Raw genomic sequence first — 283,935 nt, 5'->3', positions numbered from 1 at the left:
CAGGTATGTCTTCAGGCTCTTCTTCCTCCTCCCTGCCTGTAGCAATGAGATGAGGGCATATCCTGGGTGTTGAACGTCCTTAATGATGGATGCTGCCTTTCTGAGGCATTGCCTCTTGAAGACGTACTTGATGCTGGGAGGCTTGTGCCACGATTGAGATCACTGAGTCTACAAGCCTCTGCGGCCTCTTCCCAGCCTACGCGTTGGAGCCTCCGCATCAGACAGTGATGCTACCAGTCTGAATACTCTTCATATGTATAATTTTTCTCGAGTCTTTGGTGACATACCAACTCTTATCAAACTCCTAATGAAATACAGCTGCCGGAGTACCTTCATCGTAATTACTTTGATACGTTTGGCCCAGGATAGATCTTCAGGGGTTTTGACACAGGAGCTTGAAGCTTTTCACCCATTCCACTGCAGACCCCTTGATCAAGGCTGGTGTGTGGTTGCAATGTGCTTAGCAATGGCTGGGAACTGATCGTTTGTGTACCTTACATCCAGCCTGAACAGTTGAAATGAAAATAAGATTAATTTAGCTCTCGCTGACATGGATCAGTTGAGCATTGAGAAATACAGGAAAGCTGAAGAGCAGCAAAACCTGAAATCATAAAGTTTAAGTTTAATTATTATTCAACTATGCATGAATACCCATGAATATTGCCAAATGGAACAGTGTTACTCCGGGGCCAAGGTACAACAGAGCTTATCAACAATCACACACAGCACAAGGCACATATAAGATATCAGTAAAATACAGTCACACACAGAAAAGGTATAGTCCGTCCCTGGGTCCATGAATGTTGCAGCATTCTGTAGTCAAACACAATCTGGCATGTCTTCTGCTCAGTGAACACAAGGGGGCAGCAACAACCCCAGCTCGACACTGAGTCACAATGTCCCTGGTAGACCACACTGACTCCTACACCTCTCTCCTGGGTGGTGGTAAACAGGTAACACTGCAGCTGGACACTGAGTCACAATGTCCCTGGTAGACCACACTGACTCCTACACCTCTCTCCTGGGAGGCAGTAAACAGGTAACACTGCAGCTGGACACTGAGTCACAATGTCCCTGGTAGACCACACTGACTCCTACACCTCTCTCCTGGGAGGCAGTAAACAGGTAACACTGCAGCTGGACACTGAGTCACAATGTCCCTGGTAGACCATACTGACTCCTACACCTCTCTCCTGGGTGGCAGTAAACAGGTAAAACTGCAGCTCGACACTGAGTCACAATGTCTCTGGTAGACCACACTGACTCCTACACCTCTCTCCTGGGTGGTGGTAAACAGGTAACACTGCAGCTGGACACTGAGTCACAATGTCCCTGGTAGACCACACTGACTCCTACACCTCTCTCCTGGGTGGTGGTAAACAGGTAACACTGCAGCTGGACACTGAGTCACAATGTCCCTGGTAGACCACACTGACTCCTACACCTCTCTCCTGGGAGGCAGTAAACAGTTAACACTGCAGCTGGACACTGAGTCACAATGTCCCTGGTAGACCACACTGACTCCTACACCTCTCTCCTGGGTGGTGGTAAACAGGTAACACTGCAGCTGGACACTGAGTCACAATGTCCCTGGTAGACCACACTGACTCCTACACCTCTCTCCTGGGTGGTGGTAAACAGGTAACACTGCAGCTGGACACTGAGTCACAATGTCCCTGGTAGACCACACTGACTCCTACACCTCTCTCCTGGGAGGCAGTAAACAGTTAACACTGCAGCTGGACACTGAGTCACAATGTCCCTGGTAGACCACACTGACTCCTACACCTCTCTCCTGGGTGGTGGTAAACAGGTAACGCTAGAATTGAGGCCAAGCAGTTCCCCCAACCCCCTGCTGTCTGCCTCTGCTGTTCGTCAATAAATTCCCGCCATAAGGAGTTTGTACTGTGAGTTTGTGACTGTGTGAGTTTCCTCTGGGTGCTCTGGTTTTCTCATACGGTCCAAAGACATACTGGTTGGTAGGTGAATTGGTCATTGTAAGTCGTCCGTGATTAGGCTAGGTTTAAATCAAGGGCTGCTGGGCAGCATGGCTTGGTGAAGGAAGTGCCTATTCCGCACTGTATCTCTTTAAAATAAATCAACATTCCACATTAACAATGTCACACGAAAAGCAACTAAGGCTATCATGGACTGTCAGACTGCACCAACTCTTCTGAAGCCTCTCTGATGCAGACTGCAGTACAATCCACACCTGGTCCAGCTCCTTCAATTTCTTCTGCAATGTGCAACTCGCTGATGGGGTAGACCTGCAGTACTTCAAGTTCTTAATGACCAGCAGTGTCTGTGATCAAAAAATATACATTAAAAAAAAGACAATAACAGCTTTGAAGCTGCTGCGATCACAAGTGCTGCCATCATAAGGTACTAGGGCAGAATTAGGCCCTTGGGCCCATCGGGTCTGCTCCACCATTCAATCATATCTGATTCTTCTTTCCCCTCTTCAGCCCCACTCTCCATAACCTTAGATCCTGCGTCAAATCACAAACCTATCAATCTCTGCTTTAAATACGGTACACCCAACAACCTGGCCTCCACAGCTGCCTGTGGTAACAAATTCCACAAATTCACCACCCGCCGGCTGAAGAAATTTCTTTGCACATCTGTCTTAAATGGAAGTCCTGCTATCCTGAGGTTGTGCCTTCTTGTTCTAGACTCCCCCACCATGAGAGACATTCTTTCTAAATCTACCCTTTCAGTGTCCAAAAGGTTTCAATGAGATCCCCCCTCATCCTTCTAAATTCCAGTGAGTACAGAACCAGAACTATCAAACATTCCTTGTATGATAACCCTTTCATTCCTGGAATCATCTTGTGAACCTCCGCTGGACTCTCTTCAATGCCAACATATCTTTTCTTAGATGAGGAGCCCAAAACTGTTGACAATACTCAAGGTGAGGCCTCACCAGTGCCTTATAAACCCTCAGCATCACATCCCTACTTTTGTATTCAAGACCTCTTGAAATGAGTGCTAACATTACATTTGCCTTCCTCAACACTGACTCAAACTGCAGGGTAACTTTTAGGATGTTCTGCACAAGGACTCCCAAGTCCCTTTGCATCTCAGATTTTTGGATTTTCTCCCTGTTTAGAAAATAGTCTGCACATTTATTTCAACTACTGAAGTGCATGGCCAGGCATTTTCCAAAATTATATTTCATTTCCCACTGTCTTGCCTATTCTCCTAATCTGTCTAAGTCCTTCTGCATCCTACCTGTTTCCTGAACACTACCTGTCCCTCGACCAACCTTCATATCAACTGCAAACTTGGTAACAAAGCCATCTATTCCGTCATCTAAATCATTGATATACCGATATACAGCATAAAAAGAAGCGGTCCCAACACTGACCCCTGTGGAACATTACTAGTCACTGGCAGCCAAACAGAAAAGGATCTTTTTATTCCCACTCACTCCCACTCACCCTACCAATCAGCCAATGCTCTAACCATGTCAGTAACCTAACTTGGTAAGAAGCCTCATGTGTGGCATCTTGTCAAAGGCCTTCTGAAAGTCCCAATGTACAACACCCACTGCATCCTCTTCATCTACCCTAATTATAATCTCCTCAAAGAATTCCAATAGGTTCATCAGGCAGAATTTTCCCTGAAGGAAACCATGCTGACTTTGTCCTATCTTGTCCTGTGTCACCAAGTACTCCATAACCTCATCCTTAACAATTGACTCCAACATTTTTGCAACCATTGAGGTCAGGCTAACTGGTCTATAATTTCCTTTCTGCTGCCTTCCTCCTTTCTTAAAGAGTGGAGTGACATTAGCAATTTTTCAGTCCTCTGGCACCATGCCTGCTACATTGTGCAGTTCATCTGGTCTGAGTGACATATCTACCCTTAGGTCTCTCAGCTTTTTGAGCACCTTCTCTCTTGTAATAGTAACTGTACTCGCTTCTCTTCCCACACACCCTTCAACATCTGGCGCACTGCTGTCTTCCACAGTGAAGACTGATGCAAAATATTAATTTAATTCATATGCCATCTCCTCTCACCCCATCATTATTATTTCCCTGACCTCATTTCCTAGCAGTCCTATATCCACTTTCATTTCTCTTTTTTTTACATAATTGAAAAAAAACATTTGCTATCCACTTTGATATTATTTGTTAGCTTGCTTTCATACTTCATGTTCTCCCTCCTCATGATTAACATCGGATTTTGTGAATAAAACATGGGAGAGTTGTGTTTGTGTTTAACAAAAGCCATAACCCTTTGCTTCTATTACCAACAAACAAAAGGAGTAGCCTTACATTTACCAGAGGAGAATGCCAACTCACTGAAAGACCACCACTCAGCCCTACATCAAGAAAGGTGAGAGGGATAGCCTTGGGAATTTAGACCAGTGATTCTTATGTTGGTGCTGGACAAAGTAATGTTGAGGATTCTTAGGGATGGGATTTGGAGAAGCAGTCTGATTAGCAATATTCCACATGGTTTTGTGAAGGGGAGGTCATGCTCACGAGACTGGCTGAGTTTTCTGAGGAGGTGACAAGTCAAATTGAAGGTGAAATGGCTGATGTGGTAAGATGGTTGATAGCTTTTCCCATGGTAAAGCCATTCAGAAAACCATGAGCCACAGGAACTAGTGAAATTTGGCAGCATAGATTCAGAACAGGTTTGCCCATAGAAGGAAGAGGTTATTGAGGACATTTTGCCTGGAGGTTGGTGACCAGTGGTGTTCAGCAAGGATTTGTCCTAATAGTCTACTCTTTGTAGTTTTTATAACTGACTTGGATGAAGAATAGAATGGGAAGGGTTAGTTAGTAAGTTTACACATGAGATGAAGGTTGTGGATCAATTAGAATGTGATCATAGGATGCAGACAGAATGCAGAGCTGGGCTGAGAATTGCCAAATGGAGCTCAATCAGAAACATGTGAAGTAAAACAGTTTGGAAGGTCAACTTGAAGCCAGAGTACAAGGTAAATGGCAGAATAGTTAGTAGGGTGTAGGAACAGAGGGATTTTGGGGTCCAAGTCCATAGACATCTCAAAGTTTCCATGCATTGGGGTTCAAGAAGGCGTATGGTGTGTTGGCTTTCGTTAGTCAGAGGATGGAGTTTGACAGTCACGAGGTAGTACTGTATTTCCAGAAAACCCCTGGTTAGATCACACTTGGAATATTGTGTTCAGTTCTGGTTGCCTCAATATAGGAAGGATGTGGATGCTTTAGAGACGGTGCAGAGGAGATTTACCAAGACGCTGCCTGGATTAGAGAGCATTTCCTATGTGGAACGGTAAGATGACCAAGGCCTATTCTGTTTGGAATGAAGAAGGATGAAAGGTCACTTGACTGAGGTGTAAAAGATGATCAGAGGCATAGATTGAGTCGAAAGCCATTGCCTTTTTCCCAGGTCGGAAATGGCTGATATGAGAGGGCAACATTTCTCACTTGGAGCATTGTGCTCAGTTTCCTCTTCTGCTCTCCCATCTCCCATTGGGCAGAAGTTACAAAAGCCTGAAGGGATGTACAACTAGGATCAAGGACAGCTTCTATCCCTCTATTATTATCCCACAGAAGTTACAATAGCCAGTGACTAGTGGTGTTCTGCAGGGGTCGGTGTTGGAACTGCTTCTTTTTATGCTGTATATAAATAATTTAGATGATGGAATAGATGGTTTTGTTGCCAGTTTGCAGATGATATGAAGATTGGCAGAGGGGCAGGTAGTGTTCAGGATACAGGTAGGATCCAGAAGGACTTAGACAGATTAGGAGAATGGGCAAGATAGTGGGAAATGAAATACAATTTTGCAAAATGCATGGCCATGCACTTTGGTAGTAGAAATAAATGTGCAGACTACTTTTTAAACAGGGAGAGAATCCAAAAATCTGAGATGCAAAGAGACTTGGGAGTCCTTGTGCAGAACATCCTAAAATTTAACTTGCAGTTTGTGTCAGTGTTGAGGGAGGCAAATGTAATGTAGCATTCATTTCAAGAGATCCAGAATACAAGAACAGGAATGTGATGCTGAGGCTTTATAAGGCACTGGTGAGGCCTCACCTTGAGGATTGTGAACGGTTTTGGGCCCCTCATCTTAGAAAAGATGTGCTGGCATTGGAGGAGGTTCACAAGGGTGATTCCAGGGTTATCATACAAGGAATCTTTGATGGCTCTGGGTCGGTACTCACCGGAATTCAGAAGGATGAGGGGGAATCTCATTGTTGAAAGGCCTAGAATGAGTAAATGTGGGAAGGACGTTTCCCATGGTGGGAGAGTCTACGACAAGAGGGCACAGCCTCAAGATAGCGGGGCTCTCTTTCAAAACAGAGATGTGGAGAAAATTCTTCAGCCAAAGGGTGGTGAATTACCCCTGACATCTCCTCTGTGCCTACAAACGTACTTACAAGCACCTTAAAACTGTGCCCTCTTATTCTAGCAATTTCAGCCCCAGGAAAAAGCCTCTGACTATCCACACAATCAATGCCTCTCCTTATCTTGTACACCTCTATCAGGTTACCTCTCATCTTCCGTCACTCCAAGGAGGAAAGGCCGAGTTCATTGAACCTTTCCTCATAAGACATGCTCCCCAATCCAGGCAACATCCTTGTAAATCTCCTCTGCACCCTTTCTATGGTTTCCACATCCTTCCTATAGTGAGGCGACCAGAACTGAGCACAGTACTCCAAGTGGGATCTGACCAGGGTCCTATGTAGCTGCATCATCTCTCGGCTCTTAAACTCAATCCCACGATTGATGAAGGCCAATGCACTATATGCCTTCTTAACTACAGAGTCAACCTGCATAGCAGCTTTGAGTGTCCTATGGACTCAGACCCCAAGATCCCTCTGATCCTCCACACTGCCAAGAGTCTTGCCATTAATGCTATATCCTGCCATCATATTTGACCTACCAAAATGAACCACCTCACACTTATCTGGGTTGAACTCCATCTGCCACTTCTCAGCCCAGTTTTGCATCCTATCAATGTCCCACTGTAACCCCTGACAGCCCTCCACACTATCCACAACACCTCCAACCTTTGTGTCATCTGAAAATTTACTAACTGATCCCTCCACTTCCTCATCCAGGTCATTTATAAAAATCATGAAGAATAGAAGTCCCAGAACAGATCCCTGAGGCACACCACTGGTCATCGACCTCCATGCAGAATATGACCCGTCTACAACCGCTCTTTGCCTTCTGTGGGCAAGCCAGTTCTGGATCCTCAAAGCAATGTCCCCTTGGATCCCATACCTCCTTACTTTCTCAATCAGCCTTGCAACGAGTTCCTTATCAAATGCCTTGCTGAAATCCATATACCCTACATCTACGGATCTACCTTCATTAATGTGTTTAGTCACGTCCTCAAAAAATTCTATCAGGTTCATAAGGCACAACCTGCCTTTGACAGAGCCATGCTGACTATTCCTAATCATACTATGCCTCTCCAAATGTTCATAAATCCTGCCTCTCAGGATCTTCTCCATCAAGTTGCCAACCACTGAAGTAAGACTCACTGGTCTATAATTTCCTGGGTTATCAGTACTCCCTTTCTTGAATAATATAACAACATCTGCAACCCTTCAATCCTCCAGAACCTCTCCCATCCTCATTGATGATGCAAAGATCATCACCAGAGGCTCAGCAATCTCCTCCCTCGCCTCCCCCAGTAGCCTAGGGTACGTCCTGTCCGGTCCCGGAGAATTATCCAACTTGATGCTTTCCAAAAGCTTCAGCACATCCTCTTCCTTAATATCTACATGTTCAAGCTTTTCAGTCTGCTGCAAGTCATCCCTACAATCGCCAAGATCCTTTTCCGTAGTGAATACTGAAGCAAAGTATTCATTAAGTACCTCTGCAATCTCCTTCGGCTCCATACACATTTTTCCACTGTCACATTTGTTTGATCCTATTCTGTCACGTCTTATCCTCTTGCTCTTCACATACTTGGAGAATGCCTTGGGGTTTTCCTTAATCTTGTCCACTGAGGCCTTCTCAAGATCACTTCTGGCTCTCCTAATTTCATTCTTAAACTCCTTCCTGCTAGCCTTATAATCTTCTAGATCCCTATCATTGCCTAGTTTTTTGGACCTTTCGTAAGCTCTTCATTTCTTCTTGACTAGATTTACAACATCCTTTGTACAGCACTGTTCCTGTACCCTACCATCCTTTCCTTGTGTCATTAGAATGTACCTACTCAGAACCCCACGCAAATATCCTCTGAACATTTGCCACATTTCTTCTGCACGTTTCCCTGAGAACATCTGTTTCCAAGTTTCTGCTTGATAGCCTCATATTTCCCCTTACTCCAATTAAACGTTTTCCTAACTTGTCTATTCCTATCCCTCTCCAATACTATGATAAAGGAGATAGAATTGTGATCATTATTTCCAAAATGCTCTCCCACTGAGAGATCTGACACCTGACCAGGTTCATTTCCCAATACCAGATCAAGTACAGTCTCTTCTCTTGCAGTCTTATCTACACATTGTGTCAAGAAACCTTCCTGAACACACGTAACAAACTCCACCCCATCTAAACCCCTCACTCTAGGGAGATGCCAATCAATATTTAGGAAATTAAAATCTCCCACCACAACAATCCTGTTATTATTACTCCTTTGCAGAATCTGTCTCCCTACCTGCTTCTTGATGTCCCTGTTACTACTGGGTGGTCTATATAAAAAAAAAACAGGTAGGGTTATTGACCCCTTCCTGTTCCTAACCTCCACCCACAGAAACTCCGCAGATATCCCCTCCATGACGTCCTCCTCTTCTGCAGCCGTGACACTATCTCTGATCAACAGTGCCACGCCCCCAGCTCTTTTGCCTCCCTCCCTGTTCTTTCTGAAACATCTAAAGCCTGGCACTTGTAGTTACCATTCCTGCCCCTGAGCCATCCAAGTCTCCGTAATGGCTGCAACGTCATAGCTCCAAATATTGATCCATGCTCTAAGCTCATCCGCTTTGTTCATACTACTCCTTGCATTAAAATGGACACATCTCAAACCATTGGGCTGAGCGCATACCTTCTCTATCACCTGCCTATCTTCCCTTTTGCACTTTCCCCAAGCTTTCTCTATTTGTGAGCCAACCACCTCTTCCTCCGTTTCTTCAGTTTGGTTCCCAACCCCAGCAATTCTAGTTTATACCCTCCCCAAAAGCCTTAGCAAACCTCCCCGGCCGGATATTGGTCCCCCTGGGATTCAAGTGCAACCTGTCCTTTTTGTACAGGTCGCATCTGCCACAGAAGAGGTCCCAATGATAGAGACATCTGAATCCCTGCCCCCTGCTCCAATCCCTCAGCCATCTGTTTATCCTTCATCTCATTCTATTCCTATACTCACTGTCATGTGGCACAGGCAGTAATCCCGAGATTACTACCTTTGAGATCCTGCTTCTCAACTTTCTTCCTAACTCCCTGTAGTCTGTTTTCAGGACCTCTTCCCTTTTCCTACCTATGTCGTTGGTACCAATATGTACCATGACCTCTGACTGTTTTCCTTCCCACTTCAAGGTATTGTGGACGCGATCAGAAACGTCCCAGACCCTGGCACCTGGGAGGCCAACTACTATCCGAGTTTCTTTCCTGCATCCACAGAACTGCCTGTCTGACCCCCTGAATATAGAGTCTCCTATCACTACTGCCTTCCTCTTCCTTTCCCTACCCTTCTGAGCCACAGGGCCAGACTCTGTACTGTTATTTCCCCCAGGTAGGCCATCTCCCCCAATAGTGCTCAAGCAGGAGTACTTATTGTTCAGGGGGAGAGCCACAGGGGTACTCTTTAGCATCTGCTTCTTGCCCTTCCCTCTCCTGACTGTTACCCACTTGTCTGTCTCCCCAGGCCCCAGAGTGACTACTTGCCTTTAGCTCCTCTCTATGTAATAATAATTAACCAATACCAAAGTACCAATGTAAGTTATACATAAATTATACAAGACGGTGCAGAAAAAGATAGACACTTGTTGCAAAACGTAATTAAAAACAAGAGGTTGGATGTGCATGAAATGTTCGGCTGTGTTTCACTGTTCAGGTTGTGCCAGATGAAGAAGCTGTTGATTGTAGGGAAGTATCTATTGCTGACCTGTTGGTGTGGCGTGGGACTTCTATACCTTCCGGCTGATGATAGCAGTGAGAAGATGGCATTTCCAGAACCGTGGGGATCCTCGTTGACCGATGCCTTCAACCATTCCTCAGTGCAGTACTGTCTTTTGCGAAGGGAATAGTAATGCCATTGGCCTCTGCATTTATTTAAGTCAATTTAAGTCAAGTCAAGTCAAGTCCAGTCAACTTTTATTGTCATTTTGACCATAACTGCTGGTACAGTGCATAGTAAAAATAAGACAACGTTTTTTCAGGACCATGGTTTACATGACACAGTACAAAAACTAGACTGAACTACGTAATAAAAAAAAACACAGAGAAAGCTATACTGGACTACAGACCTACACTGGACTGCATAAAGTGCACCAAAACAGTGCAGATATTACAATAAATAATAAACAGGACAGTAGGGCAAAGTGTCAGTCCAGGCTTCGGGTATTGAGGAGTCTGATAGCTTGGGGGAAGAAACTGTTACATAGTCTGGTCGTGAGAGCCCGAGTGCTTCGGAGCCTTTTCCCAGATGGCAGAAGGGAGAAGAGATAGGGGGAAGAGAGGGAGGGAGAAGAGATTTAGTCAGAGATACAGGGCCTTTTGGTCCACCAAGCCTGTATTGCTCAACTATGCCATGTGACCAATTAACCTGCAGTTAGAACAGTTTCTGTCCAGTTAGTAGAGGACTCTGCTGCTAGGGTTTATTTTTGGGAGGTCTTCATTGCACCATGAATAGTAGGGCCTTAAGAAGTACGGAGGAAGAGAGGGTCCTGGGTGTACAAGTGCACAGACTCCTAAAGGCGGTAGCTGAGGTTGGAGCATGAAAATTAACTGAAGTGGAGAACGTAAAATCGTAGATTTCATGGTACCACTTTGTAACTTCATTAGAACATAGAGTTCACAGTACTACTTTATAACATATTGGTTATATCAATGGACTACTGTGTACACATCCTCTCTTCTTGTTAATACCAAGAGGAGGTACAGGAGCCTGAAGAGCCACCCTCAACAGTTTCTTTCCCTCTGCCATCAGATTTCTAACCACTCCAGGAACACTACCTCATTTTTTTCTCTATATACTTATTTTATAATTTATAGTGATTTTATGTAATGCTGCCTCAAAACCACCAATTTCACATCACACGACTGCCAAGAAGCGCGGCCTTTTTTAATCTTCAATCGCAGACCTTTGGGAAGTCGCTACTCATGTTTCTGTTCACTATTTGGGTGCAATCCGAACTCCTGAGTGAAGTCAGGATGATTACAGTTAATGGGATGAGTTGCAATGTAAAAGTGGGACAAAACTGAAAAGGGTGTGTTATGAATGTACCCCAGCTCTGAGGGGCCGAAGGGTGTGGGGGAGCCCCCTCCTTTGTGAGAATCGCAAGAGCATTATTGGGTTGGGTCAGAGGACCCAGGAAATGAGAGAGAGAGACATGGCCATTGTCTCCTGGAGACAACGTTTGTGGATTGGGGACTATGCTACGTGCAAGCCCTCGGGCAAAGTGGGCTGGTTGAGAGAGAGATTGCATCATCCCAACCTGATTGACATCTGAGACCCGTGAGGAAGTATAAAAGAGGGTCTGGGTGAACAACCCCTTCAGACACACCAGAAGAAACGCTAGCAATTCCATAATAGCGGGAAGCCATTTGAAGGAAGCCACGTGCGTTTGGTTCCCTTGCCTGGAAGCTGGTGGCTGGTACCACAGAAAACGACGTTGAACTAACAACGGGGAACCAACTCCCCCCGACTCAATGGATTGGCCTCATAAAGACCCGGGCAAGTTTCAAACCATCTCTCTCTTAAACCCAAAGAGCTGCAGCTTGAAAGGACAGTGACTTTTATCTTTCCATCAGATAATACAATATCCCCTAGACAAACGATAGAGCTATTGCTTAATTGATTATTATTATACCCGCGTTTTTAGATTGAGTATTGATGACGTATTTTAGCTGAATGTCTGTATTAATCTTATTTTTGTGACCCTTTATAAATAAAGACTTCTAAAAATAGTACCATCAGACTTCAACGGGCCTCTCTATCTTTGCTGGTAAGTGACCCAGTTACAGGGTTCGTAACAGGTGATAATAGAGGACTGAACATGTTGTATTTGAATGCATGCAGTATATGGAATAAGGTAGATGAGCTTATAGCATAGTAACAGATTGGCATAGTTGACGTTGTGGGCTCAATGAACTGTGGCTGAAAGAAGATTATAGCTGGGAACTTAACATCCAAGGATACATATTGTATTGAAAGGACAGGTAGGTAGACAAAGTGAGTGGTAAAACTTGAAATTAAATCATTAGAAAGAGGTGACATAGATCGGAAGGTGCTGAATCATTGTGGGTAGAGCTAAGAAACATCAAGGATAAAAAGACCCTGATGGGAGTTATATACAGACCTCCCTCCAAAGAGTAGGAAAGATGTGGGCTGCAAGTTACAACAGAAGATTGAAAATGCGTGCCAAAAGAGCAATGTTAGGATAGTCATGGAGGATTTCAATATGCGTGTAGATTGGGAAAATCAGGTTGGCGTTCCATATCAAGAGGAGGAATTTGCAGAATGCCTACAAGATGGCTTTTTGAAGCAGTTCATGGTTGAACCCACTAGGGGATCAGCTGGATTGGGTGCTGTAGAAAGAACTGGAATTGATTAGAGAGCTTAAGGTAAAGGAGTCCTTAGGAGACAGTGATCATAATATGATAGAATTCATCCTGAAGTTTGAGAAGGAGAAGCTAAAGTCAGATGTAGGTCAGGTGGAATAAAGGGAGTTACAGAGACATGAGAGAGGAGCTGGCCAAAATTTATTGGAAAAGGATACTGGCAGGAATGATGGCAGAATAGCAATGGCTGGAGATTCTGGAAGCAATTGGAAGGCACATGATGGATACATTCAAAAGAAGAAGTATTCTCGAGGCAGGATAATGCAAACATGGCTGACGGGGAAGTAAAAAACTAACATAAAACCTAAAGGGAGGGCATATAATTGAACAAAAATTAGTGGAAAGTTAGAGGATTGTGAAGCCTTTAAAAACCAACAGAAGGCAAATAAAAAGTCACAAAGAAGGAAAAATGGAATATGAAAGTAAGCTAGCCAATAATATGGAAAAGGATACCAAAAGTTTCTTCAGATATATAAAGCGTAAAAGAGAGGTGAGTGTAACTATCAGACCACTGGAAAATGATGTTGGAGAGGTAGTAATAGGGAACAAGGAAATGGCGGATGAACTGAACAAATTTTTTGCACCAGTCTTCACTGTGGAAGATACTAGCAGTTTGCCACAAGCCTAAGAGTGTCAGGGGGGAGAAATGAGTGAAGTTACCATTGCCTGGAAGAAGTGGCTTGGGAAATTGAAAGATCTGAAGATAGATAAAGCATATGGACAATCGTCTACAACGAGGTGCCTGAAGATATTGTGGAGGCATTAGCAATGATCTCTCAAGAATCAGAAGACACTGGCATGGTTCTGGAGGAATGGAAAATTGCAAATGTCACTCCACTCTTCAAGAAGGGAGAGAGGCAAAAGAAAGGAAACTCTAGGCCAGTTAGTCGGACTTCAGTGGTTGGGAAGATGTTGGAGTTGATTGTTAAAGATATGGCTTTGGGGTACTTGGAGCACACAACAAAATAGGCCAAAGTCAGCATGGTTTCTTCAAGGGAAAATCTTGCCTGACAAGTCTGTTGGAATTCTTTGAAGAAGAGACAAAGGAGGTTTGGTGGATGTTATATACTTGGATTTTCAGAAGGCTTTTGACAATGTGCTGCACATGAGGTTGCTTAGCAAGTTAAGAGCCCAGGAAAGACACTAGCATGGATAGTGTATTGGCTGATTGGCAAGAGTTGGGAATAAATGGAGGCATTTGTAGTTAGCTGTTGGGAGTTCCACAGGGGTCTGTGTTAGGTCTACGTCAACAATTTGGATGACAGAATTGATTTAATTTGTGGGCAAGATTGCACGTGATATGAAGAAAGGTGGAGGGGCAGGTAGTGTTGAAGAAGCAGAGATGCCACAGAAGGATTTAGATAGATTAGGAGAATAGGCAAAGAAGTGGCAGATGAATACTGTGTTGGGAAATGTATGGTCATTCACTTTGATAGAAGAACTAAAAGTGTGGACTATTTTCTAAATGGAGAAGGAATTAAAAATTCTGAGATGCAAAGGGATTTGGGAGTCCTTGTGCAGGATTCTGTAAATAGTAATCTGCAGGTGGTGAGGAAGGCAAATGCAATGTTAGTATTCATTTCAAGAGGACTAGAATATAAAAACAAGGATGTAATGTTGAAGCTTTATAAGGCATAAGTGAGGCCTAACTTGGAGTATCGAGAGCAGGTTTGGCCCCATTATCTAAGAAAGGTTGTGCTGATATTGGAGAGTGTTCAAAGGACATTCAGGACTATCGTTCTGAGATTGAAAGGCTTATCAAATGAGGAGCTTTAGATGTTTCTGGGCCTTTACTTACTGGAATTCAGAAGAAGTGTGGGGGGGGGGGGTGTTCTCATTGAAACCTATCGAATGTTAAAAAGACTTGACAGAGTGGATCTGGAGAAGCTGTTTCCTATGGTGGGAGTGTCTAAGACCAGAGAAACCAGTCTCCGAATGTCTATTTAGAACAGAGATGAGGAGGAATTTCCTTAGCTGTAGAGTGGTGTATCCGTGGAATTCATTGCCACAGGCAGGAGTGGAGGCCAAGTCTTTAGGTATATTTAAGGCAGAGTGTGATAAATTCTTGATTAGTCAAGAAATAAAGCGTTACAGTGTAGGTTCTCACAAATATAAAAAGGCGTCTTACGTTTAAGAAAACTGCAACAACTCAATTATTGTACTCCAAACACTGAACACAAAACGCAGTAGAAACCTTATGTATTAACATCATCACATCAGACCAGTCCCTTAAAGTGAAACCTCAACTCAATGTCAGTGGTTGTGAATTATGTACATTTTCACCAATTTTGTTATCCTACACAGGCCACCCCCCCCCCCCCCCCCAGAATTCAGTAAGGCTGACACTGTGAGCCTGTCTGGAGCTTGGAGGAGCAGTGCTCATTGGCGTGGAGGAACAGCAGGTGCCTCTGGCTTGTCAGAGAAGTAGTGACGTACTCATGGTCCTGTGTGTTGCCAGGGGCATGGTAGTAGAAACCTCTAAATCTTGGTGAGCTGGTTTAAGGGAAATACATTCAGGTTTACCCCTCTGGTCTATGATAAAAGTCTTTTTTCTCCGTTCGGAAATGCAGAACAGGCCTTCATAAGGGGGCCTAAGTGGAAGTTGGACGAAAACAAATGAGGCGGGTTGTAGGAACCCAAGAGTGCTATACATCATGATGGGAGGTAGGAATAGGTGGAAAGGAATTGAATTTACTGAGGAGGATGGAATGCTGTTGAGAGGCCAACTAGGTGGTTGTGATATCAGAAATTAAATCACTGATCATTATAGGACCAGGTAACGATCGGGGGTGGTGGCCTCATTAACTGTCAATAATCACCACATGGGCGGCAACTGAGGGACCATATGGAGGGGCAAAGCCCAGGGCCTATTTGTTTGGCATGCAATGCCAAGTCTTTCTGTGTTGGCAAACTCAGCCTTCGTGGTTGCCATCTTTTCTGGGTCCAGTCTATGCGCACGGACGTGGACAGGTGTGCCATTTGTGGGAATGTGGTGCTCAACCCCAAGTTTTATGACAGTCATGGAGAATGTGGGCTTGGTGAGGTCTGGGAATTTGCCCAGCAGTCAAGTAAATTCACATATGGTGGTGCATGCACTTGACAGAGTTGTGGGGAAACCTCAGGGAGAGCAGGGTACCAACCCAAAGCCTTGACATCCACAAACCTGCAGTTTGTAAGGTCGACTAACAGTACACAGGAAACCTGCACCGAGCAGAGGTCTGGCAACTTTAGCAAGGACCAAGCCCCATGTGTAACATCGCCTGCTGAAGCAGAGCATCATCCATCAGGTCCTGTAAGTCTGGATTCTGTCGCAGTGAGGCGGCCTCCAGTGAGGTTTGCATTCTCATCAATGGGCAGCACACTCACTTGAGCACCTGAGTCACACAGGAAGCGTCACCCTGAAAGGGTATCCGTAATGAACAGTAGACAACCCTGGCGGCTGGAACCACAATGTTCACTGACCTCTGATGTCCCAGTCTGTTGGCACTGTTGAAGCTGCAAGGTGGTCGGAACCTCCCAGCGTTCGTACCAAAGTTAGCCGTGGTGAAAACACAGCGCCAGTGTTGTCTGTTTAGAGGCCTTGCTGACCAGGCTTATTGAGGCAAGGAAAGGAGGAGGAATTATGTACCTCTGCCTGGCTGAGTGTCGACTATCGGCCGTTTTAGAAAGCTTCCTCTGCTCCATCGTAGGTGCATTAGCAAGGGCTCTACAAACTTGATCAGGCATTTGCTGCATGAAGAGTTCCTTGGAAATAAAGCAAGGATGGTGATTTCCCAGGAGAGACAGCGTGTGGTCCAATCGCTCTGAAGGCCTAGTGTTGCTGAGGCCAGGCAAGGATGTTCATCTGTTTGGCGCTCTCAGAGTTCGATAGTCCAAAAGTTTGTAAAAGGTAAGTTTTCAGCGATCAGTGTTCATTGTGTTCAGATGAGTGTTGTAGTATACTCACCACTCTCACAGCTGTGGAATTGCTGAGCGACACTACCACATAGAAATAATTGGTGTTGTCGGTGGTGATTTCTCACAGCCTGAACTGGGCCTCAGCTTCTACAAAGCAAGCTCATTTTTGCTCCCAAACCTCTGGCAGTTTCAAAGTGACTGCATTGGCTGACATGCTCAATAACTCTGGAATTGTCCTGGAACATCGGGGTCACCAATGTAGGTTTTCACAACTCATTTATTGAACTCCAAATACTGAACACAAAGTGTGGTAAAAGCTGTACATAAATTACGTCATCATGTCAGACCAACCTCTGAGAGTGAACCTCAACTCAATGTCAGCGTCTGAGAATTATGTACATTTCTCCCAATTACGTTACCCTACAACAGGGTGAAAGTAGGAGACTGAGGACTAAAAGGGACATGGATCAGTCGTGGTGAAATGCTGGAGCAGACTTGATGGGCCAAATGGCCTAATTATGCTCCTATAGCTTATGGTCTTTTATAAGATTGTGATAATAATTATCTTGATTCTGATGCAGCTATGGTCACCTGACTGTGAGAGAGGGTGCAGTTCACCAAGATGGAACCTTTCTTTTGGAGGTTAGGCTTGTTTTCCCTCAGAGCACATCAAACTGAGGGTGTGAAGGAGATGTACAGTTATAAGGGTGATGGATAGTTTGGATATTGAAAAACCTTAGCCCATAGAGAAGCCATCTGAAACCTGAGGGCATCAATTTAAAGTAACAAATACAAGTTTCAGTGGGATTTGAGGAAAAACATTCTTCTTTAGCCATTATACTGTGAAGGGTGACTCACTGTATACACAAACAACTTCAGCGTTGATTAACAGAAAAGAAGGTAGCTGTCACTGTGCTCAATGGCAAAATAGTTCGCCTGGACCCTCTCTTAATCGTGTTCCAAGGTTCAATACACAGAGCCAGCCTTATTTGTGTGAGAATCTCAGCATATCAAAATGCCCCGACTGTTTGTAAAACATCATGTGTGGTCACAGTACCCAAGAAGGGCCAACCAAAAGTCTTGAATGGCTACTGTCCAGTGGCCCTGTCCTCACACCATGAAGACCCTGGAAGGGTTGGTCCTGGCTCACCTCTGACCCCTGGTCAGATCAGCCCTCGATCCCCTGCAGTTTGCCTACGAGGAGTACATTGGAGTTGATGATGCTGTCGTCTGCCTGCTGAACAGAGCCTACTTCCATTTGGATAAGCAGGGCAGCACTGAGGGTCATGTTTCTTTATTTCTCAAGTGCCTTCAATACCATACAACCCTCATTGCTGGGGGTAAAGCTCCATTCAGTGCAGGTTGGCACTTCTATTGTATGCTGGATAATGGACTACCTGACTGGCAGACCAGAGTTTGTGTTGCTTCAGAGCTGTGTGTCAGACATGGTTATGAGCAGTACTGGGGCCTCACAGGGGTCTGTATTGGCTCCTTTCCTGTTTACCCTGTATACCTCAGACAATACAACACAACACTGAGTTATATTATTTATACAGCAGGGGCGTGTCCAGACAGGCACATGTAGTTCACCACAATAATGGACTACCTGACTGACAGACCAGTTTGTGTTGCTTCAGAGCTGTGTGTCAGACATGGATATGAGCAGTACTGGGGCCTCACAGGGGGCTGCACTGGCTCCTTTCCTGTTTACCCTGTATACCTCAGACTTCGATCACTGAATGATCTCATCTGTGGAAAGTCTCTGATGACTCAGCAACAGTTGGGTGTATAAAGGGAGGATGGGAGGATGAATACAGGGTCCTGGTGGATGACTTTGTCAAATGGTGCAAGCTGAATCATCTGCAGCTCAACATCAGTAAGACAAAGGAGGTGGTGATGGACTTTAGGAAGACTAAGCCTGCACTGCTCCCTGTTACTATTGATGGTGTGGACGTGGATGTGGTGATGACTAAAAGTACTTGGGGGTGCACCTGGCTAACAGATTTGAGTGGAGCATCAACACACAGAAGCCGTGTACAAGATGGGCCAGAGTCACCTCTACTTCCCGAGGAGACTGAGGTCCTTTGGGGTACACAGGCCACTGCTTCACATGTTCTACCGGTCTGTTGTCACAGACAATCTTCTATGCGGTGGTGTGCTGGGGCAATGGCATGAACAACAGGCTCAATAAACTGATTAGAAAGGCTGGCTCTGTTATGGGAGTCAAACTGGACACACTGGAGGCTGTGGCGGAACAAAGAACCCTACGGAAAATCCTGACAATTCTAGATAATGTTTCTCACTCTCTGCATGCCACCTTGGCTGAACAGAGGAGCACTTTTAGTAATTGACTAAGACAACTGCGCTGCTGCAAAGAGCATGATATGAGGTCATTCTTACCCTCGGCCATTAGGCTCTATAATGAGTCAACCTATAGCCGGGGAAGTGACGACCCCTCCTGTTAGACTGTTTGAGGTAACTTACTTTTTATTCTTTCTTACTCCTAATATTTATATATCTGTGCACTTATGATGCTCCTGTGGCATTCTAATTTCCTTTGGGATCAATAAAGTAGCTATCTATCTATTTACCTTCCAATGCAAGCTCCTTAGTATTGATGGATACCACTCTTGCCGCTCAGTGTAGTCAAGATGAGAGTTTTAAATTAGTCCAATCAACATTGCCCTGTCATCTGTGTGTGCTTGACGCCAGGAATGAAAGGATGAATGTGTGACCTGATGAGTTCTTCCAGCATTTTGTATGTGTTGTCAAGAAATGCTGTGTTTAGGGCTAATGTACGGTATGAGGCGTGTTTGATGGCTCTGGGCCTATACTTGCTGGAGATGAAAAGAATTGGGGGGGGGTGTCTCAATGAAAGTGGATGTGGAGAGGATGTTTTCTGTAGTGGGAGAAGCTAGGACCAGAGGACACGGCCTCAGAATAGAGGGACATCCCTTTAGAACAGAGATGAAGTAGTAAACCTGTGGAATTCATTGCAACAGATGGTTATTGAGGACAAGTCATTGTGTACATTTAAAACAGAGGTTGACTGGCTCTTGTGACAAAGGTTTTGAGGAGAAGGAAGGACAATGAAGTTGAGGGGTAATGAATAAACACTATTATGTCGGTGACCTGGGTTCAATTCTCACCGCTGCCCGTAAGGAGCTTGTATATTCTCTCCATGAACCGGTGCCCTGGCTTCCACCCACCTTCCAAAGACATTCAGGTTGTGAGGTTCATGGATCACATGGGGAAAGCTGTGCTGCTTGTAAGCTACATTCAGAAGCAGCTTGAAGGCTGCTGGGTATTACTGGAGTCAATAGTTACTATACCACACCCACTTTATTAGTTACACTAGTACACCAGCTTGTTAATGCAAATAACTAATCAGCCAATCATGTGACAGCAACTCAATGCATAAAGGCATGCAGACATGATCAAGAGGTTCAGACCAAACATCATAATGGGGAAGTGATGCACCATCAATAACTCTTGGAGACGTGAGGCGAGATATAGGCTTTTATTGACTGGAAGAAAGAACAAGCAGCAATTGACCATCACACTGCATCCTGGAGACCGAGGCCGGGGCGGTGTCTCCAATCGCCTTTATACCGGGGTCCGTGGGAGGAGCCATGGTCAGTGGGAGGAGCCACAGGAGCAGTCAGCGGGGGAGGGGGGCGTGTCCAGACAGGTATATGTAGTACGTATGTCATATATGTATATGACAGGAAGAAATGTGATCTAAGTGACTCTGACCATGGAATGATGGTTGGTGCTAGACGGGGTGGTTTGAAAATCTAAGTAACTGTTGATCTCCTGTGATGTTCACACACAACAGTCTCTAGAGTTTACAGAGAATGGTGCGAAAAACAAAAAACGTCCAGAGAGCGACAGATCTGTGGGCAAAAATGCCCTGTTAATGAGAGAGGTCAGAGGAGAATGGCCAGACTGGCTCAAGCTAACAGGAAGGCATCAGTAACTCATAAAAACCATCTCTGTATGGATGGGCTACAGCAGCTGAAGTACCAGTGAGGGGTATTTAATAAAATGGACATTGAGTATTCTGCCACACCACTGGTACTTTTGAGTAACAACGACCGTAGCAACTGTTGGGAACTGCAACACATCTTCGTGTGTGGGAGATTTTTCCTGGCTGCCTTTCATGTGAGGAATACACTGCCTGTGTATAAAGTGCAATGTTCCTGACTCATCCTGAGGCTTTCACACATTAGTGAACATAATTATTGCCAATTCATAGAGGCAGAAAGAGATGACTGAATCACACTCAAGCAAGTGTCAGACTGAAGTATTGAGGCTTAATCTGCTTCAGCACTTGAGCTGGGCAAAGACTGGGCAGAACTTGCCTCCAGTCTTAAAGCTCTTGTTAAAAGCTCACACAAGCAGCAGCGGTCTTTTACAGTAATCTCTTGATTCGACTCACCCAGGATGGAAATAGAAGGGATTTTCTTCCTTTGGGGTGCCGGATGTACTGTAACAAAGGTGTTCACAATACAGCGCGATGCATTTGCAAGGCCTACAGAGGACTTCTGTCTGGTCAGTTCTTCATAGTCAGCTGAGACATTTGAAAGGAGATTTGGATTTACCTATCTTCTATCCCTTAATAGCTTCCTTCTTCTTCGTCCCTTCCGCATCACCTATCCTCTGCCAGCTTGCACCCTTTCCTCTCAACCCCCCCACCCTCTTCTTCTGGATCTGCCCCCTTCCTTTCCAGTCCTGATCAAGGGTCTTGGCCCAACCTGCGCAGCACTTTGTGTGTGGTCTTCTTCAACAACTCTTTCCGATTTGTAACCCATTAATGAATTTTGTGTAGCAGTAATTGCTACTTTTCCACAGAATCTGGCAACGGCACAGAAGGAAGGTAATTGGCCCATCATGTCTGTGCCAGCCCATTCAAGAGTTTAACTTAGGTTCTTGGCATTTCTCCACAAGAATGCAACTAATTCTTTTTGTACAGCACAATTGAATGTGTTTGCGTGGAAACAATCTGCGGGTCGAGGAACATCCACGGGGAGAAGGGCTGAAATCCTGATGCAGATTGTCTGTTACAAAGACGGGGGTGATGATTAAATAATCTTTTCCCAGATACATATATTATACATTCTAAAGCATGAAGAGATTGTATTTCTGTGGTGTCACAGGTAGACAGGAATAAGAAAGGGAGTTCCAGGCAGATTAATATTCATAAATCAAAATATTTAGTGCAGGGGCTGGGATGTTATGTTGAAGTTACTGAGGCCAAATTTGGAATATCATGTGCAGTTCTGGTTACCTATGCACAGGAAAGGTATCAACAAGGTCAAAAGAGTGCAGAGAAAATTTACAAAGATGCTGCCGAGACCGGAGGACCTGAATTATAGGGAAAGACTGAACAGGTTAGTACTATATTCCTTGGAGCGTAGGAGAACGAGGGGAGATTTGATAGATGTAGAAATAAAATTATGAGTGGGATCGATAGGATAAGAGTCAGCAGGATTTTTCCCACTAAAGTTGGGTGAGTTTACAGCTAGAGGTCATGGGTTAAGGGTGAAAGGTGGAAGTTTAAGGGGAACATGAGGGAGAACTTCTTCATTCAGAGTGTGTGAGAGTGTGGAACGAGCTACCAGAGGAAAGGGTGGATGTGGGTTCAGTTGAAAATATTTCAAAGAAGTTTGCACAGGTATATGGATGGGAGGGGTATGGAGGGCTATGGTTCAGGTGTCGGTCCATGGGACCAGGCATAATAATAGATTCTTTAAACTTACTCACTGTTACCATTGTTGCAAATCTTTTGCCACCCACTTGAAATCTCTATCCTTTTATATAATATCAGATAAAGAAACAAAAATCTATTTACTTACTCCATTTACCTCTTATTGTCAATACTTCTCTCAACATTTACTTGACCACTTATTTCAAAAAAGAATCCGAGCATGTCTATGAGGAAAAAGGCTGAGCCAGTTCAAGAGTTTCTCTTTGGAGTGAAAGAGGGTGAGAATTGGACTTGATTGAGGTGTACAAGATAATAAGAAGGAGAGATAGCTTGGACAGCCCAAGCCCTTTCCCCCGATTAGATATGGTTAGTACCAGAGGGCATCCTCTTAAAGTGAATGGAGGAAGCTTTGGGTTGATGTTTCGGGTAGGATTTTTACACAGAGACATGCTGCACAGGACTGAAGTAATAAAGGCATCTCGAGGCTGCTCTGCTGTTCAATAAGATCATGGCTGATCCTTTATGTTGGATTTAGTTGTGGAATTGTTGTTGAACTTTCTTTTGCTTGCTTCTATTTTTTATATAATTACCTATTTATTGTAAATTGTTCAGTGAGTTTCCAGTGGCTACAGTTGCCTCTGTATTTTTCTGGAAATGTCTTGGTTTCAATAGCAAATGTCACATTACTTGACTCTGGCTATTGGATTGTTTAACTATTATTTATTGGAATTTCAATGGAATTTACGGGTTCTGTAGTCTAGTATAAGAAGTCTAACCAGCTTAGTCTTTCTCCTTTACCCTAGGCTCTCTTCCCCATTGTTCTCTCTTCGTTCTCTCTCCTCTTGCTCCTTCTCCCTTTGTCTTCTTTGTTCTTGTAACATTCAATAGTGGCATCCGTTAGTCTTGCGAGATCATGGATCTGCATCTGGAAAGACCACTGGAGTGTCCTCTCCAGGGCGCAGGCCTGGGCAAGGTTGTTTGGAAGACCAGCAGTTGCCCAAGCAGCAAGTCTCCCCTCTCCATGACACCGATGTTGTCCAAGGGAAGGGCAAGTGCCGGTACAGCTTGGCACCAGTGTTGTCGCAGGAGTTGCCAGAACGAGGTTGAAGACAACGTCAGACTGCCTTAGGGACTCCAGCTCTGGATTTGTCCTCAGGGTTTACTCCTGAAGCCTTTCCCATGAGTGGGTATGGCTGCAAGGCAGCAGAGGTTTGAAATCAGAGTTTTCCCTCTCTTAGATGGACTGCCTTCTTTGGCTGACGAGCTCCATCTACCATTCAATAAAAGGATCATAAGCAGCGAATTTTATGCCTCATTCTTGACTTCTGAAGAGCTTTCAGTTTGTAGAAGCATCAAGATCTGTTATTTTCCTCAGCATGTTTTCAAATTCAACTTTAATCGTCATTAAACCACACACATACACAGCTAAATGAAGCGGGGTTCCAAGGTGGCAATCACAGTGCATAAAGTCACACACAGCACATGTAGTTACTATAGAACATACAGTCACCTGAGTGGCATACCCTGAATACTGAGGGCATAGGATTTTGCCCTGGAGCCATGTTTCTGCAAGAACAAGTACACAGTAGTTCCTCATCAAGCTCTGGTTCAACAGATGAAGGTAAATCAGCCTGTCTTGGGCTGGGTCAGTCTCAGTCTGTTACAAGACGCTCCCAACTGTGCCAGATTCTGGGGTTTAGACCCTCTAACTCCCTGGAGTACAGATACCTGGCATTGGCCCTTTAAGGGTTCAGGACCATCCTGCTAATTGGTGATCATGTTTTGGACGCTAAGAATTGAGTATTTAAAGGAACACCTGAACTAAGATTTGGTGCTCGATTGTAAGTCCTACTAGTGCAATAGCCTAGCATTTGTTTTGTGCTCAGTTCGTGATCCAGTTAGATACTGTGTCTCGATCTTTGCTTCAGATACCCCAGCATCTGGGTCAAAACTATTATCAGGACTCTCATCACAGTACAATTGAGCCAGTATGAACCTGTAGGGAATCAGAGCTGTGGCCAGCCACAGCAGGAAAATTTCAGAGCCTGTAGATACACTAACTCCAGGTCGCTGTGTGTCACCAAAGTCGCTTGGGTGAGACTGTTGGTTGCTCTCTGGAGCCAGTACATCTTCCAACCCCGGAGAGATTCAACTGTGACCCAGGTTCTTGTGGTGACTTCCTCACTCAATGCTCATCAATATTTGAGCTCCATCTGTCCCAGTTCCCTTCAGAGCATAGAAAGGTGGCCTTCATTATCTCTCTTCTGACTGGAAGAGCCTTGGCCTGGGCCACCGTGCATTGGGGACACAGGTCAGAGATCTGTATGGATTTGGAACAATTCATGGTCACCATGCACTAAATGAGTATTGTGTGTCAGTCTTCACTGTGGAGGACTCTAGCAGTATGCCTGATGTTGTAGTGTGGGACAGAAGAGAAGTGGGTGCAATTCTTTGAAGAGATTACAAGTAGGATAGATAAAGGGGATGTTGTATATTTGGACTTTCAGAAGGCCTTTGACAAGGTGCCACACATGAGGCTGCTTACCAAGTTAAGAGCTCATGGCATTACAGGAAAGTCACTAAGATGGTTAGAGTAAAAACACAAAATGCTGGCAGAACTCAGCAGGCCGGACAGCATCTATGGGAGGAGGTAATGACAACATTTCAGGCCGAAACCCTTTATCAGGAGCAAGATGGTTAGAGCATTGGCTGGTAGGTAGGAGGCAGCAAGTAGGAATAAAAGGTTGCTTTTCTTGGTTGACTGCCAGTGACTAGTGGTGTTCCGCAGGTGTCTGTGTTGCAACCATTTCTTTTTGTGCTGTATAGAAATGATTTAGATGACAGAATAGATGGCTTTGTTGCCAAGTTTGCAGATGATATGATGATTGGTGGAGTAGCAGATAATGTTGAGGAAACAGGTCAGATGCAGAAGGATTTAGACAGATTAGGAGATTGCACAAAAAAAGTGGGAAGTGAAATACAATGTTGGAAAATTCATTGTCATGTACTTTGATAGTAGAAATAAATCTGCAGACTATTTTCTACATGGGGAGAAAATCCAAAAATCTGAGATGCAGAGGGACTTGGGAGTCCTTGTGCAGAACACCATGAAGGTTAACTTCCAGGCTGAGTCGGTGGTGAGGAAGGCAAATGGCATGTTAGTATTCATTTCAAGAGGTCTAGACTATAAGAGCAAGGATGTGATGCTGAGGCTTTATAAGGCACTGGTGAGGCCTCACCTTGAGTATTGTGGACAGTTTTGGGTCCCTCATCTTAGAAAAGATGTGCTGGCATTGGAGAGGGTCCAGAAGAGGTTCACAAGAATGATTACAGGAATGAAAGGTTTATCAGATGAGGAATGTTTGATGGCTCTGGGCCTGTACTCACTAGAATTCAGAAGGATGAGGGGGGATCTTATTAAACCTTTCGAATGTTGAAAGGCCTAGACAGAGTAGATGTGGAAAAGATGTTTCCCATGGTGGGGGAGTCTAGGACAAGAGGGCACAGCCTCAGGTTAGAGGAGCACCCTTTCAAAACAGAGGTGCAAAGAAATTTCTTTAGCCATAGGGTGGTGAATTTGTGGAATTTTTTGCCACATGCAGCTGTGGAGGCCAGGTTGCTGGGTGTATTAAGTCAGAGATTGATAGGTTCCTGATTGGACATGGCATCAAAGATTACGGGGAGAAGCCGGGAACTGAGGTTGAGGAGGAGTAAAAAAAAGAATCAGTCCTGATTGAATGGTGGAGCAGATTCGGTGGGCCAGAGGGCCTAATTCTGCTCCTGTGTCTTATGGTCTAATGATGGAGGTGTTTCAGCACCCTGCTGGAGCCAGTCGAACCTCAGACCACCTGATGACAATTCATCGGGGATGGTCAGTGGCTGACTACGTAATTGAATTTTGGACCTTGGCCCAGGCCACGCTATATCACCATGGACTCTGAGATGAACTGTCTTGGGAGTTCCTTGTCTTGTTCCAACTCCCTTGTCTTGGGAGAGCCAGCAGAGGACTTATAGGCTCCGATTAATCAGTCCATCTGTCTCAATAAAGAGTGAAAGTGGGACCACTTCAGGAGGTTGATGAGGGCTGGTCCAAGCCTGGTTCCTGTGCATTGCCGTTCCACTCCTCAACCTCAGACCATGACCAGCCCATTGCCTGCTCAAGATCCAGTGAACCCATGCAGGTCGTTTGCACTAGACTCTCCACCAATGAGAGTCAAGGTTGATGATTTAGGTCACCTGTGGGCCAAATGTCTGAAGCTGCAGCACCTGGGGAACTGCTAAGACCATCCAATATCGGGAGAACTGTGACAGTAGGAGCTACTACTCCCAATCCCATAGATTCTGGTTCCATGCTGAAAGTGGAGTTTACCTGGGGTTAGAACCTGAGGCAGGTGAAGGCTTGTGTGGACTTCTGAGGGAGCGGGTAATTTTCCGGTATTAGGAACCACCTCTTGGTTCGACATACTGCTGTGAGAGTTAAGCCAGTCCTTGCCCGCATCGGTCCTGGATGGCTGCCTGCTAGGTTCCGGGCAGATCCAGAATCAGAATCAGGTATATTATCACCAGCATGTGATGTGAAATTTGTTAACTTAGCAGCAGCAGTTCAATGCAATACATAATCTAGCAGAGAAAAAAGTAATAATAAACAAACAGGTAAATCAATTACATATGTTGAATACATATAAAAATGTGCAAAAACAGAAATACTGTATATTAAAAAATAAGTGAGGTAGTGTCCAAAGATTCAACGTCCATTTAGGAATTGAATGGCAGAGGGGAAGAAGCTGTTCCTGGTTTGCCTTCAGGCTTCTGTACCTCCTGCCTGATGGTAACAGTGAGAAAAGGACATGCCCTGGGTGCTGGAGGACTTTAATAATGGACGCTGCCTTTCTGAGACACCACTCCTGAAAGATGTTCTGGGTACTTTGCAAGCTAGTACCTAAGATGGAGCTGACTAGATTTACAACCTCCTGCAGCTTCTGCAGCAACAGATATTGGAATTGCAGATGAAGATAGGGGATCATGTGGAAGACATTAGTTTCTACATTGACTCTCCACTCATACCCCTGATCCTCAGGTAGGCTTGGCTGTCCCAGCATAACCATCCATGAATTGGAGGGAGGGGAAAATCATTGTTTAATCTAGTCATTGTAAGAGGGTTTGTTGGCAACATGGCGTTCCAGCACCCAGACTCTCCTGTGACTAATGACCAAAAAAGGGGACAGCTGTCAGTGTGAGGGAACCTAGGACCTTTTGGAGACCTAGTCCTGTCCTCTAGAGTGGACAAGCTGGTTCTGGCCATTGGGACTGTGCGAGTCCCAACCCAGTTTAGTTGGGATCCCACAGGAACTAGAGAGAGGGAAGCTATAGCTCAGGAGAAGTCCAAGGAGATGCCTGAGCAGTCTGGGAAACTTGCCTCTAAGCTGAAGACTTGCAGCCACCACGTCTTAAAGAAGGGGGAAACTCCTGTAGGCCAGCCAATCCTTGAAGCCTTTTCCTGTGGGGAGGTAAAAAACCCTCAGTGATGCCTCACTATCTTTGCCCAGGATACAGACAGGGATAACCTTTGACGTCTTCTCTAATCAAGAACCTAACAACCTCTGCTTCTAACATACCCCATGACTTGTCCTCCACTGCCATTCGTGGCAATGAATTTCAGAGATTCACCACCCTTTGACCAAATAAATTACTACTCATCTCTATTCTAAAAGGATGTCCCTCTATTCGAAGGCTGTGCCCTCTGGTCCTAGACTCCCCCACTATTGGAAGCATCATCTCCACATCGACTCTATCTGGTCCCTTCAATATTCAATAGGTTTCAATAAGATTCTCCACCTCCATTCTTCTAAACTTCAGTGAGTACAGGTCCAGAGCCATCAAATACTCCTTGTACATTACCCTTTTAATTCCTGAGATCATTCTCCTCCGGACCATATACAGATGTTTATATTATTTCCCAGTCCAGGAACATTGTGTCATCCAATCCCTCTGAATTTGTGCAATGAGATCTTCAGGGATCTCTACCCTCATCCACTTCTGTCCCCGTACCCTGACTTTAAACTTGTCCCCAATGTTGTCCTGTTTCCAACCTCAGGCTTATTACCACTGACATATGTGTGAAATAGTTTGTTCCTTGGCTGAGGTAAAGTACAAGACAAAAAATACTGTCACTTTCAAAAATAAGCTCCAGCTGTAGATTTCTCTCCACTAACCTCCTTATTTCTCTACTCCTCTTTGAATCAATGATTAATGCTTGTCTCTTAAGTTTTCCCTAACACCTCCTGGTATGGGACAGGCATCTTCTCCTCTGCCAATGTTTTTAACATGCCTGCCGTTGAATTGTGCACAATTTAGTAAATGACCAAAGGGCAGAGTTTCCTATTTGTGGTGAAATTCAGGCTGAGAGATTACAGTGACCTTGGCATGACAGATGGCAGACACAAGGATCCCTGTTGTTATATAATCCTCCTACAAACTGAATCCTGTCAAAACTATCACTGTCATGGGATCATAGAACACTGCAACCAAAATAGGCCCTTCAGCCCATCTGTAAATGCCGAAGTATTATTCTGCCTCTTCTCATTGACCTGTACCATAGACCTCCATACCCTTCCCATCCATGTATCTCTCCAAATTGTTAAAACTGAACCCACATCCACCACTTCCACTGTCAGCTCGTTCCACACTTTGAGTGACAAAGTCCCCCTCATGTTCCCTTTAAACATTTAACCTTTCACCCTTAACCCATGATCTCACCCAGCCTCAGTGGAAAAAGCCTGCTTGCATGTACCTGATCTCTACCTCTCAAAATTCTGTATACCTCATCTCCCATGCTTCAGGGAATAAAGTCGTAAACTATTCAACAGCGCCTCAAATTAGGCCTCACCAATGTTTATACAAATTCAACATAACATCCCATCCCCCTAATTAAATTCTGATTTACGATATAAGTGCTGTCGTTAACCTCTTAACGTAGAACATGGGACAGGAAGCAAAGAGGAAACACTGTCGTGTGGTGGTTAGGGTAACATCATTCCTATACAGCAGCCCTGGTTCGATTCTGCTGCTCTCTATAAGGAGCTTGTAGTGCTTCCCATGAGCGTGTGGGTTTCCTCTGGGTGATCTGGTTTCCTCCCACATTCCACAGGCTTATGGGGTAGTAGATGAACTGGTCACATGGGTGTAATTGGGCAGGGCGGGCTCTTTGAGCCGGAAGGGCCTGTTATTGTGATGTATCTCTGAACAGAACGCAGAACATCAAACAGTACAGCATAGGAAACCAGGATGTCTGCACAGACCAGGATGCCAGTCTAGAGAAATGCCACCTGCTTGCACAAAACCTTATACCTGCATTCCCTGTCTGTTCCTGTGCCTGTCTAAATGTTTCTTATACGTCGTTATTCTATCTGCTTCTGTCACCTCCAATCAAAGTGCATTCCAGGCAGCTGCTGCTTCCTGTATAAAAACAACTTGTCTGGTAAAGCTCCATTAAGCATTTGTTTACCTGTCTTAAACCTGCGTCCTCTGCTATTTGACATTTTTAACCTGGGAAAAAGACTTTGACCATCTATCCAAACCTAGTTTTATTTCATGTACTTCTGATGCACCATCAATAACTCACACTGAGACGTAGGCGAGATATCGGCTTTTATTGACTGGAAGAAGGAACCAGGAGTGAGTGTCTATCATACAAGGTCTTGGAGACTGAGGCCGAGCGTCAGGCCGCAGGTCTCCTTTATACAGGGGCCTGTGGGAGGAGCCACAGGAGCAGTCAGCAGGGGTGTGTCCCGACAGGCACATAGTTCACCACAACTTCCATCAGGTGTTCTGTCAGCCCCTGGTGATCCCGAGGAAACGATCCAATTTTATCCAATGCAGTCAGCATCCTGGTTAAACCTCTTCTGCACCATTGCCAAAGGCTCCACATCCTTTCTGTAATGCAGTGACCAGAAATAGGCACGATTATGATTATGTGGCCAAAACAAAGTTTTATGCAGCTGTATAAAACAGCACTTGGTCAGACCACATGTGGAGTATTGTGAGTAGTTTTAGGCCCCTTATCTAAGGAAGGATGTGCTGACATTGGAGATGATTCAGAGGAGATTGGTCCTGGGAATGAAAGGCTTTATGTATGGTAGTAACGAGCAGAGAGCAGTTCTTTGTCATGGATTCAGTCTTCTTGAGACACTGTCTCTTGAAGTTGTCCTCAGTGGCAGGGACAGTATTGCCACTGATGGAACTGTCTGCGTCTACAAGCCTCTGCAATTTCTTGCAATCCCATTCATCTGAGGCTCCACACCAGGCATTGGTACAGTGTAACCTGTCAGAATACTCTCCTCACCAGTAGCTCGTCCTAGTCCAACCCATGTAGCCTGCTAAGGCTAAGAAAGCACACCAGTGCTCCTTCTTTCTCAGAAGGTGAAGAAAATATGGCATGTTAACATTGACCCTCACCAATTTTTATAGAAACATCACAAAGCACCCTGTCCAGACTCATCACAGCTTGGTGCGGCAACTACTCTGCTCAAAACTGCAAGGGTTGTGGGCACCACTCAGTCCTTCACAAAAACCAACCTTCTCTCCATGGGCTCTGTCTACACTTCTTGCTTCCTCAGTGAAGCAGCCGGTATAGTTAATGACCCCTCCCGCTCTGCACATTGGCTCTCCACCCACTTCTATTGGGAAGAAGATAGAGAAGTCTGAAATTACATGCCGCCAATGTCAAGAAGCAGCTTCTATAAGACTATAGAACCACGCAATGGATTCTTGATCCACTATCTTTTCACAGATCTTGCACCTTATTTGTCTACCTGAACTGCACCTTCTCTGTTCCTGTAATGGTAAAACTCTACCCTGTTGTTTCTTTCTCCCCCGTACAGGTTTTGAAATGATTTAGAAATTAGAACACTACAGCACAGTAGGACCATTCAACCCACAATGGCTCACTGATCCTCTTATCCACCTAACCCTTCTCTTCCACACAGCCCTCCACTTTTCTATCGTTTATGTGCCTCTAATGTCCCTAATACCACCATCCCTGGAGTGGCATTTTGTGTAATAAAACCTACCTTTGACATTCCCCTATACTTTCCTCCAATCAAAATCAACTTAAGATTATGCCCCCCCCAACCCCATTAGCCATTTCTGTCCTGGGAAAAGGTCTCTGGCTGTGCACTCTACCTATGCCTCTTACTATCTTGTACACCTCTATCAAGTTACCTCTCATCCCTCGTTGCTTCAAAGAAGAAAGCCCCAGCTTGCTCAACCTATTGTCATCTGTGCAAATAGTTTTTCATTGTATCTTGGTACATGTGATGATAATAAAGCAATTACCAGTTCACTGGGAGGAGGTAAGAGAATTGGTCCGTGTTTTCCATGTCTTCTCTGTGAACCTTCCTTGTTGAAGTTCAGTGTTGTACAGTGGGCTAATTGCTAGACGAATTGAACTTGTAGTTGAGGCCTATCTTCTAATATTCTTCAGCAAACAAGTGGCTGAAGTCTTGGAGTCGTCAAGCCTACACATGCACAAGCATCATCTGTATATTATAGCTGTACACTGAGGTTGAGATGACCTTTTCTCTCATGTGTATTAAACGTAAGTTGAAGTTTTCCCAAATGGTTCTAAAGATTAGCTCCAGCATGCAGGAATTTAATTGGAGTTGAGATACAACAAGATAGGAGCAATAACAAACAACATCTGACTCCGGGCCATAGAAGAAGATATTTGAGTGGATGAGTAAAGTTTGGTTGAAGAGGTAAACTAAAGGTGATCTTAAATAAATCAGGATGTGGAGGGTTACAGAGGTTTATAGAAGTGATTCTTGAGTGTAAAACCTTGATAAATAGGAAAATATGAACTCCTAATTAAATTTAGAAATGATCAACTGGCTGAAATAGGAAGAACATAGGCGTATCTAGCTTCATATTTACAGAAAGATGCCGCAAAATGGCTAGAGATATCTTGAAGGATCCTACCCACACTGCTCATGGACTGTTTGTCCAACTCCTGTCGGGAAGGAGGCTGCAAAGCTTCCACACCAAGACCACCAGACTCAGAAACAACTTACCTTCCCCAAGCAGTAAAGCTGATCAACACGTCCACTCACTAACCCACCCCTCCACACCCCAACCACCACAACAAACATGTCACCTAGTGTCATTTGTGCACTGACATTCAGTTTATGCAAATAACAGCTTTACTTTGTGTTCTATAGGATTGTTTTTACATTTACAGTTATGGTGCATTCTTATTGTGCTCCTTATGCTGATTGTGTTTTTATTGATGCTGTATCAGATCCAGAGAAATCATTCTGTTCTCCTTTACACTTGTGTACTGATGAATAACAATAAGCAATGTTGAATCTTGATATTATTGGAGTATAAAAGTTGCATTGTTTGCTGTGTAACCAAAACTATGTAGTCAGCTTTGAGTTTGCTATTTGCTATGCATGTATCTAATTTAGTAGGAGAATGAAATCTTAAGAATGTAGATAATGGGGTGTTAATGAGAGGTAGCTAAGAGATGTAGATTAGAACATGATTAAGTCAATGGGTAGAAACAATAGTGGCGGATGTACTTGCAACTGTATGCAACTGTAGACCTATTGGATATGCTAATGCAACTAAACCAGGAGATTGCTATAAAAAATGCTATGTACAAGGATCGGTGGGCAATCAGCGACTAGCTCAATGACTGTCTCAGCTTTGATTTGCAAATTAAAGTTTAATACTTTTTGAAGAATCTTCTGCGTCTCCTGGTCATTTGTGGGGCACGAGAAACCACGACAAAATAAGGAACCATAAACTTAAAGTATACAGCATATTTATAAGAAAGAATACAATTAGAACAAATAAGTCCATTTTAGTGCAAAGTCATCCAAGTAGCTGAGTCTAAAACCCTCTGTAGCCTCTTACGTACCAGGCTTTGTTGTAACCAGTTAGTCTGTGCATCTGTGGAGGAGAATAGACAGTCAATATTCCAGGCCGAGACCCTTCAACAGGACTTGGCCTGACTTGTGGAGTTCCTCCAGCAATTTGCTCAAGGTTTTTAGTATTTGCAGAATCTCTTGTGTTTCTCCATGTCTGTATAAGTTTGTCAGAGTTTTTGATGACATCCAAATCTCATTAAACTTCAAAGAAATAGAGATGTTGGCATGCTTTCTTCATGGTTGTATCCATGTTCTGATCTGAGGCTAGAATAATTCATCTAAAATATTGGCATCCAGGGACTTCAGCCTGTTTGTCCTGTCCACTCCTGACCAGTGTCTACTTGCCTGACTTACTCTTCTTCAAGTCCACAATCAATTCCTTGGTTTTGCTGAGGTTCTTCTGCTCAAGGCTGTTGTTATGATACAACTCAACCCACTAACCTATCTCATTCCTGCCTGTTCCTTCATCACGAAAAAGAAATGGAATATTGGCCTTTTTTTTTGCATAGATTTGGAACAAAAGACCCAAAATCTCAACCATTTATTCTTCTGTATATGCTGCCTGTCTTTCAGGATGTTTCCCGAATTTTCAGACTTTGTTTCCATCCAAAAGGTCAGTGTGGACATGATGGAGGATTACAAACACCTGGGGATATGAATTGACAATAAACTGGACTGGTCAAAGAACACTGAGGCTGTCTACAAGAAGGGTCAGAGCCTCTCTATTTCCTAAGGAGACTGAGGTCCTTTAACATCTGCCGGATGATGCTGAGAATGTTCTACGAGGCTGTGGTGGCCAGTGCTATCATGTTTGCTGTTGTTGCTGGGGCAGCAGGCTGAGGGTAACAGACACCACCAGAATCAACAAATTTATTTGTAAGGCCAGTGATGTTGTGGGGGTGGAACTGGACTCTCTGATGGTGGTGTCTGAAAAGAGGATGCTGTCCAAGTTGCATGCCATCTTGGACAATGACTCCCATCCACTCCATAGTGTACTGGTTAGGCACAGGAGTACATTCAGCCAGAGACTCAGTCCACCGAGATGCAACACTGAGCATCATAGGAAGTCATTCCTACTTGAGGCCATCAAACTTTATAACTCCTTCCTCGGAGTGTCAGACACCCTGTGCCAATAGGCTGGTCCTGGACTTAATTCCACTTGGCATGATTAACTTATTATTTAATTATTTATGGTTTTATATTGCTATATTTCTTCACTATTCTTGGTTGGTGTGGCTGTAATGAAACCCAGTTTCCCTCGGGATCAATAAAGTATGTCTGTCTGTCTGTTCCAGATGTGTAGCATCTGAAGTTTTGCTTTGATTTTCAGAAGTGAAGTTGTTCATTAATAATTGCAAAAGGTTCATTTCCGTTCACAAATTGCAGAACCATTGAAATAGTTACATTCAGCAGCAAGACCTGGACCAGGGGTTCCCAACCATTATATGCCATATACCAATACTATTGTAACTCTTGGTTTGGCTAGTGGCTTAATCTAGGGGATGATAGCTCCCACCCCCAGCCTGGCCAAATTTAAGAAATCTCGTTTGGGTGGATGCTATGCAATGTGTCTCCTGTTACAAATCAGTACCATGAAATATCAAACAGTACGCAATATGAGATTAAATGATTGAGCTTTATAATTCTTAATTTGACTATATGGTTAGTAAAGAAACAAAAAAAGGGGGCTATTCTCATGAAACAGTCTAACGTGCAAACTTTGGAGCTCACTGATAGGGCTGTCTGTCCACCATCGACCTCCTCCGATCGTTACTGACGAGTTCATCCCAGCAAGAAATCCCGACTCCCCCTCGAGGTCTTCCGGAGCATCCACTAAGAGAGCCTCGCCCTCAGGCACTCCAGCAAATTTGAGTGTCCCCATCACTCTCGCTACTTCCCCAGGCTAAAACACCACCGGATTTGATTGGGTGAACAATACAGTCCCTCATCTAAATTCATTATCCAGCCCAATGCAACCATGCACTTCCTCAAAAGCAGCTCAAAACCCCGGGTGCATGGACAATGTTCCCAGAAATCTCTCGCCAACCTTCTCCTTGCAGGCCCCCACGAGCCTCTCCACAAGAGGGGTGTTGGTCCCCACCAGAATCGAAACGCCGCCCTTCTCAACAGGGTCCGGACAAACCAGCATCAATGTATGAAGGACCTCAGACACTCCCGCATCGGCCTCTGAGAGCTTCAACATCACTGACAAATAACCATCGTGTGGGTAATTACCGGCAATGAGACCCCAGATCTCCAGGGCCCTGAATGGTGTCAATGGTAAAGGCTTCAGATACCAGTTCAACAAACGGTACAACGTGACCTGCGACCCGGTGTCGAGTATGGCTTTAGCATAAGTACCCTCCATCCATAGTGACACTCTGGAGCATGGACCTACTAAGCTTTCAGGAATTGGGCCTTTCACTTTTGGGGTTCCTTGGTACATTGCTGGGAATGCGTTCCCCAGAGACACCAGGCCGTTCCCTCACTGGGTCTCCTCTAAGTTTTCCCACCGACTCTCTCTGCTGAGGTACCCGGGGGCTCACTCTCCTTCTGGTGTGACACCTGCTGCCAGCAGCCCTCTGCATTGTCTGTCCCCTTGGGGAATCCACCCCCATCAGCTCCATCACTTCGGTCGTGGGGGGTGGTCACACATGTTGATAACAACTGAGGAACCTCCGTTCTCAACTCAGCCACAGTCTCCTCTACCGCTCCCCAGGGTAGGCTATCTGTGGTCACTTCACCATAGGGTACCACTACCGAGGGCTGTACCCTGCTGATGGAGTCCTCCCACACCTCCGCCACATTCTCCTCTTCCCATACCTCTCTGATCAGCTCAACAAAAGATGGAGGGGGTGTCTCTTACGAGACTGTCGGAGACCCCAAGCAATCAGGTCCTGGGACTGGGCGCCCCTGGCTATCTGGTCCATTCTTAACTGACCCACCTCAGCTGCCGGAATGACCCCTCTGCGCCGCAAGCAATTTAGCTGCCTCTCTAGCCGAAAAATAAAAGCAGAAAGCTTCTCCCCCTTCTCCTGCGCATGTTCTGAAACCCCATCATGAGCTCCATTGGGCTCCCTGTTGGGCCAGAAGTATTGTCCAGTGCTTGCAGATTAATTGATGACTGTCGCTACGGGATACTTTAACCTGACGGCTCTCACAATGTCAGTGGCCTGCCCATTCAAACTTTCAACCAATCCTGTCGCTTTTCATCATCAGCACACCATAACTCATCTAAGAGGTCCGCACCTCCCCGTCTCATACTCCTGTTCCCCTTTAGGGGTGGGCGTTATTCCAGAGAATAGGCGGAGACTGCCATAGCTGGGACTTTGAATCTGATTTTTCCAAAAATTTGCCAGAGAGGTAAGGGCAGATACTACCTGAGAATTCTCACTCTTCACTGGGGGACGTGGACTAATTAGACATTCCAAATCCCACCACTCCTTCGACACACACCTCAGAAACGAGTGAACCCTGTCTTTGAAATCTCCGCCCCCAGCTACCACCACGTCAGCGCTGGTCTGCATTAAAACGAGAGCTGCACCCATCATTTTATCAAATCTCTGTCCCACAATTGCAACTTTAACAATACTTAACAGGCGAATTAGCAATTCATCCGGAGTATGAATATCTACCTCACTAGTTCAATGCTCAGGGTTATTACACAGCATCCAACAAAATCAATCCCCAATGATACCCACACAACTGTAACTGTTGGTTCAGCTAGCAGCTTAATCTAGGGGATGATAGCAGCCCCCCCCCCCCACCCTGGCCAGGCCAAACTTAAGAAATCTTATTTGGGTAGATGCTGTGTGATGTGTCCCCGTTACAAATCAGTACCATGAAACAACAAACAGGACACAATATGCAATTAAACAAATAAGCTTTGTAGTTCTTAATTTGACTATAGTAAAGAAACAAATAAAAGGTCTGATTCTCAAGAAACAGTCCATCGCACAAACGGAGCTCACTGATAAGGCTGTTCGTCCACCATTGACCTCCTCTGATCGTCACTGACCTTCAGACCCTCACTCCAAGTCCACTCCATCCAAGGTCTACCAACTCCCTCCATTCGCGTCTTCTCTCCTCATCCCCCCCCCCCGGCAAAAGACTGTGAAATCGCTGCTCCCAGACACCCAAGAAAGAACAACGTCCCGCTCATTGGCTAACATGCCCCGTTATCTTTAGTCATAACCCCAAACATTGCTGCTACAGAGAAACCATTACCTCAGCAGGGAAACATTACAGAGAGGCCATTACATTAGCAGTGAAACCTTACAGCGTGTTACACTATTAAGCAAGGATCCGTGAAACCTTGATCTTAGACAATATCTTGGCAAGGGTTGCTAAGTGTCAAATAACGGTGCCAGAACAGTTTTTGGAAAAGAGCACTGCCAACATATGTAACTTTCTTTAGAGTGACATTCCCATCGATGAATCATACTTCATCGAAGTCACCAGTGAATATAAACTTCATCCAACCAATCACAGAAATATTGTAGCTGCAAGTGCATATAAGAGGCCTGGGGTTTCCTGCAGCGAGTGACTCATCTCCTGCACTCCAAAGTCTTCCACAGTGACCAGACATAAGTCAGGTGAGTGAGTGAGCAACTCTCTACTTACTTTAATGATTGTTAGTGCAACTCCCGACATGTCTCGATGAGTGATAGAGCAACTCTGCTTACCTCAATAAGTGAAAGAGCCACTCCCTACTTGCCTTGATGACAGGTTGAGCAGTCTCTGCTTGCCCTAATGAGTGATAATGTAACTCTCTGCTTGCCTTGATGAAAGCTTGAGCAACTGTCTATTTGCCTCAATGAGTTATCGATCAACTCTCTACATGCCTAGATGAGTAATAGACCAACTGTCCACATGCCTCGATCAGTGATTGAGCCAAACTCTACCTGCTTCAATGAGTGTTTGAGCAACTTTCTACTGGCCTTGATGAGTTTAAAAGTTACTCTCTACTAGCCTTGATGACTGGGTGATCACTCCCTATTTGCCTCGATAATGACAGAGCAACTCTCTGCATGCCTCCATGATTGAAAGAGCAACCCCCTACAGGTCTTGATGAGTGATAGAGCAACTCCTTGCTTGCCCCATGACTAGTTAAGTACTCTGTAGTTGCCGCAATAGTGAAAAAACAACTCTCAATTTGCCTCGATGAGTGATTGTGGAACTCACTACTTGCCCCAATGAGTGATTATAGAACTCATTATAGTGATTATAGAACTCATTACTTGCCCTGATGAGTGATAGATCAACTCACTATTTGCCTCAATGAGCGATAGATCAGCTCTCTACTTGCCTCGATGATTGATAGACCAACTCATTACTTGCCTCAATGAGCGATAGATCAACTCACTACTTACCTAGATGAGTGATAGATCAGCTCTCTACTTGCCTCGATGAGTGATAGATCAACTCTCTACTTGCCTCGATGAGTGATAGATCAACTCACTACTTACCCCGATGAGTGATAGATCAACTCTCTACTTGCCTCGATGAGTGATAGATCAACTCTCTACTTGCCTCGATGAGTGATAGATCAGCTCTCTACTTGCCTTGGTGACTGGTTGAGCACTCTCTATTTGCTTGATAGTGACAGAGCAACTTTCTGCTTGCCTCCATGATTGAAAGAGCAACCTTCTACTTGCCTCGATGAATGATTGAGCAACCGTCTACATGCCTTGATGAGTGTTGGAGCAAATCTCTACTTATCTCCATGAGTGATTGAGCAACTGTCCATTTGCCTTGATGAGTGATCAATCAACTCTCTACATGCCTAGATGAGTAATAGACCAACTGTCCACATGCCTCGATCATGCCAAATTCTACTTGTCCTGAGGAGTGATAGAGCAACTCTCTACTTGTGTCGATGAGGGAAAGAGGAACTCTCTGCTTGCCTTGAGGAGTGATTGAGCAACCGTCTACATGCCTCGATGTGTGTTGGAGCAAATCTCTACTTGACTCGATGAGTGATAGAGCAGCTCTCTGCTTGCCTTTGTGCCTAGTTAAGTACCCTTTAGTTGACTTGATAGTGAAAGAGCAACTCTCAACTTGCTTCGATGAGTGATTGTGGAACTCACTCCTTGCCTCGATGAGTGATTGGGCAACTCTGTAATAGCCTCTGTGACTGGTTAAGCACTCTCTATTTGCCTTGATAGTGAAAGAGCAACTCTCTGCTTCCCTCAATGACTGAAAGAGCTACTTCCCACTTGTCTTGATGACTGGTTGAGCAGTCTCTTCTTGTTTCAATGAGTAACTGAGCAGCTTTCTGCTTGCCTCGATGAGTGACTGTGCAACTCAATACCTTACCTTAAGGAGTGATTGTTCAACTGTCTACATACCTCGATGAGTCTTGGAGCAAATCTCTACTTGACCCGATGAGTGAAAGAGCAACTCCTTGCTTGCCTCAATGAGTGATAGACCAAATCTCTACGCGCCTCTATGACTGGTTGAGAAACTCTCTACTTGCCTCAATGAGGAAAAGAGGAACTCTCTACTTGCCTCATTGAGTGCTGTTCCAACAATTCATAAAGAAATTTGACCCAATCCACCATCCGTATATTCACTTCCTCCATCACTGGAGCACAGTGTCAGCGATGTGCACCATCTTGAAAGAGTACAGGGAAAGTGTGTAATAATGTTGCTGGGTCTTGAGCACCTGAGCTATATGTTGGGACTGCATTCCTTGGATCACATGGGAATGAGTGGTGATCTTATAGAAGTATTTAAAATGATGAAATGTATAGATGGGTATAATGCATTGAGGCTTTACCTTGGCTGAGATGAGAACTAGAGGTCAATGGTTTTGTGTTTAAGGGGAACGTGAGGGTGAACATCTTCACTCACAGGGTGGCGTGAGTGTGACATGAGCTATCAATGGATGTGGTTTCAATTGTAACATGTAAGAGGGGTCTGGATAGATACTTGGATGAGAGGGGTATACAGGTAGATGGAGGTAGGCAGAAAATCAAGCTAGCATGGACTAGATGGGATGAAGGGCCTGTTTCTGTGTCGTATTGCTCTGTAACACTTTGGAAAAGTCCATGGACAGGAAGGGAATGGAGGGCTATCATCTTGGAGGGACTAGATGGGCCAAAGCACCTGTTTTTGTGCTGTAACCCTATTTACAAAATGTACAGCCGTTACTCCCCCAGGCTACTCTGAAACCATACCCCAAACAGACGTGCAATTTCACCAAGAGGTGTGGCTGCGGGGCAACAACAAGTGGCAGACCGCCTCAACTCGTTCATCAGCATCGCCATCATTGCTGGGTCCCAATCCTCACCTCCCCACCTCCCTGCACCCCAGGAGGTCTTTTATGCCACTTTTTCAATCACTGTTAGGGACGGGTAATAAACACTGGCATTGCCAGTAATACCCAGATCCCAAAAAATTAATGAATTAGTAAAAAATAAACATGGAGTTTAAAAGAATTACTCACGAGGAATAATTGTTTGAAGTCACCAATCTTTGGCTAGCATGCTGTGGAGTGATTGATTAAAACACCACTGAATGTCTCCATAATCTCGATCTCTACTCTTGGAAATACCTCATCCCTCTAAGTGATGCCTCTTAATTCTATGAATCTGCTGAATCCTCCACTATTGAGTGACATTGTTGAGTATTCCATTAAGTTTCCACAGCCTCACAATCTCTGTCCCACTTAGATGTCACTGGTTGTTTTAAACATAGATTCATTGAGCACCACAGCCTTGAAAAAGGCAATTCAGCCTATCTACCTGACTCTTCCCCAGGGTTTGACCTTTTAAGTGGTTTTCAAGTTGTTTTACCCTGCTCTTTATGTACTGACCACTTAAAGGATGATGCTGTGTTTTATTTTACCTCAACTCATGTGCACTGTTTTCATTTTAAGCCAGGTCCATTTATTTTGCACACACCCCTTGTGCTCTATCCTTTAAAATGTAGACACGATTCTTTTGCTTTGCTCGTGCACTGCTCCCTTTAAGAAATGGTCCAGTTTTTTTTAAAGGGATTCTCCATGTTTTAATTTTGCCCTACCTGGTGCAAATGAACTCTTTAGGGGTTTTGTAGGTATAACTGCCGGAGGAACTTGGGGTGGGGGGGAGGTAGTCAGCACTTCTGGAGGGAAATGGGTTTGGTCCAGATGAAGGTTTTAACCTGAGATGTCAACTATTCCCCACTCCCCCATATAAATGCTGCCTGGACTGCTGTGTCCCTGAGAATCTTATTTCTTGCGACTCCTTTAAGACCTGCTCCAGCTGTTAATGTGCCTCATCCTGTGCACATCATCCCTTTAATGGCTGCTCCAGATTTTATTTTACCTTGCCTCGCATGCGCCATCCATTTAAAGGCTGAGTTGGGTTCCCCTGGAAATCTTGTGCAACAGCCACCAAATTCAGAGGGAATTCAGCATCCATGGAGGGCAGGGACAGTCAGGACTTATCAGGCTATGATGAAGCGTCTTCGTCCAAGACACCAACTCTTTTGCTCCCCTTTATAGATGCTGCCTGACTTGCAGAGTTCTTTCAGGTTTTATTTTGCCCAAGTATTTTTTTTATATCCAGTTCAATCCAGGTAAGTGTGAGATGATACATTTTGGAAGGACAAACCAGAAGGCTGAGTACAGGGTTAATGGTCGGTTACTTAAGTGTGTGGATGAACAGAGGGACCTTGGAGTTCAAATCCTTTCATCCCTTAAGGTCGCTGCACAGGTTGATAGGATAGTTAAGAAGACCTATGGGTTGTTCGGCTTCATTAATAGAGAGATTGAGTTCAAGAGTAGAGCGGTCATGTTGTAAATCTACAAATCTCTGGTGAGACCACACTTAAGAGTATTGTGTTCAGTTCTGGTCACCTCATTATAGGAAGGATGTGGAAGCTATGGAGAGGGTGCAGAGGAAATTTACCAGGATATTGCCTGGATTGGAAAACAAGTCTTATGGGGCAAGGTTAGCAGAGTTTAAAGACTTCTCTCTTTGGAGCGTAGAAGGATGAGAGGGGAATTGATAAAGGTCTACAAGATTATGAGAGGCATCGATAGCGTGGATAGCCAGTACCTGTTTCCCAGGGTACGAATAGCAAACACCAGAGGGCATATGCGGGAAGTTAGGGGAGGGAAGTTTAGGGGAGACATCAGGGGAAAGTTTTTTTACACAGAGGGTTGTGGGTGCCTAGAATGACTTGCCAGGGATGGTGGTGGAGGCTAAAACATTAGGGGTATTTAAGAGCCTCTTGGACATTCATATAGATGAAAGAAAAATAGAGGGTTACGGAGTAGTGTGGGTTTGGTACTTTTTTATGGAATATATGGGTCGGCACAACATTGAGGGCCGAAGAACCTGTACTGTGCTGTAGTATTCTAGTGTCTAGCCCCCTTTAAGAGCTGCTCCAAGTTTGATTTTGTACAAGATCACTTTAATGATTGCTCCAGGTTTTAGTTCACCCGGCCTTGGGTTCATGAAAGTTCAACCCTTTACGAGTTGCTCCAACTGTCCCTCCAGACTAGCCGGCTCGTCCCCGTGTGCGACCCCGCCCCCTCTCCACAGTCCCTTTAACTGCGCGCGCGCCCGCTTCCGACGTCCCATTGAGTCCCGCCCCCTCGCCGCAGTCGCTGTAAACGCGCGCGCGCCCGCTTCCGACGTCCCATTGAGTCCCGCCCCCTCGCCGCAGTCGCTGTAAACGCGCGCGCGCCCGCTTCCGACGTCCCATTGAGTCCCGCCCCCTCGCCGCAGTCGCTGTAAACGCGCGCGCGCCCGCTTCCGACGTCCCATTGAGTCCCGCCCCCTCGCCGCAGTCGCTGTAAACGCGCGCGCGCCCGCTTCCGACGTCCCATTGAGTCCCGCCCCTCGCCGCAGTCGCTGTAAACGCGCGCGCGCCCGCTTCCGACGTCCCATTGAGTCCCGCCCCCTCGCCGCAGTCGCTGTAAACGCGCGCGCGCCCGCTTCCGACGTCCCATTGAGTCCCGCCCCCTCGCCGCAGTCGCTGTAAAGGCGCGCGCCCGCTTCCGACGTCCCATTGAGTCCCGCCCCCTCGCCGCAGTCGCTGTAAACGCGCGCGCGCCCGCTTCCGACGTCCCATTGAGTCCCGCCCCCTCGCCGCAGTCGCTGTAAACGCGCGCGCGCCCGCTTCCGACGTCCCATTGAGTCCCGCCCCTCGCCGCAGTCGCTGTAAACGCGCGCGCGCCCGCTTCCGACGTCCCATTGTCCCGCCCCCTCGCCGCAGTCGCTGTAAAGGCGCGCGCGCACGCTTCCGACGTCCCATTGAGTCCCGCCCCCTCGCCGCAGTCGCTGTAAACGCGCGCGCGCCCGCTTCCGACGTCCCATTGAGTCCCGCCCCCTCGCCGCAGTCGCTGTAAACGCGCGCGCGCCCGCTTCCGACGTCCCATTGAGTCCCGCCCCCTCGCCGCAGTCGCTGTAAAGGCGCGCGCCCGCACCCCGCCCCCCGCCCCCTCCCGGTGAACGCTCCGCAGCAACATGGCCGATTCCGCCAAGGGAGTGAGCGCCGGCTTCATCGCAAAGAACGTCCAGAAGAAGATCAACCGGGCGCAGGAGAAGGTGCGGCTCTTGGAGCTTTTGTGGCAGCGGGTGGTGGGCGGGATGCTCCGGGAGCCGGGACTCCGTGAGGCGGGGAGGGGGACTTGGAGCCGGGGGTGAGGGGGTGGGGTAGGTCTTGGAGTCCGCCGGGGAGGGGCGGAACCTTTATCCCGGAGCCGGCGTTTAAGGGTCCAGAGCTTTCAGGCGCCATAGAGGGGCATCCCGGGGGACCCAGGTGAGCTGTGAATTAGTGGCTTCGTCCGTCGGGTGTAATGGGTTCAGGAGCCAGCGAGCCGGGGACCTGGAGGAGTGCTCTGGTCGCAGAGCTATCAGCCTGCGGATCTGGCGCTCGGGACGATCCCGGACTGACACTTGGAACGATTCCAGCCTGGACTCCCGTTGACTTTCGCAGGGCCATGGTCAGAGCGGGAGATGTAGCCGGCTGTGTACTAATCGGGAAATGGGTCAGCCCCTAGGAGACTCTTCGACCCACCAATGTCTGTGCTGGTCATTATATCTCAACACATTTAATCTACGTTAGAGCAGAGACCAGTGCAGCACGGCAGCGAGTTCTATGACCTGGATCTCTCCGTCTCCACTTAATCCGTAACCCTTCATTCCCTGGCGCGTTCATGTCTGTCTGAATTCCCTTTTTGTACATGTCCACTGCTGGTAAGTGTGTTCTGGTCACCTACCATTCACTTTGCTCGTCTCCTTTAACTTTTTCTCTCCCCGCCCTTGCTTTGAACTTGTGTCCTTGAGAGTTTTACCCTGGGAGAAAAGCATCAATACTTTTCATAATTTTATTAGTCTCTTTTAAGACTTCTCTACCTCTGGTGCGCAGAGACAATTGAAGTTAACTTCTAAAGCTCATGCTTGCTAGTCCTTGTACTGGTAGGATGTGGGGCCTTGAGAGGTTGCCGAAGAGACCATAAGACATTGGATCAAAACATTTGGCCACACACACAAAATGCTGGAGGAACAGCAGGCAGCATCTATGGAAAAGAGTACATTTGCCGTTTTGGATGCTTCAGCAGGATGCTGCCTGGCCTGTTCTGCCATTTGATCATGGCTGATTAATCCCTCATTCAAAGGGCAGCTGTAGTCCATTGCCTTTTGCGCGTTAGTGTTTCCAGAACTTCTGTAGATGCTTCTTAACTCTTGTCAGTGCTGTCTCCGTCACCTCAGTGTTCTGAGTTCTAATTAAATCTGTCTTGGGGAGCAGAGTGTTATTTTAATACCTGTCCCTTGCTTAAATCTGACCTCTTCTGCATGCTCACCTGAGGAAAAATTCAGTCTGCGCCCCTCATAATTTTGTCAGCCTTGGCTGGCCTCTTTCACTCAGTTAATGCAAGATAGTCTCTTGCTATAACTGTAATACTCCAATCCCAGTGAATCTACTCCACTGTAACCACACCCTTCCTACAGGCACTTCTGTAGCATGACCCTCATCGGGATTACAAACCAGTTATGTGGCCTTTTGCTGTGTGATGTAACTCCGGGCACATTGTGTGAAACTTTCACCCACTTCTGTTCATCCTCACTGTGCAGTGTACTGCACGAGTAATCCAGTGACGAGAAGGCACAAAAACATTCAGTAGGTTGGGCAGCATCTGTATGATCAGTGAGAATGTTTCAAATTGTGTTTGTGGAGAGAAATTTCTGAAAAGTGCAGCGTTAGTGTAATGTTAATACAGTGACTGGGGTTCAGTTTCACTTCTGTCTGTAAGGAATTTGTATGTTCTGCCTGTAACTGCATGGGTTTCCTCCAGATGCTCCAGGTTCCAAAGATGTACATGTTGGTATGTGAATTGGTTACATGGGTATGATTGGTGGTGTAGCCTTATTGGGCGAGAATGCCTGGTACCATGCTGTGTATCAAATAAAAATGAAATGTATGCATTGCAGTTGGTATGCACTGCACCCAGGCCACTGTTCCCCTCTGGCAGTAGGACAGGACAAAGCACAATTATTGTGTTGCAGCAGTTCATGGCCCATTCAGAAATCTGGCAGAGAGGACAAATCTAGTCCCAGAACAATGTGCAGTGCTCTTTAGGTTTCTGTTCCACCACCCTGTCAGATGTATTGTTTCATTTTTACTTGATGGTACAGCACAGAGTAGACCTAGCACTCCTTCATTAACCCTTGCCTGCTCAAAGGACAATTGGTAACGATCAATGCCCTTGCCCTTTTTTGGACTGGGAGGAAATAAGCCCCCGGGGAAAACCCACACTCTCTATGGGAAAGACATGCAGACCTTGCCAGAATTGACTCTGGAATGCCCTGAGCTGTAATAGCGTTGCACAAAGTGCGACACTATCGTGTCAACCAGCTTAATGACAAAGGAGGTTTGAGGAACCTCAGTTTAAACTGTGCACGTGCTGTGTTGATTTTGAGAAATTTTTAGTTTTGTTTTGATTCATCTTGTGTAGTTTTTTTTCTGTTAGATGTTGACTGTCTTTTAGAACAGCAGTGTGCCAAACATAAATTGATGTATCATAAGTGGATTAAGGTCATGCTGGAATATCTGTCTGCTGCAGATTGCATTGAAAATTAGTGTGATTAGTTCCAATTAAACATTTGCAATCTGTGTCTCCATTAAAACTCACTTAACATTAAAGTTCTGAATTCTTTATTCCTGAAGAATTATATAGGTGGTATTCTGTATTTACTAAATATTGAGATCTTTTGAGGTGCTGAACTTAGTGACAGTATGTCTCCAGTATGGAAGTTTGCTACTCTCTAAAGGAAGTAAGCAGTTGACTTTGTGCCTGAATACTTATTTTAGTGTCTTGGTTGAGCTGAGATAACTGCTTATTTAGATAATTTTAGATCATTAAGATAATTTCAAATCCAAAGCCTTTTTATCTCTGAATTACAGCTATTAAATTTAGATTGAACAAGTACTGCTGCAGAGAACACCAAATCTACTTTAAATTTTATTCTGTTTGGGTACACTGGCTTGGGTTTAAGATTGTGGAAGTGAATCATGTGCTGTTGTGTCATTGTTAATCTGGCTTTGGCACATTCAGGGATGCCTTTGCCTTCTGTCAGTTTGGACAGTACTGTGCAAAAGTCTTGGACAGATATATCTCGGGTGTCTGCACAGTACTGTAGTAATTGTGTATTGCACTGTACTGCTGAAAAAAAGCGCTCCGTGACATGAGTGATGAACCTTGTTCTGATCTAGGTCTGTATTGTGGAATGAGAGTGGGAATAAGGCAGGAAGGGGGAGGGGGAATCATGGCTGGGAAAAGGGGGAGGGAGGAGTGGGAAGTGCCAGAGAGACAATCTGTGATGATCAATAAACTGGTTGTTTGGAAACAAATGAGCTTGCCTGATGTGTCAGGGCTGGGTGTGTCTCCACCCACCCCAGCACCTCTCCATCACCCCTCCCATGGCACTCCGCCCTTGCCATTAGAATCGAGAGCATAGGTCAAAAGGTTTGAGTGAATAATCTGCAGGCATGGAGGGATATGAGACTTGGGAGTCTGCAAGCATCAGAAGGGTGAAGTTCTTCTCTGTGTTAGAGAATAGTAGTAATATCTTTCAGTTGGTATGTCCCCATTTGATACTGGTTAGTGGGAGCTAGGGTGGTGGTGGGGGTTTGTTTGTTGAAGATATTCTATTTGAATTGGAGTGTTGGATCAGTTGCAAGTCTTCATAAACTTGGGAGTGTTGACACCTCCTTATAGGCATACAGGCATAAGTGCAAAGATTAGAGCGGTGGCCTAAGCACTCACTATGGTGCACCTGTGATTGTCAGGGTTGTTACTGGTCTCCTGACGAAAAGGTGGAGGATCTGGTTGCAGAGAGGTACAAGAAGCCTCTATTAATAGACTAAATATATTGAGATGACGATGTGTGATCCTGTGGCTTCCGTGAATGGTGGTACAGGCTGGCAAGTCTATGTATGAATAGTTTCTGATGTTGTACTTGTGGAGAAATGGAAAACAGTCAGGGTGGGGACCGGAGGGCAATGTGAGATCAGTGATTTGACCAATGTGTTGCAGTTGGATGGTCTATTTTAATTAACCTTCTGAATCTTACAAAATAAAGAGAAGTTGTGATTTTTGAGTCTACTCGGTAATCTAATTTGATTGCACCCAGTTCTGTCATCTTCTGATTCCTCAACATCGGTGAGTGTATACCTAGTGACATCATGTCTACAGCCTGATTGTTCTGAGAATGTCCTTGGGTGAAGAAGAATTTCCTCGTCTTGAGCTCATCCCCTAGACCAGGGAGAAATACTTCAGCAGCTATCCTGTCGTGCTTTCATTGTAATTCTTCATGCTTTCACTTTTTGCCCTTCTAAACATGGGAAAAAAATCCTTCCCTTTGTAATAGTGAGATTTTTTCACCAATTTTGTAGGCAATGAATTGTGGGGTGTCTATTTCTCCAAGTTGCTTCTAATCCTTTTACTTTCTTTCCATGGCTCTGCAGTAATTTTTTTAGCCTAGTCCCTCACTTCTGCACACACAGATTAAATCTTCCTCCAGTTCATTTTCCAAGGAAAATAACCGCAACCTACCCCACCCTAGGAACCATTTCCATATAATTAACACTTAGTTGTCTGACCAAAGTATTGCAATTATAACATGGGAGGAAGCAATTCAACCCATCAGACACATACCATGCAAATCCTACAGCCATTTTGCCTTACCCTTTCTCCAGAGCTTTGTAAATTCTTGATTATTTATCTAGCTCCCTTTGGTCTCTATGGTTGAATGTGCTTCCACTTTGGTATTTGATTTGTGATGTCAACCACCTTGTGGATGTCTCTCAAATTAAAACATGTGAGCAGATTTTCTGGTCAATAATCAATGTTTCCATCCTCCAAAAAAGTGTGAAGTTTCGCCTTCTGTTTATACCAATGATTTTCTGATTATTTTGACTAATGGCAATTCACATACCTTCTGTGGCACCTCCATTGCCTTTGTAAAATGTGATAGTTCACTTATGATAGTTCGTTTGCACTCTTTATATGTTCCTTCCTCACAAGCCTATGCCCTAACAAATCGCTGCATTTTGTACATTTGGGATAAATCTCACTTGCTCATTCTGCCGTGTTGAAGTATACTGCTATGCTTGTAGTTTGCCAGTTCTAAATTGGTGATCAGCATGTTTTGAAATTACCTTCTGTACTAAGGTCGTGTAACAGAAGCAATCGTTCTACTGACCTTGGGAGGAGGGACATGAACATCTTCCTCTTGTTAAATAAAAGCAACTTTCTCTTGGCTATTTTACTTTTACCCTTGCAGTTCTGGTCTCTTTTGTAGCATCTCATTTTCAAGCCGGTTATGTTATACTTTCAGTAGATTCCTGTAATGTTTTTGTAAAGAATGTATTCTGCTTCTGTGCATTTTCCAAAATGTCCCGAATTGTAACTGTTCATAGTAAATTTATTAGCAAAGTATATTACTATATACTACCTTGAGATTTTTTGCAGGCATTTACAGGAAAAGAAATAATTATGAAAACTACAGTACAATAAAATTTTGTAAAGTGAAGATGCTCTCAAAAATTATGAAATGAAGTATTGAAATCAAATATTATTATAAAAGCAGTAAACATTTTTAAAAAGAACTAAATCAAATCAATATTTGGTGTTACCAGCCTTTGCTTTTAAAGGTGCATCAAATCTCTTGTGTACACTGTCGTGCAGTTTTATAAGAAAATCTGCTGGTAGGTTGTTCCAAGCATATTGAAGAACTTGCCACAGTTCTGCTGCAGACTGTGGCTGTCTCACTTGCTTCTGTCTCTCCAGGTAATCCCAGACAGCATTGATGATGTTGAGATTAGGGCTCTGTGGAGGCCACACCATCTGTTACAGAATTCCGGCTTCTTTTTGCTGAGGGTAGTTGTTTATGACCTTTGCTGTGTGTTTGGGATCATTGTCGTGCTGCAGAATGAAGTTGGGATCGATCAAGCCCCTCCCTGATGGTATTGTGTGATGGATGAGAATCTGCTTGTTCTTAAGCATTGAGGATTCCATTAATTCTGACCAGATCACCAACTCCATTTGCTAAATGCAGTCCCAAACCTGCAAGGAATGCTTCAATGTCATGTGCAGAAAACTTGTCAGTGTAGCACTGTTCGGCTCTTCTGTGGACAAACTGCTTCATGGTGGAGCTAGAAATTGTGAATTTTGACTCGTTGGTCACTGCTATTGCTCAACACTCTGGTCTTTCTGTTTTTGTATGTAGGTGAAAATCTTGGCTTTGATCCCACTTTGGAGGAATAGCTTTTTGGTATCAAATCTTCTGTGAAGTAAGCTTCTGTCAAGACTTCTGGACTGTAAAGGGGTTGTACTTGGGTTCCAGTGATTTGAGTTCAGAGCTGACATCAGCACTGGACTAATGATGACCTCTTGTTTGCTGCACTCAGCCTCTGTGACTGACCATTCATTTCTGATCCCTGACCTTGTCCATTTCTTTGTGTTTCTTCAGAAGAGTTTGGACAGCACATTTTATAACTTCCGTCTGCTGCAAAACTTCTGCTTGGGAGAGACCTTGCTGATGCAGGCTGCCCATGTTGTTTCTTGTTGCTTTGCTCACTTTTGCCATGTTGTAAGTAATTGATATGAAGGTTAAACTGTCACAGCCTCACCTTTTAGTTTGATTGTGCTTCGCGCAGTTTGATTCCTTCTAAACCTGTTTCTGCTTCAGTTAATCAGCTGAGTTTATTCATTTCATTGATCATTAGCATCCTGTTTGTTAATTTTGTTTAATCATGCTCTGGACTATACACTTACAAAGTAATCAAGTTTTTATTGAAAAGTGATGTTACTTTAATGAAATAACATTTCTCTAACAATTAATTTTTTGGAAAATGAATTTGAAATCTAGTATTTGCTCTTCTTTACTCACTAATGCAGAAGACAAAATAAACGTGTCAAACAAAATTTGTGTAAAAGACCCAAAGGGCTTAAGACTTTTGCATAGTACTGTACATTATGACTGACAGACAAACCAATGTGCAGGAGAGGGCAAATTGTGCAAATAAACAATAAATAATACCGAGAGTATAAGTTGTAGAGCAGGGGTGGGCAAACTTTTTGACTTGAGGGCCACAAAGGGTTCTAAGATTTGACAGGGGGGCCGGACCAGGAGCAGATGGACGGAGTGTTTTAGTAATACACCTCATAAGAGAAAATAAAATATCATGGGATATGTAGAAAACATGTGCTTTAATTTCAATTGAAAATGAACACATGCATTACAACAAAATATCTGTCTTTGAAGTCCCATGGTATTTAGCTATTTATTGAAATGACTTTTAAAACACTGAAAATTAAATGAATAAAATACAGCTTTTTTAAATAGTAACAGTTATTATTTTAAAGCACTGAAAATTCTGTTATCCTTCAAGATATTATCATCATCACTCTCCTCCTGACTGTCTTTATTTCAAAAACGGTAGGAGATGCAGGTCTACTTGTCCTGCTCCTTCTTATTCAATTGTCCCCTGTGCCAAAACTCAACAACGACCCGCACAATGACAGAACAGTATGCGGAGCGCGTTATTTGATCTGGAGCGCATTTTTTATTTTGAGAACGTACGTGCACCTGCGCACTACTCATGTCCATCACTTAACAGAAATGGCATGTAACATGCAAGGCTTATTGAAAAAAATATTTTAAAATGCATTTTTTACATAACACAACGAAGAAACTTATATTTAATTTCAGTGGGAACAGTGTTGTTGGTCTCCCTTTTTAGCCAGCGCATTAAAGTCTGGATTTAGTTCTGTTGTGGCGATTCTCAGGATGGATCTGAGGTGTTGGTCAGTTAACTTGGATCTGTGGCTGGCTTTGTTGATGTTCATGACGCTGAACGCCTGTTCACACAAATAGGTCGAGCCGAACAAAGAGTAAAGCGCAAATGTGGAGTAATACGCTGCACCTCAACAAAGGTCAATGTGTAGCGGTGTGCTACATGCAGCGCTAAAATTACGACACGGAGTCGGTAACTGCAGTCGAAGAAAAAAACTTTATTCGAAATCCCCAGCCTCACTTTAAGCCTCCCTCAACCTGCCCCCCTGCGCAGAGGCTCCAAAGCTCTGTGCTCGCAAATCCCAGCAGGCTACCTCCTTTAGCCGGAACGCTGGCTAATTGTGAGCCGGTTCGGATGTGCCAGGAAATGGGTCGCCGCAAATGTATATAGAGTGCGTCATCTGTTGGGAAAACGCCAGAATTGCGGGGAAAAAACGTTAACAAGGTTTATTAATATAATTTCATCAAGTTCTGCGGGCCAGATTAAAAAGCTTAACGGGCCGCATATGGCCGTAGTTTGCCCATGCCTGTTGTAGAGTCTTTGAAAGTGAGTGATATCATCCATGCTGGTTCAGATGTCTGGTTGCAGAGTTATGACTGTACCTGAATCTGGTGGTTTGAGTCCTGAGGGTCCTGTGCCTCTTGCCTGATGGTAGCAGTGAAAAGAAAACATGGCCTGAATGGATAGCGGGAGGTCTTTGAGGATGCAAGTTTCTTTCTTGTGGGAGTGCTCCTTATAGATGTGCGCAGTGGTGGGGAGGGCTTTACTCATGGATGGACTGGGCTGTATCCACTAGGTTTTTGGAGGATTTTCTGTTCAAGGGCATTGATGCTTCTGTACCAGTTGGATACACTTCACTGTGCATTGAGGCATCTTAAATGTACTACGCAGCAAATGAAATATGATCACTGCTGTCAAGATGCTTTTTAACAATCCTACTGTTGATTGTGGTAACACAAGAACTCCAGAGGAAATGTATTTGAGGGAACTTTCAATTGAATCTGATCTTTGGTGGTGGGGCGGTGTCGTTTCTGACTTTTGTTCAGGTGTTTAGCAGATATAAAATGTTTTGCTAGTTGTATCTTACCAGAGGGTCATGAACTAAGACACTGTAGATGTAATACATTAAAAGTGAGCTGGGGAAATGACCTTCTGTTGATTGTAGTAGGGTCTGGCATTTGCTGCTTGTTAGAGTAGAGGTCAAATCATTTATCAAATTTGGCAACTGAAAATTTTATACCAACATCTACAGGGCTGTTGACTAGTACCAGGAAGTAAAATTAGAATTAACTAGATCTTGCCCTTATTTTAATGGATAAATAGCCCCACTGACTTGTGGGCAGTCTTGTGAGAGATGAAGGCTGTGGGAGAAAACCTGGACAGCAAATCCGGAGTGGAACCTCTGAGGCGGCTGGACATCATTGAACATCCTTCTGGCAGCTCCTTCAGCCAAGCTGGTGCCAAATGTTTTGCTTTACAACCTTTCCTTTGACTACACTGGTGAGGCCAAGAGGGGGATCTTGACAACTGGGCATCTCAGGATCTCCATACCTTCTGCCCAGGCTTGTGATGATAATCACCCTTTGGTCTTTGAGACAGACTGATGCTAACCAACCATTTTAATGCAGGGAAATCTAGCAGCCAGATTTTAGTTAGGGTAAATAGCATTGAGAAGCATGGCCTAACCATAAAGTTGCACCATAATTTTACTGCCTTCATTCTATGATCTGCCTATTGGGTGCAAACATCCCATTTGTAGTTTTCAACCATTTACAGCTATCTTTAAACTTGTACACGAGCATCCTTTTACTCGGGCTCTACCATATTTCATACTGATCAGAAATAAATATCATTGCTGTTGCCATGAAAAAACTTCAGCTGTTAATTCTCAGGAAAAGATTCCACACATTTCAGAGGCTCAGTGTAATGCTTGTGTATTCCTGAGGGAGCACTAACTCATTATAAACTCAGCTGTGATTTTAAAAGGGCGTTTGTTTTAATGGATGCACATCAACTATTTGATTTGGAAGTAGCAGAGGTTCACTGTTCTGGTTTGCCTTGACTGATGATCAAAAAGATTGGCATCTTTAAAATTTGCATGCAATTTATTTAGCTCAATGCCCAACTCCAAAATCTACTTGAGCTGGCCTAACTTGTGCACCCCATGATATGCTCAATTTCCACATTTTGGAAGATTTTTTCCAAACATTGCTTTGAACTTCTCTGCTACATCTAAAGACCTCTGTGATGTAATCTCATATTTTCATAAACTGCCTTAACTTTCACCTGTGGGAAAAAATACTCAAAGCCAGCTACATTATTGGTGTCTGCTATGATTTTGAGCTCAACAGAAGCCAGAGCTGTAGGTGTACTGTGGTACATCTGTACTTCGTTAATACAAATATCTGATAATATGGAAGCAGTTCAATACACAAAAGCTTGTAGAGATAGTCAGGAGGTACAGTTGTTCAGACCAAACATCAGAATTGGGAAGAAGTGTGGTCTAAGTGACTTTCACCATGGAATATTTGGTGCCAGACGGGGTGCTTTGAGTATCTCAAGCTACTGATCTCCTGGGATTTTTACGCACAACAGTCTAGAGCATACATGTCAAACTCAAGGCCCACGGGCCAAATCCGGTCCGTGGTGGAATTATCTTTGGCCCGCGAGATAATATCTTAATTACTATTAAACTGGCCCCAGTAATCGAAGCGCCTATGGCGTATGATATGGCTAATGCTGAGTTTATTCAGGTACCAGGTTTTCAGGGTTTTTAGTGTTTATTCGGTTTCCCTGGTTTATTTCCTGAATATCATTAATGAAGAAATTTTTTTTCTATTAGAGCTGGCCCGCCGGTATATTGCACGCACCACTAATACTACAAATCCCACAATGCACTGCCAGTGCATTGCTCGCGCTTGCCTTACTCTCTCATCAGCATCCTTATGGCGCTAGCCACGTGGTCAACTTTCAGCTATCCCTCACCCCAAAAATGGCTGAACGAAAGGTGGATTTTGAAAACCGGGGTTTTCAAGGCAGGTGGGAGGCAGAGTATTTGTTCACAGATATAAAGGGCAAACCTGTTTGTCTTGTGTGCGGAGACGGTGTGGCTGTAATTAAAGAATATAACGTAAGACGACACTATGAAACGAAACACCACGACAAATACAAGCATCTGGACAAGAAACAGAAGCCCGCGATGTGCGGTCAAAAGAGTGGATTGGTGGGCAGGATCCGGGAGAAGATGCGGGAGGAAAACGGCGCAGGTGAGCTGACAGCTTATCACTGCATCATACACCAGGAATCGTTGTGTGGCAAAGCCTTGAAAATGGAACATATAATGAGCACCAGAACACGAGCAGTTAACTTCATAAGAGCCAAAGGTTTAAATCACCGTGAGTTCAAGTCGTTTCTGGAGGAGTTGGGTTCAGAATATAATGATTTGCCCTATCACACAGAGGTGCGATGGTTAAGCCAAGGAAAAGTGCTGAAAAGATGTTTCGGGTTGCGTGAGGAGATCTGTCAGTTCATGGAAAGCAAAGGGAAAGACACAACAGAGCTCTGGGATAAAAAGTTGCTTTGTGAAATGGCATTTCTGTGTGACATCACGAGCCATCTCAATGCGCTCAACCTGCAGCTTCAGGGGCGGGGTCGTGTGATCACAGACATGTACGCTGCAGTGAGGGCTTTTAAAACCAAGCTGCGCCTGTAGGAGATGCAGATGCAACATTTTCCGTGTTGCCAAACTATGAAAGAGCAGGTTTCTACCGCAGTGTTCCCACGTGCAAAGTTTGCTGAAAAACTCAGCATACTTGGTGCCGACTTCACACGGCGATCTGCCGACTTTGAAGCCCAAAAAGGCAGGTTTGAACTGCTCAGTAATCCATTTGCAGCTGATGTGGAAAGCGCACCAACCAACATACAAATGGAGCTGATTGAACTCCAATGTAGTGACACACTCAAGGCAAAGTATGACTCGGTGGGCGCTGCACAGTTTCTACGTTTCATTTCCGACATAATGCCCCAGCTGCGTACCCAAGCTGCTCAAATGCTTTCTATGTTTGGCAGCACATATCTGTGTGAACAACTGTTCTCTTTGATGAAGATAAACAAAACATCACACAGGAGTCGTCTTTCTGATGAACACCTTCACTCAATTCTGAGGATTTCCTCAGCTCAGAGCCTGACTCCAAACATTGATGAACTTGCATCCAAGATGAGATGCCAAGTATCTGGCTTAGACTAGTGTGAATCACAGAGTGTTGGCCTGTGGAAAAATGTTTTCATTAGAAATTACTCCGGAAAAGCTGCAGATAAAGCCATAAGAAATAAATGCAACTGATTTTTTATTTATTTAATGTTCAATGTTGTTTTTGTAGGCAATAACCTAAGCTTTGTTAGTTCCAGGTTAATATGTGTAATAAATTCATTTCAATAAGTTTTGTAATAAACGCTGAACCAGTCGGCCCTCGACTTGTACCGATTTTTAAATTTTGGCCCACTGTGTATTTGAGTTTGACACCCCTGCGTTAGGTCTACATTTGTGTTTGCTAATGCTTGATTTCAAACAGTTTATTAATGGAAAAGGTATGGCTCCCAAAACAATCTTAGCCGAAATAGCATCGTTTCTTTCTCGTTGCCTACTTTCTTGTAATCCATGTCTAAGTTAATACCAATCATAAAAAGAATTCTTGCTAGGCAATCTGCTTCATAAAAAACAAAATTCGTAAAGTGAAACAATTTTAGATATAGCAGAGACTGAGACACATGAGAGCAGGTTGAAAAAATGAAGGCAACGAAAGCTGTGGGAGCACACACGCGTGCACAACTGATCCGGCCCACATGAAGTCGCATTTTTCTCAATCCGACCCGTGGCCTAAAATGAGTTTGACACCCCTGGTCTAGAGATTTCAGTGAATGGTGCGATATATAAAATGCATCCTGAGTGGCAGTTCTGAGTGAAAATGCCTTGTTAAGAGGTCAGAAGAGATTGGTCAGACTATTTCAAGCTGACAAGAAAGTGACAGTATTTTGGAGAACCTCAAATAATGACAGTGATATGCAAGAAGTGTATCTCTGAACTTACAATGTATCGAACCTTGGATGGTCCACAGCATCAGAACACCAAAAACATACAGTGGCTACTTTATTAGATACTGTACATCATAATAAATTGGCCACTGGAGTTTTAATAAGATAAAAATGAATTCGCTGTTGAATACAAAAAGATGGATTGTTTCAATATTTTGAGTAGATATTAGTTCTGTCAGTGACTTTCAGTGGGAGCACATCTCAGTTGGATCACTCGTGATCACAGCAGGATCATTTGAATGCTGACTATTCAAGGACCTTTGGGCAAGGAAGAATCTCAGTTATTCAGAATTAGTATTGAGGGCTGACTTTGTCCACAAAAATTATTGTTTCAACACATATGTTTCACCATGTGTTTTAATATGAAGTAATTGCTTTGGAACTTGATAAGTTACAATAGTGTAAAATAACTTGGCTAAAGATATGATACATAGCTTGATATGCCAATTAACATCCTGTCTTAGGCCACTGCAGACATGCTATATTGGCACCAGAATGTGTGGTGACACCTGTAGGCTGTCCCAGCACATCCTTGAGTTGTGTTGGATCTGAATGCAAATGATGCATTTCGCTGTATGCTTTCAACTCGTGATTGATAAAATGAATCTGAGTGGTACAAGCTTATGAGCTCTCAAATTCCTCATTCGTAATCAGATGCGGGGAGTGAACCTGACTACAGATGTACTTACGGAAATGATATAGTGGTGGTTGAGTGTGTGGAGATGTGGTTTAGTTGGTGGTCGTGTATAGCCTTGCTGTTTGAGTCTGGTGGTCCTGGTGGCACAGTGAAGCAGCACATTGGGATACTTTCTTCTGTGCTTCTGCAGAATGACATGAGTATTGATGTGCATAGTCAAGCTCTCTTCAGTCTCAAAATAGAGGTGTTGATACTAGGCTTGCTAGAAGAGCAATTTGTAGGCTAGATATTCTTAACCTTGAGTTGCAGTCTTTTTTACACCTACAAGACAATGGAATGCTTTCTTATTGCCTGTGTTTTCAATTTCGCCCATTAAATTGGACATTACCCAGTCTATGACATGTTGTTCTGTGTGTTAATTTCCTCAATAGTGCTGTGTTCTTTTGTAAAATATTCTAATTATTTGCCAGGTCACATCAAATCTGCCATCCGGGAAAACAGTAGTAAGTAGATGAAAGTATCCTGGTTCTTTTTTCAAAGTCTCATACCTTCAAGAATTAAAAATAAAAATTGCAGGTATTGAAAATCAAACATGAGTATTGCTGGCAACTCACCAGGTCAGGCAAGATGTGTGGGAAGAGAAGCTTGATATTTCAGGTCCATAAGCCTTCATCATGTTTTTATTTAAGACTTGTAAATTCAAAGAGGTGCTTCGCCAGCACTTGTATGTCTTAAAGGTCCTATCACTGGTAGATCTTTATTACAGGTCCTATGTGTTCAGCCCAAGACAAATTGATTTAGATCATAAGACATGTGGACCGCCATTAGGCCTATCAAGTGCTACACCCTTCTGTCATGGCTACTTTGTTATACCTTTCAGTTCCACTGTCCACAAACCTGTGATGTCTTGAATAATCAAACTTGTCAACCTCCACTTTAAATATACCCAATGTCTTGGTCTCAGATGTGTGGTAATGAATTCCACAGATTCACCACACTTTAGCTATAGACAATGGATTATTTAGACCAAATAGAGTTAGTGGTGCAGATAATGATCTGATGTCTTAGTTCCAACTACTCATTGAAAATTCTAAATAGAATTGTAATCTGTTCCATGTGCTTGTGGACCCTTTTCCAGATTAGTTCATCTGTGATAAGATACTAAATGTTAATCATGCTTCATCTTTAAAGGAGTATTTTTTTTCCACTGGGAGCATGAGATGCCTCAATTTATCTATCATCTATCTGGTTTACTTCAAGGATTTCTCAGCTGCTTATACTATAAAATTAGTCTGTAGTCACACAAAAATTGGAGATGTTGATGGTTATTGCTTTTTGAGGATTATTTGTTCTGAGGCATTCCAATCTTCTTGTATTGAAGCTGCATCACAGCCATTGAACAAGTGTCTTGTCTCATGGCATGTAATTTAATCCACAATGGCTATCGCGACTGAGGAAAGGAATTGAATGAATGTCAGGAACAGGACAGCTTGCGGCTCTATGGAATTTGAAATTCCAGATTGACATGAGCAAATGGTGGGTGCGCTTTCTATATTTGACATCTATTTGAGGGATAAGGTGGATGCTCAAAATTCTAGTGGGAATATAGGATAAACATCACAAGAAATAAGTCTGATTTTAATCTTTTATTCTACTTTATTTAGAATGCCTCGTTTGGTTTTTGAAGAGCAGTTCTAAATTGAGATAAGATTTGAGGTTGTATGCAGCTGTCCTACACTGCATCTGTTGTTGGGCTGTGCCCATAATCCTCTGAGATCATGTTGTCATTTTCAGTGATGCTTGTAGTGAGTGCTATTTTGACCAAGCATGCTATGGTTGTTTCTTGGTCATTGTCTAAAAGAGGCAATCCTAAATTGGTTCCTACTCAGCATGGGTTCAAGTCAATATACTTGTCCATAGGTTTCCCTGTTCTATTTAGGGAAAATGGTGTCTTGCTTTCTTAAAGTAAGGTACCAACTTTGTCAGCTATTATTATACCTTGGCATGTTGGATATGGGGATCCAATACAGATGTCCCCCACTTCACGAATGTTCACTTTACACTTTGCTTTTACAAAAGACCTACATTAGTAACCTGTTTTCGCATTACAAAGAGGATTTTCGCTTTTACAAGGCAAACACGAGAAAATCTGCAGATGCTGGAAATTCAAGCAACATGCACAAAATGCTGGTGGAACGCTGCGGGTCAGGCAGCATCTATAGGGATAAGCGCTATTGAATTTTCAGGCCAAGACCCTTCGTCAGGACTAACTGAAAGGATAGTAAGAGTAAGAGATAGTAAGAGAAACTTTACAACTCCTCCCTCGGAATGTCAGACACCCTGAGCCAATAGGCTGGTCCTGGACTTATTTCCACTTGGAATAATTTACTTATTATTATTTATGGTTTTATTTTGCTGTATTTCTACTTTATTCTTGGTTGGTGCGACTGTAACGAAACCCAATTTCCCTCGGAATCAATAAGATGTCTGAGATTTGTAAGTAGGAGGGGGAGGGGAAAATGCAGAATGATAGGAGAAGACCGGAGGGGATGGGGTGAAGCTGAGAGCCAGAAAGGTGATTGGCAAAAAGAATACAGCTAGCGAAGGGAAAGGATCATGGGACAGGAGGCCTAGGGACAAAGAAAGGGGAGGGGAGCCCTAGGCCTCCTGTCCCATGATCCTTTCCCTTCTCTAGCTCTGTATCTGTTTTTCCAATCACTTTTCCGGCTCTCAGCTTACCCCCCTGGTCTTCTATCATTTCGCATTTTTCCCTCCCCCTCCTACTCCAAGTCTCTTAGTATCTTTCCTTTCAGTTAGTCCTGACAAGAGGTCTCGGCCCGAAACATCGACAGCGCTTATCCCTATAGATGCTGCCTGGCCTGCTGCATTCCACCAGCATTTTGTGTGTGTTGCTTTCGTTTTTACAAACATTTTTCCCATATAAATTAATGGTTCTTTGTTTCACGCCATTTTGACTTAAGAAAGGTTTCATAAGAATGCTCTACCTTTGTAAAGGGGGGGGGGGGCACCTGTAATTTAAAAACAAAAAATAATCCAGTTTGTGGCAGTTCATGGGGTGAAAATGCCTTCTTGATAAGAAAGGCCAGAGGAAAATGGCTAATCTGTTTCAAGCTGACAGGAACAGGCCCTTCAGCCCACAATGTTCTGCTTTTCGACCATGTAACCTACTCTAGAAACTGCCTAGAATTTCCCTAGCACATAGCCCTCTATTTTACTAAGCATGTACCTGTTTATAAGTGGCTCTTGAAAGACCCTATTTAATGTGCTTCTACAGCCACTGGCAGTGCATTCCTCACACCCACCACTCTGTGTGGGGGAAAATCTTGCCCCTGATATCCCCTTGGTACCTATTTTCAAGCACCTAACACTAAGTCCTCTTATGTTGGCCATTCCATCCCTGGGAAGAAGCCTCTGGCTATCTACACGATCAGTGCTCCTCATCTTGTACACCTCTATCAGGATCTCGATGTGTTACAACAGTGGTGTGCAGAAGGCATCGCAAGTTGAACATTGAAGTGGATATGCTTCAGCAATGGAAGACTACGAGCATACTCAGTGGCCACTTTATTAGGTACAGGAGGTATCTAATAATGTGGTCACTGAGTGTAATTGCATAAAGGTAGTAAAAAAAATACCAGATTTAAGAGTGCAGGTAGTCTGAAATACAAGGGTTACAGTGAGGTAGGTTGAGTGATCCCATTAATCCTGTTTGGAGGTTTACTGGAACAGAACTTCAGCAAATTTAATTCTAGTAGGAAGTCTGGTGCACAACCGTATGACAGGATTGGTGGGTGATAATGGTGGAGTGAAAGTTTTTTAACAACTGAAAGAAGGATGTGGTAGCAAGGACACACTGAAAATCATTAGGTGCATTTTGAGCTTAATGGAGAAGTATCTGGTAAAGTAGAAATGGGAAACCAGTTTATTTGCCACTTTATTTTGGCTTCTGCTCTCATCATTTCCAGTTCTGATGAAGGGTCTCAACTCAACATTGACTTCTTATCCTTACATGACCTGCTCAGTTCCTCCAGCATTGTGCTGCTCTCTCTGGATTTCCAGTACCTGCAGAGACTTTTTTCTTGTGTTTATAACCAGTTTACTCAAATATTTTGAGCTTATTACCCAAGAATATTCTTTGGATTAGCATGAAACGATGGAAAATGTACCGGACCAGTTTTTAGATTGAGGCTTTGAACTAATGGATTTGTGCTGACTCCTTGTCTAATTCTTGACTAATATAGAATAGTTTGATTGTTGCTGAGAAAGGAAAGTGAGTTGTAAGTATGAATGGGTTTGAGCAGGCAAGAACATGGAAGAAAAGTCAGTTTATCCCTTTTTGCTAGGAAAATGGAAAAGCAGAGTAATGTTGGTCTTAAGAATTTAAGCCACTTTGTATTTGGTCATGTATTCAAAAGATCAAGTGTGAAGTGCAGTGAAGGAACACTGGGCTAATTCCTGAACTCTAGTAGTGTCCAACAAAAGCCTGCTTCAAATTAAGAATCAAAGTCTAATCCTCATTGAGGTTTCTCTGAAATACAATATTACAAAGTAACACCCAGTGCTGGAGGAACTTGGCAGTCAGTTAGCATCTGTGGAGGGAGATACAGTTTAGGAGTGGATGCTTGGCTGTTCAGCTGGGGAGTCTTGAACCTGGGATCTTGGGTAAGCAGCTGCTGTTTACTGACCTGTGAGAAAATGTCAGGGTAAGGTTGATAAAATTGTTGTTCCATGAACCAAATAGGCTTTTGTAAAGTTTTATCATATGGAGAGCTGCAATACAAAACTAATAGCAGTGGCAACATCACAGACACAAGTTCATGAGCATACGGTAAATATACAAGAAAATTGTTGGAGCAGTACCCCATTGGTGTTTAAAGGTTTGTTATACTGAGGTTGTGATTAAGGTTCTTCAAGAACCAGATACCTGAAGGGAAGTAACTGTCCTTGAGCCTGGTGATGTGGACAGGGCGTGCCCTCCTGCCTGATTGCAGATTGTTGGGATCTTTGATAAATGTTGCCCTGTGTCAATGATGCTGATGGTGGGGAGGGATGGGCCAAGTTCACCATTCTGCAACTTCTGTTTCTATGCATTTGAATTGTAGTACATGATCACGATGTAACCAGATATCTTCATGTATCTTCTGATATGCTGAACCTCCTTGACATTCAAAGAAATTAAATGTGCTACTGTGGCTTCCCTTTCATTGTCTTTACCGATTCTATGAAAGCCCTTGGAGCCCAAGTCTTTGTTGCACTAAGGGTTGTCTGTTTTTTTCCCTACCTTAAACATGAGAGCTGGATATAGCCATCACCTTGTGTAAATGCTGAATGTACTTAATATTTTCCAAACTGTTTGGTACAGATATCCTCTGGGACCTGCAGCCTAAATATTCTGCTGGACATTGTTCTGCCCACTCGATGTACTGCAAGCTTTAGCTTTTTTAAATGTGGAGATGTAGCGGTGTGCTACACGCAGCGCTAAAATAACGACACGGAGTCGGTAAACTGCAGTTGAAGAAAGATTTTATTCGAACTTCACCTTCCCTGGGCGCAGATGCTGTAGGGGCACGTACTCACAAACCCCCGCAGGCTTTTCCCTTTGTTGGTGAAGCAGACCTGGCGCCCTTTTGGGACTGGCCTTTGTGCCGGTGCGCTGGCTATTTGCGAGCCGGTTCGAGTGCGCTAGGAAGTGGGTCGCCACTGACATGAATAGGGATTTTGCTGACAGGGCCACTTGTATTTATCAGCTTTGTAGTGCGATGGGATGCCTTGATTCTTCTAAAGAAGAAATGCATAGCCAGGGAAAGTACCAAAAATTGAAAATGATGCTGGGAAACTACTTGATGTGTTGAACAGTGTAAGTTTAACTGTGTTCAGGGAGTTGAACTTTCATTACATATGATAAATAATAAGATTATTATCCAAATAATCCATTGGTTTGGGTAAATGTACAGTGTGGGTTGGGATGGTTATAGACTGAAACATCAAGCAGAGGTAAACATAATATGTTGAATGTATGGGAAGAGAACTCTTTTGCACCATTTCTATTTGTTGTAATTTATACTGATATGCAGAAGTGGCTGCTGCCAAAGATCAACAAATTTCAAACATGTCAATGACAGTAAACCTGGTTTTGATTATTGAACTATGGAGAGAGGAAGGAGAGAATACTAGGGGACAGTTTAGTCCAGGGGTGGGCAAACTTTTTGACTTGTGGGCCACAAAGGGTTCTAAAATTTGACAGGGGGGACCGGACCAAGAGCAGATGGACGGAGTGTTTTGGTAATACACCTCATAAGAGAAAATAAAATATCATGGGATATGTAGAAGACATGTGCTTTAATTTCAATTGAAAATGAACAAATGCATTACAACAAAATATCTGTCTTTGAAGTCCCATAGTATTTAGCTATTTATTGAAATGACTTTTAAAACACTGAAAATTAAATGAAAAAAATACAACTTTTTTTAATAGTAACAGTTATTATTTTAAAGCACTGAAAATTCTGTTATCCTTCAAGATATTATCATCATCACTCTCCTCCTGCCTGTCTTTATTTCAAAAACGGTAGGAGATGCAGGTCTACTTGTCCTGCTCCTTCTTATTCAATTGTCCCCTGTGCCAAAACTCAACAACGACCAGCACAAGGACAGAACAGTGACAGCACACCAGTATGTGGAGCGCGTTATTTGATCTGGAGCACATTTTTTATTTTGAGAACGTACGTGCACCTGCGCACTACTCATGTCCATCACTTAACAGAAATGACATGTAACATGTAAGGCTTATTGAAAAAAATATTTTCAAATGCATTTTTTACATAACACAACGAAGAAACTTATTTTTAATTTCAGTGGGAACAGTGTTGTTGGTCTCCCTTTTTAGCCAGCGCATCAAAGTCTGGGTTTAGTTTTGATGTGGCGATTCTCAGGATGGATCTGAGGTGTTGGTCAGTTAACTTGGATCTGTGGCTGGCTTTGTTGATGTTCATGACGCTGAACGCCTGTTCACACAAATAGGTCGAGCCGAACAAAGAGTAAAGCGCAAATGTGGAATAATACGCTGCACCTCAACAAAGGTCAATGTGTAGCGGTGTGCTACATGCAGCGCTAAAATTATGACACAGAGTCGGTAACTGCAGTCGAAGAAAAAAACTTTATTCGAAATCCCCAGCCTCACTTTTAAGCCTCCCTCAACCTGCCCCCCGTGGCGCAGAGGCTCCAAAGCTCTGTGCTCGCAAATCCCCGCAGGCTATCTCCCTTAGCCGGAATGCTGGCTAATTGTGAGCTGGTTCGGATGTGCCAGGAAATGGGTCACCACAAATGTATATAGAGTGCGTCATCTATTGGGAAAACGCCAGAATAGCGGGGAAAAAACGTTAACAAGGTTTATTAATATAATTTCATCAAGTTCTGCGGGCCGGATTAAAAAGCTTAACGGGCCGCATATGGCCCGCGGGCCGTAGTTTGCCCATGCCTGTTTTAGTCAGTTTTCCCAATGTTTACTGCTGTGGATTAAATTGGGCATTGAGCATTAATGATGGCTGTTACATTGTGCACGAACACGTTAGCATTTTGCCTTTGTTAAAGTTGCCATTGCTTGAAGTTAATCCATTTCAGAGGTTGTACCATGAATGTGAGCCAGTAAAATTTGAGTTTAATTTAGTCATGAGTGCCAGTTCACAAATCAACATTTGAACAGTCTGTTCTGCATCTGAAATCAGAGTGTTTGCTTTTGTTCTATAAAACAATACCGGAGTTCTTCCCTGAAGTTTACCTCATTAGTATCAATTTATTGTAGAAATGTGCAATGTGTAAGTTGACCGTCAGGTTTTTAACATTACAGTACAATTGCTTCAGAAACCACTCATTATAAAACACTTTGTGCCAAGTGTTTCCATCTGTGTGTGGAGGCGATCTGTAGAGTTATTAATTAAATGGTCTGACTGATCTTGTAGAGACCGATCTCTACCCCAGGACAGATCTTTGAAGGATTAATTTACAAAACATTGCTATCAAACTTCTAATTAATATTTCTAGAATACTTCTTTGAGTGGGAAGTGTGGTGCTGCAGCTGTTGGAGAGGGATTGAGAACTAATCAGAAGTTTATCGGATATGTAATTTCAGGAGCATCCTTTGTTAAACTTGTTAAAATTGAGAATTTAGCATGAGCTTTTTTATATAGAGGACAATTGCCATTTTCAACTGTGCTTAACCACTTAAACCCACTGGCTTTACCAGCCACGGACAGTTTATAGCCTTTAGGGTTTTGTGCTTCTCACTGTGGCTTTGTCATGGTCAAAATACAGAAATAGACTTTTACACCATCTTGTCGTGCTAAACAAGTATCGCTACGGATTCTGTTGCCACCTCTTGGTTCATGGCCTTGTATGCCTTGATTCAAATTATCATCCAGTACTGGATTCTGTTTAGTCCTTATGCTTACAGGAGTGCTTTAACCTGTAACTCTCCTGTTCTGTTAGTATTTACATTGCTTAATGAACTGCTTTGATCAATAAACCAATGACAATAAACTTGGCCACTTGTTCCAGAATCTTTCATGAGTCTTAATTTTTTTTCTTCTGGTACGTTGCCTAATTTGATTATGAGGGGTGCAAGTTGCTATGGTACCTGTGGTGTGTAGTAAATGTAGTTCTCATGATCAAACAGCCAGTGTAGTTGTGAACAGGAAGGAGCAGAAGTTGGACTGCCAATGAAGCCCTTTGGCTTTCTTTGAGGTGGTTTCATGGTGTGATAGTCTCAGCCTGTGACGACAAAGATTGTGCTTAAATACTTTTGGTTTAGGAGTTGAAGCTTAAGAAGTTTAGGCTGCTGTTGTTGAAAATCCCATGAAATTTCCCTATCCTGCACCACTTTTTGAAATTGCCTATGTGTTATTTCAATTGCTAATTTAAGCCACTTATGTTGCCCACAATATAAGCTGGGTCTGCTTGGGCAGGGCAGATGCTGCATGGCAGGACAGATTTTAGAAAGACTATAAAAGCATCACACACCATTCTATGCACTACTTACATGTTAGTGGTTTGAGATCACAATGCACATGCTCTATGTGCATAACATTGTGTACTCATTATAATAAAGTAGTCACCTTTGTGATAGCAAAATGTCTTGCTAATTTTGCAACAGCCATGATACTATCTGATATACTTATGGCAATTATACACTTAAATCTCAAAGACAAGAGCATGATTTTTATTAAGAAAGCCTAATAGCTCTACTTTGGCTGTAAAATTGATGACCAAGACAAAGCCTGGGCTGCTCCTATTTGTTGTGTAACATGGGCTGTCGATTTGGAGCTTGGCTCAGAGGTACTCTGAAGTCAATGCCATTCGCTGTTCCAATGATATGGTGAGAGCAGAAGGATCACGTGACAGACTGCTACTTCTGTCTGACCAGCGTGTCTGGTTTCTCTGCTAAATCCAAGAAATCCAATTAATACCCCAACCTGCCTCTGGCCATGAGACCTGTGCCACATGATGATAATCTTCCAGTACCAAAGCCACCAGAGACATGGAGTCTAGAGGAGGCAGAAGAAGATGCCATGATGCATGAGCCAGGAATGGAAAATGATACTGATACAGATTTTGAACCCTTTGAGGGTCATCTGATAAGTCAATCTGAGTTAAATGACCTATTCAGAGACTTGGGTTTGTCAAAGACAAAAGCAGAATTACTGGGCTCAAGACTGCTAGGATGGAATCTGCTGTCACCAGTTTCAAAAAGTTCTGCAAAGGATTTCGATATTTGAGACGTATGTTTTCCAGAATAACTGATGCCAAGGTTAAGGAGGGCATTTTCGTTGGTTTATGAATCAAACAGGTCATCAAAGAACTTCTAGTGGGACTGGAGAAAATTGCATAGAAGGCATTCAAGGATGTTGATTTGGCAACTACAGGGCACCATACTACATGCAGCTTGTAGACAGTCTTCAAGATTACAGAGCCATGAGGTGCAATGGTTCACTAATATTCATTAAGACTTCTTCCTTGCCAGTGATGAGCATGGTGAGAGGTTTCACAAGGACATTGTGGTCATGGAGGAATGGAATTAGAGCAATTGGAATCCATCAGTGCTGCCTGATTATTGTTGGACACTTAAGTGGGAAGTGTCACATCGTTGTGCAATCAAATACACTATATTCACAAGTTAATTTTTCTCAATTCCTGTGACACAAGTAGTCTGAAATTGTATTTGTTCAGCTAAGAGCAGTGTATCGTAATAAAAAAATTCTGAGGAAGTAAAAAAAATTTGCTGTCCAGTACATTTCAGCAAGAAACTACTTTGAATGAATAACTACTTTGGTTCTGTCTTCACTGAGGAGGACATAAATAATCTTCCGGAAATAGTAAGGGACCGAGTGTCTAGTGAGATGGAGGAACTGAGGGAAATGCATGTTAGTAGGGAAGTGGTGTTGGGTAAATTGAAGGGATTAAAGGCAGATAAATCTTCAGGGCCAGATGGTCTGCGTCCCAGGGTGCTTAAGGAAGTAGCCCACGAAATAGTGGATGCATTAGTGATAATTTTTCAAAACTCCTTAGATTCTAGATTAGTTCCTGAGGATTGGAGGGTGGCTAATGTAACCCCACTTTTTAAAAAAGGAGGGAGAGAGAAACCGGGGAATTATAGACCGGTTAATCTGACATCGGTGGTGGGGAAAATGCTAGAGTCGGTTATCAAAGATGTGATAACAGCACATTTGGAAAGAGGTGAAATCATCGGACAAAGTCAGCATGGATTTGTGAAAGGAAAATCATGTCTGACGAATCTTACAGAACTTTTTGAAGAAGTAACTAGTAGAGTGGATAGGAGCGAGCCAGTGAATGTGGTATATTTAGAATTTCAAAAGGCTTTTGACAAGGTCCCACACAGGAGATTAGTGTGCAAACTTAAAGCACACGGTATTGGGGGTATGGTATTGATGCAGATAGAGAATTGGCAGACAGGAAGCAGAGTGGGAGTAAACGGGACCTTTTCAGAATGGCAGGCAGTGACTAGTGGGGTACCGCAAGGCTCAGTGCTGGGACCCCAGTTGTTTGCAATATATATTAATGATTTAGACGAGGGAATTAAATGCAGCATCTCCAAGTTTGTGGATGACACGAAGCTGGGCGGCAGTGTTAGTTGTGAGGAGGATGCTAATAGGATGCAGAGTGACTTGGATAGGTTAGGTGAGTGGGCAAATTCATGGCAGATGCAATTTAATGTGGATAAATATGAGGTTATCCACTTTGGTTGCAAGAACAGGGAAACAGATTATTATCTGAACGGTGGCCGATTAGGAAAAGGGGAGATGCAACGAGACCTGGGTGTCATTGTACACCAGTCATTGAAGGTGGGCATGCAGGTACAGCAGGAGGTGAAAAAGGCAAATGGTATGCTGGCATTCATAGCAAAAGGATTTGAGTACAGGAGCAGGGAGGTTCTACTGCAGTTGTACAAGGCCTTGGTGAGACTGTACCTAGAATATTGTGTGCAGTTTTTGGTTTCCTAATCTGAGGAAAGCCATTCTTGCCATAGAGGGAGTACAAAGAAGGTTCACCAGATTGATTCCTGGGATGGCAGGACTTTCATATGAAGAAAGACTGGCTCGACTAGGCTTATACTGACTGGAATTTAGAAGATTGAGGGGGGATCTTATTGAAACGTATACAATTCTAAAGGGATTGGACAGGCTAGATGCAGGAAGATTGTTTCTGATGTTGGGGAAGTCCAGAACGAGGGGTCACAGTTTAAAGATAAAGGGGAAGCCTCTTAGGACCGAGATGAGGAAAAACTTCTTCACACAGAGTGGTGAATCTGTGGAATTCTCTGCCACAGGAAACAGTTGAGGCCAGTTCGTTGGCTATATTTAAGAGGAAGTTAAATATGGCACTTGTGGCTAAAGGGATCGGGGGTATGGAGAGAAAGTAGGTACAGGGTTCTGAGTTGGATGATCAGCCATGATCATACTGAATGGTGGTGCAGGCTCGAAGGGCCGAATGGCCTACTCCTGCACCTATCTTCTATGTTTCTATGAACTCTAGCTCTAATCACAAACAATAGAAAATCTGCAGATGCTGGAGGAACCCAGCTGGCCAGGTAGCATCAATGGGGGAAAAAAAGTGCAGTTGACATTTCAGGCTGAGACCCTTCAGCAGGACTGGAGTTTATTTGAGTAAAGATGAGTAGATTTAAAAGCTAGGGGAGGAGAGACAACTACAATGTGGTAGGTGTAACTGGGAGGGGAAGGGATGAAGTAAAGAGCTGGGAAGTTGATTGGTGAAAGATACAGGGCTGACTGATTTATTATCCCACTCAACCCCATTCTTTTGCCTTCTATAATCTTTTGAATCAAAAGCCTATCAACCTCAGCTTTAAATATACCCAGTGTCTTGCCCTCTACAGCCTTCTATGTAGTTCCACAGATTCAACACCCTCTGGCTAAATAAATTCTACCTCTTGGGTGTCTTTTAAAACTAGGTCATAAACTGCACATCTATTGAAGGGAATTGACATGATTGGAGCAGAGTTCAATTAGTCGAGCTAATCAGTAAGGGATAACATTGCTGACAGAACTGAAGTTTAATGGATATAAAACTTGTTGCATTCCACAAAACAAATTTTTGATGTGCTAAGGAAAACAATTGTTGCAGTGGTCCCTTAGTCCAACTCATCATGTAAGGGTATCAGTAATGTTTGCTTCACTAAACTTTTCCATCTTGTTTGCTCCTTCAAGCCTTTTAAAATTAAAGATATTTAATGCATTCATGGTACCATTTGTTTTAGTTGCTCCTTCAATCTTGGGCATATGTTTGTTTAACTGTGCTACTTCTCAGGCTGTAATCTGCCCATGTCTGGTGATGAATCATAGTGCTGCCAATAGCAGCTGGTACGTGGGCAGTAATGAAGCAGATATTATAGTCAAGATTTGTCAGCAACCAGTCTAGACACATTTCAGTTGGCTGGATGTTAATTATTTTCCCATGTGGGTCTTGATGAAGGGAGCAGTTTTGTGAATTCTATTTCCAGAGATTACTAATCCATGGGGAAAACAAAAGTCATGCCTTTGTGGTTAAGGGTGAAAGGTGAAATATTTAAGTACATGGGTGTGAGTTTGGAATGAGTTGTATTTGGAAATGGAGGCTGAGGGTTTGAATGCAACATTTAAGAGAAGTTTGGGTAAATGCATGGATGGGAGGGATATGGAGGTTACGTTCCATGTGAAGATGGATGGGACTAGGCAGAATAACAGTTCAGCATAGATTGGATGGGCTGAAAGGCCTAGTTCTGTGCTCTATTAAAAGAGAGAAAAGCTTTAGAAGGCAAAGCACAGGATGAGGAAACCAAGGTGATAACCATGTAGTGTAGTAGGGGAGGATGTGGGTGTGAACTTTCTATTTGTGCCACTGTTTCAAGCAAAGTTGTGCTGGTTAATGAATAAAATTTGGTAGATAAGAATGGGAAATGGGATGTTGCTTTAAAAGTAAGCCTGTTGTGAAGGGAGTGCTTTGACAGCTTGAATCAGTGTGCTCCAGATCAGTGCTTGCAGTTAGTGCCATTTAGACAAGAATTAATCCAAGGTTGGGGAAGATTGGATTGGTTATTTAAAAAAAATAATTTGGAAGAATAGACATTGAAGTGTTTTGAGATGGTACCAATGAACGTATTCTTCCAGTTGGTGGTATAGGACAAGATGTGGTCTCTGGAAACTAGGCATTTGGAAATAAGATGGAGCTGTTTCTTTACACAGTAAATTAACTGCTTGCCATTCTAAATGGGTGTAGATGTCCAGTCACTGAGTATATTCAAGGTTGCAAAGTGATACCGAGGCAATTTGTCATGAATTTAGTGACGGATTTACAAAGCATTGTAGCCTGCTCACTAATGTTTGTCATAATTCATTTTCGGGAAGAACGTTTTACCTGGTTTAACTCCAGTCCCACACGAACATGCTAGCTTGCCTTATCAGGTAGATGTGTTAAGTAACTGGTGATTTACCATTGTGATGGATTAAAGAATTTCATGGTGATGACATTCAAAGCCAAGGATAAGAATTGCTGCCAAAGTTAGCATTTTGAACAACGTTATGTGTGATTACTGGGCTGAGGCCTGATCTGGAGCTATGACTTCAAATTTCAAATATTTAATAAATAGGAATTTGAAGTGGAAATGAAATGTTGATTGTAAAAAAAACTAATTTTATTCCTATCCTCAAAAGATTAATGTGTCAAGAATGGACGACAAGCCTGTTCAGCTCACTTTTCGGTGTCTGTCAAGATCCCCCACCTGGTCCTGTCCTGTCTGCCCAGTTTGACCTATCTACCCTTCTTGCTGCTACCATTGGGCTGGTGATGCAGGAGTCTTGGGTCCATGTTGCCAGGTTTGGGAACAGTTGCTGCCCTGCAGCCATCGGGCGCCTGCACTGGTTTCATTCCCCTCAGCACTGAACTGGCTCCGTGACTGATTCACTTTCGCGGACTCTGCGGTTCATGTTCTGTTATTAGTTTACTTTTACTGTTTGCAAAACAGTTGGTTCACATAGTGGATGTTTGTCAGTCTGTCGTTTTTTGTGAATTCTGTTGTTTGTTTCGTGGCTGCCAGCAAGAAGAATCTCGGAATTGTTTAGCATGCATTTATTTATAGAGATACAGTGTGGAACAGATCCTAGTCTAATCATGGAATAATTTACAATGGTCCATTGTGAATTTGCCATTGTGAAGTTTGTCAAAGTTTTAGATGACATGTTGAACCTGTGCAAACTTCTAAGAGTGGAGGTGCTGCCTTGCGACCTTGAGAAATGGCACTTGTGATCTGGAAATGATAATGACAAGGAATTTAAAGTCACTGACCCTCCACCTCCGATTCCCTCGTGAGAGCTTACTCTTGGAGTTCTGGGTTCCTCCTCCTGTATTCAATGATCATTGCTTTATGTTTTGCTGGTGTGTGAAAGGTTGTTGTGCTGGCATTATTCGACCAGATTTTTAATCCCCATCGTACGTGCTGATTCATCACCAGCTTTGATTTGACCAACAGTGATGTCATCAGGAAACAAGTATAACTGTAGCCAGTTATGTATAAAGTGAATAGGCCAGGAGGCTATGCCCACGGCCTTGTGTAGTTGTGTCACAACAACAATCTTGATGAGATCATAACTCTCTTAAAATGAGAGTATAATCTTCCTCCAACATTAGAGCTAATGCATTTTAGGTAACTGATTAATCATTGCATTTTGTTCGTACTTATCGAAGTGTCTGCATAACGTAGATGGAACTTTGCTTTTAATTGGCATGAGTCCAGGTTGAAGTGAGCTTGGACGCAGTTGTCTCCATCTAATCAAACCTGTGCACAAGTGGGTTACTTCATGGTATGTTCTAGTTTTGTATCTGATTTGAAGTTGTCATTGGGGTGTTAGTTTTGGTACATTTGGTGTAATGTGTGCCATTTTCATAAAACTGGAGCAGAGTGGGAAGGCCTTGGCACAGCAGGGCTTCAAGAACAGACAAAGTATGTTAATTCCTCATTTCTTAACCAACTCCAAAGAGAATAGAGGGGTATATCTACAGAGCCAGTGTTTTGCTCTGGGTGTCAGATGTGGCCACATCTACACCAGGTACACCGAGATGCAGCTCCTTAAAGACCATGTTAGGGAGCTAAAGCTGCAGCTCGATGTCCTTCAGCTTGTTAGGGAAAGTGAAGCAGTGATAGGAGCTACAGGGAGGTAGTGACCTCAAGGCTACACGAGACAGATATTTGAGTGTTAAGAGAGGGAGGGGAGAATGTCAGATAGTGTCAGCCACCCTGTGGCTGTTCCCCTCAACAATGAGTACTGTTGGGGGTTAGGCACCTACCTGGGGGAAGCAGCAGTGGCCATGCCTCTGGCACTGGGTCTGTCCCTGTGGTTCAGAAGGGCAAAGAAATGAAGAGGGTGGCAACAGTAGTCGTAGACACTACAGTCAGGGGAACAGACAGGTTATTCTGTGGACGCGAAAAGGAAACATGGACGGTAGTTTGCCTCCCAGGTGCCAGGGTCTGAAGTTTCTGAATGCATCCACAATATCCTGAGAAGGGAGTGTGAGCAGCCAGAAGTCGTGGTACATATTGGTACCAATGACATGGGTAGAAAAAGGGAGGAGGTACTGGAAACAGACTATATGGAGTTAGGATAGAAGCTGACAAGCAGAACCTCAGGGTAGTAATCTTGGGATTGCTGCCTGTGACACGCGACAGTGAGGATAAGACTAGAAATCAGGTAAACGTGTGGATAGAGAATTGGAGCGGGGGCAGGGATTCAGTTTTCTTGATAATTGGGAGCTCTTCTGGGGCAGGTGGGACCTGTACGAAAGGGATGGGTTACACTTGAATCCGAGGGGGACCAATATTCTTGCAGGCAGGTTTACTGAAGCTGTCGGGATTGGTTTAAACGAATACGGCAGGGAGATGGGAACCAGTTTGATAGAGCTGAGGATGAGCCAGCAGGTTTACAAGTAGATGATGGATGTAATATGAATGTAAGGAAGGACAAGCTAATGATATGGTACAAATACAGACAGAACAGGGATATATTGTACCACAGATGCATAATTCAAAATGCTGAAGAATACAAGACTGAAGGCGCTGTATTTAAATGCATGTAGCGATCGGACTAAGGTGGATGAACTTGAGCATTTAGAGATTGGTCGATAAGACATTATGGGCATCATTGAGTTGTGTCTGAAGGAAGGCCATAGTTGGGAGCTTACACTTTGTATCGAAAGGACATGCAGGAAGGCATAGGGACAGGTGTGGCTGTGTTGGTAAGAGATGAAATCACATCTTTAGAAAGAGGTGACATAGGGTCAGAGAATATTGAATCTTTGTGGATGGAGTTAAGAAATTGCAAGGGTAAAGAAACCATTGTGGGAATCGTATATAGGCCTCCAGAGTAGACAAGATGTGGGGTTAAGGTTGCAAAGGGAGCTGGTAAAGGCTTCTAATAAAGGTAATGACACAATGGTAATGGGGAACTTCAATATGCAAGGGGTTTGGGAAAATCAGATTGTTGGATTGCAAGAGGGTATTTGTTCAATGCCTACGAGGTGGCTTTTTAGAACAACTTGTGCTTGAGCCTTCTTGGGGAATGGCTATTAGATTGGGTGTTGTGTAGTAACCCGGATCTTATTGGGGAGCTTAGTGCAAAGGAACATTTGGGAGGCAGTTATCATATGATTGAATTGATGCTGCAATTTGAGAGGGATAGCACAACTCACATTTATCCATATCACAATTGAAGAAGGGGAATTACAGAGGCATGAGAGGGGAGCTTGCCCTGGTGGATTGGAGGAGAATACTGGAAATATTGACGGCGAAGCAGAGTTGGCTGAAGCTTCTGGGAATAGTTCAGAAGGCGCAGGATAGATGTATCCCAGTGAGGATGAATTTCTCAAATGCAAGGGTAGGCAACCGTAGCTGACGAGGACTGCATAAAAGCCAAGGAAAGGGCATATAAGGTAGCTAAAGTGAGTGGGAAGTTGGATGAATGAGAAACTTGTACAATCCAATAAAAGGCAACTTAAAAAGCTATAAGAAGGGCAAAGATGAAATGAGGGCAGACTAGCCAATAATATAAAGCAGTTACGTAAAGAGTAAAAGAGAGTGAGAGTTGATATTAAACCACTGGAAAATGATGCTGGTGAGGTACTAATGGGGGACAAATAAATGTCAGATGAACTTAATGGGTACTTTGCATTTGTCTTCTCTGTGGAAGACACCAGCAGTATACCAGAGGTCTGGGAGTGTCAGGGAAGTAGGAGTGAGTGTAACAATTTTAATAATTGACCAGCACTTTCCCAACCACTGAGGTAAGGCTAACTGGTCTGTAATTTCCTTTCTTTTACCTTTTTCCCCCCTTGGAGTGACATGACATTTACAATCTTCCAGTCCTCTGTGACCATGGCAGAATCAAGTGATTCTTGAAAGGTCATGACCAATTCATCTGCTTTCTTCAGGAACCTCTTTCAGAACTCTGGGATGTCGTCCATCTGGTCCAGGTGACTTATCCAGTTTAAGACCCAGTAGTTGCCCAGCAGTTTTTCCTTTGTAATAGCAATGACACTCATTCCTCTCCCTGATACTCACAGACCTCTGGCACACTGCTGATGTCTTCCACAGTGAAGACAGATGCATAGTACTCATTAAGTTAATTTTCCATTTCTTTGTCCCCCATTATTACCTCACCAGCAGCATTTTCTAGCGGTTCAATATCAACTTTCACATCTCTTTTACTCTTTTTATGTAACCTGGAGAAAAATTTTTGGTATCCTGCTTTATATTATTGGCTAGCTTGTCCTTGTATTTAATCTTTCCCCTCAAAGCTTTCTTAGTTGCCCTTTGGATTTTAAAGCTGCTCAATCATTCAACTTCCCACTGACATTTTGTTGCTTATATGCCCTTTCCTTGGCTTTTATGCAGTCCTTAACTTGTCAGCTATGGTTACCTACCCCGCTATTTGAGAACTACTTCTGCTCTGGGATATTCTGTCCTGCACCCTGTGAACTATTCCCAGAAATTTCAGTCTCCTCTGTTTTGCCGTCATTTTTACTAGTATCCGTCTCCAGTCCACCTGGGTGAGCTCTTTTCTTATGCCTCTGTAATTCTCCTTATTCAATTGTGATATGGAGGCACGTGATTTGTGTCTCTCCCTCTCCAATTACAGTATGAATTCAATATATTATGATCAAGGCTTCCTAAGGGTTTCTTTACATTAAGCTCCCTCATAAGATCTGTTATTGTACAACACACACTCTAATAGGAGACCCCGAGTAGGGTCAGGCACAAGCTGCTCTTAAAAAGCCATCTCGTAGACATTGAACAAATTCCCTCTTGCGATCCAACACCAACCAGATTTTCCCAATCCCCTTGCATATTTAAGTCCTTCATTAAAATTGTTACACTACACTTATTACATGCCTTTTCTAGCTCCCTTTGCAATCTGAACCCTAGATCTTGGCTAACAATTTGGAGGCCCATACTGGATTCCCATGATGGTTTCTTTACCGTTGCAATTTCTTAACTCCACTCACAAAGATTCAATATTCCCTGATACTATGTCACCTGCTTCTAAAGATTTGATTCCATCTTCTACCAACAGAGCCACACCACCGCCTATGCCTTCCTGAGTGTCCTTTCGAAACAAAGTATATCCTTTGTTAAGCTCCCCACTATGGCTGCCTTTCAGCCACGACTCAGTGATGCTCACAATGTTATACTGACCAATCTCCATTTGTGCTCCAAGTTCATCCACCTTATTATGAATGCTAAGCACATTTAAACATAGCACCTTTGGTCCTATGTTCTTCGCCTCTGGTACAATTTAACTGCTTGCTCTGTCTGCAGTTGTACCCAGTCGTTGGCTTGTCCATCCTTGCATTCATGTTACATCCATATTCTACTTATGAACATTTTGGCTTGTCCTCAGCTCTGTCATACTGGTTCCCATCCCCTGCCATATTAGTTTAGCCACTCTCTACAACTCTAGTAAACCTGCCCATGAGAATATTGGTCCCCCTCAGATCCAAGTGCAGCATCCTTTTTGTACAGGTCACACCTGCTCCAGAAGAGGTCCCAATTATCCAGAAATTGAATCCCTGGCCCCTGCTCCAATTCTTTAGCCACACACCTCTTTCAATTCCTATCCTCACTGTTGAGTGGCACAGGCAGCAATCCCGAAATTGCTACCTTTTTTGAGGTCCTGCTCCTCAGCTTCCTTCCAAACTCTCTATACTTTTCCCTTTTTCTTTCTATGTTGTTTGTACCAATATGTACCATGACTTCTGGCTGATCAGGGTGTTGTGGATACATCCAGAAACATCTCACACCCTGGCACCTGGGAGGCAAACTACCATCGTGTTGCCTTTTCCTGTCCACAGAATGACCTGTCTGTCCCCCTGACTGCTCTGCTGATGACCACCCTGCTGTCCCGTCAGGTATCTTCAACTTTGCAATACTTCTGTGGAAAGTCACAATTTGAATTGCATTCCAGCTGGTAGAACAATGTGAAAACTTGGTAGTGGTACAGACAGGAAGGGAAGAATTCTGAACATTATTTTGTTTGTGATGGTTTCACTCAATCCTGCCATTGCAATACATTAATTTGAGACCTTGTAGGATTATTTGTGAAGCAACTGTTTCAAGATGCACAATGCCGGCAGAACTGAGCAGGTCAGGCAGCATCTATGGAAGGGAATGAATTGATGTTTTGGGCTGAGACACTTCATCAGGGCACAAGTTTTTTTTTAAAAAAGGAAGCCACAAATGGGCTTTGGTTGTAGTTTTTTACAAATTGAAGTGCCTGTTCAAATGCTTTGATAGCATAACCATTCTTCAATATATTTTAGTGGCACTGTGGTGCCACGTTCATTTTCTTGTATATTTCATAGGCTTATTGGGTAACAGAAACACGATCAGAAGGGACAGTAACCTTGACTGGAAAACCCGTTCACAGCAGCTTGTGCTTTGAGCTTCAGAGTTTCATGTGACATATTTTCTTCAACTTGTGGGTATATGGGCCACAAGCTGCATTTCCTCTAAGCTGCTGACCTGTCATGTAGCAGCAGTTCACAGCATAACACCACAGTGACAACCTAGAACAAATATTCACAGAACAGAATCAAAATAAAAAGAACAATATGTGTAGTTTTGCAATAATTCTATTTCTGCTCTACTGTGAATGCCTGCAAGAAAATGAATCCTGAGGTAGTGACTCTTTGTCCTTTTGATAAATTTGAGGACAATGTTGTTGCACCAGTATGAAGAGGCTAGACTGATGAACCCCAGGTAGGAGTTTGAATGCTTGGTCAGCTGAGTAATTTAAGTCAAGTAAAACTTGTTGCTTTAAAAGGGAATGATTAGTCATGTTCATGAAAGGAAATGCTTCCCCTTTGCCTAGCTGATCTCTTGTGCGTATTCATGACTCCAGATTTACAATTTTATAAACAGTTAACTGCCCTCAAATGGTAAACATTTTGGACAACTGACTAATATTTCCAGTATCTTTTCAAACAAACTTTTTGAAAAGGAAAACAATTGTTGAGCCTAAATTGACTCCATGAAATGGAATAAAAATTTTTCTTCAATTTGTGGGTGTATGGCCTTACAGGGAAGATGTGGGAATGTTTCCCTGGCTGGAGTGTCAACCAGGACCCTTGGAGTGTCTCAAGGGTATATAAGCCATTCTGGTTAGTAATTATTTCGCCAAAAGAATGATGGAATGCTGTGACAGCTCATTACCAATATATTTAAATTAGAATCCAGAAAAATGGTAGAGTAGGCACAAAGAGCTGAATAACCATAACTTTATCAAATCAGCCCCCTTTTAATTATGAAAGCCTAATCTGCGGTTACTTGCAAAATATGTTCTCATAACTTGTGTGTAAATCCCCTTATCTGTTTGCAAAAGTGTGCATGGTTAATGTGGTCACTATTTCCATTTTTAAATGACCCATTGACCTGCTTATTTAGAGCTTTTAAACAGCTCCTGTTCACCCTGCTGCTCTCTTCTGCCTGCTCATGACTTAAAAGTTTGCTTGCATCTGTCCTGTGATTAAAATAGTTTTTGTCTGTCATTCAGGTTCCTCTTTTGGTCCAATGCAACTGCCAGAAGGAGATTTAAGGAAGCAACCTTCTTGGGAAGTGTGATCTTGGGATTGCTGGCAGGGGCAGCAATTATTGCCCTAGCAGGTTGTGTTAGCCAGTTCATCAATTTTTCTCATTATTTCTCTTGTGAAGGTTCTCCCACAGTGTTTTAAGGTTCTATGATTTAACCTAGCAATTAAGCAAACAATATATTCAAGTTGGGTGGTGGACTACTTGGAAGGGAACGTTCAAATGAAGCCCCTGAACCTAAAGTCATTTTGATCTTTGGAGGTGTATAGGGACTCCTTAATTTCATTAGGTAAAATTGGCCCAGTCTGCTAAAGGTTCAGTTTGCTGTGTATGTTACGTGTTATGTTATACGTTATTACTTTTTGGAGGCAGTTTTTTTCCTGATATATATGATGTCGCCATTTGGGAGGCAAAAAATGGTGTACCTCAGAAGTAATTAAGGTCTGATACTGCTGGGGAAAAATAAGATGTTTTGGCATCTAAATATTACAGCTCTGCGTACTTCAGGAGGAGGAAACTATAGGTCCATGAGCCAGTCCTGATCTGGGAAAGGGTCAGCAACTTAAGTTCCTCCGTGTTATTGTCGTGGTTTCTCGTGCCCCACAAACGACCAGGAGACGCAGAAGATTCTTCAAGAAGTATTAAACTTTAATTTGCAAATCAAAGCTGAGACAGTCATTGAGCTAGTTGCTGATTGCCCACTGATCCTTGGACATAGCATTTTTTATAGCAATCTCCTGGTTTAGTTGCATTAGCATATCCAATCCGTCTATAGTTGCGTATCACAAGTACATCTGCCACTATTGTTTCTACCCATTGACTTAATCATGTTCTAATCTACATCTCTTAGCTACCTCTCATTAACACACCATTGTCTTCTACATTCTTAAGATTTCATTCTCTAGCAAATAGCAAGTTCAAAGCTGACTACATAGTTTTGGTTACACAGCAAACAATTTCAACTTTCATACTTGTCAGAAACACACTGAGTCTCAGCAATTTGCAGAACGGTAAACTTTATTTTTCGAGTCTGCAGAGTCGGACCCAACCAGCTCCTGCTAGATTGAGTGCCGAATTACACTTTGCACAGTTTTTTTATACCCTAGTTGTTTACGACTTTGTGAGTTGCACCCATGTGAGGTGCAGACATTCTTCCTTAATCTCATTACAAAATTACAAATGTGACTACCCTTTGGCCCACTTATCAGCCTCAGCGCATTAACACCGTTATTGTTCAACCGTTAAGCATGTCTTCCCGTTACCTGTATCGCTTCTTTAATCAGCAAGCTATTGTTTCATCCTGATTTTGCAAATTGGTTTATACGTTGCCCTGCAAGTTGCTTTGCACGTTCTTTCTGTGTCAGCACATTCTAAATGGACTCCTTAAGAATCATTTCTCTCAATCCACCCTTTTTCTTTTTAGAATGTGCTATCAGTTGGGCTTTTGCCACGGGTTTACATAGGCTTCTTCCTCTAGCTCTATTTCCCTTTGTAGGAGTACCTGAACAGGATCAGCTGGGGCCCCTGGTTGCATGACTTGTCTTGCCACCCGAGCTACTAGCTCCCGCAAGCAGGGGATCAGACATGGTAGCAGAAGGAGGACCATCAATCCCCCTCCTATAACCCCTAAAGCGGTTCGCCACCAGCCTCCTTTCAACCATCCGTCCAGCCAGTCCCAATACCCCAGCGGCTTCCAGGTCTGTACCGGCACGTGGGCCAGTTTCCTTATTTTATCTGATATTTTTTTTTGAACCACCTTTCCGTTGTCATCTATCTTTAAGCAGCAGTTGGTTAGATTAAACTTTCCACATACTCCTCCTTTTTGTTGTAGTCATAACATTTCTCGTTTACATGCGAGTGTGATACAAAGGATCCTGGAAAAACCGTCATGCCCACCCTTACCGTCGTCCTGCACTTATCACATCCCCCTTCAGCGCTTCTCAACAATAGCAGTATATACATTACAGTCCCAAAGTTCATTCTGTCCGTCTTTTGAGCTTTAGCACCATCGGGTCTTCTCCCTGGACGCAAGTCCATTCTGCACCTTCTTCGGGCTTTACGGGTCCCTTGATTCTCGCGGCGTGGGTCCACCCTTTTTCTTTTGTCCTTACTGCGGCTTCGGTGGTCAGTAGCACCTGGAATGGGCCTTCCCACTGCGGCTGTAACTTCTCTGGCTTCCAAGTCTTAATCAGGACCCAGTCACCGGGCTGAGTTCGGTGGAGTGCGAAGTCCAGAGGTGGGGTTTGTGCGAGTAACCCCTTCCTGCGCAATTCTGCAAAAGAACGAGATAGTGCCTGTAAATAGTCCCTTACAAAGACATCTCCCCCTTGCAGGGAAGGATAGCCCTCCACCTTGTTCCAATATGGAAGGCCAAACAACATTTCATAAGGGGATACTCCTGTATCTTTTCGAGGAGCCGTGCGGATTCTTAGTAGGGCCAGGGGTAGACACTTGGTCCAGGGTAGCTTGGTTTCCATCATTAGTTTTGTCAATTGCGTCTTCAAAGTACTGTTCATCCTCTCAACTCTTCCTGAGCTCTGAGGGTGCCAGGGGGTGTGCAGCTTCCACTGGATTCCTAAGGCGTCACAGATTAGCTGGTGTGTTTTTGAGGCAAAGTGTGTTCTCCTATCTGAATCAATAGACCCCATTATTCCATATCTCGGGACTATATTTTCTAATAGGATCCGTGCCACTGCAGGGGCGTCCGCTTTAGTGGTTGGGAATGCTTCCACCCACCTAGTGAAGTGATCCACAATTACTAACAGGTACTTCCATCTCTGAACTTGTGGTAGTTCCGTAAAGTCTATTTGGATCCGATGGAACGGTCGGACGGCTAGTGTTTGTCCCCCCTTATGGGTGGCACGCATCATTTTCTTGTTTACCTTTTGGCAGGTGTAACAGCCCCACACCTCCTGTTGAGCTAGTGTGAATATCCCTTTACAAACATAGTCCCTTAGGATAGTGTCGCACATAGCTTGCACTTCCCAATGGCTTTGTTGGTGTAGTTGTTGCAGTATATGACGAGTTACTTCCTTATTCAGTACTTGTCGTCCGTCGGGGGTCTTCCACTCGCCTTCTGATGTTTGTCGGGCTCCCCTGTTGATTCCCCGTATAAGAACTGTGCCGGGTTACAACTATTGTTCCTTTCAAAGCTTACATCATCCCCGACCATCAGAATGGTTTCGTATTTCAGTATGCGAGAGTCCGTCAACCACCGCTGAGCTTTTTGGGCTAAGAGGGTGCTAACGGAGTGCTGGGTATACACCGTCATTCTTCCCTCAAAGGTTAATTTCCGTGCTTCTTCTACTAGTACGGCTGCTGCCGCTACGGCTTGTATGCACGTCGGCCATCCCCGGGATACCGGGTCTAACATTTTTGATAAAAAGGCCACAGGTTGCCGCTTTCCTCCTTTTTCTTGGGTTAGTACTCCTAACGCAGTTCCTTCATTGTTTGTTGCATACAGCTGAAAGGGCTTTTCCAGTGCTGGCAGTGTTAATACCGGGGCCCGAATTAGTTGCCCTTTTATTTTCCTGAACTTCTGTTCTTCTTCTTCGGTCCAGCTGATTATTCCCCGGTCTTCCTTTGCCAATTTGTCGTACATAAACTTCACCAGGGGGGTATAATTCTCTATCCAAATCCGGCAATAGCCCACTAAGCCCAGAAATTGTCTTATTTCCTTCTTTGTCCTGGGAAGCGGTATTTTTAGTTATTCCTGCTATTCTTTCTGGGGTTATTTGGCGGTGCCCTTTACTGACTCTGTGTCCGAGATATGTTATTTCCTTCTCGACAAATTGCAGTTTCTTCTTGGACACCCGCAATCCTTTTTCTCCTAGGTAATTCAGGAGTCTTATAGTATCGTCTCGCACTACCTCCTCTGCTGGTCCCGATAGTAGTAGGTCATCGACATACTGTAATAGTTGGTTCTTTTCGGTACAATGGAATCCAGCCAATACTTGCTCCAGTACCTGTTCGAATAGGTTTGGGGACTCCGTGAACCCTTGGGGCAAGACGGTCCACCGGAGTTGCTTCTTCCGCCCAGTGAAGGGATTTTCCCATTCAAATGCGAACATATCTCGGCTACCTTCCTCCAACGGGCAACTCCAAAAGGCATCTTTTAGATCTATCACACTGAACCATTCATGTTCAGGAGGTATTTTGCTCATTAATGTATAGGGGTTAGGCACTACCGGGTATCGTGTTTGGACTACCGCATTTAAGCCTCTCAGATCTTGAACCATTCGATACGTGCCGTCGGGCTTTCGGACCGGTAGGATGGGGGTATTAAAGGGTGACATACATTCTTCCAGGAGTCCATCTGATACTAATGTCTCAATTACAGGTTGTAATCCCCTCCTCCCTTCCATGGCAATGGGATATTGCCGTCTTCTCTCTTCTGCTTGTTTGTCCCACTGTGGGTCGTTTACTGGAAATTTCCGGTCCCCCGGTAACTCATTCGGCTGTTCCCTTCCCCAAATTGATATTGCAGCTTGTCGTAACATTTGCCTCTCTTGTGCAGAAAATAGCGTTCCCATAATCGCATGCATTTCTTCCCAAGTGTAAACATTAGGTCCTAAGAATTGATCCAACTGTTCTGCCAGTCCCATTGGATCTTCTAATAAAGTTTTCATATCTTTCTTAAATCCTCGTACTTCGGTACTTGTCAGAGGGACGTTTACAAATCCTGTTCCTCCCCGTTCTCCTCCCATTGGAACCTCTCGAAGGGGACACAGCTGTACCTCTTCCTTTTTTAATTCGTCTTTCTTTTTCTTATCTGCTCCTGTCACACTCCTTGTTTCGATCCTTGCTTTTGCTTTTTCCCTAACATCCCTCTCTTCCCTCTCCGGGTCTATTTCTTCTGTTTTTTCACTTTCTTCACGTCCTCCCTCTGCTCCCGCAAGGGGCGCAGAAGGCTGGACATAGGGAGGGGGTAAATGATCGAGTGGGTCCCACTTCCGCTCCCCTTTAATGCCCAATTTAAAACTCTTTGTTGTTACTCCTGGCCAGGGAGCCCAACAAAAAGCATAAGCAATTTCTTCCGGTTTTACACTTGGTTTTGAATTAACGTAAATGTTTAAGGCTTGTCGTACCCAATCCTCCTCAGACCCAAGCCGCGGCCACCAGACCGCAGGTTTTTCTATCGGCTGTTTCGACCAAATTAAACAGTACTGTATCATTTTTTTCTTTTGTTTCCCTTTTAGTCTTCCACATCCCCAATTCTCAAACATTCTACCGAGGGGGCTATCAGGAGGAACCCCCGGGTATGGTCCCGGTCTCTCCGTTTCCTCTTTCTTTTTAGAGCCACCCCCTCCCATCTTATTCCGCTCTTACTTAATCAGGAGGACCCCCGGGTAGCGATCCCGGTCTTCTCCGTCCTTACTTATTCCCGCACCTTTCTACTATAATAGTAGGCACTTACCCGGTGCGTCCTGGGGACTTCCAGTACCAGGTACTGTCCCCTTCTCCCCGTTTACCGCTCTGCGCTGTCCGGATATCACTCGCTCAAGCCGCGCTGGAGCGACGAGCAAGGAGTCAGGGACCGCCAAACTCGGCGGGGTGCACCGTCTCCAATGTCCTTCCTCGTGTCCACCGCGGCCGGAGTGTGGATCCCGGACGAGCCCCCACGTTGTCAGAAACACACTGAGTCTCAGCAATTTGCAGAACGGTAAACTTTATTTTTCGAGTCTGCAGAGTCGGACCCAACCAGCTCCTGCTAGGTTGAGTGCCGAATTACACTTTGCACAGTTTTTTTATACCCTAGTTGTTTACGACTTTGTGAGTTGCACCCATGTGAGGTGCAGACATTCTTCCTTAATCTCATTACAAAATTACAAATGTGACTACCCTTTGGCCCACTTATCAGCCTCAGCGCATTAACACCGTTATTGTTCAACCGTTAAGCATGTCTTCCCGTTACCTGTATCGCTTCTTTAATCAGCAAGCTATTGTTTCATCCTGATTTTGCAAATTGGTTTATACGTTGCCCTGCAAGTTGCTTTGCACGTTCTTTCTGTGTCAGCACATTCTAAATGGACTCCTTAAGAATCATTTCTCTCAATACTCCAATATTATTTCAGAGGATCTGTCTTGGGCCCAACACACAAGTTCCATTGTGAAGAAATCACAGCACCTCTACTTCCTGGGAAGCTTGTGAAGATTTGGCATGACACATCTAAAAATGTGACAAACTTTTATGGATGTCTGGTGAAGAGTGTATTGACTCTTTGAATCACAGCCTGGTATAGAAAAACATGAATGCTCTTGTACGGAAAATCCCACAAAAACAGTGGATGTACAACAGTCCATCGCGGGTAAAGTTCTCTCTGTTGCATCCATCCAAGCCATACTCTCTCCTTGCTGCTGCCATTAGAAAGGTACAGGAGCCTCATGTGGGTCATGTTAACCCCTCAATCATCGGGTGGATACAGGCAGTCCCCGGGTTACGTACGAGTTCCATTCCTGAGTCCATATTTAAGTTGGATTTGTACCTACGTCGGAACAAGTATATCTGGTATTATTTAGCGTCAGTCAAACTTTTTCTTAGTATATATTTAACCTTTCTATGCATATAAAACACTTAAGAAACGTATGTATTCCAATAATTAAACCACTGCGTTGCTTAGTAATAATTGTAGCTTTCATCAGAGCTTTCAAATGCTCCATTATTTTCACTTTATCTGTTATCCTTTAAAATTGTTCTGATCGTTGACCAACTGTAGCCTAATGCTTTTCTAATGACCGATGGCATTTCACCTCTTTCCAAATGCTTTATTATTTCCACTTTATTTTCAATTGCGATCGCTTCCTGTCAATGGAACAGAAACACTGTGGGTGCTGGCTCCCAAGGTCCGCTAGGTCTTAAGGACCACCGCACACCATCAACGGAACGGAAATGCTGCGGGTAGCGTGTCCCAAGCTCCACTGGGTCCTAACGACCACTGCACTGAGACAGGCTTAATGGGACAACTGGGGGCTGTGCTGGGTTTGCATATTTGATCATCCACAGTATTCCACGTGGGAACTTAAACTGGAGGTGGCAGTGTTTTTTTTTCACAAGGTCGAGTTGCCAGCTCGATATCAACCCAGCACGGATGGTGCGGGAGTCACTGGATCGACATCAACCTGGCATAGAAACCTCTGTTCTCCAGCCTGGGTCTGATCTCACTGCACCACCAGCCGACCACAACGGTGGAGGGTGGGGAGCGCGGGGTCAGGGTGAATCTTACTAAGAAAATTTTAAGCCAAATACAAAGTTAAACACTCAACACAGTGTCAACGGCAACGACCTAAAATGGCAGACCAGCGTCGGGATCCAACTTAAAATTTATTTGCAGTTTGTCTTTGCACTTCGGCTGTTTGTGAGTCTACATATTCTAGCATGTACATACTTCGATAAATTTTATTTGGTACCTTTTGGACAATGTCCTACAAAGACTCAATTACACTTTAAAAATAAAAACCAGTGAATATTTCTGAAGGTCATCCAGTGTCAAGTCAAGTCACTTTTCTTGTCATTTTGACCATAACTGCTGGTAAAGTACATAGTAAAAATGAGACAATGTTTTTTCAGGACCATGGTGTTACATGACACAGTACAAAAACTAGACTGAACTACGTTTAAAAAAACCCCCACAGAAAAAAAATATATTATCTCATTCCCTCCATATATGTTGCTTGACCTGCTGAATACTAACAGCAGTTGTTTGTACTTCTGAGAGCCTTAAGATGGGCTTCAAGTTCTTTGCCTCAGGTGTTGCTATAACTCTTTTGCCTTATCTGGAGCTGTTCTGTAAGATGAGCCCATCACCTCAGAATGTCTTAGCATCCACTTACTCTCTGCTTTAACACTTGCAGGTCCTTCAGAAGCTGGGCAAGGCTGATGAGACAAAAGATGAGCAGTTTGAGCAATGTGTGCAAAACTTCAACAGACAACTGGTAAGAGATACTGAATCTAACTTGCTTTCACGTATTGGATGCCCTATGATACCAGTGTTCTTTGGGAATGTAGCAGTCATTGCCCTTTGCAGCAAATCAATTCAAACATTCAGTGCTTTCTATTGCACTGTTATGAGGATACTGTGTGTATCCTGGATCTTGGTTCAAAGTGAGGCCTTCCATTGGTCAGGGTTGACTCTGGAAGTTGGGTTCTAGCTATATGCAACCCAGGGCAGTACAATATGGAGAGCGAGCCTATGCAGCAGGCTCCGCCTCTTAATCCAAAGGGATGGCAGAGATCAATACAGTTTGGCACCAGCAATGTCACAGGAGTTGCCAATCAGCATTGAACTCAATGTAGGACTGTCTTATCGACTCTAGCTCTTCTTCAGGGTTTACTTCTGAAGCCTTCCCCCATGAATGGGTATAGCCACAAGGCAGTGGAGGTTGAGTTTCCCTTCTGCTAGCCACCGCTCTCAAGCCACATATACCTGAAGCGACTAGTTTTTAAGGCACTGTACCCCACCTTTACCCTCTTTCGGTAGAAACATTTCTGCTAGGCTTAATGGCTAAGCTGCATGTGAAGGCCAGGAGCTACACTTGGTTATCAGAGGCTACTTGAGACACATACCAATGGGAACATTTAGTAGGTAGTGGGAGCATGTTCCCATTATGCCCCCACCCCCACTATGAAAGCTTAAGGAAGCAGGTTCAAAGTTAAGACCAAGAATGGCCATACTTAAATTGCTGTATTCCTTCGTTATTGGTGTCAGACCCTTCCATTTCGCAGGAGGAGGAATTTGTCGTCTTGCTACTGAACTTGTGGCTGTTGGTCAAAAGGAAGGAGGTAACTATTTTGATTTGAAGTTTAAAGTTGGCCAAGGATGTACCTGTACTACTTCCACTGCTCCATTTTGTACTTCATTACTGTTGCTGCCTGTTGCAACAGGGCTTCAGTAGCCCAGAAGCTCGTCTGGCTAACGAGGCTACTGATGGCATTTGAAGTGAAGGTCATTCTTTGTGGTTGATTTAGGGAGTTGGTGGCAAGTAGTATACTGTATACTGTATAAGTAGTATACAGTATACCTAATCGTATACTGGCTCATCTTGCTTACTAGTATTATGTGAGACCAGAGGAAGTTGTTCATGTGTTTCATCTCAGTCAGGTGTCTATAAATCGCAGGGTATTTGGATAACACTGAGTAATTGTCTTCAGCTGAGTCTAAAACACTACCTCATTACTTGGAAAGTAAAGAAGCCTTTTTCCTATATGTAGTCAGGTAACTTATTAGCTCCACTTACCTGCTTTTAATTCTACATTGATCAAACGTTATAGGAATAGGTGGTCATGGAGTACAGACCTGAAGTATTTTGTTTGGCCCATCTAGTCTGTATTGAACTAGTCCTATTGCCCTCCCATGTACTTATCCATATTTTTCTTAAACGTTGCAAATGAACCTGGATCCACTACTACTGCTCGCAGCTTGTTCCACACTCTCTTTTCTTTTTAAATCTTTTTTATTAATTTTTAAACAAACATAAATGAAACATGAATACGAAGTGTTGGAGAGTACATAATTGATATTTTAAGTAGACATTCAAATATATAATTATCAATATATGTAGCCTCCCAAACTCATAGTATTTATGAACAAAAGAAACAAAAAGAGAAAAAAAACCAAAAAAGAGAAAAAAAAACTAACCAACATATGCCGTTGCATAATGTTAAATACATACAGTAGTGCCAATAACTCCGAACCTCCATCCAAATAATTAAGGATAATAAAAGTAAGGTTTAGGAAAAGACAATTTAACTCGTATGAAAATGTTGAATAAATGGTCTCCAAGTTTCTTCAAATTTAACTGAAGGATCAAAACCGAAGCTTCTAATTTTTTCTAAGCTCAAACAAGAGATAGTTTGAGAAAACCACTGAAATATAGTTGGAGGATTAATTTCTTTCCAATTCAATAAAATAGATCTTCTAGCCATTAATGTAACAAATGCAATCATTCGTCGAGATGAATAGGATAAACGACTATTATCCACCATTGGTAAACCAAAAATTGCAGTAAAAGGATGCGGTTGGAAATTGATATTCAGAACTCTTGAAATAATACTGAAAATATCTTTCCAGTAATTTTGTAAACAAGGGCAAGACCAAAACACATGGGTCAATGAGGCAACATCAGAATGACATCTGTCACAGGTTGGATTAACATGAGAATAAAATCGAGCAAGTTTATCCTTAGACATATAAGCTCTATGTACAACCTTAAATTGTATTAGGGCATGTTTAGCACAAATAGAGGACGAATTGACTAATAGTAAAATTTTCTCCCACTGTTCAGTGGATATAAGACAATGAAGTTCTTCTTCCCATTCCTTCTTAATTTTTTCTGATACAGCTGGCTGTATTTTCATGATCATATTATAAATGACAGCTACTAAACCCTTTTGACAAGGATTCAGAGCTAAAATTCTTTCCGCAATGTCCAATGGGCATAGTTTCGGAAAAGACTGTAACTCATTATAGAAAAAATTTCTAACTTGCATTAGATAGCTGTTCAAAGGACATAACACTATCATCCAAAAATAAATCACGAAAACATGTTATACCTTTTGTTTTCCATAAAAGAAAAGCTTGATCCATAAAAGAGGGCCGAAAGAAATAGTTAGATACTATAGGGCATGATAAAATAAACTTATTCAAACCAAAAAATTTACGAAATTGAAACCAAATTCGCAATGTGTATTTGACTGTAGGATTAGTTATTTGTTTATTCAATTTAGATAGAGAAAAAGGAAATGAAAATCCTAAGATTGAAAACAATGAAAAGTCTTGTACAGATTTACATTCCAAATTTACCCATTGTGGGCAAGCAGCTGTAGTCAATTCTTGTGACCAAAATATTAAATATCATATATTAACTGCCCAATAGTAAAATCTCAAGTTTGGCAAGGCCAAACCGCCCTCCTTCTTAGGCTTCGCTAAATATTTTTTACCTAGTCTAGGATTTTTATTCTGCCACAGATAAGAAGATATTTTGGAGTCAATAATATCAAAAAAGATTTAGGAATTAAAATTGGTAATGCTTGAAATAAATATAAGAATTTGGGTAATACCATCATCTTAATAGCATTAATTCTACCAACCAATGACAAAGATAGTGGAGACCACCTGATAGCAAGTTGCTTAATTTGGTCAATTAAGTAAATTTGGTAAAAAGTTAGCTTTAAATAAATCTTTGTTGTTTTAGTAATTTTAATACCTAAATAAGTAAAATAATCTGTAACAACTTTAAATGGTAAATGTTTATAAATTGGAACTTGCATATTTAATAGAAATAATTTGCTCTTATTAAAATTCAATTTATAACCAGAAAAGTTACTAAACTGAGCAAGCAAGGACGAAATAGCAGGAATAGATCTTTCAGGGTCAGATATGTATAGTAACAAATCATCAGCATATATTGATAACTTATACATCCCCTCCCCAGGAGTAATACCCAAAATATTAGGTGATTCACGAATGGCTATAGCCAAAGGTTCGAAAGCGATGTCAAATAGTAAAGGACTTAAAGGACAACCTTGCCTTGTACCACGGAATAACTGAAAAAAAGATCTTTGATTATTGGTAAAAACTGAAGCCAAGGGTTTATTAATTTAATCCATGATATAAATTTTGAACTAAAATTAAAATGCTGCATCGTATTAAATAAATATGGCCATTCAACTCTATCAAATGCTTTTTCAGCATCTAAAGAAATGACACATTCTGGTATTTTGGGTGAAGGAGTATAAATGATATTAATTAATTTTCTAATGTTAAAAGATGAATAGCGATTTTTAATAAATCCAGTCTGATCTTCAGAAATGATTCGAGGTAATATATTTTCTAATCTAGTAGCCAAAAGTTTACTAAAAATCTTAAAATCTGTATTCAGCAATGATATAGGCCGATAGGATGCACATTCAATAGGGTCTTTATCTTTTTTAAGAATTGAAGAGATAGAAGCTCCATAAAAAGATTGTGGCAATTTACCTATAATTAATGCATCTTTAAAAATTGTACAAAGCCAAGGAGAAAGTATAGAGGAAAAAGATTTTAAAAAATTCTGCAGAATAACCATCTGGACCAGAAGCTTTACCGGAATTCATTGAAAAAATAGCCTTTTTTATTTCAGTTTCTGTGATAGGTGTATCTAAGAATGCACTACAATATCCTCTACTGTTAATTTTGGAATATTCAATTTCTTTAAAAATTCATTTATTATAGAAGAATCTTCAGCAAATTCTGATTGATAAAAGGAATTATAAAAATCTTGGAAGGCTTTATTTATCTCTTTATGGTCGATCGTCAGAGTACCATCTTGTTTTCGAATCTTAGTAATCTGTCGACTGAAGCAGTTTTCAATTGATTAGCCAATAATTTACCATACTTATCTCCATATACATAAAACTGGGTTCTAGATTTAATTAACTGATTTTCAATCGAAGAGGATAATAACAAACTATGCTCCGTTTGAAGTTCCACTCTTTCTTTATAAAGTTCTTTGCTGGGGGTCACTGAATAAATCCTATCCTTTGATTTTATCAACCAATGTTAATATTTTAGAATTAGTTCGTTTCCTAACTCCAGCAGAGTATGAAATAATCTGTCCACGAATAAATGCTTTAAAAGTGTCCCATAAAATTCCACTAGAGATCTCTGCTGTAGAATTTGTTGAGAAAAACAAATCAATTTGTTGTTTGATAAAATTGACGAAGTCTAAGTCCTGCAATAAAATAGAGTTGAACCTCCAAGATTTAGCATTAATAGATGAATCCATTATCTTAATAGATAACTTCAAAGGTGCATGATCAGAGATGGTAATAGAGTCATATTTACAATCGATAACATCTGTAAGTAAATGGTGATCAATGAAAAAGTTATCAATTCTTGAATAATGATAAACATGAGAAAAGTATGAAAACTCTTTGTCATTGGTGTGTAAAAAAACGCCAAATTTTGAAAATTGCTGAATCAGTCATAAAGGAGTTGAAAAGAGAGGCCGATTTATTCGGAAGAACTTGGGTGGGCTTGGATCTATCCATCGAAGGGTTTAAACAACAGTTAAAATCCCCACCCATTATCAGTCTGTACTGATTCAAATTGGGAAAGGATGTAAATAGACACTTAAAAAATTCAGGACAATCAGTGTTTGGAGCATAAACATTAACTAAAACAACTTTTTGATTAAAAAGTAGACCAGTAATAAGCAAAAATCTACCTTGTGGGTCTGAAATTGTTTCATGATGTATAAAGGAGGTTGAAGAATCTATACAAATGGAAACGCCTCTTACTTTGGCTTGAGAATTCGAGTGATATTGTTGGCCTTTCCAAAACCTAAAAAAGCGTTGACTATCCACCTTCCTTACATGAGTCTCTTGTACAAAGATAACATTAGCATTCATTCTATGGAATACTTTGAATATTTTTTTCCGTTTGATCGGATGATTTAAACCATTAGTATTCCAAGAAACAAAATTAATAACTCTATCCATATTGACAATATTTATTACAATTAACACATAAGGTTAAAAAAAAGATGAACTCATGAATCCGGAAGAGGGAAGTAAGTTCAAGGAGAAACCGGAAGTCACGGCACTGCATCCATTTTTGTAGTTTCTTATGAGCCCATGAAGTAAGACTAAGCATAAAGCAAGCAAAAAGAAAAGAAAAAAGAAAAATCCCCCTCCCTCCACCCTCAAAACCCCAGGAAAAAAGCCAGAAAGAGGCAAGCAAGCAATCTAACACTAAAATTACCCCCATGTCTCAAGACGGCAACTGAAACCAAAAAAAAGTTGAATAAAAGATACAAACCGGACTTCTGGTAAGATGGTGATTGTTTAGCTGCTCCGAACTTTTGCTCCGTCATTCTCCCTATCTTTGCACTATATGTCTCCATTCTTAAACCTTAGTTAGGTAGTTTATTAGGTCTCTTTTGCTTGCCTGCGAACCGTCTATCTTGTAATGTCTACCAAAAGTACTAAAACCGGGAAAAAGGAAACTTCTACGGCTTTGTCGGCTGACATTCTTGCTGCTTTGGAACAACATCGACAAGATATTTTAAAGGAATTTAGAACTTCTTTCAACCAGCTGGATGTCAAATTAGATCGGATCAACGCTTGAGTGGACGAACATGCTGAACATTTATCTCGCATTGACTCAACTTCTGAAGATTTAAAACGCTGTGTTCAATATCTTGAAACTCTCTGCTCCAGCCTAGAGGAGAAGAACTGTAAACTTTTTTCCAAAATGGTGGATCTTGAAGACCGGAGCAGACGTTGCAACCTACGAATTCTTGGTCTGCCAAAGACCACCGAACAGGGCTCTCCCGTAAAATTTTTTTCTGATTTTCTCTGTGAGATTTTTGGGAAAGAATTTCTTCCAACTCCACCTGAGTTTGAAAGGGCTCACAGGATCTACGTTCCCCTTGCAACTCTGGGTTCCCGCCCACGGCCGGTAATTTTGTGCTTTCATCAATACCAGGTGAAAAACCGTTTGATTATGGAGGCACGCTGCAGAGGTACTTTTGCTTTTCAAAATACGGTCATTCGTTTTGTGGAGGATTTTGCCCCCCAGGGTTTGAAGATGCGTGCTGAGTTTAAAGGTGTAATGAAAGTGCTTTTTGATTGCGGATTCATACCCTCCCTTCGAAACCCAGCCAATCTTCGAATTGTGCTTACTACTGGAAATTATAAGTGGTTTAAATCAGTGAAGGAGGTTGAGGCATTTATTGGAAGTCTTCCGGCCATCCCGTCTCCTTCGGAACCGGTCTGACCTTCTAAAATGGTGGATAAGTACCTCTCGAAGTAAAACTATTTTTTCTGGACTCAGACTTTACTTGAATAATTCAGACATTATCTGTTGAAACTCTAAGGGCTGCAGACAATCTCTCCCTGGACTTAGTGCGTTTTTTCTAAATAGATAATCTGAGTTTAATGTTTCCCTGCGGACATTTAGATTGTACTTGTGTAATCTATTTTATTCTTGTATAACTTTATCTATAGAGATCTACAATTGACTCTAACTTGTTTGGAGTTTTTATTGAAGGCCTCCCTGTTGGTTGATCTATAGTTTAAGTTTTGCTTTTTTTTCTGTAAATGGTTGATAAGTACTCTCTTCGAATCTATAATTTCCCCCTTTTCTCCCTCCTTTTTTTTTCTTTTAATCTTCTATAATTTTTGGCGGGTAGGTTAGTTTTGGTTTTCTTCTGATTTTCTTTGTATTAAGTTTTATACTTCTGTTGAAGTTGTTCCTATTTGTAATTATGTTTTCTAGTGCATAAACTAGTTACCATTTGCTATAGTATTTATACGGAACTGTTGTTAACGACACAGAACTGGAACTCATACTTGGGTTAATTTTTTTGGTAGAGCTAGCTGCTTTTTTAGGTAGCTGTCTAGTTTTGGGTTGTGAGGGTGGGGTGGATTCTCCTGTTCCAACACTACTCACTGTTTCTTTTGCTTTCCTTTGTTACTCAGGACATGTTTTTGTTTTGATTCTACGAATCTATGTTTACATTTTTGCTCCCAGACTGTTATTGTACTGCTTGATTTTTTTATATGCCTGCTGCCTTCTATGCACTAACAATTGATAATGGTTAATACACTTAAATTTGTGAGCTGGAATGTAAAGGGATTGAATCACCCTGTTAAAAGAAGGAAGGTCTTCTCCCATATTAAACAACTCAAAGCTGACATTGCTTTCCTTCAAGAAACTCATATTCGTTGTTTTGATAACTCCCGGCTTTTGTCTAAGTGGGCGGGTCAGCATTTTCATTCATCCTTTGCCGCCAAAGCTGGGGGGGGGGGGGTCTCCATCCTTATTAACCCAAATATTCCTTTTGAACTCCATAATAAGATATCTGATACAAATGGCCGTTTTATTATTGTTTCTAGTAAATTATATAATACTAAAGTTGTACTAGCAAACCTGTATGCCCCCGATTTTGATGATGTTAATTTTTTTGAACGTTTTTTCTCCTCACTACCAGACTTAAACTCATACTCTCTTATACTGGGTGGCGATTTCAATTGTTGGTTAGATCCTAATTTGGATCGATCTTCCTCTGTTATTAGACTACCTACTAAATCTGCCTTAGCTATTCAGTTGTTTCTCTGTAATTATGGTATCTCTGATATATGGCGTTTCCTTCATCCTACTGAGAGAGATTATATTTTTTTCACATGTTCACCATACCTTTACTAGAATTGACTACTTCTTACTTGATAATCAACTCATTCCATTTGTCTATTCTTGTGATTATCAGAGTATACTGATTTCTGACCATGCCCCAATTACTCTGTCTTTAAATTTTCCTGGTCTCCCTCAGAGGAATAAACACTGGTAGTTTGATTCGACTTTATTATCGGATGATGATTTTCTAAAATTTATTAAGGATCAGGTAACCTTTTATTTTAACACCAATACCTCACCTGAAGTGTCATCCCAGATTGTCTGGGATGCCATTAAAGCATATTTGAGGGGTCAAATAATCTCCTATACAGCAAATCTTAATAGAAAGTCCTGTGCAGATCGATTAGACCTCATTAATCAGATTAAAGAATTGGATCAACTGTATGCTCAAACTAAGAATCCTGAACTATACAAGAACCCTGTAGAACTTCAAACTAAATTTAATCTTTTGTCTACTCAACCTGTCGAACGCCAACTTCTTGAAGGTAAGAGTTGCTTTTATTTTCATGGTGACAAATCTGGTAAATTTCTAGCCAATCAGCTGAGGCGTTCCAAAGCCAAACAACATATTACAAAGATCTGGAAGGAGAATGGAGACTTTACATCGGATCACTTAGAAATCAATGACACATTTAAAAATTTTTATTCTCGACTTTATTCCTCTGAATCTCTGAATGAGAATATCTCTGTTGATCACTTTTTAAATAATCTGAATATTCCTTTGCTTTCATCTGATTTTAAAGCTAAACTTAAATGCGCCTATATCATCAGAAGAATATCTTTTGCAATTTCTGCATTGTCTTCAGGGAAATCTCCTGGACCTGATGGGTTCCCCGTAGAATTCTATAAATCATTCTCTTCACTTCTTTCTCCTCAGTTATTCTCCATACTATCTGATTCGTTTAATTACGGTAAACTGCCACCCTCTTTTAATGAGGCATCTATTATTCTTTTATTAAAAAAGGGTAAAGACCCAACAGAGTGTTCCTTGTATAGGCAGATTTCTTTGCTTAATGTTGATGTTAAAATCTTGGCCAAAGTTTTGGCTTGTAGATTAGAAACTGCTATTGCCTCGATTATTTCTGAGGATCAAACTGGTTTTATTAAAAACCGTCTTCCTTTTTTTAACATTCGGCGTTTATTTAACATTTTATATTCACCTCCAACTGGGATTCCTGAATGTGTTATTTCCCTAGATGCGGAGAAAGCATTCGATCGTATAGAGTGGAACTACCTTTTTGCAGTTTTAGAAAAATTTGACCTCGGTCAAAGTTTTATCTCTTGGATCTGTAACTGTGTCCCACTGCCTCTGTTTTGACTAATTTTCAGAAATCCCAGTTATTTAACCTCAAACGTGGCACCTGTCAGGGATGCCCTTTAAGTCCCTTTCTCTTTGATTTGGCTATAGAACCTTTGGCAATAGCATTTCGAAATTGTCCTGAATTGACCGGGATTTGGAGAGGGGGTGTTGAGCATAAAGTTTCTCTTTATGCTGATGACTTATTACTTTTCCTTTCAAATCCGTCTACATCCTTACCTCCAATGTTTTCACTTCTTGATCAGTTTAGCCAGATCTCTGGCTATAAACTTAATTTACGTAAGAGTGAACTTTTCCCAATTAATAAAGAAGCACAAGAATTAACATTCCGTGATCTCCCTTTTAAAGTAGTTCATAATCAATTTACTTATCTTGGGATTACAGTCACAAGGAAGTTTAAAGATCTTTTTCGTGAAAACTTTGCCAATTTTTCATATACTATAAAACAGAGTCTGTTACAATGGTCACCTCTATCTATGTCTTTGGTAGGTCGTATTAATGTTGTTAAAATGTTTGTTCTCCCTAAACTTTTATATATATTTCAATCAATCCTAATTTTTATTCCTAAATCTTTTTTTGATTCCTTAGACTCTATTATTTTGTCATATCGGTGGAAGAATAAACACACTAGAATTAATAAAGTTTATCTCCAAAAATCTGAAAAAAAAGGGTGGCATGGCTTTTCCTAACTTTCGTTTATATTATTGGGCAGCTAATATACGTTGTGCTACCTTTTGGTCTTTTTTCCATGGCCAACCCGAGTGCCCTAATTGGGTGGCAATGGAGTTGAGCTCCACTAAAGAATTATCTATCTCTGCACTTCTTGGCTCTGTACTCCCTAGTAGTTTGGCCAGATTAATAGTTAATCCTCTTGTTAGACACACTTTGCATATATAGGCTCAGTTTAGGAAATTTTATGGTTTCCATGGTTTTTCCTTTTCTAGCCCTATCTTACATAATCACCTTTTTTTACCTACTACGTATGATTCAACATTCCATGATTGGTATAGGAAGGGCATTATACATTTTGAAGATCTTTTTATTGATAATCGCTTCGCTTCTTTTCAACAGCTCTCTGCTAAGTTCAATCTGCCCAGTGCTCATTTTTTTAGATATCTCCAAATTAGACACTTTATTAATCCTTTAATTCCTAACTTCACTGAAATGCCTGAGAAAAATGTTATGGACCTATTTCTTTCTATTAATCCACTAGGGAAAGGTTTAATATCATTTATTCGTGTTAAATTAGCAGCCTTACGATGTGCCCCTGTGGATAAAATTAAAATGGCATGGGAGCATGATTTAAATGCCTCCTTATCTGATGAGACTTGGGACTCGATTCTCAAATCGGTTAATTCAACCTCTCTTTGTGCTCGCCATTGCCTTTTACAGTTTAAGATTGTTCATAGAGCCCATATGTCTAAATCTAAATGATCTCGATTTTACCCTAACATTAGTCCGCTTTGTGATAAATGCAAAAGGGGTGAGGCCTCTCTCATTCATATGTACTGGTTTTGTCCTAGCTTGGAGAAATTTTGGAAAGATGTCTTCATAACATTATCGTATATTCTGAATCACCACCTAGAACCTAACCCTTTAGTTGCTTTGTTCGGTTTCTGGGGTGAGACAGATTTACGTCTGAGTTTGACTAAGTGTCGAATATTATCTTTTGCCTCTCCTGGCTAGATGTTTAATCTTCCTTAGATGGAGAGATGTTGCCCCGCCCACGCATGCTCAATGGCTTAATGATATTATGGCCTGCTTAGACCTTGAAAAAATTCATTATTCAGTTCTTAATTCAGATTTAAAGTTCCATAAGGTCTGGGGACCTTTTATTGAGTACTTTCATAAACTTCCTCTTAACTAAGGTTTTTTTCGGTCCCTTGCTTTCAGCTTTTTTTTTGGTAGTAGGCATTAATATCTTCTGTTGCTAAGTGTATTTACAGTTTTGGGGGTTTGATTGTCCTGATTTATATTCTCTATATTGTGTTGTGGTTGGTCTGGAGTTTTTTTTGTTGCGGGGCTTGGGGAGGATACTAACCTTACATGACTTCAATTTGGGTGCTTATGTGGCGACCCATTTCCTGGCACATCCGAACCGGCTCACAATTAGATAGCCTACGGGGGTTTGCGAGCACAGAGCTTTGGAGCCTCTGCGCCACGGGGGGCAGGTTGAGGGAGGCTTAAAAGTGAGGCTGAAGATTTCGAATAAAGTTTTTCCTTCGACTGCAGTTACCAACTCCGTGTCGTAATTTTAGCGCTGCATGTAGCACACCGCTACACTTACTCAATTACCTTTTTTTTGTATCATATTATTGTATGTTTATTTTTGCACTTGTATCAATGTTCTTCATTTCGATCTGGGGTTTTTTTTTATCTGTAGCAATGTAGAAAATGTATAAAAAAACTAATAAAAAAAAGATACCAACCACCCATATTATAAGAAAGGGTTAGTATAACAAAAATTAAAATATAAAATTAGTGTGTGTGTATATATGTATATATATATATATATATATATATAGGGATTTAAAAAAAATTAAAATGATAAAGCCTATAAATGAATAATACTGAACTAGTGTTTTAAAAGAGAGTTTAAAACTTATTCAAACACATCAAAACGGATCTGACGTTCCAAGCACTAAAGCCTTTCGGGAAGAAGAAACGACATTTTATTTATAAAAAAATCTTAATATTTAAACGTTAAAAATATAAAAAAAGTGCATACAAACTTAAAAGAAAACCCTAATAAATTATTTTCATAACTAACAGATTAATAATATGAAAAAATGACAAACTCAGAATAAACCAAAACCGAACTTTTACCATGTATAGAAAATACATGTAAGCCATACATTAAAAAAAATCGTTTTATAAAAGATCCAAATCTTAGTCAACCCGATAAAATGTTATTCTTCCAGAAAACTTTGAGCATCCGCTGGAGATTTAAACAGCCGATAAGTTCCGTCTTCGAGAGAAACTCTCAAATGTGCTGGAAATAACAGCGCTTGCTTGTAGCCTTTCTGATGAATTTCCGACGTAACCGATTTAAAAGCCATTCTTGCCCTTAAAACTTCAGGACTGTAGTCTTCCAGAATACGGAATTTAAAATCTTGAAAGCTGATCATACCCTTTTTCCGTGCAGCCCGAATCAAACGCTCTTTGGTCTGAGGATAATGGATCCGGAGAATTACTTGTCGTGGTTTCAAACTTGAATCTGAATGAAAACGAGAAATGCGATGTGCATGGTCGATTATTAGAGGGGAATCCAGTACTTCTGAGCCAAGGGCATCCATTAAAAATTTGGAGAAAAAAACAGTGAGATCACCATTCTCAAATTTTTCCGGAATCCCAATTAACCGAAGATTTTGTCTTCGAGAGAGGTTTTCAAGATCAGTAATTTTCGATTTATAATGATCCATCTGTTGAGAAATCGAAGTTTGCTGTTGTTGCAAAGTTTCAATTATACGATCTCTCTTGCGAGTGGCTTGTTCAAGAACTAAAATACTTGCTTGTTGTTTTTGTGACTCCAGTGTAAGTGCTTGAAGTTTTGCGTCAAATGTCTTTAAAATTTCATTGAACGTAGAAAGCTTTGTGGTTAATTTACTCTACAGTTTTCCAAGTCTGTCGTCCCTAAGTTTCGCAATTGCTTCTAAAGTTACCGGTTCTTTCGTCTGTTTCGATTCCGTTGCTTTAGACATTTCAACGAGTTGAAAATGATTCAAACAGTTGAAAAAAATTTCATATGTTTAAACCCCTTTAGAATAGGTAAAAAAAGATAAATTGGGGGGTGTTTGTAGGTTTAAAAAAAAGTAAAAGGTTTGGAGCAAAGCTTCACTCCATAAGCGCCATCTTGAGACCTCTGCTCCACACTCTCAGCACCATCTGAGTGAAGAATTCATCCCTCAGGCTACCCTTAAATATTTGCCTTTCACCCTTAACCTTTGACCTCTATTTGTAGTCTCCCCTACCCGCTGTGGAAAAAGTCTGCTTGCATTTACCCTACCTGAAGCGCTTAACGTCACTGTCTACCTGTGATACCACTTGCAAGGAGTTGGGGATCTATATTCCCAGATTCCCCTTTTTTACCGCACTCCCCAGTGCCATGCTGTTCACTGAGTTCTACCCTGGTTTGTCCTCCTGAAGTGCTACATCTCGCACTTGTCTGCATTAAATTTCATCTGATATTTTCAGTCCATTTTTTCCAGATGATCCAGATCAGGCTGCAAATTTTGATGGCCCCCTTTGTTGTCCACTACAGCTCCAGTCTTCGTGTCATCAGCAAACTTGCTGATCCAGTTAACGTCATCACCTGTTAACATAGACAACAAGCAACAATGGATGACAAGAACAATAATCATCCAGCCTCTGGAGAGAATTCCAGAGTTTGTGGCCTTGACATCATATCTGGAATGATAAGCCAGAATTGCAGTGTTCATAAGTTTCAGATGGGAGTATAAATGTATCACTAGGGTGAGACAGGAGCATGGATTGGAAAGCTAATTAAAATGGTAACGTTGGTCAGTTGTGCAACAGTGTGTGTCCTGGTATAGTTTTGTATGACCTTCCATCTGGATGATAAACTAAAGCTGGCCAAGAGACAAATGTAAAGCAAGAAGGTTTGGAATCAAGGGTTGAAAACAGTCTGCAGGTTGGTGTCTGTGGAATGCAGTTTGATGCTGGAAGTCCAGAGTCACCCATACAAACTGTTGGAGGTGCTCGGCAGGTCAGGCAGCATCTGTGGAAAGGAATAAACTGTTCATGTTTCAGTCCAGGTGAAGTCTCAGCTCGAAGTGTCAACTGTTTAATCCTTTTCATAAATGCTGCCAGACTTGCTGAGTTTCTACAGCATTGTGTAGGTCTGTAGAAAAATGGTTAACACATCAGAGACACTTTATAATGCATTGATTTATGAAAACCATTGAATATTGACTATGGCCTTTGTGCAGATTCTTGTATTTAATGAATCATATATCTGAATGAAAACATCTGCACTCAAAAGAGTAGAATCCTGGCATTTCCTGTGTTAACCCGTTTTAATTAGCAAGAATGAAATTCCTGAGTTCCTCATTTTGAAAAGTTTGAATAGTATTTGCAGCACCCGTTGGTTCTCTAAAAAACCATTGGATAGAGTTACTGAGCAATGTGAGATCAGGGTAATTTAAGTTTTATAAATGGGCTGAGGCTTATCTAAAGTTTTCAATGGGAAGTCCAGGTTTTGGTGATTAACATTCCAAATGAGGCCAGAAGTGGAGGAATGCACTGATGTTATTGCCTAGTTTATCTTGTTTAACAATTGTTACTGTACGTGATGAGCTTATGTAGTTTAAGTTCATGTCCTTCTGCCTTTCTAAGTTGTGTAGAACCACTTGAGTGTTTTTTTGAATGAAAGTTGAGGGAGGTGAGAATCTAAAATCCTGTGAACTGAAGTTTGGCCAACTGTTTGCTGATATTTTTTTACACTAAAAATACTATTACACCTTTGGAAAACATTTTAATTATATTAAATTATTTTCCTTTAGACCGAAGGAACAAAACTGCAGAAGGATCTGCGAGCATACCTGACTGCTGTAAAAGGTTAGTGGGCTTGCACTTTGCATCCTTAGTGTTATTTGCACACTTCTCAATGAGGGAAAGATGTGCAGGTCAAATTGTTGGGAGATACGGGTCAAAGGCAGACATTGAATGGTATCAAACGTTATGGTCTCGAGTGGGGAAGTGTCTTTGAGTCAGGATGCCATTCTCCTGTTTGCAACTGGAGCATCCTAATGTAGCTGTTTAGTCACATTACCAAGTTATGACCTGAATGTTGACATTGCCTATAGGCTTTAATTAGGTGTCAGGTAGATTTTCCTGTACAGATGGACATCTCAACCTTCACGAACTTGCTATCATAATATACTCATTTACTTGGGTTGTACCCTTAAGGTATGATCTTAAAGCCAAGTTCAGTTTGACTGGGAAAAGTTATGGCATTTTCTTTACAGAACTACATACAACATCTGATGAGGTTGTTTAGGGTATTTTTCATGTCATGTATTTTGATCTATCCCTTCATATTAAGAGCAGAAATATAGCTAAATTAATATCAGTTAACTTGTCTTTTTAAGCTATGCATGAAGCCACCAAGAAGTTGTCCGAATTGCTGGAGGAAATTTACGAGCCGGACTGGGTTGGCAGAGAAGTTGTTCATTCTATTTCAGAGGTTAGTCTTTATACTTTAGAGTGTTGCTGGGATTTTTTCAGACCTGTTCAGCCCACCAAAATGCAGACTTAAACCTTACCATGATTAACTTGCCTTTTATATTGTAAGCCCTGCATTCCTGAAACAATACATCAGAACTTGACAAGCCAGTCTGGTTATCTTCCAGTAATGGTCTACATTCTCTTTTAAATCTATACCTCATTTTGAAAGTGTCCAAGCCTTTTAAACTAGAGTTGACAATTCTGGGCTTCTCTGGGCAGCTACACTGCTTCCTACACAAGTTTTAGGGTGTTTCCCCATATTTGTCATAGCATCTTGGATTTTATTTTGAGTTGATTGCCACTTTTGTGGATGTGGAATAGGAGGAACAAACCCTTTGTAATTTAAATTGGTCTATTATTATCACATAACTGAGATAATGGAAACAATTCTTGCATATTGTTCATACAGATTGATTGAATTTGGGTAGTGCAACAGATAAATACAGACTGCATTATAGTGTTACAGAGAAAGTGCAGGTAGACATTTAGCTACAAGGTTGTATGGTAGACTGAGGTCAATACTTAATCATACTAGTGAACCATTCGATAGTCTAATAACAGCAAGGCAGAAGGTGACATTGAACCTCGTGGTATGCCCTTTCAGGCTTTGTATCTCTCCCCTCAAGGGAAAGGGAGAAGATGATGTTAAGTATGGGTGAGGTCTTTTATGTTGGCTGCTTTACCACAGCAGTGAAATGTAGACCGACCATGGAGGAGATGCTGGTTTCTGTGGTATGTTGAATTGCGTCCACAGCTCCGTATCTGCTTGCGATCATGGACAGCTGTTGCCATACCCAAGCCATGATGCAGCCAAATAGTGTTTCTGGTGTGTGGATAAAAATGGTGAGGGTCAGAGGGACTAAATGCTTTAGTCTCCTACCGGAGTAGGACTTTCTTGACTGATGCCTATGTTAGTATCAGGACAGGCGACTGGTAATCACGACAACGAACCCTTACAACCTCAGCACTGGTGTAAATGGGAACATGTGCCTCTGCTCCCTCCCAGAAGTCAATAACCAGCTTTTTGTTAAGAAGACAGCTCATTAAAATGAGCTGGGGCCTTCCATTGTTACTTCAGAATTTAGTGGTAAGAGCTTCCATGCTTCCTGTGGTTAGCCAGTTGGAATTTGGATAATGAGTTAAAATAACAGGCCATGAATCTGGAATCCACTGCACCAGGGATTATTCATTAAATATTTTGAAGACCGAAGCATAGATCAGCAGTTAGTAAATGGAGTGGAAAATGGTATTGTCATAGATAATTGGGCATTTAACAGCCCTTGTAGTTTATTCCTGATTTATATTGTAGTTTATTATCAGTTAAAATTTTGATCATTTGCTTCACCTGAAATAACATTGATTTTTCTCTTCCAGAGTGGCGACCTTCTCTGGACTGATTATCATCAAAAGCTGGTGGATCAAGCTCTTCTGACACTAGACACTTATCTAGGCCAGTTTCCAGATATAAAAGTATGAATTAATCCACCTTGGACTTGGAACTGTTAATTGTTTTGTCCTTTTAAAATGACTTGTATATCTTGCCTCAAGTTCTTGATGAATACATGGACATTTTTTTTCTGTGCCTTAAGTCTTTAGTATTGTTGTAAAGTAACTGATGCTACAAGGGAAGCTTTTGCTACCCAGATGCTATATTTGAGCCACTAGAGAAGATGGACTTGTTGGGAATAGGGTAGATTGGGGCATGAATGGCCAAGACTTAAAATGATTATGAAAGGTGAATGGCGGTTCCCTGGGATTTCAGACGAGGGTCAGAAATGCAGGCCCAGTGAAGGCGATTGTATGCTTTGAATGGTCAATACGGCATAAGGAGAGGCATTGGGTGGGGGAGGGGGGTCGCATTGACATGAGCCTTTTGGTAAAGAGGGTAGATTTTGTATTGCAAGTGATTGATCACAGGAGATGTGGCTTGAAATAGTTGAGAATAATATTCTTGGGGTGGTAAGATCCATAAACAGAAGAGATGGCAAGAGTTAGTGGAATGAGGATTAGTGATTACTAATTCTTCAACCTTGGAAAAAGGAGTAATTCTTAGTGCATTTTCTTTATTCTGTGAGAAACACTACTTTTGTTAATTAGTGAATATCAAATACATTTTTTTTTTGCACACCATGCCTCTTCTTTCAAAGTTTCCTTGTAGTTGTCTTTATTATATCTTGTCCATTTTGGCCCCTTTGACATGAAGCCATTTTGGTACCTGGCAGATAAACTTTGGTCTTCAGAGCAAGCTTGTAATCAATCCATAAACTGCTTGAGCATTCTTGGGTTGGAGTTTTCTATATAGCTCACCTCTGGCCCCCCCCCCCCCGGCTAGGTTTTTAATGTAATGATACAGAAATCAAGTGTATGAATTTACAGTACAGGTGGCCCCAGTTTTTTGAATGTTCACTTTACGACAGCTTGCTGTTACGAAAGACCTACATTAGTACCTGTTTTCGCTAACCAAAAAGGATTTTGGCTTTTACAAAAAAAAAGATGCTTGCTTTTTTACGTGTTACCCTGAGAAAGACTACAATGACCGTGAAGCCTTGTACGGGCAGTCGTGCGCGCATGTTTGTACGTGCCAATTTTTTTTCTCTCCGCGTCGATTTTGGCTCGCTGTTTTCCCGATTTTTGATAAGTGAAACTACACCGTACATTCAATATTTCTATTTTATATAGGCTCTATATTTATCATATCATTCCTGCTTTAACTGTATGTTGTGTTATTTTAGGTTTCATGTGTTATTTGGTTTGATTTGGTAGAATATTTTTTGGGTCTGGGAATGCTCAAAAATTTTTCCCACATAAATTGATGTTAATTGCTTCGTCGCTTTATGACATTTTGGCTTACAAGTGGTTTCATAGGAACGCTCTACCTTTGAATAGCGGGGGGAGCCTGTACCATGAAATAGTATTAAGCTTCCACAACTATTTTCACATTTTACTTTTGTATATTCCAAATTTTAAATATATTGAAGTAGGACTTTTTTTTTGTTAATCTACAAAACACTGTGCATCATGTCAAATCAAAAGAATTCTAAAACCTGTTAATAATTTACTAAAAAATTAAAAACTCAAATAGAAGCTGAAGTATTCATCCCCTTTTTGGTGATTTTTTTCCCTCTGATATACACTAACTTTCCTCTAGCAATATTACCAATTCAGCCAATTTGGATGTAGAAAATTGGAGGATGAATTGTTCTCAATGAATTCATAAGTATTCTGCAAATATCCCTTCTCTGTATGGTCCAATAGCATGGTAGATTTTCAACAGACCAAGCCAAATTAAAGACAAAAGAACATTTAAGATAAGTCAGGGAAATGACGACAAGTGCAAATCTGGTAAAGGGTATAAGACCATTACAAAGGCACTGTACATACATCAGAACTCAGTGCAGTCTACCGTGAAAAAGTGGATTAAAAGCATAAAACCAAGGACATACTACCTAGGTCAAGCTGCCTCTCTAAACTGAGTTGCCAGGGAAGAGTGGCACTTATTAGAGAGGCTACTGTGACGCCAATAATCACTCTGAGTGAACTGCTGAAGTCGGTGGCTGCAACTGGAGATGAAGTTCATGGCCCGATAATCTGTAAGGCCTTGGGAAGAAGCCCTAGTTTTTAAAAAAGCATACTTTGCCAATGAAGACTTTACAAAGTATCACTTAGAAGGTATTGTAAAGATGTGAAAAATGATCTTGTGGCATCAGACTAAAGTGGAACATTTTGGTCTCGAAACTAAGTGGTACATGTGGTGTAAATCTAATACTACACATCAGCCAGGTAACATCATCCCTACTGTAAATATGGTGGAGGTGCTTTTCAGCAGCAGTGAATGGAAATCTGGTCAGGATTGATGGGAAGCTGAATGCTGCTAAATACAGCGATCTTAGATAAAAATCTGCTATCCTCTACAAGAAAGCTTAAACTGAGGATGAAGTTTGTCTTTCAGCAGGACATTGACCCAAAGCACACTGCCAGAGCAATCATGGAGTGGCTTCAAATGAAGAAAATTGATATCCTTGAGTGGCCCAGTTTGAGTCCTGACCTTAAACTGATTGAACATCTCCTCTGTTAAGACCTCAAGATTGCTGTGCACTGCTACTTCCCATTTAACTGGTCACAGCTTGAGCAATTTTGCAAGGCTGAACGGGCAAATCTGGCTCCATCATGCAAGATGAGTGGAGACTTATCCAAAAAGACTACTGGCTGTAATAGCCACGAGAGGTGGTTCAACTGAGTACTGAGCAAAGGGGATAAATACTTTTGAACTGGTGACATTTATTTAGCTTTACAAATGTTCCTGTTCTTTGGGCTGTACTGTGAAAAAGGAGCATGTGATTCACCAATAGTCTTTATTCTTTCAGTTAAATTGATCAAAATCCCTGGATGTAATACTATTTATGTAAACAAAGGGGTGGAGGTTGAACACTTTACAAGGCCCTGCATTAATCACATTACTTAATTTGAATTGTATAGATTAATTCCCCATGGTTATTGTACTCTTATTTTCCACGTGTTGCTACCACTGTTGAGAGTAGATTGGGGTACAACACCAATTTTCTGTACTGATGGTTTTGCTCCTGTGACTCACTTTTAATATTGAAGCTCATGTGCTTTCCCATTCTTGTCAAATCAAAAGATCCTGGAACATTTCACTTCCCTATTACTGGTCAGTTTTTGCCACCCCTTCCATTCACCTTTTTGTTCTGGCCTTCTACCCTCTGTTTCTCACATGAAGGAACTTTGGACATCTGGCACTGAGAAAGCAATGTTGCCACACTGAGTGATTCTGCTGCTTGTGTCACTCTCAATGTCAATTATTCACTGGCATCTAACAATACTGAGTTCTTCAGGCATCCTGTTGATTTGAATCTGTGGCAAGTTTTTGTGGTTGATAATTGAATGGTCTGGTAGATGAGGTGTTAGAATCAAGTTGAGATTTGGATGCCTGAAAGAGAAGGTAGAAGGATGCAGACTCAATCTGGGCAAATGGGATTAGTGTAGATGAGTAACAAGGTTTGGTATGGATGGGTGGTGGTGGATGCTTCTCTGCTCTATGCCTTTGATGAGGATTAATTTAGAGGTTAGCTTGTGGTATTCCCTCAGGCTCCATTTTTCTCATCTCACTTGCACTGGACTTGGTAGTATGGTTCCACATCTCCCGTTTGCCATTGTCTAATAATTCCCTCTCCAGGCACTTGCCTGTAACCCTTTGGAACTTGGAATTGAATATGCTTTGGATGTACTCTTGAATAATGTGTTAAGCATCACATGTTTTTATTTTTAAAGCATTCTTAGAATGGGGTAAATTGTTATTCTGTCCCGTGGCTTTATCCAGTTATGAGTACAAAACAATTTTCTGGTGAAAGAAGTAAATGTGAAGCTTGGGAAGTTCCATCTGATTGTCCACTGTGATGGATCCATATGTCTTAAATTCAAGGGAGCCTGTAATAAGGAGCATTTGTGCAAGCCACTATTGCTGTTCAGGATTTTTTTGGGGGGGGAGTTAGTCTTGAGATGGGATTGAGATGACCCTGCATTGTCACCTTCCCAAGTAAAATATCTTCACTCTCTTGCAGACTCGTATAGCGAAACGTGGGAGGAAACTTGTTGATTATGATAGTGCAAGACATCATTATGAATCTCTCCAAGGTGCAAAGAAGAAAGACGATGGAAAAATAGCCAAGGTAATATAACTGTATATAAAACCAGACAGTACAAAAGATTAGCAAAAAATGTTTTTTGGCAGCTATTTTGTCAGCTCTCCAGTTTTCATCTTAGAGTAATTTAATTTTTAATTTGGAAAGGTAGTATTAAATCGATACTTGTTTTCTGTACCAAACTCTCGGACTTTGCCTCACTGTTATGTACTATTCTTCCCTCTTTGCCATTGTTTCCTGTTACCCTGGCAGAAGAGTTTATCACCATTTATTCATTTCAGTGATAGAAACTGGAGCATGATACTTGGCCAACTTCACAACACAGCAACTTAATTGCAAGTAGTGGTTAACAGTGTTTTGTGGGTGTGGAATTAGTTGCTGTATGTCAGTGTGGTTACTACTTTGCAGTTGACCAGCTTGGAGCTGATATTTTAAAAACAGTAATGTGTTGTTTGAAACATGGGGACAACCTCATAGAATTGCAATGATTTATTCTAGCTCAACTTTCCAAGATTCCTGGAAAAAGTCAAAAGTAACTGGGTGTTATTTTTTAGTTAAAAGTAAATTTTTTATTTTTACCTGTGGGGAGCAGAAGTTCCCATCAGCCAAGTTGCCTGAAAAAGGAAAAATACACTGGTGGCATTTGAGACCTTTATCAAGGAGTATAAAATTCCAGAGTTGTATCAATCTCTACTTCAGCTATACTCAATGACTTGGCTTCACTGCCATCTGTGGAAGTGACCCACAATTTCACCACCCTCTGGCTATTCTAAAAGGAGACCCTTGTATTCTGAGGCTGTGCCCTCAGGTCCTAGTCTCACTTTATTGGAGCCTGTCCTCACTCCTCCCAGCCATGTACTTTATCCAAACTTCTCAATTGGACCTACATCCTCCACTTTGGGGCCCAAAGCTGCTAACAATACTCCAATGTGGTCTGACCAATGCCTTATAAATGTCTCAGCATTACATCCTTTTATATTCTGGACATAACAAAATAAATGCTAGCATTGCATTGGGCTCTGTACTGCTGAATCTCCTCTGCATTTAATTTCTATTGCATCCTTCCTGTAATGCAGCAACCAGAACTATACACGATACTCTATGTATGGTCTGACCATTTTTGTACAGTTGTAATATTCCATTTTTGCACTTGAACGTCTCTGCCTATGAGGGAAAGCCTTCTGAATGACACCTTTGTTACCCGATCTATGTTATGTTGAGATTTTCAAAAGCTATGAATTGAGTTCTAATGCACCCTCTGTACATTAACACTTTACTATATTTCCTATTAGTATTTTACATCCAAAATGTATTGCACACATGACGTAAACCATTTTTTTTTTAAGTCTCTGCAAAATCTTTGCCAAAACTGATATAAACTAAGTTTTGAACTTTGATATATTTTAATGGTAGGGAACTTAATTGTATGATTTAAACAGGGTTGTTTAAAAACTATGTCGTCACCTCAGTTCATTGCTCCACGTTCGTTGACAGCATAACAAGCTTGAAACTTGGCAAACAATTAATTAAACTATATAAAATTGTCATGTGATCTTGTGGTCTTGCCTGTTTACTAATGAAGATCCTGTTTTTATTTCAACAACATTGCTTGACTTTTTCCACTGTTAAAATTCATGCAACTACTAGACACAAATTTGTAAAATCCAATCATGTCTTAGACCTATTTCCACAAACCATTAGTGAATTTGTTCATTAGATTTTAGTGGTCTTCTCTGAGGGTCATCACTGTGATGGTAGAGAGGCTTGTGAGATCCTGAGAGCAATGCTGTCTGGAATGTAGCTATCTGGTGCTTAGCTCATGGTAGGGTCACCCATGGTGGCAAGGTCAAGGAGGAGATCCCAGACAAAACCTCATTGCTGGAGCTGGTGGAAAATGACGACACGTCACAATGACAGGATGCGGAGGAAGGCTGAAGCATCAAAGTGTTCCAGATGTCTTGCATTCCATGATCTGTTCGAGAGATCAGCCTTCCCATGTTAAAATCATGCAAAGATGTTCCCCATAAAGGGAATCCATCCTAACATCCCAGTTATGCGGATGCTGGATCGGACTGAACAACCACCTGAGGTCCCACCAATGGACAACCCCTTCGGAAAACATCATACTTGATTGAAGTGATCGCATCGCTACTGCTACAACAATCAGTCGTGCATTGTTGACCATCTTTAGATTCTCAGTATGTCTTGTTTGGGTGCACTCATGCCATGTTTTTTATAATTGGTATCTTGCTCTAACTGCTTTTCTGCCTTTTTAGCTGTGCTGGTGACTAACAGATGTTCCATTTTGCTCCTGATCTCTAACCTGCCCTTCATCCCCAACTCACCAACCCTTGCTTTAATCTTTCTGTGTGCTTTTATTGTTCCCTCGTCCTAGCCTGTATCATTGCTCGAGAAAGCTGCGCCTCAGTGGTGTCAGGGAAAACTGGTGGCACATATCGTCGCCCAGTCAAATCTACTCCGAAACCAGGTGACCACACTTCCAACTGTGACGTACTTGATGTGAAATGTTTGTCTCTTGCTTAACTATTTGTGTACTTGTGATGTGCTTGAAGCTCAAATCTCTTGAACCAACTTGTGTTGGCAGAAGTATTTTGTCCTGTTGGTAGTCAGTGGTGGGATATTTTTAATTTCCTATACTTTTCTGTGGTACATGATTCATTGTTTAGAGGTGGCATAGGGTCATTGCCTTTGGTATGTTTTAAACGGTTGTGGTGGAAGAGTGCATCAGGAACGTATAAGAAACTCTTCAATAACCATGCGGGAGAAAGAAAAATGGAGGGTTATGTAGGAGGGAAGGGATAGATTAAAAGATCGGCACAGTTTTGTATGTCAAAGGGCCTGTTCTGTGTTGTGATGTTCTATTTTTCCCCAAGGTGAGTCTGGCACTTGGTGTATTGCTAGTAACTGGATCTTTCCCAATTGAGTTGATTAGGGATTGGGTGAGGGCAGCTCTCCCACAAACTGAGGCTCTGCATGAGGCATGGTGTGGTCCCAGTTCAAGGCAGCTCTCTCATAACCTTTGGCACTCTTTATGGGTGGATCCATGTTTGAGGTCAAGTTAGAGGCTGCAGTTTATTTTTCCACTAGGGTTGAGCAACCAATGGCAATATCCAGAGATGGTGAATCTGTGGACTTCATTGCCCTCAGGTGACTGTGGAGACTAAGTCATTGGCTGTGTTGAAAGTGGTGATAAGTTTTTTGATTGGTAATGGTGTCAAAGATTGTGGGGAGATGGCAGTGGGTTTGAAAAGGAAAATAGATAAGCACGGATAAAATGTTGGAACAGACATGGGCAGAATGGCCTAATTCTGCTCTTGTATTATTATTGGCTTAAGACCAATATGTAGCATCAGGCAGGAAAAATCCCCCGAGAGCCAACATTTCCAGGCTGTAGAGGGATGATCAGATTAATTGCTGATTTGTGGCTGTTTTCACGGAATTTTCTGTATGATGTATTGTTCTGGAAAATTTTGAAGGGAGAACTGTTGGGAGTAAATGCTAAGAAGCTTTGCAGTATTGATGTGCGAGACCTTGGGATGTATATCCATAACTCCCGTAAAGTGGTGACACGAGTGCATAGGGGAGTGAGAAGGAATTTGGTAATTCTTGTCTAAGGTTGAGGCATAAGTATAAAGGTTCTGAGTTGTGTTACAGCTGTACAAAACATTGGTTTGACGGTACTTGGATTATTGTACAATGTTCTGGTCACCACACTACCTGAAGGATGTAGGAAGAAAAGTATTTAAAAAAAAATTTCACTAGGATGTTGCTTGGAATGGAGTTACAGAGAATGAATAGGCTGGCTTTTTTCCCATTCTAGTATAGGAGTGATCTTGGAAGTTCAGAAGTTATGGTCAGAATCTTTATAACATTGGCAAAGGAGTCTAAAAGGAGTAAAATTTAATAGTGGATGGGTAAGCTTTTCTGCAGAGTTTGATAGTTCCCTGGAACCAGCTGTCGAATGTGGTAAGAGGCAGATGCATGTTCAATGCCTTTCTAAAGTTGAGAAAGTACTTGAATAGGGAAGGCATAGGATCAAGCCTAATGCAGGTAAATTAACTTGGGTAGATATGGCTGGCATGCAGAGTTGGGCTGAAAGACGCATATTTCTATGCAGCACGTTTCTGTAGTTGACATCACCTTCTGTACATTAATCTTGCAGTAGAATACAGCTATGTTAAATGACCCTGGGCTGGCATCAGGTTAGTCTTCTCCTCTTGTGGAAATAGCTATGCCAATAAGGAAGTGGTAATTATTGCACGCGCTCACCCCATTCATTCATAATTGATGATCGCAGTAAATGTGTATAGCAACCAAAATGATTTTCCAAATTTGGAATAAGAAAGTGGAATTAGCAATTTAAGAGTAATAGGCAATGCTTAGCATTAATCTATAGAATGAGAGGTTGTTGCTTGAAGTGTATTATAGAAATTTGGTGTTGGCTGTATAACCAGATCTATATTGTATTGTGAGGCGGTGAACTAGGCAGGTTTGCTCTGTAAACAAGGTTTGGGAAGTAGGAAGGGAAAATTAACCCTTGGTCAGTTTGAACTTTAGAGTTGTATGGCATTCTGTAAAAAAAAATGCTGAACAGATAATCTACTTGACATCAGTTAAGTCTGAAAGCAATTGTAAAATGTTGGTCCCCATCTTTATTCTATCAAGTAAGTGTAGCATTGCTGATATTATAGCACTTACGGTACTGGTTTGCAATCTTTGGTTATTTGCAGTAATTTGGTGCAATTAACTAAGTAGGCAACTGAAGAAGATAGTTAAATTGAGAGAGTGGCAACATGAAACCCAAGCTGTGCTGGAGGTGTTCGATGGGGTTTCTGAAGAAAACTGGAAGCTAGTATTTTGGATTATGAGCCTGAAATTTTCCCATCTCTGCTGAGTAATTCCATTGTCCATCTTGGCTCTGTAAAGTTGATCGTGTGTGGGGCAGAAATGTGCAACTGGCTTAGTGTTTTGACATTGCGCTGCACAAGTTAATTCTGCATCTTATGCATTTGGGTTTTGATCACTGTCTACCATTTGAAAAAGAATTAAGTGTGACTACCTGTAATGTTTTTAATTTGGTAACCAAAGCATGTAAATATAGCCAGCCTGAACTGTTAGATGGTCCCTTGGTTAGATTTGTTTTTTGTCCTGTGACCTAAATCTCAGTCATCAGGCTGCGAACCAGCCCGTATTGATAACTGCAATGGCCATGGAGTGCGAGACTAGTTTAATTGGTGCCGCCAGCCAGGATGTTGATTTTTGTGGGAAGGATGTGGAATGGGCAAGTGTTATTGTGGGCCACGTAAACTTGAGAGTTTTCCATTCAGTGTTGCTGGAAGTGAGCATTGGGTTTCCAAAAAAAAACAATTAGAAAACATAAGCAGATGGTTGGAGCTTTTAAATTTGTAACAAGCATTGTCACAAAGCAAGAAAAACTGGAAGAAGTGCTTGTCTGGTTAGAATGTGGCATTCATTATTAGAAGGTAATTGAGGTACTTGGTGCAGATCCAGATCTGGATGCCTAATAAGGATTCACTTGGTCAGTGGGTTGATGACTTGGGTTGATGAGTCTGTCTATACCAAGTCTGAGAGTAAGGACGGGGCTAGGAACTGACTCAATGAAAGTGGCATCACAGATTGTGGTGAAGGTGGCTTTTGGCATGCAGGCCAATCAAGCACTGAGTATTGACGTTGTAAAAGGTAGTGGCGAAGCTGTATTCGGAATATTAGTCACCCATTATTGGGAAGTGGCTATTTAAGCTAGAACAGGGTGTTGGGTCTTTAGCTGAGTTATGGAGGTGAAGCAGGTTGGACTTTATTCACTGGAACATCAGAAAATGAGGATGAGCTTATAGTTGTGTAAAGTTAAGGGTTTGGAGTAAATGCACACACATAGCCTTTCGAGTTCTGTTCTTCAAGACTAAGTTTGTCAGACAAAGATTAAATAGAGCTTGAGGAACAACTTCACAGTGTATGAACAGGTCTATCGGGGAAGTAGTTGAGGCAGGTATGTGGGTTGTAAAGGTTTTGAAGGATATGGGATAAACATGGTAAATGAGACCAGCTTAGGTGGACATCTTGGATGGCATGGATCAATTGGGTCTAAAGCTGTGCTTCCATGCAGTAAGACTCTACTAACAATGGTATATTCATAGCCCAGTGTGGGGCAAAACAACAGTTTAACTAAACATTTCCTTCTCTGCCCACATCAGTCATTTCTGTTATGGAGTTCAGCTTTTCTGCATTTAATTTGGTCTCATCCTTAAACCAAGTACTTAAGACCAGGCTTGTCCATAGCCTATTGCTGACTAAAGAGCCTGCATTTACAGACAGTTTGTGAATCCTCCATAGGTTCCCATGAGGATGCTGTAACAGTAGCAGGTTGTCTGTGTTGCTGATTGGCTACACTTGAGCCAGCATTTACCACCATTCTTCTCTGCCCTAACAGAACTGCCTAATCCGACTGCTCTCAGCTTCAAAGTGAGCTGTTCTGCACAGCAAGATCCCCAATCTAATGACATTCTATGGGATGTCTGCTCAGTTTTTCTGCCTATACTTTAACAAGTGACTTGGTCTCACATATTGGCTCCATGACTCTGCAGCAATCCTCCATCATTGTACTGCTGTACCTGCCCACAGCATTCCCCGCCATTACCTTATGAGGGTTGGGCAAGTGAAAGGATTCTGTTGGAGGAAGTGAACAAAGCATGCATCTGGTGCATAGATCTGTGGAGGTGGGATCATAAAATGGACCACTCAGCCTAAAGTTCATGGTCTTGCAATACCATCCTTCTCCCTTGTCTTTCTCCTGTGAGCTCATTAGCAGGATGGAGATTTGAATGATCGTATTTGGTTTATGAAAACTTGGAGGTATAAATCTCTCTTGATACAGAGCTTGATCAAACAATTGAACAAGTCTTCAATTAACCATGCTTTGACCTTTCAATACTTCAATTATTAATGCTAGCTATTCTTTTGTGTTAAAGGCAGAAGAAGAATTTTTAAAAGCCCAGAAAGTATTTGAGGAAATTAATATCGATTTGCAGGAAGAATTACCATCACTATGGAACAGGTGGGTGTTGAGACTATCAGTAAGTGGGCTTCATGTTGTATGGGAAGAAACTGGAAGATGGGACTAGAGGTACACTGCGGAAGTTATGGAAGAAAGATGCGAGCTAGACATTATACAATGTAGACTTGCTCTTTGTGCTGATGACATTGTCACTGGAAAGTCACTGAAGCTGGTGATATAGAAGTCTTTATTCACAGCTGTAAGCTTTCTCATGGGTACACTTAGAGGCTCACTAACCTGAAGTTGCATCTCATTTTTTATACCCTGAAGATGAGGGTTACAGTAGGTGATTCAATACAATTTGAATAATTACCATGACATTGTTTACTTCAATACTTTGACTAATGGTTCCTTTGAGATGCACACTGGATGCACATTGCAATTGATAAGACACCTCTGAAGGTCTAAATGCCTTTGGAAGAAACTAATTGACACAAGCATTCTAAAACCTTCTGATGACAGAGCCACACACTCAAAAAATTAATGTTGTCAGGGCTTTCTAAGTACACATACTATTGATTGCCCATACCTGTGACCATGTTTGACCTGCTAAATAACAGCATCCATTTGATCAGACAGCTTGCATTCAAGTTGCAATGGTGGAAATAACTGGGCACATTGCCTGGTTTGCTGCAAGCTAATTAACAGAAACCTATTGTTTTAACGTTTGGTTCTTGGTCTGTAGAGCAGCCTGTGCTTTTACTGCTTCATAGGATCCAAGTATATTTATTATCAATGTATGTATAAATAATACAACCTTGAGATTTGTGTGCTTACAGGCAGTCCCAAAGTAAGAAACCCAAAAGAATCCATTTTAAAAAAACACCTAATGCAGTAAGAAAGAGAAAAAACACAAATCATGCAAGCAATAAAAGCAAGCAACAGTATCCGATCCAAATTGAGTCCTTAGACCTGAAACCTGGAACAGCCGGAGTAAGTTCATTGCCTTGCTCTCAGTTTATTGTATAGCAATACAAATTGCCATGAAGTTCGCAGACACGAAGAGCATAGCAGCCAAAGCAGGCTCACAGCCTCAGCGCTGAGGAGAGTGTAGTGAAACGTTGCAGAGCAGAACCGGCTCAACCTTTACCTCTGGTCCTGACACCCTGCCTTTTCAGTCCAGTCCATTTGGCCTGGAATTTAAATCGTCCCAGCACTGGGACCCAGGCCCCACTGCAGCAATGCACGCTGGGTCGGTTCCGGCCTGTAATCACCTTCCCAAATTGGCATGACACTTGGATGGATCAAACCTCGCTCCCCATTTAGGTGCTTGAAATTTACACAAACTGAAAGCTAATTGCAAACACCTGGAACTTGTTTACGTTTAAAATAAGAACTGAAGCTTGGTTCTTATTTGAATTAATATCTGCTATATTCACATAACTCCCAAATGTTCCCTAACATACAGTACGTATTATGTTCCACGTTGCACCAATGAAAACGTGTTCAAGTTATTTCAATGCTTCAACGCTAGGTCATAGAACTTGAGTTGTCTTGCTGGGTGCCTGTATGTTTTCATGCATTCTGTTTATTCACACAGTAAATTACAGACCCAGGATTTGCCCCTCATCTGCTTTATTTTACCTTAATCAATTGACCTATCAGTATCTCCCTTCAGGAAAGCATTTTCTGAACCTCCTAATTTCATCCTCCAGAAGCTGTTAGTATTGATTATTCCAAATCCCTAATTGCTGTTCTCCAAATTAATTAGCTGGTTCTGGTAAAATCCCATTCATCTGGATGTATGGTGCTGGTGCAAACTGACAGTAAAGCATCTGATTTATGTTTAATTTGCATTTTTGTAAGACTTTCAGTAGAACTTGACACAACTTCAATCAACCAATTTGTGCCTAGCAGCTGGTATCTGTGCACATCACTTCTCTACCTTAATACTTTTCTCTTAAATGCATATCTGGAGACGTCTTCTGCCATTCAAAAACTTGAAGGTTTCTCAGTGGAGTTTCATAGTAAATTTTAGGTACTTTTGTCTTGATGGTGCACAGCATGATTTTTATTATGACAATTCTGTAAGGTGAATGTATTCTGGGCCTGTGCTCTGCGTAATCTTATTGCGGTGATAAAGTAGTGACTTTGCATTTGTATTGTTACAGTAAAATTCACTACCTTGTCAATAGTGTCCAGAACTCTTCTAGTCTCCAGGTCTTTTACTGCTTCGCCTGTCACTTCCTTTCCCTTTGACAGTTGGTTGCTTGATTTATCTCTAATCATAAATTTGTATTGGAAGAAATTTAAATATTTTGGTTTTTGTCTCGGTTACTTTTCCGAGATGCGTGAAGATTGCTTAATGATGGCTTGAACCCAAATCTTGGAATTTGCCACTGTTCATTTGTTTTCCTTTTTAAAGCTGGCCAGTCTGACATTTTGCATAATGAAGAGGAATTTTATTTTCAAGCAAGTATTCCAGAAGTAACAATATGCATAATGCCTCTCTGTGGAAGCTCACTGCTGCAGTGCTGTTCTCCTATCGTAATCTGGATTTGCTCAAGTAGTGAGCTATAGGCATTCTTCCCTTCCAATGATCTTTAAAGAACTTTCTCCTGCAAACTAAAAGTGGGGGGAGGCTGGTCTCTGTCCTCTCCAGCTGCAGTTAAACTGAGATATTTGCATGCTAAGTTCTGTCCCTGATTTCAGAGGTTGGTTGAACAGGACAGAGACAGTAATACAGAAATCAATTTAATTCTTACTGTACTGTACAACATTACTGTACTTGAAATGCATTGGGATCATTTAAGAGCTGTCCTTTGGACTATTTTCATAAATTATTTACTTTGTGGAATATTTATATTAGTCTTGAAGTCTCTGTACCTGTGAGAAATGTCACTCTGTCACTGTGAATGCTGACCTCAAAACTGTCCTGGAGAGCTGAGGAATGCCACCATAAGTTATTTCAAGATGTGGCAGATGTAATTTTTAAGCGAGCAAAAGATCTGTTAAACAAATTGGGCTTGATTATGTTACGTACCTGTGGGTATCTTGTACTTGTCACATGACAGTGGTGCTGAAGCTATACTGTACTTAAGGTAGTGGTCTTGTGATGGTGGAGTGACGTCATTTCCCCGCCAGTAGAGGTCATGTGACAGGTTTTTTTTAACAGGGTATAAAAGGAGGACCCCTCCCTGTGAGTAGGGGCAATTTGTGGTTTGATTTTCCATTTTGACTCCATGCCACTGCGTGTGCCAATATTATGACGCAGTTTGGTTGAAAGATGGCGTTTTATTTAATGCCTAAAGTTTAAAAGGTCATTGCCAGCAGTTTCTCTATAATACTGCCAGTTAAAAATCAGTGGAGAGTGAAGATCGGATTTCGGGAGCTAAAAGATCGAGGAAAGTCGATTTCGACGGTGAAACAGGTTCGACTTTGTTTGATCCTCATTCAAAAGGAGTAACCCCTGTGAATAATAGCAGAAAGGTTTGGGTTGGGTTGGGTACAGTTTTGTAAAGGAAAGGTCAGTGCCTTTAAGCCGTTTCATTTTCATCTTCGTAAATTCTCTGGGAAAAGTATAGTTCGACTGGGAACCGCAGCAACACGACGTGAAAGAGAATTTAAATTGTCTAAAAAGCCTCTCCTTTAATGGACTGTAAGCATTTTGAACTTTTGCAGTACCACTTTGAAGAACTGTTTTCCCTACATCGCTTTAAGAACTCTTTAAGCTGTTGCACAGCAGCTGATTTCCAGTTACGTTAGTGGTTTGTTTACTTTTGCGGGTTTGTTTTTCATTGTTTAATAAATGTTCTATTTGTTATTAAAAACAACACTTTTTTTATTAGTGTTAAAAGCTATTTTCAATTAATTTTAAATTAACTAATCAAATTATTAATTTAATTAAATTTATTAATTTAATAAATTAAATATTAAATTAATATTTTATTAATTTGAAATATTAAATTGCCTCACTTATATATTTATTGTTGCTGAATCAGTAACAAATAATAATTCCACAACGTAGTTCTACAAGACCTTATTTTCAGGCCATACTGTAGAAGTTATCTAGAAGGTGCTGACTGCTTTACTAGAAAAAGCTTTCATGCCTGTTTTTGGTTAACTTTGTAATTAATTTACACAGTTTAGGTCGTGGCTTGATATAACAATGTTGATGTGTTGACTTCAAATACTCAGTTTGCCTTTTTGATTAATAAAGTTTTGTTTTCTCTTGCAGTCGTGTTGGTTTTTATGTGAACACATTCCAAAGCATAGCTGGTCTGGAAGAGACATTTCATAAAGAAATGGGCAAGGTATGAGGTGATTATTTGGCTTGCTAAGCAAGGTATCCAAATTTCCTAATGAGAGTAAGGTGGTGAGCTTTGTAAACATCGTGGGTGAAAGCCTTATTACAAAAATAAGTGTGCAAAACTAGCATATGAATTTCAATCTCTGGCCATGCACTTGGTATCTACAGTTGACAGAAAGACTACTGTTTAAATTCTGAAAGGCTAAATGTCCACTTTAAGAAAATGACTCAATGATCCTTTCAAATCCTATATCAATGTGATTTTAAATTTTCAGTGGTTTAACCAGGCATAGCTTACAGAAGTTGATCAATCATTTCAGCAGGCAAAATTGGAAATCAAAAGAATTGGTTAAGTTTTCCACCTGATTGTTTTTAAATGTATTTACAAAGGAATATTTTGCAGTTGGTACAAATTATGATAATGAGCACATCAGATTGGGCCATCATTGAACTCATTTCATGTCAGATTTTAAAAACTTATTCTTAAAATTGCACTTTCGATGTGGATCCCTATTGTACAGAAAGTGAATGGTCAGCAAGTGATGTGATCAGTGTTCAAAAATTTTCACCACATCATCCTTTGACTGGGCTGTTCTGGTGCACATATCCCAGAGTAAATCTCATAATCCTGTTGTGTAATGGGTGCATACTGCTGTTTGATGTATTGCTCCATTATCTAATCCTGTAACTTTTGTATTCCTTTATTTGATTTTAAGTGCATTACATAGTGTTGCATCTGGCCAGGTTGCAGTGGTAGAATTGGTTCTAGTATTCTCAGATTCATTGATAACTATTAGATGTGTTAGAGACCTATCTAACTACATGCATCAGTTAAAAGATGTTCTCTCCTATTTATTCAGCTGATTGTTCCCTTTCTATTCCTTTGCAGCTAAACCAAAATTTCACCAACATCTTGAATCAGCTTGAGCAGCAACACGTAAATAAAGCTTTACCTGTCAAGGGTACACCCAGGTTGGTTTAATAAAAGTAAATGTGAACGTTTCTGGCTTTGTGGTGACCCTAAAAGGAGCTCACACAGTTATCAGTCAGGTTTAATATCAATGACACATTGTGAAGTTTGTTGTTTAGCAGCAGTACAGTACAACACAAAAATACTATATAATAAGATAGTAATTTAAAAAATTAACTAAAAAGAAAAAGAAGAAAAAAGTAATGAGGTAATGTTTCATGGGTTTGTTCATTGTTTCAAGAGTCACTTAACTTGGGTTGTAGTGTTCTTGCTCGGGTGTAACGGAACGCCGAACTAAACACCGAGGTAAACTGTAGTCAATGAAAACAAGGTCGCAGTAAGATTAACCATTTACTGTTCACTCTTCCACATTAATGTATGGTGAAAACTGTTGATAAAACAATACAAGATTTGTACAGCATTTGTTTCCTTCTTGATACTACATTTACATTGTAAATACTTGCAAGAGTAAAACTACAAGTACATTACATTAAAGTGCAGCATACAGTCAGAATCTACCTACGCCATTGACTGCTTTAAATACACTTCAACACAAACTATCCGCAACTCTTTAACTAACGAAAACATAAACCTTATCGACTGTCGTTACTTTTAACAGAATCGGCGTTAACATTTTAATTCAACATGTCGGTTATCTCATGAATTACGGCGTTGCTCTCACTATGTTTCTAGTGCGTAGAAAGACAAATTTTCTTGCGCTGGACTCGCACATGTCAGCCCCCACCTTCCCGTTTCTCCAACCGGTATTTTCCCACAGGATGCGGCGAAACCGGATGTGATGTCATCGCATGCCGCAATATATCACAGACAATGAATTTACTTTAAACAATCCTAACTTTAACTAGAATGCTAACAAATGACTTACTAAAGTGAAAATATTATAAACTAAATAACTGTCATAAAGGCAACACATGGGTAATTGGATTTCTTTCCCTGACAGGTATGGGGAATTAGATGGTCTTTGAGTGTCACAGTTACTACTTGACTAGTTCCAGGCTTGTGATAAAATTATATCATTGAGTGAGACTTCCGTTGTATAGGTAGTCTGAGTGTGCTCAGTGAAGAGCATCCTGATGTATGCATCTTTGCTGTCCAGGTGTACCAGGGTTGAGTGAAGAGCCAATGAGATGGCATCTGTTGTGGACCTTTTGTACTGCTAGGCAAATTGAACTGGATCCAAGTCACTTTTCCAACAGGGATTGATGTGTTTCATCACCAGCCTCTCAAAACACTTCATCACTGTGGATGAAAGTGCTACTGGACAATCTACAAACAAGCCAAAAGTAATGCGTGGCCTGTCTGCAGAGCTTTGCCTTTAGTTACCGTGGAGATTTATTTGTGTTAAAGAGGAAGCTACATAAACAACTGAAAGGAAATAGAGTGGACTGGCCTGGCTGTTGGCCATGTTGCCCTGTTTGTGGTTTCGTCAACATGGGAAGAAAAGGAAATGTTGAGAGAGCATTGTCTTTGAGCTCTGCCAGTTCAGATTGTGATGAGATTTGTGAACAGTCATGCTAAGGAAATGGTACTTCACTAAGGATGAATGTGCTCATTGTTCTTCATCCCTGCAGTAACTAATTGAAGTAACTATACAATTCCCAATACCCACCTCCTTCCTAAATGGGAATTTGAGAGCAGAATTTTGCAGTGTTTCCTGATGACCTGTTTGCTGACTAAATGCTTTAGTTATGGCCCTGAGATATTAAATCTGTAGTGCTGAATGCAGGTTACTTTTAACTGATAAATTTAAAGTATGTTCTCAGTTTGTTATAATGGAATGACCTGGTCTTTGAATGATAGGTGTCACTAGGAGAGGATAATAAAGACTTCCTGAAAATGGGGAAACTGGAAGGTTCTGAAGAAAATGTCAGGACCTTGTAACCCAATGCACCATAAAAGGCCAGTGAGCAGAGCCAATTTTTCTAAGGCAACACGAGTGAATCTGCAGATGCTGGAAATAAGTAAAAACACAAAATGCTGTCAGAGCTCAGCAGGCCAGACAGCATCTACGGGAGGAGGTAGTGACAACGTTTCGGGCCGAAACCCTTCATCAGGAGTTGAAGTAACATGGTATGGTCAAGGGGGGGATAAGAAGTGGGGAGAGGGATGAAGTAGAGAGCTGGGAAGTGATAGGCTGAAGGGAAATGGGCTAGGGGAAGGTGGAGAATTATGGGAAATAAAAGAAAGAGGTAGGGCTGGGGGGAGATTATAGTGAAGGGGGGGGGGAGAGAGAAGGAGAACCAGACTAAAATTGTAGATAGGGATGGGGTGGGGGGGGGCAGGGGTATCAACGGAGGCCTGTGAGTTGAATGTTCATGCCGGCAGGTAGGAGGCTCAGGAGGTAGAAGACCGTTTCACCTAACACTGGCGCTCAGTACTCCAACAGTGGTGGGATCTCCCTGTGGCCACACACTTCGATTCCACAGACTCTCACAGCTATTCCTCCTCCCACCCTGTCTCCTGCAAAAATGCTATCCCCTTCTCTCAATTCCTCCGCCGCATCTGCTCTTGGGATGAGACCTTTCATTCTAGGACAAAGATGTCCCTTTTGTAAAGAAAGGGGCTTCCCTTCGTCCACTATCAACTCTGCCCTCCATTGTGTCTCCCGTATTTCACGCATCTCTGCCCTCACTCCATCCACCCGCCAGCCCACCAGGGATAGTGTACCCCTGGTCCTCACCTATCACCCTGCCAGCCCACGTATAATCCTCCGTAACTTCTGCCACCACCTACGGGATCCCACCACCAGATGCATCTTCCCCTGCCCCCCACTCTTGGCTTTCCGCAGGGATCACTCCCTATGCGACTCCCTTGTCCATTCATTCCCCCCCCCCCCCCCCCCACCAATCCCTCCCCACCGACCTCTCTGCAGGCACTTGTCCCTGCAAACAGAAGAAGTGCTACACCTGCCCCCACACTTCTTCCCTCACCGCTATCCTAGGTCCCAGATAGTCCTTTCAGGTGAGGCACCACTTCACCTCCGAGTCTACTGGGGAGATGTACTGTATCTGGTGCTCCCAATGTGGCTATTTATACATTGGGGGAGACCTGCCACAGACTGGGAGAACTGTTTTGCCAAACACCGGTGCTCAGTCCTCCAGCGGGATCTCCCTGTGGCCACACACTTCAATTCCACAGACCACTCCCACTCCGATATGTCTGTCCATGGCCTCCTCTACTGTCAAGATGAGGCCACACGCAGGTCGATGGAGCAATACCTTATCTCCCACCTAGGTAGCTTCCTACCTGCCGGCATGAACATTCAACTCACAGACCTCCATTGATACCTCTGCCCCCCCCCCCCCACCCCATCCCTATCTATAATTTTAGTCTAGTTCTCTCTCTCTTTCCCCCCCTCACTATAATCTCCCCCCAGCCCTAGCTTTCTTTCTCTTTTATTTTCCATAATTCTCCACCTTCCCCCTAGCCCATTTCCCTTCAGCCTATCACTTCCCAGCTCTCTACTTCATCCCTCCCTCCACTTCTTATACCCCCTCGACCATACCATGTTACTTCACTCCTGATGAAGGATTTCGGCCCGAAACGTCGTCACTACCTCCTCCCGTAGATGCTGTCTGGCTTGCTGAGTTCTGCCAGCATTTTGTGTTCCAATTTTTCTAAAATCAATGCTGTTCACCATATACCTGTATACTCAGTGGCCACTGTATTAGGTACATCTTTACAACTGCTTGTTAATACAAATTTCTAATTAGCCAATCATGTGGTAGCAACATGGTCAGTCGCTCAGATCAAACATCAGAATGGGGAAGAAATGTGATCTAAGTGACTTTGACTATGTTGGTGTCAGAGAGGTTTGAATATCTCAGAAACTGCTGATTGCTTGGGATTTTCACACAAATGCCAAGTTTATGGAGAATGGTGCAAAAAGAAAACCCACCAAAGTACATCCAGTGAAGTTCTGTGAGTGAAAATGGCTTGTGAATAGTGAGAGAGGTCAGAGGAGAATGGCCAGACTGGCTCAAGCTGATAGGATGGCGAGAGTAACTCACATAACCGCGGGCTACAGTACTGAGTGTTTCTGAACTTTCAACACATTGAACCATGAAGGGATTGAACTACAGCAGCAGAAAATCACAAAATCAGTGACCACTTTATTAGTTCCCGAAGATACATATATTAGGAATTTGGAGCATGTTGGTGTGACATGATACACAAAACTTTCCATTACAAAGAATTGTATAAAAGTGTTAGAAGTAGCATCAAATAAAATGTGCATATATTTGCAATGTAAACAGCATTTATATTATAAAGCAACACACACAAAATGCTGGTGGAACATAGCAGGCCAGGCAGCATCTATAGGGAGAAGCGCTGTCGATGTTTCGGGCCGAGACCCTGAACTAGACTGGTTGCAAGGCAGTGTACCGCAGCTGATCAAAAGTCTCTACCGCACTTGTGTTCCTTCCTGGGAGAGGACTTAATTGGGATGAAATGATGACTTAATGAATAGCCCAGTGCTATTACAGCACCAATGGTTTGGTTTCAATTTCTGCTACTGTCTGTAAGGAGTTTGTACCTTCTCGCTGTGCCCATATGGATTTCCTCCAGGTGCTCCGTTTTCCTCCCACATTCCAATGACATACAGGTGGGCCAGCAGCACATGGTGTAATTTAGTGTTTGCTCATTGGGCCAGAGGGACCTGCTACTGTGCTATATCTCTGATAAATAAATGTGTTTGGGGTGCATTTTTAATATTCCCAAACAATTTTTCAGTAAATAACCAATTGCTTTAAGGACTCTAAATAAACCGTTGTTCAGTAGGAATAACTTGCCACCCCTGCTTGTTTTTTTTTTACCTGGATTGACTGCAACAAATTGAATGCACTGAGTAATGCATAATCCCTTTGAACACTTGGCAATTTCAGAAATGCATCCGTTTGTTGATCATTACTTCAAACTGCCATTTAAAGATAACAGCAGCGTGGGATAGTATGTTCTGGAATTGGTGACTTGAAGCTTTTGGCAGCCAAATGGTTTTTAATCTCTTCCTGTCATCCAGTGTTATTTATAGCCATCTACATGTGTTCCTTTTAAGCTGAGGAGACTGTTGGTTTGTCAGCATTGCCTGACTTCTGGTGTCACAAAACGCTGGAGGAATTCAACATGTCAGGAAGCATCTATGGAAATGAATAAACAATCAACATTTCAGACTGAGACCCTTCTTCAGGACTGGCAAGGAAGGAGGAGGACGGCAGAATAAAAACAGTGGGGGAGGGGACGGAGGATAGCTGAAACCAGGTGGGGAGGAAAAGTTAAGAGCAGGAGAGAAAAGAATCTGAGAATGGATCGTAGAGAAAAGGAAGGAGGAGGAGCACCGGGAGAGTTAATAGGCAGGTGAAGAGAGAGTTAAGAAGTTTAGAACACCTCATCCTCTGCAACTACTGCCATTTCCAAAGCGATCCTACCACCAAACCTATCTTTACCTTCATTCTTCTTCCCCCCCCCCCCCCCCCAGCACTTAACCCTGAAAGCAGCCAAAGTGCTGCAGCTACTATTCACCTTCTCCCTTACCTCCATTTGGGGCCCCGAACCGTCTTTCTAACTGAGGCACATTTCACCTGTGAATTTGCTGGGTCATCTATTGTGTCCGGTGCTCCTGCATTCGTTAGATCTGTCATGAATTGGGGGACTGATTCTTAGAACATCTCTGGAGGGAAACATTGTAGTCAGTGGGATGAGTTGAAGTGTAACTGGGGGACAAAGTTGAAAATGGTGATGAATACAGGACTGAAGGTGTTATAATTGAAAGCACACAATATGGAAGAAGGTAGATAGATGATCTTGTGTTGCATTTAGAGATTAGCAGATATGTCATTATGGACATCACTGAGATGTGGCTGAAAGAAGATTATAGTTGGAGCTTAACATCCAAGAGGTGACATGGTAGTATAATGGTTAGCGTAAAACTCTACCAGCAATCGGAGTTCAATTCCTGCTGTGTACGTTCTCACGTGACTGAATGAGTTTCCTCTGGGTGATGTAGGATCAGAAGGTGTAGAATCTTTGTGGGTAGAGTTAGGAAACAAACGAGGAATTTCATTAGACAGAGTGGTGAATTTGAAATTTGTTGCCATGTCATTGAGACTATTTAAAGCTGAGGCGATGGGTTCTTGGGGTGTTGAAGGTTATGGAGAGAAAGCAGTAGAATGTGGTTGAGAGGGATAAATTGACCATGATGGAATTGTAGAGCAGACTTGATGGATCAATTGGCCTAATTCTGCTCCTTATGGACTCTATTTCTTAAATATCTGAAATTTGTCTAGGCTGAAAGACTGAGTTCATCAGTAGCTAGGTGCTACCTAGCATGGGCTAAAGGAAAATTAATCTCACTGCATGTGCTTAAATTTGGAGCAGACACCTGCCGAACCATCTGAGGCAGTCAAACTGTTTGTGGAAAGGGGAATGTTTTAATCAATGGCTCCTTGAACTTCAGAGCCATTGACTCAATATAAATTAAACTCTCATTACATGGATATTGCTGAATGATGCTTTTGAGGTGTGATTGGAAGGAGATGGACATTATCAAATTTCAGTGCTGATATGCCTTTATTACCTTCATCAGTTGGTCTTTTTGTCTTAAAGTGCAAATGAGGCATGGCATAGTATACACTCCAGATTTATTCCTTTGTATGTGAATAGTCAGTTGAGTTTTAGTTGTCTTTCAAACTACCTGAAGAATTGTTATAATCTGAGCTCTATATTGTAATTGCCAAAGTCTGATATTACTAATTCCTTCTGTTATATTTGTTTTGAGGGTGGAAATGCATCCAGTGATTACAGACCGGTCAGATCAACTTAGTGGAGTAAGAGCTAGAAATGAAGTGACTTGGGAGTCACCTGGACAAGTGCAGGTGGAGAGAAAGCTGATTATGGATTTGCCTAAAGTAAATGGTTTGCTTTCAGAGGGATTTTGAAATAAGATCATAAGACATTGGGACATTCAAGCCATTGAGTCTACTGTTATTCGATCGTGGCTGATTTATTTTCCCCCTCAACCCCATTTTGCTGCCTTCTTCCCGTAATCATTAATTTCCTTACCAATCCAGAGCCTTCTGATTTAAATATACCACATTGAGTTGCCCTCTACAGCCATCTGTGGCAATTAATTCTACACTTCACCACCCTCCAGCTAAAAAAAAAATCAGCTCATCTTTTTTGTTCCAAAGTAGGGGTTCCCAACCTGGAGTGCATGGACCCTCAGTTAGTGGTAGGTGTCCATGGCGTAAAGGTTGGGAACCCCTGTTCTAAAGGGACTTTCTTCTGTTCTGAGGCTGTACTCTCTGGTCCTAGACTCCACCACTACTTTAAACATCCTTTTCACATCCACTCTCCTATGACTTAATAGGGCACTGAGGTCACGTAGGGTGCAATTCCTCTACCTCTGCTGCATTTGATCTCAGGATGAGGCTTTTCCATTCCAGACTAAGGAGATGTTGTCGTCCTCATCCTGGTCCTGGTCGTTGTCCTCCTCCCAGGAAAGGGACTTCCATTCCTTTACCACTAACACTGCCCTCAACCACATCACTTCCATTTTGTGTGTGTCTGCCCTCATCTCATACTCCTGCCACTTTGCTTATGTCCTCACCTACCATCCTAATGGCCTCCACTTTCAGCACATAATTCTCTATAACTTTCGCCATATCTTTCCCACCACCAAGCATACCTTTTGCCCTTCTCTCCCCATTTCCCCCACCCCCCACTTCCTGCTTTCTGCAGAGATCACTCCCTATGCGACTCCCTTGTTCATTTGTCCCTTCCCACTGATCTCCCTCCTGGCACTTATCCTTGCAAGCAGAACGAGTGTTATACCTCCTTCACGACTACTCGGGGCCCTAAACAATCCTTCCAGGTGAGGTGACACTTCACCTGTGAATCTGTTGGAGTCATCGACTGTATCCAGTGCTCCGGGTGCGGCCTCCTATATATCATTGAGACATAACATACAGTAGTTTGGGAGACCGCATTGCCGAGCATCTACATGCTGTCCACCAGAAAAAGCAGCATCTCCAATGGCCACTTCCCTTTCCCATTCTGACATGTCAGTCCATGGCCTCCTTGAATAAGGCCATACTTGGGTTGGAGGAGCAACACCTTGTATTCTGCCTGGGTGGCCTCCAACCTGATGGCATCAACAGTGATTTCTTGAAACTCCGGTAATGTGCCCTCTTCACCATTTCCCTCTCACCTTCTTACCTGCCCTTTGCCTCCCTCCCCCCCCCGATTCTTTCTTCCATGGCCTTCTGTCCTCCATCAGATTCCCCCTTCTCCAGCCCTTTATCTTTTTCATCAATCAGCTTCCCAGCTCTTTACTTCATCCTTCCCTCCTCCTATCACCTTGTTTCGTCCCTGACTCTTTTTTTTCTCCAGTCCTGATGAAAGGTCTCAGCCTGAAACGCCAACTGTACTCGCTGCATGGCCTGCTGAGCTCTTCCAGCATTGTGTGTGTGTATAGATTGAGAAAGCTGGCTTTGTCCTTGGATCAGAAGATATTGAGAGAGGAACTGATGTGGATTTGAATTGTGAAGGGATTGGAAGGATCAAGAACTGGATGGCAGAAGAACAAGATGCTGTAAGGCAGGACTTTTACAACAAACGATCAGTGTGTGGAATGCACTGCTGGGATTGCTGGTTGAGTTGGGAGATGGGTAATGATCTGAAAGGAATTTTGTACTGTAAATCAACCTAAAATGTTAACTGTTCTTTCCACAGAATGTGGCTAACCTTACGAATTTGATCTTTGCGGAAGTGGAATTAATTTGATTGCTTTTGCAGGCCAGATTACTTAATCCTAACTCTAATGCCACTGCTGTGTATCAGTTGCTGAATCCTGAATATTTGTTGTTAATTTGAAAACAGACTCTGTCATACTTATTCTTTTGTGGGAATACTCATTTAATATCTTCCAGGAGTTATGAAGCTACATTAGCTTGGGAAGAGTAGCATCTTCATCATTCATGGCTGCCATTGTCAGTTTTTCTGCATACACACTTCTGAACACTGGACATTAAAAGCTGGCCTCATCCTCCTTGGGCACTTAGATGCCATACAGTTCCTGTTGGAAAACCTTATACCCCAAGGGGTATACATTCATTTGTTTGCCCATAATCTCTAGCATACCTTTCCAGCGTTTGTTGGCAGACTAAATTTGAATGGTTATTCTAGATTTTTATTAGCTTTACACAATATCCTTGGCAATTGCTCAAATAACTCAGTGCGTCTGCAGAAGGTCTGGTGTTGGTCTGCGAAGACTCTCAGCCCATGGACTACACGTTAAGGCTAAACCTGGTATTTGATTCGTAGAAAGCACAATGGTGAATCGGGAAAGCCCACTGCAGAGCATATGTCATTGCCAAGAAACATTGCTTTCAGTAGAAAAATGGTTTCGTAGCCTTGTAAGGGATAATGCTAACAGACAGATCAGCTCTGTGAAAGGGTCTTTTGAAACTAGCAATACCCTGAAGAGTTTTTTGTGGGAGTTTGTATCGAGTTGGGTTCTTCCAATAAGCATGTGGTAGCTTTCAATTTTGTAGTGTTTTAAGGAAAAACTGGATAGACATGTTTTGAAATGGATATTGCCCTTTATCAAAGTTCTGAGTCAAGATGCAAATGGTTGTCCATAATATTAACCCTTTCCTGCCCTTGAACTTGTTTAATACTGCTATCCAATTGACAGTAAGTCTGGATCATGTGTCCCATGTTTGCTGATGGATATTAACTCCAATCATTCGCATTTGTAGAATCAAACCATAATAAAGGGAGCAGTTCAAAGCTAAGTTTTGATTATCTTGTCTGTTCACTTGGTCCTTCCAGTACGACCATCCATGCCTTTGACTAGCTTGGCTGTGAGCTCTGTCATTCTTGAACCTCCTCTCTTTCCTTTGAGATTTTCGTGCACTCTGATTTTTTTGGTATTCTTGCAGAATCCTTCAGACATTTCGCTGTTCGCTGGTACTGTGTACTCAATGTAGTTTTTGCCTGTGGGGTGGGGGGGGGCAACAAAGCTAATAACTAAATCAAGTTGGTAGGGGTATGGCAGGCTACGGTCTCAGCGTAGGTTGATGGGACTACGCAGCATTATAGTTTTACACAGACTAGATGTAGTATTCTATAACTCTAGTAAAATTACCTTTTTATAGGCACTGACAAGTAAGTGGAACTTCATGGAATCTTGGCTGTTTGTCCCTTGTTGAGGTTACAGTATCTGCTATGTACTCTGGAGGCAATCTGTTGGCAACCTTCGTGTTCATATTGTTTCACTTTGGTCATAACCAGGATTTGATTGGCCTTCCCATTGGCGTAAAAGTGCCACATCCTCATTGGCTGCTTCAGGTGCTGATTCTGCAGAGCCAGTATTGGGATCCTTGTTCAAGGCACCAATCATTGCAGCAATGTGCTTCATAGCAATGTGGTCAAGATTCAAATTGAGATCTTGGTATACCCTTATCTGTTTGTGTTTCCAGTGCAATCAGTGAAGCACGTGACCAGCTTCTCAAACCTGAGAAGTGTTTGGCGTTGGGAGCTATTTTGGGTGGTGGTTAGCATAGTGCTATTGCAGCACCTACAACCAGGGTGAAATTCTGCCGCTGTCTGTACACTCCCTGTGACTGTGGGTTTCCTGCTACATTGCTAAAATGTGTTTTCGTGGGTACGATTGGTTGGCATGAGCTCACTGGGCCAAAAGGATCTGTTATTGTGCTCTAGTAATAGGCTGTATAGGTGAGTGACATACATCCATGGGGAAAGTGGAATGGTGTTGAAAGCTATGAAAGTGGTTGTATTTCTTTAAGATTATTCTGAGCATCAATATGAATTTTAAAACCGTTTGTTTATGCCAACAGTACACCTGCACAACCAGAAGTTTCCAATGTATCAGCACCGTTGGAAGAGTCTCCTCCTGGCAGTCCCACAGTGAAGAATGACAACCACGTTCCTGTTGCAGTTTCACCCACACCGCATGCTCCTCCTCCTATACCAAAATCACCATCCCAGGTAATGTAGGCTGGTACCCGGGAAACAGCATTGCTGCCACTGGATTTGTCTTGCAAGAAGGTTGCAGCAATTTCTCCTGCACTTCTGTATGTTAACAATTGTAAGATACTTGTTGGTTGACAATACTAGAGTTTACCAATAAACTTTGCAGCTGTCTCAAGTGTCTGATCTGCCCCTGTAAATAGCAGCAGGCTGTGCAGCTCCTTGATCCTGACAACCCATCCTTGGGTCATGCCTAATCCTCATCCTTGCGTCCATTTTCTGGCATCTTTGTTCCCTCTCCCCAACCCACCCGGTCCATTTCCAGTTCTTTCGGCTTCCCAAAATCTTTCCACATTCTCTAAGCATCCGAAAGAGGATTGAGTATGATTGGTCTACACTCAATAGACTGGTGTCGTGTTTGGTTCTGGTTGCCTCGTCGCAAGAAGGAAGTGGAAGCTTTAATGAGGGCGCAGATGAGTTTGCCAGGATGCTGCCTGGATTAGAGAGCATGTCTTATCAGGATACCGTAGATTGAGTGAGCTGGGGCTTTTCTTTTTGAAGTGAAGGAGGATTAGAAATGATTTGATAGATATATTTTGCAAGATGATGAGGGATTGGTCAAGTGGACTTTCCCCAGGTCAGAAATGGATAATACCGGGGACATAATTTTAAGGTGGTTGGAGGAATGTACTGGGGGGGGGGGGTGTGTAGGGGAGAATATCACTTTTTTTTATTACAGTGTTGCGTCCATGGGTATACCACCAAGAATGGTAGAAGCAGATTTGTTAACGACTTTGAAGAAACTCTTAGCTCTCCATTTTTCTATCATCTTTGCACCAATGTATGTCAGAGGGAAGAGTTAGATTGATCTTTGAGTTATAAGGTCGGCCGAACATTGCAGGTCAAAGGGCCTGTATTGTGCGGCTGTGTTCTATGTTCATTGTTCTTTGTTATGATCAAGGCAAGGTTTTCAACAATGAAAAGCTGTTTGCTTGCATTAAATGAAGAAATATGGGGCATAATGCCACAAAGTTTAAAACTCTACATGGGATAAAATCTTTGGCATTCCTTAAATGCAGTCAGTATATAGGTTTTGCTGACATTAAATTATGGCACAGGCTCAGGCATGATCAGTCTGAAAGGCAGAGTAAACATGGATTCTTTGGGCATTTTTCTGTAGTTAAAGCTGCCATCTGCATTTGGGAACTGTACATGACTGGTGAATTACCTGCATAGAATGTGGAAGTACAACCAATGTTACCATGTCCAGCATTGTTGGAATACTGCTCTATAATTAACACTAGTCCTAATGGTGGCTACTAATGTGTGAGTGACTTGAAGTACTCACTGGAGTTCTACAAACTTGTGTGGTACTTGAGTGAAGAGCAAGGGCTGGGGTCTGATTTGAGATGTTTGGTCATTGATAAGTGAAATTAGGTGCTTGAGGCCTGAAGCAGGTAGGTGGAAGGATATGCTAGTTATCAGAAAAAGACAAAGCTAGGTAGCTCACACAAAACCAGGCATACCATTCTCAGTAATAGTAATACATTGGGGTTAGAATGATGCCATGATGTTGGCTAGAGATGCAATGAATGTAAAATGAGAACACATCCCAGCTGTTGCTCTGGCTGAGGTATGAGCAGCTTTAAAAATAGATCTGGAAATGAAATACTCTGTTCTTTAAGTAGTGTCTCAGTTTCCTAATTTACTTGCATGTGAGATGTTCAGATAGCTGTTGAATTTGTATCACATGGTTCCACAGCAGTATTGTGTGGATTAATTTAACAATGAGTGCTAATACTGTTTAAAGGGGACTGTTTAGAAATTGAGATTTTTAGAATATTGTCTTTGTATCTCTTGCCCACCTAGGCAACTAAATTGATTTATTATTGCATACACACAATCTGTTTTGCTCACCATACGTGCAGATCATTTCAGCATATCAGTCAGTGCATTGAGATTGTAATGGAAAACAGCATAGAATAGTGTTGCAGTTAGAGTGCAGTGCAAGTAGTCAGTGCAAGGTTATAAGGTAGAGGTAAGGAGTTAATTTTATCACAAGGGAACCATTCAGTAATCTTTAACAATGAGATATTAATGTCCTTGGGGCAGGCAGTCATGCTTTCAGGTTTTTAGTTTCTTCAGCCTGTCAGGAAAGGGGAAGAAAGGATGTTAAAGTGTGTGGGGTCTTTGATTATGCGGCTGCTTTACTGAAGTCCTTGCAGGGCAACTTGGTTCCTGGGATGTTCTGAGCTGTGTCCACAACTCTCTCCAGTTCCTTTGTTCTGAGTGGTTGCCATACCAAGCCATTCGGAATCCCTATGAGAACATCTGCCGCTACTGGAAATCCAGAGTATCACAAAATGTTGGAGGAACGCAGGTCAGGCAGCATCTGTGGAAGAGAGTAAAGACTTTAACCCTTCACCAAGGCTGTGTTCCTCCAGCGCTTTGTGCGTTATGCATCCAGCTTTCTATGTTGCATCAATAAAAAATAAGGGTCAATGAGGACCCGCTAAATTTCTTAAACATATTTTCAAGTAGAGGTGCTGGTAAACTTGGCTGTGGTTAGACCAGGACAGGATACTGGTCATTTTCAAAGTACATTTATAATCCATGTATATATACTATGTAGAACCTTGTGATTCATCTTGCAGGCAGCCACAAAACAAATACAATACTCCTTAAAACACACACAACACAATGTGTGAAAAAGAAGAAATTGTGCAAACATATAACATACACATGAACCGCAGTACGTGGAAGTGAGTCCACAGCTGTAGTCAGTTCATCACTGACACGAGTAAACCTCAGTACTGAGCTGAACACCTGTGCATCCTTTAGCCATGGCCTTGGTGCCTTGATCTGGCTCCATACTTAAATCCCCCAACCATCAGTTTGATTTTTGCTCTTGGGCCTGGGTCCTGCTGCTTTGATTCTCTAGGCACTTGAAGCTCTTGACCCTCTTGAGCCCAGTTGCTCCAGGGATGAGTGTAGGACCAGGGAGATGGGGACCACTGTCAGCCTGTTTCAGCAATGGGCAATCTGCAATGAGTTGGTTGTCTGGTAAGCTGGAGTTACCAGCCTCTTGATGTACTACCTGTGGATGTCAGAGCCACTGGGTGGTAGTCATTAAGGTCACTTAGTTTTTTTTCTTAGTTATCAGGATCAAGTTCAAGTTTATTGTGATCTTACTGTACATGCATACAACCAAACAAAACAGCGTTCCTCTGGACCATGGTGTATCCACAAAGCTTGTATACACATTGCCATAAATAAGTTAATAAAATACAAAATGCACGTAGTGTGCAGCACAGCTGATCAGCAAAATAAATAGCTCGCTGCCTGTATGATGAGACCTCAGTGGTGGCAGGATATTTCTTCCCACAATCTCACAGCCTGGGGAAAGCAGCTGTTGCCCAGACTGACATTCCTAATCATGATGTCTATTTAGAACAGATGAGGAATTTCTTTAGCCGGGGGCTGGTGAATCTGTGGATTTATTGCCACAGATGGCCGAGGAGGTCAAGTCATTGGGTATAGTTAAAGAGATTGATAAATTCTTGATTAGTCATGGTGTCAATGGTTATGGGGTTGAGGGGGAATAACTCAGCCTTGATGGAATGGAGGAACAGACTGAATTGGCCTAATTTTCTGCTGGCAGTCCTGGTCCTGATATTCCTTTACCACCTTGACAGTAGTGGGTCTGAGATTGTGGTAGGGATGGTCAATGATTCTTCAAGCCCTTTGTCTACAACGCTCCCAGAGAATATCATGAATAAGGGAGAAGGAGACCCTAGCGATCCTCAGTGGTTTTGTTTTCTTCTATCCTCTGTAGGGTCTTGAGGTCCGATGCCTTGCAGCTTCTTTCCCACACAATGTTGCAGCCAGACATATCATTCTTGATTGTGCTCCTGTGAAAAGTTATCAGAAAGGGGATGGGGAGATTTGCACACCTCAATCTCCTCAAAATGCAGACGCTACCGGATGACAGTGGTGTTAAAGCAGCTGGGACTCTGAGAATGAAGTGGGGAGAGTTTAAAAATGAAAATGTCTGCAGAAACCCGCAGTAACTGATCTGAGGGCACAATCAGCAACACCATCTGGGCCAGATCTTCCACAGGTGCATTGTTCAGGAGACTGATCTTGTATCTGCAGTGGTGTCTGTGGGTTCAGGTGTATTGGAGGCTGTCGTAGTGTGTTGTATTCCAGTCCCCTTCTACTCGAAACAGGCAGAGAATACAGTCATCTCATCAGAAAGGCATGCACTGTTGTCAGCAATGCTGCCAGGCAGTCTTGTAGCCTGTTACAGCATGTCAGCCCTACTGCAGCTGATAACTGTTCTGGGATTGTATTTTGTACTGTTTTTCACTTGACATCTCCGACAGCTTTAGGGGTCATGTGTCAATTTGTTGTAGAACTGCAGTGTTTTCTACTTTTGTTTTTTGCTGACAACAATCCCAGACCATTTATGATGCAACTCCAGTACCTCCTCTGTTCACACAAGACATAGGAGCAGGATTAAGCCATTTGGCCCATTGAGTCTACATGGACAGTGTGCTCGGGAGTGATCTGTCACTGGATCAACCGGTGCTGAAACATGAGTTTCTTAAGTGTTTTATATGCATAAAAAGGTAAAATATATACTATATACTAAGACAAACATTTGGCTAACTGATGCTAAATACTGGATGTACCTGTTCTGACTTGCTTAGTAAAAGAACTTCTGATTTTTTTCAATTCCGATCCACAATAACCTACGCACATCCTCCTGCATACTTTATCATCTCTAGATTACTTATAATACCTAATACAATGTAAATGTTATGTAAAATGTTTGTTATGCTGCATTGTTTAGGGAATAATGACAAGAAAAAAAAGTCTGTACATGCTCAAACAAGTGCTGGAAGAGCACTTCTGGGTTTTTTCGATTCGCGGTTTGTTGAACTTGCGGATAAGGAGGGCCAACTGTGCAGACTTTTTTCCTTGTCATTATTCCCTAAACAATACAGTTTAACAACTATTTACATAGCATTTACATTGTATTAGGTATTGTAAGTAATCTACAGAGTTAAAGTATATGGGAGGATATGCATAGGTTACCGTGGATTGGGAATCGGTGGGGGGGGGGGGGGGGGGGAACAGAAGTTCTCTAAGTTAGAACAGGTACATCCGGTATTATTTAGCTTAAGTTAGTCAAACGTTTGTCTTAGTAGTATATTACCTTTCTATGCATATAAAACACTTAAATGTATGTATTTCAATAATTAAACCACTGTGTTGCTTAGTAATAATTGTAGCTTACATTGGTCAGGACCTTCATATGCTCCATTACTCTCACTTTATCCCAACTGCAACGTAACGATTTTCCAATGACCGATGGTGTTTCACCTCTTTCTGATCGCTTTATTATTTCCACTTTATTTTCAAACGTGATCGTTTTCCAGAACAGAAACACTGCGGGTGGTGGGTCCTGAGCTTCGCCGGGTCCTAAAGTCCACTACACTGAGACAGGTTAAATAAGGTCCGGAGCTCCGCTGGGTCCTAAAGTCCACCGACTTGCATCCGTGTATTTTGGTACCCATGGGGGCTCCCAGAAACAGTCCCCTGCGGATAAGGAGGGCTGATTGTGAAGTTTGATTGTAGAACTGTGTTGCCTTGGTTGTGGCGAGGACTAGGCCAAGATCATGGGTTGCCTCTTGCAACCGGCCAGGAGAGAAGATGCTGAGGCAATGTGGGAGAGCCGTTGTGGGTTAGCTGAAATCTTGGATTAGGAGTTGGGCCCCTCCTGTCGGTGCCTCCCTCCAGTGTTTACTTGGTGCAAGAGCAAGCCGAGTCAGGACAACTTCCCATCAATTCTGTAGTCGTGCCACTCGGACTAGGACTGTGTTTTCTTCTTTGTGACTGTCCTTCTGAAAATGTAACCAGATGTACAATGTGTGCAGTGTGTTAAGGCAATCATAGTTGATGAAGTGGTGTAATTGTCGGAAGCCTTGGTAGATGGTACAATGCAAGAATGAGTAACTACAAAGTAGTATATGAAAAGGAGGGTCAGCTATTTTAGATAATGGTTCTGTATCTTGGTTTTGGGAGGACATTGTTTCCGTCCTGTGAAAATGGTTTTGTTGCGTTCTCAGGGACAGGAACCCTTGGATAATTTGTATTACACTCGCATGTTGCATGTGATGCTGCCCCTCCTGTGATGACTCATCAATTTGCTCTGCTCTTGTGCTACAGGATTCCTCCTACATGACTAATCAAGGCCACTAGGCATGGCAGTAAAATGTGTGACAGCCCAACAAGTAGACAGTAGAGTCTTAATGCTATAGTTATAATGAGTGATTTATTGAATTCCTGCCATGTGCATATAGAGTAGGTTCTGCACTCTGCTCTGAATCTAAAATCAACCTAACCCTTCCCTCCTACTTAGTCCTCCATTTTACTATCAGCCTGTCTGAGTTTAAATGTCCCTAATGTATCTGCCTCTCCCAGCACCCCAGCAGATTGTTCATTAAACCTACCACTCTCTGTATAAAAAAATTCTGCCTTTAAGATCCCTCTGTTTTCCTCCAGACACCTAATTTTAACCATTTCTGAATCAAGGGGAAAAAGGTGCAGGTTGTATACGTCTAAGTCACCTCTCGTCCTTCTCTCATAAGAGACAAGCCTTAGCTCACTCACCCTATCCTTATAAGACATGCTCTCTAATCCAGGTAACATCCTGGTAAATCCCTCTGAAGCTTCCACATCCATGAACAACAATCCTACCACTCTCTGTTCCATGAGACCAGAGCATAACTCTGGAAATATTGTTAGGAGTGATCTGCTGCTTAGTAAAATTAGTCAGCACTTGGGCTATAACTTTGTGGCTCTTGCTGGGAAGTGGAATACTAGATGGCTTTCCTCAACCAAATGTGAGCTCTCTAGGCCAAGTGCCTACTTCATGGTGCAAGTTATTGAAAATTCTGGAAAGGTATCATCCCTGATGAAGATGGCAGAGTTTTCTCATCAAAACCTCAATTATAATCGATACCTGTACCCAGCTGGAAGCCCAAGGAGAGTTTATTTTTAAAGATGCCATTTTTTTTAAAACAGCAGACAATGAATATAAAAGACATCAAGCTCAAGATTTGATCAACTTTGAATGACCTTGTTCTGTAGTGATTGCTGCAGCTGACAGGATGTCATTGTGGTACCTGGCAGATAATGAACTCATGATATTCATAACACCTGCCTATAGATTACTATCAGCCTGTCTGAGTTTAAATGTTCCTAATGTATCTGCTTCTCCCATCACCCCAACAGATTGTTCATTAAACCTACCTCATAAGACATGTTCATAAGATAAGTTCATTATTGGAGCAAGCATGGCTAACTTGGTAACAAAATCCCTCACTCGTACTTGTTTCCAAATGTAAGGTTGGTTATAACTTGGCCCCTGTCATCACTGAGTTCATGCACAATTGATGTTTACTCATAATCTGTCATTTCACTTGGAATAGATGTTGAGTAGGGTACTCATTAGCATTTCACTGGTACTTTGCTGGTGACCTGGGTTCAATTCCAACCGTCTCTAAGGAATTTATTTTCTCCCTTGATTGCATGGGTTTCCTTCGGGTGCTCGAGTTTCCTCATGAGTAAACATTAATAAATTGTAGGCATGCAGTGTGGCACTGGAACCATACCAGCACTGGCGGGCTGCTCCCAGCACATCCTCGGACTGTGTTGGTCATTGATGCAATTGATGTAATCCAGTGTTTTAGTATTTTGATGTACATGTGACAAATAAAGCTAATCTTTAATTTTACAGCAAAGTCAGTTCCTGCACACACAGACACAATTAAAATGTCAGATGCTGGCAAGGAATGAAACCGATGTTGGTCAGGGTTTGTTTCAGATCAATAACCTTTCAGAATAAAACAGATTTCCATTGATCTGAAGCTAACACCTTGTTTTCTCCACAGGTGCTGCCCAAGCTGAACGTTGTTTCAGATTAAGAATTTTTTTGATCACAGGTTTAAAGTACCGAGTATTTATTTCATGGATTTCTAATGTTCACAGTTACGATACTTTGAAATGTCAACAATTCGATGAGCAATTTAAATTGAGGGAAGAGGTTTTCTCAGTGGGCTGCATTCTTGATTAAGATCATCTCTAGGATACGATTGAGTTAGACAGGATTTCTGTAATGGTTGAGACTCTCCTATCAGATGCATAGTTGTTGCTTATTTGGTTGGCTGGAAAGTTATACTGCGGTTTCTTGTAGAATTTGGTGATTTGAGCCCAGCTGATGTGTTATTGATGTCAAATGCAACAGGTAATCGGGATGTTAACTTGTTCATTATTTATGCAATTGCTGTAGATGAGTCAGAGAACTTTGTCAGCAAGTATTTCACATCTGCAGAAATATTGAAACAAGTCTGTATATTAAAAATTATATAACCATATGAACTATTGTCTACATTGATACTGTCCTATCAGTACAATATGGAACTTGCTCATTTACCAACCGGCAGGCCTGTCAAGAAAACCCCAGTATTCAGCTTTTATCAACTTAATTTTCACAATGTGGTAACTTAGTGGTCTTTCTGTAATCTGCGTGAAGAAACGTATGAAGGTATGTGGAGAGTACCTTGTCCATCTGGTTGGAAGAAGTAAGTTGAATGCCTTGTCTCCCCAATGATGGATGAGCTCAAGTTTCCACCACCTAAACATTAAAGACTGAAGCTATTGGATGTCCCTCAACTCCAAGCACATGTGCCTGAATCAGACTTGGAAACTTTGGCCTATTGACCCTAACTTGGATTTGAACTATAAATTTGCAGCATTGCCCGATTTCTATTTCCATCCCTAAATCTATTCAACAAATCTGTTATGCTCTTCACTGTAGCTAATTTGGTAATTATAATTTTAAGTTCTGGCTGTATCCACACTTTACACTAAATTTTGCTTATAATTCTGCTACACATGTTCTAATTCATCTTATTTGCTCACTTCCTGTTCCAAAAGAAACAGTACCCGCTGCCCCGATGAAGTGTCTTGCCCTAAAACATTATCTCTTTATTCCTTTCCATAGATGCTGCCTGACCTGCTCAGCTCCTCAGCATTTTATGTTACCACTGTTTCACTATCAGTGTGAGACTGTGGTGCTTTTAACCTATTTGAAAACCTCCAAATCCCCTTGTCAGTGCTCTTTCTGACCCTTGCAAGTCAACTAGTTCTTCTCTTCATTGCTACTATTGATTGGTCTCTGAAGTAATGTTTGTTAAAATGTTCAGTGTATTTTCTTGTTGCTTTTGTTATTGATATGTCTCTGTGCATGTGCAGCAAAGGAAAGGCCCTCCTGTGCCCCCTCCACCAAAGGTCACACCATCCAAGGACATCAAGCAAGAAAATATCCTCAATCTGTTTGATGACAATTTCATCCCAGAGATAAGTGTGACTACACCTTCACAGGTTAGCTGCATGTACCCACTTCTGTTGTGATCCTCATCTTAATACTGTTTGCCTTGTTCACCTTTCCATATAACCTTTGTGTTTAGCTGCACAGAGCATGCCTCATTAACAGTGGACTCTTTGTATTAGTTACTTAGTTACCCAGTAATTAGTGTTTTGTTTCAATTAAACTAGGGCTGCCACTTTGTCGTTATCTTAAGTTATAGATTTAGTTGAAAGATTTCCATCAACTAAATGGAGTTGGATCAGAGAGCCTAGTGGTGTTCCTGTTCTTCCCAGGAAAGTATAACCTAGCTGTCACAGACCTGGTGATGAATACAAAACTGAGAGGGTTCTGGGAGTTTGGGTGGTGGGTTGTGAACACTCTCGTGTATTGTATTTATATATTGGACACAATGATGCAGTGGCAGCCCTGAATCTTGCAGCATGCTTGTCTTGTGTTTGCTTGCACAAGTTACTTATGGAGATCTAACAGAGGTGATAATATCGTTAATAACTATGTGTTTTCTTGGTCAGAATACATGGCAAGCAAAGCCTTGCAAATGTCCAAAGGTTGGTTTTAGGCAACCTTTCCCTTGACTGCTAACAGTTAACCTGAAACAGCATGAATTCAGCTTGTTGAGATTTCAGCAGCTGAGTAAATCAGAGAAAGGTGGACACAGACACTCTGTAGGATCAATCTGAATATTTTACTGATTGTCTTTGGTAGTTTTGCTTAGTGTGGGTTTGAGTGAGGTGTTTTGCTATAATGTGCCTGTAGTTGCTCTGGGTTAAAATTTTGTAATTTAAGATTTGGGACTTTATCATACAGCACCAAAACAGGCCCTTCAGCCAACATGTCCACATCAACCAAGCACCAATCTATTTTAATCCCATTTATCATCATTTGTACCTAGGTCACTCAAGTGCTTGTCTAGATCAGTTATTCTCAATGTTTTCTGCTTGTGGCCCACTTGTCACTCCCCCCACCCACACACACTCTGTCAGTTGCTAAAGTGTTTTGGTCAACTGCACTAATTATTCCAATATCCAGTGAATATTTGTATTTTAACAGGTCATGTCACAGTTTGCAGGTATTTTAACTCACGCAGTACATGGAAGGCAAACAGAACCAGCCTCCTGTGTACTCACTGACTGGTCTTGCTGTAGTTTGAGATTTGGGGGTAGATGTAGAGTAGGGCTCAATGGACTGCCCTGCAGGGTGTCAACAGTGCATTGTTAAGTGGGAGCAGAGATAACAATTGCCATGCCAAGAGACACACTGCATGTGCACACACACACACCTTTTTGCTGCCTCATTTACATCATCTAGCATATTTTCCCACTCATTTCATCATTCCAATTAAATTACATATTCATTTCTTTTATTTCAAATCAAATTGTTTAATATCGGAAAATGTATATAGCATACAACCTGAAATTCTTACTCTTCACGTAACAAGAAACTTCATAGAATGAATGATGTAAAAACATCAGAGCCCTGAACAGTCCCATCACACAAGCAACAGCACAATCCTCCTGCACTCCCTACTTATGCCAGCAGAAGCTCTGACCACCCCCGCACGATGTGAACACTAGCAAAAACCCCTAAAGAGACTACTTTACTGCAGTCCACAGCCAGCATGGGTATCTCAGACAGGCCCTCTCTCCAGTGAGGGAAAGAAAGGTCGCTCCTGTATCAATGAGAGCAGAGATCAACAACTGGCTGTTCCAATGTTAGTCTTTTGCGTCACAACTCCCAAGCCCCCACCCCCCCACCCCGACAGGCTCTCACTCTCCATAAAAGAGGGAAAGGATCGCTCAAATACAGAGGACTTCCTGACAACACACACTGTCTGCTGTCTCAATGTTTCCATCTCCCGCGACACTTAGCTTGGTGAAATTGAGGAACCGGGTTCTGTATGGAGCCGCTCCCTGAAGGTGCAAGCCTGGAGAAAGTGAAGTGCCAGGCCGTACAACTTGTCCAAAAACTCACCGCTTGCGAAGAACTGTAGTTTGAACTGTAGGTCACTGACTCCAACAGAACTGCAGCTTTATATATTTTAGTAATATTTCATTAAAAGTAAATTTATGATGGCTCACTCAGAAACTCTGGTGGCCCCAGTTTATTTTTTTTCTTGTGAACCCTGTGAAATTTGGCATGCTCCCTTAGGAAAGGAAGAGAATGGGCCACATTGAAACCACTGGTCTGGGTGGTGGTTGAGGCTCTACTTCCACGCACTCAGATTCCAACTCTCAATTCAAGATCTCTTCATCTTTTGCCCCTTATTCTGAATCTTCCCCACCACCCCATTTTCTACACCCATCTAATCCATACCTTTATGCCTTTATCAGATCTCCCTCAGCCTCAAAGGAAATGAGGCCCAACCTTTCTCATCTCTCTCATAAGGTGAAGCATTCCATCCCAGGCAGTCTGGTGAATCTCCCCTAATCCCCCTCTGCCACTGTTGTATCCTTCCTATAGATTTTCTGCGGAACTGCGCACTGAACTAATGTAATAAAGTTGTAAAATAACCACCTTTCTATACTGATCCCCGGCTAGTGAAGGCAGAATCTCAATGCCTTCACCTGGCCTATTGGTGGCCTATTGATGAGGCTTGAACACAAAGGTTCCTCTAGCACAACAATTCCCTGGAGAATGTTGAGAAACAATGTTGGTGTTGAAGGAATTGGATGTGATCTGATCAAAATGATTCGAAAGGAGTCATAAGAGACTGCTGCATATGGTTACAACATAAACTGGCTTGAATGAAAGTAGTTGAGTAATTCCTTTGATTAATCTTGCTGATCATGCTGCTACCATTGAGATTTTCTTTTCAATTTGTCTGTCACTATGTTTTACTGGGCACATTTTCTTACATTTTTGTTTTGACTGTTCAGTCTGTTCACTAAATACTGTTTGAATCACACTCTGTTCCTTTTAATCATCCCCTAGACATTTTGGCTGACTGGCAATATGAAATTAAGAAATTTTGGTTTCAATACAGTATGATAACATAGGTGATATTACAAACGTGTACAGGCATTGCAATCTTTGGCAATAGAATTTGAAGTTCCAGTGATATTCAGACTTTCGCAGGTATTTTTGGAGGTGTTGTTAAGGTACTAATTGTGATTATTAGCAACACTGTGGATTATATGGAGAAATTCCTCCACTCACCAGTGCTTCTGATAGTAATCTGTTTTTCCATGAGTTGTATTTTGTCTGGGGGGTAAAAGTTGGGGTGTAGGAAGGAAGAGCTGTTGGATATGTTGGATCTTGATCCTTTTGTGATCCAGAGGTTCCTCAGAAGTTGAGAATGAGGCATAAAATGGCTGTAAGCAAGAAGAGCAAAGAAGCATGGCAAGAGAAATGAAGAGGACTTAAAGTAACTGTGGTCTTCTCTTTCTAGACCAGAGGTAACAAGTTCCATTGATCAGTTAGCTGATGCAGACAATATAATACCTGCCGCTGAAACCAAGAAGCTTCTGGAAAGAGGCATGTGCACTGCAATTACTGGGAATTTTACTGAACAATCACATGTATGTAGGTGATAATATAAAATGCAATCAAGCATCGGAAAGTTAAACTACAAGAAAAATAAGAACTCTACACTCCAATCCAATGGATAACTGAAGTTATTTGGGTGAATTAAGGCTACATCAATTAATCTTTTTTTCTGGAGCAAGTTAATTTATTCTGGGCATTTTTTTAGAACTTTTTGCAATAAGTAATTTGGTATTGACTAATTGCTAATTTACAAGTAACTGTTTTTCAACCTTTGCCCCATTTGAATAAATAGGATGTTAATAGAATGACAAGCAGCCTGTCTAACGCCAGTTATTGTCCTATACTATGCCCCTTTCAAGGAGGATTTTGTGTACCTATCCAGTCAGTTGAGTGGAATATACTCGAGTCAATAATTGTTGAGCACCCTTTGACTTGTTTACTTTTTCTCTGATTTAAATCATCCCAATTGGCGATTTTAGTTGCACAGTGGATCAACTGTCCTTAAAACAAAGACAAATTAGTAATACCATTATACCTACACATTTAAAATTATACTGCTGCCAGCATTTTATTATTTTAGATTCCTGAGTTACCCGGAGAAAACCCACTCATCATTAGTATGTCTAGCATACAATATTAGGGGCATTCAGCTAAAGGAAAATTGCCCTTGCGGAATTCACAGATCACTATCCAAAAATTTGCGATTGATCACAAATTTGTAGGGGGCAGGATATAAATACAATTTTTAAACTGATTTTGTGATGCATGCACAGATGATGAGGCTTCACGTTATAGAAAATCACATTTATGGATCACTTTCTAGGAAAGCACACCGCAATTCTGTAACATGGCTGATGCCTCTGGAAAATTGAGTTCTTTAAATTCAGTATTGAGATGATAAAATTGACAGTAGGGTTATAGCTGCATACGGTTATAATCAAAAACCACTGAAGTTTTTTTTTAAAATCACTGCGCATTCATGCCCTATCCATGATGCTACAGCTTCAGTCACCTCTCCTGCTGCTTGTTCTGGAAACCTCAGAGAATCAAGTGGCTCAGAATTGGGTTTCAGATCACTGGCATATGTTGTGAAATCTATTGTGGAGCAGCAGTACATTGCAATGCATAACTGTAAATTACGGTACCTATATATTGCATTACATGGTGCAAAAAGAGTAAAAAAAAGTAGTGAGTTAGTGTTCATGGGTTGAATGTCCATTCAGAAATCTGATGGCAGAGAATATGAAGCTATTCCTGAATTGCTTCAGTTGCAGAGAATGGTACAAGGTATCATGTCAGTACCTTGGTAGCCGAAGGTGCTAGTTTATTCTCCTGTTTACTTGTAGGATCCTTTCTCTTCCTTTTTGTAGATTTAAAGCAAATTGAAACTGAATAATGTTTATATTGTATATGTTTACGAAGTTTAATTTTGAACTTAAAGAGCATGGAAGTCAAGGCAAAGCTATTAATTTAAACAGTCTGAATTCTTGAAAGTTTTCTCATTTTCCTCTGGTATAGATCTTGTTATCTCACTTGCTTCTGTTCTCTGTGCTTTCCCTTAGCTTTCCCTTATTCTCAGCTGTGTTATCGTGCTTCAGTGTATTGCAACTGGTGTGGCAAATGAGTAAACTGTCTCTTGTTCTTTCCTCCCTTGTTACATCCCCACCTCCACCTCCCACCTAGTTTGAGGCTCCTGGGCCTCTGCAGGATGAAGGAAGCCTTTTGGACTTTGACCCTTTGAAGCCAGAAAGTAATACAGTAGCGAGAGCAGCATCTCCAGTCTCACAGGTTTGTTTAGATCAGCCTTCCCGTTCGGGGTTAATGACTAAGTGGTTCAAGGCATTTCTGTTGGTCTTGTGTAAGAATTCCTGATTGACTGCACCAGGCTGTTGTATTCTTGGGAAGAAATGGTGAGATATTGATCAATTTGTCGTTTTGATTTCCTTGTACAGTCTGATGCAAGGTAGACGAAGATTTGGAATTGGGTTTATTTATCACTGTATGTCATGAAATTTGTTGCTCTGCGGTTAATCTGTAGATCAGCATTGTAGACTGAGACATTGTAATGGCCAGCTGTGATAATCATTTTCCTGTGTGCACCTATTGCTGACAAATTTTGCGGCTGGCTGGAAATTTTCACAAGGGTTCTAGAGAGATGATATTTATTAAACAGAAAAGATAATCAAATTCATTCTCATTGAGATAGTTTAGTATTTGCCTTTATCGTAAGATCCCTTGTCCTCTTTTTGACTTGAAGTGTTAGCCACCAGCCTTAACCGGCGCTTCCACAGAAGTTTAATCAATGATCTGTTTATGATTAAGGATGGCCTTTCTCCTGAACAATTGTCTGGAGCTGTAGTCTTGCATGCAGTTATCTCCATACTGCTGACCAGGTTAATCATTAACCTGATAGTACAGTATATGCAGATGCATTGTATGACTTTAAACTAGTGGTCGCCAACCCGTCGACTGCGATCGACTGGTCGATCTTTGAGACTTTCCAGTAGATCCCGAAGAAAAAGAAAAATAACTACACAAATACTGTTGAGAGATTGTTTCTGGGTTGCAAGGTTTTCGTTCCATTCTTTCTGCCCAGTGCGCATGCGCATAGCTCCCCCGCACTACACAGTGTACTTCAGTGGTCCCCAACCACCGGGCTCATTTCCACATTCCCTGTCACGGCCACTGTTGAACTTGAACCCATGTGAGGTCATCAGTCGTCTACCCGCAGCGACACCCTTGCGCCAGTGTTCGAGAACCGCCGATGCTACTGGCCCGGAGCGCGGCCGGTGAGAACTGCCGATGCTACTGGCCTGGAGTGCGGACAAATGGGCGCCACCTCTGAACCTGTTCACCACATTGTTGCTAAAGTATTCGCAGACAACATAATTCGGGCTCCAGGTTTCGTAAGTATCAGAGCAGCTACCTCGCTGTGACCTGCTGAGACAAACTTTTGTCGACCGATAGATCCTACAAGGGGGGACGGGCACGCTGCCTGTCGCATTCCTCACTCAGTTGGTCGCTCTCTCTGGCCCTGACCTTGTCCTCTCACCCCACCCATGACCAGCCGCACCTGGTCAGGGCGTCTGGAGGCAGGCGGGCAGAGGCTGGAGTTCGGGCTGGGAGGCTGTCTAATGAGGCAATGAAGCCCTCAAAACTGCTTTGGTACCTTGAGTCCAAGCACCCTGTGCTTAAGGACGAACCCGCTGAGTTTTTTCAGCGGAAAAAACGTGAGCAGCATGGGGCAGCAGCTAAGCGCCGAGAGCCGTGAAAACTAAGTTGCAGAATAAACTGGACATAAGGGACCTGCTTTGAGTATCACTGTATTCCCATCGTGTTTAACACCCCCACCCCCCACCACCGTCGTCGGCCGGTCCGCAAGAATACTGTCAATATTAAACCGGTCCGCCATGCAATAAAAGGTTGTTACCCCTGGTGTTTAAGCATTATTTCTACTTCCGGGTTGTGGGGTTTTACTTCCGGTCTTTTCTGCCCCAGTGCGCATGCATGTAACTAATCAATCTGGAGTCGATCTCGCCTTTCACTAAAGCCGAGGTAGGGGATCTTGGGCTTAAAAAGGTTGGTGACCACTACTTTAAACAATAAAATAAGTTTGATTTGCTTTCAAACATGTGATAAAGGAATCTCAATGGAAAGAGGCCAGTAGGGTTGGAACTCATTGTGATACTTGATCCCGATTTATCATTCCATTCAGAACCTTGCTGACTGAATCAAGGGTTGGAGGACAGTTCTTAATCTTGGTTCTTAATGTCAGCACAGATGTGGGGGCTTGAGGCCTGTGCATGGATCCTGGTCCATGCCCTTGAGCTTTTTTTTTAAACCCCGTTTGAGAATCAGATTTCCTTGTGCATCTGCTTTTGTAGTTTCACCTGATTCAAGAGACTGTAGATTCTGGAATCTGGATCAATTTGGTATCTCCTCCAGCCTTGCTTACCACATTTGATGGTCTAGATGCAAGTTCTACATTGAAGAGGTCAAACACAGATGCAGCGACTGTTTTTGCAGAACTCGTGTTTGGTCCACAAGTCAATCCTGAGTCCCCATTCCTACATTGATCTGTCCATCCTTGGTCTTCTCTACTGCTGGGATGAAGCTCAATGCAAACTGGAGGAGCATCACATTAGTTATTCACTCGGGTAGTCTACAGTCCAGTGCTAGGAATATTAGGTTTTGCACTTTTAGCTGACCCTCCCTTTTTCCCAACTTCATCCCTTTCTGTATCCCTCTTCCTTTGAACCCTCTGGTCCTGCCATTTCTGTTCCCTTGCCGGCTCCTGTTTTCATCCTCTTTGCCACCAAAAATACCTTTTTCTAACTGTTAGTCATCTCTCCCTTTTTAATGGTTCCCATTCTCTATCGAGCCATGGCAATGCTTTGTATTCCTGCTTGTTTCCTTCCAGCAGATGCTCTTTTTCATCACACTCCCCTCTTCCACCCTGCTCCATCTGTTTTTCTTTGTCCCATCTATCATTCACTTGGCAGTCATGCAACTCCACCCCACTCACCTCTCTACCTGACACTACCCGCCTGTTGTCATGCGACTCCACCCCACTCACCTCTCTACCTGACACTACCTGCTTCTTGTCATGTGCCCTTTCTCAGCCTTCCACTAACTGTTTCTTACCACTCCTCTTCTCCCTGCTGGCCATTTTGCCTTGCTACTCATTTCTGATGCATGATTCTGACCCAAAACATTGACTTTTCCTTTCCTCCCATTGACTCTGCTCAACCCACAGACATTCTGTAGTAGATTGTTTCACCTGAGCTGTTCAGCAGTTGGGAATGAAAACCTGCTGTGTTTTTTGTTAAATCTGATCTCCTCCCTTGATCAAGATTCTGATTTCCCAGAACTTCCTTTCCCTAAGGAAGGGAAATGCAATGTTAGCATTTATTTTGATAGAACTAGAATATAAAAGCAAGGATGCAATGATGAGAATTATAAGGCATTGATCAGACCACATTTGGCATATTAAGGGCAGTTTGAGAATGACTCTGGAAATGAAATGGTTAATGTATGAGGAGTGTTTGATGCTTCTGGGCCTGTATTTGCTGAAGTTTAGAAGAGTACGGGGGGGGGAGGGGAGCTCATTGAAACCTATTGAATATTGAAAGGCCTAGATCAGGGGTCGGCAACGTTTACCACTGAAAGAGCCAATATGGACCCATTTCCCACAGAAAAGAAAACACTGGGAGCCACAAAACCCGTTTGACATTTAAAATGAAATAGCACTGCATACAATGGTTTTTTTTTGCCTTTATGCTATGTATAAACAAACTATAATGTGTTGCATTTATGAAATTGATGAACTCCTGCAGAGAAAATGAAATTACATTTCTGCATGCAACAAAAACATTTTGAACTCCAAAAAAAAAGACGTTGGGTTGAAGATTACTCCATAGTTAGCCTACCCTGGATCGAAAAATTAAAAGAAAGCGCGCACTGGCGGGTGTCAGGCATTGGCAGTGGTGATGTATATTAATAGCGATAAAAAACACGTTGTAGCGATGTAGCGCTACACGCAGCGCTAAAATAAAGACACTGCAGTCAAAGGTAACTTTATTCGAACTAAACAGCCTTGATTTAAAGCCTCCCTCAACCCGTCCCCGTGGGCACGGATGCTCCAAGAGACATATACTCACAAACCCCCATAGGCTATCTCCCTTAGCCGGAACGGTGGCTAATTGCGAGCCGGTTTGGATGTGCCAGGAAATGGGGTCGCCTCAATGCTTTTAGATTGTACAAGATCACCATAATCTTCAAATTTCGAATTACATTTCAAAAACTAACAAACTAACATAAAATACATTTTAATTAAATACTCATCATTTATTTTCCAAAGCCACGGGGAGCCGCAGCACAGAGATGAAAGAGGCGCATGCGGCTCCGGAGCCACGGGTTGCCGACCCCTGGCCTAGATAGACAGGATGTTTCCAGTAGTCAGAGAGTTTAGAACCAGAGAGCACAGCCTCAGAATACGCCTAGTCCCTTTAGAACAGATGAGGAGGAATTCTTGAGCCAGAGGGTGGTGAATTTATGGAATTCATTGCCACAGATGGCTGTGGAGGCCAAGTCATTGGGTATATTTAAAGTACCGGTTGATAGGTCCTTGATTAGTAAAGGTGTCAAAGGTTATGGGGAGAAGACAGGAAAATCCCTTTGAGAGGGATATTAAGTCAGCCATGATGGAATAGTGGAGCAGATTTGATAGGTTGAATAGCATAATCCTGCTCCTGTGTTTTATGCTCTTGATGGACTGGCATTTTGGTAGTTGTATGCCGCAGAAAATTGTTCGGGAATATAGTCTGAAGTGTAGTCAAACATTTTGCTGCTCCAGGTTTCTCTCATAACCTTGTGCAACTTTTAGCAGTTGGATCAATAAATACATTTGTAAGGGAGCAAAGATAAGTGAGTGTTTGATTTGTTAGCAGTGGAAAAATTGCTGGAAAATTGCTGGAAACCGTTTTGCCACCTTATACAGCACTAGTTTCGTGTACTTTGTCATTTGAAATATTCCAGTAAGGTGAAAAAATTATTTGTGTAAAGTGTAACTAACTTCATTTTTTATTCAACATGCTAGACTTTACCGTGGGATTTGTGGGAGGTAAGCACTATGAATTAACTCTTAAAACACAACAGCATGCTCAAGGCTTTTACAGTTTGCTTCATGCTGACACCTTTTTTTTGCATACAGTTATATATCCACTGCTTTTCAGCAGCACCTATTGCTTCAGCTTTGAAAGTTTAAATGTTGCCCTTGTCTGTTGTGCTCCTTTGTGTAAAATTTCTCTCTCCTTTTCCCAGCCAGAATCTTGAGTTTGGACACCACTGCTTTGCATTTAAGCCAAGTCTCACGACAATTATTAGTGTCATCCTTGTTTGTATGTCAGTGTTTATGTACTTGAAACTTTGATACTCATTTCATATCATAGATGTTGTCTCTTGAGTATCTGTTGAATTATGGGCAGCTTTTTTGCTTCAGTGTCAACAAGATTAACTAGCTGCCTGAAGACTCATGGCTCTACAATTTGGGGCTTGAGATGAGGACCTCCTTGGGATTTGCTGTGGGATTTAAGTCAGAGAATCAAGTCTCTGAATTCATTTTTCATATTTTGTTTTAAAATGCACATGGTGAATCCTTCAGTGACACCAGTGTTAGTTCTGGGAATAATATTTGAAATTGTTCCTTGGAGCTATGGACAACCTGGTACTAGAAAGCTGTGACTTCACTGCTCCTGTTGCACAGCATCCAGTCAAGCAAATCTCATTAGATATCCGTTTATTGGGTGTAACCTGGAAGTATTGCTGTCTTTTTGAAGCTGTCATTTAAATGTTGACGGCATTCATTCAATTCTTCAACATGCTTCAAAACTGTCTCCTATTAGTTGCACACAGTAGAGAAACTCAGCAGGTCAGGCAGCAGCTATGAAGAGCTGATGGTTTGGACTGAGACCCTTCAGTACTGCCTGAAACCTGCTTGACATGCTGATTTCCTCCAGCATTTTGTGTGTTTCTTTGGATTTTCAGTATCTGTAGAATGTCTCGTTTGTCCTGTATTAGTAGCATTATTTAAGCTGTTACCTTGTGTAGATGTGTAAAGTGGGATTTCTTAAACACGGAATATATTGGTTTCTCAGAATGCAGCAGCCATTGCATTTACAAGTTGATGCAACTGTAACTTGATGTTTATTGTTCCATCATGGGACATGATTTGGTAAATTCATCAGAGCAAATTTAAAATAATAGCTTTTGTAGACTGACCAGTTCTGTAGGTTTAACTATTTATACCTTCCTCTGACAAGTGAATGGGTAAGGCCCACACTGCTTAGATGTGCATGCAAGTCTGTCCCCAGTTTACAGCTTATGTTTGAAAAGACCATAAGACTTAGAAGCAGAATTGGGCCACTTGGCACATTGAGTCTGCTCTTTCATTCCATGAGTCCACAAAATACTGCAGGAACTCAGCAGGCCAGCCAGCATCTATGGAAAAAAGGGCTGAGGCCCTTCAGGACCAATGAAGTATCTTGTCCCTAAGCATCAGCTGTACTCTTTTCCATAGATGCTGCCTGGCTTGCTGAGTTCCTCCAGCATTTTGTGTGTGTTGCTTGGATTTCCAGCATGTGCAGATTTTCTCTTGTTTGTGATTGGCCTTTCTATCATGACTGATTTTATTATCCCTCCTTCTCAACGCCACTCTATTGCCTTCTCCCCGTAACCTTTCACAACCTGACTTATCAAAAATCTATCAACCACTGCTTTAAATATACTTAATGATTTGGCTTCAACAGCTGTCTGTGGCAATGAATTCCACAGATTACTACCCTCTGGCTTAAGAAATTCCTCCTCATCGTTATTTTAAATGGACGTCCCTCTATTCTGACGCCATGCCCTCCAGTCCTAGACTCACTCACTATAGGAAACATTTTCTCCACATTCAGTCTGTCTAGGCCTTTTAATATTTGATAATGAGATTTCTTCCCTCACCCGCTTCATTCTTAACTTCAACCAGCAGAGGCCCAGAGCCATCAATGTGTACCATGTTAACCTTTCTCATTGCCAGACTCATTCTCCTGAACTTCCTCTGTACCCTCTCCAATGCCAGCACATCTTTTAGACGAGGGGCCCAAAACTACTCAAGATACTCCAAGTCCTATCTGGCCTAGCCTCCGTGTTACATCCTCGCTCTTGTATTCTAGTCCTCTCAAAATGAATGCTAACATTGCATTTGCCTTCCTCACCACCAACTCAACCTGTTAAGTTAATCTACAGGGAATCCTGCATAAGGACTTCCAAATCCCTTTGCACCTCTGATTTTTGAAGTTTCTCCAGGTTTATAAACATCTGTGCCTTTATTCCTTCTCCCAAAGTTCATGACAGTATACTTACCTACAATATATTCTATCTGCCATATCTTTGTTTATTCTCCAATCAGTCTGTTCTTGTGCAGACTTCCTGCTTCCTTAACACAACTTGCCCCTACATCATTCTTGTATTGTCTATAAACTTCAGCCTCAAAACCAATTCCATCATCCAAATTGAGATGTAATGTGAAAAGAAACATTCCCAATACTAAAATCTGTGGAAAACTAGTAGTCATCGGCAGCCAACCAGAAAGGCCCCTTTATTCCAACTCTTGCTAGTCAGCCAATCTTTTATCCATGCTGGTATCTTTCCTGTAATACCATGGGCTGTTAGCTTGTTAAGTAGCCTCGCTTTAACCTTGTCAAAGGCCTTCTGAAAATCCAAGTAAACAACACCAGCCTATTTTATCATATGCCTCCAAGTATCCTGATACCTCATTCTAAATAATGGACTCCTACATCTTCTGAACCACTGGAGTCAGGCTAACTGTCCTATAATTATCTTTCTGCTGCCTTCCTCCCTTCTTGAAGAGTGAAGTGATATTTGCAATTTTCCAGTCCTCTGGAACCATTCCAGAATTTAGTGATTCTTGAAAGATCATTACTTTGTGCCTCCACAATCTCTTCAGCTACCGTTTTCAAAAACCTGGTTTGTAGTCCATCTGGTCCAGGTGATTTATCTACCGGTGGACCCTGCTTTTCGAACGTTTGATTTATGACAACTCGCTGTTACGAAATACTTACCTCTTTTCATTAACCAAAGCGGATTTTCGCTTTTAAGAGAAAAGACGCCCATTTTATACATGTGTTTACCCCGAGAAAGTCTACAATGACCAGGAAGTCTTGTGCAGGCAGTTGTTTGCACATGCGTGTACATATCATTTTTTTTCCTCTGTCTAAATCGATATTGGTTCGCTGCCTTCCCGAGTTTGGTAAGTGAAACTACACCATACCTACAATATTTCTATTTATATAGGGTGTAAATTTATTATATCATTCCTGCTTTTACTATATGTTAGTGTTATTTTAGGTTTTATGTGTTAATTGCTTTGAGTTGGTAGGTTTTTTTTGGGTCTGGGAACGCTGAAAATTTTTTTCCCATATTTATGGTAATTGCTTCTTCGCTTTACGACATTTCAGATTACAAACAGCTTCATAGGAATACTCTACCTTCGGATTGCGGGGGAAACCTGTATCTTCAGGCCCTTCAGCTTCCCAAGCATCTTCTCCTTGATAATAGCAACTACACACTTCTGCCCCCGACACACTCTCGAATTTCTGGCATACTTGTAGTGTCTTCCACAGTGAAGACTAATGCAAAATACTAATTAAGTTTATCTACCATTTCTTTCTCCCCCATTACTACCTCTTCTGTGTAGTTTTCCAGCGGTCCGATATCCACTCTCACCTCTTTTATTCTTTATATATCGGAAAAATCTTTTGGTATCTGCTGGTATTGGTTAGCTTGTGTTCATATTTCATATTTCCTCTCATTGTAGCTTTTTTAGTTGCCTTCTGTTGGTTTTCCTAACCCTCTGAATTCCCAGTATTTTTATTTGCTGTATTATATAATCTTTTACTTTTAAACTGTCCTGGACTTCCTTTGTCAGCATGTCCTTCCCTTGTCAAAAGGGAAGAACCCATTCTATGTTTAGTTATAGCTGTAATTCATTGTTGTCTTTTTGTAATAGGAACAAAGGTTTTTTGCATTTAGGTTTGTTTCAGATAGCTAGCACAGTCGATGAATTAAACGCATGAGTCAGTCCAATCATACAGATGTTTTTGCAATTAGTAAATCATTGGGTGTTGCACTAGAATTGAAGAGCTGCTTCAAAAATGGGTGTAATGATTCTGGCTAAGAAAGTGTACTTGCTGTTTAAGGGCAATTAATTATGGACTCAAGATGGAGTAATGGGGATATGTCATTGTACATTGCTTCCTTATTTGAAGTGGGAGGAAAAAATTATCCAACATTTGGAAGATCCTTTTGTTAGCCTGATGTATAAAACAAAAATTACAAAGTCTACTGGCTACAGAGACAAGAACATTTAGAGTTTTATTGGAGCAACAAACTGTTGTTGTGGAGATCCAAGCTAAAAGAACATTGTTGGACGTGCTCAGATGGTTAAGCAGCATCCATGGATCTAAAGTCTCAATTCGGGTCACTTAACTAGAAGGTCATTGTGAACATTTTAAGGTGTTTAGGTGTGGAAGAAGTAATTAACACCTGTGAGTGCAGAACAAGGTATGATTTGGAAGCAAAAGCTAGTAGCCTTCCCTTCCAGCAGTCAGAAGGGGCCATTTCCACTCTTCCTGCCCCTCAAAAACTTCCAGTAATTTTTCTTGCTCGCTCTTCCCCTCCCCTCTTCCATTTGCTGCTCTGGCTCTCCTTTCACCTCTTGCTCACCTGCCTATTTCCTCCCCCGGTGGCCCTCCTTCCCTTTTTATCTATGGTCCACTCTCCTCTCCTATCAGATTACTCCTTTTGCCCTTTTCTACCCATCACCTCCAACTTCTCACTTCATTCCCCCCCCCTTCCCCACCCACCTACCTACTTTCCCCTCACCTAGCTTCACTTATCACCTTCCAGCTTGTACTCCTTCTCACTTCCTACCACCTGATTTTGGCTTCTTCCCACTTCCTTTCTGTCCTAAATGTTTGACCTAAAATGTCAACTGATTATTCATTTCCATAGGTGTTGCCTGACCTGAATTCTCCAGCATTTTGAGAGAGTTGCTCTAGATTTCCAACATCTGTAGAATCTGTTATCACAACGGTTTCTTCATTCACTCTACCTTAAGCTTTTACTCATTTCATCAGCTAATCTGATGGATAATTGAGTTGAATTGCTGACATTTTCTCTCTACACAAATGCTCCTTGATTTGCAAATTTTTGGTACTTTTCGCTGGAGCCACTCAATACATTTATGCTGTTTAATGGAATTCTGGCTGATGTGTGACTTATTAAAAATCTGAGACTGATGAAGAAAGCACTGAATTGTTAATCTGTGGTTCAATTAATTGCTATTTGCAGAAATGCTCTGCAAGAAATTCAGAAATTTTAAAACTAGTGCCTCAAACCCAACTCAACTCTTTGTATTCATAATACTGAATTCCAGGTTGCTTGCCAAGAGCTAGATATAATTTAAGAACATAAGAGATGGGAGCAGAATTAGGCCATTCAGCCTATCGAGTCTATTCTGCCATTCCATCATGACTGATCCCAGATCCCACTCAACCCCATACATGCCATATCCTTCTTGCCATATCCTTTGATGCCCTGGTAGATCAGGAAGCTATCAACTTTTGCCTTAAATAAACACACAGACTTGGCCTCCACCACAGTCTGTAGCAGAGCATTCCACAGATTTGTTCAAAACTTTCAGTCGAGATCTTGAATAGGGACTGAATCAGACTAGTAAGTTTTCTTTTTGCAGCAGCAGTTTCTTAATTAAAGAGTCTTTAGAAGTACTGTAAGTCCAGTGCTCTTTGATTCTGTGGGTCTGTTCATTTCACTTGCCTATTTTACTGAGCTTCTTTGTTCTGTCTTTCTCCTGCTGCATCCTTCCGTACAGCCTGAAGGGAGTGCAACTAACAGCATGTCTATGGACCATTCTCCAAGCTTGGCTATTGGGGATGGTTTTAGTGAGAGCACTTTTGCAGTGGACTGGTCAGCCCAGCCCATTCTGCTCGAAGAGAAGGAAACCGTTGCTGCTGAAGTAAGTGTAAACAATGGTTGAGTATGTGCTTGCAATTTCTACTTATGTCAACCTGCTGCAAATTGTTTATTTCAGGAGGGTGGGTAATTTTTTAAAATTGAGACTGTCCATACCCTTGTAATCAGTGGCCACTTTATTAGATACAGGAGTGTACCTAATAAAGTAGCCGAAGTGGATGTTTATGGTCTTCTGCTGCTGTAGCCCATCCACTTCAAGGTACAAAGTGTTGTACTTACAGAGATGATCTTCTGCACACCTCTGTAATAGTTATTTGAGCTGGTGTCACCTTCCTGTCAGCTTGAGCCAGTCTGGCCATTCTCCTCTGACCTCTCTCCGTTAACAAGGCGTTTCTCCCTTAGAACTACTGCTCACTAGATGTTTGGTTTTTTTTGCACCATTCCCTGTAAGCTCCTGAGACGACAATTGTGCATGGAAAATCCTAGGAGATCAACAGTTTCTAAGACACTTAAACCACCCCATCTGGCACCAGCAATCATTCTTTGATCAAAGTCACTTAGTTCACATATTTTCCCCATTCTGATGTTTGGTCTGAACAACTGAACCCCTTGGCCATGTCTGCATACTTTTATGCATTGAGTTGCTGCCACATGATTGGCTGATTAGATATTTGCATTAAGGATCAGATAGCCATTTCTTATGGCAAATGACTATTCAGTCATTGTGTCTGTTCTGGCTCTGTGAGGAATACAGTAGCCCCCATTTCCCTGCAACAGACTTGCACTTTTCTTGCCTCTCCCTATTCTCCTTGCCATCTGGGGCTAGTGGCAAATGTACAGAAGCCAATTAACCTTTGGGAAAACTGAGGAATGTGTTTGTAGAGAGAAAGTACCTTTAGAACAAATGAGCAGGAACTTCTATCACCAGGGAATGCTGAATCTGTGGAGTTCATTGCCACAGACGGCTGAATTGTGGATTTTAAAGCGGAGGTTGATAGATTATTGATTAGTAAGGGCCTCAGGGTTGTGGGGAGAAGGGAGGAGAATGGGTTGTGAGATAATAAATCAGCCATGATGGAATAATGGAGCTGGCTCATTGCGCCAAGCGGCCTAATCCTGTCTTTATAGATATATGATGTAAACTCTGCGCACCAGATACGGCATTGAACCTGGGTTGTTGGAGCTGTCATGCAGCTGCACCACTGTTCTACCCAAATCTTCTTGTATCTCAATTTTATTAAAAAAAAACACATTTTCTTGTTAGAACTCCTATTGGAGATACCTTAGGCATCTTCAGTACAGATTCTACTGGACAAGCATGAAAGGTTTTTGAATGGATTTTACATGCCAACTTCAGCAGTGTTAGAATAAGCACTTGCTGTACTGGAGACCATGGTATAGTTACTCCATTAGTATGTTAGCCTGGTGCCTGAATCAGTGTTCAGGGTGTCATAGTTTAAATCTCTCTGATATTTGGAGACAGGGCTACCTAAGCACAATTCTAGGATGGAATGTTGGTGCCAGTAATGGACAGTGAAGTTATTGAATATTTTAAAAATCTGAATTACTACTATCCTTAAGGAAATTTGCTTATCATCAACATTAGTCTAAATTCCAAATCTGCAATTTGGCTGTATGGTAATTGCCCCTAAGAATACCGTAGCAAGCAGCTTGGCGCAGTGATTTTTAGGAACCAACTATGATGATCATACAACCATGTATGATACAAATGGACTCCATTTCCTTACACTAACATCTTTTGAAGCCCTCATATTCTAAGTTGGATGCTACTTCCCAGAGGTAGTATTCAGGTTTACTGAAAATGTATTGCAAAATTTGTTTTAACATTTTTGATTTGTTTTGCTACTTGGTTGTTTTAGTTTTCTGGTACCAACAAATCGTTTTGGACAAGGCTGCATTGTATATGACATTTCTATAATTTGGAAATTTTGCCTGTAAAAATGTGCTTAATTTGTGCTTTTGCAGGTTATTTTATTTTCTTTGAAGTTGGGTTCCTAGTAGTTTCAAAGATAATATCTCATTACACATTGAAATATTGTTTCACTTACTGCGAAAAATCCTTGTTCACTATACAAGGTGTTGAATAAATGCAGACCTCATTTATAGTAGAAAAACAACTGGGGGCATCAGACCTTTCTGAAACTATAATGTTGTCCACAAGTCAGTGCAGCTACATCCAAGCATAAGCAAATTTAGAACAAAGGAAAACTCAAACCTTAGTCATTCTTAACTGGTGTATGACTAACATGTGTTGGGTATTGCCTCTGTACTGGCTTCCCTTACCCTTTGTTCTGCAGGCTCTCTTTTTGATCTGTTGATGATCCAACAAGAAAAGCTCTTCACGGTATCATGAACGAGCAGTGCACCCTACATCAGTGGATAGTTTGATTGTCAAACCTGTCAGAAATGCCACAGCAGAATGGCAGAGATGTAGAGCTGTGGCCTTGCAGCTGTATCAACCGAGATTCTTCCTCTGTCCTTTCCAGTTCTGATGAAGGGTCTTAGCGCAAAACATTGACTCTTTATTCCTCGACGTTGATGTGGCTGTTCTGCTTGCTGAGTTCTTCTGTTACTCTGGATTTCCTGCATCTCGCGTTTTCAGTCTAGATCCAGTCCTGCCCTCTGGAGTATGCATGTTCATCCCTCAGTGTTCTGCTCTTCTCCCCACCCCAAGTATGTCAGGTTTGAGGGGTTAGTTGGCCATTGAGGGGTAAATCTGGGAGAACTGGGAATGTGGGATGAATAAAACAATGACTATAAATAGGTTCTTTACAGTCAGTGACCTGCAGTGTTTGTTTCTCTGCTACATAACTCTGGATGTGTGCTTTTGTGTGCATTCTAGTCTTCTGTGGAGCGTCTTCCAGCCCTGATCATTCTCTGCATGTCAGAAAGAAGTAAATAAAGTGTGAACATTGCAAGCTGTTTTACACAGACCCAATCCAAACAATCATTAACACCTCAGTTTGGGGTTGTTAAAGGAGACCAAATTCATACTTAAAAATAAGTGTGCAAACAAACCTGGAAGAGGTAGTTCATCATCTTGATTTTAATCAATGATGAAGGGAAAGTAAAATGTTTCCATTTTTAGGAAGGTTGATAACTTAACAAAGTTAAGACAAATGGTTAGAACCTTATGTAGTCTAGAATTTCAAGTTGTGCGTTATTGTTTAATTATATACATGTATATAATTACATAATGCATATAGAAATGAGACATTTCTCTGAACCAGTGTGTAAAGCCCAGTAGTTCACATAAACACATGATAACATGAAAATAAAGGTAAAATCTACAGATGAATCTCACACAAATAACAAACTGAAGTGTATTAATATTCCATATTGTACTAGAACAAATTAACGTGACACTTCGAGTATGATACGGCAGGGAGTTCAGAAGCCTAATGGTCTGGGTGAAGAAACAGTCTCATCCTGTTTTAAATGCATCGTAGTCTCCTGTCTGATAGAGGGTCAGGGGATGCTGGATGGTTGTGTGGGATCCTAGGGGCCCTGCACATGCAGCGCTCCTGATGGATGGTGGGGACACTCCTATGACCCTCTCAGCTGTTCTCAAAGTCCTTTGTAGGGACTTGTGGTCTGATGCTTCACTGCTTCCATACCAGATGGAGATGAACCTGTCAGGACACTCTCAGTGGTGCTCCTGTAAAACACAGTTAAGATGGGGGTGTTGGGGAGCCTTTATTGCCTCAATCTTCTTGGGAAGTGGAGGTGCTGCTTGTGCTGCCTTGTTCAGGGAGGTGATATTAAGGGACCAGGTGAAGTAATCATGATGTGAACCCCAGGAACCTGGAAGCATTTGAAGCAGATTCAGTTGCCCTTTGTAAAAGAAATTGAGTTTATACATGGAAAGAAAGGGCTTTCCAGTTTCCCTGCAAATTTAAGAAAGGGCATGGGTACAATGGGCAGAATAGCCACCTATTATTGCACAGAGGGTGAGACCCTTTAGAGTTAAGCTGCATTTGATATACCGTAAATTCCAGACTATAAGCCGCTACTTTTCTCCCACGCTTTGAACACTGCGGCCTATACTACGGTGCGGCTAATGCATGTTTTTTTATCATGCCGCCAAAAACATTTTGCCTCATAACAGTAGACCAATAAAATTGATGAGTAGTTCACAGAGGTCCAATGAAATTGTACGATAAATCAAGCGCACTTTCACAATTAAATTATTGTAAATCAGTTATTTGTACTCACCCTCATCAACATGGAAAACACGCGAAGAAAAGCATATGATGCAGCTTTTAAGTTAAAGGTGATCAATCTGGCGGTTGAAGAAGGAAATCGAGCTGCTGCACATAATCTTGGCATAAATGAATTGATGGTGAGACGGTGGAGACGCCAGCGTGAAGAACTGAGTCAATGCAAAAAGACGACAAAAGCTTTCAGAGGTAATCATAGCAGATGGCCCGAACTTGAAAACTTTATTGAAGACTGGGTTAACATACAGAGAGCAGGCGGCCGCGGTGTTTCCACCGTGCAGATCAGACTGAAGGCTAAAGCAATCGCCACCAAAATGAAAATCGAAGATTTTAGAGGTGGGCCATCGTGGTGTTTTAGATTTATGAGACGAAAAGGTCTGTCCGTCAGGGTATGCACGACTCTGTGTCAGCAGCTCCCTTCCCGACCACGAGGAAAAACTTGCTAACTTCCGCACATTCAGTCAAACAGATAGCGGAGAATTCCATCGGGCCAGATGATATCATAAATATGGATGAAGTACCTTTGACGTTTGACCTGCCTCTCACTCGGACTGTTAATAAAAAAGGTGACTCGTCCATCACACTGGAAACAAGTGGCCATGAGAGAACGCATTTTACTTGTGTTCTGAGCTGCACAGCATCCAGACTAAAGCTTCCACCGATGGTGATTTTTAAGCGGCTGACAATGAAAGTTCAGTGAAAGCTGCCATCAAGAGTACAAACTCAATTCCAGCTGTGATTCCTGGGGGCACCACGAAGTATTTGCAGCCACTGGACATCAGCGTGAACCGGGCATTTAAAGTGGCGCTGCGCGTTGAGTGGGAGGCTTGGATGACGAGTGGCGAGAAATCCTTTACCAAAACAGGACGCATGTGAAGAGCATCTTTAACTCAAGTCTGCCAGTGGATCCTAAATGCGTGGAGCCGTGTCACACCATCCACCATCACCAACGGGTTTCGAAAGGCTGGACTGCTGCGTGATGAAGAGGACCGCGTGCGCTCAAGTGAGAACGACCACGAAGAGACTGAAGTGAGTGACGAGATCGGACACTGAAGAAGAGGACTTTGATGGTTTTAGTGCGCAGGAGGAAGATGAAGAAGGCGATCAATAACTTTTCCTGGTAGGCTGCAGTATATATATTTTTTTTACCAGTCGTTAGGAGATATTGGAATGTTGTTCGTGCACTGTTCAGTAAAAAAGTATATGCAACGTAATTTGTGTGTTACCGATACGTATGTATATTTAAAAGTAGCTGTGTTACAGGCACTGTTCGAAAAAAAGCATTTGCAATATGTATTTGTTTATGTTACCATACGGATTTAATTAAAAGTTAAAAAATCCTCACGTGTAATATTTTTCTGTGTAAATATCTCATATTACAACGTGGGACACCTGCGACTTAAAATCCGGTGCGGCCTGTACAAGTACAAAATTGATTTTCTTTCTAAAATTAGAGCATGCGGCTTTTAATCAGGTGCGCTCTGTAGTCCCGAATCTACGGTATCTCAAAGTGCAATGTCAGTGTTTTAGTGTACTAAAGTTGTGCCTTAAATGCATCTTGGCATTGCAATAAAGAATACTGATACACTGATGATATGAGACTGGTGTTCGGAGGCCTGAGCAATGAAATGCAGACAGAAGTTTTTGGTATTTGAGGAATTGGCCTGAACAAAAGGTTGAATGTGGGTCTTGGTCTCAGTAATGAGAGGAGAGCATGTCCTGAATAGTGGGGGTCGTCTTGAAAGCATTTAGTCAGTGTCTTGTCACCTGGACCTTCAACAGTTGATGGCAGTTTCTAATCTTAGAATATAGAACATTACAGTATAGTACAGGCCCTTCAGCCCTCCATGTTGTGCCGACCCATATAACCCTTAAAGAAAAGTACTAAACCCACACTACCCCATAATCTTTTTTTTTCATTCATGTGCCTGTGCAAGAGGCTCTGAAATACCCCTAATGTTTTAGCCTCCACCACCATCCCTGGCAAGTCATTCCAGGCACTCACAACCCTCTGTGTTTTTTTAAAAAAAACTTACCCCTGATGTCTCCCCTAAACTTCCCTCCCTTAATTTTGTACATATGCCCTCTGGTGTTTGCTATTGGTGCCCTGGGAAACAGATACTGGCTATCCACCCTATCTGTGCCTCTCATAATCTTGTAGAACTCTTATCAAGTCCCCTCTCATTCTTCTACATTCCAAAGAGTAAAGTCCCAGCTCTGCTAACCTTGCTTCATATGACTTGTTCTCCAAACTAGGCAACATCCTGGTAAATCTCCTCTGCACCCTCTCCGCAGCTTCCACATCCTATAATGAGGATTGAACACAATACTCTTAAGTGCGGTCTCAACAGAGATTTGTAGAGTTGCAACATGACCTCTCTACTCTTGAACTCAATCCCCTTGTTAATGAAGCCTAGCATCCCATAGGGCTTCTTAACTACCCTATCAACCTGCCTTGAGGGATGTATGGATTTGACCCCAAAGTCCCTTTGTTCATCCACACTCTTAAGTATCTGACCATTAATCCTGTACTCAGTCTTCTGGTTTGTCCTTCCAAAATGCATCACCTCACACTTGTCCGGATTGAACTCCATCTGCCATTTTTCTGCCCAACTCTGCAGCCTGTCTATATCCTCTTGTAACCTTCGACAACCTGTAGTTCCATCCACAACTCCTCCAATCTTTGTGTCATCTGCAAACTTAGAAGATGGTAGCAAGGGTTTCACTACAGCAATGATGTAGTGCTCTTCCATGGCCTAGTTTACTGTTAAACTAATTGAAATTGACATAGAAATTTGTATTTGAAGAACAAAGATTCTCAGTAATATCTGAGCAGGTATCTCAAGCTGGTAATCCCTTAGTATTTCCAAAACCTCCACAAACCCTGCCTCCTTTGTCCACCAAAAAAAATATCAGGGGAAGTTGCAATCACGTTTACTTATATTTTTATGCAGACTGTCTCCTACCTTCTGTTATTCTGATGTTTTCATTTCAGAGATGTGAAAGTTGGGCCAGATAGCAGTCTCTTGCATTTCTAAGATCCTGAGACGGTACTGTGAAAGCCTGTTTCCTATAACATGGGTACTGTGCTTCATGATTGCCAGGCTGATTTCTGTTACAGCTGGAAAAGCACATGTTCCTGTAACACAAGCTGAGGATCAGTGGTTAAAGTCCTGCTGAGTCAGGGGATCATGTGCTTAAATTCTACTCTAGAGACTTCACAAACATCCAAGTTGACACTCCCATTGCAGCATCCTTTTATTCCCCCCAAGATGTGTTGTTTTCAGATTTTCAGATGTTAATCTTCTCTGTTCTCAGGCATGCAATTCTACCGAAGAGTAATACAATAAAAAAGCACTTGCTAATAATCTGAAGTAAATGCTCGAAATACTGTACTCAGCAGGATGACTAACATCTGTGGAAAGGGGCTGATTTAACATCTGGCATCTGAGGCACTTTGTCAGAAAGATTATGCTGCCTTGGCGACCGGAATATTGGTCCCTTAAAGCTTTTGGTCATTATCACCTTCCTGTTTGTGGAACCTGTGGTAAAGTGATGACCGTGCTTCACAATATTACATCGTTTTTGCCTTTGTTCCAAAATGTACCAGAGTTTAGAAAACTGCAGATTTTTTTTTGTTTGGAAAGGTTCCCGATTCTTTTTCCCAGTAGTAATTGGTCTGCATTTCTATACAATTTGATATTCACTGCCCATCTTTCTCTCCTGGACAGTCAGGAATAACCAGAATGCATTCAACATTTTAAACCAAGTTCACAAAGACCTGGATTTGCAGTAATACCTGAAGAAAAGTTTTTTTTTGCATTAATGATAATCCTACCACACTGGTGCTGCTCTCCCTAGGAGTGGGTATCCTGCAAAGATCACTCCAAGAGCACAATGTGCAATGCAGAAAGAGGTGGAAAAGAACTCAAGGGTAACAGCAGAAAACCTGCAGAAATCTCCAGAACTAACTCTTTTCATATATCCACATAAGAAAAACACTGAACAAAAATGGTGTTCATTCAAGGACACCATGGAGGAAGCCATTGTTCTCAAAAAAAAAAAAAAAATTGCTGCTCATCTGAAGTTTGTAAAAGACCACCTGAATGTTCCAGAATGTTTTTGGGACAATGTTCTGTGGATAAATGAGACAAAGCTTGAACTTTTTAGCAGAAATGCACGCCACTTTGTCTGGAGGAAAAAAGGCAATGCACACCAAAACCTCATCCCAACTGAAGCATGGTGGAAGGCACATCGTCGTTTGGGGCTGCTTTGCTGCCTCTGCCTGGGCAGCTTGCGATCGTTGAGGGAACAGTGATTTCAAGAAATTTTACAGGAGAGCGTCGGGGTGGTGGTCAGTCACCTGAAGCTTAATGGAAGTTGGATTAAGTAACAAGACAATGATCAGAAACAGAAGAGTTAACAACAGAATTGTTTAAAAAGAAAATTAGTGTTTTGCAATGGCCAAATCAGAGTCCAGACCTTAATGCTGTGCCATGACCTGAAGAGGGCTGTTCCTGCAAGGTATCCCAGAAATATCAATGAACTGAAGCTGGTTTGGATTGAGGAATGATGTAAAATTCCTCTTTGCCATTGTTCATCCCTAATCAGCAGCTACAGGAAACGTTTAGTGGAGGTTATTGTTGATGAGAGGTTCTGCCAGATATTAAGTACAAGGGTTCACATACTTTTTCCAGCCTGGACTGAATGATTAAAGAATGTGTTCAATAAAGACTTGAAAAGTACAATTATTTGTCATTAGTTTAGGCAGATTATTTGATTATTATTGTGACTTAGATGAAGACCAGACCACATTTTGAGTAATTAATGCAGAAAACCAGGTAATTGCCAGGGGTTCATAAACTTGCAGCTGTATATTAGGGACATTTAGGAGATTCTTGGACACATGAATGAAAGAAAAGTGGGTTATGTAGAAGAGAAGGATTAGATTAATCTCATATTAGGCTAAAAGGTCATAACATCTGAAGCTGAAGAGCCTGTGCTATGGTGTAATGTTCTGTGTTCTAATAGTGGTAGGTTTGTGGTTTATACTTCCAGTAACTTGCTGATCCTTGATGTCATGCCAGAATCAGTGTTTGGGTCCTGAACCTGTACCTCCTGATGTAGCATTCTCGAAGACAATGTTGCAGATGCAGAAATCTGGTGTAAAGATGTGCTGGAGGAACTAGGTGGGCAGAGTCACATCACTCATCCATTTTGCATGATGCTGCTCAGCTCTGCTGAGTTCCTCCCAACAGATAGTGTGAATCATTGTTATTTAGGGTATTCTCTGCTGTGGTTGCAGGCTGTTTAGTAGCTCTGATCAGCAAGTAGCAGAGTCAAAAATAACTGCAGATATCTGATGCAAAGAGGGTAATACATTGCTGTGTAAATTGCCCTGTGTTAGATCCAGCACTGACAATGTTCCCAAAGTTGGTATGGTCTTTAAATGGTTCAAATAATGGTTTTATTTGTTCTACTTCGTGTGTAATATTTAAATGGGCGGTTTTTATGAAATAAAGTTTCCTTTCCATCAGTTTCCTTTCACATGTTGCCCCTACTCTTGCTGCTGGGATCAGATTTCTATTTTGGACAATTTGGCAGCATCTAGTGTCATCACCTTTAAATGTGCTCTGAGGTAATATCTCAGTTGTATACCTGAGCCCTGACCTCCCAATGCTAGTCCATTGCATCTGTTGCATATTAATCCTATAGTAAGATTGACGCATGTTGTCTCATTTGGGGCTTGGGTCATTCACATTTCCTACCAACCTCTCAGTCAAGTCTCCAAACCTGAAAGTGGACTTCCATCGATGGTTGGAGTCAGATTTTGCATACCTTCTGCTTGTTTTCCCCAAGTGAGCCATATGCAAAATGAAAGTGGGGAAACTGAGTGTGAAAGTTGGGACGTTAGAGGCCCAATGACTGAGAGTCTGGAGACGAGGACTAGAGGCTCATGGATAGCTTGTCCCAGGGTTGAGGGTCTGTCTGTTTGTGAGGGGTGTCTAGTTGAAATGTGGCAATAGGCTTGTTTTACTCTTATTGTTTTGCTTGCTTATATTGCTCTGCTAAGCAACACTTGGAGCCCCCAGCACTCGTCTGTTAATACAAACAGCTCATTTCACTTTCAATGTACGAGCAATAAATAAATCTCTGTCTGATTGGGCTCATTTATCTGAACTCGAGGGAAATTGACATTTTCGTTAGATAGGTTGTTGTGTTGCTGATCATTAGTTTGAGCCAGGCGAGCTAGTTTCTGGTCAGGATCATGACTTTGAGGGAATATATTTGCTGTGCAAACTATAGTTCTACAAAGAGGCTGGATGTGACTGTGCCCATGTGTGATTATTTCTAGAGAAAGGTCAAGTGTTGGACTAGCTTGTAACTCGATGTTGTAAGATGGGGCACCATGTTAGCGTAGCAGTTAACATAACACTGTTACAGCTCGGGGTGCTGGGAGTGTCCAATTCCAGTGTCTTCTCTAAGAGAGTTTGTATGTTCTTCCTGTGTGTTTGGACTGTGGAAGGAAACCAGAGAATCTGGAGAAAACTCTTAGTAGGTTAATTGGTTATTGTAAATTGTCCTCTGAAGTTAAACCAGTGGGTTGCTGGGCTTGCACAACCGGTGGGCTGGAAGGACCGGTTCTGTGTTGTATCTTAAAGTACATACGGATGGGTAGAGTAGCTGTTAATATTCCATATTACTAGCCTGCAGAAGAATGTCACAAGTGCTGGAGGGGAATTTTAATCTACTGGTACTGGGGTTGCACTGGAGGTAGTTGTGGACAGAGCAACATGGAACAAGTCATGGTATATGTTAGAGCTACTTGGGTTTTCAAATGCTGGACTTTTAAAAAATTGAATTACTGAAATGTACAAGTTTGCAAATGAATTTGGGAAAGCAATGCTTGAAACCAGGATATACGGATTACACTGAGGTAAAGCTTAAACAGTGCAGGACAAGGAGTAGACCACTCTGTAACCAGGCCTTTACTTTTTACTAGGATTGAGGGGTTGGCCTGGAAGTGCTTATTGGCATAAGAGATTCTGCAGATGCTGGAAATCCATAATTCTGGTTTCTTCCCCCATCCTTTCCAGTCCTGTTGAAGAGGCTCAGCGGAAAATGTCAGCTCTTTAATGATTTCCATAGATGCTGCCTGCCCTGCTGAATTCCTCCAGCATCTTGAACGGGTTTGGATTGAGCACTTTTTGTGGGCTGCACACTGCAGCTGAATTTTCAGCATGGGTTGTACATGCTTATGGCCCTTCCCTGATTTCTCTCCTGGGTATTGCTGTTCCTTGCCTAGAAATGCCATTTCAACAGTAACTGGAGAATATTCTAAGCAGTGATAACTGGCATCTTGCTGGTTGTTTGAATTGGTGTGGGGAGTCTGAAAATGAGTTGTTGAAAGCACCAGAAGACTAGAGGGCAACTAATATTTTACTATTATTTAAGAAGGGTAACAAAGACCAGACCGAGAACTAGTCTGAGTTTGACATCCAGTGGTAACTATTACTGCATGAGGGGAAGGTAGGGACACATGAAAGCGCATACTCAATTTTTCAGGAACAGCTTCTTCCCCTTTGCCATCAGATTTCCATAAGGACAACAACCCATGAACATAACCTCACTATTTCTGCTCTTTTTGCACTACGTTTTTTAATATGCATGCATTTATTATTGTGATTTGTAGTATATTTTGCCTTGCATTAAGCCTAATTCTAATTCTTTGTTGATATATTCTATCCCTCAAGATTCCCCAATAACAAAGTCTAATTAGGGAGTCAGTACAGATTTGGATAAGAGAGGGTTGGGGCTGAACAGATTATACAGACTTTACAAGGTCACACAGACCTAGAGAGTCTGGAATGCTAGACTTGGGGAGAGGTATCAAATCGGATATGTAACTGTCTTAATGGTGGGAAGCAAAGTGTGATGGTCAAAGGATGTTTTTCAGACTGGAGGCGTCATTAATGGTGTACACAGGGTTTGGTGCTAGGACATTTTGTTCATTGATTTAGGTGTCCACGGCATGGCTAGTAAGCTAGAGTGTGATACTAAAATAAGTGGAATCATAGATGGTGAAGGTTATCAAATATTACAGGAGATCTTGATTGGTGCACTTAGCTTAGGGTTGTCAAAAGGCTTTCAGTATGTAGTGTAACAGTTAGCACTGTGCTTTCCAACACCTGCAAACACTGATCAGAATACCTACCCTGTCTATTCAGAGTTTGTACTTTCTTGTTGTTACATTGGGTTTTCCATTGGTACCCCAGTTTCCTCCCATGTACCAGGCGTACAGTTAGGATTAACATGTTGTGGGCATGCTGTGGTGGTGCAGGTTGCACAGACCTTGTACTTTAGTCATTGACACAATGATATTTCATTGTTTTGATGTCTCAGTGTACATGGGACAAATAAAAAATCTTAAATTCTGATTAGTGTTAGATGTTACATGTTGAGAAATCAAACTAGGGTAGGCCTTATACAATGGTATAGAGCCCTGGGGAAATGCTTTGTGAAAGAGGGAGCTCAAAGTAAATTTCTTACCAAAGTATGTATGTCCCCTGTACAGCCCTGAGATTCCTTTTCTTGAATGCAATCACCGTAAGTACAAGAAACACAATAGAATCAATGAAAGATCACACCCAACATGACAGGGCAGATAACAACCAATGTGGGGGGTGGGAGGGGGGAAACAAATTGCAAATACGAAAAACAAATGATAATTAATAAATAAGCAATAAAAATCTAGCCTGAGATGAGATTATGAAAGTGAGCCCAGTTCAGTGAGTGAAGTCGAGTTAACTGAAAATGGTATTGCAGGTAGAGGGTCATGAAGACATTTGACACTCTGACCTTAATCACTGAGTATAGGAATTGGGTCATTAGGTTGATGTTGCATTGTCTTGGTTGTATTGCTACAGGAAAGGTTAAGCTGGAAAGAGTGCAGCAAGATTTGAGTATGCTGCCCGAACTTGCGCTTGAGTTTTAGGGAGAGGATGAGCAGGCTATGACAGTTCTCCTTGGAACATTGGACACTGATGAGTGATTTTATAAAAGTGTGCCTGGATAGGGTGGATACAAGTGGCCTTCCCCGGGAAGTAGAATATTAAACTAGAACACATGCGGGGCAGCAATTTCACACAAAGTGGTGCATACAGTGTATGGAATGAGCTGTCAGTAGTTGGATAGGCGTAGTAACAGATTGTAAAGACATCTGTTAAGTACATGGATAGGTGGGGTTCAGAGATGTGGGCTGAATGCAGGCAAATGAGATGTTTGTTGGGCACCATGGTCAGCACAGCCAAGTTGGGTGGAAGCGCCAGTTTCTGTGTTGTTACTGACTTGTTGCAGTGTCCCAGCCTTCCAGACCTGTACTGATAGAAAGAAATGTTTTCCGTACTTTCCATTCATGTACCCTGGCACACCTGGGATATTGCTAGCATGTGAGATTAGATTTATCACATGTACATTGAAGTGTGCAGTGAAATGCATCATTTTGTGTGAACAACCAACACATCAGTGTGTGCCCACAAGTTATCCACACACTCCAGTGCCAACACAGCATGCCTATAATGTTCAGCAGAACAACAACAACAAGGGCCCCTTTCCTACCCTCCCTCTAAAATGCTACTGTGTATGAATATGATAGCATGAAGAATGACAGAACACACAGCACTTAGGCCCATGATGTTGTATCTCTTTAACCCACTCCAACATCAACATAACTCATCCCTCCTACATGGCCTCCATTTTCTTTCATCCAAGGCTCTTGTAAATCTCCTAATGTATCTGCCTCTGCCACCACCCCTGGCAGTGTTCCATACAACTATTTTAAAGAAAAACTGACATCCTGCCTCCACCCATTCATTCTTCCAATCACCTTAAAATTGTGCATTCTCATGTTAGCCATTTCCATCTTGAGAAAAGGCATTAGCTGTCCACTCTTATCTGTACGGTTCTACTATTAGTGAGTGTTATCTTTGATCTTCATATTGCTTTTTTTTAGCTAGCACAATTAATGGTTTTCTATGTCTTTATCTTTAATTGTGCAAAGTTGGATGAAGTTATCCCATTCCATATTATGATGCTCTAATCAAAATTCCAAACATTTGAGAAGAAAGATCAGGTCAAGATGGCACAGTTTGCAGTGGCCTCTCTGGAGTTGATATCTGGTATTTGTCAAGCGGGGTGCCATGCACAATCCTAATCTGATGAAAAACGGACGTGGGAGCACAGAGGAACATCTGGAAATCTCCAGGATGGCCTTCTTCGTTGCTGCTGCTGTTGTGTCCAGGTCTCTGCTGGGAAGAACAGGCCCCCAGTCCTCAGGGTCGCGTGGCTGATGACTGGGGTGTTGTAGTGCGTTCGGCAGTGGATGGTGCACAGAGAGGCTGTGCCGGAGGGGATGGTCGGAGTTTCATGGACTCCATTCATTTAGTCCACTGCGTGCTACATCTGCGAGGCTGAGTCCGGCAGTGCCATGGAAGTCCATAGCGGGGGTATTCCCTTCTGCTGCCTGCGTGGGATAACGAGTCCATCGGGACCCTGAGCACTTGTGGAAACTGTGTGGTGGTTTCTTTTGAACTTATAGTCTTCTACCATCTTTGGACTATTTTTATTGTGTCCATGGTCTTTTTTTTAATCAATTATGGTATTGTTTGCACTGTTGTAACAATGTTGTTTTGTGTAGATCTTGTAGCTTTAGTTTTTGGTTTTTGGGTAGTGGAGTTGGTCTCCTGACTTGGTGTGTCTGGGTAGTCTTGTTTTGTCTGATGGATTTGGAGCTCCTTTCCAGGGAACGTGCTAAGATAGTAGCATGATATAAATACACAACAGCCTCTCCGGACTCTGGATTTGGGGATTGCCAAACGTTTTGTGAATTTTCTGGTGTAGTCTGTTTTGTCGTGTGCTTTTGTGATATCATTCTGGAGGAAAGTTGTTTCGTTTTTTTTAAAACTGCATTGCAGTTGTGGTTTCTAAATGAAAATAAACTGAAATTCAATTCAATTTAAATTCAATATATGAATCTGGGTTCTCCGTCTAACCTCATTGCTTTATGAAAAAGCTATATTCTCCCAGCAAACACTTTTAGTGTCAAGAGTTACTTTGCAAAAATCATTTTGAGTTGATCTTGAGGATTGTCTCTTAGTTGTTCAAGAAAAAATCCTTTTTGATTGGAGTTGACCTTCCATGCCTTCCCTGGTGAGTAGACCTTGACCATGGAGAACTCACTCTGTTTTGAACCTTGATAAACCCCCCCACCCCCACTCTAATTTTGCCTCTTGTCAGACTTTATTTCCTATCAATTCCTGAGACAATTTTTGGTTGAGTTTTACTGATGTGAATAACGTAGACACTTGGGAAGATAAGTGGTTCAGAAGTGATTGTTGGGATCTGATAGAACTGATTAGCTGAAGGTGTGTAGAATACCTACATGTGGATGGGCTGAATGGTCTGTGCTGTACGTTGAACACAATGATCTTATTCAAAGTCACAGGAATCAAATCTGGACATTTGTGATTTGTTTGTCCACTTACATTGTGCCCTTGTGTGGGATTTTCCCCCCAAATGCATGAATATCTATACTGCTTTGTCTAATAAAAGAAATACAAAACTCTTCTGCGTGGAGGGATTGTGACTTCTGTAACCATTGGTGTGCAGAACTAGCACAGTTTCTAAATGACACCTGGGTTTGAAATGTATGGGATCACTTCTGGCATGATGCAGTTCTGATACTCTGTTGAACAGAATTATTGATTTTTTAAAAAAATTCTTTTTCAGACAGTCGGACAAGAGAACATCAGTGAAGTTGCAGGAAAAGCAGAAATCAGCACTGGATCTGTTGCTGTAAGGGTCTGGAATTTGTAATTGATTTTGTACTTGAAGGGTAGAACCTATGCATTTTCAGGGAATACCTTGGTTCTTATTATAAATGTTTCTTCAATAAAGGAATTAAGAGGCTGATACTCAATGGTCACTGAGGTACACGTGCACCTCATTAATGTAAATAATCAGTTAATCACATGGCAGCAGGTTCATCTGTTCAGACCAAACATCAGAATGGGGAAGAACTATGATCTATGCGACTTTGATTGAGGGATGATTGTTGGTGTCAGTATCTCAAACAGCTGATCTAGGTTTATCCATGCACAACAGTCTCCAGGGTTTACAGGGAATGGTGCGAAAACAAACAAACAATCCAGTTCTGAGGGTGAAAACATCTGGTTTGAGGTCAGAGGAGAATGGCTAGACTGGTTCAAGCTGACCAGAAGGTGACAGTTACTCAACTAACCATATGTTACAACAGTGTTGTGCAGAAGAGCATCTCTGAATGCACAAGTTGAACCTTGAAGTGGCTGTGCTGCAGAGGCAGAAAGCATTAACCATTTGTAGCTACTTCCCACCTTTGATAATTAACAGCTTCAGAGTAACAAATCTTATAATTAGTTGAAAGTGAGATTAGTTGAAGTAACGTTCTTAAAAGTCAGCTTTCAGGACACCCTGGGTTCCACTCCTGTCCCTTTATAAAATGACCATTAGGTGTACATGCACACTCCCCATAGAACAGTGCTTGCTTTTTTGGTCATCCTTGTGCATTTGAGTGAACTTGGAAATTTATCCAGGAGAGCTGGCAATACTGGTAGCTTGTATCAAACTCTTGATATTGAGGTTTACCAGTGGGCAATTAGCTTGCTGCCTTGCTAGTCAATAAGATCATAGCTGATCTGATTGGCAGCAGTAATACATGGAAATTACTTAGGTGATGGGACAGTAGCAAGCAGAGGAAAAATCAAGTGATCATTCTGTGGAGAATCGACTAATCTCACTTTCAACTAATTATATGGTTTGTTACTTTGAAACTGTGAATTATCGGGTGGGAGGTAGCTACAAATGGCTAATGTTCTTTAAAAAAAAATTGCTGAGTTGCCCAAGTTTATTTCTGTTCCTCCCATTTTACTGGTTGTGACTGAAATGTGAATACCAGGTCACACAATAGGATCCAGTAGGTGGCCAACTTAGTCAAATCTACTTAAGCTTGATATTCTTGCTGTGTCTATTTCCAGAAGTCTTTGCGTGAAAGTGGAGGTGCTTCCATTGATCGTATTATTCCAAAGTACTTAGTATCTCAGTCATGCAGTACCACATCTGTGCTGGCAATCAGTACCAATTAGTATAATGAATATTTGATCTGTAGCCTTGTATCCCTTGGCAATTCAAATGCTTTAGATATTAAATGAATATCCAATACAATCTATTCAAGAACATGTGCTCCAAATTCTAGCCACCTTGAGTGGGTTTTTTTTCAGATCGTTTTAAAAACCTCTTGCCCCCTTGCCATAAATCTCTGCTCTGTACTTTCTGACCATAAGACATAGGTGCAGAATTAGGCCATTTGGCCCATTGAGTTTGGGCTACCATTCAATCATTGCTGATTTATTATTCCTTTCAACCCATTCTTCTGCCTTCTCCCTGTAACCTTAATAATCAAGAACATACCAATTGCTGCTCCAACTATACCCAGTGACTTGGCTACACAGTGTTACGTATCCCATAACTGGATAACTCACCAGCAAAGATAGAGTCTGATGGCACTATTTTCGAACGGTTTTATTCATAAAGGGGGGCACAAACGTAAGGTGAATACAAACATTCAGAACATGTACATCGGCAAAACTCAATCTAAAGCGCGGGTATAGCAATAATCCTCATTAAGAAATAATCTTGACTGTTGTCTGGGGGATAATATATTGTCCGTTGGAAATATAAAAGTCACTCAGAAGTCTGCAGGCTTCAGACTTTTTGGGGAATCGCTGGGTTTCACGTGTTTCAGAGAGAGTGAGGAGAAACGACAAAACTTGCCTGGGTCTTTGACGAAGCAATACCGTTGAATCAGGGGAGCGTTGTTTCCCTGTTATTAGTTCGAAGTCCTTCTCGGTATTATCAGCCACCCGCTCCCCAGGCAGAGAAGTTACGGAGCGCACGTGGCTTTTGACTGGCTTCCAGCTATCACGGGAGTGTTGAGCGATCGAGTCCTTCTGGTGCGTCTCTCTGTGGTACCGCCTTCTGCAGTCCCCTTTTATCTTGACTTGCAGAGTTGCAGATGTCCATCAAAGTAGGGTGATGCAATCCCCACCCCCACATTGCCCGAGGGTGTCCATGTCCGTGGTAGCTGTCACATAGCAGGGTCATGCCCTCAGCACAGGTGTCTAAGAGCCCTGGCCAAAACCATTACATTGTCTCTCATTTGCCTGGGTCCGAGACCCGAATTAATAGTGCTCTTGCGATTCTCCGGAAGGAGGGGGCTGCTCCCGCCCCTCCGGCCCCTCAGAGCTGTGGTACATTCATAACAACAGCCAACCATGCTAATGAATTCTGCAGATTCACACCCCTCTGACTAAAGAAATTCCTCCTCATCTCTGTTTTAAAGGGATGTCCTATTCTGAGTCAGCAAAGGCAGGAGGGTGGGGTTGAGAGGGATAATAAATTGTTCGTGATGAAATGGCAGAGCAGACTTGATGAGCGGAATTATGCTCCTGTCTCATAGGCTTGTGGAGTCTGTGCCCTCGGGTATTAGGCACTCCCACCTTTGGGAATGTCCTCCCCACATCCACTTCATCGAGGCCTTTCAATATTCAATAGGCTTTTGACAGTTTTGCTATGACAGGAAGGTTTCAAATTATGTATCTTTATGCCTCTTTTTTTATACCCCCTTGAGGATCCCTTGAGCCTCTGTAGCTCCAAGGGAAACCCAGACAACCTCATCTCTAAACTTATAAACACTTTCATCCCAGGCTATTCCACGTGCTCTCCAGCACGGTCATGTTCTTGTGGTGCAGTGTCTAGTTCTGAAAACAACACTTAAACTGTTGTTCTGTAAATTGCTCTATAACCTTCCTCTGATTTTTAATGTAGGGCAATGTAGGACTGCTGTAGGGGAAAGAATACACCAGCTACTCTTGCCACTGCATCTACTCAAAGCAGAAGTATTATAAATGCGAGTGGCATTGAACTATAGTTAGTATCCAAAGGCTGGCTGTGTTCTTGTGATGTTATTAGGTTGGCTGAACACAAGGTTCCAGATGCAAACAAAACCTGAAACCCTATCCAATCTTAAGTAGCTATGGTTATCCTCACTAAAGGGAAGTTGAAATGTAACTACCCAATCTTCAAAGATTAGTTCATTTCCTTGTTTATCCTCCACAGTGAGTTCAGCTGCCAAAGCCCCACTATTTGAACAGTTGGGTTCCCCCCTCCCTACCAAGAAGTTACTTCCAGCTAACAAAGTAGTTTAAACATTTCTTTTATTTTCAGTGATACTTGTTTAAATTCAAACAGCATTCTTAAAACACATTTAACTCACAGATTTCTATCTTTTAAAAGACTTCCAAATTACAAACCATTTCTAAAACACAAGATTTCCAAAATGCAGGTATAATTCCTATAAGCTAAAAAGGTGAGCTGCAGATGAATTTCTCGTGCATTGCGGAAGTTAAAGGCAGAGCAGTGGATTCCACTTATCATCTTTGTCATTCTTTGTGTTCTTGGCCTATTCCTAAAAAGCCTGAACTGCTTTCTACATTATGCTGTCTTTCTGCCTCTTGGGTGACTTTGCACATGTAATATTTTTCCAAATACCAACCAGTCTAAAAGCTGAAGATGGAGGTCCTGTTACCTACAATTACTGCTATGAAGATGACTCCATGAATACACAAAGCTTCCAGCTATTAACAGATAGGCTATTTAGTATGCTAAATGATATTAGCAATCGGGTCCGCAAGCTTCCTTGAACTAAACAATTTGGCCAGTGTTGTCTCGTTGGAACAAGCCCATATGAAACGATCCATTGGCTTGTACTGCACCTCTCAAGAAGTCAGTCCAGGTGCTGTGGCCCAACATCTTGCTTTCCTTCAACAGTGCATTTGTTTGCAAAGCTTGTCTTTCAACAAATTAGGATGAGCAATAAGTTTAACCTTGACAGCACTGTTTATGGAATGAATAAAATATTCAGTACCTCCTATACATAAAATGGCCACTGAGTGCATGTGGTCTTCTGCAGCTGGAGCCCATCCACTTCCAAGATTGAACATCTGCATTCAGAGATGCTCTTTTGCACACCATTATTTTACCACATGTTTATTTGAGTTATTGTTGCCTACCTGTTAGCTTAAACCAGTCTGGCCTTTCTCCCATTAACAAGTCGTCTCATGTATAGAACCACCACTCACTAGATGTTTTGTTTTTTGCACCTTTCTCTGAATTCTTGGGATTGTGTGTGAAAATCCCAGGAGATCAACAGTTTGAGATACTCAATCCACACCATTTGACACCAACAGTCATTCGACATTCAAAGTCACTTAGATCACATTTCTTCCCCATTCTGATGTTTGGTCTGAACAAGATCAAACTAGAGAAGTGAATTTCTAGACCAGGTCTGCATGCTTTAATGCAGTGAGTTTCTGCCATATGATTGGCTAATTGGATATTTATATTAACAAGCAAGTTCCGCATGGAAGGTTAGTTAAGAAGGTTCAGTCGTTAGGTATTAATGCTGGATTAATAAAATGGATTCAACAGTGGCTAGATGGGAGATGCCAGAGAGTAGTGGTGGATAATTGTTTATCGGGATGGAGGCCAGTGACTAGCGGGGTGCCTCAGGGATCTGTTTTGGGCCCAATGTTGTTTGTAATATACATAAATGATCTGGATGATGGGGTGGTAAATTGGATTAGTAAGTATGCCGATGATACTAAGGTAGGAGGTGTTGTAGATAATTAAGTGGGTTTTCAAAGCTTGCAGAGAGATTTATGCCAGTTAGAAGAATGTGTTGAACGTTGGCAGATGGAGTTTAATGCTGAGAAGTGTGAGGTTCTACATTTTGGCAGGAATAATCCAAATAGAACATACAGGGTAAATGGTAGGGCATTGTGGAATGCAGTGGAACAGAGAGATCTAGGAATAACAGTGCATAGTTCCCTGAAGGTGGAGTCTCATGTAGATAGGGTGGTGAAGAAGGCTTTTGGAACGCTGGCCTTTATAAATCAGAGAATTGAGTACAGAAGTTGGGATGTAATGTTAAAATTGTACAAGGCATTGGTAAGGCCAAATTTGGAATATTGTGTACAGTTCTGGTCACCGAATTATAGGAAAGATATCAATAAATTAGAGAGAGTGCAGAGACGATTTACTAGGATGTTACCTGGGTTTCAGCACTTAAGTTACAGAGAAAGGTTGAACAAGTTAGGTCTCTATTCATTGGAGCGTAGAAGGTTGAGGGGGGATTTGATCGAGGTATTTAAAATTTTGAGGGGGATAGATAGAATTGACGTGAATAGGCTGTTTCCATTGAGAGTAGGGGAGATTCAAACGAGAGGACATGATTTGAGAGTTAGGGGGCAGAAGTTTAAGGGAAACACGAGGGGGTATTTCTTTACTCAGAGAGTGATAGCTGTGTGGAATGAGCTTCCTGTAGAAGTAGTAGAGGCCAGTTCAGTAGTGTCATTTAAGGTAAAATTGGATAGGTATATGGACAGGAAAGGAGTGGAGGGTTATGGGCTGAGTGCAGATAGGTGGGACTAGGTGAGATTAAGAGTTCGGCACGGACTAGGAGGGCCGAGATGGCCTGTTTCTGTGCTGTGATTGTTATATGGTTATAGTGTAGAGATGTACCTAATAAAGTGGCCACATTGTAATTCATAGCATTCCTTCATTTCCTATCTTTTACAATAAACATTTGTTGAGCAGAGACTGTATAACGGAACAGTTTCCATGCAGGGAAATGTTTACATGATGGTCAAAAGGATATCTGGTGACCAAAGTGTTGTTCTTCCTTTCTGTCTGACTTGTTGAGCATTTCCTGTTATTTCACATTTCTATGTTTTAGATCTTGATTTGCCTCCAAGTGAAGGAATACCAGATGGCACATGGGAGCTTCGTGCTCCCTAACCAGCAGCTTTTTGACTTTCTGGTGCTCCTTGGAGAGCTCCAGGGTTTCATTTCCATATTGTATTTGAAAGGTGGCACCTGACTGCAGTGCTGCATAGAACTCTGTGAAGCCCAATACAGGCTCTTTGTGCCAATCCTTCATCTACTCCATCAATGTAACTGTTCCTTTACACATAGCCCTTCATTTTTCTTTCCTCCCTGTGCCTATCTGCTTCTATTGCATTCCCCCTACCCCTGTCAGTGCCTTCCACAGACCCACCACTCTCTGGGGGGGGGGGGGGGTAATGGAATGAACACCTCTGACAACCCCTCCCTTTCCCTCCCAACAAATACCCCTCGTATTTTAAAGCAGCCTGGCTGTCTACTCGCAGGCTGCTCTGGGATATCAGCCACATTTGTTTTCCTTTCTTGGGAGGAGATTTGTCTGCAACCAATTTGTCTTCTGGATGCCTCTCTCTCCCTCCACTCTCTTTTCGGGGATCTTGAGGCTAGGTGGAGGTTGTTGAGAGTGTTGAGTGACTGAAGTCTGATTGCGTCTGTTTGCTCATGTTTTGACCTGAAGTGTAGTGATTAGAGCAGTGAAGTGTGACCAAGAGGCAAACACTTTACAATGTTATTAGAATGTTGAGAATTGAAGTATTTTTAACTGTTTAGAAGCTTGCTTTCCTTCTGATGTGTTTTTCCCTTTCAGTTGGAGATACAAGCTGAACCAAAGTGTGAAGTTGTGGAGAATGAGAATGAAGCAGAGACTCCAGCTGTGACGGTGATGCCTTGTTTTGCTTGTACACAGTTTAGAAACAGGCCACTAAAGCCTCAGTGTCTTTACGGCTGATTTTATACCTTTCTCTTTGAGCAGGGTGGTGGAGCTGTTAACTTCTTGGGAACGGGTAGAATGAGCTTTTTGATCAGTTTTGTATCTTCCATTGGTTGGTTAGGTTGATCATTATCTTGTTTGCCTGAACACTAGAACAACTATATTGGATCTTGATAGCAGTTGAGAACACAGAACATAGACCCTTTGGCCCACAATATTGTGCTGACCTTTTAATCTACTCTCAGTCAATTAACCCTTCCATCATACATAGACCTATCTCTTTCTCTCATCCATGTGCTTATCTAAGAGTTTCTTAAATGGCCCTAATGCAATTGTCTGCCACCACCCTGTCACCCTCCACTCTATTTAAAAAAAACCTACAGTATCTCTGACATGTACTTTCCTCTAATCTCCTTAAAATTACGTGCCCTTGCATTAGTCATTTCTGCCCAGGGAAGAAGTTTCTAGCTATCCACTCAATCTATACCTTCTTAGCATCTTGTATGCCTCTATCAAGTCTAATGTATAAGCAAATAGGATGATCAAGCTTGGATACATATCTTGCTCTCTAGTCAATGCAGTGTGGAGAAACCTTAAGAAATTCTGGAAAGCTGAAAATGCTAGAGATGAACATCATGAAATTTATGTTGCTACATGATTTTATTTTTGCATAGTCCTTCCAATACTGTTGTGTAAAGAGATGTAATTGCCCTGTGAAAACTGCACTTGCTCCTACCATTGGCTCCTGGCTGCTTACGTGTCTTCTAAAGGAAAATCTTAAGGTTCCTGTTGCCTCCCTGACCCCTGTGTCATAAAATGCTTTCCTTTGATTCAGAATTTCTATCCTGGTGTCTGCCACCTGTGCTTGGAGGTCCTTCCACATTTGTATTGTTAAGGCAAGGTGGAGGTGAGCAGAAAAGAAGGAATGTTGAGGCAAACTTCCATTTCTATTGTGATTTTTCTTTTCAGTCTGCCTTATCAAAAGCTTAGCAGCCAGTAATTTTTAGTCCTTTTTTTGTAGCTCTGTCCTCATCTTTTCTCTAGTAATGCCTTTGATCAAAACAATTTTTATCCTTATAAATGACACCTTGTATTCAATCTGTTTAGCCAAAACCTTGAACCTTATTTCTTTGAAACTGCTTCTGTTATAACCCTTCAATCTGTGGACTCTACCAGTTCAGCTTCCTGTACCTTCCCTAGTTTCCATTGCTTAGAGTGCTGAGTTGCCGGTGTCTAGAGCTCTTGAACTCTTTCCAATTTGCTAAAAGGCCATCTGTGTCCAACAATAATTGCTGATCCAATATCTTCCTATCATGTTCTGTTGAATGTTGCTGTTGGCCCCTTAATGTTTAATTACCTTGGAAACACTATAATACTGCAAAAGCAGGCTAATTTTGTCCAATAACACCTTGAATATCATACTGCTACTATGATTTACGAAAATAAACATTTAGGTAAGTCACAGTGTTATTTGGTTTCCAACATATTAAAGCTTCCCTTTGTTTTTAAGACTAAGAATGTCATCCCAAATGTGGTAGTAGAGACCTCGGCAGAGTCTACGAATGGTGCTGTGTATGACACCGTCCCCACGGAGGAGAGTGAACTGCCACCCGGATTTCAGTTTAAGGTAGGTGAGAACTTCATCAATTTACCATTTAATGAATTAATTGATTTGTTAGAAACATTGTCATCAGTATGACCAACATTTATTGTCCAAAACAGAACTGAAATTAAAAATGTGATGAGCTGAACTAGTGTATGAACTGATGAAGATATTCCTTCAGTGATGGGAAGGAGCTCTGGTGTTCAACCTGCTGCTTGAGGGAATTTGTTCCTGGTTGGGGACGGTGTGTAACTTGAAGGGAGGTGTGAAGTGATGTTCTCATGTTCTAGCTGCCCTCTAGTAATCGAGGTGGTACTGTAGTCTAATGAGTACCTACACTACAGGAAATTAATGTTGACAGTGGTGCATAAAAATAGTTGCGTTACGTGAGAATTATTGGAACTGCAGCCAAAGCAAGTGTCATCCCACTGACATTTCTTTCCAGTATCTGCAGGATATGCCGGGAATCGGACTGGCCAGAGTTGGGCCAAAGGAATATTTCCACAGAGTCTGGTGGAAATGCTTGGTCTTTAAGTCATACAGAACAATAACAGGCCCTTTGGCCCACTGGTCCATGCTAACCAAGCTGGTCCAATTTGCAAGAGCTTAGATCATAAGACATAAGAGCTGAATTAGGCCATTTGGCCCATTGAGTCTGGTCCACCATTCAATCATGGCTGATTCTCAACCCCATTCTCTGGTCTTCTCATTGTAACGGTTGATGCCCTTACTAGTCAAAAATCTGTCAACCTCCACTTTATTATCCCAATGATTCATTCTCCACAGCCATCTGTGGCAATTCCACAGATTCAACACCGTCAGTATAAAGATGAGGTGGAATTTTTTAGCCAAGAGGACATCCTTCCAGAGGCTCTGCCTCTGGTCTCAGATTGCCCACAATTGGAAATATCCTTTCCATATCCACTGTCTAGGCCTTTCAGTATTTGACAGGTTTCAATGAAATTCTCTCTTCTTCCTCTCCTCCCCCCACCCCCCCCCCCAAAACTCCCAACGAGTGCAGGCGCAGAGTCATCATGCACGCCTCGTATGTTAACCCTTTCATCCCCAGGATCATTTTTGTGAATCTGCTCTGGCCCTCCAATGCCAGCATATCCTTTCTTAGATGAAGGTGCCAGAGCTCCTCACAACACTCCACGTGTAGTCTGACCAGTGCCTTATAAAGCCTCAGCATTACATCCTTTAATGTTAGAGTCCCCTTGAAATGAATGCTAACATTGCATTTGCCTGCCTTACCACTGACTCAACCTGCAAGTTAAACTTGGGGAATCCTGTACAAGAACTCCAAGTCCCCTTTGCACAGCTGATTTCTGTATTTTCTCCTTTTAGAAAAGTCTATGCACCTTTATTCCTTCTACCAAGGTGCATCCCCATGCGATTCCCTCACTGTCTTCCATCTGCCACATCTTTGCCCACTTTTCTAATCTAAGACCTTCTATAGACTTCCTTCTTCCTCAACACTACGTACCCTTCCACCTATCTTTGTATCGTCTGTAAACTTGGCCACATAGCCGTTAATTCCTCCTTCCAAATCATTGACATATAATGTGAAAAGAAGCAGTGTCAACACCAACCCTTCAGAGCACCACTAGTCACTGGCAGCCAACCAGAAAAGTCCCTTTTGTTCCTATCTGCCTCTGGAGAATCAGCCAATGTTTTATTCATGATGCTATCGCATGGATTACCATGGGTTCTCATCTTTTTAAGCAGCCTCGAGCAGCACCTTGTCAAAGTCCTTCTGAAAATCCGAGTAAACAACATCCACTAACTCTGCTTTGTCTATACTGCCTGTTGTTTCCTTGGAGTTCGAACATACTTACCCTTAAGGAAACAGTGCTGACTTCACTGGATATAATATGCTAAATGTGGTCTCATCAGCGAAGTTCAAGTACATTTATTGTCAAATATGCATACTATATACAACCTGTGAGGCAGAGTTGAGGCAGTGGGGTCCAGGTCTGAGCCTGAGAGCGAGGGAGGATCCGAGGTATGACAAACTTAAGCAATGAAGCAAATTGGAATGGTTGGGTATGGGTCAAATCGAGGCGGTGGGCTCAGGCCCAAGGGCATATTGCAGTAGCAGAGCCCAGGTCTGATGGCAAGGAATGACCCAAGGTTTGGATGGCTTAAGCACCAACTGGATTAAAAAGATCAGGGTGACAGGGCCAGTTACGCTTGCTGCTCTGTGAGATCTACTCGTCTCTTTGCTGAACTGCAGCTGTGGTTCTGCCCATCAAATGACCACTCCAGCAATGGCCAAATATTGGCTCATTCCCTGCTCTCGAGCCCAGGTCCTGTCATCTCAGTTAACATAGAAACATAGAAAACCTACAGCACAATACAGGCCGTTCGGCTCACAAAGCCGTGCCAAACATCCTTACCTGAGAAATTACCTATTATTACCCAAAGCCCTCTATTTTCCTAAGCTCCACGTACCTATCCAAGAGTCTGTTAAAAGACCCTATTGTATCCACCTCCACCACCTTTGCCGGCAGCCCATTCCACGCACTCACCATTTTCTGCGTTTTAAAAATAAACTTACCCTGACATCTCCTCCGTACCTTCTTCCAAGCACCTTAAAACTGTGCCCCCTCATGCTAGCCATTTCAGCCCTGGGGAAAAAACCTCTGACTACCCACACGATCAAAGTCTCTCATCATCTTGTACACCTCTATCAGGTCACCTTTCATCCTTCGTTGCTCCAAGCATAAAAGGCTGAGTTCACTCAACCTATTCTCATAAGACATGCTCTCCAATCCAGGCAACATCCTTGTAAATCTCCTCTGCACCTTTTCTATGGTTTCCACATCCTTCCTGTAGTGAGGTGACCAGAACTGAGCACAGTACACCAAGTGGGGTCTGACCAGGGTCCTACATAGCTGCAACATTACCTCTCTGCTCCTAAATTCAATTCCACGATTGATGAAGGCCAATGCACCATGTGCCTTCTTAACCACAGAGTCAACCTGCGCATCAGCTTTGAGTGTCCCATGGACTCAGACCAGAAGATCCCACTGATCCTCCACATTGGCATGAGTCTTACCATTAATACTATATTTTGCCATCATATTTGACCTAACAAAATGAACCACCTCACACTTAGTTGGGTTGAACTCCATCTGCCTTTTTTCTCGGTGCAGTTTTGCATCCTATCAATGTCACAAAGTAACCTCTGACAGCCCTCCACACTATCCACAACACCCTCAACCTTTGTGTCATCAGCTAATTTACTAACCCATCCCTCCACTTCCTTATCAAGGTCATTTATAAAAATCACGAAGGGTAGGGGTACCAGAACAGATCCCTGAGGCACACCACTGGTCACTGACCTCCATGTAGAATATGACCAGTCTACATCCACTCTTTGCCTTCTGTGGACAAGCCAGTTCTGGATCCACAAAGCAATGTCCCTTTGGATCCCATGCCTCCTTACTTTCTCTATAAGCCTTGCATGAGATACCTTGTCAAATGCCTTGATGAAATCCATATACACTACACCTACTGCTCTTCCTTCATCAGTATGTTTAGTCACATCCTCAAAAAATCCAATCAGGTTCATAAGGCATGATCTGCCTTTGATGAAGCCATGCTGACTATTCCTAATCTATTCCCCTCTAAGTGTTCATAAATCCTGCCTCCCAGGATCTTCTCCATCAACTTGCCAACCACTGAAGTAAGTCTCACTGGTCTATAATTTCCTGGGCTATCTCTATTCCCTTTCTTGAATAAGAGCAACATCCGCAACCCTCCAATCCTCCAGAACCTATCCTGTCTTCATTGATGATGCAAAGATCATCGCCAGAGGCTTAGCGGTCTCCTCCCTCACCTCCCACAGTAGCCTGTGGTACATCTCATCCGGTCCTGGTGACTTATCCAACTTGATGCTTTCCAAAACCTCCAGCACATCCCCTTTCTTAATATCCACATGCTCAAGCTTTTCAGTCCGCTCTAAGTCATCCCTACAATCACCAAGATCCTTTTCCATAGTGAATACTGAAGTAAAGTATTCATTAAGTACCTCTGCTATCTCCTCCAGTTCCATTCACACTTTTCCACTATTACACTTGATAGGTCCTATTCTTTTACATTTTATCCTCTTTCTCTTTACGTACTTGTAGAATGCCTTGGGGTTTTCCTAAATCCTGTCTGACAAGACCTTCTCATGGCTCTTTCTGGCTTTCATAATTTCATTCTTAAGCTCCTTTCTGCTAGCCTTATAATCTTCTAGATCTCCCTCATTACCTGGTTGTTTTTTTTTGAATCTTTCATAAGCTCTTTTCTTGACTAGATTTACAGCTGCCTTTGTACACCACAGTTCCTGTACCCTACCATCCTTTCCCTGTCTTATTGGAGTGTACCTATGCAGAACTCCATGCAAATATCCCCGAACATTTGTCACATTTCTTCCGCACATTTCCCTGAGAACATCTGTTTCCAATTTATGCTTCCACGTTCCTGCCTGATAACCTCATAATTCCCTTAACTCCAATTAACTGTCTGTTCCATTCCCTCTCCAATGCTATGATAAAGGAGATAGAATTATGATCACTATCTCCAAAATGCTCTCCCACTGAGAGATCTGACACCTGACCAGGTTCATTTCCGAAAACCAGATCAAGTACAGCTTCTCCTCTTGTAGGCTTATACTGTGTCAAGAAACCTTCCTGAACACTCCTAACAAACAGCACCCCATCTAAACCTTTAGCTTTAGAGACATGCTAACTGATATTTTGGAAATTAAAATCTCCCACCACAACAACCCTGTTATTACACCTTTCCACAATCTGTCTCCCTATCTGCTCCTCGATGTTACTGTTGAGTAGTCTATAAAAACAGAGTTATTGAACCCTTCCTATTCCTAACTTCCACCCACATAGACACAGTAGACAATCCCTGCATGACTTCCGCCTCTTCTGCAGCTGACACTCTCTGATCAACAGTGCCACACCCCCATCTGTTTTGCCTCCCTCCCTGTCCTTTCTGAAACGTGTAAAGCCTGGCACTTGAAGTAACCATTCCTGCCCCTGAGCCATCCAAGTCTCCATCATGGCAACAACCTCATAGCTCCAAGTATTGATCCACATACTAAGCTAATCCGCTTTGTTCATAATACACCTTGCATTAAAATAGACACATCTCAAACAGTTGGTCTGAGCGCGTCCCTTCTCTATCACCTGCTTGTCCTCCCTCCCACACTCTCCAAACTTTATTTGTGAGCTAAATGCCTCTTATCCAGTCTCTTCAGTTCAGTTCCCACCCCCCAGCAATTCTAGTTTAAACTCTCCCCTCCAAAGCTACCAGCCAGGATATTGGTCCCCCTAGGATTTCAGTGCAACCTGTCCTTTTTGTATAGGTCACACCTGCCTCAAAAGAGGCCTCAATGATCCAAAAATCTGAATCCCTGCCCCCTGCTCCAATCCCTCAGCCATGCATTTATCCTCCACCTCATTCTATTCCTATACTCACTGTCATGTGGCACAGGCAGTAATCCTGACATTACTACCTTTGAGGTCCTGCTTCCCAACTTCCTTCCTAACTCCCTGTAATGTTTTCAGGACCTCCTACTTTTTCCTACCTATGTCATTGGTACCAATGTGTACCGCGACCTCTGGCTCTTCTCCTTCCCACTGCAGGATATCGTGGACATGATCAGAAACATCTTAGACCCTGGCACCTGGGAGGCAAACTACCATCCGTGTTTCTTTCATGCATCCACAGAATCACCTGTCTGACCCTCTAACTATAGAGTCCCCTATCACTGCTGCCATCCTCTTCCTTTCCCTACCCTTCTGAGCCACAGGGCCAGCAGCCACTGTTGCTTCCCCCAGGTAGGCTGTCCCTTCCCTCCCCCACCCCCTCTCCAACAGTACTCAAACAGGAGTACTTATTCTTACGGGGTCAGTCACAGGGGTACCCTCTGGCCTCTGACTCTTGCCCTTCCCTCTCCTGACTGTTACCCACTTATCTAACTTCCGAGTCCCCAGTGTGACTACCTGCCTATAGCTTCTCTCTATCACCTCCTCATTCCCACTGACCAGACGAAGATCATGGAGCTGCATCTCCAGTTCCCTAATGCGGTCCCTAAGGAGCTGCAGCTTGACACACCTGGCACAGATGTGGCCGTCTGGATGGCTGGGAGTCTCCTGGACTACCTAACACTGAGCACAGAACACTGGCTTCACACACACACTTTCTGTCTGTGTTCTACACTGGCAACCTACCTCGCCTCGACCCGTTATCACCCAAGTCCCATTGAGCCAAAGCCTTCCTACTCTGTCTCCCACTACTCTGGCGCCTGCTCTTTAAAGCTGTCTCCGTTTAAGCTCTTCTCGCCATTCTACTTGGCTGACATCCACACGCTTGCACAGTCGCGTCCAATCAAACAACTGAAGAAAGTTTGTCCATACATGCTGTGATGCAGTCATCCTGCACCTTTGAGACTTCAGTTCACATTTCAAAATGGCAGGCAGTTCCAACAGGGAAGTTACAGGTTATTGATGCCAGTGATCGTATCCAAGAAAATGTGTGATTAATACAGTAATTTATTGTTTTGTTTGTTACCAACAAATACTGGCTGTGCTTCACAAGCACCATCTTAAACTGGAAGGTTTTTACAATAGTAACATAAACTCTAAGTTTTTAATCTTAATACTAGGAAAAGCCAGTACACCAAAAGCCACATTCACAACCCTCCTAGCTGTGACTCTACTTTCAGGGAATCACATATCTGAGCTTCAAGGTCCCTCTGTTCTGCAACAGTTCCCACTTCAGGATGTTAGATGAATTGGTTTTGCATGATACCCAAACCTGGACTTAAAGACCAGAGTTTTTGCTGGTAGTGTAGTAGAGCTTCCGGCCTATGATGGCCCAGCAAAATTTGCTGATGATAATGCCACTGAATGTGTAAAGAAGGAAATCTCCAGAAATGTCCCTTGTGATATGCACATCATTTGCCACTGATCCCTGCTCTGAATGTTATCCAGGTCCTGTTGCTTCCCAGTATGATTCGCTGAGTTGTGAATGGAATTAAACTTTGTGGTCTTTAGTGAATCTCTGCACTACGGATAATGATGCGGTGAAGATGATTAAAGATGATTGGGCCAGGGTTACAGCCCTGAGGAACTCTTACAATGAAGTCTTTGAGCTGGAATCATTGGCCTCTTGTTCACAAATATCCTTTCTATGTTTAAGCTTGAACCATTGAAGTTTTTTGATGCCCAGTGACAGTTTAGATATAGGAACAGAATTGGGACATTCGGCTCAAGTCTGATCCACCACTTCATGGCTTATCCACTTTTTCCTCTCAGCCCCAATTTCCTGCCTTCCCCCTATATCCCTTCGTACCCTGACCAATCAAGAATTCATTGACTTCTGCCTTAAACTTGGCTTCCACAGCTGCCTGTGACAACAAATCCCACAGATTAACCATTCTCTGGCTAAAATTCCTCATAGCCTCCATTCTAAAAGGACGTCCCTCTAGTTTGAGGCTGTGTCCTCTGGTCTTAAACACTCTTAAACAGAATTCTTCTAAATTCCAATGAATACAGGCTCAGAGCCGTCAAACACTCTTAATATGGCAAGCTGTTTAATCCTGGAATCATTTTCAAGAACCGCCTTTGTACCCTCTCCAGTTTCAGCACATCCTTTCTAGAATAAGGGGCCCAAAACTGCTCTCAGAACTCCAAGTGAGGCCTCAGTGCTTTATACAGTCTCAACATTACACCCTTTCTTTTATATTCTAACCCTCTTAAAATGAATGCGAACATCACATTTGCTGCCTTCACCACAGTCTCAACCTGCAAATTAACCTTTGGGGAATCCTGCACAAGGACTCCCAAATAAATCTCTTTGTGTCTCAGGGTTTTATACTTTCTCTTCATTTAGAAAATGGTCAACCCTTCCATTTCTTCTACCAAAGTGCATGACCATACACTTCCCGACACTACCACCTGCCATTTCTTTGCTCATTCTCCTAATCTAAGTCCTTCTGTAGCCTCACTTCCTCAAAACTACCCTTCACCTATCTTCATATTGTTTGCAAACTTTGCAATAAAACAATCAATTCCATCATCCAAATCATAACATAAAAAGAATCAGTCCCAACACAGGCCTTGTGGAACACCACTAGTAACTGGCAGCCAACCAGAAAAGGGTCCCTTTATTCTCACTCTTTGTTTCTTGCCAATCGGACACTGCTTTCTCCATGCTAGAATTTTTCCTGTAACCATAAGCTTGCAGCTCGTTAAGCTGCCTCATATGTGGCACTTGATCAAAGGTCTTCTGAAAGTCCAACATCAAGCAATTCTCCTTTGTCTTTACTGCTTGTTATTTCTTAAAATAATTTTATCAAATTTGTTGGGCAACTTTTTCCTTGAGGAAAACATGCTGACTACAGCCTATTTTATCATGTGCCATCAAGTACCCCAAAATCACCACCTTAACAATTGACTACGGCATCTTCCCAACTACTGAGGTCAGACTAACTGGTCTATAATTTCTTAACCTTCTGCCTCTCACCCCACTTTTCAAGAAGGGTGACATTTTCAATTTTTCAGTAGATTTGATTACCTTCAGACCTTTCAATTTCCCAAGAACCTCCTCCCTATTAATGGTAACTTCACACACTCCATGACCCCTGATACCTGGAATTTCCACATATTGCAAGTGTTTTCTACAGTGAAGATTGGCATAAATACTTTTTCAGTTCATCTGCCATTTCCTTGTCCCCCCTTTACTCCCTCTCCAGTATCATTTTCCAACGATCCAATATCCACCTTGCCTCTTTTCCATTATGTACCTGAAGAAGCTTTTGGTATCCTCTTTAATATTATCGGCTAGCTTAATTTCCTATTCCGTCTTTACCTGAATTACTTTTTTGGTTGCCTTCTGTTGGTATTTAAAAGCTTCCCAATCTCCTAACTTCCCACTTTTTTTTGCTCTATTATATGCCCTCTTTGGCTTTTATGTTGGCTTTGACTTCACTTGTTTGTCACAGTTGTGTCATCTTGCCTTTAGAATACTACTACCTCTTTAGGATGTATATATCCTGAATTGCTTTCAGAAATTCCAGCCATTGCTGCTCGGCCGATAACCCTGCCAGTGTTCTTTTTCCAATTCATTCTGGCCAACTCCTCTCACATGCCTCTGTAATTCCGTTTACTCCACTGTAATACTGATCCACCTGACTTCAGCTTCTCAAATTTCAGGGTGAATTTGATCATATTATGATCACTTGTCCCTAAGGGTTCTTGTACCTTAAGCTCACTAATCAATTCCAATTCATTGCACAACACCCAATCCAGAATGGTTGATCTCCTAGTGGGCTCAATCACAAGCTGCTCTAAAAGGCCATCTCGTAGACATTCTAGAGATTTCCCCTCTTGTAATCCAGCACCAACCTGATTTTCAAATCTACCTTCATATTGAAATCCCCCATGACTATTGTAACATTGCCCCTTTGGCATCCATTTTCTGTCTCCAGTTGTAACTTGTAAACTACGTCCTTACTACTGTTTGGGGATCTGTATATAACTCCCATCAGTGTCCTTTTACCCTTGCAGTTCCTTAACTCTACCCACAATGATTCAACACCTTCTGACCCTATGTCACCTCTTCCTAATAATTTGATTTCATTTTTTACCGACTGAGCCCTGCTACCCCCTCTGCCTTCCTGCCTGTCCTTTTGATACAATATGTATCCTTGGACATTAAACTCCCGGCTATAATCTTTCAGCAAAGATTCAGTGATGCCTACAACATCATCCCTGCAATTCTGCTACTGTGCTACAAGTTCATCTGCCTTACTCCATGTGCTGTGCGCATTCAAATATAACACCTTCAGTCCTGTATTCACCTTTTTGATTTTGTCCACCTGTTAAATCACAACTCATTCTGTTGACTGCAGTTTTACCCCATCATCAGCCTAGGAGTCCCACTGCACACTACCTCTGTAAACCAGCTATCTTATCTCAGCACTATCACTCCAGTTGCCATCCCCATCAAACTAGTTTAAACCGACCTGAGCACTTTAACCGACCTACCCACGAGGATATTGGAACCCTTCAGGTTCAGGTGTAACCTGTCCCTCTTGTACAGGTCATACCTCCACAGAAGAGATCACAGTGATCCAGAACTCTGAAACCCTGCCCCCTGCACCAGTTCCTCAGCCACTCATTCATCTGCTATATCATCCTATTCTTGCCTTCACTGGCAGCAATCCAGAGATTACTACCCAGGAGGTCCAGTTTCTCAGTCTTGTAACTAACTCCCTAGAATCTCTGTTCAGGACCACCCCAGCTTGTATACCTGTATGATTGGTGCCAATATGTATCAAGACTTCTGGCTGCTTACCTTCTCCCTTGAGAATGCCATGGACCCAATCTGAGACGTCCCTGATCCTGGCACTAGGGAGGCAACATACCATCTGAGTGTCTCTATCGATAGTATCTAAAGTTGTGTACCTATTACTGAGGGGAATGGCTACAGGTGGATTCCGCACTGACTGTGCATTTCCCCTCTTTCTCCTAATAGTTACCCAGTTATCTGTTTCCTGCAAGCTAGGGATGACTATCTCCCTGTAGCGCCTGCTTATCACCAACTCGTTCTCCCATATGAGTTGAAGGTTATCGAGCTGCAGCTCCAATTCCTTAAAGCTTTCTCTCAGGAGTTGCAGCTTGGTGCACCAGGTGCAGATGTGTTTATCTGGGAGACTGGAGATCTCCCAGACTTCCCACATCCCCCACACACAGTAGAAAACACTGCCCATGGAGCTATTCTCACTGTACTCTGCACTAACAGATGTGGAATGAACAAATAAGAACAGAGAGTAACCTTGCAAGATAATCTACCTCACCCAAGTTTGATGGGCCAAAGCCACTCTAAAGAATTGCGCATTCAAAAGAATGGCTGCTCTGCTTGCATTTGTATTATTATTATTGGCCAGTTCTAATGAATCCCTCTTTCTGATTGGTCGCTTCTCAACTCAGAAAATCTGCTGCAAAGTTCTGCCTTCAAAATCTCAATTGCTGCCCTGATTTTAAAAAGTAATGCTGTTCACGCACCTCTGGTGTGGATTGTCTAGTTTCCAGGGATACTTAAAGCCATACTTAGTCAATCACTGACCCGATGTTAAAGGCAGTTAGCTTCTTCTTGCCTCAGGAATTCAGCTTGCTGATTTTTGGATAAATGGTGATGTTTGATGCAAAAGGCTTCTGGTGAAACCCAGACCAGTGGCCAGGTTTTAAAGAGACATCAGCTTTATTTGCTGCATGTACATTGATACATAATGAAATGCCGCATTTACATCAAGGATGTGCTGAGGACAGCCTGCAAGTGTCACCATGATTCTGGTGCCAACATAGCATGCCCACAACTGGCAACACTAACCCGTAGGTCTTTGGAATGTGGGAGGAAGCAGGAGCACCCTTGACAAACATACAAACTATTTACAAACAGCAGTAGGAGTTGAACCCTAGTCATGATCGCAGGTACTAACCCCTACACTACTCTGATTGGTCAGAATCCTTCACTGGTGGAGAGTAGCCAGGCTTCCAGCTGTCTGGACCCAAAATCCTAGCATTCCCTCCTGCAACACTCAATTTGAATTACTTTCATTTTCCCCCATCTTTCTCCCTCAATGTCGCAAAAACAAAGGAGCTGCTTGTGGACTACAGGTGGAATGGAGACAGGCTAACCCCTATTGACATTAATGGATCTGGGGCTGAGAGGGTGAACTGCTTTAAATTCCTCGACATACACATCACCGAGGATCTCGTGTGGTCTGTCCAATACCGGCTGTGTGATGAAAAAAGCACAACAGTGTTTCTTTCATCTCATCCTGTTGAAGTTTGGCTGAGTTCCCAAATCCTAAGGACTTTTTCCAAGGACAGAGCTGAGTATCCTGACTGGTGCATCACTGCCTGGTACTGCCTAGAACTGTACTTCCCTAAATCGCAGGACTCTGCAGAGAGTGGTGTGGACAGCCCAGTGCATCTGTAGATGTGAACTTCACACTATTCGGGACAAGAACGAGATCTAGGTGTTCTTGTACATCAGTCAATGAAAGCAAGCATGCAGGTACAGCAGGCAGTGAAGAAAGCTAATGGCATGCTGGCCTTTATAACAAGAGGAATTGAGTATAAGAGTAGAGAGGTCCTTCTGCAGCTGTACAGGGCCCTGGTGAGACCCCATCTGGAGTATTGTGTGCAGTTTTGGTCTCCAAATTTGAGAAAGGACATTCTTGCTATTGAGGGAGTGCAGCGTAGGATCACAAGGTTAATTCCCGGAATGGCGGGACTGTCATATGTTGAAAGATTGGAGCCACTGGAATTTAGAAGGATGAGAGGGGATCTGATTGAAACATATAAGATTATTAAGGGATTGGACTCGCTGGAGGCAGGAAGCATGTTCCCGCTGATGGGCTAGTCCAGAACTAGAGGCCACAGTTTAAGAATAAGGGGTAGGCCATTTAGAACAGAGATGCGGAAAAACTTTTTCATCCAGAGAGTGGTGGATATGTGGAATGCTCTGCCCCAGAAGGCAGTGGAGGCCAAGTCTCTGGATGCATTCAAGAGAGAGTTAGATAAAACTCTTATAGATAACGGGGTCAAGGAATATGGGGAAAGGGCAGGAACAGGGTACTGATTGTGTATGATCAGCCATGATCACAGTGAATGGTGGTGCTGGCTAGAAGGGCTGAATGGCCTACTCCTGCACCTACTGTCTATTTACAAAGACAGGTGTGTAAAACGAGCCTGAAGGATCATTGGGGACTCAAGTCACCCCAACCACAAACTGTTCCAGCTACTACCATCTGGGAAACGGTACAGCAGCATAAAAGCCAGGACCAACAGGCTCTAGGACAGCTTCTTCCACCAGGCCATCGAACTGATGAACTCATGATGATACAATGCAGATCTGCAAATACAGGTTACTGATGACACCTGACGCTGGGCTCAGAAATAAGTTATTGTATCAATGAAGAATGAAACTTTCTGCCGTGAATTTACAATGCACAGTTAAGTTATAACTCCCATTGATTCTTGTGGCAGGTCCGGGCTCTGCATGATTATAATGCGACAGACACTGATGAACTAAACCTGAAAACGGGTGATGTTGTTCTCGTGGTAACCTATGAAAATCCAGAAGAACAGGTGAGCAAAGCTATACTTGCTTCTAATGATTTTAATAGCCACAGACGGCCTCTTCGTAATTGTGGAAGACTTTGTTCATGTTGTTGTTTTCTTTTTGTGTTCTTTATGCTTGTGTGTTTTTTATATACTGCATCAGATCTGGGCTAACGATCACTTTGATCCCCTTTACACTCGTGAGCTGAGAAATGGCAGTAAACAATCTTGAATAAAACTAGTTAAGCCACAATGGAAAACTGTATTCAATTCAGGTCATCCTATTGAAGAAAGGATGTGAAGCTTTAGGAGAGGGTGCATGTGCTCTAGGGAGATGTTAGTACAAATTTGGGTTGCTTTCTCTGACCTCTCAGTGGCTGATGGAAGATTTGATAGAAGTTATGATTGAGTTATTGGCTGAGCATTTAGCCACTATCTTTATCCCATAGTTGAAATGTCTGATACCAGAAGGCATGCATTTAAAGTGTGATGGGGAGCATTCAGAGGAGATGTTTGGGGCAAGTTTTTAGTGCTGGGTGCCTTGTATGCATTGCCAGGAGTGTTGTGGAGTTTAATGACTCTTGGGAAGCACATGAATGTGTGGAGAATAGGTGATGTGAACTTTGTGTATGCAGAAAGGATCAGGGTAGTTAGCTACTTAATACCATGGGCTGAAGGACTGTATTGTTCAATGCTTGAATTTCAACGATAGTTGAATGTTCTAAAATGGGAATGTGAAATGGAAGTTAAAATTTCAAAGTAAATTTATTATCAATATACTAGCTTACTATTCATTGCAGACATTTACAGGAAAATAAATGCACACAAAAAACTTGTCACATCAGATTTGAAACATTTTGCAGAGGAGAGTTCATGAAGTCTGTTGGCGGTAAAATATGAAGTAGGTTGACCTGAAGGAATCCTATATACAGCAATTTGATGTTCTTGTTGATTGAAGGATAAAAGTTGACTGTTCAAGGAGTGGATGAGAAAAAGCACTAGCTCTTTGAAAGAGCCAAGCTGCATTTTCAACCCAAGAAGGGAATTAAGTGTTTCTGCACCTGAACTAGAATGCAGCACCTTTTGAATGGGTAGTACTCCTTTAGTACAGCACTGGAAATCAGGATTCCATGTGCACTGTTCTGAACTAGGTCTAGCATCTAGTGCCCAAATTTCTTCCTCTGCAGAGATGTACAAAATGGAGGGTTATGGGTAGGGTAAATGCACATAGGCTTTTTCTTCTGCGGGTTTGGAGAGATTAGAACTAGAGGTCATGGTTTAAGATTGAAAGGTGAAAGGCTTAAAGGAACTGGAGGGGGAACTTCACTTGGAGCAGTGAGAGTGTAGAACGAACTGCCAGTAGAAGTAATAGATGCAAATTCGATTTCAACATCTAAGAAATTTGGGCAGGTACATAAATTGAGGGGTATACACTCCAGGTGAAGATTGATGGGACCAGGCAGAATAGTAGTTCAGCATGGACTAGATGTGTGGAAGGGCCTGTTTCCTTGCTGTATCATCTATGATGCTATCAACTAATTTCACTTCCTTTATATAAACAGTTCTGATCACTGTGTTGTAACCTCAGACAGTGGAAATCAGAGTTTACCCACTTTAGAAAGCACTGAGGTATAACATAATGGAAACTACTACATTGCTTTTCAGTCATTTCTCTGTTGTGTCCCAAATGTAATATCCCATGAAAGTAAAATCTTGTCTGCATTGACTGTCTTTTGCAAACAATTTCTTCACAGGATGAGGGCTGGCTAATGGGCATAAAGGAACTTGACTGGATCCAGAAGAAAGATCTGAAAACCTCGAGGCGAGTTTTCCCAGAAAACTTCACTGAACGAATTCAGTAACTGGGTTGTGTGTGGGAGGCCAGTGAGGTTGGAGGAAGCCCTGCAGCGGAGCAATTTCCCCTCAACTCCTTGAAGGAGTACAGAAGTTGCCATCACAAACAGTGTTCAGTGTTTACTGATTCTGGTTATGGTGCTTCAGCCAGATCCCTATGCTCATGGGCATATCTGATCCCTGGAGTGACCAGGTCTTGTAGTTTAAACTGGCCACTTGCTATTGTTTCCCATTGTTGCATGAAATTCTGTTGTGATAATCTGAGTGTAAAAGAATCAAATATATCAAAGGATGTCTAAGTTGAAGGTAGGAGAAAATCCAGTGTTTGTAAAATAACAAGTCTATTTTTGTGGTTTTTTTTGAGGCAGTGAATCGTTTGGGTTACATTGTCCTTTTGGGCAATCACATTCAACCTATAGGAAACACTCCATTTAAAATGGAATGAGCCAGGACGGGGAAAACCAAACGGTGTGTGGTTACTTTACCCAGTCTGCACTGGATTTCCTCTCTGTAGTCCTACCCTCTCCATCATAGTGACAGCTAACTTTGAGAAAGGGGTGCACTTTTATCCAGTTATCTCATTACCTTTAGTCCTTTTTTGGCAGAAGCAGTGAGTTTATGAATTGAATGATAGTAATTGTGGAGTATGGGAGAACTAGAAGAATATTGACGGTCTGTAATGTATGGGGTGTGGTGATAGTTTGGGGAGAAATATTGAAATTGTGTTCAAACTGGTTTCTCCTCATTTCTCTTCTATTGGCACTTTGTGGATGTCTTCCATTTGCAAGCTCCAATATTGTTAAAACACATTGTTATTGTGTGATTTTTTTTTGCTCCCCTCTCCTGCCAAGTCATTCACCCAAATATGCAAGTATCATTGATTACTGAATACCTGCTTTTTTAGACAGCTGCAGTTATGATACCTGACATACAAACTAAATTACAGTTCACTTTGTACATCTATTCAGATTTTATCCTTAAATCTTTTTTTCCTTTTTTTTTTTGTTCCTCCCCAATATCAAAAACACTCGACTGATGTTTCTCAAGTTTTCACCACAAAAGTGGTAATTAACATGTGCACGTTACTTCTATTTTCATCAGCATCAAAGACTAATCAGCCCATTAAGGCAATGCCAGTTCTGAGCAACTATTTCCCCATAGTTTCTGTTCAACTTGCATCGATTCATCACTTTTTTCTCCCACTACACTGGGGGTGGGGTGGGAGGTAACCCAATTAACCTAAAGCCAGGGAAAACCTGTGGGGACAACATGAAGACTCTGCACAGTACTTGAGATCAAGACTGAACGGGAATGGTGAGCAGAGGGGCAGTCGTACCACTTGCAGAGACTGTTCGAATACTAAGGGGTGGGAGATGCCAAGCCAATCCCATCTCACTCTGGAATTCTTAGTTGCACTCTTCGTTCCATCCCAGACAAATGCCAGCCCTGTATCTTCTCTGCCCTGTATCCTGTGAAATGCAGATCTGCCTCATCAGTGCAAATAGTCAAAGATGTTGATCATCTTTTAGTTTTTTTAATGCTGCCCTAGCCTCTGCAGGTTGGTGGTCAATCATATGGATCCCTTGATTACGCAGTATTTTAATTACTAAGTTATGCAACCATTTATTATTGAGTTGTACAATCAATGGTTTTGTTTAATCCAGCTAGCCCTGTATTTGTAGTTATGCATTTGTTTAATGTGAGACATTGCTGCCATCTGTGTGTGTGTGTGTATATATATATAAAGTTCTCTGATGGTCTGAACATTCTGACATTTTCAGTGTTCATTGCATCTGTCTATGAACAATAAAGGCATTGATACCATTGGTAACACATGGCATGATGCTCTCTGGCATCTATTAATTTAAATATTTTACTTGGTTGCAAGCAGCCAATGTTAGATTCTGTGTGGCATTCCAGAACCCAAAATGACTGGCAGTGCTGTCTGTTGTGAATTTTGAAATGCTACTGTATGTTCATTACCCAACAACAAAGTAATAAAACTGATCCTTTGCTTCCTTGTGGTTCTTATTGCTGAGCGGCTTAGTTGAAGACACCTTGCTTCAGCTGTCTTGATTGTGAAGGCAATTGTCATCTTTAACCTCTTCCATTGCCCTGAACTGCTTTGCAACAATCTAGTTTTCCACAGCATGGTTAGAGATTTCTTAACCTATTTTGGAAAAGGAAGAAGATGAGGATTTGCTTTATTTGTCACATGTCCATCAAAACAGTGAAATGCATCGTTTTTGTCAAATCAATGAGGTTTGTGCTGGAGGCAGTACACAAGTGTCGCTGTGCTTCTGATACCTACACGGAATGCCCAAATACCTCTACATCTCTGGGATGTGGAAAGAAAGTTGAGAACCCATGTGGTCATGGAGAACATTCAAACTCCTTCCAGACAGCAGTGGGGATCAAACCCAATCTTGCAGCTGGTGCTGCAATTTAATGAGCTAACAGCCACCCTGCTGAGCTGTACCATACTATGCTTAAAGAACAAATATCGGTCAGAACTGACCTGTGAGAACTTCAAATTCACCTTGTCTTTTAATGATTGGTCTCCTTTAGGGACTGGGACCGCTCACCTGGGTTCTGGGGTTCAAAGTCACTTTAAATATACCCAATGTCTTTACCTCCACAGCCATCTGTGGCAATGAATTCCACAGATTCATCACCCTCTGGCTAAAGAAATTCCTTCTGTTCTAATGGGACATCATTCCATTTTGAGGCTCTGCCCTCTGGTCCTGGACAAGAGAGGAAAGAAACATCCTCTCCATCTCCACTTGAGGCCTTTTAATATGTAGCAGCTTTAGAAGAACACAAGGTCATCTGCTAGTCTTAGACAATTGGAGCATGCCACACTGTTTAACAGATAATTGTTGATAATGGCCTTGACACTAACTCTCCTTCCTGCCCACCTTTCAGAAAATATGCTCAACTTCCTGCAATCTCATGGGCCTCAGACTTCAATAACTTCAATTGACAAAGCAGTCACTGGGCGTAGGGAATTCCAAAGGTTGTGATGACCACAAGCAAAGAGGTTTGCTTAGCTGAGATGGTAAGCTTCTATCATGAAACAAATGCACTTGTACCAGAATCTGTTGTCCACCCAACTGGATGCTGCAGATGAGCCTGAAAGAGATGCCACCACCAAGTCAACCCCAGACTTTTGGAATGCAGGAGGCTGTAGAAGTTTGCTCCTCCATCTCATGGACTCAATGCAGTAGTGCCTGGGATAAGAGGGCATGTGTTTAAGATGAGGGTTCCCTGCACCCCTGTCCCTGTCCCACTCTCACACAAAGGTGGTTGTCTAGAATGAACTCCAGAGCTTTGGCATTTGCTTGGAAAGGAGAGGTGTGGCAGGAAATGCAGCCAAATGGGATTGGCAGAGATGGCCATAATCAGAATGGTCGAGCTGGGCTGAAGGGCCTGTGCGATGGAGTATTCAATGATCTATTAAAGATGCGGTATTAAAATCCATAAAATGTAGGATGTTTGGCCCATTGAGTCTGCTCTGCCACTCCATCATGGCTGATTTATTAACCCTTACAATCCCATTCTCCTTGTAACCTTTGACACCCTTACTAATCAAGGTATCAATTTCCACTTTAAATACAACAAATGCCTTAGCCTCTCCAGCTGTCTGCAGCAATGAATTTCAGAGGTTCAGAATCCTAAATCATTAGAATTTTTTATGGCTTATTTCACTCTGTTGGACTCGATTTCATTGGCCACTCCCCTGACTTGCTATGTTCCGCCTCTGCTTGAATAACAAGCATTCAACTGCTTAGCCAAATGTATGACTGGATCCAACAGACAATTCTGCAGAATGGCCACCTGGGTGCACCAAAGAGCTGGTGCACAAAGATGCGTGTAGGGGTTTTATTGCTATCACGTATGAACAGTCTTTCTCTAGGTTACAGATACCTACACCCTTACCCTTGAGAGAACTCCCAAAAATGCCACCCCCGAAGTTTTTGTGATATTTATATCAGTCTTGCGAGCTTTTGGTTCTATTTATTCCTATAGTTTGCAGGTTTGGTTTGTATTTTTGCATGTATTGTCTGACTTGAAGTCACACAGCAAATGGGTGCAGTTGGGCAGTGGTGGCTCGTTAGGCCTGAAGCGCCCATCCATTGTCTGTAGAGATAAGTTGCTGCATAGTGTTATTGAAAGTGGCAATAGATTGTAGTTCTCAGTGGCACGGTAGTGTTAATGTTAGAGTAAGACCAGTCCAGTGCCAACAGCCCAGGTTCAGTTCTGCCACCGTATATACATGTAGGAATTTGTATATTCTCCCCATGATCGCATGGGTTTCCTCCCACATTCTGTACATGTCCAGGTGAGGTTAATTGGTGACATTGGTGTAATTACACATTGGGCTCGATTGCCTGTTACTGTGCTGTATCATGAAATAAAATAAATCAACAACTTAACCCCTCAGCCCGCTGCTATAGGCCAAACCAAGACTCCCTTCCAAGCCAGTCCTGTTTGTACCTGACGGTGTGTCTGTGCTCAACTACCCACGTGTCTATGCCCAATTCAGGTAGTTGTCCAAGTGCCTTGTAAATGTGATTATTGTACCTGCTTCAACCAAGTGGTCATTTTTTATTGTCATTTCGACCATAACTGTGGGTACTGTACACAGTAAAAATGAGAATGTTTTTCAGGACCATGGTGCTAAATGAAACTACAAAAGCTACACTAAACTGTGTAATAAAAACACAGGAGAAAAAAAAAAGCTACACTAGACTACAGACCTACCCAGGACTGCATAAAGTGCACAAAACAGTGCAGGTATTACAATAAAAAATAAACAAGACAGTAGAGGGCAGTAAACTGGTGTCAGTCCAGGCTCTGGGCACTGAGGAGTCTGATGGCTTGGGAGAAGAAACTGTTACATAGTCTCGGTCGTGAGAGCCTGAATGCTTCAGTGCCTTTTCCCAGATAGCAGGAGGGAGAAGAGTTTGTATGAGGGTTGCATGGGGTCCTTTATAATGCTGTTTGCTTTGTGAATGCAGCATATAGTGTAAACGTCTGTAATGGCGGGAAGAGAGGCCCCGATGATCTTCTCAACTGACCTCACTATCCACTGCCGGGTCTTGCGATCCGAGGTGGTGCAATTTCCAAACCAGGCAGTGATGCAGTTGCTCAGGATGCTCTCAATACAACCTCTGTAGAATGTGATGAAGGGTGGGGGAGATGGACTTCCCTCAGCCTTCATAGAAAGTAGACACGCTGCTGGGCTTTCTTTGCTATGGAGCTGGTATTGAGCGACCAGGTGAGATTCTCTGCCAGGTGAACACCAAGAAATTTGGTTCTCTTTATGATCTCTATGGAGGAGCCGTAGATGTTCAGCAGAGTGTGGTCGCTCTGTGCCCTCCTGAAGTCAGCAACCACTTCCTCTAGCAGCTTGTTCCATGTCCTCACCGATCTCTGGGTGAAAAAAAATTGGCCCTCTGATACGTATTGAATCCTTCCCATCTCACCTTAAACCTCTGGCCTCCAGTTCTTGACAGACAGACATACTTTATTGATCCCGAGGGAAATTGAGTTTTGTTACAGTGGCACCAACCAAGAATAGTGTAGAAATATAACAATACAAAAACATTAATAATTAAATAATAATAAGTAAATTATGCCAAGTGGAAATAAGTCCAGGACCAGCCTATTGGCTCAGGGTGTCTGGCACTCTGAGGGGGGGGGAGTTGTAAAGTTTGATGGCCACAGGTAGGAATGACTTCCTATGAAGCTCAGTGTTGCATCTCAGTGGAATGAGTCTCGGGCTGAATGCACTCCTGTGCCTAACCAGTACATTATGGAGTGGATGGGAGACATTGTCCAAGATGGCATGCAACAAGATCACCCTTCATTCTCAAGTCATTTATTGGATGCAGCCCTGTGGTTTTGGCTCACTTACAACTACCGATGAGACTCGAAGCCAGGAGCGAGAGCAAAGCCAGCACTTGAAATAAACTTTCATTCTGAAAATGATAAAAAGAGCCTATTGGGCTATTGAGACTGCCCTGCCATTCTGTCATGGCTGATTTATTATCCTCTCAATCCCATTCCTATTTTCTCCCCGTAATCTTTGATGCCCTGACTAAGCAAGAACCTATCAACTCTGCTTCAAATATACTCAACGACTTGACCTCCACAACCGGCTATAGTGATGAATTCCACACATTCATCACTCTAGTCAGTGATCTGGCTGCATGCATGACAGCTTTTGGGAGGTACCAGAGAAGATATGGGAAATGACAGCTCCTACGCATGGTTGGACAAATCCATCCTCACAACAATTGGCAACTTGAAGTTAAAATGCATTGAAAGAAGGTCAAACGATGACATATTCTTCACCTGATCAACAGTTGATTGGCATTGCTTGGATCATTTCTGCTTGCACCCTTGTTGAGCAGGGTGTTGAGTGGCTTCCCTCAGCCAGTGCATTGCTGGGAGAAATGCCAAATAGTGACTGATCATAAAGTGCTGACATCTGATGGTGGAGACACCTTTAAGATGGTGATGAGGACCATGCTCATCCATGATGGATCTCAGATACTTGATAGAAGACATAAGGAGGCTGCATTTTTTCTGGCTGAAGCTGCAATCCAAAGTCCTGTAGTTTGTTCAAAACATGGTCCAGATGTTAGCATAATTCTGTCTGATCCATGCCCATCACCATGATGCCACCGAGGTAAGCGTTAACGCCATCAGTACCATGCAACATGGTGTCCATAATCTGTTGGAAAATTGAAGGAGCTGCCTTTACTCCAAAAGGCAGACAGAGGGAGAAAAACAAACCTTTATATGTCCTAATGGTGAGAAGCTCCTGTGAATTTTCCATCACATCTACCTGGAGATGGGCTTCAGCCAAATCCAATTTCACAAAGTAGTGATAATCATTCACTTTTGCAAAGAGATCTGGTAATGGGTACCTGTGTGTCTCCAGCTGTGAAGTCTGTATGCAACCTCACTGTACTATTGGCTTTCTTGATGATGACTGTTGGAGCTGCTCTACGTGAGAAGGCGACAGCTTTGATCACACCAGATTGTTACATGCGATCTAGTTCTTGCTCCATGTTTGGTGGGGCTGCATGTGGTACTGGCCTTGCGTCTGGATGGACAGGGACAGAGTTTAGTACAGCAGCCTGAGCCCTGAAACATTGCTGCCTTTGCCATTGTTGTTGGATGGTCTTGCATACTGAGGGTGGCATGGCATCGATTGACGTGGTTGATGTCTTTGTACAAACCCATCCAGAGGGATGCTCCAGAGATCAAGTTTGTCTGTCCAGTCAATGCCAAGGTCATTCAGATCTGGCAGGTCCGTAGGTAAAGCACACCATTGATTTGTTACTGTTCAGCTTCACCGTGCAGTGCAGTTTGCCGATCAGCTGGAGTGTGCCACCTGATACACTGCAGGCAGAGTGATAATTTGATGTGATTGGTGGGGACCCAGGTACCCGCCATGTACTTTATGAGAAATAATGCCATGCCAACTTATAAATACATTGGCGTACCGTCTCCTGGGGATGAAGTCAACTTTGAATGTGACCATTAAATTCCTTGTAGAGTTTAATGGCTTTTGAAACTTTGTGTCCTTGTGTTTCACTTGCTAAAGGACAGCAAAACCTTATTTGTGACCACGATGTTGGCATTCACTGCAAATGTGTTTCTTGTATTAAGTTTCTTGCATAATACCATGCACCACAGTTCCAACTGACCTGCTGAGTGATGATGTCTGGTCCATTGGAGACTGCATATGACATTGTCCTGTTCAATCAGGTTGGAATTGTGTTTCTGGCTGATTAAGTACTGACATTGAGTGACAGCTTGTAAAGTCACACCGTGGTCTTGCTCCAGACTGGCCAAGAACTGTTTATGAATGACAATTTGTAGAGTCATAGCAGGGTTTTGCTCCAGTCTGGCCAGGAAGAGCTGCCTGAAGACCACAAATAAAAATCAGACGTTTGAACTGTTGCCCAGCTTGAGCTTTTCACATTCATGAGTGACCACACTGGCAAATGTGATGAAGTCATTGGTGTTGTGTTTCGCAAGTCTCTAGCCATGGCAGTAAAGTCTGAAGAGAGGTGACTGCTCTCAGTTAGCTGTTGGACTGCTTTCTCAAATGATAGATCTCGCAGGTTCTTAATGAAGTTGAACTAACGCTCAAGGTTCAGCAGTACCCAATTTTCTGATCAAAGTGTGTGACTTCAATGCATGATCTTTAGCCTTTACTGGTGAATTCAACCCGGAATGTATCTTTAAAACAGTGATTCAAGTATAACTTCCAAAGTGGCATCGAAATAAATGCAACGACTGACTTGCATGAATTCTGTTCGGTGGTTGACACCAATGTTGTTTGACTCACTGGTTTCAATTAACTTTAGCTGGGCCACCTCAAGTCGAGCTTGTTGCTGTTGCAGAATTGCACGCAAGTCTCCTGCTTAAGTTACCATGTCAAGATAATATTGCACCTCTTCGCTAATTTGTTGTGTTTGGTTGTCTATAGCTACTGGTGAGACCCAAAGGCAGGAGAACGATCAAAGCTGGAACTCGAAATAATATTCATTCAGTTAAACCACACAGCTACAAAAATCTCAAAACTCAAAAACGCAACAGCACGTCCCAAATCATGAAATGGTTTACCCAAGAGCATTAACATGTTGATAGGGACAAGTGAAAGTCAGGTGTTGGTTGGTTGTTTTGGCTTGCCATAACAAGTCCCAACCTACTTAACTTCTCTCCAGAGCCCAGTCTCTCAAGTCCTGGCACCATTGTCATAAATCTCTCACTCTTTTCAGCTTAATTACAGTTTAAGTGTGTTGCCTTAACTGGCTAGCAGTACTGTGAAATAACAATGGGACAACCATTAGGGTCTATGAGTCATAGAAAGGGAGTCATGAGTCATGGGTAAGTGATGACCCCTTCCTGTTAGAGTGTTTGTGGTAACTTTTAAAAAAATTCTTTCTACTTTTCTTCTAATATTTGTATATCTGTACACTTGTAATGCCACTGTGACACTGTAATTTCCTTTGGGATCAATAAAGTATCTATCTATCTATCTATCTATCTATCTATCATTAAGTAAGGATGTAGTGCTGAGCCTTTATAAGGCATTGGTTAGGCTGCATTTGGAGTATTGTGAGTAGTTTTGGACCCCTTATCTGAGAAAGGATGTGCTGGAATGGAGAGGGCCTAGAGGAGGTTTAAAAGAATTATTCCAAGAATGAAAGGGTTAATATCTGAAGAGTGTTTGACAACTCTGGGCTTTTTCTCTCTGGAGTTTGGAAGAATTGGGGGGGGGGGGGGGAGGGTTGTGATCTTATTGAAAGACCGAGATAGAGTGTACGTGGAGCGAATGTTTCCCATAACAGGCGAGTCGAAGGCCAGAGGACACATCCTCAGAATAGAAGGGTGTCCTTTTCGCACAGAGATGAGGAGGAGTGTCATCAGCCAGAGGGGTGGTGAATCTGTGGAATTCATTGCCAAGGAAGGCAAATCATTGGGTATATTTCAAGTGGAGGTTGATATGTACTTAATTAGTAAGGGTGTCAACATTTATGGGGAGAAGGCAGTAGAATGGGGTTGAGTAGTAAAATAAATTAGCAATGATTGAATAGAGAAGCAGATTCGAATGGCCAAACAGCCCAGATCTGCTCCTATGTCTTATGGTCTTAATGACATTTTTCCTGTAGTGAGCTGACCAAATCTGAACACAATGTGCCAAGCTCAGCCTCACCAGTGTGTGGATCAACTGCAGTCTCTATCCTCACATCTCCTTTGAAATGACCCTCTCTCACCTTAAATACATGCCCTCTGGAATTAGACATTTCAACCCAGATGCAGAGAAAAGGACTGCCCTAAACTACACAGGGACAGCGTTTGTGTCATGAATCTTTGAAGACGACAAGCTGAGAGAGTGGCTGGAAAACTGTTGGACCCTGAGACTCATCAAGACGGACTGTAAAAAAAGTACAGAGACATTCTGTGAAATCTGTCATAACAAAGAAATCTGCTGTGGTGACACTACCCAGACAGGACATTAATCTGTGGCCTTTCCAAAAGGTGTAAAGAGACCAGGGAAGGCCCAAGGTTATAAAGAACAAGGCATGAATTTAAAGCTTTCTTTTGGTTGGGACCATGATTCACACGTGATGAAAACAGGATCTTTGGCCTTTGCTGTTCACTAATCACTTCTATACTAATCCTCTTCTAAAAAAACTCCCCCTACATTCTCATCCACTTACCCCAGTGTCTGCCACTCACTGGGCCAACATACAATGGGCAATTAAACTCCCAGTCTGCATGTCGTTGGGATGTGTGAAGTGCCACACAGTAGTGTAGTGGTTAGTGTTCAATTCCTGCCGCTGTCTGGAAGGATTTGCACTGCGTGGGTTTCCTCCCGGTGCTCTGGTTTCCTCCCACAGTTCAAAGACCTGCACTTTAGTAGGTTTATTGGTCAGGTGGGTGCAATCGGGCGGTGTGAGCTCATTGGGCCGTAATGCCCGGTCACTGTGCTGAATCTCCAAATAAAACATCAACCGGAGCACCCAGAGGGAACCCCTGCACTCACAGGGAGAGCACGCAGGTTCCAAGAGGTCTCCCTGCTGTGAGAAACTTAATTCAGAATGCATCCTTCGCTGGAGGGTGTCACTGAGGGAAGCTGTGCAGGGGGAAACAAAGTGCATCGAATGATCAGTTTTCATCCAAGGGAGAGGCTGAAATAATTTCCCAGTCCAGTGAGAAGAGTCAGCACAGTGTCAGAGCTTTAGAGCTGATCAGGCACAGGGCTCAATCCTGAACATGTGGAGTTCCCATCTTCACCCTGTGACAACATGGCTCTCCACCCAGTGCTCCCGTTTTCTCCCACAACCCAGTGATACTCATTTTCAGAAGGCGTTAGAGCAAGGGAGTAATGCTGAAACTTTGTAAGGCATTGGTCACAAACAAGAGAAAATCTACAGCTACTGGAAATCCAAGCAACACACGCAAAATACTGCATCTATGGAAAGAGTATTGTTGACATTTTGGGCCAAAACCCTTTATGAGGCATTGGTCTGATTACGTTTGGAGCCGCATGTCAAACTAAGGCTATGTCCACACTACGCCGGATAAATCCGTTACCGAAGCTTTTTCTCTTCATTTTTACCCTCCGTCCACACTGAAATGGTGTTTCCGTCCCCTGAAACTGGAGCTTTTCAGAAACGCTCTCCTAAGTGCATATTTTTGAAAACGCCGGATTGGCTGGATCAGTGTGGACAGGGTAACCGGAGAAATCTGAAAACGCTGTCAGACAACACAACCTAACAATTTCAGAACAGATGGCAACAAGACTGAAGCCAGAAGAGTTAGAAATGTACTCACCAAATACTTTGACCCATAACTTACTGAATAAATAAGTATACTCACTTTGCCCTGTTTTCTGTCCTTGCTTGTATGAAGGTAGTTTACCTATTTATGCAAGTACTTCTCTGACAATAGATGTGTAACAGCCTAATGTAACATTGTATGGAAATACAAGATAACACTGATGCACACATGTTCTATACATTTAGCAGGGTGCTTTATTAATGCAACAGTTAGTTTTTCAATGTTAGTCGTCAGCAGGGCCAATCTGTCCGTCAACTCCCTGTCGGTTGCCTCCATATGCTCCAGTATTTGTTTTTTTTTAAACTTTTAAGTTCTCCTGCGCGAGAGCCAACAGCTGTCCATCGTTTTAAGTTTTTCTAGTCTGTAACTACACAAACGCGCACTTTCACAGTGAGATTCAACACCAAACATGTCACTTGTTTTCAGTAGATGTGTCCTGCGCATGCCCAGTAGGAGGAGATTCACCAAAATCTCCATCTCAATGTGGATAGAGATATTTTCAAAAACACATAGTATGGATGCCTATCGTTTTTACACGAAACTGGCGTTTTCAAAATTATCCGGTCTAGTGTGGATGTAGCCTAAGGACATGCTGGCATTGGAGAGGGTCCAGAGGAGGTTCATGGAAATGAAAGGGTTAATTTGTGTGGAATGATCAACAGCTCTGGGCCTGGAGCTCCTGGAGTTTAGAAGAGTGAGAGGAGAGGGAGGGATCTCATTGAAACCTACTGAATATTGGAAGGCCTAGTTTAGGTGGGTGTTGAGGAAATGGTTCATACGGTGGGGGAGGGGGTAGTGTGGTCTAGGACCAGAGGGCAATAGAAGGGTATCCCTTTAGAACCAAGATGAGAAAGAATTTTTTTTGCCAGAAGGTGGTGAATCAATAGAACACATTGTCACAGATGACTATGGAGGCCAAGTCATATTTAAGATAACGTTTGATAGGTTCTTGTTCAGTAAAAGTTTCGAGGGTTACAGGGAGAAGAGAGGGGAATGGAGTTGAGATGTCTTATAGTTTTATGGACATGCATGTTGGTTAGTTAATTGGCCTCTGTAAATTATCCCTGGTGTTTAGGTGAGTGGTGGAATGTGGAGAATTGAGGATGATGTGAATAGGTTCCTGATTACGGGGACGGTTGGCTATATTTCACATTGGCTCCATGGAAAGCAGAAGGAGCACCCTCTACAAAACTGCCATGCTTGTTTTTATTTTAGCAAAGTGAGTTGTAGAGCATTACAGCACAGAAGCTGGTAATTCAGCCCATCTAGTCTGTGCTGTACCATTATTCTGCTTTATCCCATCAGCTCACACCTGGACCACAGCCCCCTGTACACCCCCTCGACCACAGTCTCCATATTCCACTCAAACACAGCCCTCCATACTCACCCTGGACCATAACCCTCTGTACTCCCCCTGGATCATAACCCTCCAGCCCTCTCTACTCCTCCTGTGAACTTATCCAACTTCTTTTAAATGATGAAATTAAACCCCCATTAACCACTTCCTCTGATGGCTTGTTCCACGCCTTTGCCACACCCTGAGTGAAGAAGTTCCCCCTCATATTCTCCTTAAAAGTTGCACCTTTCACCCCTAACTCATGACCCAAGTTTTACCCAACCTTAGTGGAAAAAGCATGCTTGCAATTACCCTCCCATACCCCTCATAATTCACATACCCTCTCACAAATCTCCCCTCTTTCTTCCATGTTCCAGGGAGTCAAGACTGAACCTATTCAACCTCTCCCTCTACATCAGCATTTCGAGCCCTAACAGCATCCTTATAAAATTTCCTCTGTAAAAGATCTTCCTTTTGATGGGAAAAGTGAAACCTTACAGTGGGATACAAGATTGTAGGAGATGGAATTGGGAGCCAAGAGCGAGTGTCTGGGAGATCTCTGTAGATCAGGCAGCATCTGTGGAAGGAAACAAACTCTTGACATTTTGCATCAAGACTGCATCTGGTCTATTGGTGATGATGGCCCTTTTCCTGCTGTGAAATCTTGCAGGACTTTGGGGAAAGATTGAATGATGATGGGAGGAAATTGTTTGAGTCAGGTTACACTGAGTGGACAGAATTACTTCTAACATTCTAAAACCTCAGTGTTTGTTAATAGAGGTGCCAACTTTAGTGAGGCTCAGCTTCTCAGCTTACAAGATCAAAAATAGTTCAGTCCCGACGCAGGGACTTGATCAGAAATAAGTACCATCCTCCTGCCTGTCACATAGGTAGCCTGGCTCTCTGAGATCCTCCAATAGTTTGTTTTCTGCAACTGATTTACAGTATCTTCGTCTCGTGTGTTAACTGGCCAGTTCCCTGTAAATATCTATTCTGGCCACATGGGGGCACTAGATAACTTCCTTCCACACTGTATCAGCCCATGGTGTGATATTAAAGCACTGTGCCTGATATTTCAGTGCAATCAGCGTACCCATGTCTTAAGGAGAAATTAAATCGGGGGATATTCCAATAAGCTCTCTCACAATGTGTCTCCAGCTTCCTAAGCTCTGGAATTTCCTTCCCAAATCTCTTCACCACACAAACTTACTCCTCTTGATGCTCACTGCCTCAATAAAGCAGCCAGTGTAATGAAAACCCAGTCCATCCTGGACATTCTCCCGTCTCCCCTTTACCATCATGCAGAAGATACAAAAGCACATCATCAGGCTCAAACATAGCTTCTACCCCACTGCTATAAGACGATCGAATAGATCCCTAGTGAAATAAAGGGACCCCTGACCTCACAATTGACCTCATTATGTTCTCACACTGTACCGTCTGCTCTGCAGCCTGTGACACTTCATTCTGCTGATTTACCTGGATGCTCTCTGCAATTCGTTGATCCAGATGAACATCACACAAGAAAAGCTTTTCCCTCTGCCTCTTTTCATGTGACAATAGTTAACCAATTCAATTCAGTTTTCTTTATCGCAATCATGGGCCGATTTTGTTTAAGAACATTGCTGCTTGGCCACTTGCAATGCTAAAAGTTAAAATGCACATGGTATTAGTTGAACCACTTCATTGACACAATAACTAGAAATCCCGCAGTGATACAAAAGAGTCAGGTGTCAAGGTGATCATCAGTCCCATTTATCAGCACTTGGGCTGAGGCCTTCTGTGCCTTTGCGATTTGTCATGAGAGCCTCTGCCTCCATTGCCCACTCCTGAGAATTAACTGACCCATATAGGGACTGGCCTTTTGTTACGTCTGCTGCAGTCCTGTTCTCGATAGTGTGGGTAAAATGGGTATCCAGGAAGGACTGGTTAATCACCTGAGAGAGATGTGGTTGCTTTTGTGACCAAAAAATGAAGGTTTCCCTGCAGACTAACACTGGGCACTCTATCTGTGCAGCAAATGTTTGAAGATTCTGCAGATGCTGGAAAAACAAAGCAACACACAAAAATTGCTGGAGGAACTTAGCAGGCCAGGCTACATCTGCAGAGAGGAATAAACAGACTAAATTATAAGTAATTTTAATCATAAATAATGCTGCTGGATTCCATCATGACTGTGAAAGGGACAGAGTTGGGCACATGGGTAGCAACCCTATCCCATAAAAACCCCCGAGCTACAGCAGCTTCAGAAACCTCCTCCTGGGAGGGGAAGGTTAATCAACCTGGGGACAACTTGAAAGCCTGGCTCAGATCCGAGGACTCTGGTAAGCTGCTGTCGGAGGCTCAAGCCCCAGCAGAGGTGATGAGCTTATGGAAGACTGTGCTTCTGCCACAAAACAACAAATTTCATGGCATTTACCAGTAAGATTAGCCTGATTCTGAATCTTGGTGTCATCTAAGGATGTAAATAAAAATCTGTGCACTGTCTAAATAAAAAAACCAAATTGCTCCCTGTGGAAAATTTAGGAGATAATTATTGTAGATCAGAAACACGGGGAACAGGTGAGAGAGGAAATGTGGAGATGGAAATATTCCTGCTTTCTATCCCTATGGAAATCAGTAAGTAGTCTATAAATAATAATTATTGTTATGATGTACTGATGCTTTACCTTCAGGGTGCCAAGTAAAGTTTCTAAGGTGCAGAAAGCTCAGTGTATGAAATAAAGCATATTTATTAGTCAATGTATTGCGTGTGTGTGAGTAATTATTATTTGATGTACTTTCAGGTTTCCAGCTGCTTCTGCTGCCTCTCCGGATAAACACAAATAATCCCAATTGCTGCTCTTATCGATGCAATTGAATTATTAAAAGAAATAAGGGTCGGGCCATCCATAATATTCAACTGTTAATGGCACATTAAAGTTAACAGTCATCAGATTGGTGGCTATCCAATTTTCTTATTTGGTATGCTAGTTACCTGAGTAATTAATATTTTCCCAATGGACTCCTGTCATGAATAATCTCTGAAATATTGAGGCAGATAAATTATGCTCCAGTTGTATGGTTTCACCTTTTTAAAATTCCAGTTCTAGACAGATGGAAATTCACTGGAGATGGGGCAGTGTTGATAATAGAAGATAGACCATGCCACAATTTGCCTGATTTGAGGAAGGATATACAGTACTGGCTTTGGAGTGGTGCAGAGGAGAGTCACCAGGTTGATTCCAGAGATGATGGGGTTAGGCTATTTACAAGCCTGCACTGTACTCATTGGAATTGAGAAGAATGAAAGGGGATCATGTAGAAGCATATACAATTATGAAAGGGATAGATAAGATAGAGGCAGGAAGGTTGTTTCTAATACAGGTGAGATAAGAACTAAGAAAGCTGGCCTCAAGATTTGGGGATTTAGGATGGAGATGAGGAGAAACTGCTTTTAGAAAATAAGACTGGAAGATATAGGAACAGAATTAAGCCAGCTGGCCCGTTGAGTCTGCTCCAGCTTTCCATCATGGTTGATCCATTTTTTTATCTCCTCCTCAACCCTAGTTCCAACCTTCTCCCCATAACCTTTGATTCCATGTCCAATCAAGTACATATCAAACACTGCCTTAAATACACCCAACAAACTGGCCTCCACAGCTGTCTGTGGCAACAAATTCCACAAATTCACCACCGTTTGGCTAAAGAAATTTCTCTGCATCTCTGTTTTGAAAGGGTGCCCCTCTATCCTGAGGCTGTGCCCTCTTGTCCTAGACTCCCCCACCATGGGAAACATCCTTTCCACATCTACTCTGTCTAGGCCTTTTAACATTCGAAAGATTTCAATGAGATCCACATCTCCCCCCATTCCTACTGAATTCCAGTGAGTACAGACCCAGAGCCATCAAACGTTCCTCATATGATAACCCTTTCATTCCTGGAATTATCCTTATGAATTTCCTCTGGACTCTCTCCAATACCATCACATCTTTTCTAAGATGAGGGGCCCAAAACTGTCCACATTACTCAAGTTAAGGCCTCACCAGTGTCTTATAAACCTTGGCATCACATCCCTGCTCTTGCATTCTAGACCTCTTGAAATGAATGCTATCATGGCAATTGTCTTCCTCACCACCAACTCAACCTGCAAGTTAACCTTCAGGGTGTTTTGCACAAGATCTCCCAAAGCCCTTTGCATCACAGATTTTTGAATTTTCTCCCTGTTTAGAAAATAGTTCTCACATTTATTTCTACTACAGAAGTGCATAACCATGCATTTTCCAACATTATATTTCATTTACCACTTTCTTGCCCATTCTCCTAATCTGTCTGGGTCCTTCTGCATCCTACCTGTTTCCTGAACACTACCTGCCCCTCCACCAATCTTTGTATCATCTGCAAACTTGGCAACAAATCTATCTATTCCATCATCTAAATCATTGATGTATTGCATAAAAAGAAGCGGTCCCAACACCGACCCTTGTGGAACACCACTAGTCACTGGCAGCAAACCAGAAAAGGATCCTTTTATTCCCACTCGCTGCCTCCTACCGATCAGCCAATGCTCTAACCATGCCAGTAACTTTCCTGTAATACCACGGGCTCTTAACTTGGTAAGCAGTCTCATGCGTGGCACCTTGTTAAAGGCCTTCTGAAAGTCCAAGTATACAACATCCACTGCATCCTCTTCATCTATCCTACTTGTAATCTCCTCAAAGAATTCCAACAGGTTAACCAGGCAGAATTTTCCCTGAAGGAAACCATGCTGACTATGTACTATCTTGTCCTGTGTCACCAAGTACTCCATCACCTCGTCCTTGACAATTGACTCCAACATCTTCCCAGCCACTGAGGTCAGGCTAACTGGTCTATCATTTCCTTTCTGCTGTGTTCCTCCTTTCTTAAAGAGTGGAGTAACGTTTGTAATTTTCCAGTCCTCTGGCACCATGTTAGAGTCCAATGATTTTTAAAAGATCATTTCTAATGCCACCACAATCTCTAACACTACCTCTTTCAGAACCCTAGGGTGCAGTTCCTCTGTTCTGGGTGACTTATGTACCTTTAGGTCTTTGAACCTTTGGAGCATCTTCTCTCTTTTAACAGCAACTCACCCACTTCTCTTTCTTCATACACCATAACATCTGACATACTGCTAGTGTCTTCCACAGTGAAGACTGAGGCAAAATACTTACTTAGTTCATCAGCCATCTCCTTGTCCCCCGTTATTATTTCTCTTGCCTCATTTTCTAGCGGTCCTATATCCACTGTCATTTTTTAATTTTTAACATATTTGAAAAAATTTTTACTATTCACTTTGATATTATTTGCTAGCTTGCTTTCATATTTCACCTTTTCCCTTCTAATGATTTTTTAGTTGCTCTCTGCAGGCGTTTAAAAACTTCCCAATCCTCTATCTTCCCACCAGTTTTTGCTTTGTTGTATTCCTTCTCTTTTGCTTTTACAATGGCTTTGACTTCCCTCGTCAGCCGTGGTTATTCTATTTTACCATTTGAGTATTTCCTGCACCTTCCTCATTTTTCCCAGAAACTCACACTATTGCTGCTCTGTTGACATCCCTGCCAGCATCTCCTTCCAATTTACCTTGGCCAACTCCTCTCTCATATCACTGTAATTTCCCTTACTGCTGCATAAATACTGCTGCATAAGACTTTACTTTCTCCCTATCCAATTTCATATTGAACGCAATCATATTGTGATCATTGGTTCCTAAGGGTTCTTTTACCTTTAACTCCCTAATCGCCTCCGGTTCATTACATAACACCCAATCCAGTATAGCTGATCCCCTAGTAGGCTCAGTGACAAACTGCTCCAAAAAGCTATCTCGTAGGCATTCAACAAACTCAACTCTCTTGAGATCCATTACCAACCTGATTTTACCAGTTAAAATCTCCCATGACTACCATAACATTACCCTTTCGACTCACCATTTCTATATCCTGCTGTAACCTGTGGTCCACCTCCCAGCCACTGCGGGGAGGCCTGTATATAACTGTCATCAAAATCCTTTTACCCTTGTAGTTTCTTAAATCAACCCACAAGGATTCAACATCTTCCGATCCTATGTTACAACTTTCTACTGATTTGATGCCATTCTTTACCAGTAGAGCCACACCTCCTCCTTTGCCTGCCATCCTATCCCTCCGATACAACGTGTAACCTTGGACATTCAGCTCCCAACAACAACCATCCTTCTGCCACCATTCAGTAGTGGCCACAGCTTCATATCTGACAATCTGTCATATTGCAACAAGATCATGCACCTTATTTGCGATCCTTTCTGACTCTGCATTCCTAATGATTTGATACTTGGCCTGTTGGCTGCAACTCAGGTCCTATCACCTGCCTGCCATTCCTGACAGTCTGATTGCACGCTATCTTTACTTTTTAACAGTACGTCCTTTCCTGAGTCCCTTCAATCTGGTTCCCAACCCCTTGCCAAATTAGTTTAAAAACTTCCCAACTGCTCTAACAAATCTGCCTGCAAGAATATTGGTCCTCCTCGTGTACAGGTGCAATGCGTCACTTTTGAGTAGATCATACCTTCCCCAGAAGAGATCCCAATGATTCAAGAGCCTGAAGCCCTCCCCCCCGCACCAGCTTCTCAGCCACACATTTACCTGCCAAATCATTCTGTTTCTACCCTCACTGGCACTTGGCACAGGCAGCAATTCAGAAATTACTATCCAGGAGGTCCTGCTTCTCAACTTACTACCGAGCTCTCTAAAATCTCTTTCCAGGACGTCTTTGCTTTTCCTTCCTGTGTCATCGGTACCAATACGTACCAAGACATCTGGCTGCTCCCCCCCCCCCTCTCCAAAATGTTGTGGACACGATCTGAGATACCCCTGACCCTGGCACCTGGGAGACAACATACCATCCAGGTGACTCCTCACATCCAAAGAATCTCCTGTCTGTTCCCCTCACTATTGAGTCCCCTATCACTACCACTCCCTTCTTCACTCTCTTTCCCTTTTGCACCACAGACCCATGCTCAGTGCCTGTAACCGTGGCATTCCCCTGGGAGATCATTCCCCACAAAAGTATCCACAGGGAGCTCTGCTCGAACTGCCTATCTCCATTTCTCCTGACAGATACCCAGCTACCCGCTTCCTGCAACTTCGGGGTGACTATCTCCCTGTAACTTTGATCAATTATATCCTCATTCTCCCAGAGAGTAGTGTATCTATGGAATTCTCTGCCCAAGAGGCTGCCTCAGTAAATACATTTAAGATACAGTTTGATAGAATTTTGCAAAGCAGGGAATGAAGGGCTGTGGGAGAAAAGGCAAGAGGGTAAAGCTGACCTTATTGAATGTCAGAGCAGGCTCATCAGAATGGTAAGAGAAGCCATTAACACCAGAGGTTCAGCAGATGCTGGAGACCCAGAGCAACTCACACACAAAATGTTAGGGGAACGCAGCAGGTCAGGCAGACCTACACAGGCAGACACCTCTCAGCCTCCACCCAGCTAACGGGGTTCAACCACCCCTCATTTCCAAGTCATCACCTGCAGCCTATTTAAACCCAGCTCTCATCCACAGTCCTTGTTCACCCATCAAACCAGCCAGCCTCAACTAGTAGCTGCTAGCCCTCAGTTATAACGCCTTGTCGTGTTCAGTATTTGCTCTCTCTTGTTTTGTGGCCCCTTGTGGCTTGTTATTTTGCAGTTTATTAAAGTGATTGCTCACCAGTAAATCATCCCCACTGCTCTACATTTGTGTCCAGCCTCCCCTACAGTTCCTGACAGGATGAGTGAATCAGTGATTGATCCGGCATATTATTACTGTCCTAAGGAAGTCGGCCATCAATATGACCACAGGAGCCAGAAGCAGCAGGAAACCATTAGCTATCTGCTTGACACTCTCTTCCAACTCTTCGTCTTGTTACAGTCACTACAGCGATCGACCTCCTTCCCCAGGGCCCTGGATTCCGGTGTCCGCATGCTTCAATGGATCCCCAACCCAAAGATGCAAGTTGCTGTTCCAGATCGTCTTACACTTTGACCTCTAGCCATCTATGCAATCCACGGACTGAGGCAAGATTGCCCTAATCATCTTCTCCCCTGGCCAGCTGAGCTCCAGTCTGGGTTGCCACAAAGTGGGAAAATTAAAAGTGTGTGAGCAGTTCACCGCAGCACTGCGCGGGTTTTTGACCATCCAGGAAGTGGAAGGGCGGCAGCGGATTGACTGCGCCAAGGCTCATGCTTGGTGTTGGATCAGACAGTGAAATTCAGGACCCTCATGGTGGAGGGCCACTGGAATACGGAAAGCACTGCTAGCCCATTACCATCACTGCACTTGAAAGATGAGCTGGCTATCCAGGAGATGCTCACCGACCTCAAAAGCCTCATCACTCTGGCCCTCTGAATTGATACATGTCCTTTGGAATTACCCTTCAGATCACCAGCCAGAATTCCAGTTTCTTTCCCAAAACCATTTCAGATGGCAGGCCCCTCATCAATATCTCCAGTACCCATGTAGTATCAGGAAAGCTCCCCCCAACCCCTCATTCCAGTACCATAGCCTGACTCACTGGCTGTCCTCCTCCGCACCGGAGGCTCTGGTGGAGTCCGGCGCAATAGGCAGCTTTCTGGACTGGACTCTTTGTGAGCAGCTTGGACTCCCTACCGAGCCTGTCTCTCACCCCTTTCTGCACCAGATGTTCCTTGGGGTCTGGGATGGTCAGAGCGTGCACATGGCCCGTGCGTCTGAGAGCACTGAAAGTCCACCCAATTCCTCCTGCCTGTGTCACCCAACACTCCGTTCATCCATCGACTTCACCAAACTCCAAGGATACCATGACTTAGCTTTCAATAAGAGGGAGGTCAGCGCCCTACCACCTCACAGACCACATGGCTGCACGATCTACCTCGTCCAGGGTGCTACAGCTGCCAGAGGTCGTCTGTTCTTCCTCCCTCCTCCTGAGATGCAAGCTATGAATGATGACATTGCTGAAGTGATACAGCACAGCTTCATTCAATCATCCCAGTCCCCAGATGAAACAGGATTCTTCTTGTCAAGAAGAAAGATGGAAGTCTTCATCCCTGCTTTGACTGCTGTGGACTCAACAAGATCACCATTAAGAATGGCCACCTTTCCCTTTGATGGATGGGCTTTCAAAACATCCTGCAGGGCCCAGATTGTCACCAAACTGTACCTGTAGAGCACATACAACCTGCTGAACATCTGCCAGGGTGATGAGTGGAAAATGGTGTCCATAACACCCACTGACCAGTACGAATACTTGGTGACACCTTTCAGACTTTCCAACAGCCCAGCCATTTTCCAAGTCTTCTTTAATGAGATCATCCGAGACCTGCTACATGGGTATGTGTGTTCATCTATCTCAACGACATCCTCATCTTCACCAAGGACCCACAAGACCACGTCCGTCACATCCAATCAGTCCTTCAGTGTCTCCTCAAAAACCAGCTGCACTGCAAGTCAGAGAAGTGCCAGTTCCACACTCGGGTTATGTCCTTTCACCCCAAGGCGTAACCATGGACCCAGAGGAACCGAGTGCTGCTGTTGAATGCCCTCAACCATGCTCCCACAAACAGCTACACCACTTCTTGGGCTTCCCCAACTCCTACCGGTGGTTCATCAGAAACTACAGCCAAATCATTGGTCTTCTTTCTGTCTCACCCAGTCACCTACCTCAGAGATCACCTGGTCCACAGCCCCAGGCCAAGAAACGCTTCCGCACCACTCTCATTCTCCACCATCTGGACTCCTCTGGACCTTTGGTGGTAGAGATGGATGCATCTGATACGTGCCCAGGGGCCGTCCTGTTCCAGTGATGACTGGGCAGGAAGACACACCCTTGTGCTTTATTGTCGCATGAGTTCAACTCCACACAGCACCATTGTAGGAGACAAGGAGCTACTCACCATCAAATGGGCCTTGGAGAAATGGAGACATTGGCTGGTGGGAAGCATTGAGCCCTTCCTGATCTGGACTGACTATCAGAACCTCATGTCCATACAACAGACCCAACAACTCACTCCACTTCAGGCTTCTCTGAATAACTGAACTTCATTTCCTATCGACCCAGCTCTAAGAATACCCTGTCATGACAGTTTGATACAGCTGAGATGGAGTTTGACCCTCAGCCTACAATACAATCCTCCCAGATCATCACCCCGATCATCTGGTATCTTGAGAACCAGATCCATCAGGCCCTACAGCACAATCTTGCTCTGGCTGATAAGCCTAATAACTTTACCTACATACTAGCAGCTGTGCACTCCGAGACACTCTAGTGGGCCCACTCCTCACCCCACTCTGGCCATCCAGTTGCATGGCAGACTCTGAATTTGCTGCGACATCAGTTCTGATGGCCCACCATCATTGCACATGTATGTCAGTTTGTTGCCGCCTGCCCTCAACATGCTCAGTCCAGTTTCTCCAACCAGTGGCCCTTTAGGCATACAATGGCCCCGACCTGTCCCTGACACCCGTGGTCCCACATCACCATGGGTTTGCCACCTTCTGCTGGGACCATGGTGATCAAGACAGTGGTGGACCAGTTCCCCAAGTCAGTTCACTTCATTGCCTCCCCTAACTTCTCTCGGCTGCTGAGACGCAGAACTGGTTCTTGAACATGTAGTTCACCTCCACAGTTTCACCAGGACACGGTGTTAGACTGGGGCCCACAATTCATCTTCCACTTCTGGCAAGCCTCTTACCCTCTCCTCCGCACCTCAGTGAGTTTGTCCTCTGGCTTTCAACCGCAGACCAATGGACACCAGAAGGAGCCAATGAGCAAACAAGAAATGTGATGCCACACTGCCTCTGATCCCTCCACATGGAAGCCAATACCTGCTTTGGGCTGAACACCTGCCCTGCTATGATATGTCACCCTGTGAAGTGCTTCATGACTACCAGCTTCCATTACTCCCCCTGGAGGAGCCAGTGATGGCAGTCCCCTCCGCCAGAATCCTGGATTACCACTGCACAGGGATCCACTGCTGCCAGGCTACCCAACGGCAGTCCCCAGCCAGACATCTCCAGCTTGGGGACCATGTCTGGTTGTCCACCCGGGTCCTGCCCCTATGCACCAACTCCCGCAAGCTCTCAGCCTGGTTTATTAGACCTTGAAAATTACCCATCAGTAATATCGAAAGGACCAGATGAGGAGGGGGGAGGAGTGGGTGGCTGGGGGGTGTTATTTCCTATCACATTCCAGCTTCTCACTTCATTCCCCCTCCTCCACCCACCCAACACCCTTCACAACTCTCACCTATCACCAGTCAGCTTGTCCTCCTTCCCCTCCCACCCATCTTTTTAGTCTGGCATCCTCCTCCTTTCATTCCAGTCCTGATGAAAGGTATTGGCCCAAAACATTGACTGTTGATTCATTTCCATAGATGCTGCCTGACCTGCCAAGTCCTCCCATCATTCTGTGTGTCTTGCTCAGCAAGAGAGACTGTTGAGGGTGAATAAGGGAATAGAGACCTAATTCTTTTCTCTCATTTAATCTCTCTGGCATGCCTTCACCACTGTAAACAGACCTAAAGTGCACAACCATTCACAACATCGTGTATCACTGGTAAAAGTTGGTTAAACGTTCAGCAGGCTTGGCAGGAGCTGCAGGGAGAACTGGAATGTTCTAGAAGGTGCTGCCTCCTCTGCAGCTTAAAACACATTTCCTTTCTAATTCTAGGTGTACAAGGGAGGGAGGTTGGAACTGTCAGAGTGAACGAAGTGTGAGAGGTGTCCCACACACATGCTGTGGGTTTTGGTGCAGTAAATAGTGGGTGGAATCATAGAACATGGAACGGAATGACACAGTACGTGGCCACAAGGCTGTGCCAATCTCACCTGGAACACTACAGGCTCTTCGGCCCACAATGTGGTGCCAGCCTTTTACCCTCTAGTTTTCTCTTGTCCATGTGCCTACCCTTAAATGTTCCTAATGAATCCGCCTCTAGCATCAGCCCTGGCAGGAAGTTCCATGCGCCCAACACTATGTAAAGCAAGCTTACCTCTGACATCCCCCCTGTTCTTTCCTCCAATCACTGTATAATTATGCCCTCCCTCCCTTGTATTAGTGGTTTCTGCCCTGGGAGAAAGTCTCTGTTTTTCCATCTGCTCATCTTGTACACCTCCGTTGATACCTCTCATCTTCCATTGCTCCAAAGAGAAAAGCCCAACTTCACTCAACCTATCCTCATAAGACAGCTGGCTAATCCTGGTAAATCTCCTCTGCACCCTCTCTAAAGCTTCTACATCCTGCCAAGTGTGCTCTGACTTGGGTTTTATAGAGCAGCAACTTACTTTGTGACCTTAATGCCAACTTACACTAAATATCCTCTTCCCATGTGATACTCAAATGCTTCCATTCCCTTTCTACTCACACAAATTGAATTGACTTTATTACTTCATATACATGAGTAAAAATCTCTACATTATGCAAGGTGCAATTTATAATAAATAGTACGTACAACAGGACAGTCAATATAACATAGAAATACAGTTGTGTCAGCGTGAATTAATAGTCGGATGGCCTGGTGGAAGAAGCTGTCCCAGAGCCTGTTGGTCCTGCCTTTTATGCTGCGGTACTGTTTCCCAGATGGTAGCAACTGGAACAGTTTGTGGTTGAGGTGACTCAGGTCCCCAATGATCCTTCAGGTCGTTTTTACACACCTGCCTTTGTAAACGTCCTGAATCATGGGAAGTTCACAACTACAGATGCACTGAGCTGTCTGCACCACTCTCTGCAGAGTCCTGCGGTTCAGGGAAGCACAGTCCCCATACCAGGCAGTGATGCAGCCAGTTAGGATGCTCTCAATTGTGCCCCTGTAGAAAGTTCTTAGGATTTGGGGGCCCATACCAAACTTACTCAACCGGAAACTTCTTCCAGTACTGCTTCCGGTACTTTTAAGTTTCCTTGAAACTTAAAAGTGTTGACCAGAGCCTTGGACCTCTGGATCTGAGGTCAAAGAGTGATCAACCTTTCAATGTAGGAACAAAAACAAGAAACTTATCCAAAAGGAATGCTGGAAATGAGAATCGCCGATAGCATCTGCAGAAGAGATGTGGAGATTTAATTAACTGCAAAGTTTGGGACAGAGAATTTTAATTGCACTTACAGAGACAATTTGAAGTCTAATTCATCCACTGACCTACAGTGAATGATGCTGTGCTAACACAAATTGTGAATGATCGTAAATTCAACCTGCTTGCACTGCCTTTCATAAGAGGGGGCAAACGAATTATTGATTTCTTTCCCTGCTTTAACGCCCATCATTCACCAGGTTAGAAGAGAGCAAAAATGAGGGAAGGGTAATTACTCTTTCTCACTCTTTTCTCCCTAATTAACCTCGCGAATTCAAAATGATTGCAGTTACATACACTCAGTGGCCACTTTGTTAGGTAGACCTGTACACCTGCTCGTTAATGTAAATATCTAATCAGCCAATCAGCAATACAATGCATAAAAGCTTGCAGACATGGTCAAGAGGTTCAGTTGCTGTTCAGACCAATGGAAAGGAAATGTGATCTAAGTGACTTTGACCGTGGAATGATTGCTGATACCAGATACCGGGGCGGTTTAGGTATCTCTGAAACTGCTGATCTCCTGGGATTTTCACACACAGCAATCTCTAGAGCAAGAGTTCCCTATTGGTGTCCACAGACCCTGTGCTTAATGGTATTGGTCCTTGGCATGAACAAGGTTGGGAACCTTGCTCTAGAGTTTACAGAAAATGTTGCATAAAACAAAAGGACATCCAGTGAGTGGCCGTTCCGTGGTGAAAGCATTTTGTCAACGAGAGAACTCAGGGGAGAACGGCCAGATGTGTTTGAGCCGACAGGAAGGAGACGGTAACTCAAATAACCATGGGTTACAACAGTGGTGCGCAGAAAGGTGTCTCTGAATGTACAACACATTGAACGTTGAAGTGTGTGGGCTACAGCAGCAGAAGACCGTGAACATGAACGGGGGTACCTAATAAAGTGGCCTCTGAGTGTAAAACTGGTGAATGAGACCAAGGCAGCTGGTAACACTCTCTAATTGGTGTCAGTCACTCTGAACTATTTTCTCTTCGACAGATTTTAATCTGCATTATTAGGCTGTATAAAATGTTGGTGAGGCCTAGTTTGGAATGTTTTGTGCAGTTCTGGTCACCTACCTACAGGAAATATGTACTTAAGATTGAATGAAAGCGGGGAAAACTCACAAGGATGTTGTGTGGACTAGGGAAAGGTTGAATAGGTTTGGAATTTATTCCCCTAAGTGTAGAAGGTTGGGGGGCAGATTTGATAAACTTTGCAAAATTATAAAGGGTATAGGGTAAATGTAAGCAAGCTTTTTCCACAGGGGTTGTGTGAGACTAGCTAGAAGTCACGGGTTAAGGGTGAAAGGTGAAATGTTTAAGAGGAATATGAGGGGGAACTTCTTCACTCAGAGGGTGGTAAGAATGTGGAATGAGCTGCCAGCAGAAGTGGTGAATGTAGGTTTGATTTCAAGAGAAATTTAAGAGAAATTTGCAGGCTGATGGGACGAGGCAAATTATTAGTTTGCATGGACTAGATGGGGTGAAGAGCCTCCCTGGGTGCTGTGGTGTTCTGTGACTGTATGACCCTACGCTGAAGTTACAATCTCTCACTGTCACAACCTTTCCAGTGTTCACAAAGATAACTCCAGGTGCAGAGCTGTTTTCTTGTACTTCATTCAGTCCAGAACCACACTTTCACCACTCACGCTGCTCATGAGTTTGTCCTCTGGTACAGGCCTTACTGTCCTGGGGAAAAGGCATGGGCTGAGTGTGTCCCTGCCTCTCAAAACCTACACACCTCTATCAAATAGTCTCTTATTCATCTTCGCTTCAAAGAGGAAAGCTCATGAGACACAGTGTCATACAGCACTTATATATTATAAGCATCCGTTAGTCTCGTGAGACCATGGATTTGTGCCTTGGAAGGTTTCCAGGGTGCAGGGTTGGGCACTACAACACCAAAATAGGCCCATCGGCCCCTCTGGTCTATACTGACCAATTCCAGTGACCTGCACACCCCTCCCATCCACCTCTCCTAAATGTTACACTCAAACCTGCATCCGTCATTTCCATGGGAAAACGTCCTAATCCAGACGGCATCTGGGTAAATAATCCTCTCTTAATCTTCCACATTCTCCCTTTAGTGAGGTGACCAGGTCTCTTTAGGTTTTCCTAACTAGCGTCAGCGTATAATTCCACTGCTCAAACACAGGAGGGCAGTACCAATGGGTGAAGCCAGACCCCAGTCGAGCTCAGTCACACTGTAGTGCTTTCGCGTCTCTCACCTGGTCTGCAGCAGCAGGCAAGCCCAAGGCTTGAGGCCTATTTCTCACTATGACCAAGGCTACACAGCTCCCATGTCGTCCGTCCCTTCACCAGACGAGCGTATCAGGAACTCACATTATCACTCTCCAACAGAGTCCCATGATTGCAAGTGAAATGTCCGAGACAATCTCCTATAGTTATACTGCACCAACTCTGATGCTTCCCAGCAGTGGGCAGCAATGCGATCTGCAGCCTAGTTGGTTCCTCTGAAACACCTGCAGGCTCCTGTGATATCCTGTCTGGCTCCTTCGACATCCCCGGCTCCTGTGATATCCCAACAAGCTCCCTCGCTCGGCACATCGGCCAGCTCCGCCACCAACACCAGTTCAGCTACCCCAATCAATGAGCAGCTCAGTGATGGAGTAGCCCTACAGCACAGAATGTCTTTGTATTGTAAAAAACAAATTTTACAAAGAAAAATGTACCTTTGGTTGGCCCCCGAGAAGCCGCTGTGTTCCCATGCATTGCCATCTTACTAGAAATGTGGCTGTTAGATACTACACCATGCTCAGAGTGAACAGCTTTCCAATAGTGTCAGTTGTGTTTGTTTGTGTTCAAAAAACAGTGATTTTTGTCACTGATAGCTGTCAAGAGATGAGTGTTAAAACAATTCAGAACCATTTTGTTCACCGCGGTTTCAAGCATTCAGGCTTGGAGATGCCAGAAACGCTCGTGAGTGAAAATGAGATGATTTCACTACACCAACAAGTCAGGAACTATGAAGATATTGACAAATAGCTTGGATGTTGCAATGAAGATGGAGATTTGGAGGATGCAATCGTCAAAAGCATTGAATAAAGACAGTCCATTATCTGCACTAGGTGCCTGTGCTGATTTTGTTTGTTTACACTCAGTCAAAAGAACACGACAGATAAATTCCTCTGTCAATAACTATGGGGAACTGGTACACTGTTATAATACTGTAGTAGTATTGGTAGTGTTCTAATTTGTTCTGTACTTTACTTAAATACATAATTTGTTACTCAGTTAAGCAGCAGTTTGTCTTTTTATACCTTTTAACATTTCCATGGAACTTTAACCACTTCATTGAGCTAAAATGTACTGGTGCTGATGTGCCCCAATTAACTGGAATCCACTGTATACAGAGTACTAAAGACTTCATGTAACTTCTGAAGTTAAAAGAACTAAAAAATACTAAAAAACTTACACATACAGTACACAGTAGGTTATTGAGAGAGGCAAGACTCAAGATGGCTGTGGCCTAGACTGAGATATTCGTATCCTCTTTAGACACAGGTGAGGTCCCAGAGAACTGGAGAATGGCCAAGCACAATGGAAACAAACCTAGGAATTGTAGGTGAGCCTTACATCTGTGCTAGAAAAATGATTAGAGAATATATTTAGGATAGGTTCTGCTTGCATCTGGAGAAAGCATAGACCTTTAGGATTAGTCAGCTTGGCCTTCTGTGGGGGCAGCTCCTGTCTTGCTGATTTGATTGGGTTTTTGTGGAGGCAACAAAGGTGATTTTTTTACAGAGAATGCTAGGACCTAGAAACACACTGCCAGGTGAAGCGGGGAAGCAGGTAGAAGTTTTTAAAATATGCATCGGAGGGATGTAGGATTTGTAGCTGAGCAAGCTATCTGTACGGAATTTGCTTGGGCTTCCTCTGGGTTCTCCAGTTCCTCCAAAAGACATGCTGGTGAGGGTTAGGGAGTTGTGGGCATGCAATGTTGGCACCGGAAGTCTTGCGACACTTGCAGGCTGCCCTGTATAATCCCCGCTGATTTGATTTGATGCAAACGACACATTTCACTGTCAGTTTTGATGTACATGTGACAAATAATCTTTTTAGTTATCCATGCCTCAGTGCCTTTGAGATGAGCTGCTTTACCAAGTGCACCTGCAGTACTGCTCGGGAGAGTGCCCCAGGACTTTGGTGAGGGGACAGCTTTTCCAAGTCAGGGTGGTGTGTGACTTGGAGTGCAGCTTTTGGGTGGTGGTGCCCTTGTCTTTCTAGTTGGTGCAGGTGGAAGTTGCTGACTAAGGAATCTCCGTGGGTTGCTGCAGTACGCCCTGTATGGTACACATTTCTGCTGCTGTGGACACAAATGATTCTGCAGATGCTGTAAATCCAGAGCAACACACGTAAAATGCTGAAGGAACCCAGCAGGTCAGGCAGCATCTATGGAGGGAAATAGTGCCTTCTCCTATTAGATTACTTCTTCTTCAGCCTTTTACCTGTTCCATCTATCACCTCCCAGCTTCTTACTTCATTTTGTTCCCCACTCACACATGGTTCCCCTCACCTGGCTTCACCTATCCCCTCCCAGTCGGCCCTCCTTCCTCTCCCCCACCTTCTAATTCTGGTTTCTGCCCCCTTGCTGTCCAATCCTGACGAAACATCTCAGCCCAAAATGTCAACTGCTTATTCCCACCACTATCCTTACACTCTCCCTTCCAAAGTGCATCACTTCACACTTTTCCAGAATGAGCTCTGCCTGGCACTTCTCAGCCAGGCTCAGCGTACCATCAAAGGCCCGTGGTAACCCGTGACAACCTTCCACGCTCTCCACAACATCACCAACCTTGCTGTCTCTGCACAGAGAGGTTACGTGTTCATTGTCTTTTTCCCAGCGCGGAGATATGAAATGCGAGAGGTTTGAACAGAGAGGCGGAACACTCGAAGCCGAAGGCGATGTGCAGGATGCGTTTTTACATGGAGAGTGACAGGTGCCTGACATGGGTGGGTGGTGGAAGAAGCTACAGCGGTGACGTTTAAGAGGTATTTAGACATGGGCATGGACAGGCAGGGAACAGGGGATAAAGATTGTTGTGTGTATCTGCAAAGCAAACAGCATGATGAAGGACCCCATACACCCCTCATACAAACTCTTCTCCCTCCTGCCATCTGGGAAAAGGCACCAAAGCATTCAGGCTCTCACAACCAGACTATGTACCAGTTTCTTCCCCCAAGCTATCAGACTCCTCAATACCCAAAGCCTGGACTGATACCAACTTACTGCCTTCTATTGCGCCTATTGTCTTGTTTATTATTTATTGTAATGCCTGCACTGTTTTGTGCACTTTATGCAGTCCTGTGTAGGTCTGTAGTCTAGTGTAGTTTTTTCTGTGTTGTTTTTATGTAGTTCAGTCTAGTTTTTGTACTGTGTCATGTAACACCATGGTCCTGAAAATGTTGTCTTGTTTTTACTATGTACTGTACCAGCGGTTATGGTCGAAATGACAATAAGAAGTGTCTTGACTTGACTTGAGAGGGGATTAGCTTTGATTGGCACAGACATCAAGGGCTGAGGTGTCTGTTCCTGTGCTGCGCTCGATGCTGTGGGTGGCACGAATTAGTGCAAATGCTTTGCAGCACTGGCGATCACCAACCAGGTCTCGATTTCTGCTGCTGTCTGTAAGGAGACTGTACGTTCTCCTAGTGACCCTGTGGGTTTCCGCCGAGTGCTCCGGTTTCCTCCCACAGGGTTAGGGGGTTGTGGGCATGTCGTGTCAGCGCCAGAAGCGGTTGGCTGCCCCAGCACAATTCTCAGTGGTGAGTTCTGGTGAACTGTCTTGGCTCGAAACACCAGCTCTCTGCTTCTCTCCACAGACGCAGCCTGGCCTGCTGAGCTCTTCAGCACTTGGTGTGTGTTACTCTGGGTTCCCAGCATCTTCAGAATCAATTGTGTTTACAACCTTCAATGCAAACAACACATTTCACTGTATGTTTTGATGTTTCAATACACGTGTAACAAATAACGGAAATATTGAATCTTTAACAAACACGAGAGATTCTGCTGCAAACCCAGGGTAACAGGCACAAAATGCTGGAGGAGCTTGGTAGCATCTCTTTTATCATTTCTATGTTCCACAAATGGGCAGGATGTGTCCGGACGAGAGAGCTCATAGTTTGTGAGCTGATGTAGTCCCTTCAACACTCAGCTAGTGTCTCTGGGAGCTCCCACAGCTTCTAGACTCTAATATCATCCTGACTGTTGTATGCCTCTTAGAGCAGCCTGTGAGCAGGAGATTCCCAAGACTTTGAATGTCTTCAGGGAGGCTTTAAGCACTCAGTGAATTGTTTACTCCGTCCACTTAGAGACCCTCTCCCAAATCACTTCTCAGAACAGACTGTAGGGCGTCCGATGCCCATGATGTAACAGTAGCTAATGCTCCTCAGAATACTTTAAAGTAGCTCTGAGAAATCTGATAAGGTGCCACATGAAAGCAATTCAGAGGAGCATTAAGTTCCATTTCTCTCTCCTCTGCATGGCTAACACACTACTTCAGGATATAGAATGTGGTGTAATGGAGGTTAAAGTAACCTTGTTTGAGTTGTAATCAGATCTCTCATGGGGCACATATTTACTCCAATTAACATTGAGAACAATAGCCTGACACGACACTTGCAAGCCTGATTATCTAACCACATTCTACATGGGCCAACAAGTCCCCAAGGACAGTGTACACATAATTTATACCTTCTGTTCCAGTAATCTTTGCCTTGTATTTCTACATTACATCACTGGCACAACTTTACCATCCAATTAACTTGTCCAAAATCCTTTAATTTCTCTTCTTCTGGTCATCCAATCCCACACTTCGAACTTCGTGAGTCTCCCTCTTGTGTCACGTTACATTAGCTAACTATAGATTAACAAACCTCTTCAGAAATTTATCGGCTCTAAAGTTTGATTGAAATCTCCCTGGTTCTGTTTACTAATTCCTTAATCAATGCTTAATCAGGCATGTAATTTACCATGAATCCTTTTAATCTGTTATCTTCTTCATGAACTTAATGTCTTACTTCTTTGTGGAAACTTGGGTGGTTGGACACGGATACAGAGACAGTCTCGGTCAGATATCTGATGGATCAGATCTGCTCCCTCTATGCGGGAGGGATTTTACTCAAGCCTAACAACTTCCAGGATGGAAAGGATGAATCAGAGCTAAGGTTGCTAGGATAGAATTCTTATCTCCTCCCCAAGGTAATTAAGATGAACTTCAAGCGACTAACCGTTCTTACAATTGCTGTTCTTCTTTTGCTCAGTTGCACACGGTGGGGTAGATATTGAGTTGTTCTGAGCGCATGAATGCTTGTGCTATAAATTCTATTGTCAATCGTCGATATCTAAAGGGTGCAGCACAGTTTCCAGCTGATGCTTTATTCAGAGATACAGCATGGGAATGAGCCCGTGCTACCAAAGTGACCAATCAATCTGCTAAACTGTATGTCTTTGGACTGTGGGAGAAAACCAGAGCAACCAATGGTCGCAGGGAAATCGCACAAACTCCTGGCACTGAAATAACTTTATGATAAGTGCTATGTTACTCTGCCACCCTTACGCTATTGTGCTATCTCTCTGAATTCTCCTCCCTCCTCTGCAGCACCGAGAAATAGAACTACCACCCTCACCAGCAGATCCACTCACCATCCAGCCGTCCCTAACATTGTCACAAGGTGATAGGTGAAACCTGGTATGGGAGGGATGGAGTAAAGAGCTGGAAAGTTGATTGGTGAAAGCAATACAGGTCTGGGAAGGGAGAATCTGATAGGAGAGAATGGAAGGACATGGAAGAAAGAAAAGGGCACCAGAGGGAGGTGATGGGCAGGTATGGCGATAAGGTGAGAGAGGGAAACAGGAATCGGGAATGGTGAAGGGGGAGGGGGCATTATTTGAAGTTTGAGAAATCAATGGTCATGCCATCAGGTTGGAGGCTACCCAGACAGAATACAAGATGTTGATCCTCCAACTTGAGTGTGGCCTCATTGCAGCCGTAAAGGAGTCATGGATAGAAATATTGGAATGGGAATGGGAAGTGAAATTAACATGGGTGGCCACTAGGAGATACCACTTTTTTTGATGGTGCTTGGCAAAGTGATCTCCCAATTAGTGTTGGGTCTCACCTATATACAAGAGGCCACACTCAGAGCACTAGATACAGTATATAACCCCAAAAGACTCACAGGTGAAGTGCCACTTCACCTGGAGGGACTGTTTGGAGCCCTGGATGGTGGTGAGGAAAGAGGTGTAAGGGCAGGTGTAGAACTTGTTCCACTTACAAGGATAAGGACCAGGAGGGAGATCAGTGGGGAGGGAATAAGCGGACAAGGGAGCTGCATAGGGAGCGATCCCTGCGGAAAACAGAGTGGGGGGGGGAGGGAAAGATGTGCTTGGTGGTGGGATCCTGTTGGAGATGGTGGAAGTTTTGGAGATGTACTGGACATGGAGGCTGGTGGGGTGGTAGGTGAAGACAAGAGGAACCCTATCCCTGGTAGGGTGGTGAGAGAATAAGGTGAGAGCAGACGTGCATGAAATGGAAGAGATGTGGTTGAGGGCAGATTTGATGATGGTGGGAGGGAAGGCCCTTTCTTTGAAGAAGGAAAACATCTCCTTCACTCTGGAATGAAAAGCCTCATCCTGAAAGCAGATGCAGCAGAGGTGGAGGAATTGAGAGAAGTGTTTTTGATGATGTGTAGTGCTTGGCTTACACTGAACATAATGTTCAGTCTGATGGCCGAAAAGCTTAATTTTGGTTTCATCAGACCATAGACTGACTTCAGAGTCTCCCACATGCCTTTTGGCAAACTCTACCCAAAATTTCATGTGATTTTTTTTCTCTTTGCCACCCTCCCATAAAGCTGCTGAAGCACCTGGGCAACAGTTGTTGCATGTGCAGTCTCTCCCATCTCAGCCACTGAAGCTTGTAACTCCTCCAGAGTTGTAATTGGTCCCTCACTAGTCTCCTTTTGCACAGCCACTCAGTTTTTGAGGACAGCCTGCTCTAGGCAGATTTACTGCTGTGCCATCTTCCTTCCATTTCTTGTTGATTGACTTAACTGTACTCCAAGGGATATTCAGTGACTTGGAAATGTTCTTGTATCCATCTCCTGACTTGTGCTTTTCAACAACCTTTTGCAGAGTTATTTGAAGTGTTCTTCTGTCTTCATGGTGTAGTTTTATCAGGATACTGACTCACCAGCAGTTGGTCCTTCCAGATACAGGTGTAATTTACTACAATCAATTGAAACACCTTGACTGCACACAGTGATCTCTATTTAACTAATTATGTGACTTCTAAAACCAATTGGCTTCACCAGTGATGATTTGGTGTGTCATATTAAAGGGGGGGGGGTGAATACATAAGCAATCAATTATTTTGTGTTTTATATTTGTAATTAATTTAGATCACTTTGTAGAGATCTATTTCACTTCAACACAAAAGAATCTTTTTCTGTTGATTAGTGTCAAAAAAGGAAAATTAAATCCCCTATGATTCAATGTTGTAAAACAATAAAACATGAAACGTTCTGGTGGGGGGGTGGGGTGGATGGTGAATACTTTTATAAGCACTGTATAGCAAAGGGACCTGAGGTAGATTGGGTGACCACTTCGTTAAGCACCTACACCCCATCTGCCAGAAAAAGAGGGATTTCCCAGTGGTCACCCATTTTAATTCCACTTTCCTTCCCATTCCGATATGTCCATTCATGGCCTCCTCTACTGTTGTGATGTGGCCCCACTCAGGTTGGGGAGCAACACCTTAGCTTCCAAACTGATGGCATGAACATCAATTTCTTGAACTTCCAGTAACTCCCCCTTCACCATTTCCCATTTCCTTTTCCCTCTCTCACCTTTTCTCCTTACCTGCCCATTGCCTCCTTCTGGTGCTCCTCCCCCTTATCTTTCTTCCATGGCCTTCTGTCTTCTCCTATTAGATTCCCCCTTCTCCAGCCCTGTATCTCATTCACCAATCAGCTTGCCATCTCTTTACTTCACCCCTGCCCCTCCCGGTTTCAGCTATCACCTTGTGTTTCTCGCTGCCCTCCTCCCACCATCTAACTCTACTCCTCATCTTTTCTCTCCAGTCCTGATGAAGGGTCTCGGCCCAAAACGTCAGCGTTTTTTTTTTCCATAGATGCTGCCTGGCCTGTTGAGTTCCTCCAGCATTTTGTGTGTGCTGCTTGGATTTCCAGCATCTGCAGGTTTTCTGTTGTTTGTGATTGAAGCCTACAGAAAGTGCCAGAAACAGCCCAGTCCATCACATGAAAACCCATCCCATCACTGAGCACAATGCTGTCGCAGGAAAGCAGCATCCATCATCAGGGACCCCCACCACCCAGGACATGCTCTCTTCATGCTGCTGCCATCAGGAAGAAGGTACAGGAGTCTCAGGACCCAGATCACCAGGCTCAGGAACAGTTATTACCCCTCAGCCATCGGGCCCCTGAACCAGTGGGGTTAACTTCACTAATCTCAACATCTAACTGATTCCACAACCTTACCATCAAAGATTCTTGAACCCTTGTTTCCAGCATTATTTATTTAATTAATTAATTCCCCCCCCCCCCCCCCCTCCCTGCCCCCCTGTATTTACAGATTTGTTGTTTGACTGCCTTTGTGTTTGGGTAGTTTTTCGTTGATTCTGTTGTATTTCTTTGATTTACTGCAAGAAAGTATAGCTCAGGGTAGTGTTCAATATCGAGACGGTCTGCGTGCAGGATTCCCTAAAGGTTGAATCAGTAATGAGGAAGGTAAATGCAATGTTAGTATTCATTTCAAGAGGACTAGAATATGACAGCAAGGATGTCATGCTGAGGCTGTATAAGGTATTGGCGAGACCTCAATTGGAATATTACCGTGGCTGATGTGAGAAGAACCCTGTGCAGGGTCAACCCATGGAAAGCTGCTGGACCAGACAACTTTCCTGGTAGAGTGCTCAGAGGATGTGCAGACCAGCTAGCAGATGTTCTCACTGACATCTTCAACATCTCCCTGAGCAGCGCCACCATTCCAACGTGCTTCAAGGCCGCCACCATCGTCCCCGTGCTGACTAAGTCTTCAGTGTCCTGCCTAAATGACTACAGTCTCATTGCACTCACATCCATCATCATGACCTGTTTCGAGAGGCTATTATGAGGCATATCAAGACCCTGTTGCCCCCCTCACTGGACCCCCTGCAGTTTGCATACTGTCCCAACCGCTCAACAGATGACACCATTGCCACCACCCTCCACCTGGCCCTAACCCACCTGGACAAAAAAGACACGTATGTTCAAATGCTGTTCATAGACTTCAGTTCAGCATTCAACACAATCATCCCTCAGAAACTGATTGGAAAGCTGAGCCTACTGGGGCTGTACACCTCCCACTGCAACTGGATCCTAGACTTCCTGACTGGGAGACCTCAGTCAGTCCGGTTCAGGAGCAGCATCTCCAAAACCATCACACTGAGCACGGGGGCTCCCCAGGGCTGTGTGCTCAGTCCACTGCTGTTCACTCTGCTGACCCATGACTGTGCTGCAACACACAGCTCGAACCACATCATCAAGTTCGCCGATGACACGACCGTGGTAGGTCTCAACTGCAAGAGCAACGAGTCAGCTTACAGAGAGGAGGTGCAACAGCTAATGGACTGGTGCAGAGCCAACAACCTGTCTCTGAATGTGAACAAAACAAGAGAGATGTTTGTTGACTTCAGGAGGGCACGGAGCGACCACTCCCCGCTGAACATCGACGGCTCCTTGGTTAAGAGCACCAAATTTTTTAGTGTTCACCTGGTGGAGAGTCTCACCTGGTCCCTCAACACCAGCTCCATAGCAAAGAAAGCCCAGCAACATCTCTACTTTTTGCGAAGGCTGAGGAAAGTCCATCCCCACCCACCATCCTCATCACATTCTACAGGGGTTGTATTGAGAGTATCCTGAGCAGCTGCGTCACTGCCTGGTTCGGAAATTGCACCATCTCAGATCGCAAGACCCTGCAGTGGATAGTGAGGTCAGTTGAGAAGATCATCGGGGTCTCTCTTCCCACCATTATGGATATTTACACTACACGCTGCATCCGCAAAGCAAACAGCATTATGAAGGACCCCATGCACCCCTCGTATAAACTCTTCTCTCTCCTGCCGTCTGGGAAAAGGCACCAAAGCATTCGGGCTCTCACAACCAGACTATGTAACAGTTTCTTCCCCCAAGCTATCAGACTCCTCAATACCCAGAGCCTGGACTGATACCTTACTGCCCTATTGCCTTGTTTATTATTTCTTGTACGGCCTGCACTGTTTTGTGCACTTTATGCGGTCCTGTGTCTGTAGTCTAGTGTAGTTTTTTTCCTGTGTTGTTTTTTTATGTAGTTCAGTCTAGTTTTTGTACTGCGTCATGTAATACCATGGTCCTGAAAAAACGTTGTCTCATTTTTACTATGTACTGTACCAGCAGTTATGGTCAAAATGACAATAAAAGTGATTTGACCTTGACCTTACGAGCAGTTTTGGGCTCCTTATTTAAGAAAACATGTGCTGTCATTGTAGAGAGCTCAAATGATGTTCATGAAAATGATCCCAAGATTGAAAGGCTTATCGTATGAGGAGTGTTAGATGGCTCTGGGCCAGTACTCACTGGAACTTAGAAGAGTTGGGGGGGGGGGGAAATTTCATTGAAATCTATTGAGTGGTGAAAGGCCCAGATACAATGGATATGAAGAGAATGTTTCCTATGATGGGGGAGTCTCGGACCAGAGGGCACAACCTCAGAATAGATGGACATCCATTTCGAAAGGGGATGAGGGGGAATTTCTTTAACCAGAGGGTGGTGAATCTGTGGAATTCATTGCCACGGACGGCTATGGAGGCCAAGTCATTAACTGCATTTAGAGTGGAGTCTGATAGATTCTTGATATTCTTGATAAGACAGGGAGTGACAGGTTACAAGGAGATGGCAGGAGAATGGGGTTGAGGGAATTGGGTGATCCATGACCAAATGGCAGAATAGATGTGAATGACTGAATGGCCTAATCCTGCTCTAATGGCTGATGGTCTATGGTCTATATATGTGCTTAGATAAAGATTTACTTTGAACTTTGGAATGAAGATGCTAGGAGATCAGTATCACAACTGAAATCCCTTTTTACTGGGCGTCTCAAGAGATGCAGCTCGTTAGCCCCTCGCCAACAGCCACTGGACATAAATCATACACTAGACTTTACAAGATAAACTAAAATATGCTCTTGACCTTACAATCGACCTTCAACTTTATTGTTTACCTGAACTGTTCTTTATTTGTAATTGTAACAATTATCTTGCATTCCGTTTTTGATGAAGGAACACGACCCCAAAATTTTGACTCGTCATTTTGCTCCATTGAGAACATCCTGACTGGCTACAACACTGCCCGGTATGGGAACGCCACCGACCTGATCACTGGGCACTGCAGAGAGTGGTACGGACAGCCCAGCGATGTGAACTTCCCCACACTGAGGACATTTACAGCAGCAGCTGCAGAAGGAAGGCCTGGAAGATCATCGGGGACACCAGTCACCCTGACCATAAACTGTTTCAGCTGCTTCCGAATGGCAAATGGCACCGCAGAATTAAAGCCAGGACCAACAGGCTACAGGACAGCTTCTTTCTAAAAGCCATTAGACTTATAACTTCACATGTCTGTATATTGTGACAGAATCACAACAGAAAGATTTTGACACCGTCACGTTGTGGGATGGATGTAAGATTTAAATAAATTCTAAATTCACAGGAGCTGCCTGATCTGCTGAGTTCCTCCATTGTTTCGTGCATTGCTCCAGATTTCCAGCAGCTGCAGAACCTCTTGCGTCTTCATTTTGCATTGTGCTAATGCTTTTCCCTCTAGGTACCGATATGATGCAATGGTCCACATGGCTGGCAGGTGAAACAAAGTTTTTCTCTGTACCCCAGTGCATTTGGCACCAATGGGAGTCAGAATCACACTTATTATCACTAACTGATATGATGCTGCCCGACCTGCTGTGTCCCTCCAGCACTCCACCTTGTGCTTTTGCTGAGTCCGGTAGTTATAGAGGAAAGAAATACAGTCCAGAATCTGGGATCTGAATGGATTAGTTGATAAGTTACTCGGTGAAATTAACTTACTAACAGTGGTTATAGATTAGTTAAGCTGAGCATATTAATATTTAAGTATTTATTTTGTTTTAACAAGAGTTAAAAGGAACAATTGAAGTTTAAGTATTTATTGATTTTATGCCATGGAGTGAAACTAGTTATTTATTCCATCAATATAGGCAGCAGTCACTTCTTTGGAATTGACTGCAGGGTTAGATTGGAACTGAGTTTCATGCCAGAGAGGTTGTTTGAGACCCTGGGGACTGTGAAGCAAGGCTCAGGGGGGTGGGGTGCTCTGTATAGTATTTCTTCATAGAGAAAGATCAATTTAATAGAACTTTCTCTGATCACCTCGGAGAGATTTTATTGATTTTATAATCAATTTGGCCACTGATTTAGGAAGATAGTAGTGTATGAGACTGAGGTCATTGAGAAGATTGGAAGGAGTTATTTATTCACCTATTACAATATTAAAAAGTGGCTATGAAGTGAACTCCTACAGCTGAAAAAATCATCCTCTGATAAAATAATGACCTCACCCATTTCAGAGTTCAACCATCTTTGCTTATTTTTTATCTTGGAGTACTTCCCTCTCTGTTCAATCGTGAGTATTACATTTACTCTCTCTTTGAAATCTCCTTTCTTGGTTCTCCGGTGTAGAATGCAATGCATGTAGACAAATAATAGGGTAGTCAAAGTCCAAAGCAAATTTATTATCAAAGCATTCTCACCTTACACAACATTTTCTCCCACACCCTACATTTTCTTACAGGCATTTATGGGAACAAAGAATTTGTTAGGTTTACCTAATGAGGTGGCACACTGAGTGTAGTTTTCCTCATTAATTATTTAGTCATACTTTGTGCTGAGACCCTTCTGCTACCTGCAGTTTCTTGAGCCTATGATTCGCTTACTTAGTTTGGCACCTGCTCGTTAATGCCGTTATCTGATCAGCCAATCATGTGGCAGCAACTCAATGCATAAAAGCATGCAGACATGGTCAAGAGGTTCAGCTGTTGTGAGGCCCAAACATCAGAATGGGGAAGAAATGTGATCTCAGTGACTTTGACTATGGAATGGTCATTGGTGCCGGATGGGATGGTTTGAGTATCTCAGAAACTGCTGATTGCCTGGCATTTTCATGCACAACAGTCTTAGAGTTTAGAGACAATGGTGCATAAAACAAAAAAAAAATGCAGTGAGCATCAGTTCTGTGGGTGAAAAGATCCTTGTTAATGAGAGAGCTCAGAGGGGAATGGCCATACTGATTCAAGCTGACAGGAAGGAGATAGTAACTTAAATGACCACAGTGATGTGCAGAACAGCATCCTTGAACACACAGCACAATCAGTCGTGAAGCGGATGGGCTACACAGCAGCAGAAGACCATGAACATACACTCAGTGACAACTTTATTAAGTACAGGAGGTATCCAATATAAAGGCCTCTGAGTGTATGTTCTATGTTTTTCTTCATTAAGCCTGTCATAGTTCTAGAGCTATACACATAAAATGCTGGAGGAACTCTGCTGTGCGTTGCTCTGGATTTCCAGCATCGGCAGAATTTCTTGTGCTCACAGTTCTGTAGCTGTGTGTTAGATCTCCCCTCAGCCATATTTGTTTCAAAGAGAACAAACTCAGACCCTTGGGCCTGGTTTCCATCTCAGAACTCAGGGTAGTCGATTAGAGATTCAAATTACACGTGTAAGTGGCTGTGTTAGCTATGTTCTCTGCACAAATTCACCACTCACGATAGCGTACATTTATAATACTTACAGATAACACCAACACAATTATATGGGACAAAGGAAGACAAATTGTTGTCACATTAGCAACAAATAACACAAACAGATTGCCTGAGTTGCACACAAGTATTCAATTGCCTTAACCATGTTTAAGTACCAAAGAGTTGTATTCACCATACTTAGTGCTTAATGCCGTGTATTTAAGATTCAGCTCTTGCCGGCTTCAATTGATTTATGTGCCTTGTGTTGGGGAAAATTATTTGTCCTTTTCACTGAGCTTGGCACTACTTATTGAGAGTGTGGCAGTGTGCTTTATGGAAAACAAATTAGTCTGGCTTAAGGTTAGCAGGATGTTAAGACTGAAGTATAATGTTTTGCCTGGAAGGCTTTGCTTGTTGGCTATCTAACACTAAAGATTTGGACTTAAAATTGAAATAAAATCCTCCATTTCAATCACAAAGCAGAGGGAGAAAGGATGATAAAGAAAATGATAAAGGAAGGGGAAATGGAATATAAAATAGCAAGGAACATTAAAAAGAGGCAAGTACTGTAACAGCTTCTACAACTATGGAAGAAAGAAATGATTAGTGAGGCAAAATACACTCTGTGGTCATTTTATTAGGTACACCTGCTCATTGATGCAAATATCTACTCAGCCAATGATGTGGCAGTAACTCAATGCATAGAAGCATGCTGACATGGTGAAGAGTTGTTGTTCAGACCAAATATCAGAATGGGGAAGAAATGCGATCTAAGTGTCCTTGACCATTGAATGGTTGTTGATGTCAGATGGGGTGGTTTGAGTATCTCAGAAACTGCTGATCTCCTAGGATTTTCATGCACAACAGTCTCTAGTGTTTACAGAGAAAGGTGTGGAAAACAAGAAAAAAGTCCAGAGAGTGGCAGTTCTGTGGGTGAAAAAGTCTTGTTAATAAGAGGAGAATGGCCAGACTGGTTCAAGCTGTCAGGAAGGTGACAGTAACTCAAGTAACTACACATTACAACAGTGGTGTGCAGAAGAGCATCTCTGAATGTACAACATGTCAAACTTTGAAGTGGATGGGCTGCAGCCACAGAAGACCACGGACATACACTCAGTGGCCATTTTACAAGGTATCACAGACTCAATGGCCATTCTACGAGGTAGAGGAGGTATCTAATAAAGTGAGCACAGAGTGTCTATGCATCATAAACCTACTTTGATAAGTTTCTCCTGACTGGGAACACCTATCAACCAAATGTAGAGCATTCTATTGCCTCGGGGGGGGGGGGGGGGGGGGAGTTCTTATCCGTGATCCTGAAGGCAACCAGCAGCTGACTATAAGCAAGCACTTACAACACCACGTGATGTCGTCTACAACAAGAAACAGCCTGCCCCGACGCATCTCAAATTATAGTCGGAAACTTCAACCAGGCCCAGAGCTTGATGAAAACTTTGCCCAGTTATCACTGGCGTATAACCTGTAGTGCTCTAGTCAGTACACTAGACCACTGCTACACTGAGATAGTGAATACCTACCATTCCTTGCCCATACCGTATTTTGGTAAATCAGATCATTTGGCTGACCTCTCACCTGCATACAGGAAGAGCCCAAAAAGCAAGCCTCCAGAGGGTTGGACAACTAAGAGGTGGTCGTGGGAGGCAGAGGGATGGCAATGGATTGGTTTAAGTCAGTGGACTGGGCCTTGTTCAAACACTCAGCTGTAATCTGAATGAATACACCAGGATTGTAACAGACTTTATTAAAACAGCTGTAGATGAATGTATCCCCACTAAATGCCTTCATCAGAACATGGAGAAATCTATGTAAAGCCCCCACTTCTCCTGATTATCCTTTAACCTCAGTATCTGAAGCTGATGTGCAGGAGGGTAAATCAAAGACAACATCTGGATGGGGTACCTGGCCGAGTACTAAAGACCTGTGCTGAGGGTCAAGAGGGGCATCGTGACCTGCCTCAGGGACTAATGCCCAGTTGTACTTACGTCGACAGTGATGAAGTGTTTTGAGAGGCTGGTGATGAAACACATTCAATTTGCCTACCGGAGCAACAGGTTCATAAGCAGATACTATCTCAATGGTTCCTCACTCAACACCTGACCATCTGGACAGCAAAGATGCAAACACCAGGATGTTCTTTATCGACTACAGTTCAGCATTTAGACCATAAGGCCATAAGATATAGGAGCAGAATTAGGCCTTTTAGCCCATCATGGCTGATCCAACTTTCCTCTCAGCCCCAGTATCTTGCCTTCTCATCATATCTCTTCAGCCCTGACCAATCAAGAACCTATCATCCTGTGCCTTAAATGTACATAAAGACTTGGCTTCCATGGCTGCTGGTGGCAAAAAATTCCACAGATTTGTCAGGCACGGTTTTCCCTTAAGGAAACCATGCTGACTATGGCCAATTTTATCACGTGCCTCCAAGTACCCTGAGACCTAATCGTTAGTAATCGACTCCAACATTTTCCCAACCAGTGATGTCAAACTAAGTGGCCTATAGTTTCCTTTCTTCTTTCTCTCTCCCTTCTTGAAGTTGAGTGACATTTGCAATTTTCCATCCTTCCGGAACTATTCTAGAACCTAGTGATTCTTGAAAGATTATTACTAATGTCTCCCCGATCTAGTTCAGCCACCACCTTCAGAACTCTGGGGTGAACACCATCTGCTCCAAATGACTTATCTAACTTCAGTCCTTACAGTTTTCCAAGAACCTTCCCTCTAGTAATGGTAACTTCACACACCTCATGCCCCCTCACACTGGGAACTTCCACCATACCGCTGGTGTCATCCACAGTGAAGACTGAAGCCAAATACTTATTCAGCTTGTCTGTCATTTCATTGTCCCTCATTACTACCTCTCCAGTTTTGTTATCCAATGGTTCAATATCCACTCTCGCCTCTCTTTTACACTTTATGTATCTGAAAAGACTTTTGGTATCCTCTTTAATATTATTGGCTAGCTTACTTTTGTTTTCCATCTTTACCTTCTTAATGACTATTTTCATTGCCTTCTCTGAACTTTTAAAAGCTTCCGAATCCTCTAACTTCCCACTATATGTTGCTCTTTGGCTCTTATGTTGGCTTTGACATCTCTTGTCAGCCACGGTTGTGTCATCTTTTATTGAGAATACTTTTTACTCTTTGGGATGTATATATCCTGTGCCTTCCAAATTGCTTCCAGCATTCTGCCCATTGTTTTGACATGTCATTAAAAACCTTGGCAAACTTCTTTTGATGTGTAGTGGAGAGTGTGCTGACAGGCTGAATTACAGCCTGGAATGGGAACACCAATGTATTTGAGTGAAAAATCCTACAGAAGGTATAGAATTTGGCCCAGTACCTCACAGGTGAAATACTCCCCAACACCGAGCACATCTACATGAAATGTAGCCGTAGAAAAGCAGCATCCATCTTCAGAGGTCCTCACCATGTTTGTTTCTCACTGCTGCCATCAAGTAGAAGGTACAGGTGCCTCAGGACTCACACCACCAGGTTCAAGAACAGTTACTACCCCTCAACCATCAGGCTCTTGAATAAAAGGGGATAACTTATTCACTTGCCCATCCACTGAGATGTTCCCACAACCAATGATCTTTAAGGACTTTTGATTTTGTTATCTTATGCTGTCATTATTTATTGCTATTTATTTATTTTGCACTTACACAGTTTGTTGTTTTCTGCACTCTGGCTGATCTTTCATTGACTCTGTTATAGTTACTATTCCATTGATTAGCTGAGTATGCCCACAAGAAAATTAATCTCGGGGGTGTATGTGGTGACTATATGTACTTTGATAATACAATTTATTTTGAATTTTTAACTTTGATAATAAGTTTACTTTGCACTTTGAGTTCAACATATCAGATTAAAATGGTGTTCTGATATCAGAACTGTTTTCTTGAGAAACACACACACAAAATGCTGGAGAAACTCGGCAGGTTAGGCAGCATCTATGCAGGGGTCGTGACCCTTCATCAGGACGGGTCTTGGCCGGAAAGGTCGATTGTTTATTGTCCTCCATGGATACTACCTGACCTTCTGAGTCCTTTTAGCGTTTTGTGTGTGTGTCGCTCTTAAATTTTAGCTTCTTGTGTTTATGAATGATTTTCTTTATCGGTCCCTCGGGCTCACATCCCCGTTTGTTTTCCTAGTTCTCCATCTCTCCTGATTGGCATGTAGGTTCAGGAGCAGGAGCGTTGCCTGTTGATTGACCTGCTCTCATCGTGAGCCCTGGCCGGCCTGGCGAGGAGCAACACCGTTCCTCCCGTTGTTGGCCAGCCTCGGAGTAACAGTGTCTCGATGACTTTTGGGTTTATTGTCACTGACGTGTCGTCAGATTTGTTGTCTTAAAGCAGCAGCACAGAGCAAGACAAAAAAACTATCATTTGCAATAACAACTCTCATGCATAAGACAGTTCCGTGCAAAATTCTTAGGCACATATAAAAAGCTATTTCCACAGTACCGTACTTGTCAGCGAGGAGCGGAGAGCGAGGTTGTAAATCGGGCGGGACAAAAGGGTGTTGGGAGTGGCGAGGGGGGAGCGCCGTGGGAGGGGTGTGGGGCAGGTGGCAGAGAAGGAGTGTTGGATTGAGGATTGCCGTGGGTACAGGCATATCCAGCCCTGAGACAGACACCACGCAAGGTCATTTGATTGCAAACAATCGGTTTATTGATTATTACAGAATGTCTTTCTGGTGCTTCCTTCTCCTACCCCTTTTCCCGACCACGATTCCTCTCTTCCTGCCCCATTCCCACTTTTTTTTTTATTACAAAATCCTTTATTACAAATTTCGGTGCTATACAATATATACAAAACAGTGGCAAACACAATTACTGCACTACAAATAGACAATAGACATTACACCAGAATGTTGCCATACCTATCCACGATGGCATTTACACCCCGCGGAGCCCAACGGTCTCGAAACTCCTCCAAGGCCGCTGTGGACTGCGCGTGTTCTTTTTCAATAGTTACCCGGGCACGAACATACCCCCTAAACATTGCCAGGCAGTCTGCCCGGGGAGATCCTCCCGCCACTCGTTTCCAAGACCCACGGATGGCGGATTTCGCCAGCCCCAGGAGCAAGTTGACTAGGACATCCTCATCCCTCCATGCCCCCTTCCTTACTGGATGACCATATATAAACAGGGTGGGACTAAAATGCAGCCAAAAGGCGAGAAGCAGCCCACGCAAATATGCAAAAAGAGGCTGCAGCCTCACACACTCCATGTACATGTGGTACACGGTCTGTCAGTCCACAGCAGAGACAGGTTCATCATTCACATTGGTCATGAAATTTGTGTTGTTTTGTCTGCGGCAGCGGTACGGTGCAACACATGAAATCACTGCAGTAGGTACCCTGGTACCTGAGACTGGTATCTGTACCTGAGACTTCTGCACAGTCCCGTAAAAAGTAAAGAAGTGGTGCAAAAAGAGAGCGAAATAGTGAGGGAGTGTTCATAGTTTATGGACTGTTCCGAAATCCGATGGCTGGTGGGATAAAATCATTTCGAGCGCACACAGTAAGTGGTGTAAGGATTTTTCACCTCACTACAGAGTAAGGGTGAATAAACAGGGGTGCGGGTGGCCGGAATTCTTCAGCCGCTCGTTAGAAGAATCAGACGAGCCGAATGGCTTCCCTCCGCGACGACAAAACTGGCTTTCAGATGGCAGGGGGAGCCCGCCCGGGTTTGAATTCCCAAAGGATCCTGCACCTGTTAAAAGTGAACCACCTCAATCTCAAAAAATGATTGCGCGCTGAGATTGTCGAATCAATATTGACAAGCCTTCCGAATATAAAATATTTCTTTTCAAACAAGCGCACGGTGGTTGGGCGAAATAAAACATTATTCCCACAAAACTACAAAAAAAATAGCAACGAGTGGGCTGATAATTCGGGGTATCATAGTGTTATGTTTGTATGTAGAATAGTGGGGCGGTCACAGGAATTAGACTAGCCTGCGGACTGGCTGTCACTGTGTCGCATCTCCCGACCGGTGGGATATTTATCTGGGTAGACCATTGAAAGCTGCTCCCCTGTGCTCTCTTGGCACTGGCCCGTTCAAGGAGCGTGAAAGCCCTTCCGCTGGCTGCCACTTGGCCCCGCTGCTGATGTTACAGTGCTGGACCAGGTCGTGACCTCTGCCGCGGGAACAGTGGGAGGGTGCTAAGGTGAGAGAAGGCCCGAGCACACACGTTAAATAAATTATAAATTAAGGGACAAATAAATTCTTCTCGGGCAGAGTTTACAGGTATCGATTGTATCCAATGTTTCGATGACAAGTTCTGCCATCTTCATCAGGGATGATGTCTGGGCACGTCTAGTCCGGTGGTATTGAAACCCTGCTAGTCCGTCCCTCCTGATTGGTTAGTCCTCATCCAATCAGGTTTCCGCTCTCCCACTTTGTTTACAATGGAATTTCAGTTCTTACTGAGAGCCAGCCCTTCCTCTTCTAGTTTTATTTCAGTGGCTTCCTTTACCAGGTGGTCCCGAAAGCCACTGGCACGTAGTTTTGCCCCATCAAAGTCAATCCTATGCAGTGTTCTGCTACCGCCGATTTCTCCGGGTAACCCAAACAGATACACCTCCCGTGCTCCTTGATGTGGGTTTCCAGCATTCATCCCACCTGTCTGCTCCACGTTCACAGGGAATCCTGTAAGTGCCAGCTGAACTGAGTCTCAGGTCATCTTTGACCTGCATAAGCTGTGATTTGAGTTTCCTTATGGGTTCGTAGATGGTATTAATCTGGTATTTTGTCAGGATCCTGATGATCTTCCAGAAGCTGTGGAAATGTAGGGTAGACAGGCAGTAGTGGTGGGTTCCCCCTTGTTGATAGGGTTCCTGTTTCTTCCGTTGACATTTTTAAGGGCCCAGATGATTTCCTTTACCTTGTAGCCAGTCTGTAGAACATCATGTCTTACTTCCTCAGGGAGATTCTCCAGGTCGGAAAATCAAAGTAGTAAGAACAGTTCTATGTTAGGAGGCATGATTGTGGCTGATATTGTTGAAGTATTATTGTGTGAGTGGGTTTCTGATAGATGCCATGTCCCAGGGTTACCCCCCCCCCCCCCGGTTTACATTGTATTAGAGTGTCCGGAATGGAAGGCCACCATTCAAATTGAATGTATTCTGTTCAGATGCTCATGGAACTGTTGGAGTGCCTGAAGTCCATGAGGCCACACTACAAAGGTATTCTCAAAGGTATCTGAAGAAATATTTAGGGTGTAAGTACAATGAGCTCAGAGCCCTCTCTTCAAAGTCCTCCATGTAGAAATTAGCAATAGCCAGTGACAAGGGTGATTCCATGGCCACTCCATTCATTTGTCCATAGTAGTTCCCCTTAGAAAGGAAGTATGTTGACGTAAGGGTGTGTTCAAAAAGATCACTGGTACCCTTATTAAACCTTGACCACAGGAAGACCAAGCTCTCCTTAATGGGAAGCTGCATGAAGAGGGACACCACCACAACAAAACTTAAAAGGCCTGGTGGAAAAACTAGGAGACCTAACAACGAGCAAGAACCCGTCACTACTGCCTGTATCCCTCAGGATCCTGAAGAAATACCAGATTAATACCATCTACAAACCCATAAGGAAGCTCAAGTTATAGCTTATGTGGGTCAAAGATGACCTGGGACTCAGGGAGCACAGGAGATGTATCCATTTGAGTTACCTGGAGAAATTGGTGGCAGTGGAACATTGCATTCACAATAGCTATAGGATTGACTTCGATGGCATTCTAATGGCTTTTGGGACAACCTGGTAAAAGAAGCCATTGAAATAAAATTAGAGGAAAAGAATTTTAACAAAGATGAAGGTCTCACTCTAAGTAAGAACTGGAATTTGATTATTAATAAGGTTGAGAGCGGAAGCCTGACTGGATGAGGACCAACCAATCAGGAGGGATGGGCGATGTGGGTATAAATACCACCGGACTAGACATGCACAGGAATCATCCCTGATGAAGATGGTGGAGTTTGTCATCGAAACATTGGTTATAATCGATGCCTGCACCCGGCTGGAAGTTGGAGAAGAGTTTATCCATCACATACATCAGGAAAGTGCTGGATCCATTTTCATTTGTAAGAATGTTACAAATTGTGGACTCATCTCTGCACATCACAGAACCCAACGTCCCCTCCATCAGCCTCTCACTGCACCAGTAAAGCAGCCAGCATAATCATGCCCCCACTCACCTCGTACGTTCTCTCTTCTCCCTTCCCATCGCGCAGAAGATACAAAAGCACATGCCACCAGGCTCAAGGACAGCTTCTCCTTGCTGTAATAAAACCCTCGAACAGACCTCCTGACCTCACAATCTACCTCGTTACGATCTTACACTTGATAGTTTACCTGCACTGCACTTTCCCAGTAGCTGTTATGCCATTCTGCATTTTTATTGGCTTACCCTGTTCTACCTCAGCGTCATGATTTGATCTGGAGAAACAGCTTGCAAGACAAGCCTTTCACTGTGTCTTGCACAGTATAAACCAATTCCAATCCACAGTCTCTTGTGTAGATGGGGCAGGAGGTGGCTCTTTTTTCTTTTTTCTTGGAGTGAAGCCAAACCAGACACTGTCTCCTCATTAAACGGACATCCAGTTTCTCAAGCACAAGGCCAGGATAGTTGCATAGTGGGAAGATGTGCTGTCTCACAGCCTCAGTGATCCACGATCGATCCCGAACTTGGATCCTGTCTGTGTGGAGTTTTGCACAGTATCCCTGTGATCATGTGGCCATGTTTCAACTACACCCCCCCACCATCCTAAAGACTTGAGGGTAGTTACAATAGTGAGATAGGTGGTCCCTAATCTGTCAGTGAGTGGCAGAAACTAAAGAGAATTCAAAAAACAGAATCAGAATCAGGTTTATTATCACTGGTATTTGTTATGTGACAACAGTACATGAAATACATAAAAATTGCTATATCTTAGTGTAAAAAGAGAGAAAATAGTGAGGTAGTGTTCATCGGTTCATAGACCTGATGGCAGTGGAAGAAAGTTAATAAGAATGTGAGGAGAAGTGAGGATGAATGTAGTATTGGTGCTGATGGATGATTGGTTGTTGGCATAGGTGGGCTGAATGGCCTGTTTCTCTGTTGTTTCTGTGATTCTATGAATTTTGGAGACTGGCTGCACCAGAGTACAGAGGCAAATCTTTTGACGTTTCTTTGCTGAAGAGGCTTTCGTTTTTCAGTTCAGGGTCACTCACGCCGTCTGGCACCTCAACAACAGGGATCTGAATGATGAAGCGTTGCAGACGGCTATGGAAACAGCTAATAGTTTGCAGTGTGAGGGCATTAATCAACGTCTTCATTTCGCTTACTGTAGTGGAAGGTAACAAATTCAGGGTGGAGCAATCAATAGACAGCTGGAGAGACACAATGAGGCATCGAGCCTTGCAGCATGAATCCGGGCCCTTCAGCCCAACCACTCTGTGCTGACCATGATGGTTCCAACTTCCTACATTCAGCTCATATTCCTTTAATCCCAAACTCTCTCTGTACCTGTCCAAGTGCTTCTGAAATGACAGCATTGCACCTACCCCAATCACTTTCCTTGGGCCCGAATGATCACTGGGAACCCGAGTCACCCCAAACACAAACTGTTCCGCCTGCTACCATCCAGGAAATGGTACCGCAGCATAAACCCCAGGACAACAGGCTCCGGGACAGCTTCTTTCACCAGGCCATCAGACTGATTAATTCATGCTGATATAATTGTATTTCTGTGCTATATTGACAGTCCTGTTGTACAAACCATTTATTACGAATTACTGTGATTGCATATCGCAGATTTAGATGGAGACACAACAAAGAATTTTACTCCTCATGTATGTGAAGGATGTAAGTAAAAAAGTAAGTACGCTCATCATCCTCTGCGTCGGAAAAATTGCCCCTTGGGCCCTATGAAATCATGATCCACTGTGAATTTATGCCCCAGAGTGATGGTCCCTCCCCTGCTAGCCTGGGGAAAGGACCGGCAGCATTCATGTTATCTCTACCTCTCATTGTTCACACACTCTATAAGGTCACTCCACATTCTCTTACATTCCAGGATCTGAGACCAGGGTCAGGTCGTATCTGTGCAGGGAAGTGCTCAGTTGATGTTACAGGTTGGACAGACAGATAGTGAGGTGGTAGCCACTATAGAGGGGTGAGGAGTAGGCGGGGAGAAAGAGCTGCCAGGCCATAGGTGGATCCAGGTGAGAAGGGCTGATGGCCAGATGAAGGGGGGAAAGATGGGGATAGTGACCGAGGCTCAGAGATGATGTGTAGGTGGACACAGGGCTGCACTTGATGGAATCAGATAGGAGAGGAGGGTGGAGCATGAAACCAAGTAAAGGAGGTGGGGAAGGCAGATGGGAGCAGTAGGGGGAGTGTGTGCATGAGGGGCAGATGATGCGGGTAGAGGAGGGAAGAAAACTGGGTGAGAGGGGGAGTGTAGGAGGATCAGTTCATATAGTCATGTCCAAGAGAAATCTTTTGCAGTTAATCTTTGATCTGCTGCTTACTGTTAGTAGCAAATGTTACAGATGTTGAGAGTGAGAAGAGGTGAGAGGATCATGGAATTTTTACAGTACAAATAAGGGACCTATTCACCCTATCACAGCTTTGCTGGCAGCTAGTACAAGAATCCCATCAGCTTCTCTTCCACCTCCCCGGGTATTTTGCTGTAAGCAACATGGTTGTGAAGACACCCAGAGTTAATATTATCTTCCTGGAAATATCTGAAGTTTAGGCAAAAGTGAAGATATTCACTCATGAGCTGATGGAAAGTAACATCAAAGCCAAGGTCTCAGTTGACTATAAGGTTTTACGTAAGCTGATGATACATTCCAATGTGAATTGCCACTTAATGCATGACCTTTTCTCCTATAGACTTGTTTTTATTAGATCTGGAATTTCGATCAATATTAATTGATTCAATATTAACTTGCAAAAGTGTTTTTGATGACTGTATTCATCAATAAGGCATTGACCCTCATCTCAACCAAGTTTACAGCATGTACGAACAGACTACAATACACACTGAAGACGATTCGGCCCAGTAGGTTTATGGCAGCAACCAATGGATCAGTTCCAGCAGTGAACATCCCCTGCGACTTACTTCCTTATAGACTTGCAACCGAGCACGGCTTTGTGTGTGGGAGGTCATGCCTGAAAAATCTTCTGGAGCTTTCTGAGAGGGTATTCAAGGCACTAGACGATTAAGAGAGTGGGTGATGAAGTGGCAGATGGAATACAGTGCAGGGAAGTGTATGGTCGTGCACTTTGGTAGAAGGGATAAAGGCATAATCTATTTTCTAAATGGGGAGCAAGTTCCAAAATTAGAGGTGCAAAGGGACTTGGGAGTCCTTGTACAGGATTCCCAAATGCTCACGCAGTTGAGTCAGTAGTAAGGAAGTTGAGTCAGTGGTAGTATTTCTAGAATATAAAAGCAAGAAAGTAATGCTGAAGCTTTATATGGCATTGGTCAGACCACATTTGAAGTATTGTGAGCAGTTTTGGGCCTTTTATCAAAGAAAAGATGTGCTGTCATAGGAAATGACCCAGATGATGTTCACGAGAGTGATCCCAGGAATGAAAGGGTTAATTTATGAGATGCATTTGTTGGCTCTGGGCTTGTACTGACTGGCATTTTGAAGAATGACTGGGGATCCCATGAAAACCTTACAAATATTGAAAAGCCTAGATAAAGTGGATGTAGTGTCAGAGTCCGGTCCGGAGGAGCGTTCCGGGTTTTGATCCGGTCCGGGGGCTCTGGACTCTGGGTCCTGCAGTTGTCCCTCCCGTCACCCGTGATCTAGTTAGGACCCTCCTGGCTCAAATAGACACACCTGTAACTCATTGAGCTCCAGGTGTTTATAAGGGGCCTTGGGACTGGGACCAGGTGGGTGTTTGTTTTGTTCTGTTTCTCATTTCTTGGCTGGCTCCGAACTCTGCTTTGAATTCTGTGATTCCGTCCGGGCTCAGATCTATTCTTCATCATGCTTCTCTGCACCGTGCCAGTACTACCAGATTGGTCTGCTCCCCCACCTTTCTTCCCATGCGCTGGTCCCGCTTCTCTGCTGGTTTTATCGCGCGGTCGTGCTGACTGCCGGCCATTTCCGAATTTCTCTTTGTCATGACTGTTGTGTTGGTCGCCCTGGACCTATGCCCATTCCTATCCCTTGCCTCTGCTGGGCTGATCCGGCTGACCTGCCGCTGCCTGGCAGTAGTTCTGCCCGTTCCTATCCCTTGCCTCCGTCGGGCTGATCCGGCCAACATGCTGCTGCCCGGCAGTGGTTCTGCCCCATCCTTCTCTTCCGCCCGAACCTCGGGTTTGTGCCCTGCACCCGCCCAGGGGTCTGCGTCGTGCCCAGGCCTCCGGTGTTTCCGCCTGGGGGGCGTGCCTACCCGGGATATATGCGGCCCGCCCAGGCAGGGCTCTCCGCCATCTTATCTAGCCACCTAGACCTGTCTGTCTGCCTGAACCCCGGGGGCCTGTCTTCCTGTCTGCCTGCCTGAACCCGGGGACCTGTCTTCCTGTCTGCTTGCCTGAACCCCAGGGACCTGTCTTCCTGTCTGCCTGAACCCCGGGGGCCTGTCTTCCTGTCTGCCTGCCTGAACCCGGGGACCTGTCTTCCTGTCTGCTTGCCTGAACCCCAGGGACCTGTCTTCCTGTCTGCTTGCCTGAACCCCAGGGACCTGTCTTCCTGTCTGCTTGAACCCTGGGGACCTGTCTGCCTGCCTAAACCCTGAGGACCTGTCTGCCTGAACCCCGAGGACCTGTCTGTCTGCCTGAACCCAGAGGACCTGTCTGTCTGCCTGAACCCCGGGGACCTGTCTGCCTGCTTGAACCCCGGGGACCTGTCTGTCTGCCTAAACCCCGAGGACCTGTTTGCATGCCTGAACCCTGGAGACCTGTCTGCCTGCCTGAACCCCGAGGACCTGTCTGCCTGAACCCCTGGGACCTGTCTGTCTGCTTGAACCCCGGGGAGCTGTCTGCCTGCCTGAACCCCGAGGACCTGTCTGTCTGCCTGAACCCCGAGGACCTGTCTGTCTGAACCCCGGGGACCTGTCTGTCTGTCTGAACCCCGGGGACCTGTCTGTCTGTCTGAACCCCGGGGACATGTCTGTCTGCCTGAACCCCGGGGACCTGTCTGCCTGAACCCCGGGGACCTGTCTGCCTGCCTGAACCCCGGGGACCTGTCCACCTGAACCCCGGGGACCTGTCTGCCTGCTTGAACCCCGAGGACCTGTCTGCCTGCCTGAACCCCGGGGACCTGTCTGCCTGCCTGAACCCCGGGGACCTGTCTGCCTGCTTGAACCCCGGGGACCTGTCTGTCAGCCTGAACCCCGAGGACCTGTCTGTCAGCCTGAACCACGGGGACCTGTCTGTCAGCCTGAACCCCCGGGACCTGTCTGTCTGCCTGAACCCCGTTGACCTGTCTGCCTGCTTGAACCCCGAGGACCTGTCTGTCAGCCTGAACCCCGAGGACCTGTCTGTCAGCCTGAACCCCGAGGACCTGTCTGTCAGCCTGAACCACGGGGACCTGTCTGCCTGCCTGCCTGAACCCCGGTGACCTGTCTGCCTGTCTGCCTGAACTCCGGGGACCTGTCTGTCTGCCTGAACCCGGGGACCTGTCTGTCTGCCTGAACCCCGGGGACCTGTCTGCCAGAACCCCGGTGACCTGTCTGCCTGTCTGCCTGAACTCCGGGGACCTGTCTGCCTGAACCCCGGGGACCTGTCTGTCTGCCTGAACCCGGGGACCTGTCTGTCTGCCTGAACCCGGGGACCTGTCTGCCAGAACCCCGGGGACCTGTCTGTCTGCCTGAACCCGGGGACCTGTCTGTCTGCCTGAACCCCAGGGACCTGTCTGCCTGAACCCCGGGGACCTGTCTGTCTGCCTGAACCCCGGGGACCTGTCTGCCTGAACCCCGGGGACCTGTCTGCCAGAACCCCGGGGACCTGTCTGTCTGCCAGAACCCCGGGGACCTGTCTGTCTGCCTGAACCCCGGGGACCTGTCTGCCTGAACCCCGGGGACCTGTCTGCCAGAACCCCGAGGACTGTCTGCCTGCCTGAACCCCGGGGACCTGTCTGCCTGCCTGAACCTGGGGACCTGTCTGCCTGCCTGAACCCCGGGGACCTGTCTGTCTGCCTGAACCCCGGGGACCTGCCTGCCTGAACCCCGAGGACCTGTCTGTCTGCCTGAACCCCAGGGACCTGTCTGCCTGCCTGAACCCCGGGGACCTGTCTGCCTGCCTGAACCCCGGGGACCTGTCTACCTGAGTGGATGTGGATAGGATGTTTCCTATAGTGGGGGTGTCTAGGTCCAGAGGACACACAGTGGATGGAGAAAGGATGTTTCCTATAGTGGGGGTGTCTAGGACCAGAGGACACAGACAGAGTGGATGTAGGGAGGATGTTTCCTATATTGGGGGAGTCTAGGTCCAGAGGACACACAGTGGATGGAGAAAGGATGTTTCCTTTAGTGGGGGTGTCTTGGATCAGAGGATACAGATAGAGTGGATGTGGAGAGGATGTTTCCTATATTGGGGGAGTCTAGGATCAGTGGACACACAGTGGATGGAGAAAGGATGTTTCCTATACTGGGGGTGTCAGAGACCAGAGGACACAGATAGAGTGTATGTGGAGAGGATGTTTCATTTAGTGGGGGTGTCTAGGACCAGAGGACACAGATAGAGTGGATGTGGAGAGGATATTTCCTATAGTGGATGTGTCTAGGACCAGAGGACACAGACAGAGTAGATGTAGGGAGGATGTTTCTTATAGTGGGGGTGTCTAGGACCAGAGGACACAGATAGAGTGGATATGGAGAGGATGTTTCCTATACTGGGGGTGTCTAGGTCCAGAGGACACAGATAGAGTGGATGTGGAGAGGATGTTTCCTATAGTGGGGGAGTCTAGGACCTGAGGACACACGGTGGATGGAGAAAGGATGTTTCCTATAGTGGGGGTGTCTAGGATCACAGATAGAGTGGATGTGGAGTGGATGTTTCCTATAGTGGGAGAGTCTAGGACCAGAGGACACACGGTGGATGGAGAAAGGATGTTTCCTATAGTGGGGGTGTCGGAGACCCGAGGACACAGATAGAGTGGATGTGGAGAGGATATTTCCTATAGTGGGGGAGTCTAGGACCAGAGGACACACGGTGGATGGAGAAAGGATGTTTCCTATAGTGGGGGTGTCGGAGACCCGAGGACACAGATAGAGTGGATGTGGAGAGGATGTTTCCTATAGTGGGGGTGTCTAGGACCAGAGGACACAGATAGAGTGGATGTGGAGAGGATGTTTCCTATAGTGGGTGTGTCCAGGATCAGAGGGCACAGCCTCAGAGTAGAAGGACGAGTCTTCAGAAGAGATATGAGGATCAAACACGAGTAAATCTGCAGATGCTGGAAATTCAAACCACACACACAAAGTGCTGGTGGAACACAGCAGGCCAGGCAACATCTATAGGGAGAAGCGCTGTCGATATTTCGGGCCGAGACCCTTCGTCAGGACTAATCGAAAAGAAAGATAGTAAGAGATTTGAAAGTAGTGGGGGGAGGGCGAAATGCGAAATGATAGGAGAAGATTGGAGGGGGTGGGATGAAGCTAAGAGCTGGAAAGGTGATTGGCGAAAGTGATACAGAGCTGGAGAAGGGAAGGATCATGGGATGGGAGACCTCAGGAGAAAGAAAGGAGGTGGGTGGGGAGCACCAGGGGGAGATGGAGAACAGGCAAACAACTAAATATGTCAGGGATGGAGTAAGAAGGGGAGGAGGGGCATTAACAGAAGTTAGAGAAGTCAATGTTCATGCCATCAGGTTGGAGGCTACCCACTCGGTATATAAGATGTTGTTCCTCCAACCTGAGTTTGGATTCATTTTGACAATAGAGGAGGCCATGGATAGACATATCAGAATGGGAATGGGATGTGGAATTAAAATGTGTGGCCACTGGGAGATCCTGCTTTTTCTGGCGGACCGAGCGTAGGTGTTCAGTGGAACGGTCTCCCAGTCTGCGTCGGGTCTCACTAATATATAAAAGGCCACACCTGGAGCACCGGACGCAGTATACCACACCAGCCGACTCACAGGTGAAGTGTCACCTCACCCGGAAGGACTGTCTGGGACCCTGAATGGTGGTGAGGGAGGAAGTGTAAGGGCAGGTGTAGCACTTGTTCCGTTTACTAGGATAAGTGCCAGGAGGGAGATCGGTGGGAAGGGATGGGGGGGACGAGTGGACAAGGGAGTCGCGTAGGGAGCGATCCCTGCGAAAAGCAGAAAGAGAGGGGGAGGGAAAAATGTGTTTGGTGGTGGGATCCCGTTGGAGGTGGCAGAAGTTACAGAGAATTATATGTTGGACCTGGAGTCTGGTCGGGTGGTAGATGAGGACAAGGGGAACCCTGTCCCGAGTGGGGTGGCGGGTGGATGGGGTGAGGGCAGATGTGCGGGAAATGGGAGAGATGCATTTGAGAGCAGAGTTGATGGTGGACGAAGGGAAGCCCCTTTGCTTAAAAAAGGAAGACATCTCCTTCGTCCTGGGAAGAAAAGCCTCATCCTGGGAGCAGATGCGGCGGAGACGGAGGAATCGTGAGAAGGGGGATAGCCTTTTTGCAAGAGACAGGGTGTGAAGAGGGATAGTCCAGGTAAGATATGGGGAGATTTTTTTAACCAGAGAATGATGAATCTGTGGAATTCATTGCCACAGATGGCTTTGGAGACCACATCAGTAGTCATATTGAAAGTGAAAGTTGACAGGTTCTTGATTAGTAAGGGCATCAAAGGTTACAGGGAGAAGGCAAGAGAATAGAATTGAAGGGATAATAATTCAGCAATGATAGAATAGTGGGGAGAATCTGTGGGCTGAATGGCCTAATTCTGCTCCTATAGCATGTCTTATGACACAAGAGTGGAGTTTGTTTCTCTGGAGTGGGGCAAGGTCTTTTAGAAAGTCCCTCACAGCAGGCTGGTCTGGAGGGTTACATTAGGTGGGGTTCAGAGGGCAGAGGAGGGTTGCATTAATGGATGCCTCGGTGGTAAACTGCAGACTGAAGTGGGGGGAGTTTTATTTCTCAGATTGAAAACCTGTCTGTGCCACAGGAGCCAGTGCCGGGACTTTTGTTGTTTGTAGTTTACGTAATTGCATCGCTTGTGAATGTTCAGGGCGTGGTTTATAAGCTTCCTGAAGTCACTAAACCAGGTGGTGCTGCAGATAGTGCAAATTCACAGGGGCTCCTGATCAGCTGCGTATGCCGGCTGAGGACTGGCAAATGGATTTGAGTTCAGATAGATGTGAGGTAGTGTACTTTGCAAGATCAAACCAGGGAAGGACTTTTATAGGGCCTCGGGGAGAGTTATGGAACTGTGGAATTAGCAGTGTAAGTACATTGTTCAATAAAAGCAGTGTCACAGATAGAGAGGATGCTGAAGACAACCTTAGGCTCACTGGGCCTCATCATCACGGCACTCAATACAGGAGTAGGGAAGTTGTGTTGCAGTTATATAAGATGTTTATATATTGATAATTATGTCACCAGAGACTCCAGCAAATTTCTACAGCTGTACCGTGGAGAGTATTCGAGTTGGTTCCATCATTGTCGGGTGTGCAGGGGCCACTGCTCAGGATTGGAAAACTGCAGGGGGTTGCAAACTCAGCCAGCGGCACCATGGGAACCAGCCTCTCAGCATCGAGGACATCTTCAAAAGGCGATGCCTCGGAAAAGCAGCATCAACCATTAAGGACCCCCATTACCCAGGACCTGCCCTCTTCTCATTGTAGCCATTTAGCAACTGCTTCCTACAGATTTTATGTATTGCTCCATGTTGTTCCGGGCAGATGGGGTTTGTCAGCTGTGGTCGGCGGCTCATCTCAGAGAAGAAAAACTCTGATCTCAAACCTCTGGTGCCTTGTGGTTATACCCACTCATGGGGAAAGGCTTTGGGAGTAAACCCCAAGGACATATCCAGAGCTGGATTCCCTAAGACGGTCCTACATTGAGTGCTATGCTGACTGGTAATTTCTGTGACACTACTGGAGCCAAACTGTATCTGTCTCTGCCATTCCTTCAGATTCATCAGCTGAAGAAGGGGAGGGGGGAGCCTACTGCATGGGCAACAGCTTGCTCTCCATATTGTACTGCCTTGCCTTGTGTACCAGCTTGCTTATCTGTAGACATGTATGACCAGCAGAGGCCCACTTAAACTGTACTAGTGCTGAGTAACAAATTCCATGACATATGCCAGTGATATTAAATCTGATTCTGATTCCAGTGCTGGAGAGGCCACACTTGGGGTACTATGTACAGTTCAGGTCACCCTGAATATAGAGCATAGAGGAGTACAGCACAGGAAGAGGCCATTCAACCCACAATGTTGTGCTGAACCAGCTAAAAAGCAAATTAAAAGCCCCCAAACAATAACCCATCCTACCTGCACCATGTCCATATCTCCCCACCTTTGTTACATCCACATGCCTATCCCAATGTCTCTTAAAAGCCTCTTAATGAATTTGCCTCTACCACCATGACTCTTTGAATGAAAAAACTTATCCCTCACATCCATCTTGAACCCACCCCCTCTCATTTTCAATGTTTGCCCTCTGGTATTAGACATTTCTACCCTGGGAAAAAATACTCCCTGCCTGCTTTATCTCCACCACTCAGCCTTGAAAACCTCTATCAGATCTCCCCTCAGCATCCACCGCTCCAGGGAAAACAACCCAAGTTTGTCCAGGCTCTTTGCCCTCTAAACCAGGCAGCATCCTAGTAAACCTCTTCTGCACTCTCTCCCAAGCCTCAACATCCTTCCTAGTGGGGTGACTAGAAATGTACGCAATACTCCAGATGTGGCCTAACCAGAGTTTTATAAAGTTGCAACGTAACCTCTTGACTCTTGAACTCAATACCTCAAAAAAATAAAAGCAACATCCCATAAACCTTCTTAATCACCTTTTTGACCCATGTAGTCACCTTCAAGGAGCTATGAGCTCTCTGCTCAGAAACACTGTTAAGGATCTTGCCCTTAAGATAAGATAACATTTTATTTATTCTGAAGGAAATTATTGTTGCAAGGTTGCTCAGTCAGAAATCTATACTTTAAAATACAAAATGTAAGCACTGAAGTATGAAAAAATACAAAATGTGCATTAAGAAGTAATGATGCAAAACACGGATGTGAAAAGGAACCATACACTTAAAGAGGAGGAGTTGCAAAGTCTTACAGCCACAGGGAGAAAGGATGTCCTGTGGCGTTCAGTGGCGCAGCTCAGTGTACTGTGTATTGGATAACAGTGTACTGTTGCCTTGCATTTGCCCTACCGAGGTGCAGCACCTCACATTTATCTGGGTTCAACTCCATCTGCTATTTCTGTGCCCATATCTGCAACTGATCTACATCACACTGTATTGTTTGCCAATCATCTACACTATCCACAACACCACCAATCTTGGTATCATCCCCAAACTTACTAACCCACCCGTCTACATTTTCATCCAGGTTAATTATATATGTTACAAACAGCAGAGATCCCAGCACAGATCCCTGTGGAACACCACTAGTTACAGTCTTGAATAAGTCCCTTCAGCCACTAACCCCTGTATTCTATGCGCAAGCCAGTTCTGAATCTAAATAGCCAATTTGCCACAGACCCCCTGCATCTTAATCTTCTGGATGAGTTTCCCATGAGGGACTTTGTCAAAAACCTTACTAAAATCCATGTAGACAACATCCACTGCTCTACCTTCATCAATCTTTTTCATCACCTTGTCAACACACTCAATCAAGATGGTAAAGTACAACCTGCCACTCACAAAGCTTTGCTGGCTCTTCCTAATTAGGTCATGGGTTTCCAAATGCTCATTTATCCTATCCCTAAGAATTTTCTCCAGCTCTTTCCCTACAACTAATGTGAGACTCACCAGTCTATAGTTCTTGGGAATTTCTATTGTTCGCTTCTTAAATAGAAGTATAATATTAACCATTTGCCAGCCCTCCCGAACCTCACCTGTGGCTAGAGAGGACACAAAGATACTGTTCAAGGCCCCAGCAATCTCATCGCTTGCCTCCTTCAATAACTTGAGGCACAGTAGATGCCCTCAGGTCCTGGGGATGTATCCACCTTAATACTTCCTCTTCCTTGACCTCTAAACGCCATAACATATTTATGCACTTAGGACTGATCTCCTGATTGTACATGTCCTTTTCCTTGGAAAAATACTTAAGCAAAGTACTCATTAAGTACCTCACTTACATTCTCTGCATCCAAACAAATATTCTCCACTTTATCCTTGAGTGGTCTCACCCTCTTCCTGGTTATCCTCTTGCTCTTCATGTATGTAATGAATGCCTTGGGATTCACCTTAACCCTACTTGCCAAGGACCTTTCATGGCCCCTCCTGGCTTTCCTAATTCCCTTCTTTAGTTCTTTTCTGGCTTCTTTATACTCCTCATTTGCTTTGTTTCATCTTAACTTCTGAAGCTTTACATACTTTATCTTCTTCTTCTTGACTAAATTCATCACCTCTGAGGAGATCTAAGCTTCTCCTATCTTTCCATCCTCATCCTTCCGTCTAACAGGAACAATACCTTTCCTATACTCTGTGTGACTGATCTGTAACACCCTCCCTGTGTGTTAAGTGGACTTGCCAGAGAAAAGGTGTACCCAATTAATGCTTCCGAGTTCTTGCCTAATCCCAACATAGATTGCCCTGCTTTAATTAAAACTCCCCCACAAGGACCTTACCTCATTTATCTATAGCTATCCTGAAAGTTAAGGAGTTGCGGTCACAGTTCCCTACCTGTTCACCCACTGAAAGGTCAGTCACCTGGCCAGGCTCATTACCCAATTCCAGGTCCAGTACCGCTCCTTCTCTTGCAAGCCTGTCCACATATTGATTTAAGAAACCTTCCTGGATACACTTAACAAATTCAGCCCCATCTAAACCCCTTGTGCTAAGAAGGTACCAGTTTATATTAGGGAAGTTGAAATCCCCCATGACAACAACCCTATTATTTTTACATATTTCCTTTATCTGATTACATATCTGTTGCTCAATGTCCCAATGACTGTTGGGGGGTGTGTAGTACAATCCCATCAGTGTGACTGCACCCCTCCTATTCCTGAGTTCCATTCAAATGTCTGGCCCCTCCGTTATGTCTCCCCTGAGCACAGCTGTGATATTGTAGTGTAACTCTCCCTCCCATTTTACCTCTTCCTCTATCTTTTCTAAACCTTCAAAAACCTGGTACAATAATCACCCATTCCTGCCCCTCTCTCCACCAATTTTCAATAATGGTGACAAGTTCCAAGCTCTGATCCATGCTCTATTCATCACCCTTACCCATAAAACTCCTACTATTAAAATACACACACTTCAAATGATCTGACCCAACATGCCTGTTATTTTGATTTTGCCTTTCAATATGTTACCTGAGATCTACGTTTTAGTTCAACCCTTCCCTTGCTGACTGCAGCTCTTGTGCCCAGTCCGCTTCAAAATTAGATTAAGCTCTCCTGAGTAGCAACAGCAAGCCTCCCGGCTGGGGTATTGTTCCCCCTCCAGTTCAAGTGCAATCCCTCCTCTTGTACAGGTCACCCCTTTCCCAGAAAAGGGTCCATGATCCAAGGACTTGACACCCTGACCCAGCCATTCATTCATCTGTGCTTTCACCCAAGTCCTGTCTGCATTAGCCTTTTACCTTTTCCACCTTTCACCTCCCAGCCTCTCCCCCACCCACTTATTGTCCCCTCCACTGGCTTCACCTATCACCTCCTAGCTTGAACTCCTCCCCATCCCCCAACCTTCCGAGTCTGGCCTTCCCCCCTTTTCCAGTCCTGGTGAAGGGTCTCGACCCGAAACATTGGCATGAGATGCTGCCTGGCCTGCTGAGTTCCTCCAGCACTTTGTGTGTGATATTCTTTTATAATCTAACACAAGTAAACATGCACTAAAATGCAATTTAAAAAATGACGCACTCCTCAGTGGCCGTTGCTCCAGTTTTTGGATTAGACACAGAATTATTTTGCTTCCTTCCCTTGCTAAGTGGTGCAGTGATGACCGGGATTAGATTACACACAGACACCTGGGCTAACACTAGGTTATCATTGCCACAGGTACTGAGGAACAGTGAAATGCTTTTGTTTGCGAGCCACCCACACACATCATTCCATCCACAGTATGCCGAGGTAATAAAAATTACCGTATGATGCAGGAATATAGTGTTGCTGGAAATTGAAGCAACAGACTCAGATTGCTGGAGCAACTGAGCAGGACAAGCAGCATCTATGGAGGCAAATGAGTAGTTGTCGTTTCAGGCCAAGGCCATTGCAGATTTCCTTTCCTTTCTCCCTCTCTCCTCTCCTACCAGATTCCTTCTTCTTCAGCCCTGTACCTTTTCCACCTAGCTCCTCCCAGTGTATCCTCTCTCCCAGCCATCGACCCTTTCCCTCCCTCACTCACTTGTACCCCTTCCTTTCCCTCACCTTCTAATTTTGGCTTCCCAGCCCTGATGAAGGGTCAACTGCTTATTCCCTTCCATAGATGCTGCCTGACCTGCTAAGTCCCTTCACCATTTTGTGTGTGACCGTAAGACCATAAGACATAGCTGCAGAATTAGGCCATTCGGTCCATCAACTCTCTTCTGCCATTTAATCATGGCTCTCATCCCTCTCATCCCCATTCTCCTGTCTTCTTCCCGTAACCTTTAACACCTTGACTAACTAAGAACCTGTCAATCCAATGACTTGGCCTCAGTGACAACAAATTCCATAGGTTCACCACCTTCTGGCTAAAGAAGTTCCTTCTCATCTTCATTCGAAAGGGATGCATAAGAACATAAGAAATAGGAGCAGCAGTAGGCCATCCAGCCCATTGAGCTGCCCCGCCATTCAATAAGATCATGGCTGGTCTGTCTGTAAACTCAGCTCCACCTACATGCCTTTTCCCCATAACCCTTAATTCCCTTACTATGTAAAAACCTATCTAACTGTTTCTTAATTATATTTAGTGAGCAGAGAATTCTACAGATTCACCACTCTCTAGGAGAAAGAGTTTCTCCTCGTCTTCATCCTAAGTCTTCTGCCCTGAATCTTCAGGCAATGTCCCCTAGTTCTAGTCTCACCTACCAATGGAAACAACTTTCCTACTATCTTATCTATCCCTTTCAAAATTTTGTATGTTTCTCTTCTCATTCTTCTGAATGCCAGAGAGTATATCCCAGGTGACTCTATCGCTCCTCATAGGTTAACCCCTTCATCCCTGGAATGAAACTGGTGAACCTCCTCTGCACTGCCTCCAAAGCCAGTATATCCTTCCTCAAGTATGGAGACCAGAACTGCACACAGTACTCCAGGCGTGGCCTCACCAGTACCCTGTATAGTTGCAGCATGACCTCCCTGCTTGTGAATTCAATCCCTCTTGCAATGGCCAACATTCCATTTGACTTCTTAATAACCTGTTGTACCTGCAAGCCAACTTTTTGCAGTTCAATGACAAGCACTTCCAAGTCCCTCTGCACAACAGTATGCTGCAATCTTTCACCATTTAAATAATAATCTGCTCTTTTATTATTACTTCCAAAGTGGATGATCTCGCATTTACCAACGATGTATTCTATCTGCCAGACCTTGGCCCACTCATTTAACCTATCTATATCCCTCTGCAGACTCTCCACATCCTCTGTACAATTGCTTTTCCACTCAGTGTCATCAGCAACTTTTGCTCTGCTACACTCAGTCCCCTCTTCCAAATCATCAAAGTAAATGGCAAACAGCTGTGAGCCCAGCACTGACCCCTATGGCACCCCACTCACCACTGACTGCCAACTGGAAAAACACCCATTTATACCAAATCTCTGCCTTCTATTGGTTAACCAATCCACTATCAATGCCAATACACTTCCTCCGACTCCATGCATCTTCATCTTATTTATAAGTCTCTTGTGCGGCACCTTATTGAATGCCTTCTGGAAATCCAAATATATGACTTCCACCTATTCACCATATCCCTCTATTCACTACACTCATTATGTCCTCAAATAACTCCAGTAAGTTTGTCAAACAGGACCTGCTCTTTCTGAATCCATGCTGCGTCTGTCTAATGGAATCACTCCTTTCTAAATGCTTTGCTACTTCTTCCTTAATGACTGCTTCAAGCATTTTCCCGACTACAGATGTTAAGCTAACTGGCCTATAGTTGCCCGTCTTTTGCCTGCATCCTTTTTTAAAAAGTGGTGTGACATTTGCTGTCTTCCAATCTGCTGGGACCTGCCCAGAGTCGAGAGAGTTTTGATAAATGATTGCCAAAGCGTCTACTATAACCTCCGCCAATTCCTTCAGCACCCTGGGATGCATCCCATCAGGACCAGGGGACTATCTACCTGCAGGTCCTCTACTTTGCTCATCACTATCTCTTTAGTGACAGTGATGTTATCGAGGTCCTCACCTCCCATTTTGTCCATAACATCCTTCTTTGGCATATTAGACGTGTCCTCCACCTTGAAGACCGACACAAAATAGTTGTTCAATGCCTCAGCCATTTCCTTATCACCCAAAATCAATTTCCCCTTCTCATCTTCCAAGGGACCTACATTGACTTTAGCCATCCTCTTCCACTTTATATATTTATAAAAACTTTTACTATCTGTTTTTATATTTTATGCTAATTTACTTTCATACTCTGTCTTCTGTTTCTTTATTTCTTGTTTAATTGTTCTCTGTTGCTTTTTAAAGTTTTCTCAATCCTCCAGTCTCCCACTACTCTTTGTGACTTTGTACACATGAGCTTTTAATTTGATACTATCTTTTATTTCCTTAGTTATCCAAGGCTGGCTCTCCCCACACTTACTGTCCTTACTTTTGACTGGAATATACTTTTGTTGAGCACTGTGAAAAATCTCTTTGAAAGTATTCCACTGTTCCTCAACTGTCCTACCAAATAGCCTGTGCTCCCAATCCATATTAGCCAATTCCTCCCTCATCCCGTCGTAGTCTCCCTTGTTCAAGCATAATACACTAGTTTTAGATCTAACAATTTCATCCTCCATCTGAATGTGAAATTCAAGCATACTGTGATCACTCGTTCCAAGAGGATCCCTGACTACAAGATCGTTAATCTTACCTGTCTCATTGCACAGGACTAGATCTAAGATAGCATTTTCCCTTGAGGGTTCCCTAACACGCTGCTCAAGGAAGCCATCACGGATGCATTCCATCAAGTCCTCCTCAAGTGTTCCTTGACCAACCTGATTCACCAATCTATGTGGAAGTTAAAATCCCCCATGACAACTGCCGTTCCGTTCTTACAAGCCTCAGTTATTTCTTGGTTAATCACCTCTGCCACTGCAATATTTTTATTAGGTGACCTATAGACAACACCCACCAGTGATTTTTTTTCCCTTTATTATTCTTAATCTCTACCCAGATGGACTCAACATTCTGCTCCGTAGATCTTATATTGTCTCTCACAATTGCCCTGATCTCATCCCTAATCAAGAGCGCCACCCCACCTCCTCTGCCTCCCTGCCTATCTTTCCAAATCACCTGATACCCTTGGATATTTAATTCCCAGTCTCCACCTTGCAACCAGGTTTCTGTAATGGCCACTAAATCATTTGCCTTGGTACTGATCTGTGCCACAAGTTCACTACTTTGTTTCTAATACTACTGGCATTTAGATGAAGTGCCCTTATACTCATTGTCCTTTTAGAATCGAATTTTGCTTTTTACTTTTATGCACTCTACTCTTACTTTTTTCTTCACTAACTCCAGCTTTGGTCTCTGCATCACTTCCCTCTTCCTTTCTGTGTGGGTTCCCATCCCCCTGCCATATTAGTTTAAAACCTCCTCAACAGTACTAGCAAACAATCTCCCTGGGACACTGATCCCGGTCCTGCCCAGATGTAGACTGTCCGGACAGTACTTGTCCCACCTACCCCAAAAGCTGTTCCAATGCCCCAAGGACCTGAAACACTCCACTCCTGCACCACCGCTCAAGCCACATATTCATTCCAGCTATCCTGTTAATCCAACTCTGGCTAGCACATGGCACTGGTAATAATCCTGAGATTACTACCTTTGAAGTCCTACTCTTTTACTTATCTCCTAGCTTCCTAAATTCAGCCTGTAGGACCTCATCGCACTTTCTTCCTATATCGTTAGTACCTACATGCACCACGACAGTTGGTTGCTCACCCTCCCCTTTCGGAATGCCCTGCAGCCTCTCCGAGACATCTCTGACCCTTGCACCCGGAAGGCAACACTTTTGCCCCATTTGCGGCTCCTCTCTATTCCGCTTTCCATGGAATCCCCTACCACAACAGCTCCTCCACTCTTTTTCTTGCCCTCTTGCACAGCAGAGCCACCCACGGTGTCACGATCCTGGCTATTGCTGCCTTCACCTGATGAGACATCTCCCCCACAGACCCAAAGCGGTACATCTGTTTTGGTGGGAGATAATTGCAGGAGACTCCTGTACTACCTTCCTGTGACTACTCTTCCTGTTGGTCACCCATTCCCTACCTTTCCTTAGGTCCTTAATCTGTGGTGTGACCAGCTCACTAAATGTGCTATCCACAATATTCTCAGCATCTCAGAAGCTCCAAAGTGATGCCCTTCTGTTCTGAGACTGTGTATTCTGGCTTAATGAAGAGCTTTTTCCATTTTCTCGAGTTAGGCAGACGGGTAAACTCCAGTCCCAGCATTGTTGTAGTTTGAAGGCGTTTTTATTGTCCATCAACACGTGACAGTACTCAAGGAGCTGAGTGAAAAGACAGTACTTCTTGGCATTCTCACAAAAGAGAGATTCAAATATTGATTAAAATTCCTTCAACTTCTAGCAAAGTGCTTCTAACCAATAGCGACACAATGAAATATACAAACGATGACAAAATGGCTGACCTGATGATGAAGGTTAATTGTTTAACAACACAATAATAAGTAATTGACAACAGCTTTGAACTTACAAGTAGTGAGACCTTGTAATTAGAAATAAAATAAAAAAACAAATCCGAGAAGACATAACACTTTCTGCCTGGTATCTGTTAAAGATGCCGCCAACTGGACTCAGAGCTTTCACCATAAAACTTATTAAATAGGATTGGGGTCAATGATCCTGATCAATTGAATAGCACAATCAAATACTTCAAACCAATAATACCATCTAGATTTGAATGCAGGAATAAAATTCTGTCCTTCAAGAGGGATGACTACCCTCTGGTTATAACAGTCATTGAAAATCCATGTACTTAAAAAAATACTCATAATTTAATGGTTTGGATAGCTCATCCTCCACACTGAGGATTGTGGACCATAGGCATTATACATTTGACAACGTTTCAGAAAATCAGGTTCACAATAAACTAACAGAAAGCAACTTAACAGACTGGTAAAAAATAGCAAATCGCATCCTCTGCATAAGGCCCATTTTATCAGCCGATGTAGAGAATGCACCTCCTCTACTGCCAGATTACACATGTAGCAAAATGAGGCTGGGGAAAGACTTGTAGTATACACCCATTAAAGTTGTTTCAACTTTCTGCAAAGGCAGATGCTAAAAATGTAAAACTGGGAAGAGGTTATCCCAACCCAAACTTCAAAATAAGCCAATTAGATCATATCAAATATATTAAGGAGAAAACAAAACCAATCTAGAATCTTAACAACTAAGAATATTGCCTTCAATTTTTACAGATTTGTAACCAGTCTTCATGTTTCAATTATTCTTCAACAGTCTATTTTTTTCATTTATACTCTTCATTTCTTCCTAAAGACATCATGCTGGAGAGTACAGGTGGTGATGGTCCTGGCTTGTCCTGACGGCATCCAGGGACTATTGCAAGTATGCCAGCCTTTACATCCATTATCTCTTTCATGTGGATGATTTAGCAATATGCATGAACCGTGTTGTAGTATGTGACTGTGATCGCTAACTTGCGAACCTCTCCATGCGTTTGGGGTCGAACCAGTTGCTGGAGTTGTTAGTAGCATGGCGTGTACCCTGTGGACAGATCTCAGCATCAGGTTCTGGATCAGTCAGATCAAATTGTAGATTAGAGGCCTCTGTCTCAGCTGAGCTGAACAAGAATGCTAGGCCTGTTAACCATGTGCATGAGCAAGATTACTGGCTGACACTGAGCTTGTGGCTTCATCAACAGGATTCTGGTCGTTAACTCTGAATTTCCACAGCTCTGTATGAAAGAGATGGTTGTTGACTTCAGCAGGGCAGGGAATGACCACTCCCCACTGGATATCGACAGCTTCTCAGTAGAGTTTGCTAAGAGCACCAAATTTCTTGGTGTTCACCTGACAGAGAATCTCACCTGGTCCCTCAACACCAGCTCCATAGCAAAGAAAGCCCAGCAGCGTCTCTACTTTCTGTGAAGGCTGGGGAAAGTCCATCTCCCACCCCCCATCCTCATCACATTCTACAGGGGTTGTATTGAGAGCGTCCTGAGCAACTGCATCACTGCCTGGTTCAGAAATTGTACCGCCTCGGATCGCAAGACCCCGCAGCGGATAGTGAGGTCAGCTGAGAAGATCAGAGAAGGTCTCTCTTCCCGCCATTATGGACATTTACACTACAAGCTGCATCTGCAAAGCAAACAGCATTATGAAGGACCCCATGCACCCCTCATACAAACTCTTCTCCCTCCTGACAGCTGGGAAATGGTACCAAAGCATTTGGGCTCTCACGACCAGACTATGTAACAGTTTCTTCCCCCAAGACATCAGACTCCTCAATACCCAGAGCCTGGACTGATACCAATTTACTGCCCTCTACTGTGCCTATTGTCTTGTTTATTATTTATTGTAATGCCTGCACTGTTTTGTGCACTTTATGCAGTCTTGGGTAGGTCTGTAGTCTAGTGTAGTTTTTGTGTTGTTTTACGTAGTTCAATGTAGTTTTTGTATTGTTTCACGTAGCACCATGGTCCTGAAAAATGATGTCTTGTTTTTACTGTGTACTGGACCAGCAGTTATGGTCGAAATGACAATAAAAAGTGACTAGACTTGACTTGACTAATTGATTTCTTTAGGTGCTGCACCCTCTTGTTCCCTTACACATGGAAGCATCTGCCTTCACTGTGAATGTACCCAAGGATCACCTTGGAACCAGAGTTGACTGTCACAGCATTAAGCCTGTCATCGATTTCACCAGTGGTCACATCTGTCACTTTACTGCTTGGACAGCAGGTAGGGTTCAAGTCATGGGACAGTAATTTCAGGACTTTTCCTGAGCATGCCTGTCAGATGCTTGCCTGCTCAGGGTTGTTTGGGAGGTGTTGTCGGGGCTACAGAAAGGAAACAGTGCTCCCCGGCTGTTTGAGTGGTCTTGATGGAAACTGTTACCCATCAATCTCGGGAAAGTAAGGTCAAACCTTGAAGGAGCTGCTTTGTAGTCATCCTTTGTATAGACAAATACAGATTCACTCATGCTTGCTGTGTTGCTCATCAAATCTCTTTGTTGTGAGGTTAAAGCAGGAGAGACAGGAGGCTGGCAGGACTGGGCAAAGCTCTCTTTGACATGGATGCTGCTAAGGCAGGAAGTCATGGGACTGGGGCATCCATTTTCCAGAATGCTGGTCACCAATGCCTGAGATTTATTTATTCAGAGATAAAGGCCTTGCCGGCTTAAATGCGACACCACCCAATAACCCACCCATTTCACCCTAACCATATCACTGGACAACTTACCATGACCAATTAACCTATTAACTGGTGCACCTTTGTACTGTGGGAGGAAATCAGAGCACCCTGAGGAACCCCACATGCTCTTCACATACAGACTCTGTTCAGACAGTGCAGAGTTTAAACTCCGAACTCTGAAATTCCCTGAGATGCAATAACATTGTTAAACGCTATGCTATCGTGACATCCTGTTACTCTTTTATTGGATAATTAATACTAACCTTGCTGCATGGTAAGAAAGAAAAGATATATTAGAAAAATTACGTATTCATCTGCTGATACAATAGAGCCAAAATGATTCATTCACAGATGCTGCCACAGCATTTATAGCCACAGAGCAGCTTGCTGGCTCATTTTAGAATCAACCACTTCATTGTAGGTTAGAGTCTTACATGAACCTGCCGGATGGGCTTTACAACAGATTTGATTACTGACATAAGCTTTCATTTCCAGATTAATTTAAATACATAAACTCTCCAGCTGGTGTGCCGTGGGTCCGAACCGGTAATTTGAAGATTAGTGTAGAATACCAATCCAGTAACATAATCTCTAAACTGTCATACCTTGCTCAATATGGAAATACTTCTTGAGTGATTAAATCATTAGGGTGCAGGGTAAAGAAGAGGATGTGCCAGCGTCTGTACTTCCCTGTCACTGAACAAACTGCCATAGATGTATTGTTGAGAGGTCCTGACAGTTGAATCATGGTCTGCCAGTTGCACAGGGATGTAGGAAGCTGCAGAGAGTTGTGGACTCTGCCCAGTGCATCATGAGTAAATCCCTTCATGCCATTGAAAGTCTTTACATGATGCGTTGTCTCAAGGAGGCACCATCTATCATCAAAGAATTCTCACAGTGCCACACAGCACGTGACAGACCCATCAGCCCAACTGGTTCAAACTGAACACAGCACCCTCCTTGCTGGTCCTAGATGCCCAGTTTTGGCCCATAACTCTCCAACCCTCTTCTCTCCATTCCTCCAATCCAAATGCCCCTTAGATGTTGTAATTGTACCTGCTTCGACCACTTCCTCTGGTACCTCATTCCAGTTACTCATTACACTCTGTGCAGAGGTCACCTCTCAGGTCTCTTTTAAATCTCTCTCCTCTTACCTTGTATCAATACCTTCTAGTTTTGGACTCACCACTACTAGGGAAAAGACTGTGGCTGCTTAGCTTAGTCATATCCCTCGTGCTATCATGAGGTTACTCCTGTGCTTCAGGAATACAAAGGCTCTCATCTCCCTGTAACTCAGGCCCTCTGGTTCAGGCAGTATCCAGGCCATGATATCTTTCTCCAGCTACTATCAGGCAGGAGGCATGGAAGCCTGAAGCCCCACATCACCTGGTTAAAGATCAGCTACTTCCTGTTTGTATTATTGTTTCAGTAATATTTGAGTAATCTGTTGATTAAGCTTTCTTCTTCATTTAAATAATTCATTACAGGTTACATGTATACATACATTAATTGCATACGTCATCATGCTACCACGTGATACATGTATTGCTCGCTTATCGTAAACTCGAGTTAGACCAGCATTTTGGAATCCTGGGTCTTCCTTTGAATTACTTTAAAGTTTTGAAGTTACTGTATGTAACACTTCCCTTCAACCGCTGGTTCTTGAACCAACCTGCACAGCCTTATTCACTACCTCAGTTTAGCAAATCCATGACTGCCTCGTCCAGTTTGTGCTACAGTGGACTTTGCTTTTATTTTCCGGCAATTTTGTACTTTCTTGCAAGAGTTTTGTACTATTTGTGTTCAGTTTATGTTTTTCTTGTGTATGTTGTGTGCCTGTGGTGCTGCGTCAAGGAAGAGTTTCATTGCACCTAACGTACACATACTCGTGAATCTGACAATAAACTCGACTTCAACTCAAGGAAGAATATTGATAAAGAGATGGAATTGTACTTATCCATACTTAAGCAAAGTTCCTTTAGCCAGAGGGTGGTGAACATGTGGATTGCATTGCTATGGACCACTGTGAAGGCCAAGTCATTGAGTATATTTAAAGTGGAGGTTGATTGGTTCTTGTTTAGTCAGGGTGTCAAAGGTTAGGTGGAGAAGGCAGGAGAATGGGATTGAGAGGGAAAATAAATCAGCCATGGTTGAATGGTGGAGCAGACATGATGGGCCAGATGGCCGAATTCTGCTCCCACAATACCTCTTATGGGTCTTGCAGTCTAAGTATATTCACCAAGCAATGAAAAGTAAAAAGTAAGATGCTATAGGTATCTAAAAAATTAAGAAAGCAAGCTTTGGGTTAATTTAGCTCCTTTCACAAGCTTAGGAATTCCTAAGGTCCTATGTGTTAGATATGTTAAAAGGTAATATTAGAGATATCAGATAAGAATGAATGTTGGCCAAGCCACAGAAAGATCTCATTTGCTCTTCAAAACAAGGGAATCAAAGCATAGCCAAAGCCGGAAAAGAGACCATTCAACCCATCAGTCCATGCTAGTTCTCTAATCAAGCCACATTTGTCCAAGTGACTATTTAAAACAGTATATTAATTTTTTTAGGACCTGAAGATTGCTAGTAAAGCCAGCATTTAGTGCCTTTTCCTTACTGCACTTGGGACAGTGGTGGTGAATCATCTACAAATGAATGGTTTGCTAAGACTTTTCAAGTTAAGTCTAATTCAAGCAAGACCATGGAAAGCATTCTAACGGGTTGCATTATCATCTGGTATGGAAAGGCCCTGGCACAGGATTAGATTGTAAATCCATTGGGTTGTCAACTCAGCCAGTTCCATTGTGGATACCAGTCTCCTGAACATTCAGAACATCTTCAAAAGATGATGCTTCACCTCCATCATTAAGGACACCCATCAACCAGGACACTCCCTCTTCTCATTATTACCATCAGCAAGGAGCTACAGGAGCCTGTAGATACACACCTGATGATTTAGAAACAGCTTCTTCCACTCTGCCTTCAGATATCTAAAATGACAATGAACCCATGTGCATTCCCTCACTATAGTTCAGATCTATTTATTTATTTTGTATATACTGTATTTCCTATAATTTATAGTGTATTTATGCATTGTACTGTTGCTGCAAAATAACAAATTTTATGACATATGTCAGTGATAATAAGCCTGATTCCAATTCTGAAATGAATCATATGGGGTTAGGTCTAGGGCAAACCTCAGCAAGCCCGAGTAAGGATGTCAGATTTCCTTCCCCGAAGGAGGTTTGTGGACCAAGTGGGACTTTACGACAATACGGCTGTTTATGTGGTCATTGTGAAGACTAGTTGTTCTTTATTTACAGAGGCAACACAATAGTACAACAGATACCGTAACTCTTTATGTCAACCCAGAAGATCAGGGTTCAATTCCCAATGGTGTCTGTGAGGAGTTTATCCATTTTCCCATGACTGTGGGGTGCCTTCCAACATTCCAAAGGCATATGGTTTTATGTTGTGGAAATGTCATGTTGGCACTTGGAGCATGCCCCCACCCCAACACATCCTCAGACCGTGCTGGTTGTTGACATAAAACAACACACTTCACTGCATGTTTTGATGTACGTGAAGAATCTTTAATCTTTTTTCCAACCAGGTTACTAACTGATTTTAAATCCCACAGCTGCCACAATACATTCTGTATTGAATATCCCAACAGATTCTTCCCCACCTCTGAGTTTAAATTAATTGGTCTTCAGGTGCTTGGTACCTATATCCAACACCATTCTTGGACAATCTAACATTGGTCCTCGGATTTTAGACAACACACCTGTATCCATGAAAATGGAAGTTTATAACAAATATCCATGCGATTTCCTTCCTACAACCTAGGACACATCCACCTGAACCAGGTTGTGTATCCAATATTGCAGCTAGGAGTGCTTCTGTCGATTTGTATTTCATTTAATATCTCAACTACAATTTACTTCACTGGGAATTTAGCAGTTAAGTGAACAGGTACATAACTGAGGGGAAGTTATCAATAACCTTGAAAGGGAGCAGAGAAGGATTACAAGGATGTTGCTGAGACTAAAAGACCTGAGGTATAGGAAAGGGTTGAACAGGTTAGGACATCATTCCCTGGAGCATAGGAGACTGAAGGAAGATTTAATAGAGGTACAGAATACAAAATTATGAGGGGTATTGAAATGGGGAATACATGCAGACTTTTTCTCCTGTTAAGTACTCGTGACACATGACAGTGGAGCCCTTGTCATGTGACTGGGGTTGAAGCTGTACTGGACTTGAGGTGATGGTCTTGTGATGGTGGTGACATCATTTTCCCGCCAGTAGAGATCATGTGACGGGTTTTTTTTACAGGTTATAAAAGGTAGACCCCACCCTGTGAGGAGGGGCAGTTCGTGGCTGGATTTGCCAGGTTGACTTCATGCCACTGCGTGTTTGAAGTGATGACGCAGTTTAGTTGAAGGATGAAGTTTTTATTTAATGCCTAAAGTTTAAAAGGTTATTGCCAGCAGGTTCTTTATGATTCTGTTAGTTTGAGAATTAGAGGAGAGTGAAGATTCAAAGTTCGGAAGTTAAAGATCGAGGAGAATCGCTTTCTACGGTGAAACGGGGGCGACCTTTGTTTGATCCTTATTTGGAAGGATTTCATTGACTACCTTCATGTTAATCCCTAGGTTTAACTGGAAAGGATTGAAGGTAGTGGAGAAGGAAAGGTCAGTGCCTTTAAGCCGTTCTGTTTCGTGAATTCTTCGTGGGAAGTTCGACGTCGGGGATCGAAGCAAGCGACGTGAAAGAGAACCTAAATCGTCTTTTAAAGTCTCTCCTTTTAAATGGACTGTGAGCATATCGAACTTTTGGCAATACCAATTTAAAGAACTGTTTTAGAATATCACTTTACGAACTGTTTGAACAGCTGCTCAGCAGCTGTTTCCGGTTACGGTAGAGTTTGTTTACTTTTGGGGGGTTTGTTTTCTGTGTTTAATAAACGTGTTGTTTGTTATAAGAAACCCTTGCCGAACTCATATATTTATTGTTGCCTGAATACGTAACACTCCTCAGACTGGGTGAGATGGGTCATAGGTTAGGGTGAAAGGTAAATTGGTTAAGGGGAATCTGAGGTGGAATTTCTTCACTCAGAGTGTAGTGCAAGTGAGGAATGAGATGCTGGCACAAGTGGGTAGATACAGCTTCAATTGCAATATTTAAGACGAACTTGGATAAGAACGTGTTTTTGTTGATATGGAGGACCTGTTTCTTTGCTGTACTAGGACCGTAATTCAATCTGCAATGTCTGTTTTGGTAGTCACATAACTCTTTGGACTAGGACACCGACCCATCAGTCCGTAGACTTACAACCATTGGTGTCCCTACTAATCCAGAACCTGTCAGCCTCCGCTTTAAATACACCCAATGATCTGGCCTCCACAGCCATCTGTGGCAATGAATACTACAGATTCACCACCCCCTGGCTAAAGAGGTCCATTCGGTAGAGTGTCATGTGATCAGCAGATCTGAACTGGAACCAGCATGGAAGTGCCATCACAAAGAAGGCACAGACAGTGCCTTTGATTCCTTTGGTTCAGCATTCATCTAAAACTCTGATGCCCAGTGGAGGGTGTCTTTACATTGTGATCAGGTATGGACAAAACAATGTCCAAGAAAAGTGGTAGTAAACAGAAAGTGGTGGATGCAGCCCAGTTCATCACAGGCAAAGATCTCCACTCTGTCAAGCACATTTACAAGGAGTGCTGCCACAACACAGCTGCATCCATCATCAAGGACCCCACCATCCATATATATAACCATGTAACAATTACAGCACGGAAGCAGGCCATCTCGGCCTTCTAGACCATGCCGAATGCTTACTCTCACCTAGTCCCACCGACCTGCACTCAGCCCATAACCCTCCATTCCTTTCCTGTCCATATACCTATCCAATTTTACTTTAAATGACAATATCAAACCTGCCTCTACCACTTCTACTGGAAGCTTGTTCCACACAGCTACCACTCTCTGAGTAAAGAAATTCCCCCTCATGTTACCCCTAAACCTTTGCCCCTTAACTCTCAACTCATGTCCTCTTGTTTGAATTTCCCCTACTCTCAATGGGAAAAGCCTATCCATGTCAACATTATCTATCCACCTCATAATTTTAAATACCTCTATCAAGTCCCCCCTCAACCTTCTACACGCCAAAGAATAAAGACCTAACTTGTTCAACCTTTCTCTGTAACTTAGGTGCTGAAACCCAGGTAACATTCTAGTAAATCTGCACTGTACTCTCTCTATTTTGTTGACATCTTTCCTATAATTTGGTGACCAGAACTGTACACAATACTCCAAATTTGGCCTTACCAATGCCTTGTACAATTTTAACATTACATCCCAACTCCTATACTCAATGCTCTGATTTATAAAGGCCAGCATACCAAAAGCTTTCTTCACCACCCTATCCACATGAGATTCCCTTCTCACTGCTACTATGGGCAGGAAGTACTGGAGCCTTAGTTCCCACACCACCAGCCTCAGGAATAGTTATGACCCTACAGCCATTAAGTACCTGTCCCAGTGAGGATAACTTCACTCACCCCAACTCTGAGCTAATTCCACAACCAACTCACTTTCAAGGTGTACACAAACTCATAAACTCAGTTTTGTTTATTGTTTTTCATTGAACAATTTCACACATTAGTTGTTTGACAGTCTTTATTTATGTATAGTTTTCATAAATTCTACTGTATATCTTTGTTTTCCTTGTAAATGTCTGTAAGAAAATGAATTTCGGGGTTGTATATGGTGACGTGTACGTGCTTTGATAATAAATTTACTTTGACTTTAAACCTTTTCCTTTTTAATCTAAATCTATGCCCTTTAATTTGCGGTCAGAAGTTATGTACTATACTGCATAGACATGCTGGAGTCAAGTTAGACAGCATCTATGCAGGGGAATAAGCAGTCAAAATTTCATACCGTGACCCTTCATTAGAAAGGGGTCAGAAGCTAGAACAAGAAGGTGGGGAGAGGGGAAGGAGTACAGGGTGATTAGTGAGACCAGGTGAGGGGGAAGGAGGGTGGGTGGGTGAGCGGAGGAGAAGGAGTACAAGCTGGCAGGCGACAGTGAGACCAGGTGAGGGGGAAGGTGGGGAGAGGGGAAGGAGTATAATGTGACAGTGAGACCGGGAGAGGGGGAAGGTGGGGAGAGGGGAAGGAGTATAATGTGACAGTGAGACCGGGAGGGGGGAAGGTGGGGAGAGGGGAAGGAGTATAATGTGACATTGAAACCTGGAGAGGGGGAAGGTGGGGAGAGGGGAAGGAGTATAATGTGACATTGAAACCTGGAGAGGGGGAAGGTGGGGAGAGGGGAAGGAGTATAATGTGACAGTGAGACCGGGAGAGGGGGAAGGTGGGGAGAGGAGAAGGAGTATAATGTGACATTGAGACCTGGAGAGGGGGAAGGTGGGGAGAGGGGAAGGAGTATAATGTGACAGTGAGACCGGGAGGGGGGAAGGTGGGGAGAGGGGAAGGAGTATAATGTGACATTGAAACCTGGAGAGGGGGAAGGTGGGGAGAGGGGAAGGAGTATAATGTGACATTGAGACCTGGAGAGGGGGAAGGTGGGGAGAGGGGAAGGAGTATAATGTGACAGTGAGACCGGGAGAGGGGGAAGGTGGGGAGAGGGGAAGGAGTATAATGTGACAGTGAGACTGGGAGAGGGGGAAGGTGGGGAGAGGGGAAGGAGTCTAATGTGACAGTGAGACCGGGAGAGGGGGAAGGTGGGGAGAGGGGAAGGAGTATAATGTGACAGTGAGACCGGGAGAGGGGGAAGGTGGGGAAAGGGGAAGGAGTATAATGTGACAGTGAGACCGGGAGAGGGGGAAGGTGGGGAGAGGGGAAGGAGTATAATGTGACAGTGAGACCGGGTGAGGGGGAAGGTGGGGAGAGGGGAAGGAGTATAATGTGACAGTGAGACCGGGTGAGGGGGAAGGTGGGGAGAGGGGAAGGAGTATAATGTGACAGTGAGACCGGGAGAGGGGGAAGGTGGGGAGAGGGGAAGGAGTTTAATGTGACAGTGAGACCGGGAGAGGGGGAAGGTGGGGAGAGGGGAAGGAGTATAATGTGACAGTGAGACCGGGAGAGGGGGAAGGTGGGGAGAGGGGAAGGAGTACAGGGTGATTAGTGAGACCAGGTGAGGGGGAAGGAGGGTGGGTGGGTGGGTGAGGGGAGGGGAAGGAGTACAAGCTGGCAGATGGCAGTGAGACCAGGTTAGGGGGAAGGTGGGGAGAGGGGAAGGAGTATAATGTGACAGTGAGACCGGGAGAGGGGGAAGGTGGGGAGAGGGGAAGGAGTATAATGTGACATTGAGACCGGGAGAGGGGGAAGGTGGGGAGAGGGGAAGGAGTATAATGTGACAGTGAGACCAGGAGAGGGGGAAGGTGGGGAGAGGGGAAGGAGTCTAATGTGACAGTGAGACCGGGAGAGGGGGAAGGTGGGGAGAGGGGAAGGAGTATAATGTGACAGTGAGACCGGGAGAGGGGGAAGGTGGGGAGAGGGGAAGGAGTATAATGTGACATTGAGACCTGGAGAGGGGGAAGGTGGGGAGAGGGGAAGGAGTATAATGTGACAGTGAGACCGGGAGAGGGGGAAGGTGGGGAGAGGGGAAGGAGTATAATGTGACAGTGAGACCGGGAGAGGGGGAAGGTGGGGAGAGGGGAAGGAGTATAATGTGACATCGAGACCTGGAGAGGGGAAAGGTGGGGAGAGGGGAAGGAGTTTAATGTGACAGTGAGACCGGGAGAGGGGGAAGGTGGGGAGAGGGGAAGGAGTACAGGGTGATTAGTGAGACCAGGTGAGGGGGAAGGAGGGTGGGTGGGTGGGTGAGGGGAGGGGAAGGAGTACAAGCTGGCAGATGACAGTGAGACCAGGTTAGGGGGAAGGTGGGGAGAGGGGAAGGAGTATAATGTGACAGTGAGACCGGGAGAGGGGGAAGGTGGGGAGAGGGGAAGGAGTATAATGTGACAGTGAGACCGGGTGAGGGGGAAGGTGGGGAGAGGGGAAGGAGTCTAATGTGACAGTGAGACCGGGAGAGGGGGAAGGTGGGGAGAGGGGAAGGAGTATAATGTGACAGTGAGACCGGGAGAGGGGGAAGGTGGGGAAAGGGGAAGGAGTATAATGTGACAGTGAGACCGGGAGAGGGGGAAGGTGGGGAGAGGGGAAGGAGTATAATGTGACAGTGAGACCGGGAGAGGGGGAAGGTGGGGAGAGGGGAAGGAGTATAATGTGACATTGAGACCGGGAGAGGGGGAAGGTGGGGAGAGGGGAAGGAGTATAATGTGACAGTGAGACCGGGTGAGGGGGAAGGTGGGGAGAGGGGAAGGAGTCTAATGTGACAGTGAGACCGGGAGAGGGGGAAGGTGGGGAGAGGGGAAGGAGTATAATGTGACAGTGAGACCGGGAGAGGGGGAAGGTGGGGAAAGGGGAAGGAGTATAATGTGACAGTGAGACCGGGAGAGGGGGAAGGTGGGGAGAGGGGAAGGAGTATAATGTGACAGTGAGACCGGGAGAGGGGGAAGGTGGGGAGAGGGGAAGGAGTATAATGTGACATTGAGACCTGGAGAGGGGGAAGGTGGGGAGAGGGGAAGGAGTATAATGTGACAGTGAGACCGGGAGAGGGGGAAGGTGGGGAGAGGGGAAGGAGTATAATGTGACAGTGAGACCGGGAGAGGGGGAAGGTGGGGAGAGGGGAAGGAGTATAATGTGACATCGAGACCTGGAGAGGGGAAAGGTGGGGAGAGGGGAAGGAGTTTAATGTGACAGTGAGACCGGGAGAGGGGGAAGGTGGGGAGAGGGGAAGGAGTACAGGGTGATTAGTGAGACCAGGTGAGGGGGAAGGAGGGTGGGTGTGTGTGTGAGGGGAGGGGAAGGAGTACAAGCTGGCAGATGACAGTGAGACCAGGTTAGGGGGAAGGTGGGGAGAGGGGAAGGAGTATAATGTGACAGTGAGACCGGGAGAGGGGGAAGGTGGGGAGAGGGGAAGGAGTATAATGTGACAGTGAGACCGGGTGAGGGGGAAGGTGGGGAGAGGGGAAGGAGTATAATGTGACAGTGAGACCGGGAGAGGGGGAAGGTGGGGAGAGGGGAAGGAGTTTAATGTGACAGTGAGACCGGGAGAGGGGGAAGGTGGGGAGAGGGGAAGGAGTGTAATGTGACAGTGAGACCGGGAGAGGGGGAAGGTGGGGAGAGGGGAAGGAGTTTAATGTGACAGTGAGACCGGGAGAGGGGGAAGGTGGGGAGAGGGGAAGGAGTACAGGGTGATTAGTGAGACCAGGTGAGGGGGAAGGAGGGTGGGTGGGTGGGTGAGGGGAGGGGAAGGAGTACAAGCTGGCAGATGACAGTGAGACCAGGTTAGGGGGAAGGTGGGGAGAGGGGAAGGAGTATAATGTGACAGTGAGACCGGGAGAGGGGGAAGGTGGGGAGAGGGGAAGGAGTATAATGTGACAGTGAGACCGGGTGAGGGGGAAGGTGGGGAGAGGGGAAGGAGTATAATGTGACAGTGAGACCGGGAGAGGGGGAAGGTGGGGAGAGGGGAAGGAGTATAATGTGACAGTGAGACCGGGTGAGGGGGAAGGTGGGGAGAGGGGAAGGAGTCTAATGTGACAGTGAGACCGGGAGAGGGGGAAGGTGGGGAGAGGGGAAGGAGTATAATGTGACAGTGAGACCGGGAGAGGGGGAAGGTGGGGAGAGGGGAAGGAGTATAATGTGACAGTGAGACTTGGAGAGGGGGAAGGTGGGGAGAGGGGAAGGAGTCTAATGTGACAGTGAGACCGGGAGAGGGGGAAGGTGGGGAGAGGGGAAGGAGTATAATGTGACAGTGAGACCGGGAGAGGGGGAAGGTGGGGAAAGGGGAAGGAGTATAATGTGACAGTGAGACCGGGAGAGGGGGAAGGTGGGGAGAGGGGAAGGAGTATAATGTGACAGTGAGACCGGGTGAGGGGGAAGGTGGGGAGAGGGGAAGGAGTATAATGTGACAGTCAGACCGGGAGAGGGGGAAGGTGGGGAGAGGGGAAGGAGTACAGGGTGATTAGTGAGACCAGGTGAGGGGGAAGGAGGGTGGGTGGGTGGGTGAGGGGAGGGGAAGGAGTACAAGCTGGCAGATGACAGTGAGACCAGGTTAGGGGGAAGGTGGGGAGAGGGGAAGGAGTATAATGTGACAGTGAGACCGGGAGAGGGGGAAGGTGGGGAGAGGGGAAGGAGTATAATGTGACATTGAGACCTGGAGAGGGGGAAGGTGGGGAGAGGGGAAGGAGTATAATGTGACAGTGAGACCGGGAGGGGGAAGGTGGGGAGAGGGGAAGGAGTATAATGTGACATTGAAACCTGGAGAGGGGGAAGGTGGGGAGAGGGGAAGGAGTATAATGTGACATTGAGACCTGGAGAGGGGGAAGGTGGGGAGAGGGGAAGGAGTATAATGTGACATTGAGACCTGGAGAGGGGGAAGGTGGGGAGAGGGGAAGGAGTATAATGTGACAGTGAGACAGGGAGAGGGGGAAGGTGGGGAGAGGGGAAGGAGTATAATGTGACAGTGAGACCGGGAGAGGGGGAAGGTGGGGAGAGGGGAAGGAGTATAATGTGACATTGAGACCGGGAGAGAGGGAAGGTGGGGAGAGGGGAAGGAGTATAATGTCTCAGTGAGACCGGGAGGGGGGAAGGTGGGGAGAGGGGAAGGAGTGTAATGTGACATTGAGACCTGGAGAGGGGGAAGGTGGGGAGAGGGGAAGGAGTATAATGTGACAGTGAGACCGGGAGAGGGGGAAGGTGGGGAGAGGGGAAGGAGTATAATGTGACAGTGAGACCGGGTGAGGGGGAAGGTGGGTGGGTACATGGGGAGAGGGAGATTTAAGTAAGAAGCTGGGAGGTGACAGGTGAGACTAGCTGTGTAGGTGGGGTGGGGGCATGAGGTAGAAGCTGATAATGAAGTGGTAAGGGGATGAAGGAGGAGGATTCTAATAAGAGGGGATTGTGACCATCAGAGAAAGGGAAGGTGGTGGAGGGAACTGGGGTGTGGTGATGGACAGCTGAAAAGAAGAGAATGGTGATGGCGTAACTTGAATGGGGAATGTTTAAATAGAAAAGGAGAGAGGCAGGAAAAATTAGGGGAAACTGGGGACATTGATGTTCATGCCATCGGGTTGGAGGCTACCCAGACAGAATATGAGTGTTACTCTTCCACCCTAAGTGTGGCCTTATCATGGTAGTAGAGGAGGCCATGGACCTGTATATCAGACTGGGAATGGGAAGTGGAATTAAATGAGTGGATTCTGGGAGATCCTGCATTTTGCAGTGGACAGAGTGAAGGTGCTTGCAAAGCTGTCTCCCATCTGTGTTGGGTCTCACTGAAGAATGCAAGATCCAGACAGCACATGGATGTGTAGCTATTGATATGTTTCCACTAGAGGAATGTTGTAGATGAGTGGACAGTGATAAGGGGGAGTTACTTAAAACTGAGAAGATGTTATTTCTCAGAGGTTAGAGGCTTTAAATAGGAATTAGAAACATTTCAGAAAGAATGGGTAATTGAGAACAGCGTCAACCAGACAGAATCATATTGAATGTTGGGGTAGGTTTGGGGAATAGGTAGCCTGCTCCTGCTCCTGTTTTCATGTGTTCTTCCTTTATCCTCTGCATTGACTTCTTGCGATTTTAGTTCAACACTCTGCAACTGCACTAACACATACTTTCTGCCAGACTCTGCATACGGACTAATTTGCAGCCTTCTTGCACAGGACAGTTGAAGTTGCATTGCGTTAAATGTATTGTTGGCAAACTGAAGGGTAATCACTATGACCCTGGATGGCCTTCTGACATTTTCATAAACAATGGTGGTTGTGAAACCTGGGCCAGTCTTGATACAACTTTCAATGTAATTACAATTGGGAGCGAGCATTCTGTAAGGGTAATGATCACTCTTCTTACAAAATCATCAATCATGGAGATTGAACCTCAGTATTCAAGACAGTAAAACCAGCAATATTGTAGAGCAAAGTGCCTTGGCTGAAAACATTCTTAGTTTGAATTACATTACAGAAAGGAAAAATGAAACAACAGCTCTCTTAAGCAATAAAGATTTGTGAATAAGCATAGACAGGGAGTTTTAAAAGTCAAGGTTGATTTTAATGTCACATGAACAGGAATATGTGCAATGAAGCAACATTGTAGACATCTTGCATCACATAAGCAGCAGATTCAAGAGAAAAACATGAATTAAACATAAATTATACATAATCTTACATGAAAAATGCAATTAGAATGAAAAATTCCATGTTAGTGCAAAGTGATCAAAATGTTCATAGTTTTGGTAAACTACAGTGATTAGAGTTTTGCTGAATGGCTCGAGAACTGAGTGGTCGAAGGGAAGCATCTGTTCTTGTTTCTGGTGCTGTGGGACTTCAGGCCTCTGTACCTCCTGCTCGATGGTAACAGCAAGAAGACGCTGTGGCCCAGGTGGTGGAGATCTTTGATGATAGATGTTGCTTTCTTGAGCAGTTTCTCATGTAGATGTTACTAATGGTGCTGAGGAAAGTGCCTGAGATTTATTGGGCAGGGTCCAGTACATCCAGTACATCCTACACATTCAAATTACACACTAAACCATGACACAACCAATCAGAGAACTTTCAACTGTACATGTCATCAGCTGATATTGAGGTTACTAGGAATAGGAAGAGGGAAGGAGATGCTTTTCCATCCAATGGCCCTATTGCTGCCTCTGCTAGGACACAGAACAGTACTGCATTTGAACCACTGATTGCAGGAACATGTCCTTCAGCCCATGATGTCCAAGCCAAGCATGATGCCAATTTAAATCAACTCTATCTGCCCGCACAGGATCCATATCCTTCCATTCCTTTTATCAACTCTGGGGATCTCCCATCCACTGCCACCAACCTCATAGTTCCCACATCCCGCACTTCCCATTTCTAACTCCTATCCAAGATCCACAAACCTGCCTGTCCAGGTAGACCCATTGTCTCAGCTTGCTCCTGCCCCACCGAACTCAATTCTGCATACCTTGACACTGTTTTATCCCCCCTTGTTCAATCCCTTCCCACCTATGTTCGTCACACTTCTCACGCTTTGAATTTTTTCAATGATTTTAATTTCCCTGGCCCCCAACTGCCTTATTTTCACCATGGACGTCCAGTCCCTATATACCTCCACCCCCCACCAGGAAGGTCTCAAAGCTCTCCACTTCTTTTTGGATTCCAGACCTAACCAATTCCCCTCTACCACCACTCTCCTCCGTCTAGCGGAATTAGTTCTTACTCTCAATCATTTCTCCTTTGGCTCCTCCCACTTCCTCCAAACCAAAGGTGTAGCCATGGGCACCCATATGGGTTCCAGCTATGCCTGCCTTTTTGTTGGCTTTGTGGAACAGTCCATGTTCCAAGTCTATACGGGTATCCGTCCCCCTCTTTTCCTTCGCTACATCGACGACTGCATTGGCGTTGCCTCCTGCACGCATGCTGAGCTCGTCGACTTCATTAACTTTGCCTCCAACTTTCACCCTGCCCTCAAATTTACCTGGTCCATTTCCAACACCTCCCTCCCCTTTCTTGATCTTTCTGTCTCCATCTCTGGAGACGGCCTATCTACTGATATCTACTATAAGCCTACAGACTCTCACAGCTACCTGGACTATTCTTCTTCCCAAACTGTCTCTTGCAAAAATGCTATCCCCTTCTCACAATTCCTCCACCTCCTCCGCATCTGCTGTCAGAATGAGGCTTTTCATTCCAGGACGAAGGAGATGTCTTCCTTCTTTAAACAAAGGAGCTTCCCTTCTTCCACCATCAACTCTGTTCTCAAACGCATCTCTCCCATTTCCCACACATCTGCCCTCATGCCATCCGCCCACCACCCCACTCCTCACCTACCACCCCACCAGCCTCCGGGTCCAACGTATAATTCTCTGTAACTTCCGTCACCTCCAATGGGATTTCACTACCAAGCACATCGATCCCCCCCCACCCGCTTTCCGCGACTTACGCGACTCCCTTGTCTATTCGTTCCCCCCCCATCCCTTCCCACCGATCCCCCTCCTGACACTTATCCTTGTAAACGGAACAAGTGCTACACCTGCCCTTACACTTCCTCCCTCACCACCATTCAGGGCCCCAGACTGTCCTTCCAGGTGAGGCGACATTTCACCTGTGAGTCGGCTGGTGTGATATACTGCATCTGGTGCTCCCAGTGTGGCCTTTTATATATTGGTGAGACCCGACGCAGACTGGGAGACTGTTTTGCTGAACACCTACGCTGTCTGCCAGAGATAGCAGGATCTTCCAGTGGCCACACATTTTAATTCCATGTCCCATTCCCATTCTGATATGTCTATCCATGGCCTCCTCTACTGTCAAAATGAAGCCACACTCAGGTTGGAGGAACAACATCTTATATACCGGCTGGGTAGACTCCAACCTGATGGCATGAACATTGACTTCTCTAACTTCTGTTAATGACCCTCCTCCCCTTCTTACCCCATCCCTGATATATTTAGTTTTTTTCCCCCCTCCTTTTTTGTTCCTCTCTTTCTGCCCATCACTCTGCCTGTTATCCATCTCCCTCTGGTGCACCCCTCTCCCTTTCTTTCTCCCTAGGCCTCCCGTCCCATGATCATTTCCCTTCTCCAGCTCTGTATCCCTTTTGCCAATCACTTTTCCAGCTCTTAGCTTCATCCCACCTCCTCCGGTCTTCTCCTATCATTTTGCATTTCCCCCTCCCCCTCCTACTTTCAAATCTCTTAGTATCTCTCCTTTCAGTTAGTCCTGACGAAGGGTCTCGGCCCGAAACGTCGATAGTGCTTCTCCTTATAGATGCTGCCTGGCCTGCTGTGTTCCACCAGCATTTTGTGTGTGT

General features: G+C 43.4%; 1 protein-coding gene across 10 annotated transcripts; it reads left to right on the top strand.

The window, feature by feature from the left end:
• Nucleotides 1-43,675: 43,675 nt before the first annotated feature.
• On the top strand, nt 43,676-198,815 carry LOC132394278 (myc box-dependent-interacting protein 1). 10 transcript variants are annotated; one of them, XM_059970202.1, is made up of 20 exons: nt 43,676-43,811; nt 86,808-86,888; nt 101,972-102,026; nt 102,560-102,654; nt 104,070-104,165; nt 108,275-108,382; nt 110,751-110,843; nt 115,363-115,448; nt 119,626-119,701; nt 120,587-120,669; nt 131,548-131,698; nt 141,005-141,133; nt 146,307-146,411; nt 151,222-151,245; nt 157,078-157,221; nt 173,207-173,272; nt 180,060-180,131; nt 181,693-181,809; nt 194,853-194,954; nt 196,682-198,815. In XM_059970202.1, the coding sequence occupies exons 1-20, from the start codon at nt 43,731-43,733 to the stop codon at nt 196,787-196,789; spliced, it is 1,872 nt and encodes a 623-aa protein (XP_059826185.1). In that variant the 5' UTR covers nt 43,676-43,730; the 3' UTR covers nt 196,790-198,815. The 10 variants fall into 10 exon arrangements, with proteins under 10 accessions (XP_059826185.1, XP_059826186.1, XP_059826188.1 ...); XM_059970203.1 differs by lacking the exon at nt 110,751-110,843; XM_059970205.1 differs by lacking the exon at nt 141,005-141,133.
• Nucleotides 198,816-283,935: the final 85,120 nt, after the last annotated feature.

The sequence above is a fragment of the Hypanus sabinus genome, chromosome 5 (genome assembly GCF_030144855.1).
Source record: "Hypanus sabinus isolate sHypSab1 chromosome 5, sHypSab1.hap1, whole genome shotgun sequence".
Classification (NCBI taxonomy): Eukaryota; Metazoa; Chordata; class Chondrichthyes; order Myliobatiformes; family Dasyatidae; genus Hypanus; species Hypanus sabinus.
Note: the sequence above shows the minus strand (reverse complement) of the source record. Positions and strands in the feature narration are given on the sequence as shown.

Coding starts and splice junctions, on each gene's coding strand:
- LOC132394278 (XM_059970202.1), top strand. CDS start 43,731: ATGGCCGATTCCGCCAAGGGAGTGAGCGCCGGCTTCATCGCAAAGAAC. Junction 115,449..119,625: donor TTACCATCACTATGGAACAG/GTGGGTGTTGAG, acceptor TTTCTCTTGCAG/TCGTGTTGGTTTTTATGTGA. Junction 131,699..141,004: donor TACCAAAATCACCATCCCAG/GTAATGTAGGCT, acceptor GTGCATGTGCAG/CAAAGGAAAGGCCCTCCTGT.